Here is a 288,358-nt window from a genome sequence, read left to right as displayed (position 1 = left end):
ATTCTTGAAGGTTTTCTTGTTGAATTTTTATGACTCATCCCATTTTTACTCTGTTTAAGGATTTTATCATGATTTATAGTGAGGTTCTCTGTTTGACAACATTTTTCCCCCGGTACCATCTGCCTCTTTGTAGAGGACTGGTGACATACAGACAGATTCACACATAAACACATACACACACACCTTTGGTGAAGGTCAAATTTAAAATTGGTCATGTACTAACACTTAGGAAAATGCTTGGCAAAAAAGGTGAACTGTTTGTCAAAACTGGACCGTATGTTTAGCATTTGGATCATGTTGGTGAGTTTCATTTTTGTTTATTGTCACAGTATTTTCCTCCCGGTGGTAAGAGTGGCTTGAACTCACCTTCTATTGCCGAATTCTCCATTCGCTTCCCTTATGTCGCATACTGGTTTGTTTGGGGTAATTTAGGTTTTGAGCATTCTTCCCTTGTTAGAATCTATGACGCCTTTTCTAGATTGCAATTCTTGCTTCAGGGAGCCAAGAGCTCTGATGCTTCTAAATTTACATCTGGGTAACAGATTTGCCACAAAGTTGGAATAGTGGGGAACAAACTCAACCTTTCAGAAATTTTACGAAGAGCTACATTCCTCAAGGTCTCACCCAGTGAGCTCCATCATCGGGGACAGATGGTCGACTTTAGGATGATCAGGAAGTTTCAGAAACATGACATAATGTTTATCTCTCTCAGGATTTTTCTTTTGGGTTTGGCGTCTGAGCAACACTCTCTGTGCCCTTCTCATTCTTTCTTTTTTTGGCAGATTCTGATAAAAATAATGTTTATAAAGGCTTTTGCATTGTCTTTTATAAAGAAAATATATTTGCTTTTGATAATAAATAGTGGCTATATTTTACCATCTTTAGATCATAAAAACTCAGTTTTTTCTCTTATGAAAAATAATATGCTTTATTTAGAGCAAACAGATAAGGCATAAGCTCTCTGAAAAAGAGTATTGTGGGAAAAGTATCCAAAAGTAATCATTTTGACCCCAACTTGCAATCAAAATTGTCCTTTATACCTGTCCTACATCTGACATTTAGACAGAAGCTTGAGCTGCCGTCTCATGAGCTTGTTCCTAGGATGGCATTTGGTAGATGGATCTGATGACATGATGTGTGTTCAATAATTTTTAAAAAATCTGAAATGTAAGTCCATTTTAAACCATCTTCATAAGAGCAGGAAAATTCCCCCAAACCCAATTGTGTCAGTTCTTTTGAGGAAGTAGTGTTTATTTAGAGGCAATAATACATGTTAGAATTCTTTCAATTGCTTTCTATGCTGAATATTCTTCATTTAAAAGTAGTACATATATTTTTTCTCCTGTTTTGAAATGTAAATGGATTATGCCTACAAGTTGTTTGAAGCATCTGTGCTCACTACAATTTACACACACTGTGTCACTCCTCTCATACATTCTACAGATCATCTAATGGAGTTCAAAGTCCTCAAAGCTTTTGGCAGGTGACAAGTGCGGGGAAAGCAATGATTGGGCTAAGCCATCAGTGTGTAAACTCCCTAAGAGGACAGAATGACTCACCTTCTCTGTGACATGAGTCACTCCCATGCAGGACTGGAGTTGGTAGCTACTACATGGCCCGTGGCTGTTTGTTCTGGAGGCAGATGGAAAGCAGAGTTCTGCAGAGGCTGGAGAGCTGTGACTGAGGAGGCACGGAGCATTCCCTCAAGGCAGCCAGAGCTCGGTCACCTCTTCTCTGTGGGTTTTGTGTCTCGGACTACTCAGTTCCTTAAACTAAGGCACAGCCAATATTTCTCACCTAAGGAGCTAAGCCAGAGAGAAGGTTAGTTTACAAAACAAAAGAGAAAAAAATTAAGTAACAACTCTAGATGGAACATTGATAGAGGGGGAAAAAGGAAGCAAAATGAAAGGTAAAATCCCAAGGGATGTTAGCTTTCTCATTCAATGAGAGTTAATGCATCTTATTACTGTACTGTTTCTTATTAATTGTATACAAGACAGTAGAAAGTGATTTGTTTAATAGGAAAGTTTAGTAAAGTATTAATAATGCTGCATTTTTTCATTCATTAATCCATATTATTTGATTTCCTATACAGAATAACTTGTCTTAATGAAATGATATATTCACCTTTAATTTCTCAATTGTAAATAGAATCATCAAATGCTGAAAGCAAGGTCCTTGTCTCTAGCCCCTTAAACACAGTTATGTATTTGAAAGTGTTTGCAACTTCTATGAAAACTCAATACTTCTCAGGTCTCAGTTTCTCAAAACCTAGAGCTGATCAAGCCAGACACACCTCCCTACGCACCCCCCACGGACTTGAAATAGTCAGTGGATGGCTCAGTCTGGGTCATGCACACCCCAGATTTGCCTTGCTCTGGGCCCTCAGCTTTCCTGTGAGCATCTCCTCCCATCCTGACCTCCACTTCAGCTTCCTGTCCTCCATCTTGGAATCAACAACTTAAAGGGACACTCTTCAGCAAACTGTAACACGTTGACCTACCCTAAGGGGAAATCTAGGATATACCTAGTGGCCCAAGGAATAGGACTAATATACAGCTTTGGAAAACTTAACGTTCCTCTGTATCATAGAAAATTTTATGGTTTGCCTTGAGAAAAATCAGAACTGTTCCTCAGGAAAAATGAGAAGGTGCTCAATCTTGTCTTTGGTCCTTCTGGTTTTCCAGGAAGTCTAAGATGCAAAACTGCACACGACTCTTCAGCAGGTTGGGGGAGAGGAGGCAGGGATAGTAGACATACTGGCTTCTGGTTTACTGGTCCCAGTGCAATCTGACCAAGCAGATGAAATGAATAAAACTCAAATAAAATGAACTTGCCTTTCTTCAGCTTCCAGGTAATGTTTTATTGACAGCTAAGATTTGACTTTGTTCTAGAGAGGTCTTTGTAATTTTACTATGTGGCTATGTTCTGGGATTCATTCTTACAATAATTGATACTAAGTAACCCCCCCCCCCTCTATATTTTTGCTTTCTTTCTTTACTATATATTTATAAAATATAGTGGGAATGATTTTACCCCAACTTATTTTGGGGCAGCTAAGAAATGGTTATGGAGGAAGAGAGTTTAAGTGATTATTAATATGTAGTCAGATAGAATGGTTTCAAGGGAGAGTGTGCTCCAAGTGAGCCTTAAGCAGCACAGCTTTAGCACCAATCACTGGGAAAGGCCAGTGTCTACTAGAAAAGCATCTTTCAGTGAGGGAGGGGCCTGAACTAGGGCCCAACAGCTGTAGGGTCCTGACACAACCCTCTCTCCTGCTTAGAGGACTATCATCATGTTACACAAGAGATTATGCATTTAAAACCATGACACTCTTCTCTCTGCCTCTAAGTGATACTTATGACTGCCCTTGGTGCTGCCACCACATGATGGGCTGAGGATGAAGAGGAAATCAGGAAGGATCTCAAACAGGGACAACTGAGGAGGGCAAGCGATAAGGCTGGAGGGAAAGAAAATTAGAAGCAGAGGATTCTGAAGTAGAACTGCAGAGTTTACATAATGACCGTTGTACTCATCAGGGGCATTTCCATATGTTTGGACCTTCTAATCTCACAGGCACATGACAGAAGTCCACTTTCCCCATCAATTCGAAGCATGTCTGTGTAACTTGATTTGACAATGAAATATGAAGGAGGTGATATGTATTTCATGTCTAGGTGGAAGCTTCTGGAGACAATGTATGCTTTTCTACATTCTCTCTTTGCTCTAGCAACATTTGAGAAAACAACTGCTCCATCAGCCTGGATCCCTCAGTGACTACAATGAGGAGAGCCTGCTGCCAAACTATGATGGACATGTGGAATGATTGAGAAATAAACTTTGTTGCTGTAAGCATCTGAGATTTGGGGGATGTTTGTTATTATGGTGTAATCTGGGCTAGCCTGACTGACTCTGAAAGAGCAGATAGAAGTTGAGAACATCCAACCAAACACAACAATGCCAAACACAAACGTAGTAAGAAAGAAAGTGAAAGAATTAAAGATAAAGAAAAAGAGAGAAAAAAAGAGAGATCAACAAAGATATGGAGAAAAGAAGGGACCAAAAGGGAATAGAAGAGAGCAGAGGATGTTAAGAAAGAGAAACAGAAAAGTGACAAAGGAAAACAACCAAGGTAACTGGGTGGTTGCCAGTGCATCTGGAGTGATAAATTGCCATGTAAAGTAAGTGTATAGGCCTTGATATTAACTGTGTATTTTCATTTATTTCATTAGTTGTTAGCTAATATCCTCTTAGTTATGCCTTAACCTGTATATTTGAGGCCAGCATTATTTTCACATGTAAATAAACTAAAACTCACATGGTGTTTGAAACTGGATAGTCCAGCTTTATTATTAAACAATAGTTCATGAAAGAAAAGAGCCTGACCACTCACCTCGTTGTGAGTTCTTTAGAGCATGCCCTGAGATGCTGTAAGGCTTCTGCATGGTTATCCCAGAGGCTGCTCCCTGACACCAGGCAAGGTGGACGAGCAATTGATCGACCTTGGTTTCCACCAGAGCAGCTGCATTTGTATCTGATGTGTATACTAGGCTTCCACATAAGATTTTATTTGAAGAAAGTGTTCTCATTTTAAAAGAAAAACAGTTTTCTAACAATATATCCAGTCCATCATGGACAAGATATCACACACTTCTCTAGTACTCCATCCAAGCATCATGGATGAAATTAACTCTTCATTCAGAATAAAATGATGTTTGCAGCTTAAGAATACAACTTATTAATGGAAGATTGCTGTTGCCCAGTGATCTCACTTGATCAGGGGGCCTTAAGAATGGTCGGTGGAGGGGCTGGCCCCGTGGCCGAGTGGTTAAGTTCGCGCGCTCTGCTGCAGGCGGCCCAGTGTTTCGTTAGTTCGAATCCTGGGCGCGGACATGGCACTGCTCATCAGACCACGCTGAGGCAGCGTCCCACATGCCACAACTAGAAGAACCCACAACGAAGAATACACAACTATGTACCGGGGGCTTTGGGGAGAAAAAGGAAAAAATAAAATCTTTAAAAAAAAAAAAAAAAAAAGAATGGTCGGTGGGTAATGACCTATAGAGGGGGTCCCATGGAGGGAGGATGTTGGGGGAATGACTTGGACAGGAAATTGCCTGAATCTCTGACCTTACAAAAAGCCTTTCCCAGTTCAGAATCCCAAGCCACATTCTAGCATTTTCATTAGAATTCATGGAGAATCTCTCCTCCTATCCAAAGTCAAGAGCAGCTGCTAGGGATGCCCAGGACATATTTTGTTTCCAGAGAACCATAGCTAGTCACCCACCAATCACAGGGGTTATTGACTTCGGGGGATGAGGTGGGTGAGACCAAAATGAGGCTTACAGGCTACTTCTGGTTTGGATATCTCTTTTTTATTTTTTTCAAGGAAAGTCTCAATGGCCATCTCCCAGTTGAAAAGGCAACTCTTGGGTCTGAAGCAAGATGGGAGGTTCCTGCTATACTCTGGACTGCAGCAGACCCCTATTCATTTTGGATAATTTGGTAGGGATGAGGTAGAGGGAAGCAGCATCTGGAGGAGAGTGCTGGACATTAGATTATATTGGAAATGGAGCATAATGGCAGTCATCCAAACGGCAGCAGAGACAAGAAGAGCATCTGGAAATTTGAAAAGTTAAATGAGCTATTGTGGTTGGCTCTCCTGCTCCTTTGGTTGCTCGTGAAGTAGGCAAGTTGCACAAAACATCAGTAATGCCTAACTACTTCCAGTGCTGAATGCACTGTCCATTCACTTTACACTCTCTCAGATTTAGATACTTGCAAGAATGTTTTTCATCTGTGGATTGGTGAGATTTCTAAATTCAAAATGTATGAAGGTAATTTGAGCTGTGTTTATATAATGCATGTTCATGTTGGCAGTTGTCCCTAACTCTATTTCCATAATCATGCCTCCCTGCCCAGCTCTGTAACTTTGGCTGAGTGTAAAGCAATAGCCCACCAGTGGCTAGGAATGGTCCCACATGGACAATCTAGAATGATTTTTTTCCCACTAACTAAATAAAGAAATGCTTGTATGTACCTGATTCTTTGGCTTGCAAATGAAATAGTCCATTTCTCACGTTGGTTATGGTTTAGAAGATGTTTGGCACTGTGAAAATATAATGGTGCCAATGAAAACTAGAGCCTTCTCTGCCCTTAATAGCTAAAGAAGAAAGAAATAGCATTAAAATCAGCATCCATTTGGGTACACAAGGAAGGGCAGCAGAGATTTCATCATATGATGCCCAAGCCGTGTTTTTCATGAGAAAAAAAGAAGAAATTCATGGTTTGGAGATGAGAGGTGCCTGAGAGTAAGGAAGGAGTTGACCAAGCAGGCTCCAGAGTTAAGAGGCAGCAACCAAAGACACATACTGCCAGGAGCAAGTGGGGATGGGAACGAGGAACGCCAAGGACCCCGTGGCTCTTGGCAGCAGCAGGAGAGAACTAGAAAAGGGGAAGAAATGACCACAAGTCAGGAATGGGTTAAGGCTCCATTTAGCCTAAACTGCCAATATGTGAGCTTGACCTTGGAAAGAATAGGAGTTGGGGTGGTTTAGGATAAATGGTTGAGAAAGAAGGATATTAAACAACTAGTTACAGGGAAAAGATAACAATTCAGGCTCAGTCCCTGAAAACATATCCATTTATTGACAATGTTCATTTGAGACTTCTGTGAAGACACTTTTTCTAAAGTTGGAGCCTTGTTATATCATTAGAAAATGTTCTGAGTCAAGAGGTAACTCTATGTTTCTTAGCTGAGACAATTCTGTCTGTGGGACCTGGGAAGGAAAATCTCTATATTCATGTCCTATTCTTTCAATTCAGTAAAGCCCAAAGAAATATTAAAATAATCCATGGACACATCATTAGACATTTGTCAAAACCTATAGAATATATAAAACCAAGAGTGAACCCTAAGGTAAACTATGAACTTTAATGTAGGTTCATCAGTTGTAATAACAAGTGTCCCACTCTGGTGGGGAATGGTGGTAATGGGGGAGGCTGTGCATGTTTCAGGGCAGGGGGTATATGAGAAATCTCTGTACCTTTGGCTCAATTTTGCCATGAACCCAGAACAGCTCTAAAATAAAGTTTATTTTTTAGAAACAGAAAAAAAACAATCTATGATCATACAGACAAAGAGGCAGCATCATATAAAATATGGATCTATATTAATTTATTACTTACTATCTTCCATGGAAAATTTCAAGATTTTTATGCTAAGGTGTATGTCTTATACCACATATTTTCAGAGTTAGTGAATGTTTTGCACAGAATGTGATGTAATACAAAGTGATTTTCTGTAGGAAATAATTACTATTATTAAAAGTAAAAGTGGGCTAATTAGGTCCATTCTTAGTACGAATCCATATGCACTCATGTGTATGCTAGTACACACACACTTGTACACACACATACAAGAAGTTTCACCACTCAAAAAAACCTAAAAATGCCTGGAGAGGAGCAGAGACTCAAGCCCAACTTTGAACTTGGGAACTTTCCACACAATATGTTTGCTGTGTGTAGGGATTTGACGAAACATGCCTGTGCTCGAGCCAAGATACACTGTCGCTACGGCTGTTTATCTTGGAGATGTGGGGCTTTGCCATTGAGCCGTGTGGGTGTAAAACAGAGGGGAGAGAAAGTGATAGGGCAAGATTCAGCCCTGGCAGGCATTAAGAGAATGTAATATTATGCATCTGAAGGTACCTTCTCATTAGCGCTTAAACGAGGACATGTTCATGCTTCAGATGGATGTGTAATGCCGTGTCTTACGTTAAGTGAAATGTTCCTGGAGATAAATCCATCTGCTTTCGTATATGCTCTGGATGCCTAGTAAATATTTAATGTCAACCCTGCATCTTGCTCAGGTTCACTAACTCACTCTCTGCTTTCTCAGGGAGCAGCACTGGCACTTCCCCAGAGAGTAGACCCTGCTCCGTGATCCATACCTTCAAAAGTAACCACATTGAGATGACTCTGGGCTGACTGGGGGCAGACATGCTACCCACAGTAAAAACCCATGACAGCAAACATTTAGGGAGTTTATGAGGCAGGCTGTGGGCTACCTGCTTTTTCACCTACTCCTCTCAGCAGCTTCTCCAGGTAGTTATTATTACTTTATTTTACAATAAAAAGAAGATGAAGTTTAGAGAAGGTCAGTTGCCCAAAGACAAATGGCTAGAAACTGGTGGAGCAGAGGTTAGGATCCGTACATTACTAGATCCAAATGCATATGCTTCCATAAAGGACAGCCTACTCTTCTACCCCTATATGGCACCACTTTTTCCCGATGGAATCATTTATCAACTTCGTTCCCACACTTGAAAGATAAATCTTAAAGGGATGGATGCCTTTCCTTCTTGTCTCAGCAGCAGAGTTGTTCTCCCAGAAGTGAAGTCAGGAAGTGCATTGAAATGACTGGCCTGAGGTGCCCACCATATCACACACCAGCTCACCATGAATGGGGTCTCCGGTTGGTCTCTCTAAGAGTCTGGGCCAACAATTTAGAGTATACTTTCCAATTGTACTTTACCCTACAGTGACAGGAGTGTTTTTTGTCCCAGAAATTGTTGCCAATCTTATAACCAAAAGTGGAAAACTTTTCCAGTCCAGAATAATCAGACATCCTACACTCACCATCAGTAGGTCCACCAGCACAGAATGAGAGGAATCAGCAAGGCTTTTTCCTTGCCCAGCACACGTTTTTCTTAAGTGATCTGCCCAGAAATGCCATTTGTTTTTCAGAGTTATTCATGCTGAGATGCCTCCTTACTTCTTGGAGATGAAAAACTGAATTTAACAAGATGAATGTTGTGAACCTTGAGGCTGCATGGAACAGGAGCAAGATTAGTTATTTCTCAATTGCCAAATAAATTCTAACCAATTTATAGACCAACAGGTAATGGCTCATATCCACAGGATCTCTTCAGGTTGCCCTGGTACTTGGAAACTATTCCAAGAGAAAATATGTATGCGTTTTATGAAGGCCAACAAGAGGGAGTTTTCAGGAAGTCAGAGTTACCAAGTTTGTAGCAGTTGGCCAAGCCCTGAATACATCAGGCAATACTTAATAAATATGAGGTAACTCCATCCGCACTTAATGCGGTTCTGACCCTGCCCCCAGAGGTGATCCTGACCTGTATATTATTAACTGTAACCCAAGAAAGGCCACCTTGGCTATGGGGCTGCCCAGGGTCTTGAGAGGTACTTCTGGGTGGGCCCAGGGTAGAAGGAGTGTTTCTGGACCACTCAGACTCTTGGCCTGCCCCTAACACACCATAAACTCTTCAGTTTGATTTTCAGATAAAAAAGGCAGATTGAACTTGTATTTACTTTGCTCACCCCTCAGACCTCTAAAAGGATTCTAAAGGGTTAAAAAGAAAATAAAAACAGATATAAGCCCTCAACAAAGAGGAGACAACAGAAACCTAATTTTGCACGTTGGAAAACAGATGGATGAATGACCACTGACTTAGCAGATCCCAGGAAGCTGAAACCTAAGCCAGCAGCAGGTAAAGACAAGAGGCAACCTGACTGTGCTTCAGAGAACCGGGAGGGGCGGTGCCAGGTGCTCCTGGAAGTGAAGGTGAAAAGGGCTGAAAGCAAGAGAGTGGTTTGAAACTCGAAGAGGCAGTTAGAGTCCCTCTCTCTCTCCTGCTCTGTGCAACACTCGAACATGTGCCCTTCCCCCAGGCCTGGCAGGAGACTAAGAGTGTACTTTTGGAGGAGTAAACTAGAGGAGTTCTGGCATGGGGAAAGACAAGACACAGCCGGGGCAGGCTCCTTGTTCTCCATGGAGCACTGGTTACCTTAATAATCGGCTTGAGCTAGGGGAGGGGGAGACGATTTGTAGTCATTGCCGATTTCAGATGCATACACACTCCCACCTCAGCTAATTTCAGGCTAACAGAATGTCTCGGATCATGGAGTTGGGGAGAGACCCATATAATCAGCTATTGGTGAACTGGGGCAAGCAGGCTCCAGGACCACTGAGAAGGCTAAAAATAGAGAAATTAAGTGGAATTTTACACACCAAACTGTGAGATAACCTCCACCTTCTCTATTTGATGCCCATATTCCGACAGCCAGGATAATACCTTATAGGCAGTATACTGGAAGTTTTTTCCCTTGGAGAATCTGACTGGTTGATAAGAGATCAAGAGGACCTGGAAATTCTTATAGCCTTCAGTGCCCCTGTAAAATGACCAACCAGACTGTTCTATAATGAGTTTCCTCTGACAACAAGCCCTCCCCACAAAGAGCTTCCAATGGCACTTTACAGACCCGCTGACATGTAAGCAGATATCCAGAGACGACCAGTTATTTTAGGAAATATGCCAACCTGAAAGTCAGAGGTAAAAAAAAAAGAAAGAGAGAAAAAGGAATTTGGAATTAAAGACAATGTAGAGAGAAGAACACTTCAAAAAGATTGAGATGGATTACTACATTCATGAAACAAGAAAAGGAAGCTTTTATAGAAAACATTCAGAAAGCAGAAAGGAATCTTAAAAATTAAAAAAATATATGTGTGATAGGAAAATCTCAATAGATGAGTTGAAAGATAAAGTTTAGGAAACCTTCTAGAAAAGAGAAAAGACAAATAAATGAACAATGAGAGAAAAATATTTTTAAATAGATTATTAAGCCAAGAGGTCCAAAAATCTAATGACAGGAGTTTCATAAAGAAAGAAAGAGAAAATAGAGAGGAGAAAATTATCTAATAAATGTTACAAACACAATTTCCGGAATGGAAGTACATGAATTTCCACATTAAAGAGACTACCAAGTGAGAGCAAAATAGGTAGAAAAGGCCCAAGCCCGTATACACCACTATTAAATTTCAGAACACCAGAGACAAAGAAAAAATTTCATAAAGCTTTCAGAAAGTAAAAACAAATTATCAAGATGCAAAATAGCATTGAACTTCTCAACAGCATATTGGAAAGTAGAGATGAATGATCAACACATGCTTTCAAAATTCTGAGGGGGATATGATTTCCAATCTAATATTCTACACCCAGTTGCACTATCCACTAAATGAGAGGATAAAGTAGACATTGTCAGACATTCAAGGTCTCCACATTTTCCTCCCTTGAAACTTTTCTCAGGAAGCTACTGGAGGAGGAAATCCTTTAAAACAAGGAAGTATATCAACAAAAAAGACATTGGATCCAGGAAACAATCAGACACAAAGATTAACCGAGGGAATCCCCAAGGATGATGGTGAGGAGATCCCAGGAGGACATCTCAGCCTTAAATCTAGGGAACATAAGCTCCATATGAGAGCAGGGAGGCAGAGCGCTCTAGAGGGATGTCTCAAAAAGGAAGAATCAATAGCACAATGAAAGTGTGTGGCTATTAAAAGGAGATTTACATTTATGGTAAAAAGTTTGGAGATTAATTAGTAATAGGTACATAGAAAACTAAGCAACACCCTTCATAAAAAAAAAAACGGAAACAATTACTAGCTCGAGTCATAAAAATGAGTATAAGAAAGGAAATGTAATGATACCATACTACATGGCTCAGCTGCAAATAGTGTTCTCCAAACTCCTAGCAATGTAAAAGACCATATATTGATCCAAACCCACATTGTAATATAACTGTATAATTGCATGGGGAAGGGAATGGGAATGCGTGTGCGTGCGTGTGTGTGTGTGTTGGGAGGAGGACAATTTAAAAAACCTAAATTCTAGTCTTCTATAGAGAACTAAAAAATAATAATAATAACAGAAACAGCATGAGCAAAATATTTATATAAGTGCAAGTATAATCAATGGATATAGTCAAATAGCAATAGTTAAAAAAAGTAGTTGGGAGGCAGGTGGGAAGAGGCTACTGGGATTTTTTTTTAGTGAGCCTTATATAAAAAAATTCATTTTAATGTTACGATTACATATAATTTTGATTAAACAGTAAATATAAAACAAGAAAGAAAATGATATTTAGAGAAAACAGAAAATCATTAGTAAGGCCAGAACTATGTGTGAATACCTGAATATTTTCTGAATGATTAGAACAAACGGTAGTGTGTACTCCTGGCAGAAGCAAACTATAAACTATTACTCCCCCCAGATGTCTGGTGCTGTTTCACAAAGGGGTGGCAACAAAGTGGCCAACAACTTGACTATGTCCATCTTACCGTGAGATTTCCTAACATTTGGAAAACGTGCCAATGTGCTGGCTTCCAGACAAACTGTGCTTGGAAATTTATTTTATATGCTACCACTACTCTTTGACACACTTCTATGTAAAAAGAACTTAGCCAAACTCGAATGATCAATTTCTATGTGTGTCTCACTCACTTGATGTTGACTCTGAATTCAGTTTCACTTAATAAATATTTCTGTAGGACAAATATTCTGTGCCAGACTGTGCCGTGTGCTCAGGAATCAAAGGCATTCCTTCCTTCCTTCAATATTTGTGTCTAATATGTCTAGAAGCTGGGGAGACTCAATAAGTGAGACAGGCATAATTTCTTCCCCCTGGAACCCACAATCATAGAACTAAATATGAAAACAAATTAGACTGGAGATGAACTGACCTTCTAATTCTCATAAGAATTTTGGGAAAGGCTTTTAATTTTCACAAGAGAATGTTAACCCTATTTTTCACCCGTTTGAGTTTTTAACCATATGGATTCATATCAGCAGTGCAAGAGAGGGAGTGATTAAATCTGTCTGGAGGTAGCAGGCAAGGCAACAAGAAGCGAAGCGTGTCATGTTCTGCTTTTATCCCTAATGCTTGACAGAGTACTTGGCACATGATTGGTACTACATAAATGATTCTTGAATACTCATGGTGGAAGGATGGATGGATGGATGGATGGATGGATGGTTGGATGGTTGGATGGATGGCTGGATAGTTGAGCTGATTCATCAGAAATTCACCTTGGCTTATTAAGAAAGTGATTCTAAGAGCTGAAGAATTATACACTGGAGACTTGTAAATAGGTTGCGTTGATTTCAAAAAAGAAATCTTTGGACAGATCTGATGCTATGGCTTCTACACAGTTAGTACATAAGTATTCCAGCCCCTTCAGCTTCTATAAGTACGATTTTGAGATGAGCCTAGACTCCCAAGGTCCACACTTCTTTAAAAGGTCTCATTTTTAGAGATCTTTGTTTCCTTGGTTTAGATTTCAGGGAACCATGGGACTAATTACACACATGGACTTTAGGATTTTTTTTTCAGCTATTTTTATTTGAGTTAGAAACACATTTTCCATGCTTTCATTCCATGCTGTTCTTTTTACCAATGGCTAATGTATATATTTCTAGATCCAGGTTTAAAATAACTTTTCTGTCCAAAATCAAGTCTGTTCTATTCATTCTTATCCTTGTCTAAATCCAAAGTCATTGTATTTCCTGGGAAGGAAGTTATTTTCCTATGTTTAAAAGACAGTTTAGCTATTAAGGGACAGATCTCTGTACAGCATTAAATCTGGCGTGAAAGAGTCTTCTGGAATTAAACAGTTGTTTCTGAAGCCAATTGTGTGATTTAAGCTGAATTGTAAAGAAACTCCAAACTGCATTTCGCTCACCTTGCTGAGCCAACTGCTTCCATGCTCACTGCAAAAGGCAAGAAGAAGCCCCCTAATAAATCTCGGATTGCTTTCAATGAAAGAATTCATGGATCAAGGTAAGAATAAATGTCGGTCCACCAAAATAGGATGACTTCTGCATACGAGAAATGTAGAGCAGACATTTCTTTGTTTCTGTCTAACTGCACTTAGTTTGCCCTTGACACACTCTTTGAAAATGGTGTGGAAAATGAGGTAGCACTAACTTCTGTAGCTTGATTGTGAAGCACGTAATCACACACACCCGGACAGACAAAATTAGGCAGGTGAGCCCATAAATATGCTTAAAAGGTATACGGCCAACTATAAAGGCATCTTTTGAAAATTAAAAATATTGGATCCATCAATTCTCTTTTGGATCTGTGCACTTAATTCTCCTGGCTTTGAAGGTGAGTGACTCAAGGCAGCGTTTGGACCATTGTGTTTATGGAATGTAATTTATGAGGCAATAACAAACCATTTAAGCTGCTCCTCAGGCCCCATTTATTCTCTGAGCACGGATGTGCTTTCCCTCTTGCTCTTGGAGCACGCATCAGGTGGGTGTCGGTAAGCCGTGCAGCCCTGGCTGGCCAACGTCCATCTGCCTGCAGCACCCTGCTCTCTCCTTGGCCTGGGTGGCTGCCCCTTTGCTTCATTAGAGCTGAGCTAACCATATTTATTGTCACTGGCTTTTCATTCTCAAGGATAAACACCTTGGAATGAGAATCAGGAATCTTGGCTTTAAAAATTTGCTCTTATTAGCATGGGCGCAGCCAGAGATTGGCTTTACGGCCTGCTGAAGAGGGATTTGCTGTATTTCAGTTCACTCAACAACTGTATATTTCTATAAGACCTATTTTTTCTGACACCATAGTTTAGGCAAAAGTGAAAAGAGGCAATTTGCATTTAAGTTTTCCACAGAGATGAAGAATATCACACAAGCTTTTGTCTGAGATGGAAGATGGGATATTCTGTGGTTTGTTTGAAGACATTGATTGGTCCTTGCTACTCAAATTGCAGTCTATGGACAACAGCATCAGAATCATCTGGGAGATTTTAGAAATAAGGAATCTCAAGCCCTCCCTCTTCTTTTTAACAAAATCCCCAGGTGATTCATATGCACAGTAAACTTTGAGAGGCATTGGTTAAAATGTCATCTTTCACCGAAGCCAATGCAGATTAATTCCAATGGCATATGGCACTGAAAGGAAAACTTATCCAGTTGAACTTTATGCTCTTTGGTTTTTAAGAACCCAGTGTTTTCTTTTGCCCACCCACTTCTAGAGACTCTTGAGTATTAGTATTTGGCTCCGTTCTCATTGCTTGCTCGTTATCATCATCATCTCAACTCTTTTTGCAGCTAAGTTGTCCCTCACCACAGAGGGTGAGGGCGGTCTTTGGGTGGGTTCCATGTCAGTGTTGGCCTTTAAGATCTGAAATTCCCAGAGCACGTTGGATCTTTCAGCTGTTCTAGTGATTCTTACTACTTTCACTTTAGTAGCATCCTCGATTCCAATAGTTTTGGGCAAAACTTGTACAAATTATTATGAGTTTTCATTATAATTAGTATTATAATTGTGATAGTTCTATGAATGAACAAGTAAGTTTATACATCACCTTGACAGTGTCTAAAATATGCGTTTATAATAGAATAGCACACTGTAGATGACTGAATTCTATCATTCCACTGATAAAATAACATTCCTGATAGAACTGGGAACTTAGGAGCGGCTGAGAAATGGGTGCCTGCCATGTCTTCGGTTGCCCCAAGCTGTGAAAATTACTTAGAACTGGTAGACACACTTGCATGGTGTTTGGGATCCATTTTTGAATATAATAAAGAGTGATTTTTCTTTAAAGATAAAAGTTTTATATTTTAACATCGGAACACAGGGTTTGAGAAGCACATCCAGCTGAGATCTACATCAAACCAACTCTAAGAATGGAAACTACAGTGGGAGAACAGGAAATAGACTGTTTACTGGGCTCCAACCTTTGATAAGTGGAAACGTTCAGTACACAAGCAGTGGCTCATACACATGAATTCTTGCAAAGAGAATGCCCTATATTGGGAGATGAGTCTATTTTCTATTTAACACCTGTTACTTTTAATACATGCATTCTATATCCATAGGTTTCTGTGTCTTATGACTACAGTTCCTGCTGCTCGTGGCTTAGGGAAATTATGAAACTATGAAGGGCAGTTTCTAAAACACTGGAATAGCTGGGTATCTTGTGCTCCTCACTGTTCTTTCGCTGTCCTCAGGAGGAAGTCAGGACAGTTATTAAGGAAGGAAAAGTATTGTGCAGCTCAGCCCCTCCCCACTGGCTCAGGCTGGTGGGAGTGAATATACTTGCCTTTGCATATTGCTTGCAAGAGTGTAAAGAGTGCAAAGTTATATTTTTTAGTAATTTATTTTTAAGATATAACTTAAGACAGATTTATTCTTAATACCTAGCTGAGATCTGAGGGACCAGAGAAGATCTTAGATTGGGTGAGGGAGATAGGAAAGTCAGGGCATTTGGGGAAAGATGGCAAAACACAAGGTCTTGGTAAGCATGAGCTTCCTGAGTGGGGGATTTGGGCATTCACGGGAAGAGGAAGGGACACCAAGAAGATAATTTCCTTTGCCAACCTGAGCGTGTGCCCACCTTCAGCTGCAGACTGATCAGATTTGTAGACGACCATCACCAACAACCACTACAATGGAATCAAAACCACAAAAATGAATGGTCTCTGTACTTACAAGTTTGAGGGGAAACAAAGCAAAAAGCAGAGAGAGCATCACACAACAAGGGCAAGTACCAGTCTACACCTTTCATGACCTGGCCCCACTCTCCGTTTTTTGTCTTGGGGCTACAACATTTGTGGGCTGAGACAAAAGGACAAGTGGAGGTTCTGATACCAGGTATTTAAATTTGTAAATCATAAAAGGCAATCCAATAGTTAATGCAGCAATGTCTCCCCCAGGGGAGCCTTGTTGTGCGGGGTCCTGGGAGGGACACAGAACATATCTGCTGGGGTGGGACAGAGTAGAAGCTGGTCCAGGCCCAGGACTCCTCAGTGGCGGCAGACTCATCAAATCCAGAAAGGGGACTGACCTGCAAAACTCTGTGGGGTGTCAGGCCAAGCAGGTGCTCCTTCTCCACACCTCACATTTCCAACTCAGGATTCCAAATCAAGCAATTCTGAGCACCTCTCAGAACTTTACCACCTGAGCAGGTGGGAGAAGAGGGTTGCAGTTATAAGCAGAACCCAGATTGCCCAAATACCCAGTTGGGTGATTTGCGTGGCCAATTTTAGACAAAAGCATCCACTCTTCCTTTGGTTCCCATGAGCAGAGGCTGTGATTGCCCCCTTCCCCCACACATAACTTCACGCTCTCATCAACTACTCCTTATCATCTGGCCTGGGGGCCCAGTTTCTTTCCTGCATCCTCCTCAGGTAATTCCTATCTTCTCAACTGGTCAATGACTTGCAAAATGTTTCTTTTAGACTGAGGAGAAAAATGCTTTCTGTTGCAGTGTTTCAGATATGTAGGGACACTGAAATGTGGGGCCCAGTGCCACGCCATTCTTGCCCAGGTTCAAGGTGGCACTCTAGTCTCATCTGGTGCCATTGCCAACCACAAATTACTTTTTGCTAATGATGCTGCCTTTGCCTGGAATGCCTATCACCACTACCACACACTCACCCCCCACCACACACACACACACACACAAACGACGATTTCTTCCTTCTTGGCAATTCATATTCATCCATCAGAACCCAGATCAGTTTTTGCCCTCTCCATAAAGGAAGTAACTACTGAAATGCTAATCCCCAGCACCTCAGAATGTGCCTCTGTTTGGAAACAGGGTCATTGCAGATGTAGTTAGTTAAGATGAGGTCACTAATCCAATAAGACTGGTGTCCTTATAAGAAGAGAGAGACCCCAGCAGACACAGAGAGAGGAGAATCCTTGTGAAGACACAGACGCACAGAGGGAAGACAGCCGTGCGACTGTGGAGGGAGAGGCTGGAGTGTGTGTCTACAAACCAAGGAATGCCGAGGACTGCGGGCAACACCAGAAGCTGAGAAAGGTATGGAACAGATTCTCCCCTGGAGGCTTCAGAAGGAGCAAGAGCTTGCCAGCACCTACATCTTGGACTTCTAGCCTCCAGAACTGCGAGACAAAAAACTGCTATTGTTTTAAGCTACCTTGAAACACCTTAACCAAATTTCCCTGTTTCTAAATAATGTCAGTGTTTAGACATTATGTCAATCATTCTCCCTCTTCATTGCAGGGAACCCAGTTCTGATTTTAACCATGAAGTGATGCCATCAAGGACCAGGTCTCCTTGACCACATACAAAGATTTGGTGTGGGCCCCCTGAGGGCAGGATCCGGCAGTTCTCATTACTTCCCACACTTAGGAAAAGAAAACAAGCTCTATTTCCAAAACAAATTCTAAGGGGCTATGCAAAAACAGCCTGAGGGAAATAAGGAGAAATGAATGTTTTTATAATAATCCCTTAAAAGGGGAAATGTCACCTTAATTTAATTGGGGCTTTGCTATTACATTTCTTCTCTATCTGTGACACAATTAAACTCTATTATCTAAAGCACTGACCCAAAATGAGCTACTTTCCTCAAAAAAGAGAAAAAAACAGCAAAAAGAAATCTTCCTGACATCATTTTGCCAACATCTTTTGTGAGTCCTTTGGTTCTGAATTAATTATTCAGAGGAAAAGAGAGTAAAGCAGAATTTCAGCTGGAAGGTTTGGGGAATGAGTAGTTTGAAAAGCATATTCAACATTGTAATATAGATTTATTTCTACAAATTGTTAAAAAATGTTTTAATAATACAAACTATGGAAAGTAGAGTGACAAATTCTCACCAGTAGGGACACATAAAAGACAGACATCTGGGCACTGGCCCAGTGCTGTAGCGGTTAAGTTCTTGCATTCCACTTGGGCGGCCCAGGGTTCATGGGTTTGGATCCCGGGTGCAGACATACACACTGCTCATCAAGCCATGCTGTGGCAGGTGCCCCACATACAAAATGGAGGAAGATTGGCACAGATGTTAGGGCCGATCTTCCTCACCAAAAAAAAAAAGTAATTTCTCAAAAAAAAAAAAGTAAAAGACAGACATCTGAGTACCAGCAACTCACAAGCACTATAACACTCCCCGAGAGGGAGGCTGTTTATCAGAATCTTGAACACTGTGTTTACATTTATGCGTATTGAAAAGAGGCATGTGCTTTACAAAATATACCACCAAGTCTAGTATTCTTATTTTCTCTTCATGTAATTCGTATTGTAAGTGACATAGAGTCCACCTTTGGGTATCCAGAGCCTTGAAGTCTGTTTCCAAACCTGGAAGCTGTAACCTATTACTTTGGGTAGACTTCTTCCATCATTGAAATTGTGGTGCCCCCTGCGTGGCTACTGTTTATCGATGTTTTAAGACAAGTAACTAGAAACTCTTTCCAATCATAGGGGATAGTTGCTATGTAAACACCAAGTAACAGTTTGTTAGAAATCTTCAGGAGTGAAGAAGGCAGTGCACAAATTTCTTTGGAATATGAAAATGGTATTCCATGTTGGTTAAAGTCAACATTAGGGGCAGACATGGTGATTTTTTAACTTAGGAGGTGTATTGTTTAGGATGTTTCCTCCTAAATTAAATAAATTATCAGGCTGCACATGAATCATATGAATTCAAAAACTCCTTTTAGAGCTTATTAATATGTTAATGTTCTTTCTGTAGTGGACGCCTCTCATCTCCACCTTAGTTTCAGGTGTGGATGAGACAGATAGATAAGGCATGAGACATCCACATGCTGTCTCAATTCTTTCCTTTTCTGGATAATTGTGACAGCAGCACAGCAGATTGGGGGAACCCCAACAACCTGAAGGATGTACTACCATGAAGGTCTTGTTCTACCTCCATCCACTCATTGAGCTCTGCTACCAGTTACAGACTTGAGATAAGAGAAATGCCTTGGATGTTACCCAACACAGAGTAAGTGCCCAATAATATTTTTTTAATTAATGAGTAAGTAAATATTAAAATATCAGGCAGCTACCTACCCACATTAAGAATAGTAGTTAATAGAGTAAAATAGCAAAGAATCATCCAATTTGAAATCTCAGGAATTGCAGCCAAAAACCAGAACAACAAAATAAATCAAACAGAACATAGGTAGGAGAGTACCTTTTGTTTAAAGAGACAAGAAAATCAAATTCCTGTCAGAATAGCCTCTCAATTGTGACATTCACCTACGTGCTCCACAGTGTTGACGTTATCCTTGTCCAAACATGAGAAGATCAATTAATGACTTATTAAAATTAAAAAAAAGGTGGATCAGAGAAATGGGAACCAGAAAGTAGAATTTCTGATAGGAAAACCTAAAAAGTAAAAGGGAATAAAATATTAAAAACAAATGAACAAACGAAACCATAGGGAATTAATTCCTTTTATTTATGAAAGTCTGTATTTCATTGTTTTCAAAAAGTAAAATTAATCTCAAATTGGACTCATGTATTTTTTTGGACTCATTTACAGTTTTTTGGTGAGGAAGATTGGCCATGAGCTAACATTTGTTGCCAATCTTCCTCTTTTTGCTTGAGGTAGATTGTCCCTGAGCTAATATCTGTGCCAATCTTCCTCTATTTTGTGTGTGGGACACTGCCACAGCATGGCTTGATGAGCAATGTGTATGTCCACACCCAGGATCCAAACCAACAAACCCCAGGTTGCTGAAGCATAGTGCACAAACTTAACCACTAGGCCACCAGGCTGGCCCCTATATATTTTCATAAATCAGTTCATTTAACATACTTAGGTTACAGCTGAATTTCATATCTAATCATAAAGCTGGGTATTCAACTAAAGGGCGTCATTCTATGTGGATCATAGACATGACCTTAGAAGTAATGTTTTTCCTATCTTCCCAGAGTTCTTTGTGTCCCAAAGAGTAGAGATCATTTCAAAAATAGAAAATGAGAACTGAGGAATGAGTATATTCTACTATGTCTCAGAAAGTGTCTATATTATTTGTTCCTTAACCTATATATTTTTCAAATTTTAAGTTGACTAATTTCTTGCGCATTAGCATACATTATGGCAGAGGGAAAAAAAGGGAAGACCCAAAATTTTTGTTGGCGTATGCTTTAATGAAAAAAAAAGTGGTTCAGAAGTTTAAAAAGATCAGCTTGAAAACTCACCAAACACAATTAATTCACAAATTAACTTTTATTTCCCTTGTGGCTCCCCAGAACTGTCAACAAATGAAGAGCAATGAAGAAAGAACAGATACTACACAGATAGAAGAGACTAGGAATATTATATAAATATTGCAGCCCCCATCCTTACCTCCCTTTCCTACTTTATTTTTTCCCATTGAAACTGCCATCTTCTAATATTCTTTATAACTTTTAACTTTGTTTATTGTCCTGTACTCCTGCTAGAAAGTAATCTCCACAAAGGCATGGAGTTTTGTATGTTTTATTTTCTGATGCATCCTCAGTGCTTAAACAGTGCTTGGCACATAGTAGGCATGTCATAAGTATTTGTTGACTTGAATAGGCCTAATGAAGGACCTCAAATATCATGCAAACACATAAGAGCTTAGAGCCCCAATTTTCTATCAGTGTTTATTTAGAATAGAATGTGGTATAGCGTTCTCTCAAGGACTACTAAGTCGTGCTTTACAGAAACAATAAACTAAATAACATTTCTATGGCACTTAAGCAATTTACAAAGAGCCTTTTCACACATTGTCTCATCTGATCTCCCAGCAGCCTCTTGGGGAGTTTTTTTTCTATTCTCACCGTGTTACAAAGGAGGCTACTGAATCTCAGACAGGTTTAAGGATTTGTGCCAAAACAGCAAAGACAGAAAATGCTTGAGCTCAGACGTGAAGCTGTACCTTTTGGAGGCAAAGTTTATCTACTCTCCCCACAGCCACATGACTTGTCATTTCTGGATTCCTCTCAGGCTTGTTCAGACAGCACCTAAGCTGCCCTCTGGGCAACATCCTTGTAGACGGCCATTCCAATGACCAATGACTTATCGTAAATGTATTTAGGTCAGATGGTTGAATGCTCCATAACTTCAGGTAACTCTTACTTGACAACCACATTCTTATAGTTCTTACTGGACACTACTTTGTCAAATGAAATACAGTGGGTAATTATCTCAGGTGGTTTCATTTCCTTTCACTCATATCCCCCAACAGTTGACAAAAAACAAAATAATGCAACAGTGTGTCCGACACTCTGCTAGACAATGAGGGTACAGTGATGAACAATAAAGACTTTTAAAAAATGATGGTTTCCGTGATAAAAACTCTCAGTAAACTAGGAATAAAGAGGAACCTCCTCAACCTGAGAAACAATATCTACAAAAAACCTATAGCTATCATATTTAACAACAAGAAACTCAAAGCTTTCCTACTAAGGTGGGGTCAAGGTAAGGATATCACCTCTCACCACTCCTTTTCAACCTCTTACAGGAAGTTCTAGTTAAAACAATAAGGCAAGAAAAGGAAATAAAAAGTATACTGATTGGGAAGGAAGAAAGAAAATTTTCTCTGTTCACAGATGACATGATCATCTATGTAGATAATCTGAAAGAATTGAAAATAAAAATTCTTGGCACTAATAAGGGATTTTAGCAAGGTATCAGGATACATGGTTAATACACAAAAGTCAATCGCTTTTCTATATACCAGCAATGAATAGATGAAATTTAAACTTTTAAATGAAGTTAAAAACACAACACCATTTACATTAGAATCCCCAAAAATGAAATACTTAGGTATAAATCTAACAAAATATCTACAAGATCTATATGAAGAAAACTAAAAGACTGTGATAAATGAAATCAAAGAATTAAATAAATGAAAAGATAGCCCATGTTTATAGAGAGGAAGATTCAGTATTGTTAAGATGTCAGTTCTTCTCAACTTGATCTATAGAGTCAACACAATCCCATCAAAAACCTCAACAAGTTATTTTCTGAATATCGACAAACCAATTCTAAAGTTTATATGCAGAGGCAAAATACCCAGAGCAGCCAGCACAATATTGCAGGACAAGAACAAAGTTGGAGGACTGACACTGCACGGCTTACTGTAAAGCTACGGTAATCAAGACAGTATGGTATTGGTGACAGAATAGACAAATAGATTTATGGGTTAGAATAGACACCCCAGAAATAGATCCCCTTAAATACAGTCAACTGATCTTTGACAAAGAAGCAAGACAATACAATAGAGCAAAGACAGTCTTTTCAACCAGTGCAGCTGGAATCACTAGACATCCACAAGCAAAAAAAAAAATGAACCTAGATACAGACTTTACACTCTTCCAAAAATTAACTCAAAATGGATCACAGACCTAGATGTAAAATACAAAACTATAAAATTCCTGGATAATAACACATGAGAAATCCTAGATAAACTTGGGTATGGTGGTACCTTTTTAGATTTAACACCAAAAATACATTCCATGAAAGAAATAATTGATAAGTTAGGGTTCATTAAAATCCAAAACTTGTGCTCTGAGAAAGACAACATAAAGAGAATGAGAAGACAAGCCACAGACTGAGAGAAAATACTTAGAAAAGACACATCTGATAAAGGACTGTCACCCAAAATATACAAAGAACACTCAAAAGTCAAAAATAAGAAAACAAACAACACAATTAAAAAATAGCAAAAGGCCTTAACAGACACCTCACCACAGAAGATACGCAAGTGGAAAATAAGCACATAATAGATGTTCCTCATCACATGTCATCAGGGAAAGGTAAATTAAAATAACAATGAGATACCACTACACACCTATTAGAATGGCCAAAATCTGAAATACTGACAACACCAAATGCTGAGGAGCATATGGAGCAACAGGAACTCTCATACACTACTTTTGGGAATGCAAAATGGTGCAGCCACTTTGAAAGACAGTTTGGTACTTTCTTACAAAACTAAATGACTCCTATCGTATGATCTAGCAATCATACTTCTTGGTATTTACCCAAAGGAGTTGAAAACTTACATTCACACAAAAACCTGCACACAGATGTTTATGTTAGTTTTATTAATAATTTCTAAAACGTGGAAGCAGCCAAATATCCTTCAATAGGTAAATGGATAGATAAACTGTGGCACATCCAGACAATGGAATATCATTCAGCACTAAAGAGAAATGAACTATCAAGCCATGAGGAACCTTAAATTCATATTATTAAGTGAAAGAAGCCAATCTGCAAAGGCTGCATGTTGTATGATTCCAACTACATGACATTCTGGAAAAGGCAAAACTATGGAGACAGTAGAAAGATCAGTAGTTGCCAGGGGTTGATAGAAAGGGGGAGGGATAAATAGGTGGAGCACAGAGGATATTTTAGGGCAGTGAAACCATTCTGCGTGATACTATAATGGTGGATATATGTCATTATACATTTGTCCAAACCCATAGAATGCACAGCATCATGAGTGAACCCTAATGTAACTATAGACTGGGGGGGCAGGGGGGCAGATAGTGATGTGTCAGTGTTAGTTCGTGAGTTGTGACAAATGTACCACTCGAGTGGAGGATGTTGATAATGGAGGAGGCTATACATGTGTGTGGGCAGGGAGCAGATGGGAAATCTCTGTACCTTCCCCACAGTTTTTCTGTGAACCTAAAACTGTTCTAAAAAAATAAAGTCTTAATAAATACACACACACATCCGATAATGATGGTTTCATTTCTACCTATCACTGTTTGAGCCTTCACCAAATGTCTTTAACCAGAGATAAATTAAGTTGAAAATTTTGCAAAAACAAGAACCCTCTGCTCTCATAGTTTTCTGAGAAAACTCAAGCTGGCCAAAGCCAAACCATTTTACTGTATTTCGAAAGATTTTTGTGTCCCCAAATGGTATTATGAATACAAAATGACCATGTAATTGTCTTTTGCATTTTAAGTTCTCCATCTTTCCTGTGGTTCATGGTTCATAACGTGAAAAGCTCAAGTTAGAAAGTCTAATAACAGAACCAACAGTCTTCCTTTTGCTCTACTCCTGTAGCCTGCCCTCCCATTTATGACTGGGGCCACCCTTCCCAAACCTTGCCTGGTGAGTATGCTTAAAAGGAGCCCCCCTATTTCACCAAGCTGCTGATGGGGTGGTGTTCTGGGAGGTCATTTCCCTGCGATGCTGACACATTGTTTGAGAGGGCCGTTCAACAGGGAACTCACATGGCGCATTTAATTTTATGACTTTAATCCCATTGAGATGGCTTCAATTTAGCACATTTTGGAAAAGAAATCCAATTGCTAATAGAGAAGAGTCTGGTCATTCTTTAATTACATTGCCACCACATCTTAACAGTAACTGCCTAAATCATTAGCACTCCAAGCCTGAAATTTTAACAGTGGTTGTTCTGATCATTCTGATGCTACATTTCATGGGGTCATCCTGACTCCTCTCCTTTGGGATACTATTCTGTGACTAGGATGTTCATTTCCTTACTTGCCTGAGTTCTTCCTAAATTCGAAGTGCTAGGAGTTAGTTAGGTGTTATATATAGGTTTGTGATGACATTTAAAGCATTTGTGTGAGTAAATGATGCTAATAATGATCATTCCCATTTATTGAGTACCAACTACGAACCAGCCATTATGCTAGGAGATTTACATGTGCTCTCTCATTTAAAACTCCTGATAATAATTATGGGACATAATTGTCCCCAGAATGGGTAAGTAACTTGCGCAAGTTTGCGCAGCAGAGGTGCTGGAATCCAAATGTATGTTTGTCCAATCTCAAGCTTTACACAGACTGCCTCTCCATTCCAACCCTGGGGTTTTCTCCAGAGTTCAACCATGCTCACTTAACTATAATAGTAGTTAGTGCATAGCACTTAGCACTCACCATGAGCCAAACACTATTAGTGCTTTTATATCATCTCCATTTAATACTCATAAATAAGGTAAGTGCCATCATTATAACCGAGGAGACTGAAGCAGAGAGTGGTTAAAGATCTTGCTGAAAGTCACGCAGCTTATAAGTCATAGACTTGAAATTTGAAATCAGACAACATATTGCCAGAGGCCTTCCTAACCACTATGTTATATTGGTTTCTCACCTTAACAAATACCTTTGAAGATAGTTTTGCAAAGTCATTAGAACTGTAAAAATTTTCTTTGAAACTACCTAAATGTATTCATGTGCACACATAGTACACTACACACACACACACACACACACACACACACATGCAGACATTTGCATGCTTCACACCCCTTTCCTGAAGTCATCACCATATGAATCATTTGGGGTTTGAAACTTACCAAGCCAAAAATATCCCATCTGTCTACAGAGAATACATCAGAATTGTTCCCCTTTCCCCACCAGACAAATCTACACAGATTCCCGTGGATACCAAACCAAACAGGATAGAAAGGAGAATCAACCTGTGTGCAATTCATTTTTAGCCTGCCACTTCATTTTCATTGGTCCACTCTAGGATACGGGTGGAGAGCTTATTTTCGCAGCATCCAGGATCACAGACAGCGATCCAAGGCACAGAACACTCAGGGCACTGCCTGATACTTAGTCAACTGTGTGAACTCTAAATAGTCCTGCTCTTGTTCCAGTGTCCTCTTCCACCTAGCCCTGGGGCCATTCCTCGCCTCTGTTTTGTTCTCCATGTAAAGTGCTAGCAATATATTTAGGGCAGAGCTCTGATTTGGATGTCAAATAAAACTGATTGATTTTATGATTCTGTAAAGGTTACCTCAAAAGGTGAAACGATTTCTGCTGCAGAAGAGCACCCATAAATCCAAGCTATTTGTGACAAGTCTTGTCCCACTGTAGGAAGATGGATTCTTGGATCTGCATGCAATCCGAGAAGAAATAGCAAATTTTCCTTTGAACTTGGCTCTGAACCTCATGCTCTTTAGATATCAGGGAAGCTTACATATATGAAGACAGCATGATTAGATGAGAATTTGCTGTCAATTATTCCTAGAGTAGCTAAAAATGAAATCACCATCCTATTCTGTTGGCAAAATAAAACAACATATCTCATACCCGTTAGTTACCTCGTCGCCATCAGTTAAGAATCTTGGAACATGTTGCCTCCAAATGATTGAGAAGCCCACGGTGTGATGAGAGACCTGCCAACCCTGCCAGCTCTTCCAAAGCTCCACGTGGGCAAGGAGTTTTCTTGTTTGACGTCATAGGGTGAGTGCTCAAAAAAATTAAGTTGAATGAATACACAAACTTAATGAAATCTTTGATACATCCTGAATTTCTGGGTATCCTCAAAACTCTTTGGGATTCTTGGCCCAACAAATGAAGGATGGGAGCAATGGGAGATGGTGAATACGGTAGAAAAGTGCAGGAAGAAAGGGATGTATGTTACATGTGCGTTATGTGTGTGTTTGTACACTTGCCTATAAAAATAGTGTAACAATGGATGGATGGGCTGTGGTGCATACTAATCTAAAGCAAGAAAATCCACTAAGCCCGTTTATTTATCATTCCAATCGTCCTAAAATAACTACTGAAGGCAAGACAGTAGGGAAAACTGGAAGTTACTTAAAGACACGGAGTGAGGAAAGGGAATGAAACTACAGCTTCTGTGCCAAGCACTATGTTAGGCTCTTCGTGGGACCGTCCCGTCTAACGTGCAGAACTAACCACAGAGCAGAGAGTGGTTTGCTCTGCAGGAATGAGGTCAAATGTCTTAATGCACACATGATTGGAAGAGTAATGATTCCAGCATAGTCCTGGGTACAGTTGCTGCCCTTTATTCTTCTCAATCCCTGCTCTCACTCACCTGCCTCAGGCCCTTGTTGCCACTTGCCAGTCTGCCTTGCCCTCTTTTTAGTCCTTATGGCCTAAGTGATGTCTGTAATATCCAAACCAGACCATGTCACTCACTTTAATTCCTTCTAGTGGCACAAAAAGACCCTATGATCTAGCCCTTGCACTTTTCAGCCTCCTCTAAGACTCCCCAGCCTCCCACTTGTCTCCTCTGCCTTACAGTTCCCCACATGCAGCCACCACACACTGGCTATTCTATCACCTATTTCTGGAGTGTCTCCCCTTCCTGCCTTTGCCTGGCTAACTTGGAATCATCCAACACTTAGCTGAGGCCTCAGTTCCTTGAAGAATCTTGCCTGATTCCCAGGTTTATTAAGGGTCCTCCTCTATGTTTCCATGGCAATCTCTAAATTCTTGTGCCATACCATCCCGGTGGCATAGTGATTATGTTCTCGTGTTCCACTTCAGTGGCCTGGAGTTCACCAGTTGGGATTCCAGGCATGGACCTACACATCATTTATCAAGCCATGCTGTGGCAGGCGTCCCACATGTAAAATAAAGGAAGATGAACACAGATGTTAGCTCAGGGCTAATCTTCCTCAAATAAAATAAAATAAAAATTAAAAAAAATAAATTCCTGTGCCATAAAGATTTGCCGCATTATGTTAAATTTGTCTTTTTACACCATCTATCTGAGTAGTTTAAATTCTTTAAAGGCAGGGGCTACACGCCATGTGTTTTTGTACACACAGGGCTTTGCATGCAGTGCCTGTAATAAAATAAATTTTTAAATTTTGCTTTTCTCTGTTCTGTATAAAACAGACATAAAAGGGAGCTTTCTCTTACATGGAGCGGAAATATCATTAACATAAGCTGTTTCTGGAATGATATTGGTGGGAGGGCAGGGGAGTCTGAGAGAAGATAGGCTTATAAGAGGAAACAAATACAGGGCATTCAGGAGGGAATGGCCTCAAATCCCAACTCTACAGCCCCATATTTATCACTGTCTGTACCCAATTCTTTCTGCCTTTCTTCTGGTCACATAGAAGACTTGGCCCTTCTCTTGACTAAGGTTTATCGCTTCGTTTCTACATCCCATTTTCTCCTTCCTCCAGGAGGTCCTCATTCCATTGATTATCCCCCTTATCGCCTGTATTCTCAACTAATTGAGGTTTTCCATCAGAATTTAAATGTGCTCCAGTTTTGGAGCTTCTATTTAAAGAAGGTAGGTTGCCTATATTCTTTACCTCTACTCCACCTCCAAACCTGTAAGAATAAAAGAGCACAAATTGTGCAGACCCACTAGATCAAAGGAAAAGAGGAAAGAAATTTATAGTGGATGGGAAATGTCAATCAACTTTGGAAGATGGAAGAGGATGTATAAATGGCCATTGACTTGGCAAAGGAAAAATAACTGAAAGCTACATGTCTACATAGGGAAATGCTAACAAGAAGCAAATTGATTTATGCTACAAACCCCAGCATAGACTGAGAGATCAGAGGCATGAGGTACCTAAGAAGGCAGGTTTATAAAATATGGTTGAAAACAAGACTGGTTATATAAGGAGCAGGCTCCTAAATCTCATCTACACACTTTACAATAAATTAACCACCTTCTCTGAGCTCAGCATCGGAAGATGTATTTTCTGGAAAAATTGAAGAAGAAATCTTCAGACTCAGAAACACTGCAACTAGTGGAGAGAAATGGTGAGTCACTCCCCTAAAAACAAGAGGATTCAGTGAAAGTCCACAAACTGATGATAATATCCTCAGCCCCTTCTCCCACTCAGCTCACAAATTACTGGCACCAGACTTGGTTCCCTAGGAAGGCAACTACAGAATTCTTCTATGGGGAAAATGACTCTCTGTGGCAGCCATGGAAGCGTGCTTCAGATTTCCTTCAAGAGAGTCTCCTGTGGAGAGAACAGTTACACTAAGACCACCTGTCCCTGGATTACATCCAGCCAATGATTGAATATTTCAGGGGTATAAGCCTGACAGGGGACACTTCAATGGGCAACCTTTGCTCAGGGACTTCCGACAGCCCAGCCAAGACATTCCCCAAACTTCACTGCAGTCTTGGGCTTTCCTATCCACTCCTTCCTTTCCTCTCTGCTCTCACAGTTCCCAGACCTGCTTTGTAGTCTGACAGCGCTTCCTTCCTACTCCTGCTCCCTCTTCCTTCATCCTTCCTCAGTGTTTCTCCCAATGAATCTCTTACACATCTAATCCTGCCTTGACGTCTTTTCTCAGAGGATCTGAACTGACAAAGTGATATGAAGAGTGGTTCAAGGAAACAGATGCTAAGATAAGGTTTGGAGACTAGCTCATTCACCGTCTGGCTGGCAAGGAGGCCCCCATCCTGAATGGAATGTGGAGCATGAGTAGTCCCTGGCATGAGGTGGTGACCCAACTGCTGAAGATTTCACTGATAGTGATGTGGGAAAATGTCCCAGTAGAAGTGAATGCCCTTTGGTGGCGCAAAGATTCAGGATGATCAAGTATTTAGAAGCTAACAGGGGAACAATGCCCACAACCACAGCAGAGTTGGCTAATAATTACTAATTTGTATTGACACCCTGTAGAGGGATGATGAGAAGCCATGAATAGTAAAAACATAGTAAAAGGCTAAGTATGAGAGCCAGCGGGACTCTCTGGTAGCTTACAAAGGGCCCCTCTCCTGCTCCATTTGAAAAGTGGACATAGCTAAGCAGCAGACAACCTCCAGAGTTGCTTAAATGCCCACCAAGGTAGGTTTGTTACGCTAAGAGCAGGTCCCTGGTTATGAAAATCTGGAACCCTGAAACTTAGGATGGGGATGTCCAAACAAAGGTCCCCCAAAATTTTGGCTCTGTAGACACCCCTGAATCTCAGCACCTTCCTAATCCTCCCATCCCTAGTAAAAGCTCTTACTTCTGCCACGCTGAAGATGCTGCAGAGGCTTTTCCCCTGCAAGGAAGGTAACAAATGCTTCTCTCTTTTCCTGTCTGCCAGGTGGAAAACCAGCGTTCAATCCCAGCAGTACCTGGCTGGGGACACATTGGCTCTGACAAGGGAGGGAAGAGATCACTTACCAAAGAAGCTGTAAAAATTAGCTAACATGTACTGGGAGGTCCAGCGGAGTACCCCTGGGATTAGATTTTGAGGGTGATTGATCATGGGGGTCAGAATATAAAGCTGGATAAGCAGGAATACATTGATTTGGGAGCTCTTTCTTGGAACACAGGATTCAATACTCTGGCCAGGATCTCAGGGCTTGGGGCAAACTCACTGTTAGACAAACACACTTGGTCCACACTGAGTAAAGTGGAAATGCCTGGATTTCTCTGGCAGATCCAGAGAAAGGCATAAAAGACTGAGCAGTGTAGGCCAGCTGGAGTAGATATACTGCATAAGGCCTGAAGTATCTCTTGAGGATTATTCTCCTCTGGAGGGCTCAGAGGATGCAGCAGTCACTCAGGCCATCAGGAATGCACTTTCAAGAGGGTAAATGGCATCATTTACACAAAAATACAGCTTTTGCTGCATAAGGGTTTGCAAATACTTTAAGGGGGAAAGTCCCAAAGAACGCAAGGTTCACCTCAAAATGTTTCTCTTCCCTCAGAGATCTTTGTCCCTCAAGTCCTGTATATGCCTTAGTAGCCTTGTGATACCGCCCAGCAGATGTTTTATGTATGTTGTCGTATTTTTTTCGGTTATACTTCGCAGAGGACTAGTCTGCAATCAGCTGCTTTGCCACTACAGAAGTGAATATCCTCTAAACAGCTTTTAAGTACCTAAGTATGAATATAAATCAATAAATCATGAATGTGAAGCAAAAGTCACGCTTCCACAGACAATTGAGAAAATTCACTAACTTGAGAGGCAAAGCCAAAACAAACAATAAAAGAAAAACAAACTGTGAGAAATGGATATGAAACAAGGGACAAAAGAATAAAAACATATCAAGATCCTTATCAGAGAAATAAGAGAAGTTACTACAGCTGTGAAAGAACAATAGGACACCATCAAAATGAAACATCTGAAAAATAAATACAAGCTTTTGAAATTTAGAAATCATTATAGTACAAATCAATAACTCTGTAGAAGTTCTGGAAGATAAAGTTCAGGACAAAGTAGAACAAAAGGTAAAAAAGAAAAGGCAAATAGAAGAAAAGAAGAAAAGAAGGGAGACATTCATTAGGTCCAACGTTTCAGAAATAGAGACAGGGAAAAAGGAAAGAAGAAAATTATCAAAGAAATAATAGGGATATTTTTCCAAAATTAAAAGAAATATACTTTTAGAAAATACCTGAAAGATACAATGACTGAAAATATAAACAAGACACATTATCATTGAACTTCAGGATACTAAGGATAAAAAGATAACCACAGAAACTTCCAAAAAGATAAAATGTGTAACATATAAAGGATCCAGAATTAAAATCGCATCAGAATTCCCAGTTAGAATATTGAAAGACAGAAGAAAATGGAACAGTGTCTTCAAATTCTGGTGGAAAAAATAGAATTCTCCAAGACAAACTATCAATTAAGTAGGCAAATGGATTACTTCTATTTCCAGATATTTGAGATCTCAATAACTTACCTCCTATGTGTATGTTCCTAGAAAGCTCACTGGAGAAGTTGCACTACCAAAATAATGGAGTAAATCAAGAAAGAAAAAGACGTAGAACCGAGGAAACGGGGACTCTGATACATAAAGAGTCTGTGGGAATTAATCCACAAGATCCTGGCAAAAAACCCTTTGGTATGAGGAGAGAACAACCAGGTGGATTGAAGCAGAAAGATGGAGGATGACAGCAGGACAGGCTTCAACAGCAACAACAACAACCAAAATGGAACTGATTTATTTACGTGTTTGACTGCACTGAGTAATATACAGTTCTGCTGGAGATGGTGGGGGGAAATTAACGATCAGCACAAAGAAATTTAATGAAAAAACAAACTGTACAAGAAAGAAAAAGCAATAACAGTGTACTTTGTTGTTCAACACAAATAATAATTATGTAGTAAACACTGAATATTTATTTAAATAAAAAAATTGTTATATAACCATTTGGAGAAAGTAGAGGAGAAGAAATATGTGTGTGAGTACATAGGATTTCTCTAAGCATGCTTCTACCTCATCTTTCATAGTGGGGAGTCAATAGAAATGTCCCAAATGCACATTACTTAGAAATACAATGGCAAATATCAAAATAAACAGCTAAAACATTGAATGTGTTTCTAGAAGTAAGTCTTGAAGATGGAAGGTTGAGACAGGGGAATTATATTTATTTTTATTAGCTTTTGAGCCATTTGACTTTTTAAAACTTTGTAACATGTATTGCTTTGATTATATATATATATATATAAAGTTATATAGTTATGCATATTATATATAAAATTAAAGTTAAATATATACATAAAATTAAAGATAATCACTTCCACAATAAGAAAGAGCTATGAGTAATTTACAGACATTTAAGCATGTGCCGGCCTCTCCCATCTTAAAACAAAGAGCACCACAAACCTTCCGTGACACTTTGGCTTCTTCAACCTGCTGCTGCATTTCCATCTCTTCACAGATCAGCTTCTTTAGTGGCAACTGTCCTCACTGTCTCCACTTACTTATCCACCCGCCATTCTTACTGACCTCTTTGTTGTTCAATCTCATGAATTCTCTTTCCTTATTTGACAACATTAACGGCCTTCTCTTTTGGCTTATCTACCAGTTTCTCCTACTCTCTGTGCCCCTCTGGTCACTCCTCTTCTCCTCACTCCCTCCAAAGGTTCTGCTTTTTTTATTTGACATGCAACTGTGCTCAGAAAAGCTCTCTCAACCCATGTAACTCAATTCCCAGGTCATTTCCCAGGTTTCTCTCTGGACTCTCTTCGGGGGTTGACCCTTCAGCAGAGGATCTCCTCTCTGTTTCCTTGGACTTAAATTCCAGACTTGCTCCCTCCCCCACTTGCTCTCATCTAAGATGAGGTCACCAGGTTCCCTGAAACTCTGGCCCATTTGCTCATTCTTCTGCCCAGCCCCAGCTCCTGAAATCGTTGCCTGGGCCAGAGAATCCAGTTTCTGCCTGTCCAGGCAAACAGACTACATGTGTGACAGCCCTAGGAAAGAGGGAACATGGCATGTCAGAGGGACAGAAAAAGAAGTCAAGAGAAGGACTTCAGAAGACCAGAGAGGAGAGAGCAAGGAAAACAGAGACTAAAGATGAGGCTGGAGAAGTGTGCTGGGGCTACGTGATGCAAGGTCTTTTATTCAGCGTGAGGATTTTTCTTTTTATTTTCAGACCAGTAGAAAGCCATTGAATTGTTTGGAGCATGGAATAGCCGTGACCAGATCTCCACAAAAGATGAGTTTGGATGAAGTAAAGAGAATATATAAGACATGGATGAGAGAAAACCTGTCAAGAATGGTGCAGATGAACACTAACAGCAGTTGGATTAGGGGGGTGATGGTGGAGGTGGTGAGATGTAATTGAAACTGAGAGAGATTTAGGAGGTAACGTCAACAAGACTCAGTAATGACTTCTTCGGTGCTGATGAGAGAAAGCCATCAAAGATGACCCCCAGTTTCCTGGCTTGAACAGTTGAGTAGCTGATGGTGGTAATCAAAGATAAAGAGGATGCTGCCAGGTTTAGTAGAGAAGATCATAAGTTTTTGAGCTTGAGATGTGTTTGAGACAGCTAAGTGATGATTTTTAAGAAGTCAGCTGGACATACAGTTCTGGAGCACAAAAGAATCTGCATTGATAGATAAAATGGTGTAGTCAAAGGTGTACCAGTTTTCTATCACTGCTCTAACAAACTGTCACAATCTATTAGTGACTTAAAACAACACAGATCTGTTATCTTACAGTTCTGGAGGTCAGAAATTCAAAGCGGGCTTCACTTGGCTAAAATTAAGGTGTTGAGTCTTAGGGAGAATCAGCCACCTTGTCTTTCCAGCTTCTAGAGGTCACCTGCATTCTGCATTCCTTGGCTTGTGGCTCCTCACTCAATCTTGAAAGTCAGTAGTGTAGCATCTTCCAATCTCTGTCTCTTTCTGTCTCTCTCTCTCTCTGTCTCTGTTTCTATCTCTCCCCACTCCCCTCTTTTTCTCTCCCTGACTTCTGCTTCTATTGTCATTTCTTATTCTATGACACTCACCTTCTGACCTCTCACTTATAAGCACTCTTGTGGTTACATTGAACCCATCTGGATAATCCAGGATAATCTCACTATCTAAAGATTCTTAATTTAATCATATCTCTAAAATCCCTTCTGTCATGTAAGGCAACATAGTCACAGGTTCCTGGATTAGGATGTGGACATCTCTGGGGAACCATTATTCTGTTTAACACAGGTGTAAAGACACAACTCTGTAAATGTTTATTGAACAGGTGGTTTCAAAAATAAATGAGGTATTTTAAATGAGATGTTGTTTTCCTCTAATCTGATAGGATCAAACTCAGAAAGACAGTATAATGGATTAATGGAAAGTATAATGGATGAACCAAGGGAAATAATGGAATTTACAGTACTGCTGAAATCCAAGTTGTTTTTACCCAGAAAGTTTTAGATACCTTTATCCCTAAAGAAACTGTTCCTTTTGAACATGTACAGGAATGAGAAATTATCCCTGAAGCCCACATCTTGAGAATTTGTTCAGCTGTTTGTATGGAGGCTTTCTACCCAGGAGTCTGATGAGTTATAATATATGGCGTAGCAAGTTCTGTTAAGACACCATTCAGTAAGCGGACTGCTCTTCCTGGTCTTCTCACTCTGTGTACTAGTATCTTGACTTCCTTTGTCATGGCCTCAGTACACAGAGTATACAGCCACCATGAAAGTGACATCTCTCATGGGTACATCCAATCAGATATTCACAAAAGTTTTGTTTCCTACCCCTATAACTCTGAGACATGCTGATTGAGAGGTTTGGAACCCAAGGGAGTTATACTTCCATCAGGGGACACGGCATGGTTCCAAAGAGGTAGCAACTTCTTTGTAGCCTGGTTATTTCATCATGCCACTGGACAAACAAGCAAAAGAAGGGTTAGCATTTAGGCTGGTGTTTTTGACCCTGACTATCAGGGAACAATAAACTGCTGCCACACAAGGGTGGAAGGAAGACACATGGATGAAACCCAGGAAATCCCATGGATGCTGCCTTGTAATGCCATGTCCATTGGATGACTCATGCAACCTAAATAGAGAGATCCACCTAGGGCTCAGAAATAGATGCATGGCAAGGGACTCTAATAAAAGGGAAATTGAAGTAGAGGGTGGAAGAAGGAAGTCATGAATACTCAATTACCAACGAAAGACAGGTTACAGAAATAATAATTACAACTATTACTCATTTTTTCTCCTTTGCTATGCTATCCATATATTAAATGTTTTACCTGAGTTCCCTTCTTTTTCCTATCCCTGTCCCCACTATCTTATGTAGTGTTTATTAGCTGTGTCACTAATATGTCATTTAGCTCATAAGTGGAAGACTATTGATGAGAACAATGGAATACAGTGGAACAAGAGGAGGAGTGGATTCAGATAATCTAGCCTTGGAGATGGATGGGGTAACTGGCAAGACTTTGAGTTATCTTCCTTTTGAGAGAGGAGATTAGTGCACTTTTGATATGTCAAGAAAGGTAACTTATGTTAGTTTGGGGCATTTTTTGAACTATCAAGATGGGAATAAAGATGTAGTGAATTTTGGGCAACCAAGTGGACTATATTAGGCATATATCAAGTGTTTTTTTGTTTTTTTGTTTTTGGTTGCACAACACCGCCACCTTTCCAAGAATATATTGAATTCATCCTGGGGAATTATTCCCCTCCATTGTGTATTTCATCTTGGCAAGGAAACTGGGTTGATCTTGGGAGGGGGATGCATGCTGACCGCCGAAAGCAAAACAAAAAAAGGACAAATGTCCATTGCTAGTTCCACCAAGTAAAGATATGTCTATTGCCATATGCGGAGAAAAGTTAAACTCAAGATTTTTATAATGTCAGGAAAAAAGTATGATTTTTTCACCACTATAGTATGAAAGCATAAACAGTTTACTACAAAGTTACTATATAGTTAAATCAAGCATGAATGAAGGTGTATCAAAATCAAACGTTACAGAGTAGAGCTCTCTTATTAACTCTAATCTCTTTTCAACAAAGAGTTGAAGAAAGTTTAATCTAGGTGTAGCTACCGATGGCTCCCCAGTTTGCTTTTCTCCTCTGCTTTGTTGTTCAGTACCAGTGACCTCTCTGTGTGTCTCTGGTGTCCCAACTATTCCTTCCTTCTATTATAATATTTAATAGGAATTGTACCGAATTCTATCTGAGTAATTACTCAAAATTCAGCAGCTGTTTCTTAAACTCTAGTTACCTCTATCTTAATTACACAGAACCTAAGACTCTTTCCAGTGTACCCATAAAATTCCTTGCCTTCATTTGTTGCCCAAGACTAGGGTGTTTTCTGTTTGGGAGATGCAGTTCAGCAAATGCTTTCTCATAGCCCCACTGATGCTGATCTCTCCCTCTACTTTTCCCTTGAGCCCTCCCCAATCTGCCATCATACTCTGCCAAATACCCAACAGGGTCCTGTCTCTGCCCAGATAGCCATTTGTGTTTCTCCTAAATACATAGAGGCAAACACCTGGTCTTTGACAATTTCACGCCTACAGTCAGAAAGCCCCTTGGCCTGCTCTGACTGAAAGGTATAATGTGCATCCTCCAGTACACATCTTCACTTTTTTCCTTTAATTGTTCTCTTAATGGTAATTTCTTTCTTTTTTTTTTTAAGGACATGAAAGGAAAAAGATTGGGATCTTAATGGTAATTTCTGATCTTGCCCAAGTAAGTGGTGTTTACCCACTTCTGATGTCAGTAAGAGGGAGAATTTATTGTCCTACCTCCTCTGGCATTTCCAATTTTTTTCATTGTTGAATTGCTTTCATAAAAGCACTTCTAGATGAGACAGCTAATTGTTTGGCCTGCACAAGAATCAGACAATCGGATATGAAACCAAATCCCCAGTCTTTTCTTTACCATTCTGCTTTGGTCTAATCATCCTGACGAGAGGGTGAAACTAAGACTTTTTAAATGGACCTACAGATTTCAGAGATGGGAATAAAATCTTACAGCTTAAGTGATCATTAGCGGCCATCCGATCCAAGCCACACCCATTAAAAGTGAGGAAACTGAGGCTCGTCAAGCAGAAGTATCTTTCCCACAGTTAGTTAGGGAGAGAAAAGACTATTCTCACATTCGCAATACTACTCGGCACTGCTTCTCTTTCCTGAAAGATATAGAGAGTATCATCTTAGGGACATGTAAAGCATATATTCACCGTAGCCCAGCTCTTGTTACACAGCCCTGCCTGATGCTTTGGTAAGACTTATCAACTCTCTCTTCTCTTTAAACAACTTTACGTGACTTTATTGCTCCCTGGCTTCCATGATGTTTTACTATCTTTTCCTCCCTAACCAGTGATCTCCAGCTGCTATCCTTGTGGACTCCAACACAATCCCTCACTGTCTTGCCTGCCCTCCCACTTCACCCCGGAAGCTGCTCCTCCACTGCTAATCCCCAGTGACCATCTTACTCCCAAATCCCGTGACTCCTCCATTTCCATTGTTTTCCCTCCTTTCTCCATTTGGCTTTAATGACTTATTCCTCCAGCTCCTCCTGAGTCAGGCACTTATGAATTCTTTGGTATGTCACTTTTTGAAAATGGCTTTAAATTATTTTTTTTTATATTATAGAATGCTTGAAAATTAGAGAAAAGGACTGAAGTATGACTAAATATTCCCATGTTTCTAACCAAACAACAATTATTCATTTGTTATGGTATTTCCTTCTGGTCTATTTTTGTATTTCACATTCGCAATCTCAATTATTTTTTGTGTTCTTGTGTGTTTTTCATGCTTTCAATTGTTGCTTAGTGTTCAGTAGAGTGTTCATACTCTAATTTACAATGATATTTGATATCCATCTTAAAGAACAAAATTCATATCCATGATATCCTGAATTGCTCTAAGAAAATTCCCAAAATGAAAGCTAAGCACAAAGTGTGTGACCTGCAGTTGACATGCAATATTGTTCACTGAATAGATAATAATTTTATAGAAGAAAGACGTCTTGAATCTGGAGTGCCTCTGAATGGGAATCAGGTTTTTCCTCACTCCTTCTACATCTCAAAAGTAGGCTGAATAATCCGTCTCCCAAAGATGTCCGCGTCTAAATCCTTGGAACCTGTGAATAAATTACCTTAGGAAACAACAGGGACTTTGTAGATGTGACTAAGTGTAGGATCTTGAGATCAGGGGATTATCTTGGATTATCTACGTTAAGCTCAACGTCATCACAAGGGTCCTTATAAGAAGAAGCCAAGAGAGTGAATGAAGGTAATTTGGCCATGAAAGCAGAAGTGGGGTGATATACTTTGAAGATGAAGAGGCTGTGAGCCAAGAACGCAGGTAGCCTCTAGAAGCCGGAAAAGGCCTGGAAAGAGAGTCTCCCCTAGAACCTACAGAAGGAATATAGGTCTCCTTCCAAACTCTACCGCCCACCTGTCGTTTCACTGCTTCTCCTCTTTTTGCTACTTTTGCCCCATGCCTTTTTTCCTCTATACTCAACCCCTTTGGATTTGCGGTTCGTGAACCAGGTTCACTTACCTAGCCGCTCTCTTCTTGATAACCCAGCTTTTGTCTCTTTAAGGTCTGGCCTTAGGACCTGGGACCCTAGGTGGGAACAGCACTCTGAGTGCAGCACGTGTCCAAAAGGGGATATTAGGCAAGGTTTTCCAGATCCATAAGACATGAACGATTTATCACTACCCCAGGACTTTCCTGAATTCTAGCTCTATATGTCCAAAACTTATTGGGCATGTCTACTTGGATGTGCCCATAGATACTTAAACTCAACATGTCTAAAACTGAACTCACAATTTCCCCAAATCCTATCCCTTCTCTTGTATTCTCAATGCTGGTTATTAGCAACACCCAGTTATCTCCTCCCCAAACCTCAGAGTTATTTTAGATCCCTCCATCTTCCTACAGAATATACTCCAATCTTAGGCTCCAATATGGAGGACTGCTCAACTGTTTACTTTGGGATATTTGTAGTTTACCTATCCATCACGGACTGTGGTTATAGTAGACTATAGCTGTTATTTTAGTATAATTTAGCTGTCATTAACTATTAATAAAAATTACATATAATATTAATATATAAATAGTATTAAAATTGGTTTGTCAATTAATAAAACAGGCCAGAATGGTTATCCAACCATATGCAATGCATGAGTTCTTAGACATACAATGTTGTTCCCCTTACTAACTAAGGCCTTCACCAGTCTAATCAAAGGATCTTTCCTCTCCAACTGTGGGTACATTCAAATTCTTCTGGAGGTCACAGTGAATAATCCTTTTAAGATTAGTCTAGTATTACAGAAAGAAGTTATTCCTGTTTTCAGGTTACTCTGATGATAGCATTAAAAAGGATCACTTTAAATCATGATATAGGCATTGATATTTTGTTCATACACAGAAAAACAAGGGTAGCATTCCACTCTTGTCACCTCCAGTGCTCAAAAAGTGTTACTGGGTTAATATGATATCTTGAAATTGGATCCCAGGGGCTCCTCAAATGATCACTCAATTACTTTATTTGGTCAAGACCCATTGACTTCCACTGCTTGTTTTCACCCTCAAGTAGAGCAGGAAGAAATCTGTCTCCAAATTCTTTCCTGTCCTGTGCATTTTATCCCACTGGTGATGAGATTCTTAAAGAGCCTACCTCATTTTCACTAACAGATGAGGACTTAGAACTCAGAAAGTGCAGGTGATATGCAGATGCACAAACCATGTACTTTTTGGAATGTAGACTAGATAGTATGTAATTTTTAATTTTCCTAATGGGATCCAGAATTATTGTTTTTCTGCTTATAAAAAGTATATGATCTCATTACAAAGAAATGAAGATAAGTATAAACTAAGAGATATAAAATAAATAACATCTCAAATCCACCACTGAGAGTTAGTCACTGTTGACATTTGGTTCATATTCTTCCAGGATTTTGTCTAAGTAGCAAGTAACTCAGAGGCTTTTGTCTGTGCCAGAGGGGAAAAAATGAAACAGAGAAGCTAAAAGCTTCAAAAATAGGAGAAGCAATCTCCTATTTGTGCTGTGGCAGCAACCATAAGGAATCAGAGCCCAGAGCCACACGTAATATTCCCTAATGTAATTAGGAAGCCAAACCTATCAGTTTCCTTCTGCCATTGGGAACCCTCAAACTATGCAGTATGTGGCTAAAAAAAAAAATGAAAATGAAACTGATACAATATCTTTCCTTAAATGCACTGAGGACTGAGATATTAGCCCCTAACCCACAGAGAGCTGACGTAGCCCTTGATTTACTAGAAAAATCTGCTGGGGAACATTTTGTTTCTCATTGCCAGCACTGGCAGATTCATGCTTAGAGCAAGGCTGCTGCAGGTTGCAGAGGGAATATTTTCCCTAAATTCACTCACAGAGTAATTGTCCTTCAAATGAATTTACAAAAGGTGAGAGGATCCTTAGGAGGCACTAGGGCTGACAAATGGCTCTGCTGTAGCCATTGTCAAAAAGGCAGGGAAATTCCACCACCTCTCCAGATCCTGGCTTTCTCCTCTACATGGTTGGGCTAGAAATCTATGTTCAAGACCCTTTACAGGATGCTTTCCCAAATAACGCCCTGTAAGAGGACATAAGGGCACCCCAAGATGACTACAGTCATGCACTAATATCAGGAATTATCATCACTCCTGGGGCCTTAATCATACCCATCATCTCAGAGCAGTGAAAGCTACTGGGGGAACGTACACGCCTGCCACTCCTCCTGCACTTCTGTTTAGATCTCAGAACCCACATCTGCCACATACGGATTGAAATATACGATGCCTTCCCCTTAACCTGACCTACTGCTTCACAGAGCTTTCTGAATCAATTGGCTGAGTGAACCAATCTTCTGTATGCAGCCGATGCACGTATAATTTCCCCAGAACACCAATACACGTGAAAACCAAGCCAAAAGAAAAAAGAGAAGTAAAGATAATGCATATCATTGAAGCCTTATTTTTCATGAAACCCACTCTTATTTCCTTTGGGCCATGGGCTAGGTCTTCCTGGAGCATGCATTCTAATTTCTTTATCACAACAACCAATGGTCTCCATTATTCGATTCCTGTCGATCTCTTCTGGCTCATCTCTCACTGTCCCACCTCCATCCCACTTCCTCCAACCCAGGCTTCGCTAACTTCCTCACTCTCAGCCAACACTGCCTGAACTTCCTGAAAGAGCCATGCCTTCTCGGGCTCCCACGCCACTGCCCACATATGCTCATCTGTCCCTCTGGGACTCTTCTATCTCCATCTGCTAATGCCATCTTATCCTTTAAACACCTCATGCAGCCCTTGACCTAGGAAGCCATATCCTATCACTCCAAGGAGGGAAATGTGCTCTACACTCCTTGTACTTAGCCCCATAAAAACACCCTTCCACTGAATTTTAGGGGTCAGTTTCATTGCCTGGGTCCCTCACTGTTGGAGTAGGGAACTGTGCCTTCCATCTTTGTTCTGCAGGTGCTTGGTACATGGTGGAACTCAGTAAATGCCTATTGCAAAGAAGAAGGAGGGAGGAAGGAAGGAAGGAAGTTAGTTCAAAGTGGAAGCAGAGCATTTTGGTTTTGTTAAGATGAAACAATGTTTTAGTAGGAGAATAATCAAAATAGTTCCTTGCTTCTGTGGAGAAGGAAACACACACACATGTGTGTGTGCGCATATACATATGTATATATCTGCATATATGAATACATGTGTATAGGCACATATGTGTGCACAAAAACATACGCATGCTTATATGTATATATTGTGTCTATATGCATGCATGTGTATATACGTGCATGCATACATATTCTAATCTTCCTGGATCACCTATCAGCATATCTATACAACCCACTGTACACACAAATGAAATTAATATGATTACAATTTAAAGGGACAGATAAGGACTTTTAACCAATTTTCAGCAAATGGTTATTGATGCTTACTTTTGAAACCACATGCACAGCATGTGCAGCTGGTGATGCTGTGTGGGCCATCTGCTACCTAGTGCTTCTTCAATCATGCTTGATTACAAAGATGAGGGAGAAAAATACCAGATAGGCCAACCTGATATATATTTTATCACTTAGTCTGTGTTTGGGCAAAGGAGTTCAAACCATGCGTGTCAGCAGCATAGAAGATGGCGTGGGGCTCTGGCCACCTGCCGCAGTGGATCCTTGCTTAGAGTCCATGTGCTCTGTTAGCATGACAGAAAGCAAATCCAACTGGCCACAGTAGGTGACAGGAGCTAAAGCTCAGCCTTTCCTAAAACAGACCCCATGGCCTCGCTAATGCTGACAATATTCTGAGTAAATTTTCCAGTTCATCAGCAGTGATATGAAAATGCTACACGAAGACCAGCATAATTATATTACCTGTCCTTTGGATGGCACTTCACAGTTTGTTCCATGTTTCACATGTATCATTTTGTTTGCTCTCTGTAACAATGGAGGAAGGAAGTCAGAATGAATTTTTTTTTAAAAAAAAACAAATGAAGAAAATGAGAATAGAAAGATAATTTCTCCCAAATTATTCATGCTGTGGCTTGAAAAGTCATGTTCATTTTGGATCAGATATTTATTCCAAAATGAAAGTGAAATATAGTAGGAAAACCATGGGCTTAGAGGTAGTAGGTATTTAAGGTTGTCCACAGACATCTAGAGGACCTGGACAGGTCACTGGCTTTCTCTGGGTGTAATAGTCTCATCACTAAAAAAGAAACATCTGCCTCTTGCATGTCCAAGAAAATGGTGTGTATGAAAGAATGCTGTGAGTTATAAAGTGCCAATTTCTATAAAGGGTGACCACCCCCAGGGTGACTGGTTATCATCTGCTCTGATTGCTAGTCTTCAGAGGCCAATCTGGCAGAGTTTGAAGCCTGAGGCTGAATTTATGGTCTCGCTAGAATACATCAGCTCCTAATGCCCCTACGAAAGGGAGAATGGGTTACTTGTTTAAAAACCACGAACTGGTTTAATCTTTTATTGTAACTTATCATCAGTTGGCTAAAATAGCTCCTGTTGCTTTGATTACAGATAATAACACAAAGTTTTAATGAGAGATGAAGACTTTCATTGAAAATAAGTCAAATGAAGTTGAAAATTTTTTATTTCTTTGGAAATCAGTGCCCGTAATGATGCCATGCTATTGTGTATGAAACATAGATGACTAACTCTGATAAAGGAGTTGTTATCTGAACCCCATGTATGAGTATTTTTCAGTTTACATGAGGATTGTGTTCTAAAATTTCATTCACAAGTTGGTTGTTCGAAACTTATAACTTAAGTTACATAGAAAAACACATTATCCACGTTGGGCTAGCCCACCAAGGCCTATGTAATCACAGTGTGGGCAAAATGTAAGGGTAATAATGCTGCTGTGTTTTGGATTAAAAGAACTTTTGTGGACTAGCATGGGCAGCTATTCACCGTTCTTATGGGAAAGTGTACTCATGAGTGGTAACTCAAGTTGCTGTGAGTACAGGTTCCTTTTTCAGAAGAGTAGGGGAAACACCCCGTTTGCCAATGAGAAGAGGCTGGAAAGGAGGACTCCGTCTGCAGCCGTGCTGGACACTTGGCACAGGATGAGAAGGGATCTTTCGCGCTGCATCTGCCATGGCCTCTCAAAGAAAGAAAAGAAAATGTTCTGCCCACGCTTTGGGGCTCAGCACAGGACATTCCTATATATAGGACATTCATAATTTAGGTGTTTGTAGGTCATGGAGTGACTATGATGCATTTCCTGATTTTGACTCCCTGCTATAGACAGACAAGACAGTCAGTCTTTAACTATAAGTTCTAAAACACAGAAATAATCTGGACCCAGGATGGTCAGCCTTGTTACTGCTGCAGGTTAGTTGACCTTTTCAAGCTTAACATCCAAATCTTCAAATGGAAGAAAACAGTATGAGAAACTAACATCTTCAGAATTGAGGAAGACATCATATAAAAGGATACGTATTCAGGAAAAAAAGCCCCTTCATTGTTCATTTTTTCACAAAAATGTACCAACTATTTAATTTAGCTTTGGTCTGATCCCACCGCTATCTTTCCAGTGTAATTTTTGCTGCTAGGATGGATATGATCCTGGGCTGAACCTGAAATGTCACCAGAGAAGCTAAGATCAGACCTGGTCCACCAGGCAGGTGTCAAGTGCAAACAATCAGAGGCAGAAGTGAGACTAAGTAATTTGGAATTGAAGGCTGGGCTAATATCAGAGCTTTAAGAACATAATTAATACTCCAAGGATTAGGCCAGTTGGAAAGCAGAGGGAATTGAGCCCATCAGAGTAGACAAGGGTGCCCAAGAATTGTTGAATGTGAACAGGCTCTTGGATGCCCAGGTAAGCTGCGCTATTTACTCTCCATAGTTTGGCAATCAAGAAACCCAGGATCCTGAGAAGAGGCCAGGAAGAGCCTTTCTAGCTGGGTGGTTAAGTAGAGGACAGAAACTGCTCTGAGAGAAGGTTGCAGGCAGGGACCTGGTGTGTCGATTGTTAGGAAGAGTCAGAAGGGAAGGGAAGCCCAGCGGGTGTGAAGGTAACAGCAGCACCACTGTCAAGAGAACTGACACGTTCTCCTGAGTACTTTCTTCTCTAGACAAGCCAGCCCCGGGGAAAGATGCACTCAATCAGCTGGATTTGGTTCTGCCATGTTGGTGATCACACTCTGAGGGCCCTGGGGATGGTTGAGGGCAAGATGTGGTGACAGTGGAAAGGCAGGACACTGAAAGGTATGTTGATGGACATTGAGCTGGTGGGGACACATGCACTTGCTGGCTTCTACTGGGATTAAAGCTAAGAGTAGGAAGGATGTATAGAACAGAGCTTAAAAGACCGGTTCTGCAGCTGAACTTAGTTTGCATCTTGGTGTTATTGCTTCTTCGCTTGAGAAACCATGGGCAAAAAACTTGAATCTCAACTATTTTATTAGCAAAATGTAGATAATTATAGTTCCTACTTCTTGAGGTTCTTGTGGGGATTAAACATGAGATTCAAGGTAAAATGACTGGAAATTACTCGGTAGATGCTATCTACGATGGATGTTGCCATATTAAGAAGTTCTTTGTCTTCTTAGGCCTTTCTCTATCAATCAACCCTCCTTTTCAAGTACTCTCTGACCACTGACTCATTCCTCTTAGCACACAAACATGCTTCAATTTGCTCCACGTTTTAACGTTCCAACCTAACCTTGTTTAAAATGAAGCTACTTTACAGATTCATCTATACTCTGTCATTTCCTCACCAACCATTCGTTTTTGCCTCTAACCATCCCTCTTAAGCTGCTCTTGCCAGGGTCTCTGATGACGTAATTGCCAAATTTACGGGCACTTCTCAGAAGGTTGCATCTAGGGCTCTTTGTCACTTCTGGCCCTCAGCCACTCTCTCCTTCTTGGGCCTCATTCCCTGCTTGCTGGCCATTCTATGAGTCTCACCAGAGTCTCCATTTCATAAGCAAATTGCACCTTCTGAATGACTAGAAAGTATCCTCCAGCTAACTCTTCCATTGCTTTCTCCAGGGGCTCCTCAGTTCTCACCAGCATTTGTCCCTCTTGTAGTCATTTCCTCAGTGTGTTATGGCAGCCTTCTTAGCCTTGGAAGGTAAAATCTTCCAGTGTGTGGAAGTATCCCTACCCTTCCCCTTCTCCCACACACTCCACAAAGCTTAGTAAATCCATCAAATCACAAGTAAAATTTTATTTCTAAAGTGTAAATTTGTTATTTTTCCCATCCCACCCCACCCATGGCTGACCACATTTTGGTAAACAGCTTCAACATTGACATGTTTGTCCAGGCCATAGAGCTAGAAATCATCTGTAATTAAATGCTTTCTCCCATATTCCACAGCAATGTTGTAAGAAGATACAACAATGCTACCTCCAAAGTATATGGTGCCACCACTCAAAGTCCCAACCACCATGACTTCCTTCCTGGACAACTGCCATATGCTTTGTCTTCCTGCTTCCATTCTCACCTACCTGAAATCCATTCTCTACCTGGTAGCCAGGGTCATGTCATGTCACCTCACTGCTCACTGCCTTTAAATGACTTCCTAGAGAATCTTCAATGAACCTCAAAATCTTTTGCCCTGGACTTCCCAGCCTCCCATGATCTGACTCCTGATGAACCCTCCAATATCATCTTGGGTCACCCTCTTCTCTCTTGCTATGGTCCAGCCTCATTGGTCTTTTAATTTCTGGAGTAGGTCTAGTTCCTCGCCACCTCAGGGCTTAACATTATCTGGAACATCCTTCTAGAATATTCTTCTTCCTGAAATATTCTTCACCCTGCTCTGCATATGACTGAATCTTTCTCAGCTTTCAGGCCTTTCCTTCAAAGACAACTCCTTAGAAAGGACTTCTCTGAACACCCCACCTAAAATCCATTCCCCTAACCCACCATTCTCAACACCAGCACTTTATTTCCTTTGTAACATTAATAATTTGTACATATTTTATTCATTAAAATTGTTTTTCTTTCAATGTCCACCCCACCACATCTCCTTTGGAATCAAAGTTCCATCAGGATAGAGACCCTTTCCATTTAGTTTGCCCTTATATCCTCAATGCTTAACATAGTACCCCATACATAGTCTCCTTAAATACCTGTGAAACGACCAGATTAATTAAACTGATTAAAAACTTCAGTGGTCTCCAGAGATTACACAGCACAGATCAAAGCTCTTAGCACCTAAGGCTCTTGCCCACTCGCCCAGGCCCTTCTCCTAACACATTTCTCTATTATCTTTGTACTGCAGCCATAGCAAGCCCTAGACAACCTATAAGTGCAACACCCTCTCTCAGGATAGTACTTCTACCAGGAATATTTTGCCTGTGTCCTTGTCCTCCTAGAGAAGTTAGGCATTACCTCCTATGATTTCAATCATCCCCTAGCCTGCCCCAGAGATGCCAGCTAACACCCTCATACCCCCTCATACTCCCTCCACTATGCATGGCCCCCTATTTGGAATTAGTTTTCTCTTCCGAACCCTGTTCTCTTTTGCACTATGTGTGCCTCAAGGACATATTATTTGTGACTGTATCACTGGAATCTAGCACCTTATATAACACATAATTAGTGATCACAAAAATTTTTCGAATGAATAAATATCCCTCTCTGGAAGGTTCTGAGAATAGCTGTGTTAGACTACTCATTTACTAGCCTTACTGAAGTCAATATGTTGATAATTTTAGACTAGAAATTCAATGTGGCATATAGGGTGAATTAGCATGATGTAAGCCATGGTACTAAAATTATATATAATAGCATAATTATACCTGGCACCAGATAATTAGATGTGATAAGTGACTTTAAAAGGTTTTAGGTGCATTTTCACTAATGGTTGATTCTTGGTAATCGGGCACTTGTAATATTGCCGGTTGACATGTAACTTGGTGATGATCCGTTTTTATTGTGAGAGCTTTATCTTCTGCAGCATGTTGTTCTTCTCTCTAAAGCTACAGCAAATGTTACTTTATACGTTCATTACAGTGGACAACATCAGTCAAAGGTAAGTGAAGGAAAATCTCCAAGGACTTCCATAGTCCCAGCAAGACAAATGTATACAAGTGGCTACATTTGTTTCATCCTAGAGAACATTAGTTTTCAAATAATTTTGACCTAAATCTTTTCCTTGCCATGTCCTATATCAATTCCATAAAACAATAACAAAAGTTTGAAGCTCTGTTCCTTCAGCATCCTCTGTGGGAATGATAGAAAACCTCAAAGTCCGAGAAATGACTGTCTTGATGGGGAGGTGGATCCAGTTGATATAGGAAGCAAACAGCTTTGCATAGAGCCTACAATTCACCAACAATTTCTGCACAAAAAAAGTATTAGGATTGCACTGCGTTTGAAGGACCATAGAAGGTGTTCTGGAAATTATAAGACTACATATTTGCTACCCTTCAATTTTTTGTTGCCACTTAAAAATTACTTAGGACTCTTGTGTCATTCAGGGAAACAGAAGCCAATTTAAGTGATTCAGAAGGCTTTAAAGAAGGGACTACCCACAAAGGTGAAGGCACGGTAGGGGCAACCTATAAGAGATGTTGTGGCACCCAGAGATTAGCAACAGTAGGAAGCCATCATCACCTTTAGGTTGAAAGGGAGAGAAGGGGAAGTGTTACTGGAGCCACAGAGGAGGGGCCCATTACAGCAGCTGGAGCTATGGAAGGTCACAGCCACTTCCGGAAATGAGAGTCAAAACAAGCAAGGAAAATACCTTCTCCTGGTGTCCAGGTGATTCGGTCAACAGAGTATCAACTCCAGGACACAGAAAGGTGGGCATGACGGAGAGACAAAAGGAGAGTAACTATCTAAATTCACAATTCTAATTACCACGATGCCACAAACACACTTTCTTCTGAAACTTTCCCATTTCAAGATATTCTTTGCCACCATATGGTTCTGAAAATCCCTCTTTGAGAGCCAGCAGCCTAGAAACATGCAATTTAAATTGAATGTCCCTCTAATGTCCCTTTTGTGATCTTTGTTATTCAGATTGTTTGCATAGACCAAGGGTCACCAATTACTTTGCCCCTGGAGCTGGATTGTGGAATGCCAGGAAATTGCTTTCAGTGATACTGCAAATTAAAAAGCAGAGTCACAGAACCTCAAAAGACATTGATTATCCAGCCTGCTACTTGACTGGGGAGGTCAGATACCTCCCGTGTTAACTCTCAGATCTGTAAACTCAGAGAAAGCTTTCTCTTTAGCTTGAGTAGCAAATACACTGTATTTCTTCTGTAGCTAAATTGTCTTGATCTGGTGTTTCTACTTTTATCGAAAAATTACTGTTCTTTGCATGCACAATCATTCTGCCTTATATCCTACATTTTTACAAAATCAGAACAAACTCAAGAATGAATTCATAATCTCTGCAATAGATTCATATTCTTATAAGTGAAATTATCCATTACCCATCCTTGGTTAAAACGATGATTTCTTGTAGTCTTAGTTATTGAGTTTCTGTATTAATTCCATTAGTGTGGCAGCTTTGTGTTTATTCATTTTCCTGGAATAATATTGATAATCTCTCGAAAGTGTTCTGCTACAATTGGTTTTCTTTTTATTTGCTCTGGAGACAGTTTTCCATTTGTTCGTGCATTTTTTGATTAGTCATTTTTTTCCAGCCAGCTGTGCTCATTCGCTATGCTTTCTTTCTCATACTCAACTCTCTTGATAAAAATCACATGAGTAACATGTTTGTGTTCTTTGATCTACAAATACACTACTACTTTGTTTGAAGTATTTATAATTCCCCTAATTTTGATTTCAGTAATGTAATGTTTCTCTAGAGAATAATATTAATGGGTATTTGGATTATATCGGGATCCAATTAAATTAGTTATGGTTGTTAACTCCTTAAACATTTGCCTGATTCTTATCCGCAGTTTTTTTTCCCCACTGTGATCATATATTGAGCCCCTACTTCTATGCTAGATACAAATGTTAAGCAAGCACAAGTCAGGAAGATTTTAGTATAAATAAAACTCTCAAAATTGTGTCTCCTGCCCAGACCTCTCAACTCAGCCTCAGATTCACATTCAGCTGCCCTCTCTTGAGTGTCTATTAGGTATCTCAGACTCCGCATACCTCTAACCAAGCCCTTGATTTCCCTCCGCTAATCTGCTTCTTCCATAGTCTTCCCTTCCTCAGTAAATGGCACTCCACCCTTCATGGTAGTCAGGTCAAAATCCTTGGAGCCATCCTGGACTCCTCTTTTTCTATCACATTCCACAACAATCCTTCAGGAAGACTTACTGGATTTATCTTCAAAATATTTGCAAACACTGCACCCTAATCCAAGCCACTATTATCTTGCCTACTGCAATAATCAATAGCTAACTCACTGACCTCACTGCTCCCACCATTGCTCTCAGTGTCTATCCTTAATGCGTGAGCCAGGTCATGTCACTCCTCTGCTCAAAACCCTCTGGTGGCTTCCCATGACTCAGAGTAAAAGCAAAAGACCTTACAAATTGCTTGCAGAAAGTCAAGCATGACTTGCCCATGCTACCTCTCCAGCCTATCCACTTCCACTTTCTCCCTTGCTCAGATGTGCTGGTCACACTGATCTCCTTGCTGTTCCTAGAATGTGCCAAGCTTCCTCCCGCTTCAGGCCTTTGCACCTGCAGTTCTCTCTTCCTAGAATACTCATTCTCTAGAGCTCTAATAGTTGGCTCCCTTACTTCTTTCACATCTCTTATCAAGTATCACCTTGACAGAAAACCCTTCCCTTCCTATTGGGTTCCCTACTGAACCCTCTCCACTTGACAATTCCTATCAACATTATTCTCTCCATAGCAGCTATCACCACCTCACGTATTTTACATGTTCTCTTTAATTTGATGTCTCCTCACTGGAATGTAAGCTTCATGGGGACAAGGAATTTGCCTGTTCTGCTCCCTGCTGCATCATGAAGACCAGTGCCTGGCACCAAATGGGTACTTAAGAAATATGTGTTGAATGAAAGAATGAACTTGTGCACAAACGACCACTGATGAAAGTTGAGTGTTTAACTGCTATAGAAGACTTAGGAGACAGGTGCTATGCATGCGGAGATGTGAAGTTACTTCTAGCTAGGAAGACCAAGGAAGGTTCATGCCCAAGGAACCTCTGATCCACTTTTTGACTGAATGGAAGGCTAACAGCACAGTGGCTAAAAGCTTGAGCTTCTTGTCAGACATATCTGGATTCAACTCACGACCTTGCCACTTGCAAGTTTGGTGACCTTTGGCAAGTTCCTTCACCTTTCTGACCCTCCATTTTCATAACTGGACACGTGACTTACAATGCCTGTTTCCTAGAGTTAATGTGAAGAATGAAGGGGTTAATCTGTGTCATGTTTAGGTGGGACCTGGTACAAGAGGCACCCCTCCATGCATGGTCACTCTTGTTAGACAAACAAAAACTTGAAGGGGTGTCCTGGGTGTAGGGACCAGGTAAGCAGACATACGAGGCAGGGAAACGCAAGATGTGGCCTGTGAAAAGTAAGATGGTCTGATCTTTCTGATTATGGGAGGCATGCACAGGGAAGATGAGATAAAGATGAAGAGATGGTGGTGGCTAGAACATAGAGAACCTTGGATGGCAGCCACAAGTGTAAACTTTATCCAGAGGCAGCAGGGGGTCATTAAAGGTATTGCATAGGGGATATCGCAGCTGGTTTGAAATGACTAGAATAAACTGATTCCAGTCAGTGTGAAGGAAGGATTGAGATATCTGTGTGTAAGTTGCTACCATAGTATGGAATTTAGAATGAGGCAAACCTGGCTTCCAGCCCCATCTCTGCAACATTCTAGCAAATTACCTAACCTTTCTAAGACCTAGTCTCCTCATCTGCTTCCTAAAGGCAGTAATGGTGCCTACATCACAGAGTTGATATAAAGATTAAGTGAGTTAATACACACAAAAAGCTTAGACTGTTCTGATATATGGAAAACACCCTGTTAGCTATTTTCAGAGCCTGACTGGGCAGTGAGATTGAGAGAGAAAGAAGAGGGCAAATTCTAAAGACATTTTGCAGATAAATGCAAAAGGACTCAGATCTTGCAACTGCTTAGAGTTGAAGAGGATGCTGATGTTTTGCTCTTATGTAATGCATCAGCCAGGGTTCTTAATTGCAAGTAAGAGAATCTGCCCTAATTGGATTAAGCATTTAATCCTGCCTACGTAGCTCATAAAATCTTCAGAATGTCCAAAGACTCAGGCTTAGCGACTACTTAGCAGGAACAGTGCACAGAGCATACTGCAAAGACCCTACTGTTGCCGTGGAGAACAGACACCACAATTCACACCTCAGAACTGGGCAACAGAAGCCAGAACCTCTATCCTTGCTGTCCTGGAAAGCCGAAAGCTTCCAAGTGCCACCTTTGCCAGAAACTCAATTCCAAATGGTGCCTACTCTGTCCCATTACTTTCCTCTGAGTGGAAGTCATACCTGGCTACAACTGAGGGGTAGCATAAGTCAAAAACCTTCACCAGAACTGCAAGGAAGGCCAGAAAAGAAGTGCATTTAAAAGATGCTTGGAAGGCATAAGTCATGACAAATATCAATTTCTACTGTTAACAGAAATTAGTAAGTCAGGAGAAAGAACATGTTTGCTCAGGGGTGAGGAGATGTTGAGAAGTTGAGTTTGAGGTTGAGGTTCCAATGGAACATTCAATAGAATACATCTAGCAGACATTTGAATGTGGGTTTGGAGTTCAGAATGCCTTTATGGGGAACGTCACACAAAAGTGGAGATTGCTGAAACAATGCAAATACATGAAATTGTTTGCTAAGCTCTTAATGGGTGATTTTTGGACATTTCTCTTTGATTTTGTTTCTTTAATTTTGAGAATTTATTTACAGTTGGTAAAGCAAAAACACACAATGAAGCTCAAAACTCTATGATGTTGCATTTAAGTGACAAATTTATCTTCCTGTAAGCTCTGTAATGACCAAAAAATTATCCTATTCAAAAATTATTTAATGAATTATGCAACTTTTGAATTAGAATTATTTAATGTTTGCTTAAAGTATTTAATCTAGAATTATTAGTTAATTTTTAGAATTAATTTATTTTTATTAAATTAATTATTTAATGATTATTAAATAATCACAATTACTTGATTATTTAGAATTATTTAATTTTTGATCTTTTAGTCTTAATGAACAGACTATTGATTAATAAGTATCTTGGTGAATCAAGGAAGATCAGATACAATTTTATACTCAATATTTAAATCGTTTGCCGATTTGGGGGACTTTGTATGAATTTTAGAGGATATTTTTTCCTTTACTCACTGAATAAGTTTTAGTTTCTGAATAGTTTTCCTACTTCATAGGGTTATTGTACCAGTTAAGGTTTTATCAAGAGGCAGAATTGCTATGTATAATAAATCATAAGGGATTCATTATAGGAGTTAGACTTGTGTGTAAGTGTAGGAGCTGGTGGTGCAGTATCTGCCAGCTGTTGGCTGTGCACCCAACGTTAAGCTGGAAGTTCAGAGCCTTTGGACCAGCCAGACTGGCAAATGGAGAACAAAGCTGGATGTGGTTGAGAGCAAGGACAAACAGGAGCCTGCAATGGTTAACTGGAGCCCCACAAAGTCAACTGGACCCTGCGAGACACATTGGAGCCTGCATCTGTGTCTCACCACTTCCAATCCTGATGTCATGGAGGGAAAAAGCTGGTGTCTTTCAACATAGAGGTGCATATGCACCTGCTCCATGCCTCGGAAAAGTAGAAAAGCTGAAGGAGCAGATCTTTGGGAGCTGGAGGTGCAAGGAGTTGGCATGATGCACCACACCGATCAGGCCAGCTGGTACATCAGCCACGATGTCCACAATCTGCCACAGTACATGGAGCCTTGCACCGACCTTCAGAGTGTAGGAAATATGGCTGTTGTTTCACTTCCACATCTCACTTTGAAGGTCTCTTGTGGCCAGCACTAACCCAGAACCATACAAGGAAAGGAATCTGGGGAAACACTGTTCCAGCTTAGTTAAGTCGACACGCCACAGTTGTAAGAATTTCTACTCATAATATTTGCATTTTATAAGTTATCTCTCTGTATAGAATATTAATAGACAGTAGATAACAAAAATCCTTTTGGATTACATTTTTCATGATTTTGACTGTAAACAGTTTTAAATAAATTTTGGCCACATCTCTAAAATTTGCAATTTACTTTATCCCTCAAACATTACTTGTATTTGAATATCTTGTTTAATATTCTGGCACCTACAGACAGCACTAAAAGATGAATGAAGCAATTGTGGAGCATTTTAAACTAAGGAGACGTATTGAACTGCCGTTTGCTAGAAAGCACGTTGCTCTGCACTCCATTCCTGGAGACAAGTTCCAGATGCATCAGGGAGGTGGGCTAACGGTTCTTTATAGAACGAGGCTGCCTGACCTTCTGCCCAAGGTCCTGCAGTATGATGCTCTTACTTATTTCCTTTTGAACTCTACCTTTGTTTATAAAAGTTCATCGCTCATCATCCATCCTTGTCCTTTTTCCTTACTTTTGACCTCAGATTCTCCTCCCTCTCTGAGATTATTTCCTCTCTCTTGCTCCTTAAGCTAATAGACCACAAAGAGAAAAAAAAAATTCTTTGAAAGCCACTTCTTCCTTGAAGCCCTTGAGTGATGAGTTTTTAACGATCTATCACTTTCTTCTTCGTAAAACAAGGCTGAGGGTCAGAGTCATCTGCCCACAAGAAGAAAAGTGGAATTTCAAAGACTATCTTATCTTTGGAAACACATAAGCTCTCCTGTCTGATTCTCATCTGAGTTTGCAGTTATTCCTTTTCTTCCCATATCACATAACAAAGCAATCATACTTATAATATTATAATCCATATGCTTGACTATGTTTTGGGTTCCGTGAAAATAATAGTTTCTTTTCACATATTATAAAACACTACTTTTAGACACATGTCTTGCTGGATATATAGGTAGGCACATAGACTGATGGCTGGAAAAATGGATCAGTAGATGGGTGAATGAGTAGGTGGATAGAGAGACAAATATGTTGAGTGTCAGAGAAGAAAAGGCTATTTGAAATAATTTACCTTTTACTCCTTTTTAACACCATGATTCTACTTTGTCAAGTTTAGAAGGATTTGTCCACTAAGAAATCTTATTTATAGAATAAAATATTTTGGGGCTATATTCATATATACATATTCAAATTATAACCTTCAGAAAGTTCTAGAATTTGAGAATTTTAAATTATAGGTCACTAATAGTTCAAACCCCTCATTTTATATATAGGAAACTGGGACCTTAAGACTATAAGAGGTAAACTTCAGCATAGGAGCCAAAACTTGAACCTAGATTTTCTAAATCCTATTGCTTTTTACTGCACCACTTGAAGAAATACACGGCCTAAGCAACTGCATGTAAAATGGTTTCATCTGATCAAACACCATTTACGTGTCAATGCTGGAATACAAATGACCCAATTAGTGGGTGGGTAGTTTAGTTCTCCATCTGCACCAAGTCGTATCACACCTATAAGATTATGGCCTTGCAGTTAAACCACAGCTCGAGATTGGATATCTGACGTTCTTAATGAATTACTGTTAATATTTTTACATGTGTTAATGGCATTGTGGTTATATTTTTTTAAACTTCTCTTTTATCTATAAATATACTGAGATATAAACATCTCAGTAAGTATATAGATAAAGTGATCTGATGTTTTGAATTTCCTTCAAAATAAGTATTGGGGGAAGAATAGACAGAGCAAGACGAGCCTTATGTGCTAATTACCGAGACTGGGCGACGCCTACATAGGAGCTTATTCCACTAGTCCCTGTACCTCTGCTAGTGTTGGCATTTTTTCATAACAAAAAGTTATCTTTAAACACTGCCACTGCAGTACTAAGGTGATAAGCACAGGTTCTGGAGTCAAAATGAGGGAGGTTTCCTTTCCACATCTGCCACTCACTAGCTCTCTATCTGTAGAATGGGTATAAAGTAGCTTCCTCACAGGGTTGTAAAAATTAAATGAGATAATACGTGTAAAATCCCTAAAACAGACCCTAGCATATTTGCAATCACTCAAGTTTTAACTGATATGTTATTACTGTTATTGTCATTGTTTGAAAAGATGCCTTATCTCCATGGCTTTGTTTCCCTCCGCACCTACTGCAATAGTTACAAAATGAATGTTAAATAAATAAAAGACATGAATACCATTATCCTAGGTTTTAAGACAGAAAGAGTACTCACTAAAGTTTTCAGATGACTCAAAGCAAGGAAGTTGACAGGTTAGACTGTAGAATGCAGAAAATAAAAGAAAAGAAATGCTCTTTATTTTAAAGATGAACCTTTCAAAATCAAAACAATCTGGTAGGAATGAAAACTGGTATAGCCACTATGGAAAACAGTATGGAGATGCCTCAAAAAAACTAAAACTAGAAATACCATATGACCCAGCTATCCCACTGCTGGGTATCTACCCAAACAACTTGAAATCAACAATCCAAAGTAACATATGCACCCCTATGTTCATTGCAGCACTATTCACAATAGCCAAGACATGGAAACAATCCAAGTGTTCATCCACCAATGATTGGATAAGGAAGATGTAGTGTGTGTATATATATATATATATATACACAATGGAATACTACTCAGCCATTAAAAGAGACAAAATCATCCCATTTGTAACAACATGGATGGACCTGGAGGGTATTATGCTAAGTGAAATAAGCCAGACTGAGAAAGACAAATATCATATGATTTCATTCATATGCAAGATATTAACAAACACATGGACAAAGAAAACAGTTCAGTGGTTACCAGGGGAAGGGTGGTGGGGGGTGGGCACAGAGGGTGAAGGGGAGCACTTGTGTGGTGGCAGACAAGAAATAATGTACAACTGAAATTTCACAATGATGTAAACTATTATGAATCTCAATTTTAAAAAAACCAAAGCAATCTAATATGCTACATTCAGCTGATAAGTAGGCACCACGGGTAGCTTTGCCCTAGAATTGGACGACGTATTGTCAGCCAGCAGATTTTATTGATTGCCAAAGGAATTGTTCAACGTTGACTCCCTCTAGCTACTCTTCTCCCTTTGTGGTTCTCTTTCTTCCTCAGTTCTCCTTCTACCACTGATGTTCTTGTCCTTTCTTTGTAGAGAAGCGAAAAGTTTAGAGTGATGGGTAGACCAGAAGGATTTGTCTGCAAGGGCTATGCTGCAGATGGGAAAGCTATAGGGGAGGATGCTTTTAACTGGATTTAAGGAACCAGCACTTTATTCATAATAGAGACCACTTTCAGTAAAAAGGTCAAAACCTGTTGCTTTGTAGAAGACTTTTGGGGGTCATCAGTATTTTGCCAATGCCTATTTTAAACACTGCTAAGTGTATGGATGTAGAAACAAAAACCTGCTATTGTTAATTCAAATATACATTAATAATTGCAAAACCAATGAATAACCCTATGAATAAAGGCCAAAGTCTTTAGAATACTATACGAGTCCATGAACTGTCTGGAGCACAACCAGCCATCACCCCCACCTCCACGTGGTAAGTAGTCTAACCTCTTCTCCCACCACTTCCCTCGCCATTCCAATGTGCTCCAGGCAAGCATGCCCCTACGGTCTTTGTGCTTGTTTTTTCTCCGCCTCAAAAACTGACCTCGCAGGTATCTCTATGACTGGCTTTCTTAGTGCTTGATCAAATACAGCCTTCTTGGGGTGGCTTCCCCTGACAACTGGTTAAAACGGACTATAAACGATTGCCTGCCCTGGCACTCATTATCCCTTTTTTCTGCTTTACTATGCTATATAGCATTTATTATCATTCAACACACTCTATAATTTACTTATTCATTTAGTTAATTATGAATCTCCACCCAACCCATGAAGGCGTTTATTTGTATTTTTCTTCTTTAATAGATCTCCAATGCCTAGAACACAGCCTTGCACATAGTCAGTATTAATTAAATATCTCTTTAATTGAATGAATGATAATGAATGAATGAGCAAGAGAAATAAGTTCTGAAAGAAATGTAAAACTTGGCATTACAAGATGTTGCTCATTCGTTTCTAACTGGCAAAGGCCAGTGCCCTCTTCTAGCTACCTACAGTTTGTCTTCAGAGTCCCAGCTACCCACCTGAGGATTTGATTTACCCCAGACATTTGCAGCTGTGAGGGATGTCCCCTTTCTGGGAGAACTGCCATGTGACCTTCTCCTACAACCCCACCACATGAGATCATCTTCTCTGTTCAGGGAGCCCTGCTTTCACGTGAAAGACACACATGTGGGGTGGGGGCTGCAATTTGTTATAGGGCCCATAGCTTGTCCATAGAGAGTTTTAAGGTTTGGGCTTGGATTCAGTGCCTCGATTAGTTATTAAATGTCTTAGGAAAATGCTCATCTGAAATAATAAAACATAGGTTTTAAATATTTTACAAAATCTATTTAAAAGAAGACAATTTTTTTAATCTAAGCACATAGAAGCAAATCAAGCTGTTAACAAAGTATTACCATATGAGGGACTCCTAGCTTTGTTTCCTTGAACATATAAGATTCATTTATTGTGGAAGCATTCATTTACATAAACTGTTTAAATTTACTGTTTAACAAAGGAAAAAAGTATACTTTCTTAAGAATATTGAAAATTTTTAAAAATTATGTAGCAGTTGAATGACGTATCAAGTTATTTAGGAACCCTTTCCTTTCTGAGGGAGTAGGAGGGTTGTAGCTCATCCTACTTCAGCCTGACTCCCCAGAATTTCCAGATGCTGAGTCCCCAAGTCAATGCAGTTGTCTATAAAGTAATTCAACGGTTGCTGCAGAGTAGTGTTCTGCATACAAAGTAAATGACAGAAGCGCAGTGTTCTCCTTGAACTCTTGTCTTCACCAATGTTCTCTCTTAACAATAAGTTGGGATCTATGAGTCCTGCATTTTATAACACAGCATCTCTTTTAAAGACTCTAAATATGACATTTCTGTTGGATTACAACCTGTATCAATTTTCCTATTGTAAGAAGAAAATCCTCACTTAGAATAAGATCATCAGAAAGTGACAGCTGTTTTTTGTAGGATGTAGATTGAAGTAAACAGTTAAGACAGTGGAGCTTTTACTAAGATGATTTAATAAAGCTCATTAATGTTGTTGATTTACATAGCTGACCCGAATAGAATACGAAATTCATCTCTGTGCTGCAGTAATGTGTCATCAAAATATATTGAGGTATTAAATGCACTACCAATGTCAAATTTAATTCTAAATTTAATCAAACTTAAGAAAAAGACAACACAAAGGGAGAAATACTGGGAATAGTGGAAAATAGTTTACATTTATTTTCCTTTGTTTCTAACTCATGTAAAATGCTCAGTCTACCTCATCAGGAAAGTATTAATAGCATTTCCACTGTTACGAAAAAAAACAGAGTTGTTTTTGAGATTATAGATCAAAGCTATTAAATCAATCAATATAAAAACCAATGAGTAGTTATAGCAAGGCTTTAGCTCTCAGTAAACATCCCTTCTTCTCTATCAGCTATATCCTCAGTAATGAATCAGCAAGAGAGCATTTGACCCAGCAAAACTCACCCTTAATTCTGAGTTGTGATTCATACAATTCTGAGCCTCAGAGCACAAGCCAAGTGGATATTGTCTCTCTTCTCCTTCCATGCTCAATACTTTCACTCTTTAGTCGCCACGTTGTGACTGAGGATCTCATACAGTCTACTTGAGAAGTGTGTGATTTTTCACATTAAGATCTCTTAGCCCTCCTTCAGCTTTATGGGAAAGGAAGGAGAGGGAGATTATATTTTATTATTGATTCCAGTGGTTCCTGATAGTTGATAGCCTGGCCTTGGCTGTGAAAATTGGAAAATGTGAGAATTAAGCCATGAATAATAGTAATAATAGTAATTGGCAACATCTATTGAGTATCTATTTGAATATTGCTAGGAAGTATTCAAAGTATTTTCTGAACACCAACTCCTTTAATCTTCTTGATAATCCTATGAGGATTACTATTCCCACTGCAGAGACAAGGAATCCTAGGTACAAGGGACCCCAGGCAAAGTCACATGCTAATCAATGGGAGAGATGGGAGTTGAACTTGAGAACCAGGTGGAGCCTACACTCAACACTATACCATGACACCTTTCTCATAGGAGCAATATTAACAATGGTGTGATATTACGCCAAATGTAATGAAGTGAAAGCACAGGATCTGGAGTTGGCAATATGGGTTCAGGTTAAAGCTGTTCACCAAGCTGCTAGTGTGAACTAGGGCAAGTTATTTAACTCATCTAAGCCTCAGTTTTCCCATATCTCAGATGGGTTTAATAAATCAGGGCCAAGTAACAGGCTTACCTTCCTCCAGTTCCCTTTGTCACCCATCTGTGGCTCCTTTCCCTCTACTCACCTCTGTCTCCATAGTGCCCTGGATCCCTCCTTCTCTTTCCTGCATGCTGCCTGTTGTGAAGTTTAACTCATTATACAGTGAAAACCTATGAAGTGCTCAGGAAAACCTGTAAATGGTCAAAGTTGTTCTTTGTACACTTTTTTGGGTGCTAAAAACTAGCTAACGAATGGGGGTGAAATCAGGAAAGAGTCTTAAATCATGTAGAGAAGCATTGTTTGTAGAACTTGCTTTTCTGTATATTTGCATTTCCCAAAGTGCAATATTGATATTATTAGGAGTTACCAAAGGTAAATACATGAGTTTAAGAATAAGAAAAATTAAACAGGTTTATTTCTTGCAGGACTTCTCAGAGTCTTTAATAAGCTAGTGCACTGTGTGAATCTCCAATTGAACAATGTAGTATGCAGTGTTTCCCCAACAAATATAAAAGAGAATCCTTTTGTATTGTCCCAGATCATCTTGCAGGACTTGTATTTAGCAGGAAAAAAGTGGGGGAAAGTTTTGGACTCTGGTAGCACCAATCAATAAACATAGGACTCAGTCCTTGGAATTGTTTCTGTGACTTAGGGAGTTGGGCAATGAGACCGGCCTCACACCTCTGATTCTTTGATCAAGCTGGAACTCGAGCCTTTTGAGGAAGCTGCAGCCTGGCCTAGATTGTCCAACAGAACTAGATTGTTCCTAGAACTCTAGAAGTAAAAGCTGATTCAGGGATTTATCTTGTCAATCTCCTGGGATATCGAAACCCTAGTTACTAGTCTTTGGCTATTAGGGGCAGTGTAGAGAAGTCTCATTTATAGATGTATATGGGTCAGGGACTTGAAAAATATTTGAGAAAATAATGACAAGATTTACAGAAGACTAGAAAAGTCAGAGGACAAACACAAAGACTATCTACAAGTAGTAAATCTGTGACCAGCCCCTATTAATATCTACCCACCATAATCTTAATCTGAAGATATTGATTGGACAGACATGTATAGTTGACCAGGTTGTGCATTACACAACTCCAGGGGTGCACATATTTCAAGAACGGTGACTGTAGAATGTTGACTATGACCTGAATAATGCCCTGGAGATGTGCCACGCATAACCTCCCTGGTCACACACAGTGGCCCTGGACATTAAGCTCAGTGACTACGTAAACTGACTGGAAATATGTTCTTACAAAGTATTATTTTGGTCTATCAAGCTTTAGCTGGTTCGTTCATTGGGTAGGGTTCTTTATGAGCTAACATCTGTTGCCAATCTTCTTTTTTTATTTTTTCTTTTCTTTGTCCCCCAAGCCCCTCAGTACATAGTTGTACATTCTAGTTGTAGGTCTTTCTGGTTGTGCCATGTGGGACGCCGCCTCAGCATGGCCTGATGAGCGGTGCCATGTCCACACCCAGGATCCAAACCAGCGAAACTCTGGGCCGCCGAAGCAGAGCGCATGAACTTAACCACTTGGTCACGGTGGCCAGCCCCTAGGCAGAGTTCTTAAAAGTAGGGACAAAAAAATCAAATAGGCCACCAAGCTACTAAAAGCACCTAAGAAATGAATTCAAAATGCATAAAGATATGATTTGGGTAATGTAATTATGAATTTTTAAATTAGCCTCTGTATATCCTTTAGGACATTGCAGGAAGTTCTCCATATTTCCATGTTTCCAAGACAATCTCTCCTCTTATTGTTTTCCTCTGTGTGAACAAGAGAACCCACCAAAATGTCACTGCCAACTCCTCACCCAGACATGTCAAAAGAGTATGCACCTTTGCTCAAGTTTCAGGATTAGACCGTGTCTGAGGACCTGTGTGGGGAGGGGCCTACATTTTACACAGAATCTGGGTCCATCATCCACCTCAGCCACAAGGTTCTTTAAGAGACCCAGGACAAAGTCCTCAACCTTCTGTGCCTCAGTTTCTCTATTTGTAAAGTGAAGGTCAAGAAAGTGACCTCCCAGATTGACTATAAATTGATAAATTACTATAAAGTGCTTTTGAAAAGAGAGTGTGCAATGAATGCTTAATAATAATCTTGCCAATATTGGAGACATAAAGATAAATTAGGCAGCTCTTTTGTCTCCTCTGAGAACAATGATAGAATCTGTATTTGGGTGTCAGTTAGTCTAATTAGGGCAATAAGTACTTATTAGTTGATTCAGCATGAAAAATGTGTTCTAATTGCTCATTTGATAAAATTTACATTTTTCTACAAGTTTGGGAATCTCTTGTTTTGCTATTTTCAGTAATAAAAAGTCCTGTAAAAGGGAGATATTGATTTCTAACCAAAAGGCAATTTTCTCATTATATTTAAAGGTGAAATCTTGAGAATAGAGAACTTTTCAAAAGTGTGTCCAAATTATTAGCTCAGCAATATTATATAACTCAAAGTATATATAAAGCAAAGTTATAAATGCTTAATTATGTTAAAAATAACTTTAAGATTAAAATAGATTAAAAATATCATCTGTGCTTCTTAGTCAGGGATCCAGCAAATTGAGAACTTTTAAAATTACTTTTGGAACATGCCGCTTAATGTGTGATGAAAGCTCATGAAGGAAGTCTTTGTCTTCGCTGCACAGCTCGCGGTTTTGAAAGCTGAGAGCCTGGTTTCGCCAAAGTGTCATATGTGTGTGGATAGTTTTCTATTCATTGATAGCGAATTTTTCCTGTCAATACATGCAAATGTTTATTACTATAAATAAGCGTAACTTAAATGATTCCACACAACTGTGAATTTTTAAATGTTATTTATTTTGAGACCAAAGCCAATCTTTAAGCTTCTAAGCGGAGGAGACTCAGCCTAATTTCTGGTGCAGGAAGGATTGCTGGCTACTGTGATTCAGCAACTTGGGTGTACAGAATTTTCATGTATGGAGAGGACCGTGGGGAGTGGAGGGGGCCGGATGCAGTGGCTGGGGGGGATGCTCTCACGCATCCCACCATGATCTGACATCATGTGACAATCGTCACCGAAATTTTGAGGAACCACAAACTTCTAGAGGATTAAAATCTTTTCTGTCCTTAATAAAAGCCAAGCATTGTGTTTCTATCTGTTTTCTTCAAATAAGGAACTAGAATCTAGATGAATAGTAAGATTTCTTCCAGCCCTAGGATCCAGGATTGTAATCTCACCATAATCGCCTCAGGACCAGACTGCTTTGCAAAATAAAATAATTACACTTGTAAGTGATGAGGCTTGTTGGGGAGGCTGGCGATCTGACAGGTTGGGGGCTCAGAGAGGGAGCTTGTGGGCCTCTGCTCAAGAGATACGAGGGTGCAGGCAATGCTGTGGCAAAAATTGGAGTGAGTCAAAAAGGAACACTTCTCAGTTTGGTTTGCTGTAGAAGAGAGACCTGCTAACAGAGTTCAAGATTATAATGACTCAGTGAATATTTAAATATGGTTATTTCTTCCTTTTTCATTAAGACTTTTAAATGCCGAGATCTATAAAGCTTTAAGATTTTACCAGTTTGAGATCTTAGAGAAAGAACACATGAGACCAAGTGATGCAAGGTGGTGACATCAGCATCAGATTGCTGTTGCTAAGGTGAACCTGTTTTTCTCTCTAATCCAGATGGAAGGCTAAATAATTGCCCATTTCTGGTAAAGAATATATCCATGACATGATCCCTTTTCTGTAGCAGATAAAGCCAGATGCTTTCTCTTTGCACAATTATTTTTTTTAAATAATGATAAAATTTTTATTATAAAACATAACACATATCCTTGGAAGAAAATTCAGAACATTTTATTTAAGTTTGAATTTTTAATTTATCAAGAGTATCTATTGAGATCTAAATGAATATCAGAATGACATAGTTTGATGAATCAACTTGAAGAGAGGTAGCAGTATTTTGAATTTAGTGAAAAGGGAGATAGGGAAACACCTAGAAGTGAAAAGAAAGATCTGTCACCTTATGACTGTTGACAGAGGGAAGGTGGCAAGGGGAGTCCTGGGTTTGAAGACAGAAAGACAGAAGCCACCATTTTACGGCTGTCAACTGATCCAAACTGAATATGGATTATGCCATTAGTACAAAGAGAATAGGGCATAGCTGAGAAATACTATTAAGAAACAAGGGAAGGAACTTAGAGACAAACTGGAGGCCACAGCAGTTGAACACAGAAGTCCCTCCTACCTGAGTGCCCTCCAGAGTTCTCCCTGGAGTTTGCACATTCTGCTTGGAACATGCTTCTCCAGAGATCCTATGACACACTTCCTCACCTCCTCACATCTCTGCTCAAAGGGCACTTTCTCAAGGAGCCTTGTCTTGCCCATGCAATTTAAGCTGCAAGCGCCCAGCTCCACCTCAGATTGTCTGATCCCCCTGACTGTCCTACTTTTCCTTTTTCAATTCCTTTTTTGCCCTTTACACTTAACACCTTCTAATTTGCTGTATGATTTTTCTGCTATATTTAGAACCAGCGTGGTGTTGTGGTAAAGAAAATGGACTCTGAAGCCAGCATGCCTGGGGCAAATGGGCTCCACCACTGGCCTAGTTGTGTGGCCCTGGAAAGGTTACTTAACCCTCCAGGTAACTTTTCTCATCTGTAAGATTGGGATAATAATAGCATGTATTTGATAGTGTTGTACTCAACACATAGTAGTTGCTATGTAAATCTTTAATAAATAAATTGTCTCTTCTGCACCCCCCTAACCCCCAAGACCATGAGAACTCTCAAGCAGCACTTGTCATGAGTGGCATTTGGTGGAGAAAAGAGATGAGTAACATTTTCCAGAAGTTGGTATTTTCATTGGAACAGAGAATTTAGACAGAATTAAGGTTTGGAAGGGTAGTTAGGCCCATAGGTCACTACACAGCCACCAGGAGCCCTCTGCTGGCCAGAAAAACCTGGGCAAATGGTCTCCAAGATTTGACTGAGCAGAAGGGCTGTGAAGATCTGGTCCAGTGAAGATATCCTGGAACCACAGGGACGTCCAGATAACTGTAGTTCAAGAAATGAATAGAAAGTAGCATTGAGACATGGCAGATGCCTCACAAGTTGTTAGCAAAGTTGAGGATCTTGGTAAACTCAGAAGAGATGGCATCAGATAAAAGATGTTAAGTTGAACGAGGTAAGCAGATATGGACATGACCCAAAGAACAGGAAAGAAAACAAACCTTATCTGGGCTTGTGTTTCCCAAAATGCATCCGCAAGAACACCAAATTAGTTAGATGGTTTTAGAATAAGAGGATCTGCAGTAAAATAAATTCACAAACAGGACAAACCATATACCCCTTTTCGGAGATTCACAAAGCACGTTCCCAGAATAAAAGCTCTGAGAAGTCCTTTGGTGAAAGTGTATGTTTAGTTGGTTATTCCAACATTTCCTGAACTTACTTGGCTGTGGCTTCTTTTCTTAGGGAACATTTTGTGACCAGTGTGCACAGATCTCACTTTTGAGATCATTGTGTAATTCTTCAAGCTCCTCAGGGTCAGGTCTGTGTCTCACTCATCTTTATATCTTCCACGTCTGAATTAGGACCAATATATAGCAAGTATCTGATAAATCCTAATCAGATGAGTGAAAAAGTAGATCTAGTTAGGGTAGCAACTCTGAGAGAAACAAAAAGAGATGGAGATAAGAATAAAAGCATTAAAAAGAGTTTCATCAAAGAATGTTATGTTGTAGTAAATCAAAACCATTTGATTTTTTCCCATATTTCAATCTTTTTATTGAAATATAATTGATATATAGCATTGTATTCATTTGAGGTATACAACATAATGATTTGATATTTCTATATATTGTGAAATGATCACCACAATAAATTTAGTTAACGCCCATCATCACATATAGTTACAAATGTTTTTTCTTGTGATGGGAACTTTTAAGATCTGCTGTCTTAGCAACTTTCAAATACACAATACAGCATTGTTGACTCTAGTCACCATGCTGTACATTACATCCCCAAGATTTATCTCTCTCATAACTAGAAGTTTATACCTTTTGATCCATTTTACCCATCCCCCACCCCGCTACCTCCACCTCTGACATAAAACCAGTTGCATTTATTTTTTTTTAATACAAGCTTGTAATCAAAGCCGCACTTAGACGCATGCCACACTTTATCTGTTTCCCATATCCAGTCCATATTTTCACTCAGAGATGACAATGTCTTCTCTAATCAATGAGCTTACATATTCCCCCCATCACAGAAGCTCACCCACGATCTCACCAGGATCTTCTTTTTTCTCAAACTCACCCACTTACGAATCTGTTGAAAAAGAGTTATTCCCATTTCATTAAAGGCCCTTTCTAGGGATCTGGGCTGCTCATTGAACATCCCAGAAACATAAAATCCCAACTCTGCAATAGCACACACTGTTGGGTGGCGCCAAAGTTGCACTCTCAGTTGGTGATTTTGACTCTTCCCTGGTTTTCACACTCATGGCTCTAATGACCTTGGAAGTCCCTTAGGAAGATCTACTCTAGCTTTGATGCTTGGCCTTGAGTCTTAGACACAATTTCCTGTTCATCCTACACCATATTGCAGTCTTTCCACACTTTATTCATCTATTTAATAAATATTTATCATCAGTCCCATATGTCAGGTACTATAATAGGCACTAAGAGTGTACCATGAACAAAACAGAAAAAGCCCCTGTCCTTGGGGTGCTTACATTCTAGTGGAGGAAATGGACAACAAAGAGTAAACATTAAGTAGATTATATATTATGACAAAAGGTGGTAGGTGCTATGGAAAAGTAGAGCAAGGTGAGTAGATCTCCTTCTATCCAATTTCTACTGGACTCCTATCCAGCTTGACCCTTCAGTCAGAAGATGGGCAGAAGGTAATGGACGGAAGAATCTTTCAAGTAACCCAATGGGAGGAAGAGCATGCCAGCCGCCTCTAGCATTTTAGGTTGGGAGGATTCTCTTCTCTGTCAGAAGTACTACTTTAATATAAGGAAGTGGAGACAGGGTCTAAAAATACTCCTTCTTTTTATTTTATAGTCATTTTATAGTGAACATAACAGTAAATATGAGGAACTCATGGCAATCCCCTAACTAGCAATAGGAGAAGAGTGGGGATAAGCTGCAAAAGATTTATGTGGTCTAAGAGTAACGATTGAAAAAAGTCTCATTGTTCTTTTCTCTTTGCACATATTTTCAGAATTCACCATTTTGAAAGGCAATGGTTATTGGTAAGTTCCCCTCCCCATAAACAGCGGGCAGCATTCAGCATCCTCTTTGTCTCATCATGTTCTTCTCTTTTTGGCCCACAAGCTTCTGAAATTCTGGAGGATCATAGTCTCCATCCACATCTCAAGGATTGGTTTCAAACAACCTCAGTTTCAGGGCTGGACACGTCTAGTCACCTCTGACCAGACCTTCCTTCTGCAACTTCAGATGCCCTTGGGCCCCAGGACACGAGGCTTGATGCAACTATCACACCAGAGAAAACAATAGGACAGTTGATGTTAGCCAACCTGTTGGAACTCTTGCTTTAAAGTCATGGTTCCTGAACTGTGCTTTGAAACTGCAGTGTACTCATAGGTTTCCATAGGATATTTTACATTTCCAAGGGAAGCATAGCAATATTCAACATTTTTTAGACACTGTGAAGACTACTAATTCAATGTAATTCAGTGTCAATATGAGAATCACACTATATTCCTTTCAATGATATCATGTATCTTTGCAAAGTTGGATTTCCAGCAGTTGCTAAGATGAAAAGCGAGTACCACACAAAAATCAATGTGGAACCGTAAATGAGAATTGAGAGGAGTGGTTCCAATCTGAGTTCAAGCTTTGAGAATGGTATGCAGTACCCAATAGGCACTCACAATCCATTAATAACTACGGTCATGTGTCACTTAATGACGGGATATGTTCTAAGAAATGTGTTGTTAGGCAATTTTGTCTTTGTAAGAACATCATAGAGTGTATTTACACAAACCTAGATGGTATAGCCTACTACACACCTAGGCTTTATGGTACTAATCTTATGGGACCACGATCATAGATGTGGTCCATCATTGACCAAAACATCATTTTGTGGTGCATGACTATAATTGGAGTTATTTAAGAACGAAATAAAAATATTGTTTTTTCTTTTTTTGTTTTTTTTTTTGTGTTGTTTTTTTTGGCACCTAGGCTAACAATTGTTGCCAATCTTTTTGTTTTTTAAGGATTGGCACCTGGGCTAACAACTGTTGCCAATCTTTTTTTTTTTTTTTTTTTCTGCTTTATTTTCCCAAACTCCTCCGGTACATAGTTGTATATCTTAGTTGCAGGTCCTTCTAGTTGTGGGATGTGGGACGCCGCCTCAACATGGCCTGACGAGCGGTGCCATGTCCGCGCCCAGGATCCGAACCCTGGGCCGCCGCAGCGGAGAGCGCGAACTTAACTACTTGGCCATGGAGCCGGCCCCTGTTTTTTCTTTTAAGCTCTTTGTATTAACTTTTCAAACAGCTATGAAGTTGTTAAAATAGAAACACTAAGTTGTTGGGACCTAATTACTTTATAAATGGAACAATTATGTATTTTTAGGAATTATTTTTGGTGTAGGAGCACAGTGAAAAAAATTCTGAACATATACAGCACCACCAACCAAGAAAGTTTGGAAATCTCTACTTTAGTCCACTATCACTTTTTTGACATAAGAGTAATCACTCTTCAGTGAAATCTAGCTAGAATTCTAGAACATAAGGATGATGATGATGATGATGATGATGATGATGATAGCAGTAGCAGGAATAGTCATAGCCAACATACATCAAGCATCTATTATGTGCCAAGTTCTATGTGAAGGGTTTCTCAGACATTTTATTTACATGCTTTATGCAATTTATTTCATTCTATTCTCTTTAACCCAGAAACGTTAGTCCTAATTTTTCCCAGAGTCTTCTGTCCCTAGACCTACGGGGAAAATTTAGGAACCAGTTGAACTTTCTTGTGATAAATTCAGTTGAAAACACTATAACTTTTTCTGACAGTTATAAAACCAATTTTCTATCTCCTGCTGCATTTTCAACAACCCGCACATTAAAAAAAAAAAAAAAAAGAACTACCAGTCTCTTCCAAAGTATGCAAATTTTCTCCAGAATTCTACACAAAAATCCATCAACAAAAATCAATTCAGCACTGCTCCATTCTAGGCAACGTGAAGGATACAGAAAGATTTTAATACATGGTCTCTGTCCTCAAGAGACTTCTAATAGGGGTTATACATAAAACAGCTAGAGGAAAATAAAAAACAATGTATACCAAAGGTCTAAGTGGGGGAAGTAGAGGCTGGAAATATTACATTGAGAGAAAAATGAGCCCTAAAACTGAGTTGTTACAGATCAGGCCCACCTGCAAGTTATCTTTCTGTCTCATTTCTCGCTTGCTGTAAACAACCTCTCCTCCTCTCTAGCCATCTCTCCTGGAAAGTCAACACTTCCATCTGTTCTAGGACACCTATTCTTTTCCACTTGAAGATAGACTTTGTTTCTATGGAAATCACCTCCATTTTAAACATCACCAAAGATTAATTTTCCTCTTGCCTCTAAGCTGGCTGACTTTGGTATATCCAACAAAGGAGATGATCTCATAACTGTGTTGGGCCTTTTGGCTTTCATATTATTTCTCCTTTCCCTTCTCTAGTCTAACTTTTTAAAAAATATACATGTAGTACAGCCTACATACATTGTCTCTGTGGCTTCACTATCAAGGTTTTTGCTTGAACCCTGCATTTGTGTTTGCCACTTTATTACTAGTGCTATTTTCAAGTTTATCCACTTAACCATTAACTATTTAGTAAGCATCTGCTATTATATCACCGCATGTTCTATGTGCTGGAGATAAACTGATGAGCAAGAAAGACATGGTCACTTCTCTCATAAAGACTAGTGAGGCACATAAACAAGCAAGACATATTTATACTAGACTATGATAATTGCTATGATAAATAAAATGTCAAGGTGGCAGGGAAGTCATGGTGGTCAGAGAAGGCCTCTTGGAAGACGTGATGTGCACACTGAATATTGCCAGAAGGAAGGATGTTAGATAAGTATGAAAGGAATAAAAGATGTTTGATGCAGAAGGAATCCAGGCTCTAAATTAGAAAGGGCATAACACATTCTAGAGATTAAAATTGGTTTAGTAATACTGGATGTGAAGTAGGAGGGAAGTGAGTTCAAGAGGAATGGTGAGAGAATATACTTGAGAATTAGGCAAGGGATTTATCCTGAAGATAATGGGGAGTCATTGAGTGACTTTATGCAGGTAATGGCATTGTAAGATTTGTGTTTTTAAAAGATGAGTTTGACTGCAGTGTGGTAAATACAGTGAGAGGTGAGGGGAAAGATTGGAGGCAGAGAGATGAAGAATAGACAAAAGCTCTTGGGAGCTTGAATTAGGGACACACAGTGAAGATGGAGAGAAGTAGATGAATTTGAAAAATAGGAATTTATAGGACTTGGGAGTATTTGGATGTTACAGGTGAGAGAAGAAGGCGTCAAAGGTAGTATTTCCATTCACTGAAATGGAATCATAAGAGAAATGTATTTCAATAGAATAGAAATGATTTTAGTTTGGGACAAGGTGAAAATGAGTTATCTCTGGTACATTCAAGTGAAAAATTGGGTCTAAAGGAAGAAAAAGGCTGGAGTTATAGATCCTGAATTTATCAACTTGTAAAAGATAACTGACAACTTCTACTGGATGAATCCGAAGGTGGTGTCTTTCATTTTAATTCCTCTGGCCACCTCCTTTACTTTGACATAGTTGTTCATCTTTTTGACACTTGTTCTATGTTTGGTTTCTCAACCATTCTCCTTCTTTTTTAGCATATCACGACTTGAGTAAACATTGTTTCTTTCCAGAATTTAGAGACTTTCAATATTGAATTAGAGAAAGAAAGAGAAAAGTAAAGAGAAGAAGAAGAGGAAAGGATGGAAGAGGAGGAGGAGAAAAAGGAAAGAGAAAAGTTCAGCTTGGATCTGCAGTACATTGTATCGATCAGTTCATTAATTCAACACACATTTATTATTGAGCATCTCCTCTCCTATGCCAGGCACATACTAGATTAGATGCTGGAGAGGCAATGGTGACGTCTGACACTGACAGACTGGTTGAGAAGATAGATCTTAAGTAATTAACCAAATAAATGTATCACTAAACCCTGTAAAAAGTGCTATAAAGTGAACAACATCTATAAAATCTTGCTACTCAAAGAGTAGTCCATGGACCAGTCACATCAGCGTCACCTGGGAGCTTGTTAGCAAAGCAGAATCTCAGTATTCACCCAAGAACTACTGAGATAGAATGCGCATTTTAACAAGATCTCGGGGGATTTCCCCATGCACATTAAATTTGAGAAGTACTGCTCTAGAGGGCACAGGGTTGTGAGAGAAAACAACAGGTGGACCTGAATCCATCTTGGGGATCAGGGAAGAGTTCCCTGAAGAAATGGCCTCTGATTAGGCTAGAGAGGTAGGCAGAAGCTGGATAACACAGCGTCTTGTAGGCCATGTTGAGAACTTTCATTTTTTTCCTAAAAGCAACCCAAAGATGTTTAAAGGTTAGAGTAGTCAGCTCAAGCTGCCATAACAAAATATCATATAGACTGAGTGGTTTAAACAACAGAAACTTATTTTCTTGTAGTTCTGGACCCTGGAAGTCTGAAATTAGCACGCCAGCATGGTTGGGTTCTGGTAAAGTCTCTCTTCCTGGCTTGTAGATGACTGCCTTCTTTCTGTGTCCTCACTTGGCTGAGAGAGAGAAAAAATATCTCTGTCCCTGATGTCTTTTCTTATAAGGACACTAATCCCATCATGAGGGTCCCAGCCTCACGACCTAATTACCTTCCAAAGGCTTCATCTCCAAATACCACCACACTGGCGCTTATGGCTTCCACATATGAATTTGGGGGTACATAATTCAGTATATAGTAAAAGTTTAAGCAGAGGAGTGTGGAATAATCAGAATTCCTTTTTTGAATTCTCATTTTGGCAGACATGTAGGAGAGGGATCCAAGGGGTCAAGAATATATGCAGGAGACCAGCTAAGAGTCTATTTCAATGAGTCTATTTCCATGTCATGATGAAAGACACATGGTGAAAGACACTGCACAAAACTGCATTGGTAGAGATGGAGCAAAGTGAAATATTTATAAATATTTGGGTGCCAAACTTGACAGGCTTTGATAATGGGTTTCATATGGTGGTTGGGTGTTGGAGGAGGGTCAAGAACAACTGCCAGTTTTTGGCTTGTTCAATTGGATGGATATCATGTCAATTCTTGAGACAGGAATCATGAAATCAGCAAGTTTGTGCATGGCATCTTGCTAAATGCAATGAACAATGTGGAACTAACAATAAGAATAGCCATCATTTAGTGAGCATTTATCATGTGCCAGCCGCTGTATAGATGTTTCATGTACATTGTCTTAATTAATACATTGCCCAAACCTAGCCCTCTGAGACAGGAAGATCAACTCATCAATAAAGGTTTAAAGGTCTGGTAAAATGAACAGTACAGAATGCTTTCAAAGGAGAGCATGAGAGAAAACAACGTGAACAAGGAAGACATAACAGAAGAAAGAGAAGACAAGCTGAGGTCTAAAGGTTGGGTAAGATTTTGTCAAATGAAGCTCTTGGGCATCAGGTCTGGGGAGGGAACATAGGAGCCAGGTCCAGGAGAAATAAACATGACACAAAGTTCATTTAGGAAAACAGTGGAGAAAATGGTCAGTAGAAAGAGAGGAGCCAGATCATGAAGGACTTTGAAAGTCTGTAATTTGGATTTTATAGAGAGAAGAATTTGAATACGAAAGGAACATGACTTCACATGACTTAGGAAAACCAGTCTGGCAGCAGGGGAGCTTGAACATGGAGAAGCTTGAGTCCAGAAGCCAACTTATTAGCATTTGTATTATCTACATAATATGTCAGAGTTCTGAACTACCTAGAAGGAAAAACCAACAAGACTTAGTTCCAATGGATGAAAATGGGTGAATGAGTCAAGGATGACTAAAATTTTGAGAATGAAGTTAAAGGAATTGTAGTTTCAAGACCAAAATTAACGGGAGATCAGGAAGAGTAGCTTCATAAACCTGTGATCGTCCATTTACATGCGGTATAACATTAAGTATATTAATATTTAAAAATAATTTTCTACCTCTTGGACCACAGAGATCATTTAAATTTCCAAAAAAATTACAGTAGATGAAAACCTACAAGTTATGATATATGACGGATTTACACTGGGATGAAAAAAAGCATTGTAAGTATAAAATTGGAGGGGACTAAAGCATGTTATTCTATTGAAGAAATAGCCTACAAATCATATTAAACACTGTGTTTTTAAAATGCAATTGGCAAAAATCAAAAGAAACCATTGCATTCCACCCCAACTCTTACTTCATTACAGATTCATCGCACAGTTGTTTATAAACAATAGTGTGTTGAGTTCAACCTTTCAAATGAATGGGACTCTGTCCCTGCTTTGGTCCAGTCACATAATCATGACACTTAATTTTTTTTATTCAAAATGTTGTGTGTAGTGGAAGGAAAATGTATGCTTTTTGTGTTTCCCAAATGCCACGTTTTTTTTCAAAGCACGTAGGAGTACTGTTGACTGGGAAAAAAATGAATAACCCTCACTAACCTTTCCATTCCTTTTCCTGCTTTATCTCAGGAAACTTCAGCACCTCGTAGATCACACTGTGTGGAGTGGAACCTGATGGCGCGCCCTTGGATCATGTGCCAGGTGCGTGTGTATTCAGCAGTAAACATCATCCTGTAATCATTGCTTCATTAATGACAAGATGGACCAAAGCACAGTATTTATCAAACGGCACCTAACGTACTTTAGGATTAGGCTAAGGCACACCTAACCTTCTCATGGGTGCCTGCCAAGAAAGCAAAATGGTAATGTAGAGATATCAATTTTATTGTTCAGAATTCCCTAATTAAAATCCCCAGTGGGTCTGAAAACATTGATGAAAGATATATGGGCTACAGTAATTAGCCCCAGCAATAACAGATGTTATAGAGGAAAACTGTGTGCTAGAGGTACAAGCATGTTTTGATTTTGAATGTGTACTTGGCTAATACATTCTCCCTCACTAATGGAAATCACACATAAAGGTTCTGTAAGGTATTAATTTCCATGGCAGACATTGAATTGTTTTTCCTTTAATATATATGTATATATATATATATGCTTTGTCAAATGGGATAATGACTTCACTTTCATATGCAACCTGGATTTCTTTTGAATATACAGAGCGTTGTATTTTCAAAAGTATTTGTAGGGCAGCCACAAGCTTTGGGCTGCCTGTCTTAAAGGGTGTTTTCTCAAGCTACCCCTCTCTGCTCTGCCAATTACGTGCTACTTTGTCTTGGTGCTCTGATTGCTTTCTTCTGAGAGGGAAATTCCTCTTTCATCAGTATGGATGCACTGTTTTCACACACTGCAAGTGCTGTGTTGCTGTGTCAGTCATCCTATTAGGGCCAGTTTCAGACGAATAGGGTTGACGAGCTGGCTGGGGATTGGCTGCCCGTGGCTGGGAGGGATTTGTCGGAAGGAAGGGCTGCAGCTTACAGCAACAGAGTTTAGACTGTCTTTGCTTCATCATCTGAAGGCAAAATTTTCCAGATACGGCAGACGGCTCTCAGAGTACAATAAACAGGGAATGAGAACTATTTACATGGAAATTTCTTCCTCATGATGCAGCGGAGAAGCCTCGGCCGCTTGATTCTGCCAGATGTTCCTGGGGTTACTGTAAAAGGGAAGGAAAGGCAGAGCTAAACAAGGTAGGAGAATCATTCCCCCCCCCCCCCTTTTTTTGAATGTTTAAAGAGTTTGCTGCAGTGTGCTGCATTCCATGTGTGTTGCTTAGGAAAGCCAGGGAAACTGGATTCCACTAATTCAAATGTAATACTTGCAGGGGACCCTGGAGTTTTACGTAACGTTTTGATTTGAGAAAAAGAAATGGCAAAGCTTGAATCTATGCCGCCTGTTCGGGGTGAGGCATAAAATGAGTTTTTATTCAAAGAATAGATCCATTTATTATTCAACAGAAACCATTTGAATTCTTGGGAGCATTCTTATTTTCTTGTTATAGAAATTTTTCATACTGTGATAGATAGCTCCTGAATAAATAAAGTTTACATTGATCCTATTATTTGAAAACAGACTTGTAATTAAGAAAAGAAAACTTCATGGTAAATAATCATCCATCGAACGTTTAGCCAAAAAATATGGTCTATTTATTAGAAATTAGGGAGCTACCTAGGGCTACAATGCCACGGCTTTAATTGAGTTTCAAAAGCACATTTTTAACAAGCCAGCAAGAGGCAGCTTCCTGACAAGTTTTCGATACTGTACTTGAATGTTTGCATTTCTTTTTCTGGCATGTCTGAGCCTTTGTTTCAGCTTAAAAGTGGAACCATTATATTCAAAAGTAAAGCTGGGTTAATAACGCTTACTGCAATTATCTGATCTTTATGCATTTTTAATGAGAACACACAGCCAGCAGAATAATTTAATGAGGGCAGACTAGCTTTTAAAGCTGTGTTTTCACTATGCTGAACCATATCAACTTTCTTGCCGAGAAGCACCAGTGAGAAACGATGGAGAAGATTTATTTTTAACACTCTTGGCCCGAGAGAAGGAAAGGATATATTTGTTAAAGAATTCTTTCTGCCCTTTTCCGTTTTAAATTTCTGCCAGGCACGAGGAAACTGTGCTTTTTTGTTAGGCCTCGGAAGCATGTGTTTACAATAAATGTGTAACATTTTTAGAATAGTTAGCAAGCACTGAAGCGAAGAAAAAAATCTGACTTGCCTAACCACCACCGTGAATGTTCTTCAGGAAACATTACTGTCCTTTTAAGAGACAAAGGTTAAGTGGAAACATATTTGTTAATTGGGTAATATGTGCATTTTGGGGACAATAAAAGTTTTTTTAAAAAGAAGACATTCTTATAATCTTTAAATAAAATGAAGTTTCTTTGGCCATCCTGCCTGTTTTGTGAGGAGCAGTAGAGTACTCATTTAAATAAGGGCAATGCCACGTAGATTCTTCTAGACCCACTGTTTTTACTTTCAAGGAGAAGTGCAGGACACTAGCCCAGAACTTCTGACGTCATCTCCCAACTATTTCTGCTCTGTGTTCTTTTATTCAGGCTCACGGAGAGGAATATTTCTTTATGTCCTGGCCAGGAACATTCTAACTCTCACTTGGCAGGTCTTGAGCTATGTCTTCATATTTTAGCCGGTCCTTTCTAAACCTTAAACCAATCTCCAGCATAAATAGGGCATCTTCTCCTACCTGCCTCACATCGGGCGGGTCAGAGCAGGTTTTCTGCAGGGTTCTGGCTTTGCTGGCAAGAAAGCAGCGGGGAGCGGAGCACGGCTTTGCTTCTGGCCCAACTTCCCCTTGGTGCTGCCCGGCACTGCCACCTGGGTGGACAGTCCCTATGGCCCCATTCCCAGTTTCCCCAGAGCCACTATTTAAGATCCAGGTTATGCCACCAAGTTCACGGCTGGTTGGGATGTTGGGAACAGCTGCTTTATATAAAGAGCACCATGTCCTCGTACAGACTGGCAGAAGGAAGGGAAGTCCACTACTGTAGGCTGTTAACCCTGTGTCACAGGTGGCAGCCTTGGTCGTGGAGGCTTGGGGACAGCTAGATTTTAATAAGGAGCCTTTTAAGAAAGAATTTCCATTAGAACAGATTGGAGTGCTTGGGAGTTCCCCGTTCAAGTTTACATCCTCTTTCAGAGTGTTGTGTAGCCTTCAGCAAGTGCCCACCTCAATTTTCCTATGTCCTAATAGGATTGAATAATACTCGCTACACTTTCCCTCACAATTCTAGCATTTAGAGAGGCCTTGACCTTGTATCCAAAAAAAGAAAAAAGTTGTTTGTCTCTTGGCACAATGAGCTATTTAAAGTACAAAGGGATAAAACCTCCTTATTAATGAAACTCTTGGCAAATGTCTTAGGGTATTAAGAAATATAGTCATTTATACAAAACCCTTTACTTCACACTCATGTAAATTTTCTAGGGACATTTATTCTTAGAACAACAAATAAAATTTCCAAGGAAATCAAAGCTTTGCTGTTTACATTTTCTCCATTTATCTGGTGTAATATACCAGAAGCTGTGCACCAGACTTTCTCAGACATAGGCCTTGTAGTGCCCACAGCAGTTAATGCCATTTTTGCTTTGACTTTTGCATTGAATTTGTGAAAGTAGAGTGAATAAAAGAGAAAGTAAGAAGAAAGGAGAAAAATATGCTTACAAAATATACTGGTTATATAGCTTTACTGGTTAGCAGCCTGCCTTCTCTCTGCTAGTTGTTTTAATTTGCTGTTGCTATGGTGAAAACAAATCAATATCACATGGCTCCCAGCCAGTCCCGAGCTCAGGGAGTGCCACAGAAATTCAAGATCAGGTACTCAAGATTCCAGGAAAGAATTGGGAGAAGAGAAATTAGATATTGAGCTTAAGAGAATTCCTTACGGTAGACCGACTAGGCTCAATCTTGTATGCATTTTTTCTTCCTTTCTTCCTGCGTTTTCCTCCCGATAACAAGAGAAGATGGGAAGGAAGGTATATTGATTTGTTTACACTTTTCAAAATGATAAAACATATTATCAACATAGAACTAGGTTGTAACATTGCAAGGAGTAAAGGATTCTGATTAATGAAAAGGTGGTATAACTGCAGGGCATGTTGGTTGTTGAAAACGTAGTTTGGGGGCCTTTAATATCTCCAGGTACAGCTGCACATGAGAGTTGGCAGGGTCAGAAATAGTGACTACTGTCACACCAGGCAGAGAAACCTGGCAACTCTAGGGAGCAGGTAGGCAGTGGAGGCAAGGGGCATTATGGAAATGTAGGGAGGTATGAACCATCAACACCAGCAGGTCGCAAAGTCAAGGGAAAGCTGTAGGTCCAAAGTCAGGCCAGATGAGCATGGAACCCTGGGGCAGAGCAGAAGAGGGCAGAGGACACTTAGTTCTTTTCATAAAATCTTCCTGAGGCCCAGCCTGAACCCCCAGCAAGGAAAGAGAGGGAGTGGCTGCAAAAAGAAGAGAAGCGTCATGCGCCCAGACATCCTTTCTGGAATGGTCAACTGAACTGGCTGGGCTTAGATGCGTACTGCCGTGTGGACAAGGAATTAGATATTTCATGCTTTGGTTTCTCTCAGACGAACCAGGCAGGAAGACTTCGCTGGGCTTTGTAAATTAGCTACAATAGTGTTTTGCTCTCCTGCTTTTTACTCAGCTCAGTTGGTTTTTGGTTTTTGTTTTTTTAATGTGCACAAACTGTTAGTTGCAGCTGTGATAATATTCATAGTAAGGAGTCTAAGGTGGCGTCATGGCTGGGTCTGCATCAGGACTGTGCCTCCAACTGCTCAGCATTGTTTGGCTGAGGCTAGTCCCGCCTCTGTTGCTGAGAGTGAAAACAGGTGTGAAAGGTAAGGCCCAGGGGTTCGTTCCTCTGTGAACCTGGGCCACAGGGCTGATGGACAAGTTTTCAGCTGTCCTGCTCCCCTCAATATGGCAGAAACACTTGGTAATAAAAGTGGACCCACCGATTTACCTTAGTGCTCTGACAAAGAATGCATTGTCTAGGAGATCCTAGGTCGGTATATTCCATCAATCAGTCAACAAGTGTTTATTAAACACCTCCTGGGTCCTCCAGCTTTCGCTGTTTGGTTAGAACAAGTCAATTACCTAATACCTGACTTTGTGTGTGTGCAAAATAAAAGACAGAAAGAAATGATGCAAAATTGTAAATTTCCAGGACTTTAATAATAACTTTATTGGCTAACGTTATTTAATGTTGTTAACTATCAGACATTAATTGTAGGTTTGAGGCAGTTTTGGTGTATGTGGGGAGAATAAAATTCTGCTTTAAATATTTATATGTACTTTCTTCACCTTTATTTCTCAGCATAAATACTGTTTAAATAACATATAAAGATGTAAGATGAGTGACAGACATATGCGAATCCTGCAAAAAAATCCAAAAATAAGGCTGCCGAGAGCAATCACCCAGTGGCTGCCCAGAGCAAGCCGAGATTCAGCCCCTAAGTGACTGGGGAACATGGGCGCACCATCGAAAAAGCCTTAAACAACTGTCAACAAAAAGAAATCCTAGACCCTCTCCCACACCTCTGGGCCTCGGGGTGCCTGGGAAGATCCTGATGCAATTATCTCATTGTCCCCTTCCACCAAGGAAACTTGATTCCTGACTCTGGGGGATTGAAATTTCCCCCGTTTTATTTTAAAAGCATAGTTACTTTAAAAATTCAATTTCCATTTTTAAATACAAAGTTTTGTTTTGTTTTTTCCCTAACGTCAAAATTAGTGTGTATTCTCAGGGCATAGGCAAGCCACAAGGTAAGGGACCAGAATGGGAAGACCTGGGAGAGGAGACTGACCTGAAAGAATTGTTTTTAGCTACGGGTCTTGGCAGGCAGATGGGCAGGTTCTGAGGTTTAGGAGCATCTAGGCGAGCTGGTTGCCGGGGAAGAGCTTTGGGAATGGTAAGCCACCCTGGAGGACAGAGGGAGGAGTCAGGAGACTGGAAAACACAGTAGGTCCCTGGTCCTAAGCAGTTTGCAATACACAATCGCTGAGGAACAAGATACTTACAAACAAGATAAGAATAGGTCAGCACACAAATGTCTTCAGAAGGATAATTAACATATGTATAGTTCCTTACGCTTTACAAAGGGTTTTCACAGACGTTGTCTCAATTAACACTTCAAATAGAGGGTTAAAAACTGGGAGCCTAAAAGTAGAGCACTCGGGCAGGGTGTGCTAAGTAATGCTCCTGGAGATGAGTTATAAGCTGGATTTTTAAAACTTTTATTCGTTTATTTTTTCAATGGTTAATTGACTTGAATTTTGCAGAACAGGAAAAACTTACAAGGGTCCCCGGTACATGCATGCATGTCGCTATCTCCTGCCCCCAAACGTTTTCTTGGACAAGAGCATTTTATAACTAGTACAGTAGGCAGCCTAGATGTGGAAGCAAAGCAAGAAGTGAGGTTGATTGGCTTCACTTTCTCAGCTCTGACCGCCCAGAAGGCATTAGGGAACGAAACCTATACTGGCTTCATGCTCCAACTCAGCCACACAGTAGCAAGATGAGTTTGGCTGTGGATGGCAGGGTGGTGCTTCTAGAACATTAAATTCATTAATGGGTGTAAATAGCCTATAGGCAGGGGGAAAAACCAAAGACAACAATGAAACTAAAATTCAAAGGATTCCATTTGCCCATGAGAGCATCTCACTGAGTTCTCTTATGCCTGCTGAAGGCAGGGGGGGTGTGTGTGTGGGGGGGGGGGGGGGCGGAATTAATATTTTAGTGGCCTGTGTTATAAACTAGGTGCTTTACACATACAGCTCATGTAATTTGAAGCTTAGAAGAACCCTATGAAGTTAATGTTATCCTAACGAAGTTAATGTTGGCAGATAAAAGAAGTTCTAAAAGGTTCCACAACACACCCAGGATCCCACAGCTAATACTTGGCAGAGCCAGAATTTGAACTCAGACCCATCAGACCCTGAGTCCTATAGGCAGACAGCACTATGTTTTCAGCTGAGCAAATAAAATTGAGAAAATAAAAATAATTCATTTGCAGAAAGAAACAAAAGCTGAAGATAGAAATAGGAGGTCAATTATTTTAGAAATGTCACTTGTACATTACATAATTTACATTATAACACATAAATACTAGGTCTAATAATAATAGTACTGTCTTACATTATATATCATTTCTGTTTTTATGCTTATCTCTTTTAATGTTCACAAAAATTCCTTTTTGTCCCTATTTTATAAATTTATTTGTAAATTTATAAATTAAATAAGAAGTGAATTTGAGTGAGGTTAAGAAATGTGTTAAAAATCTCACTAGCCAAAACGTGGAAAAGCTAGTCCCCAAAACTATGGGAATCCATGCATATGATATTTAATGAAACAAACCAGTCTTTAAATGAAATTACACTGCAGTCTGACTTGGAGCCCAACCCAAGCAATTTTTGGAAGACAGTAATGTTTTTAATTAAGATATTGAATTATTTTAAAAATCTATAAATTTCTGGCATCCTAGATGCAAGCTTCAATTAATCAACTAAAAAGTATTGGTGAAGCATATATTATATCAATGATTTACTACTTGTAATTTTAAATATTCTCAGAGTTCAGGAAGGTAGAATTCAGTTTGGGCTGGAGTAGTAGATAAGGCTTCAAGGAGGAGGAGATACTTCCTCTAGCTCTGAATGGATATATTTTGTCCAGATCTCTGTTTCTAAAATGGGATGTCTACATACCAAGCCTAGGGCAAGATCATCCTCTAGGTAAGGAAAAGAAATAATTGAACTTACATCTTATATATTATTTAGCTCATCCTTTTAAAATGTCAATTTTCATATATGTTTGATAATGTATGTAACATATTAGTACTGTTATATAAGTATAACATTTATAAATAAGTAACTAGCCTTATAATGGTTGTTCCTGCTCAAAAGTATTTTTCTGATGGGGTGTATGATCAAAACTTTTGCAGAGGACAGTTGTCAAAATTAGAGAAAGGAAGGTCATCTCAAGAAGGAGGAACAGCATGATGTGATGTAGGGGCCAGTGCGGAACTTGACTGGAGAATAGGGATTAAGTGTTGAGGAGCACTGGGAAATAAGGCTAGATGCCAGAGGGAAGTCAGAAGTGGAAGACCTGAAGAGCCATGTGAAGGAGTTTAATTTTGTTACCTACATCATGTCTAATGCTTTATAAGGATTTAATTGAGACTTGTAAGAGAGGGTTAGAGGTTAGAAAACTTTTAACAGGTGAAAAACTTGCAATATTTCAGGCATGATATAGGAAGCAGTTGGATTAGAATGGCAGTATGATGATGGAGGAGAAAAGACAAATCCAAAAGTCATCTTGAAGGAAAAGTAATAGAAGCTAGTGAGAGCTTAGAAGAGCCAAAATGACATTGGAGTTTCTAGCAGGAGAAATATCAATGAAACCCCAACAGAAAATGGGAATAGACGGAAAAAGGGAACAATCAGTGGGTGTGGGGTCAGGTGAGGGAGGGAGAGGATGAGTTTTGACTTCTGGTAATGGTGTTTTTAGCTAATGATGGGCCATCCAAGTGGGATATCCCATAGACATTTGACATTGTGAGTAAAGAGAACAGCTTAGACACTAGACTGCAAATACAAACTGAGATACACCTTCATTGAAGCCATAGTTGAAGCCGTGGATGCCCACAACCTCTAGGAAGAAGTGGGCATAAATGGAGACAGTAAGATGACCAAGGATGAGCCCTGTGGAAGACTACCGGGTCCGAGAAGAGAATAAGAGCTAGCAAATAGTCAGGAAAACAAATACCCACAAAGAAGCAAAATTATCAACCTAAAAATGAATAACCAAGACTGTGAAGCACCATGCTGTGATGACAGTGCAGCCTCCCACACTGCATTAGCCTACTGAACATAGTCGACCCTCTCTGACATGAGTGCTCAGGCCATGGCCCTCTTGGAGGCAAATACTGGTTCACTGTCATGGTTAAAGCCACAGAATGTTTATTGGATTGATAAGAGGATCTTCACAGCTGTATCTTTCATATATACAGTTGACTTTTTAAAAAGTAGATCTTAGCTCATAATCAAAAGAAAACATTCAAAACCAACAATTATCGGGACTTCTGTATCTCAAAATATACATTTTGGGGGATCATTGGTTAGGCCAGTAATTCCAGAGCGATTGGAGGTATCACTGGACACTGGTCATCCCATTCTCAAAGACCCAGGGGTTCACTTATTCCTGAATCTAGCAAGTCTCAACTGAACTCAGCCATAAGAACTATTCTGAAGAAAATGAGAAAGTAGTCAAACCATGCAAATAGTTGTTGCCCTCATACCAGATACCTACAGTGACTAAACCAGAATGGCACTTCTCAAACTTCCATGTGTGTATCACTTAGGGATCTTACTAAAAATGTAGATTCTGATTCAGGACATCTGGAGTGGGGTCCAAGATTCTGCATCCCTAGCAAGCTCCCAGATGATTAAGATGCTGCTTATCTGCAAGACTCTAGAACACAATGACAGCTTTGCTAGCATAAATGTCATAGTGGCAGGTGACTAAGTCTGGGATGCTTTTAAAGGCATGCTCTGTAAGGCTGGGGCCAGGACCTACCTCCTCGACACAGTAAGCCTTTCCAGGCAGCTCAGGCTCAGAGTGGGGCTGAAGCTGAACTGACTTATCTCATGAGCCTTGCACCAAAGCTGCTGTGATCAAGGTCATGAAGGCAGGGACTTCAGCAGTTTCGAGCAGCTCTGTGGCTACAGATGGCTGGTCTGTGGATATCTCCTCATTCCCTTGGAGGTTGCCTTCTCTGTGGACACAGACTCTCACCAATTCCCCAAGAGATTTGCTCATCGCCTCCAGGGAAGGCCAGTGTGTTTGTTTATGTGTCTGCTCCAGAGATATTTTTTTCCTACAAAATGTATGCGTTTTAATTCAGCCTTAGATTCCTTTTTTTCCCTAAATGATGGTCAGAAATGGAGCCTGCAAGTCTGATTTGCCTACTTCAGTCCTCACACCCTCAGTGGATTAGTTCAGAGAACTCTGACAAATTCATTGTTGCCCTTAAGATGTAGATAAGGCCATTGTCTCCTCATTCTCTCCAGAATATGAGGAGTATAGAGGAAGTGTTATATGCAATTAAAATTTCATTTCTTTCAAAATGCTAGTTTTACAATCTTGCAATATAAATGAAGCCATGATCAGAGATGATGGCTGTCTAATGCGGTAGCTTAAGTGAAATGTCCAGGCCTGACCATAGACAGACTTATATCTTGTTGTAAGTCTTACATCTTGTTTTGTGTCCATCTGTCTCCCTTCCCCTCAAGTGCTCCATTTTTCTGTATGTCCCACATGTGACCCCTCTTTCCTAGAATCTAACTAAACTGATTTAGAGGAAGTCTTCCCTGCCCAGATGCCCATTTGGTCCACAAACGGATGGCCGGTATTTTTATGCATTTTTAATTTACCAATAACCTCTTAGGAATGAAAGGGAACAAGTGTTTATTGAGTTTGTTGAGTGCCTACTATATGCCAAGCCTTCTGCTGAGAGCTTTATTTACATCAACTCAGTCAAATCTTTTTATGAAGAAAATGAAGCTCGGGAGGCTGAGTTACTTGCCAAGGTCACACATGGACATGTGACAGAGCAAGGGGTGAAGCCCCAGTTGGAGGTCTCCAAACAGCCAGATCTTTTCCAACGGTGCTTACTTGGGAGTTGCAACAAAAAGGGGTTTGCTTTAGAAAAACTTCTCTCACGAATGTGCAAATGCACAGACCATTAGCAGAATTCACTAAACAGTTAAATAGAACCCAAACAAGCAATTACTGGCACACTGTGCAGGAATGAGTTCAGTTTTAGCCAGGAGTTCCTCCTCACAAAGGGACTTGGTAAATCACCAGGGACGGCTGGAGCATCATCTCCATTATTTGCTGCGGTTAGCTGGCCTTTTCCTTACTGTTGAATCTACTGTGTGTGTTGGAAGAAGCTTAAAGACCCTGGTATCTAAGGTATCTTACAGATACCTTAAATAGATAACACGTGTAAAAACTCTTTATCAGCATCGAGGCCTGTACAAGAGTGAGATGTTTTGTATGGTTGTGGCTTTGCTACTGTCTATGAGAATTCTTAGAAATCCCTTTTCTTCTCCACTGAGGTCCCTCTGCACACGCTGTGCTGTTTTCTTTTACCCATGTTGCCCCATTCTCCATGGAGGGCATGTGATCATTCCCTCTAGCTGCATCTGCTGATGATCCTCTCACTGCAGGCTCTCTTTCCCTCTTGCTTTGCCGGCTCCCGAGCTAACCCACGGTCTCTTTTCCCGGGTCTGTTCTCTCTGCCAAGGCTGTACCTGGCATCCCTGATAAATGGCACACATAGATGCCCGGTGTTTCTGGGGTTCTAGTCACACCTGATTCTTAGCTGGTAGAAAAGACTATTTATTTGCCCCCTTAGGAAGCCCATTATTTGAACCCTAAAGTATCAGCTTTCTGGCAGCCACCACAAAGACCATCCCCTCAGGAAACAAAACAAACCCTATCTCTAGAGTTTCCCTGTTTCTTTTCTTTAAAGTTCCTTGTTGCAACTAGGCTGCAATTAAGAGGCAGGATCAAAGGCGCTAGCTGCCTCTGGGGCTGCTGGGACCCACACGGAGGAGCTTTGGTCTTTTTAACTCTTTACTTCCCATGACCTGCTACTCCAGTGCGTCTAAGTTCCTCCAGGTGGTCGGGCATCAGAACACTGGCGAGCGGTGGGACAGCAGGGCTGGCAGAGGAACTTTGCACACTACACAGGACTCTGATAGCCCCTCCTCTCGGAGATCCACCCAACTAACGAAAACTATAGGAAGAAAATCAAAAGGGAATCCCAAGTTGGAAGGAATTGGAGGAATTACCTAGCACAACTCGTGTGTGCCCTCTGCAGTCCTGACAGGCAGTTTCTAATTGCCTGGACAATCACCACCCCATAACATATACAAACCATAACTCTTCATTATAAAAATTCTTCGTTGTGCTGAAATGAAGTGTGACCCCCATGGCCTTCACTGCTTAGTCCTCATCCAGGCCTTTGGAGTGACCCTAAGCAAGTCAAATGCCTCTTCAGCAGGCAAGCTCCTTCACATATTTAAAGATAGCAGTCAAGCTTCCTCTGATAGGAACAGTTGGCCCCTCCTTTTTCAGGATATAATACTTTTATTTATGCAACCGAAGACACTGAGTTTTTCTGGCAGCTTTGTCACACGTTGTTGACCCATATCATTATTAGACTTGAACTTTGAACCAGTTGTGATAGAGAAAGGGGTGGGGCTCTCCATTTCCCCTTAACTTTGTTCAGGCCTGAGCACAGCTGGGAAAAGTGGATGGATAGAGGCAAGGTGAGGGTGACAAAGCATTTTGTGCATTTGGGGAAAATGTCTATCTCCAGTCTCAGCAATAGGCTCTAGGCACCTCCAGAAATACCTAGCAAACACAGGGCATTGACAGGCAAAACTACCCATAGGATGACAGATAAACAGATAGATTTATATTTATATATATTTATAAATATACAAACATTTATATTTATGTATATAAATATATATACAGTTGTAGGTAGATAGATACATATTTAGATTAATATAGACAGTTATAGCTATAGATTAATATTTACATATACAGAGATAGGTAGATAGAGATTTAGATTAATATACACTCAGATAGCTGTAGATATAGATTAGTAAACATATAGAGATAGACAGATAGATAGACAGACAGACAGACAGATAATGTTCACACAGTTTGAATACCACACTAAGGTAGTTTTCAGAGGTAAAGCACACGTTGTTTTTGGCTTTCTTTTGTTCTGTCGTTTTTGCATTTTGGCACAACAAAATGGTGATCCTTTTAGCAGTGGCTTGAGCCCTGCCCAGTCTCTCTGTGGCTCTCAGCACAGTCTTCAGCAGCTTAGAGACACACTCTGCCATCAGTAGATACCAAGGTCACCGAAGGAACTAATTAATCCCAGCTCCAGTCGGCAGCAGGATGCACTAACCTGCCCTCCTTCCTGGGCGAGGGAGAAACCAGGAAGGATTTTCTCCCTCGTTTCTGCCCGGCCTGCTCAGGGGCACCCTAAGCAAACACAGGAAGGGCAGGAGGGCTGGGCTACCATTCCCCGACTCGCCAGCCGGTTTCCATCTAGAGCAAGCCCAGAGGAGGCGTGTTCTGAGGCTTTCAGACTCTGGCTGAAGCAAGCCACCCAGTTTTTCTTAGGAAAATTGCCAGGCTGATATTTAACCTAAAGATCCCCAGGCCCTTAGTCTATCACAAACTCTTTCTTTTTTCTTTACCACTAGTCTTACTAACATCCTATAAACCCAGCCAACACTCTTTGCCATGCTGAAAATTTGTCTTTTTAATTAAAACTACAAATATTCTAGCTGACCAGTAGGGAGCATGAATTTTTTTTCCCCCTGAGGATAAAATTTATGTCGTGTAACCCAGACTACACTAAATAATTGATCAGAAAAAGTCATTGAGAGGAGCGATTATTCTTGCAAACACTGACAGCCAACAACCCAAGATATGAAGTTGGAGAATGTTGCTGTTTAAAATGTTGTGGATACTGGAGTTAATATTAGTCTCCTTAGTTAGATACGTGTTGGGTCTTGAGTTAATTGTTCTGCAGCTGAGGATTTATATCTGATGTTCTGATCTCGTCCTTCCAGCTGGATAATTAGTGCAGAAAGTCATGGAAAAGCCCCGACATGGCCTGTGTGCCGTCAGGTCCACAGTACAGAGTCCCTCCTCAGTGCTGGTAGCCCTTGGGCCCCCGAAGCTGCTAAAGCAAGGGGGACATAGGCATGGCAGTGAGTTTCCCATTACAATTTGGCAGAACCCAGCAAATCCTGGAGTGAGGTTTGTGACACTCTCTATCTTGCTCACTGGTTAAAAACGGGGGGGGAGGGGAATCAAAACCACATGTTCAATACAATGTCAGGCTCCTAGTGAACATTTTGCTCTTAAATAATAAGCGCCAACCTCTGCACATATTTGAAGGCTGTGGGAAGAGGAGCCGAGCTGCTCAGGCCGAGGCGGAGGCAGGTAGAGAAGGGCCATGCAGCTTGCTTCCTTTCTCAAAATGGCATGTCGCTGGAAGCCTTCCAGCTTCTAATGGGGGAAGCAGAACGAGACTGCATTTACTGACTTATTTCCCTCCTTCACATCTTCTTTCTTCCCCTCACATTTTCAGGATTGAAAATTAGAAACACTTTTCTCCTACATACAAAATTACTCCCTCACACACATTTCTTTTTTTTTCTTTCTTTTTTTTTTTTTCTGCTTTGAAATGGCAATTGCTGCCAGAAAAGACTTCTCGAAGAACACATGCTGTCCTGGCCAGAATAGTCAAAGGGTTAATTGAAAACGTAGCCAGCTAGTGCGATGTAGCAGCTAGTTAGGGAGAGGGGTCCCCCTTTGGGGGAAGCAGATATGACTGAAAGGGAGCCTGAGGGGGGCTTCCAGGGTCCTGCCACTAGGGTATGTCTCTGTCTGTGCATGGGCCACATAGATGTGTTCACTTCGTGGAAATCCAGTGAGCCAGACACTTAGGATATGTGGTCTTTTCTGTCTTTAATAAAGTTTTAAAAATGTCGCTGGCTAGCTAGAACTGTCTATTCTAAGATAAAGTGAAAGCCAGTTGGAAGTTACTTCTACTTCTTACTCTCATCCATCTGATGCCTCCCCTCCTTATCTGTTTCTCTCCTAACCTTCCGGCTCCAGAGGTGGGGCTCCATTCCCACTAACGAGGAGAACCACGAAGGGTCAGAACTTCTCCTACCCCTGGGCCAAGGGGAAGTTAACACTTCAAATTCAAACTTGAAAAAAAAGGAAATCATTAATGTTAAATAATAGTAATAACGATAATGATAGCAAAGCCACTTTGTCGTGATGTACAAAATCTCCTTTTCCCTCTGTTTTTATTTTTCACAGACACATGAAAGTTTTCTCCAAAGTTTTGCTTTGTTTTGTTTTGTTTCCTATTTGGTAGTCAAGACTAACGGAGGAAGGAACAACCAGGGGATGGCAGGTGACAGTCCACCTTGCCCTTTCTTGCTGTGTAATCTTAGATTCATGGTAGTCCGTTTAGGTCAAGGGAATTCAGGTCTCAAAAAACAAATAAGGGTGACAAAGGATGTGGCAAGAATCCAAAGCTCGCAGGTCATCAACCCGGATTTGAAGTCCGGGCTCTGCTACTTAGGATGAATGAAAGTTACCAAATCACTCGGAGCTTTGATCTCTTGGTTGACACAAATCAAGATGATCATGCCCACATCTCAGGATTTTTGTGAAGATTTGGTGAAACAACGCACCAGAAGTGCCCGCCCACAGTGTCGAGAGGAAGGGGCTGATCACACTGTGAATTTAATCTTTACCTGCTTTGCCAGGGCGAAGGTGTTCTGCTCAGGGAAGTTTTCTTGGTGACATAAAAATTTGCAGGAAAAAAAAAACAAAAATACTGTGTGAAAGGTTAAAGAAGAGCAGAAAGTTGTTTCTTAAATTTTCCTCATTTCCTTTCCCCTCACAGAATTTATACTCTAGTATGACTGATAAAATGTGTAAATAAATCACCACGGCGAAGGGAATCCATGCTATAAGGGAGATATAAGGTGCCCTGTCAGTAATCACTGCTGTCCATGTGAGGCAGGGAAGGCTTCCTGGAGGAGAGAGCCTCTGACGTGGCCTGTGAAAGAAGGGTAAGACGGCAAGGTGTGCACTTGGGAAGCACCCATCCAGGTTCCTCTGGAGCCTGGGGCAGAGTCTAGGGACTACTTGCGGGGACTCAACTGTGGAGGACCCTGAATGCCAAGCTATGGATTTTGAACTTTATTCTGAGGGCAGCAGAGAGCCACCACATGTGTGTGAGCAGGTGAGTGATGGGATCAGGCACTGCCTTAGGAGATAATTCTGGGAGCACAGGTCAGAGCCAAGAACTACAGGTCCCCAGGAAGTCCTGAGGGCCTGGGCTGGAATGAGAATCCAGCAGGAGGCGATGTGCCCATGAGGAGCTACTTCCTAAGGGCATGGGCAGGACTTACTGAGGCTAAGGGAAGTCCAAGATCACCTGGAGACTGTGAACTTAGGTACCAGAAACATTCGTGATGCCCACAACAGAGCACGAAGGAGGACGGGGAGGTAAGGAGACTGGTTTTGGTTATTAGAAGTTTAGAGTGAAGCTGGTCAAGTTTTCTGTAGAGTGCAGAGCTAAATGTGTATTTGGGATTCATCCATAAAGGAATGGTATTTGAAATCATAAAAGGAGTTGAGATAGCTAAGGAAGCAAGTGTGATCCAGAAAATGGTTGATGGCACAGCCTTGGGCAAGGCCTACATTTGAGGGGAGTTCCCAGGCGCGCTTCCACTGGCATACAAATTCAAGGTGAAGAGCATTTCAGAGAAGGCCAGTGTTCCCTGAGACAAGTGTGTGGGCCTCAGGACCCCTATCAATGCCTTTGGTTCTGTAAGAAGGGACCATGCTTTTCAATGTGTCCTAGAAATAATGCTGATTGGTGATATAAAATGGATCTGTATCAGGGTTTCCTAAAACTAGGTGATAACAGGAAATAAGGCCAGATCCTGAAGTTCAGTAAAGATGAGGACTGAGCCTGGTACCAAGACATGCAGAAGTCGAGACCTTTGGGAGGCACTTTTGGAGAGTGGTGATGAGGAGCCGAATGGCAAAGGGACGGGGAGAGTAGAAAGTGAAAGTGTTCACGGAGGGACTGTGGCCTATTTAGAGCAATCAGTGGAGAGATGGCGGTCAGCCGGGAGGAAGCAGGCTTAGGATAAGACTGTAGGTTTGAGGGAAGGTGGGCTGGGCACCTGGTGCAGCTTTAAGCCCAAGGAGGCTGCATGGGATGGATGGGCAGAGACCACCAGGGAGAAATGGTTTTTGAAAATTTGTAGGAACAGGTCTAATTCTGCTGTAACAAGCAAGGTGAACAACACTGGGTAAATTTGAAGGAAAGGTGCAAGTCGTAAAATACCATTGCTGCTTCTTTCTCAAGTGCTATACCAATGTGATGTGCCGTGCTTTTGTTATTTTATCATTTTCCTTAGCTTTTCCCTTCATCTGATTGGCTTCAGCAAAAGATAATTCATTAGCCTAGTACTTCTCCTAAGTAACAAAATCTGTCAATATGGATGTCACATTTTCAAGTCCCCTCATTGTAGCCATCCCCGTGCACCTTAACATGGTCTGGTAGGTAGTGGGTGCTCAGTAAATGCTTGTGGAATGCAATGAAATGACTGAAGCCTTTGGTTATTGAGACAAGCATTTCTATAGATGATTATTAGCCGTAACACCTGCAGAAATCCATAGTCTCTCATCCAGCCAAATACACCCCGAAGTTTCTATTACACATGAAGAGTGAATGTGTCATCCCCCCACCCCCCCACCAGAGACTACATATGTCTGTGAAGTTGTACCTCAGTACTGAAAAGAGGCCAGCTAAACCTTAACCCCTTCAGCCAGGGCTCTGTTTTGCATTTAAACTTCGGAGAAGTTTGGCTGATGAAGGCAATGGGCAGAGAGAGACTAAGGGTGAAGCCCATAAACTGGGGAGTTACCCAGAGTGTCCTAACTTTTAAAATAAGTTTTAGTTGCTTAATTGCTGTAGGACAGATAGGTCTGGCTGCGTTTGGCTGCACAAAATGTTCAGCACACATCTCACAAAATGGATCGACCTATTTATTTGCCTTTGAGGGCCACTTGCAAACTAAGTAAACGACAAGTATGCCCACAGTCGAGGCCAGAAGGAGCTCCTGTAGCCATTGGGACAGGGTCATATTTCTGCACTACATTTCTGACCCACCCAACTCCAAGCCCAGGAGAAGAAAGAAGTTGTGTTTTCTTTCCAAACCCATTTCAAAAGCCTTTCCCAGTTACTCCAAATGCTGATTTCATTGGCTGCACAAACTCTTGGGAAGCTTGTTAAAAAAAAAACAGATGACAGATGCCACAGCCCCTGAGATTCTGACTTCAGACATCTGCGGCAGGGCCCAGGAACCTGCATTTATTGCAAAAACACAGAGTGATTTGAACACAAATGATTAACAGACCTCCTGGCAGAGGGGTTAGGAGACAAATCAAATTCTGCATTCAGATTCTGGCAGCGCCAGAGACTAGATGCACAATTTCGGGCAAAATTTAAAACGCATTTGAATCTCGGTTTTCTCGTCTTTAAAATGAGGCTAATAATGCTCCCTTCTCTGGGAGATGATTAGGATTAAACGAGATCATCTATGTAAAGAACTTTCTATCCTGCACAGAATAAACACTTCATACACAATATTTGGATACATTTCTCTGGGTGAACATGAAGCTATTGGGAATAATCCCCAAGTAATGCTACTGACCCTCTAAACATTCCAGAAAGAGGAGGGACTTCAACATGAGTATTTCTACAGTTAACATGTTACTGTTTTTACAGCACAATGCAAGAAGGCTTTATATCCTACAAAGTAATTTAATGCCAGTCTTTTGGGAATATTTCTCTGTAGGAATGGTGAGACCCTGGAGCATGTTGTCCCGGATTGAAGGAATGCAGTTGCCTTTTTTTTTAAAGATTGGCACCTGAGCTAACAACTGTTGCCAATCTTCTTTTTTCTTTCTTTCTTCTTTTTCTCCCCAAATCCCCCCAGTACATCGTTGAATATTTTAGTTGTGGGTCCTTCTAGTTGTGGCATGTAGGATGCCGCCCCAGCATGGCCTGATGAGCAGTGCCATGCCCGTGCCCAGGATCCGAACCAGTGAACCCTGGGCCACCGAAGTGGAGCGCGCGAACTTAACTACTCGGACACGGGGCCAGCCCCATGCAATTGCTTTTGAAAACAGGAGGACTGGGCCACATTTGGAAAGTTTCATACAGTGCATGTGTGAAAGTGGAGCATTTGACCCCGCTCCATCACAGTCCATGTCTTGAGCCATTTTGGCACAGATAAAATTGATCCTGGGCCGGCCCAGTGGCGCAACAGTTAAGTTCGCATGTTCTGATTCTCACCGGCCTGGGGTTCACCAGTTCAGATCCTGGGTGTGGACATGGCACCGCTTGGCAAAAGCCATGCTGTGCTAGGCGTCCCACCTATAAAGTAGAGGAAGATGGGCATGGATGTTAGCTCAGGGCCAGTCTTCCTCAGCAAAAAGAGAAGGATTGGCAGCAGTTAGCTCAGGGCTAATCTTCTTCAAGAAAAAGAAAAAAGATTGATTCTGCCCCCACTAGGGCTGTTTTTAGGTCATTCAAGCAGTCGGTAACTGGCCCACATTGGGACCAAACTCCTGATCTTAAACTTTTGGAAATGAATGGATGAATGAATGAATGAATTTCCTCTGGGGCCAAGAAACACTCCTGACATCTGCCAGTCTATTCTGGCCCTCTGGTCCCTGAGGAAAGGTTGGCCCTTTGTTGCTTAGAGAATAAATAAGCAAGGATTGCTCCAAGGTGTTTCCTGCAATGGCACGCTCCGTCCTTCCTGGAGGTAGGGACACAGTTGCCTGGGTTGGAAGACTCAGTATCACATGTCCTCTTTTTCCCACCAAGCACCCATAACAGCAGAGAGATTTACACAAAGTTAGGTGCTTGCTGGAGCTCCAGATCATAGGATTTGGGTCACACGCGAACAAGAGGAAAGAAGTGTGGTACGGAGTCCATTTGATCATTACTCAGGGAGAAATAAGCACAGAAAACCAAAAAAGAAATTCAAAAATAGAGGAGGGAGTGCAAAGAGGAATTTATGATACTCTGGGATAGAAAAATCCTCTCTTTCAGCTCTCTTTTGAGAAAGATTACCAAATGTTCCCAAATCAAAGTATACCTTCAAATCTTCAAATCTATCAGCATTTTCTTCTCTTTTCTTTTTTTTTTTCTGCTGAGAAAGATTAGCCCTGAGCTAACATCTGTTGCCAATCTTCCTCTTTTTTTTTTCCTTTTGCTTGAGGAAGATTAGCCCTGAGCTAACACCTATGCCAGTCTTCCTCCACTTTATATGTGGGTTGCAACCACAGCATGGCTGACAAGTGGTATTGGTCCACACCTGGGATCCAAACCTGCAAACCCAGGCTGCCAAAGCAGAGCATGCCAAACTCAATCATTATGCTGTGGGGACGGCCCCTATCTTGAATCATCGTCAAAATGCTCATTTGCTCCATTCAGAGAGTATTGATTAAAATCCAACTGTGTGTCTAGTTCGCTGATGCTATGTAAAGCAAGCAAAACAAAGATGATTGGTGACCAGTAATCCCACTGAGGTGTTAAAACACACAAATGCATACACACACAAGCACACACACACACACATATACACAGCTGCATCCTGCAAAAACCGATGGAGAACCCTGAGACTAACTCTGTTTGGATTGGGGGCCCCACATTTGATGCTTAATCTAAGACAGAAGGGAGGGAGGAGCCATGGGAGTTAGGCCAGTTGGGCCTGACTCCAGTTGGAGTGGATCTTGAGTTGAGAAGGATGCGTGGATGTAAATAACTGCAAGGAGAGCGGAAGACATCCCATATCAAAGGAAACTGTTCAAACAAAAGCCAATAGGAGGAAATGAGCTCTTATTGTGTGCACACATGAGGTTCCCCAGAAAGGAAATTGCCTGATTCAGGACACTTCCGATGCCTCCTGAAGCTAGACAAGAAAGGGCTGGGCCTGTGTTACCACAACCTAGAGAAGGTGTCTCCTCAACCCAGGCTTGGCTGCAGTGAAAGGGCAGGATTTTAGCAAAACCTTCCAAATTTCTAGACTTCCAGAAACTCTGATCATAAAATGTGTCCTTGGGAACCCAAAAGGCCACTCCTTAAGCTCTTCCTTATGCTTTTGGGTGTTTGGATCTAGGAAAAAGTGAGGAGCAGGTACTTGGCTCAGATATTTTCATCTCTTTATGGGTAAAGCTCATTCATTCTTCGGGGCCAGCTGAGGCACAGCTGGTGCCCAACAGGTCCACCTGTCTACAGGGCCCTTGCCAGCTCCCTGGGGTGGGTCAGGCCAACTGGGATGGGGCCTTTTGATTGGCTCAGAGCGATTTTACATCCAGGTCCCTTAGCTAGATAATAGTAGCATCAATAGTGTTGCTACCTGCCGTCTTCTATCCAAAATATAATCTTGACCATGAGCTTTCAGTTTTGCAGGGTACAGCCTGCAAATTGTCCTGGGCCCCATGGGGAACACAGAAACATGCCTGTCATTCCCAGTCCGCAAGAACTTTAGGGTCTACAAGAGGATAATTCATTCCAGTAAACATAAAAAGAAATAGGAATTTCCCTGGCCCTTGGAGCCCCCGGGGTGGGGGTGGGGGTGGAACGCCTGAGAGTTGTTAAAAAAAACATGGAATGAGCAGGACTTTTTTTTTCTCCTTTGCGTTGCTTGATTGACAGTTTGAGTACAGTTAAGCTTGGATCTGTGGGGATGCTACTATAAGTGGCATGTATTATGGAGTCATTTTCCACTGACGTCATCCTCTGAAAGTGGTGCTGGTAGAAGGGAAAATGGAAGAAGGCTAAGCAGGGCTCTACCCTCAGTGCACGGGCCAGTCCCCCTCCCCTGGGCTGAGCGGATGTGTTCCTCTTGAGGAGTCGCCATCTTGTTCTCTGCCTCTGCCTCGACCGCCAGAGTTTTGGCACGAGCTCAGATTGTTACCACCCCAGTCATCCTCTCTTCCATCCTCCCCCAGGTAACTGTCTGCAGCAGTGGCCAGTGGCAGGCATGGACAGTGGATGTAGGAGAGAAAGCTGATCACAAGACAATGTTCCTTGAACACCAGTTCCACTGCAGCTTAGGTAGACGAATTTTCAATTTATTTTGGAGGATAAAAAATTAAGGTCCTTAAATTTTCTTATTGACTGCTCTTGGATTGTTTATTTACTTACTTAGTCAACAGACCCTAGGTAAGTAGCCAGATGCTGTTCTGGGTGCTGAGCTAGAAAGATGCATTAGCCTGGCACCCAAGCTCAGTTGGCTCATGTTTTAGGCAGACACAACAGCAACAAGGTCAACTTCAAGGACATGAGGACTAAACTAGAGGAGGGCACAGTAGTCAGGGAGGGTGAGCGTGGCTCTCTGGGGCAGTGAGCATGGGGGACAGGGTTGGGAATGATTTTCCAAGAAGGGACATTTGGACTGGGCCTTGGAGGATGCACCAAATGACAGCAAGCAAAGAAAGGGGAGAAGGGTGTCACAATCTCCTTCTAATTAGCATGCTCCTTCTAATTAGTGGCTTCTGAGGCTTATCAAGCCTCATCTTAAACTAAAACTAATAGGCAGTTAGTTTCTTTTTGTTTTTTTGTGGGTTTTTTTTTTTTGCTTCTTTCTTCCCTACCCTTCGAGGGAAAAACCCATGAATTAAGAGTTAATTTGCCAGCAAATAGCATAATGTGGATGCACAGAAATGAGACTTTCTTATTCAGTGTGGATAAGGCTGGATATTTAGCGAGATTTTTATCCCCCCCAGCATAGATCTTGTTTTGTTATCATTCATCAGAGGCAGCAGGAAAAAAGGGTGGAGTAAAACTTCTCTCCAGATTCCTGCTTGTTTCTCCCTGCGCCTCTGTCTCCCTCAGCATCAAAAAGGAAAGAAAGGAATAGCACCCTCCTCCTCAGCCAGTCTGGACAATATTTTGCCCTCTCCACTAGCTAAAAATGGTGAAATTAAAAAAAAAATTCATCTCACATGACATTGGATAATGGTGGTCTCACAATTCCTTATAGTTTAAAGGCTAAATTACAGGATTAGGTCATAGAAGTGCTTGCAAAATTCCAATGTAATTCTTTAGTTATGAGTACTTTATTTCAAATATTGCCACCCCCCCCAAAAAAACCCCCCACTCAGGAAGATATTTGCGATGAATTTAAGTTTGCTTGCAAGATATTTGCAATGAATTTAAGTTTGCTTGCATTTCAAACATTGTGACTTTTTCAGCTGTCCTAAATAAACACAGGCTGTAATTTGGAGAGCAACAAATTGAGGGATGTGGAGAGAAAAGGAGGCCAGTGCCCAATAATACTGCTTAATAGATCATGATCAGGAAAGCTAAGGGAAACATGTCATCTGCTAAGAAAAATACGGAAACTAATAGAGACAAGTCAGCTTACATTCAGGATGATCCCCTAAACCATTGAAGTTCACTGAGAACCACGAAACTTTGGCTTTTTCCTGTATTAACAGTGCTTTTGTCCCTTTGTTTTACAATGTGGACCAGCTGATAATGTGCCTTGTTCCTCATTGACTTTGCAATCTCATTCTTTGCCACAAGTATAATGGCCTGTTTGTTTTGCCACTGATGCACACTGGCCGAAGAATCAGACATTTGTTTCACAGTGCTTGTTTTGAAGAAATCAGTTCTGGGTACATCTTTACACTGCCCACAAAAACAGAGGCTTATCTGGGTGAAGACACCCCAGGGGTAGGCTTACATGTATCTACTACTATAGAAAATAAAATTGAAATATAGTAAAACTTCATTTCAACCTAATTACTGAAGAGCCTGAATTATAGACTATTCATAAAGATGTACACTTTCATTAATTCTAACGACATACAGCAATTTGAACTGGCCAAGATTATTTTATCTCATAATGACTCTTAAGAAGTTCTTATTAATGATGAGATAAGAATGATTGATAAGTAGTATTACAGGTATTTATATCTAAGTGAACAGTAATGAAATGCCTGAGAAGTTTGGTCTCATAAATAGGATAAATATTCCCGTTAGAATTATGTGAAGACTATTAATTTATTCAGAAAGCATGCCCCCTCTGCCCCTTTTTTCCATAAGTAGCTCAAAGGCAACCTTTAGCTTAGTCTGGGGGTGGTTTCAACTCACAAGGGAACTCTGATCAGTTGGTGGTGGCTGCCTGCCTGGAAACTTGTTTTGAGAAATTTTCAAGTGCCAAGTCTAGATTCACAGGGAAAAAGTACTGGGATCAATTAGTCATGCCTGCCGTAGTTGGGAAGGTGGGACTAGGGGACCTGAGGGACATCATTTGCCACCCTTGTCATAGGCCCTTCCAAAGTGTTACAAATTTGGAATTCTCACCAGTCATCTCTGGAATAGACTGAAAAATAATAGTAACTTCTATGGTGCTGGTAACACAGTTTCTAGGTGTCTCCAAAATCCAGCAGTTGAAGACTCTTTCTACAGGTTGGTAGCCACTGAACTACATTAATTCACTTAAACCCTAAGTAAGAAAACTAAGTTGAATTTTCTAAATAAAGCTATGTAAAATGCATTTTTATTTTTACTAAGTTTGAGGAACAAAATTATTTTACATCTTTTCTTTCTCCTGAATGAGATATTTTGGAGATGGTGGTGGGGGGAGAGGAGCTGTTACATTGGAATGAGTCCTTTGAAATGGTATTTTGATGTTTTGTTTTAATTTAATGTGTAATCATTATTATTGCAATTTTTGAAAGAAAGTGAACAAGTGCTTATTTCCCTCCTTTAAAACAAATGTGAGGGGCCGGCCCCATGGCCTAGTGGTAAAGTCCATGCAGGCGGCCCAGGGTTCGGATCCTGGGTGTGGATATGGCACCGCTCATTAGGCCATGTTGAGGCAGCGTCCCGCATGCCACAACTAGAAGGACCCACAACTAAAATATACAACTATGTACTGGGGGGATTTCGGGATAAAAAAGCAGGGGAAAAAATAAAAAGATTGGCAACAGTTTGTTAGCTCAGGTGCCAATCTTTAAAAAAAAAAAAAAGAAATGTGAAATTCAGGGCCAGGTCCACATAGCAGCACAATTTTCTTTCATTTCTAAGTTAAATAACAGATAATGAATAGGACACAGGAAGGGTACTAACTTTTAGAGCACCCACTTTGTTCTAGGCACTTTGACAATTACCTTCGAAATGTTAAATTTTTTTTTTTTAAATTAAGGCTCCCAACTGCCCTGAGAGATATGTAATATTGTCCCATTTTATACATAAGAAAAGTGAGGTTCAGAAAGGGCAATCTTAGTTCGATATGGAGCTTAAATTGGAATCAGCCTCTAAAGTTGGCGAAATTTCTGTTTGGAATTTCGAATTTAAACATATACCACTCGTCCCAACCTTTAAACAGGACTTTTGCAGTGATGTTTTATGTATTGACTAATAACAATTCTAGAACTTTGGCATTTTGAGAGTACTCAATAAATGTTGGCTACTATTACTTCTCTCTCTTTCTCTCTCTCTCTCTCTATATACGTGGCGAATGCCCATGAACGTCAAGTGTTTATCGCAAACCACTTTGCCTTTTTATTTCAAAAAGAAAACGTGAATGCCTACTCTTTATGTTAGAAAATTATCTAAACTTAGAAAGGGGAAATTTTTGTAGGAGGATAAAGACTGTAAAGTATACAATAAAATCAGCAGTGTGTGTAAGAAACCAGAATATCATCCTGACATTTTATACATTATGTAAATTGCAGTTCTAATCCAGAGGAAGTCTGCTTTTAGTTAAGCACTGTGAATAAACTCCTGTTTCTAAAATTCTCTGTCTCTATCTTTTGGTGGGAGGGGGCAGTGGGGTTGGCGGTAGAGAGTCTTTTTTTTCCCCCTCTGAGAAGGCCTTTTATTAATTTCTTTTGCTGAATTTTTGACCCTGTAAAGAAAAAGAGAGCTATTGTACCCAAGCACACTACAGGACAGGCTCCCCCAGACAGGATTTTTCCTTCCTGCTGAAGGACACAGATATCAGCTTTATGAGCTGGTTACAGTCAGCTTTACCGCAAAGCCAGTAGATTTTCTTAATATACTTATTGCTGTTCTGTAAATAGCACAGGGGCAATCATGAATCTGGATCACTTATGGGGTCAAAATGAGACCGATACTGGTAATCTTGGGAAGATAGTGTTGGGTAGCCTCAATAATGACACTAGTAATTGGAATCCTTTCTTATTGTTTAGGCTGACAGTCTCCAAACCAATCCTTTGAGTACCTATTGTCTATCTCTGAAGTTTAATGAGATAATGCATGCTGGAAGACTTTATTCACTGTATAAAATTCTATGTAAATGCCAGCTGATAATATTAATGATAATAATTGCATTAAATTTTTTTTTTTTTTTAAATTTCAGACAGCCCCTAAAACAGTGCTCTGAGATATTCACCATGTCATTTCTTGATGGTTCTTTTTTTTTTTTTTTTAAAGATTGGCACCTGGGCTAACAACTGTTGCCAATCTTCCTTTTTTTTGTTTTTTCTTTTTAAGGATTGGCACCTGGCTAACAACTGTTGCCAATCTTTTTTTTTTTTTCTTTTTTTCTGCTTTATTTCCCAAACCACCCCCCACCCCCCGCCCCCCGCCCCCGGTTCATAGTTGTATATCTTAGTTGCAGGTCCTTCTAGTTGTGGCATGTGGGACGCCACCTCAACGTGGCCTGACGACCGGCGCCATGTCCGCGCCTAGGATCCAAACCCTGGGCCGCCGCAGTGGAGCACGCGAACTTAACCACTCGGCCACGGAGCCGGCCCCTAAAGTTTTTGATTAAGATATGAAGACAGCTCTAAGATTGCCCACCATGTTTGTTCAAAAAGACAATTCATTCAAATTGCAGTATAGCCACAACTAGAAGGACCCACAAGTGAAAATACTATGTGCTGGGGGGATTTGAGGAGAAAAAAAGCAGAAAAAAACCCAAAACTGCAGTATACTTTATTTGTTTCTTTATGTTCAAGAATATTTGGAGGAACAGGCACCTTAATCCTGCCTATTTGTTAATAAGATAAAAGCCCTCAGAGCATGGGCTTAGGTTTTCTTTTTCTTTAAAATGATATGCTACCCTGATTTTTTAAACTCTTTATTGTAGAGGGACCGGAGAAGAGAGAGATTCTAAGGTCTAGGACAGCTCTTAATTCTAGAAGAACATTACTATAGTTCTTCTCAGAGCTCTTAGGGAAGGTATCATTTCTCTTGTACGTTTCTCCTGCTTGTTGAAGTTGTTGATACAATCTGGGCCACTAATATGTGGATTCAAATGCAAAGTGTCATGGTTATTGAGGCTGTGGTGTTGCCTAGATGAAAGCTGTTTGGAACTCTAGATGTTTTCTTTAGTTCATTCATTAGTCAGATAGCTAAAAACAGCATAGTTTGTTAATTAACAATGTCATTTACTCTATATTTTCATCATATTTTGATTCAGCAGCATTATTTTTATTTTAAACTGTTCATAAGCAATTAATATTTGAATCTGCAGACCAGTTGCTCTACCTGTGATTTTTATCCCAAAACATAGGTGTACCCAAATCTGGAAAACACTTAGTCTTAATCAAAGCATCTATGGCAAATCCTTCATCACACTTTCTAAACAAAGCAATTTATCATCAGACAATCTCACACGTTTAATGTTTTTATGTTGCACTAGAAACGATGTTTCTTGGCAAATATTCTTTCCCATATTTATTCTCCTTGATTTAACATGTAATTATTTATTCCTTGTGTAACAATTTACTTTTCGTATTGTTTCATAGTCATGTTTGAGGCTCTTGTACATGGTTGAATAGCTTAGTTGACTAAAACATGAGACAGTGATTATGAGTCGCTGATACCACGGACTCATGCTTCACCCCAAACCTTAGCCAGCCTTCTAAAAACATGTGCTATGGGTCCCCAAGGGACTAAGTCATAGCATAATACCTTTAGCCATTTAAAATATGAAAAGAAGCTCTTTGTTCATTATTGCTGTTAAAAATAATACAATCCAGTTATTCTTTTTTTTTTCTTAGAATCCCCCCTTTTATTCTAAAATTCTATAAAATCAAAGGAGGTGAAGAGAAGGTGGAGCCATATCCTAAATGTAATGTTAAAACTCTCTCATGTGGTGCCTTAGTGGTTAATTTTATATTAGTTATGTTTTATTATTGCAAGTAATAATATGCAGTATAATTTAACATTTTTATGCCAAGTTCTATGAAAAGTGTTATGCAAATTCTACTATTATTGGAAAGCTACAATTTGCGAGCCATTGTCACTCTGTTCATTCTTTTATTTAATCTCTTTTCTTAAAAGTTGGCCACCTCCCCCCACCACAGCCCACTCACTGTGAGTTTGAATTGTTCAAATTAACATCAAGTTGTTTAAATATTAAACTATTTTACCTTGTGACTTATTTTTCAGTAACGTTACTATAATTTCTGCTGGGCAACTTGGACAACAGACTATGATATATAACATGTTTATTGTATCATCTAATGGGGCAAAATTAACAATAACGAAAATGTGTCCAAACTTAGCAAAATAATGTGATTTCCTTATCTTGCTACTTTCTTACATTTCAAGATGTTCAGTCTGGAAAGTGTATCCACATTTTATAAATCACTGTCCCTAGATCTTCATGACATTTGACCTATTGTTCAATTGTAAATGAAGAAATGACATATTTGCAAGCATAAAAGCCCAGGGGGCATTTTTAGAATTTTTGTCTCAGAATGTTTTTAATCTATTTTATTTTCTGATGATAAAATATTTGCTTCCTGAAGAAAAAATATAAAATGGCAAGCATTTGGACCTGACATGCTACATTGTTAGAAAACATGGTTTTTAAGAGCTGCTTAATGTCCAATAATATGAAGGTATCATAATTTATTTTAGCATTTTCTGTTGCTTAAAATTTACATTTGTACTAATTGTTTATTTTCATAAATTATGCTGTGCTTAACATCCTGATGCATAAATATTTAATCCCATGTCTGATTTTTTCCTTTAGGATGTATCCTTCAAAGTAAGATTCCTGGGAACTGCTATGTTTTTTTGATCCCTTGCATATTTGAGAATATTTTTCATTTTCATGTGGGAAATATAATATGATTGAGTACATTATTTGGAGTAATAAGTTTTTCCCTCAAAATTCTACAGACATTTTTCTATTGGCTTTTAATGTTTCATGCTGGAAAAGAAAAGTTGGAAGCCAATCAATTCATTTGTAGTTAAGTCTTTTGGGGGAGCAGAGGAGCTAAATACTTTTAGAAATCTTCCTTTGTCTTTGAGATGGCTAGGATGTTCTAGTTTCGTAGAGCTTTTCATTGGTTTTGCCTAAGACATGGAAGACTCTGTTCCTTTTTGAACTTCCCAAGATTTCCTTACCTATATCTTTTAATTATCACTTCTATTTCATTTGTTCTTTTCTTTTTTTCTTTCCTCTCTAGGAGCATTAATAGTTCTTACATTGGATCTTTGTTGTCTGATCTCCATATCTGTCAATAGCTCTCTGATCATTTTAATCTCATTTCCCCTTTTTCTACATTGTGTAAATATGTCTCAAGTGTATTCTGTACTTCATTGATTTAATTTTGTACCCTGACAGTGCTCTTTACTGCATAAAATTTAGATTTTAATTCTGCTATTGAAATGTTGGTTTCCTCACATTCCTTTCTTATGTAAACCAACTGCCATTTTTATTTCTGACTATCTCTCAGTTCCTTTTCTTTGTTTTTCTTTTTGTTTCTCCTTCTCCCCAAAGATGGCCAGTACAAAGTCGTATATTCCAGTTGTAGGTCCTCCTAGTTCTGCTATGTGGGAAGCCACCTCAGCATGGCTTGATGAGTGGTGCTAGGTCTGCTCCTAGGACCTGAACCTGCAAGACCCTGGGCTGCGGAAGTGGAGCACTTGAACTTAACCACACGGCCATGGGGCTGGCCCCTCTCAGTCCCTTTTCAATTCTCTTTTTATCATCTTTTTTTCCCCTATCTCATGAAGAAAGGATGAGCTTTCCTGGACTTTATTGGAAACACAAAGCAAGATGCTGTCTTAAAATTTCTTTTTTAATGATAAATCTTGAGCTCTCCATCTTGACCCTCTTTTTAATTTGCAGAATCTTTCCAATGGTTGCATACTGGATCTTTGTGGCATACCTAGTTTTTTGTTTGTTTTTTGTTCATTTGTTCATCATGAATGAAAAGAGGTCTGTCTAGGCTTAGTTCTTTTTATTCAAGACAGAGAGGAGAAAGCTTTTCATAGCTCCTCACTTGCCACTTGAGTATCAATAGAATCCTCTCCTCAAATATTAAGCAGGAGATTCCTTGGTGTAAATTTGATTGAGTTCAGGGGTGCAGCAGCTTCATTACAGGGTGGAGGGAGGTCTGACCATGGGGTACCCAGCAGGGATATGTCATCTCTGCTCAGTTTCTTGTCATAAGAATTACTTCTCTCAACCCACTTTTTCCTTTGCTTGACCTGGATGCCAAGTATATAAGCCAGACAAGCCTCCTTGCTGTTGCTATTTCTACTGCACAAGGGAGACAAACCATTGAACTGCTGGTTTTCAGTTTAATGTGGCTACTGGGTAAAATTTGGGGTTTTCAGTATAATTAGTAGTAGCACAGAGACTCCAAAATACGTGGCTAATATACTTTCCCTGTTTCTAACGCTACTTCAAGTTTTATTTTTCCATATTTTTATCAACCTTTATTTATTTCACTTGTGATTTTGTGGGGAATGTTAGATAGCTACTTGTGCTCAACTTGACATTGTTCCAGGAAGTCAGAAACTTTTAGTTAACACGTATTGAAGCCATTAAATGTTGACCACTTTGTTGTTCTTTGTTTGCATTGTTTTTTATTCTTAGAAAGACTTGCATGCCTGTTATTGAATAAAGTTTCACCTATATTTTCTTTTGCCCTTTTATAGTTTATCTCTTTAATCAAATCCATATGGAATTTATTTTTGTGAATAGTACAAGTTGAGTTTATAAATTAATTTCTTCTCTACTTTTTTACAGTTTTCCTAAACAATACTTATTGAATAAGGCATCCTTTCTCCATATGTAGTACTTATTATCTTAGCTCCTAAGTTAATCTTATACTGGGTATACTGGGATCTCTTTCAAGATAATTTTAGTCAATTCCATTGATTTATCTGTCCATTCCTTCAGCAGTAACAAACTGTTTTAATTGTTTTAGATAATAGTACATGTGTCCATCTACTAGGACCAATTCCATATATTCCAATTCTTTCTCAAAAATTTATATTCTGTCATTATCTATTTCTTTCTCCAGATAAATTTCAAAATCATTTTTAAGTTCTTTCCCATACTCATAGCAACCTCTTCCAACAACAAAAATCCTCTGGAGACTTTATTAGAATTATGTTGAATCTCTAAATTAATTTAGTAGGAACTAATATTTTTAAGTGATAAGAATGCTAATCTAGAAATATATCTCAATTTTATTCATATATTACTTTATAACTCCAGGTAAAGTTTGTTAATTTTTATGCCTAATACATTGGCAGTTAGCCTTATTCCCAATTGTTTTATGTTCTATGTAGTTATTATAAATGATATATTTTTCTATTATATATTCTACCTGATCATTGCTAGAGAACAAGAAAACTATTGGTTCCATTTAACTTTATTTAGTTATCTCATTTCTGGAAGCTTAATAGAACTCTCTTTTTCCTTGTGAGAATTAAATTCAATTCTCTTGAATTTTCTCGGTATATAATCACATCATCTGAAGATAATGATAACATTTTCCCCTCTTTTCCAAATAGTTATGCTATATATTCCTGTTACGTATTAGTGTATTGACCACACCATTTCTTAACTTTTTGAAAATTTTGAACAGCTGATCTTCTGAAAATTCTGAAAAATAAATGGTTAGTGACAGAAGTTTCTCTATATTTTATATCCTGCTATGAATGCATTTCCCAAGGAATCTTAAACTAATTATAGTAACCAATAGTGGATTTTTCATCTTGCTAACTGAAATCTGAGACACTTAAGCATCTCATAAATATTAGTTTTATGATATTAAAAACAAAATTTAGACTGCACATAAGTTTCCTGTTCCATAGAAAATATAACTTTGATATATAAATTTAAAATAAAGAGAACCAACTACTTTTCTTTTTTGCTCTGTGTCATCCACTCATCATCCGTCTATCCATCATCCATCCATTCATCCATTTATCTACTTAACATATATTTATTGAACTCTGTGCTTAAAGCAAAGAAATGAAGAAGTCTAATCCCAACCCTGTAGAATCTCAGCTTAGACTCATTAGGGATGAATAGTTCTGTTCACATAATTGCACCTAAAAATGTTCGTGGCTTGATTAAATGATACCAAGTGAAAACGTATACTTATTAAGTTCTTATAACATGGTAGTTATATGCTTATGAGTTAAAACTTGATTCTTTGAAATAGAAACACCTGTGACACGTGAGTGAAAACAAATATCACTGTGGATCCACTTCATTCATTTCCAGAGGTCTTCCCTCTCCACCTCTCCAGTTTCTTGTACCCTCAGCAAGGTCTCTCAGTTGAGGAAAGTTTCAAGCTAGACGGATAAACCCAGGGAAATTAACCGTGTTTCAAGTTTACTAGTTTTCACATCATTAAAAAAATCCATTAGTTAATTCTCCCTTTATAAAATAGTGATACAAGAAAATTTTTGTTTTACAGTGTCACCATACTTATTATAATACTTACTACAGACATTACCATATAGTCTTCTTGGAAAGTTTACATTATAGAAAACGTGCTAGATTTTTATTAGGAGTTTTCCAATACAAATTTTGACTGATAAATGTTGCTAAGAAGCATTGAGATATTTAGATTAAAATCTTATAATACTGAATCATTTTCAAATTTGTAAATATTATGATTTCTCTTTGAAAAAGACTATAATTCATATCTAGAAATCTATAAAAATATTAATTCCAACTTTTGAAGCATGATGGAGGATTTATTACATTATGATTGAAAAGGAAAGCATTTAGCAACATTCTAGGAACAACTCATGAAAATTTTGGTCCTTAAAGTTTAAATTAAAACAAAAACTAATACTTATAACTTACTCTGACACTCTCATGCCAACTTATCTCTATAATGACCCCTGAAAAATAGCTTTTTAGTCTAAATATTTGATTTGAAATTGCCTTTTGACTTCTTTTGACCTTAGACCTGGTTCCCCCTTTTATATTTGATGCTTTTAGCTGTAGGGATATAAGATGATCTACAATTCCAAATCTGCATTTTAATTACCATATTATCTTTGGCCATAGTGTAAACTCCTAGGAAAAATAGTTAGATTTGATGGATTTCTTAAAGCAAGATTGACTCTTGTCAAGAGTGCACAAATAAAAGTGAAACCCAATGGATGCTACTTTTCAGTGGCATGAACAGCCTGGGTGCTCTTGGTTGACCCTGATATTATGGTAAACAAATTGGTTTACCAGTTTGGTAAATCTATGGTAAACAAAGATTTCCCAGCCCCAAAGCTGACATTAAATTCAGAGTACAGGCCCTTGATCATTGTAGGCATGTGAATGGTCTGGAGAAGCACTATTTTGTCTGCACAGACTTGTACATTCAAGCCCCCTATCTTCTTTCTGACTTTTTATGAGGAGGATTAGTGATTCCAATAAAATCTTTAGCTTTAATGAACTTCATGTTTCTGCAGCAGGGTAGCAAACCAAACCCCACTGGACCACAGGTATCTCTCTAAAGATCCCTCTCACTGCTAAGCAAGAAACACACTTCCTCGCACCACCCAGGCAGAAGTGGCCCTGGAGACCCTGTCGCTCAGTGTTTCTCAAGGTTTTCCACTGAAGCATCCTTACAACAGAGAGAGAGTTGGTCTCCCAAGGCTCAGAAGCTCTGATAGAAGTTTCCTTATGTATCGAAAGTCTTCTAAATCTTGCTTTCTACTCCATTATATATGTCTGCTCTAGTAAAAAAGTTTAAATTACTTACCCCTTCAGTTATTTGACTTTCCCTTTTACCCAACAACTTTTAGTAAAACTGATGCTTCCCTAAGCTACACTATGTTTACCTTTGGCCCGGTAGCTACTCAAACCTGAGTTTAAAACCACTCATGGGCCCAACATCTTTTTATGTTAGGGTAAACTGAGGCCTGGAGAGAGATTGTGACTCACCCCAAATCTCCTGGCTAGTATGCAACTGTGCAAAAACTAACACGCAGCTCTTCTAACTTGCAGCCCTACCCATTTTCTGACAATTAGGCAATTAGGCTACTCCCAAAGGGCAGTGAAGTGTATTTCAGAGGGCCTTTACTTTTTATACTTTTCCACCTTGGAAAAAGAAATGATGATTGTTTTTTTCTTCTAAAACTTCCTGGGACCTAATGAGCTAAATGTGGTTTTGGTGGCAGATGAGGATAGCTGAGCCAGTTACCTATGAAGCATCCATAATCTACCCACGGACTTGTACATTCAAGCCCCCTATCTTCTTTCTGACTTTTGTAACCAAAGTGCTTCTCTTTCTGAAGGAAACCTTTGGGAAGCCTAAAGCACCAGCTTAAGACAGATAAGAGTGAACCCCTTAAAACTCCTGGTTTGGTCTCATGGATCTTTACTATCGGTTTTCTTTGAAAATATTTTAACTACCATTTGAGAAGGTGGATGAAATCCTAGGATGTCTGTTAACAAAGTTGATGGGGAGTTGGTTGTAGCAAGTAGCACAGCGAAGAACTCGTAGCCAGGCTTAAAAAATATCTGCTGCTGCTGAGTCATTCTTACTGGAAAAAGTGATGCAGACAGGATCATCTCTGCCGAGTGCTGCAGAGGTTATCAAAGTGGGCTTAACCAAGATCTCCACCATCACCGTTGCAATCTTCCTGCTACAGCTCAGCAAGGACCCCAGGGATGAAATGCGTTATACTAGTGTTCTGCTTTAAGTCTTTCAAATTCTTTCATAGACAGTCTATCACTAGAGTCTCAGCAACAACCCAGTATAGATGGAGCAATGGAAGTTTCAAGTTAAATGGCTTGCTCAAGAGCACATGGTTGTATGAGCTGCGTCTCTTGATTTAGCAGTGTGGATTTAAGTAAGCCATCCATTTCTCATTTAGATGAACACTTTCGTTAAATCCAAAGAAAGTCATTTTGATTATTGCCAAAAAGACAATTTCAGTAAGCAAAATATCATTTACATCTGCACATAGTTTTGTTGTAACCATAAAAATTATTTTGCATTTCACCCCTAGTTAAAAAGAGACTGCATTAGCAAAATAATGCTTTAAATGTCAAAGCATTCCTGCATGGTCAAGCTGCTTTTTCATACATGATGTTAATGACAAAAAAAAAAAATTTCCAATACCAGAATATGCAAAGATATAAGTGGGTAGCCATGTGATAATCTGAATACCAGAAAAGGTGTTATTCAGACTCTACATTTTCTTTTTCCTCTCATTTGATCTTGTCGGATCTGGTTTGATTCAAAGCTATGGGTTCTCTTAGAGGAGGAGGTCAGACCAGTTTGAGGAATAAGCAGCATCTGAAGAGCAATTGAAGTGTGCACGTGGGAACGCAGGTGATAAAATCATTTCAGAAATAATGAACAAGTAACTTGAGAGCTTGTTGTGAGGGTGGTATCACAGGTTATGCCAGGTTATTAATTTTCTGACTCAGCAGTATGCCTCTTAAAAAACACTTAAAGGAAAATGGATATGTTTTTGAAAGAAATGTAATTGGTAGAGGAGAATTAAGAAACTGAGTGAAGTCCATTGGTCAGTAGACCTGGGAAAGCAACCTATTTACAATTAAATAAGAATCGTGTGTTTGAAAAAATGTGGGAACTATGTAGTTAAGAGAGCAGTGTTTAGTACCTTAAAATAGATGTAAAGATTTCTTAGTTCATCTACCTAATTCCAAAGCACCCACCCTCTCCGTTGCTTGTTTGTTTCGGTCACACCAGATGCTTGTTGAAATGGCTCAGTGGACCTCATGTCAACGTGAGAGCTCAGCTCCACGGTAGGGTGTGGTCATCAGGTTTTACACAGGAATTAGGGAGACCATTGGCCCTTTCCTCAGTTTCCCCTTGCGTACAATGGGAAGCAGCCCGATCGCCACCTCCGAAGATGCTCGTGACCAGGGGCAGTTCAGCTCGTGACTGTTATTTTTCCTTCACTCCAGTTTCCCTGTTGCACTTCTGAAAGTGGCGGCCCGCTGTTGCCATGGTGACACAGCACAGGGTGACGTTGCTTGGAAATAATGACAACTGGTGGCAGCAGGGAAGCAGAGCCAGAGCGGTGATTAGCCTCTGAGGAGCGCCCCGTCTAGGCAGACAGGCAACAAAAGAAGCTGTTCCGGGGCGTGAAGGAAGGAATGGGAGTGAGCTGGATTTAACAAGTCGTGCGTGGATGCTACCCGCCTCCAGCAATTAGCAATCATGCTACCTAATAACGCCCAGTATCAGAGTGCGTTACAATTTTATAGAATATGCACTTTGTTGCCAGGTTTGTCTCTTTTTATTGCTCGGAGCTCCGGGTTTTAAGTGCAGTACATATTTGTTGTTGATTTCGATTCTAGCAGGTAGTGCAATTTCCTGAAAGATAAGAATTGTTGACTCCAATTCATTTCTGTAGCCTCCTTTGTACTTGGGGCTTGAGTCATTCCTTGTCAATGGTGATTTAAAAAGTGTGGCAGGAAATTGATTTTTTTTTTTTTTTAACTTTTAGGGTGACTGAAATGACAACAAAATAAAAATCCTGTTTAAATAGATTGACCTCCCCCTGATCCTGAATCCTGGGTTCTACTTTTCTGCTGAGGTCAAATGGTGCTCTGTAGGGAAATTGTTATTTTGTTAAATAATAATGAATTATCAACACCTCCATGTCTGACCCTGCTAGTATCTTTCCCACAGTGTTCAAACCAACGAATAGCTTCTGCGTCCTTCAGGGGGTCTTCTGAACCCTTGGAACATCCAATCCACATACCCCGTATCTGCTATTCTGCATGGTTAGTGGGGTGGGGTTGGATGTGAAAAGAGGTTGGAGAGCTGGAAGGTTCTTCCCAGCAGAACCTCTCTGAGATATATTCAACAGCTGGATTACAAATCTCAAGAAGGGCACCTAGCTGTGGCCACTGCCTCAGGGGACCAGGGCAGAGGAAGACCTGCCCTCTCTGGTCTACCTTCAGAGATAGAGTAACTTCCCAGGGTTTACTGTGTTGAGGATTCATATGGCTCCACAATTGGGTCTTTACTTGCTAGAGAATGTCAGGACCAGGGATGGGGCCTCTTGGAGCCCAGTTTTATCAAGGAGCACATTCACATCCGCTTTCAGCAAGCTTTTCTGCTGATAGCCCTCAGGAGCCAGTATTGCTCCCTTTCAGAAAGTATGAGACCTCCCTCTAGGTCTGAGACCACAGCAGCTCCTACCACCACACCAAGAAGACTGGGCTGGGGGGTATTGGTGAGTTTTTGGTGCACAATACCATTTTATGTACTGTTCTAGTAGGAAGGAAAATTTAAAGAAGAATTAAACCTCTAGGGTACCAAGTCCGTAGAATTGTGTCCATTTTACAGCCTGGGGCTCAAGTATGCAGCACATACCTCTTCAGTTCTTCACCTCTGCTCCTTCCTGGGTGCTGAGTGCAAAACCCTACCACCTCTCCACCTCACCTGCATTCCCTTTTGCACTGACCCCTCTGATCTGGACTCTAGAACAGGAGCACAATGGGCTCTCCAAAGGCCCCCCTCTTCCTGATACAGATGCTACTGTTAGATCCCACAGCTCAAGTGGCCTGCTAACAAATCTAGGCCAAACCCAGCCGAGCTGATAAGATTTCCAGAAGAGTTCCTAAAAATACATTTCTCCCTAAATCAGCCTTGCCAATCACTGTACAATCAGAGAACTTTAAGGACAGAAGTGGCCTTGGAAATTATTGCATCCCTTCTGTTTTAAAGCTAAGAAAGCGTCCCAGAGGGCTGAAATACGAGCAAGAACAACAATGGCTGAGAAATATTTCAAATAGTCATGAAGATGGAACAAAGCAAGCCATAAAGGCCGGCACAAACTATGAGCTGTGTAGTATATTCATTCATTTACTTGTCCATTCATCCACTCACTCATTCAGCAAATATTTATTGAGTTCTTACTATGTCGTAAAGTTTGGTGTTGCAGTGGATGTCAGGGATGCAGACAGACCCTGCCCTTACACACATTACATTCTGGTTGGGGGAGAAAATGAACAGATAAGTAAGTAAAAATGTGAGTGGCAAATAGCGATTAGGACTTTGGAGGGAAATAAAGCAGGGTGAGCCAAGAGGACGTAGGACTTAGGCCATATTACATCAGGAAAGGCCTCCCCATAGGCTGATATCTGAGCCGCGTGACTGTCTGCGAGAGACACACTCTCAGTAGATGGAACAGCAGGTCAAAGCCCCAGGCAGGCCAATGCTTGGCTGCTCCAGCACCAGCCGAAGGTGAAGGCAGCTAAAGGAGAGTGAGCAAGGAGAGAAGAGGAGAGGCGGTCAGGGAAGAAGTGGGGCTGATCATAGAGGTCAGTATGGGCCATTGTAAGGCTCTTGGCTTTCACATTCAGGAGGCAGGAAGTCATTGAAGGTGTCTAGGCAGTGAAGTGACATGATAGGATTACATTTTCAAAAGGTTTCTCAGAATAACGTGTTGAGATGGGACTGTAAGGGGGCAAGGGTGGGCAGGGGAGACTGGTTAATGGTTGGTGGTCGCATTAACCCAGATAATGGTGGTTTAGATGGAGGTGGCAGCAGTGTAAGCGGTAAGAAGGGGCTAGATTCTGGGTATATTAAGAAGGCAGAGCCAAGGGAATTTCCTAAGGGATCAGATGTGGTATAACAGAGACAGGGAGGGAGGGAGAAGGAAAGGAAGAAGTGAGAGAGAGAAGGGATAAAATTTGGGAGTTGTCACTCTCTAGTGGGCTTAAAGCCATAAAGCTGGAGGAAAGAATGGTGCACAGAAGCCTGGTAGATTTTGCAGCCAAACTGCCTGTGTTCTAGCCCTTTCTTCCGCCTTCACATTCATCATCCACAGAAATGGTAGCCTCCTCCTTCTCCAATAAACACTGGCTGCCAGGCATGAACTCTTTGATCTCTCTCATCTTTATAGCCTTTCACCTGAAAAACATTATCTCAAATGGTTCTCAATAAATTTTTATTCTAATCTAGTACCTGGTTCTTATCTCACCACTAAAGATGCTAACCCCAGGTTAGTACTGCCATCCCAGGAATCTCTCAGTCAGCTCTATACATAGGCTTCCTCCAGCCCCTGCCTTTTTCTTCTCATTGAGACATGTGCTCTTATTATGGCACCTTCTATTGCAGTTGCTCATTCTAAGCTAAGGGAAACTGCTGGCTTTTCACTCATTTGCAGAGCACACCTAATTATTACGTGCTAAGCCCATGATTGATCCAGTCTCTCTTGGTCACAAATACCAGCCATGCCCACTTGTGACATCACTCACACTGGCACACACATGCACCAAGATACTTTATGATATGTTCATATCTATCATATGATAGCATATGAAATATCATATGATAACAGATACAATTTCCCCCAAGGAGACCAGAACAGCCCTATCACCCACTTCCTCAACTTCAATCACCTCCTTGTGTACTCTTGTTATAACTCAGGCCTTTCTGTTACATTAAATTGCCCATCGCCAAGGCCTTGGCCTTTGAAATTGGCAGCCCCTTTTTCCATCCCTACTTTCAGTTTGCCAAGGATAGATGAAGAAAGTGATGAAACTATACTTATTAATTGCAGAACAAGTTCATGCTATCTCACCAAGGCTATGCTTCCTTGGCCACTTGATGTTCCCTGGCTTTATCCCTCGTTCTCTTCTGCTACTGCCTGCAGGGGCCATCGTAAGCTTCAGGAGCTCTCTGAAAGGCCCAGCCCCACCTCTGCCTGTCTCAGAAGGTAGAACATCTTCTACCAGCCTGAGACAGTACAGGCCACAAGACCAAAGCTGCCCCCATGTCATTCTCCTGCTGTCCAATTGAAAAATGTCTCCCCCACTTCTCACCTTCTTTCAGCCCATGTCTAAGAACTGAGCATCTTATTTCTCACCAAGGTGGAGCCTCCACTGGTGCTAGTGGGCTCGTCTGTCCCCCTCCTTTGGGTACCTCCTCTGGCCGATTGTAGTGCTCTGGCCGACACCTGGACCCTGCCTTCTTTTTCCCAAGCTCCTGTTGTGTTTCTCTCTTTCCATTCAGAAAAGAAAGTCAAGGAGGGAAGTGTGATGGGAAAAGCAGGTACTCTCCCGCTGTCCTGGGTCTTCTCATAGTGCATCCTTACAATTCTGGAAGCCTACTTCAGGTTCACAAAGGTGACTTCCCCAGGAGCGCACAGGTCATCAGTGCCCATCTGATGGCAAAGCAAAGAGAGTTCAAAACTTTGCTTGCTGCTACCTGGTGTTCTTGTGGCACCAAATACTCCAAAGGGCACCAGGTGCTGAGTGCTGCATTTCTCAGCTCTCCATCCCCTCCCCCTGCAGCAACTGCCACAGAAACTGCTGTTAGAGAGTCAGCAATGACTTCCTTGCTATGACATCTAGCCACCATTAATTGTCCACATGCCCTTGGTCTCCTTGTGGTAGTGCACTTTTTTAGCTACTCCTTCCATCTTGAAACTCTGAATCTCTTGATGTTGCAATACTCAGAGGATCTTTTGTCTCTCATTTTTCTTTTTCTGTGGTTTTGCTTGTTCCTCTCCTTTCTGTCGCCTCTAAATAACTGAATGAACTGTCTTTGACCCTCTTCAAGTCTTTCTCTTTTCCTTCCTATATATATATATATATATACAGATGTAGATATAGATATAAATACCTTTCTCTCTTTCTTTAGCCATTCTGTGGTTTTAGCTGTCATTTCTATGAACATTAATTCCAACTGTGTATCCGTGACCATGACCTCTGTCTCCCTATTTTCAACTGGTTTCCACTTCCTGACATCGTTCCTCTGGGGCAGGGCATCAGTGTCCTTCTACCCACACAGGATCCAAAATCTGAAGTCTCCTTTGACTAATCTCTTCCCTGCTCTCCTCATCCTCAATCCCCAAAGATGACCCATTTCTAAGGAATTTACCCCAGCATGATCTGGAATCGCCCTCCTCATTTTCCTTCCCACCACTGCAATATAAGTTTTGGCCTAGATTATTCTTTTTCTCCTGCACCACTGCTATAATCTTTAACCAATTTCACTACCTGTGAGCGCTTCTAATTCTAATGCTTCAAGAGAGCTTCCACCAGTTGGGGTCTTGTCTGGATCCCTCCAGTGCTCCCCAATATCGACCATCCTAATGATCCTGACATTTTGTACCAGAGCCTACTTCATCAGACTTATGCAGACTAAGACCTTACAGCACTATTTTCAATGGAGACAATACACCTTCTAAGGAACTTTGGAAATTTAAAGGAGCATGTTTCCCCATTGACCAAATGACTAGGGAGCATCTCTGGAATGTAAAGGGCAAGAGTAAAGGATTTTGACATCTTGCCATGGATATAACTCCCTCAGCCTGAAGAACCAGCCTGTATCTCATGACTTTAAGTGTCCTGCTGGACATTCACATAGATAAAATTCCTGTTCATAGTGATCTGGATCAAGATCTTAACTCTGTTTTACATATTTGCACAAAGTGGGTTTTTTTCCATTTATCTTTTGGATATCAATATAGCTTAATTTTTTAAAAATGTAACAACTGTGTAAACTGAGGCAAGATTGTTCTTTACCTTGTTAGGAACTTTAACAGGAATTGCTTGGTGTTTTGAAAAGCCACGTCATACCTATCTCAGTTTGCATTTATGTCCATGACACTCAAAATAATGCTACATACATACAGAGGTGAGCATCTGACCACTTCATTCTGTCTAAGCATTAAAATTTTAAAACACATATTATTTATTTTATAAAAAATTACTTCTTTTGATATCTTAGTTGTATTTCAGTTACAGCAATATATTGATTTTTTAAAAGTGTATGCATGTTGGCTGGATTATCTATTACAGTCATGCATTGCTTAATGATGGGGATATGTTCTGAGAAATGCATCATTACACAATTTTGTCACTGTGCAAATGTCAAAGAGGTACACAAACCTAGATGGTACAGCCTACCACATACCTACCACATACCTAGGCTATATGGTGCTAATCTTTTGGGAGTCATCATAAGGTGGTACATGATGTATTTTCATTTGGTCTTAATAAAACTTGTTACAGGGGCCAGCCTGGTGGTGCAGTGGTTAAGTTCGTGCACTCCACTTTGGCGCTCCGGGGTTTGCCGGTTCAGATCCTGAGCCCAGACCTATGCACCACTTATCAAGCCATGCTGTGGCAGGCATCCCACATATAAAGTAGAGGAAGAGGGGCATGGATGTTAGCTCAGGGCCAATCTTCCTCAGCAAAAAGAGGAGGATTGGCAGCAGATGTTAGCTCAGGTCTAATCTTCCTCAAAAGAAGTTGTTAAAAAATTTTGTCAAAAAAGGGGGTATTGGCATTTATAGGTAACAGGCAGATGAAATAGAAAATTAACTGGTGATAATGGAAAGAGAGAAAAGGAAAAAGGTCAGCTGAAAAGCAGTCCTGTCCACCAGAGGCTGTAGCCAGGGAAGGAAATGGAAGCTCTGACAAAGACTTCTCTGGGAATTCAGGGCCTGATTGCAGCCTGCAGCTCAATAATCATTCTTTCTGACTACAGCCACTGGGTCCTGGACATCCAGGAAACCGGTAAGTGCTGTCAGTCTTAAATGGTATCTAATACGATTGCTTTTATTATAGTAAGAGCGTCTCCTAACTGAATTATAAATGTTTAGATAGAAAACACAGAGACAGTGAAAAAAACATAATTTGAATACAAATATGTGTTGAATATATTATATCTGGCTGTAGTTTCAGGAGTATATTTAGAAATTTCTTCTCTTCTAATTGGAGATGAGATTTCTTTGTTCATTCCTGGGCACTGCAGTGAAAATGGACTAGAAATTTTCACAGGTTAAAATGACCCTGGATTTTATGAATTTTTCACTTGTACTTTAAGATACAAGATACAAGAGAAAAATTTTAGTTGAGACTTTCTCTTTTTATGACAAGCCAGTTGTCATGAACACTGGCTTATGTGACACACCATGTGACCTTGGGTGTCCTGGTGTTTCATTTCCCCTGTGGAAATGTGTTTGAAAGTTTGTTCAAAGGAACAAAGTACCGTGTTAGATGAAGACATCATTGTTAGCCATGGTTATTTCCCTGCTTAGAATGAATGTTTGTTTGGGCTTAGTCTCAGAAGAGCATCTATCAAATGTTTGTCTAACTAATATTCTAGGAAGGACGTCATAGCGTGTACCACCTTCATAGAAAGGACTTTTCTACTTTCTTTTGCTTACACTTCATTTACTTTACAGAAATTTATAACTTTAATGAGTAGAAGTTATTTCCACCTGTCACGTGTGTGTGTGTGTATACCTGCACATAGAGCTAAGGTGTGTAGATGCCCTATCTAATGTTCATAAGGTTAGATACCATATAGACAGTACTTATAATATACTCCTAAATATATTTTGGTTGCAGTACATCTATTTATGGCTTAGGTATTTTCAGTCCCCTTGATTCCAAACAAAGAAACTGAAACTCAGAAAGCTTAGGTGACATTACACAGCCATTCAGGACAGGGGAGAGACTAGAATCCAGGGTAGAAAAATTGGTTCATACCCCTAAACCATGCAGACGTTTCAAAGCACCATTTCATTTATATTTTCAATAAATTAAAAAGAAACCAATCTTAATGTATCTAGAAAGAAAAATCTTTTTAAAGACAATCACTTTTGCTGTGCCCTTCACTCTTTTTGTTCAACAAGTCAATTAGGTTCTTTATTTCTTTCAGGGTGGGACCTTTCTCAATACTGTATTTTTATTGGTCCGTTGGGCTTCCTATGAGAAGGCCCCAGTTGGGGACCTCTTCTCAGTGGCTGTGATTACAAGGCAGGATTACACCCACTCCTGGAGGTCAAGTGGCTCTCAGCCCAGTACTCCAGCCAGCAGCTCCTCTAGGTCCCTCTCCAGCCCAGGCGTCTGCATCTGATAGGCGCAGGATGTGGCCGAGTCATTGATCAAGGGAGAGAGCACATTGAGAGCTATTTTAAATTAAGCTCCCGAAATAGAGTTGGGGATGTTCAAACATCAAGCCACTCACAGGAGGGAAAAATCATTTTAAAAAAAATATATACCTTAAAAATTTAAAAATCAAAGATAGGAAACCCAAAGAGTCTCCAAACTAGAAATAGGAAACTCAAGGAGACATAGTTTCTTTATTGTAATTAGATTTATGCAAAGTAAAATTAAAAAGGCATCCCATAAATTACTTAATGGATAATGAATCCTTCACTGACTCAGAAATCGGTTTGTTTTGTAAGGATCCTTTAATCAGCTCCCTAGGAGGCTGACGTCTGGCAGACAGCTAAAATACCATAGATGACCCAAAGTAAACCGGAGGAGCTGTGCACTGCAGAACTATTTTCCTTAAGGCAGTCTTAAATTTTGATCAATCTCAGTCTCAAGATTGGACGTGACTGATGTTTTTCCCTTCAAAACTGCACAAACCAGCTACAAAGCGTTGTCAAGGCGAGGACACCTGGGGTCCACAGCCCGGGCTTGTCTGAGGGGCGTGGAATGAAGGGAGGTCACCTGGGCTGTAGGGTGGAAGGCCACGATTTCTAAACTCGCCCTGCTGCATCACTGAGTGGCTGTAAAAGAACGTGAGCGGCAAATTCTTTTAGGCAGTCAAAAGCCACAGCTTTCTGAAAATCTAACACCTAGAAGAGTTTTAAATATATTTTGAAAAATGAAGTGTCATGTAAGTGAAGAGCCTAAAAATAGCTTGGGATTATTTTGTAGAGTTGAAAGGCAAGTCCTTTGGCATTTCAGGAAATACTACAGAACCTCGTTTCTTTATCCTTGAACTTCAGCCTTGCCTTTCCTTTGAAGATGAGTCAAGCAGTGAACCTGGATATGTGTGACATCTGGCGCTGTCTGGAGAGGATGGGGGCCACAAAGCAGCCCCTCCATAAAGAGTTCTAGCAGTAAGGGACTAAGGATGGAGCTGCTGGCCACCGAGGACCACTGGCCCCTAAGACAGGAGAAAGAAGCCCATCCACCCCCGCCCAAGGCCTGCTTCATCCTGAGCAAACTCTCCGGGCTATGAGCTAGCCTATTTCTTTAATTTTCATAGAATGAAGTCTTATCTGGGACAAATCTCTCAGGTGTTTTCTTTTTTAGTCTAGTTTTGCTTTGTTTTATTTTTGATGATCGGAAACATAGCCACCAGGATAAGCCCCTGGCCAGCCCTCCTGCAGTTGTTTCTGTGAGAATTGGAAAAGCCGAGACCCTGTAGTCAACTCAGGGCAGACATCTTTGATCCCTCAGCAACCTGCTTGACGCCTGGCCTGCAGGAGGGTGACAAGAAATGCTTACTACAGTGGTTCTCAAACGTGAGCGTGCCTCAGAGTCACCCCCAGGAGGGCTCAATAAACACAGGTTGCTGAACCCCGCCCCGCAGGGCTTCTGATTCCAGACCTCTGGGCCGGGGCCCGAGAATCTATATTTCTAACAAGCCCTCAGGGGCTGATGCTGGCCCAGGTACTACACTTTGAAAATCGCTGGGAAGGATTCTGGGTTTTGAAGCTCAAAGAATTTATCCCTGGGGCAGCTCCTCACCCTCACCCCCAAACTACTTGGCAGCAATGGGGTGAGCCAGTGGCACCTGCTGGAATTTTCCTACAGGGTAATACTGAAATTCCCAATTTAGAGCCTTATTCCTGCAGCTTAGACTTTGCACCATATTAAAACGCAAATGCTCATTGGAGGAGGATGGGGAGTTCATTTGACAAACATTTGTCGAGCATATTCTGCATACCAGGCACTGAACTAAACTCTGGGGATTTGAAAATAATAGACAAAGTCTATTACATATACAGGGCAAACGCTGTAGAGCTTATAATGGAGGGAGGCAGTTGGAAAAATCAATATTTACAGTTCTTGAGAATTAAGAAATGATGATAGACACTGTTAAAAGATGGGCTATAGAGGAGTTATCAAAAGGGGAATGAAGGAGGTCAGGCGGGAGCACCATTTCAGGGTGGAGGGTCAGTGAGGGCTCGCCAGCCCAGCGACTCAGCTGAGCCTTCAAGGGCAAGATCATCTCCTCCTCTGTGGGGAGGCTTAGGAAGGCAGGAGCGGGAGAAAACCTGAGGTTACTGAATGCCTGAAGAGGACAAGGAAAGGGAATGCCAATAAGACATAAGACCAGAGAAGTAACTGGGGACAACTACTTCGAAATTCTGCCTGGGTTCTGCATTGGAAGGAGCTACCTGGGATGGGATAGATTGGGATGTCAGAAATAAAACTGAAGCACAAGTCAAAGAAGTGAGAAAATGGACAAACAGCAAAGCATTAGGAGACACTTAAACAGAAAGAACTGGAGAATAACATAGGGAAGAGACTCTGTTTCCCAGTACAGCTCAGAAACTTCTGGGAAAGATAAATGGTGACTCACATATAATAAGGCCAACGCCAGCACATATGGGATCTGTCTGAGTGTTACAAAAAGGTGCCCTTTGGGGCCGGCCTGGTGGCCAAATGGTTAAAGTTCTGCACACTCTGCTTCAGCGGTCTGGGGTTCGCAGGTTTGAATCCTGGCTGTGGACATACTCCACTCACCAGCCATGCTGTGGAGGCATCCCACATACAAAGTAGAGGAAGACTGGCACAGATGTTAGCTCAGGGAGAATCTTCCTCACCCAAAAAGAAAGAAAGAAAAAGGTGCCCTTTCCACACAGACACACTTAACAGGGGCCCCACTTGGCAGATGAACTAGAAAACACCGTCCTTTGCTCCTCACTCACGTGGGGCACTGGGGAACGGAATCAGCGGCTGCCTTTCCACCAAGCCCTCAAACCAAGCAGGCTCCCTGTCAATGCTCCCAGTGCATTCAGGCTACTCACGACACCTGGTGAGTGCTTGGGCCCTAAAAGTGTTTCGTTCACTTCTAGGTTAGGAGCAGCTGGAGGAAGAAAGCAGGCTTCGGATCTTTGTAGTAACACTGTGGGATTTGTGCTTAGGAAAACTTCCATGTGGTTTCCCTTCAGCTGCAAAATAAAGCAGCCTGAGAAATGAGGGATGCTTCAGATAAGAGGCCCCGCAAGCGCCCCGTGCAGTCAGCTTTTTTGATCCCTAAGGCAGTGACCTGCTTACAGAATCCATGGCTGGAGCAGATCCACCCCAGGCACAATCCTGGTCATTGCTGTAGACCTACTGCGGACAGTGAGGAAGCCTGAAAGGGGATTTGTTCAATAAATATTTATACAGCCAGTCCTCCTCACCTTGCGTTGGGACAGCACTTGACTGTTTACAAAGTATCTTTACGTGTCCTCTGTAAGCTGTCCTGCCTGGCAGCAACTAGGTAATGCAGGTGGGAACTATCAGCAACGTTTTACTGATGAAGAAACTGGATCTCAGAGAAATTGACTTACCCAAGGTCATATGAAGGAACCTTGGCAAAACGAGAACTAGAATCTGGCTCTTAGGGCAGGATACTTGCCAACATTTCAGAAAGTTCTGTATTGGCTGATATAAGAAAAGCAAGAGCCCCTAAGATAGCGCCCTCAATGAAAATATAACGGAAGCGACATACATAATTCTGAATTTTGAGGGGCTACAAAAGAAGCAAGTCAGTTTAATTTTAATAATAAACTCTAACCCAATTTGTTAGAAATATTACCAGTTCATCACATAGTAAATATGAAACAATATTAATGAGGTATTTTCATTTTTTTTATACTAATTCTTTAAAACTCAGTGTGTATTTCACACTTAGAGCACATCTCGGTTAGGATGCTGCACTTTCGTTGGAAATACTTGATCTGTATTTGGCTTCCATAAAGTTTGCAACTGAAAAGTAGATTCACGTACTCAAGTCGATCCAAGTGTACTTAGAAGTTTTCCAATAACTAAATTAAGGATCAGTTTTTAATTAAATTTACATTAATTAAGAATAAATAAAATTTTAAAATTTAGTTCCTCAGTGGCACAAGCGACATTTCAAGTGCTCAACAGCCACATGTGGCTAGTGGCTTCTACATTGGTGAGTGAAGCCGCAACACACAGCCCTTTCTCCCAGGAGTTTGCAGTCTCGCAGATCCAGTATGGAACTGGTCTATGTATTAGCATAGTTTAGTTTTGTCCCTCGATTGCCATGTTAAAAGTTGGTCTTCTCCGTCCTAACCCATCGTTGCCCATCTCCTTTGGTGGCCTCCCTTAACCTGATTCAAATCTGCTCTCTCTTCCCCAGTCCCACAGCTGCCCGCCTGTACACACTCCAGAAGATGGAGGTTGTGATGGTCCAAGAGAGGCGGCATCTTTGATAATAGTGACTCTATAACTTCTAGGACAGAAACAGAGAACAAACTGGCAGAAAGAGTGGATTCATGAGAGGTTAGGATAGCAATATATTTCGGTTCAATACGATGTACGTTCTTCTCCTTCTGGAGCCTCTTTGACTTACACAGGACTCCGGCTATCAGAAAAGTTTGGCTCCTCTGCTTTTAAAAGCAAGTTCATTTTGATAGAGTCTGACTATCTGAATTTCGGTTGGATTTTCATAGTAACTAGAAATGCCAATCTGTTTCTCCCAGGAAAAAAAACTTCTTATCTAAAAGTATAAGCAAAAACATACCCTATTCCCTGGATAGGGTTGAGAGCATTGTTCCTGTGCCGTTTTTAGGAATACTCGAGTAATTATTCATTTGCCATCTATGCATAAATGCATGTTTGCTTGATTCTTTGCCTACATGTGAAGCCTTGGCAAAGACTGTGCTGCCTTTGAGGATGAGCGTCTTCTGCATCTTTGCCGTCCTGTAACCCCACCAGACCCTGGTCCATAGGACTCAGGGACTCTCTAATATATTTTGAAAATATGAATTAGAAGGGTCCAACCTATCATTTGAAATCTCCTTGTTATTAGTGCCTCAGCTCTACTGAATACACCAGCAGAAATATTTCTTCATCCCTTGCTTCCCTCATCCTTTGTTCTCCAGGGGGGTTGGAGGTGGGGGTTGAGGTAATGCGGGTGCAGGTCCAGGCTGGTCCATGAAACCTGACCCAGAGTAAATTTGGTTATTAAACTCATCTTCTTAAACTCCCTAAGTTAAGCTAGTTGATGTTAGCTGCTGGGGACACAAAGCTGCCAAACAGACAAGCTGGAGCCTGCCAGTCCCCTCAGATATGTCACTATTGGAGTTAGGAGTGTGTCACAGCTTTCAAAGTTGCCGGTTTCCTTACACGCACATACAATTATAACTCATCCAAACACTGCTACTAACAAGTAAAAGAAGTATTGGGATGAAGTGGCGTTTCCCACTAGTCTCCAACATCCGTCTAAATAGACGTTCCATGGTCAGATGAACTCGGGACACATCATTGCTTCTCTTCTCCTATTAGAGACTCAGTCATGGCCGAAGAAAGCCCTATTTCAAGGAAGCCTTTCAGCTTGGTTTACCTGAAGTTAACTAAACATAATTGATTTGGGGGCCTACCTTTTCAGGGAACACTTGTGAACCACTCAAGAATTCCTGCTCTCTGAACTTATTTGGTACATGCCAATTTTAAATAATCTACTTCCAGTCTCCATTAACGTTCTTGGTTATACATTTTTTAGAAGGACATCAAGGCTAAGCAAGTATCTAAGGTAGCTTATTGCACATACGATTTATGAAAATTATTAACTTCCGGTATTTAGTCCTTTATTCATGCTTGACCCAGTAATGTAAAGTTTTTAATGTTTTAATAATTTCATAATTCTTGAAAATATTAAAAGAAACTAAATATGCTGATGTTAGAAATCAGAATTTACCAATTATATTTTTGTTGTAGATATGTGATTCAACTCCAGCATTCCACAGAACAGGGCATTTTTAGGTTGTGACTCCATCAAAAACCAAAGTGAACTAAACTAAAACTAACTTGTATTCATTCATTTAGTCAGTGAGTCAATCATCAATTAAATTGATCAATAAATATTTTTTTTAGGACTAACGGCCATGAACTAAGGCACTAGGGATGCGGTCATGAAAAATACAAATAATCCTTACCCTCCAAGTGCTTACAGCATCGAGGGGAATAGTAACATTAAGGAAGTAATGACAGTAGAGAGAAAGTATAAGACTTGAGAATAAACATCAGGGGGCTTCTCTCTCTCCATCTCTAAGTGAAATCCCTGTAAATGAGAAAGGATGTAAAGAATAAGGGGCCCACACTTCATCCAAAATGACAATATCCTTATTACATAGGAGAGATACGTCCCAAATAATTGTTTATAGCATTCCAACAATAAAATCAATGATCTAAATGTGAAATTAATTGGAAAGCACAGTTCTAATACACTGTTTTGGCGATTAAGCACATTAGATTGAATTGTTTCAGAATGCCTAATTATTGTGACTGCCACACTCATCTGCTTGAGTCATTCCTAACTTTTGGACCACTGCCTAGATCATTTCTGCAATCCGGTTTCAGTTTCGTATTCTCTCTCTCTCTTTTTTAAATGCATAACTTTCCTCACTGTACTCAAAGCTCAAAGCTCTAAACTGCACTTTGGCAAATTTTAGGTAAGAGCTAAGTAGTTTGTTAAAGTGTTGATTCCATTGAGTTTGGATGTAAGTTGATATTTTATTTGTGTTTTGCAGGTTCACCATTTAAAAGTGCCTGTGTGAAGTCACTTTTGCTGGAAACGGCAGCCCGGGAGTACTTGTTGTGTTCAAATCTTGTTTTTACGTCAAATATACCGTTACGCTGACCTTACGGAGTGGATGAAGATACCTCAATAGTCTGACTTTGCCAATTGCTTGATTTCAGAATTTTGAAAGGTGGAGGGAAAAAGAAATCTTGCTAAGATCTGAACGTTTACGTGGCTTATTTTCCAGCATCATCAATAGCTGTGAGCGTCAGAACTAAATATTCTCCCAAGGAGTGCCATGATATTGAAGTCACTTTATTAAAAACAGCTGTATCTGCAAAACGGCCAAGAGACTCGGACGTTTACAGCCAGAGATGACACTGAGCATGCTTTTATCGCGGCCCACAGTCTTCAAGTGGGGCATATTGATTGATGAGTGACTGCCCACCGATAAATTCTCTCCTTACTCTGTTTCCTGGATTGGACTTCATTAAGCAATTTATCACTTACCTTCAGACTTACATGTGGGATTTTTCACAATAGCTTTGGAATCATTGGAACTTGGATTGATTTCATCATTTAACAGAAACTAATAGAATCCAAATTATTTTATCATCATGGCTTTGAATGTTGCCCCAGTCAGAGATACAAAATGGCTGACATTAGAAGTCTGCAGACAGTTCCAAAGAGGAACGTGCTCACGCTCTGATGAGGAATGCAAATTTGCTCACCCCCCAAAAAGCTGTCAGGTTGAAAATGGAAGAGTAATTGCCTGCTTTGATTCCCTAAAGGTAAGATAATGCATCTTATATGTCATGTCAATGCCACATTGGGCGTTCAAGTGAAATATTTTTTATTATACTTTTACAGAAGTTTAACAATTGTTTTTAGATTCTGTTTTCTTGTTTGTGGTGACTATTGGGAGATTTTCACTCAAATTTTTTCATACCAGGCATATATAAATTTTTTACAGACCCATGTTTAAATTAAAAATACATGATGGTGTATTTTTGTTCTGGCGTGATATTCATGTACCCAAGAGTTTTAAATCAAAGTCTGGCTTGTGACAACTGAAGATAAATATTTTATTAACGTTTGATCTTCTGGAGGTTATATAAAGGTGAAGAAATTGAATGTGTCACTTTTATGTGCCAGTTACTCTGATTCACCTTTCGAAGAATTTTCTACTCTTATGGCTTTCTTTCTTGACCAAGGGTTTCCTAACGTACTTCTTAATAGGTTTTTCATTCTCTTTGACAATTTGTCATGGTTAACAGATATTACTGAGTACACAATACTCCTTGAGAACCTACTATGTGTAAGTTAACACAGAACACGAAGAAATGAATGTGATTCAAGATTGTATCCTTGATGAGCTCCCTGTCTGGTAGGGAAAACACAGCACATCAGCGAATAACTATAAAGCAAGACAGAAAGGGATGCGTGCTTTAAGAGAGGAATAGAAGACTACTGTGGGGATCCTTAGAAGGGAGAGCTGGCTTCCAATTGACTGTCTCAAGAAATGTTTTTGAAGGCTGTGGCACCTGAGTTGTATACTGAGCTGGGTAGAGTTTGGACTTGAAGAAATGGAGGAATTATAATGAAAGACCCAATTGAAGAAAATGGGGTGACAGCCCATAATTCTTTGAGGTTTATTTTGCCCTAAAATTATGGCTTCTATGAATCCCAGGTTATCTAGGACAGTCCTAACATCATCAGGATACTGTTTTCAATGGAGATAAGTAAGAATAATAGCTAAAAAAGAGCTTAACGTTTGTGTCTCTGCAAAACTTCCTATAAATAAGCTTACCAAACAGTAAAAACAAAAGTAAATGAAGTTGACCCATGCTCTTGCCATATGATTTGGGAAATCAGAGTGCTGCGAGTTTACAAAATAGTGACCTCAGTGTACTCTTGAGTATTAAAGGGACTGGGTATGTTTTCCGGGAAAATTTCATCATAAAGTAAAAAATTATGTCTTGCAAGTCTTACAAGACTTATAAGTCAAAACTGAAAGATAAGATTTCAAATCATATATTTAAGTATATCTTAATGGGAAAATTTTTCTATACACTAAAAGCAGAAGAATTCATCTATAGCCCAACAGAAGTCTTTCAAGAGCTAAAATTTGTAAAATTAAATATGCTATTTACCTCAATAACTACCTTTTATTCCTTTTCTATCATAGAAAGTTTATTAGATTAGACTTTAAGATTATGAATCATTTTGTTTACACAGAAATGAATAGATAGATAAATCACAATTCATATAAACCATAACAGTATAAGCACAATTTTTTTCCTTTTAGTCAAAAAAGTAAACTGAGTATGTATTTGCTTCTGTGATTATCACCAAGGGAAGCATTCACTATAAAAAGCAGTGTAGATTAAAAACTAGATCATAACAACTTCAAGATAGGAAAACAGGTCAGAGATGAGAAATTCATTTTCCAGGACATCCTCAATTCATTCATTTTATTAACCCAAGCCTTCTCTGGTTGCATGTTTACTATTAAGATAACACAGCAAGTTTCTTAGAACTTTCCATTCTTTCTAGTTAGAGAAATATGCCCGACCCATTGAGACTAAGTACTTCTTGAATGTCAACAGGACAACAACTCCCAGATCCTTAGAATTCATTACCTCACTGTGGATTCACCAGGACCACAACTGTTTGGGGATTCCAACCCATAGAAAAAGGATCAAGGACAGTTACGTTTAGCATAAAAATATGAACAAAGCCATGAGAATTTTGAGAACAGTCAAAATGAAAAGGAGCTTTAAAAATCATCCTTAGAAGTGTCCAGGAAAACCATTTTCAAAGGTTGAAGCGTGGTTATATATTGCCTCAAGTTACCACTTCCCTTTTAAAACTGTAAAGTTTAGGTTGTTTAATTTGAGTGTGATGTTACGTATTTTTAAAGTTATCAAACTGTAAAGAATGTGAAAAGAGCCCACAGGATAGGAGTAAGACAGACCTGAGTCTGAATACCTGATCAACCACTTCCCCGACTGAGGAGGGTCATTTATCACTTCTGAGCTTTGTTGTCTCATTAGTAAAATGAGGATATGCACCAGTAAAATTGGCTAAGTATGCGCAGTGCCCAGCACCACGCTGGCATATTCACCTTGCAAGGTGGCTGTAAGGATTATGAGTCCTTACAACAGGGACTGGTAAATAAAAGGCACTCAGAAATAGCAGTGAAAAAGAACAATTATGAGGATGATAATAATGAAGGTATTTAATTATATTTCATTTAATATATTGAAAAAGACAGTTTTGCCAGTGGAACAAGCCTACAATAGAGAGAGGGCAAGGGTTTGAAGTCAGACAGGCCAGAGCATGAACGAACCCCGGCTGGGACACGGGCTGGTTACATCATTTGAGACAAGTTATTTTACCTCCTTGGTTTCAGTTTCCTCTTACTGAAAATTGACATAATAATTTCTACTTCATAAGGTTACTACAAAGACTCACTGGCCTATGATATGCCAGATGCCCAGCACAGGGCCGGACATGGGAGGGACTAGTGATGTTAGTTTCTTTCCCTTCGTAATAAAGTATCACAGTATAGACATCCTTTTTGACGACTGGCTTTACAAGCGAGATGTGTGCAACTCTTAATGTGTCCAGCTCTTAATGCATCCCAACTCTTAAGAATCTACTCTGTGAGTGATAATACCTCAATGATGCAATAGTCATGAGATTAAAAGAAATCAAGTTTGAGGCCACCGACATCATTTTTATTGTGGTTCTTTATTATGAAATATTTCCTGCAAACACTGTGGGTATTTTTATTCATAAAAATAAGCAAGAGGACTCTGTGTTGGCCTATCAATACAAAGAAAAGTCAGTTGTGACCCTGAGATATTCCTTTTTTTGTTTTTATTGTGAGTGATTTGTATACATGAGTAAACTTCTATAAATACATACTAAACAAATTTGTGTGTGTTTTGGAAAGGAGATTGGCTGAGGTGTTTGGAAAGAGAGTCGGAGATATATAAATACTTATATGTTTCAGAAAATATAGCAGAGCTCTTACAGTGATGTTTGTATTTTATTTACAACTGTTACTTTGTCGCAATTTATGTGAAACTACCGGGCACGCAAGCATTTGTGATTTTTTTTAAAGTTACAGTATTATTATGAAAAATGTAATAGCTTTAATCTTTTCCAGAAGGCCAGAACATTCCAGGACACTGTGTTCCACTAGTTAGTCTAACTTGACAAAATGCAAATTGCTTCACGAGCAAGTAACTTCCCTGTAGCAAAGGCCTTGACCAAGTTAACCCATCCCAACCCTTTCATAATCCGTAAAACAATTTCCCTCACAGTTGAGATGTTTGAGATTTTTCAGATTCTTTTTCCTGTAACTGATAGGAACTAATCTGGACTATTTTGCGAACTGAGACATCTGGAAAGGAATAAATGAATTAGTTTTCATGCTTACTGAGACTAAAGGTTTCCATATTTACCACTGTCATCAAATATTTAATATTTTTGCTTAAATACTTAAATCTGAACTCAGCTTAAAAAAGCAAACAACTTTTAAAGTCATGTTCCTAATTTTGGCAAGAAAACCCCCAAAACTCCTAGAGTATTTGGGGAAATTGTTTAGACCTTACATAACCTTTCACAATAACAATTAGTTCAAACTGTGTGATTCTTTTAACACCTAAGTCAGATGACGTCTCTCTTCTATTTGAGGCCTTCCAGAGGCTTCCCACCTCACCCGGAGTGAAGGCCAGTCTCTAGGAAAGCTGTCTCGGCCCTGGGAGGGCTGCTTCCTACCCAACTCCCCTGACTTCAGTCCCACCACGGTCCCCACTCCGGTCTGCTCCGGCCCCCCACCTCTCTGCTGTCCCCTGTGTGTGCCAAGCAGGCCTCGCCTGAAGGGGTTTGCACTCGCCCTTTGCTCTGCCTGGAACAGTCTTGCCTCAGTTATACGAACAGTTTGTTGTTCCCTCATTCCCTTCAGGCTTCTGACCAAAAATACCAACAGTGAAGCCTTTCTGCCAACCTATTTCAAGTAGTGATTCCCCCACTGCGAGGATCCCACTTCCTTATTACCTTGCTTTACTCTTCTCCCTAGCACGTAGCACCATCTGATGAGCTATATACTTATCGGGTCTTTGCTCATTATCCATCTCCCTCCTCTACTCTGCTAGAATGCAAGCTCCATGTAGGTGAGATCATGGCTTTTTTGATCACTGTTATATCCCCAGAGCTTAGAACAGTGTCTCATGCACTGTAGATGTTCAATAGATATTTGTTGAATGGCAGAGCATGTTTGTCAGGAGAGCATTCAAGCTTCTCAGATAGGGCTGCCACATGTAGTTGTACAGGGGTGCACTAGGGGTGCATTTCTCATCATAGTCTATGTGATCAGCACCCCCCTGGAGTTGTGCAGTGCACAACCTGTGTAGTGATATGCTATGGCCATATTCTCAATATCCCAATAGATTTCAAAATCAGGGAGCTCTGTACAGGAAATGGAGACACAGGTGTGTCTCTGGAAGTATAATGCAATGTTGGAAAATTAACAAGTAAATTATTTTATTTTCTCTGAAGCTGTAGGTGATACAGAAACTACGTTTTATTACTCTCATATTCTTTCTAAATTTCAAAAATGTAAAAAAGTAGATCCTGCTCATTTACCCATGGGATGCTGGCTATTAAGTTGGCTGATGGCAAATAAAATTTTAGTCTTCATATTTATGGATGAAAATTTCAAAATTAAAAGTGGTAGATATGTGACCATTTTGGACAGTTCTTAAAAACATATCAAAGAAGGTATCAGAATATGTCATTAGCCTTGACCTTAAATTCATGTTCTTGAAATGCCACTGGGCTCTTAAGTAGAGGCTAATTCTTTGCAGAAATTGCTTGAGTGTTTTCTAAGATATATGCCTAATTCTGGATTCATTCAAAAATATAATCTCAGACAATTGTTTTGTTATCAAGGGAAATCACTGTAGTCATATGGAGCTTACTATCTGCCAGGCATTTTTCAGGCATTATCTACTCTTTCAACAACTTTAAATATTATTCAATCAACCATTACTGATATGGATACAGGCTCAGAAATGTAGGTTTCACGTTTATCCTATAAATGGTGGAGAAGGTGCCTGATGCTAGGTTAAGTGTGACTCTAAAGCTGGCACCATCCCTTCCCTCCTCCTAACTCCTCTTACAGAATAAATCACTGATGTAATTAATTCTAAAACTCCTAATAGCTTAATAATATTCAGGTTTAACAAATTTAGCATATTGAAGTTTAAAAAACATTCTAAAATAGAAGGCCCCAGGAATAAACCTATTTAGCTGTTAGAAAATTAAATATTTAAAAAGAAAGAAACTGAGAGAGAAGGCCAGGCACACGTTGTATTTATTTTTGTTTGTATCTGTATACAATTATACCATCACTTACTAGGTCTTAGTAACAAACATGGTTTTGGTCCAAGATGTTGGGGTGTGTGTGTGTGCCCATATGATTCTGAAACATAGGATTTCAGAAGGTATGATGTGACAAAGTGCATGACAGGTACATACTTTAAGGATTCTTGGACTCACCAATTATGCTTTCTGCATAAGAGACCCATTTCCCTATCATCAGATTTCTGCCCTCTTGGGTAAATCAACCACTTCCCCTTCGTGTCCTCCCTCGACACTATTCAGACCTCCATATAACACTTTACTCCCCTAAGTATGTGTTGCAGTACAAGCCTGTAAACTTCCCAAAGATAGGATTGTGTCTTGTCCATCTTTGTGCCCCAGCACCTAGCGTGGCATCTGCCACATAGCAGAAATGCAATAATAACCATTCAAAGAATGCATAAATTAACAGAGGAACCCTCACGACTTTTGAAAAGGGACTTACTGATGATCATCAGTGAACTTCAGATCCAAAACTTCTCTGCGTGACTGTTCACCCTTTTCTTTAAGATCTCGGTTTCATTTTGCAAGCCTGGTCAGCCTCTCCTTAGAATTCTCTCCTGCTCTTTTCCCCCATTGTGTGCTCCTAGTTCTTTTACCGTTCTAACCTTCCTTCCTGTTTTACCTCTAACGCCGCCTCTTCCCCCACTTGCTCCCTAATGTGGATACTCTCCAAGACTCCATGTTGGGCTTTCCTAGGTCAGGTTCAGTGATCAGTTCTGAAAGCATATCCTTACTCATGTATTCAATTCCCACCTTGTGTGCTGATCAATCCCAATTCTGGGTGTGTGTCCTTTCCTTGCCAACTCTGTGGCTCCGAATGCCTACTGAACACCCCATACGAGTGGCTCATTGTCACCTGCAGTTCAACAAATCTAAATCCAAATTCCACATCCTGTCCCCACCCTATACCAACATCCTACTCCATCCCTATGCCTTGTTCACCAGGCACAAAACCTTAGTTTGATCCTGACTACCATGCCAAGGAGTCTTTTTTTTTCCTTCTTCTTGTTCTGACGGTAGAGAAGTAGAACATCTTTAAGAATTAATCAAAACTATGGACTCTTTACCCAGAAAAGTGGCCATACTTACAAAGACTATTGCAAACAATCTCAAGATGTCAAGGGTTTCATGTTGGTCTCTAAAAACTATCTATGGACTGTAAATCAAGAAATCTTCATCTACAAAGTCTGACACATTACAGTGGGCACAAGAAGACCAGAGGGTCATTAAAGGTACTTTTGGTTATTTCCCAAATTTGTCTGGGGCCAAGATTAGCACCAAATTCTTCCTAATACAAGATATTCTATGCTAAGGAAGGGTATAGTTTTAGCTTCCAGGACAAGAGGAGGGCCTTCACTCTGTTTAAGAGTAGGTAGAATCAGTTTCAATGCCTTTAGTAAGCCAAGCAATGAGGATTCTCAAGCAATGTGGCATCTGCCTAAATGTCTTATTTAGGGATGGCACGTATGTGACATTTATCAGAGATGCCACTTTCCTGGGAACACAGCATCCGCCAGCAAGACACCTACGTTCTAACCCAGTTTAAAATTAAGTTGGACAACATAATCTCTGTATTAGTTTCTTAGGGCTGTCGTAACAAATTACCGCAGACTGGGTAGCTTAAAGCAATAGAAATGTATCATCTCCCAGTTCTGGAGCTGAAATCCTATCAAAGTGTAGGCAGGACCATGCTCCCTCTGAAACTTCTATGCAGGATCCTTCCTTGCCTCTTCCAGCTTCTGGTACTCATGTGCTCCTTAGGCTGTGGCTGCATAAGTCCAGCATCTGCCTCCAGCTTCACATGTCTGTCTTCCTGTGTGTCTTTCTTCACCTCGGCTTCCTTCTGTTTGACTCTGTGTCCAAATTTCCCTTCCTTACAAGGACCTCAGTTATATTAGCTTAGAGGCCCATCCTTCTCCATGTGACCTCATCTTAACTTATTACATCTGCCATGACCCTATTTCCAAATCAAGTCATAGTCTGAGGGACAAGTGCTTAAGACGTTAATTATCTTTTGGGGGGGGACACATTTCAAGCCATAACAATAATATCTAAACCTAGAAAACGTCAGAAATCGAACACTGTAGTCTAATTCAATGAGCCCAAATTGGGTTTCAGAATCCATCTCTACACACTGCCCTGAATACCCATTAGCCAGCACTGGAGTTGGCAAGAGAGAGGAAGCTGAAAACACTCCAACTTTGGTACCGAGTAGAAGAAGGAATGATGATAAACCGGCATTCTGTGATTACAATATTCTGTGGTTAAAACATGTAAGAATAGATAAAAACAATTCACAGAGAAAAATGGCAAAACTTATTTTCCCTAAATATTAATGGAGTGAAATATCAATTTTAACCTTAATTATATTCTTTAATAATGGCATTTGTTTATTATTTACTTTGCTGTGAGCAGTCATGCTAACTTTTGTTAGTCTGTGTAGCACTTCTTTTTTTTTTTTTTTTTTTTTTGAGGAAGATTAGCCCTGAGCTAACTGCTGCCAATCCTCCTCTTTTTACTCAGAAAGACTGGCCCTGAGCTAACATCCATGCCCATCTTCCTCTACTTTATATGTGGGACGCCTACCACAGCATGGCTTGACAAGCGGTGCCATGTCCGCACCGGGGATCTGAACCGGGTGAACCCCGGGCCACCAAAGCAGAACGTGTGAACTTAACCGCTGCGCCACCGGGCCGGCCCCTGTGCAGCACTTCACACGAAACCACTTCTCACCAAAGCTTAAGGAGAAAGAAACATTTATCATGATAAAGGATCTGTTTAATATTCTATTTTCTCTAAAAATGGAAATAGCATATTCTCAGTACCTTCCTTCTTTCATCAAACTTTTGTTTTTATTTTAGGATGTGTTTAATACAATGACAAACTAGGAAGCAAAGATTTAAAGTAAAAGCCCTGGCCTGAGAATCCATGTCCAAGCCCGGGCTTTCCTGTATGGAATCTTACATCATGTCACCTTTCTGGGCTCCAGGTGCCTCCTCAGTAAATATTCATTCGTTCGTTCATTCATTCATTCATTCCCTCTTTAACTAAACAAGAGATGCGAACTCAAAATCTGCAGGAATCAGCAAGTAACATGAATGAATGACTCAGCACTCACTGCTGGGGAGACAGAGGAATCACTGGAGACTACGGGAAATTAACTGAAGAGCACATAGCCCCTCTAAGATGGCAGCTGTCACCCAGCCACAAACAGCTGTTGCCTGCCTTGTGACAATCCTGGGGAATTTTTAAAAAGACCAGAGATATGAACTGTGATGTGAAGTTTCCCAATTTCTAAATCTTGGCAGCCCATCAAACAAGTTCAAACAAAACACATCCACAGGATGGATTCAGCCTCTAGACTGCCACATTTAACCTTTGAAATAAACAAATATTTATCATGCGACCGGTGCTGTTAAACACTGGGAATAGCACAGCACATACAGCTTCTTCTGTCAATAGCGATAATTGAGGGCAGAGTGAATTTATAAACTGCTCTTAATCATCCTTGAAAGACTTTATTCCCATTGCTTGGGTGATTGACTTTCTGGTTTTCCCCTTACCTCACTGACCACTCCTTTCTGAATCTTCCTTCTTCTCTTTTCCTCCAAATGCTGGCGTCTCTCCAGGCCTGGTCCTTGAACATCCCCTCTATGTCTGCTCACTCTCACGGTGGATGCCTTCCTCTTCTTATACCTCACCAAACATGTTCTTGCCTCAGAGCCTTTGTACCTTCTGGCCCATCTACCTGAGAACTGGACTCCCTAGATGACCTCACCCAACCCAGCAGCTATAAACATTTTCTATATGCTGCATATTTCTTAATTTCTATCTCTAGCTTGGATTTCTTCCCTGCACTCTAGACTCATGTATTCAAGTGCCTACCTGACGTCTCTACCTGGATGTTTAAGTGACATCTCAAATTTAGTACGTCCACTATTAAGTTCTTGATTCCTTCTTCAACCTACTGTTCCCATGGTACCATTCATGCAGTTGATCAAATAAAACATCTTGAAACCCAGCTTGAATCTTCTCTTATCATTATGACCATATCCAATCCATGAGTAAGTTCTAGTCTCTCTGTCTTCAAAAGATATCCTAAATGTGGGCACCTGTCAGTACTTCTATCATGACCACCCTGGCCCAAAACACCATCCACCTTCATGTCTCATTTGAGCATAATAGCCTACCGTAGCTCTCACTTTTGCCACTCCCTAGTCTAGCAGACAGAGTAACCCATAAGTCACGCTAGTTTCCTGCTCAAAACCTTCCAAGAGCTGTCCACTTCATTTATGAAATCCAAAGTCCTTAAGGTCCCATGTGATATGGCCACCTGCTGCAATTCTGGTCCCACAGGTGGACCACACTCCCCCTCACCACTGTGCTCCTGTCACATTGGCCTCTTTGCTCTCCAGGGTCTTTGTACTGGTGGTTCCCCCACCTGGAATACTCTTCTCCCAGGTAAACGCAAGTCTCAGTTCTTCACTTTACTCTGGACTTCACTTAAATGCCACACCTATCCACAAATCAACCTCAGAACTTATCCTTAAGGGCTGTTGTCTATCTACACGTCTCTTCCTTGTCTGTCTCTACCACTAACAGATAAGGCAGGGTCTCACTGCTTCATCCTTGTACCTGGCAGCTGCTGGGTGCTCAATCGTATTTGCAAGTGCATAAATATATCCTTAAATCCTACACTTTTAAATAGCAGTGCTTCAACAAAATTCAGATCACTCTTCTGCCTACCTATTGTTCATTTTTTTCCGTTAATCTATAGACAGAAAAAAATCCTCATAGTTAAAGGCTTTGTGCAAATAAGCTCTTTGATTTACAACCCAAAAGCTGTTTCTGGGTCATGTTCATGTTTTGGCTACCTCGATAGGCAGGTCTCATGGAGACTGCCCACCAGTGTCAGCTAAGAGCTATTAAAATCCATAGAGCGGCTTGTTGGGCCGCCATGGACAACTCAGTAGTTCCCAAAAGCCTAGCCATAGACTGATGCTGATATTAGACAACACTTTCACTAGTCTGCTATAAAATAAGAACACCAAAACACATTTGTTTTGTTTTTATTGTGGTAAAAGTATTTAACGTGAGATCTACCCTCTTAAATTTCTAAGTGTACAATACAGTATTGTTATCTATAGGCACAATGTTGTATGGCAGATCTCTAGAACTTACTCATCTTGCGTAACTGGAACTGTATGAAATACATTTTTTTATGAAGGCAAATTCTTTAAATTTAAAGGTTGCTTTTTTATTCTAAGATTGTTTCCTTCTTATTTTTTCTGATTATCATAACATTCCCTTCTTTTCTAAATGATTGTCTCAATAGATGAGTGTTGTTTTCCCTTTTTCCTTACAGTCCTTACTCAGCAAAAGAAAAAGTGGCCAGCTCTATGTCAGTTTTCCATTCTTCTTATGAAATATTACTGCTCCATAACATTCGAAAGTAAGGACCTATCTGTTCATACTATTTGGCCTGAAATCCCCACCATCAGACTCACTCCTTTGAGTCATACACACAGGAAATGTGTGTATCTAATGGTTTTGCCATTAGAAACTCACTGTTTAGTCCATATATTACCTGAGAAGACCCAAGAAGTTCCTCAAGCCTTTTTCTGTTAGCAAATGAGGACAGCTTGATCCATCAAATAAGCTGATTTTCATTTTGGGGTAGGGGGTAAGAGCCTGACCAGAGACTTTGAGACCTAGAAGGTGTTGGTTTCAGTGTACAGGAGCAAGTCCTCAAGAAGCTGAAGGCATTCAGTGCAGGGTCTACACCATAGCAGGGGACTCACTCTGGGGCTGGGGAGACCAAGGGTGTACTGAGAGAGCTTCACCAATGATGAATTTCACTTATTTTACAATTTCCCCATGAACTGACCTGCTAATACCAAATAGCATATTCTTTCCACTTGGTTTGGTTCAATTTCCTTTGGCTCAAAGATTATAGTCTAGTGTGTATTACTCTTTCTCAGCACCATTATGACCAAAAAGGATAAAACTGACAGTCAGAGGACAATTCCTGCCCCTGAGCACAAACCTTTGGGATTCAGTGAGTAAGTGGATGTTGACATATCTATTTGTGATCAACTTTACCTAGCCATCCTGCCTGACCAACCAGCATTTGGGGGATATGACTGATGAGACCATTTTCTTATGACTGAGGTCATATACTCATAATGAATATTAAGCCCTTTAGGAGATGAGATATTGCCAGGAGTAAAAAAGAAAGGAAACTGACTCAGAGGCTTTAACCTAGTTAAAGCAAAACAAAATGACTAGATTCAACTTCAGGCGTATTTATATTTCATTTAGATTACTATCATCTTATTGGAGAATTTCATTGTCTTAAAAAATTATCGCTTATAATTTTTGACTGAATAAGTGATATGGATACTAAGGTACATTAGTCATCAATCTTAATATAAAAACTTATTTGTTGAAAAGTGCAATACAGTACATATAGGCTTTAAAAATGCCCATCTGGTCCACATCTCAAATCTCATTTGGAAGAATATTTCAAGTGCCCCTAGCCCTTAGTAAAATCATTAATAAAGACACTAAAGATATTATTTCTACACCTGCCATGAAACTAAGCACTGACCCAGATGTGGAGGATCTAAAATTAATCAGCAGCAGCCTCATTTGAGAAATTTAATTCACATTGCTTCTCTTCCATTCCCGTCGGGCGCTTGGTTGTTAACTGGAACTGTGATATCTGGAAAATATTGGGATAGCAGGATTCTCAATGAAGAATTCTAGTAGATCCAAATGTTCTGAGTAGTGTATCAAGCTGAGGAGAAAGAAAATTCATTTCCCAGAGAACTTCAATATCTTTATTCATTTACTTATTCTACAAACAGTCATTGAGCCACCACTAAGCAGCATGCACTACGTCTGGTGCCTAAACAAGACACAAGAACCTTGTTGTTATGAAGCTCACAGTCAAGTGGAGGAAACAGCAAGAGCAAAGTAACCAAACTAACAAACAATCACGATTTATCAAGGCTGCTATTCATTCACCAAATACTGAGTGCCCAGAGTGACAGGCATTGGGCCAGGCTCTGGCAATATAGCATGTTATCAAAGCAGATAGGTTTCTTAACCTCATGGAGTTTTCACTCTCTCGGAAGTGACAGGAAATAAATGGGTAGAAACAGTCCCCCCTCAAAAGAATTAGTTATTTGCAAGCTGTGAGAAGTGCTGAAAACAAAAGAAATGAGGTACTTGACTAGAAAACAATGTGATTGGGGAAGAATTTAACCAAAAACTTGCCTGGAATGCTTTCTGCGAGAAGTTGCTTCCTGAGCAGAGACCTAAAGGACAAGATGAGAAGGAAGCAGCCTTGTCAAGAGAAAGAGCTTCCCCAGGCACATAGGAAAGAGAGTTCTAGAGCCTTGAGATAAAAGCACGTGCCCAATTTCTGGAAACAAGAGGTCACCGTGGCTTGAGCATGATCAGTCAGTCAGGAGGAGTGGGGCCTGAGACAATGAGTAAGAGAAAAACTTATGCAAGAGTTTGAATTTTACACTCAGTACTAAGATTTAAACAAGAGGATGACGTACTCCAATTTGCCTTATGAGAAGGTCCCTCTGCCTGGAGAAGGAGTTGCAGGAGGAGGCCTGGCAAGGAGATCAGTTTGGGAGTCTTTGCATCGTCCAAACTATTGCCAAGAGATAGAGAGGAGACTCTAGATTTATATTTTGGCAGTAGAATTATTAGGAAAGCTGCATCCTGATAGGCTGTTAAAAGGACCAATTAATATGCATCCTACCCCATTTGTTCGTTACCTTCATGGCACCTGGAACTGACTGTCTGAACGGAAACTTCCCCTTTTCATTTTGAGGGTGCATTTCTCCTGGAACTACTTGCCTTCCTGTTCATTTTATTCTCAATGTTCTCTAAAGCTATTCTCTCTGTGATTGCTCAGGAGCTGGGTGTAAACCAAGACCTCCAGGTAGAACTTGGTTCATTGTCTGGGCAGACATGCAGCTACATAAAACCAGACTGCTTATACAGAAAATCCACCTAAATGTGTCTGTATAATTGAAGCTCCTATTACTGTTGGTTTTCTCTTGGTTAAGTCTTGAGATTGGCTTGAATCACATGAACTTTTTTCTTAGACATTTTAAACAGAAAGTTCTATTGGATACTTTTTTTTCCAGGATTATTTTTTGTTTCCAATTTCAATTCTAAAGTAGAAAACCTAGATTATTCTCACATGGAGTTTAAAACCACTTCTTTAATTACATTGTAGAAAATTTTGCCAAGATACAAATTCCCCTCTCAGAGAGCCCTACGTCCCCAAAATCTCTAGAATCTCTAACTGAAGTAAAAGTAACTTGTTGATAGGTGATACAATTTCTTCTTTACTTGTTTACAGGTTTTCTTCACATTAAGTTCATCTTAATTTACATTTTTCTCAAAAAATTATTTCACCAAACTTTTCAATTTAATCACAAAAAATTTATTTTACTCTATTATAAGCCTTAATCTTCTCTCTGAATATTATTAAATAATTTTAATAAATTTATTAATAAATTTTATAATTTGTTTTCCTTCTATTTTTTTTCTTGGATTAAATTTGCCAGATTTGCCAGAGGTTTGTTTTATTTGAAAAACATGTCCTTGGTCTTAGCTATCAATTCTACAAAAAATAGATTTATTTTTTTCTCTGTTATGTTTCTTTTATTTTTTATTTCCATCTTTATTATTTTCCTTCTCTCCAGCTTTCCTTAAGTTCTTTTTTTTTCTGAATTCCTGTGTAAAATGTTTAATTCTCATAATTCTTTTAAAAAGCATTTAGGGTGGTGAATCCACTAATAAATCAGCTTTGGCTATATCTCATAAGTTTTTGTTGAATAACGTTATTTTCTATTTTGTTATTTGTTGTTATCTAGTTGGCTTAACTCAGTGTTTTGTGTGACTATTTCTAAAATATCCAAGTAATTTGGGGTTTTTCTTTAAATTTCCAATATTAATTTCCAGTCATATTTTATTATTAAGATAATGAAGTGCAATTTTTACTTTAGAAATTCAGTGAAATATTTTATGGTCCAGATTATGATCAGTGTTTGTAAATGGTACATGATGCTTGAGAAGATGCACTCTGTTTTTAGGTACAAAGTTATATCAATGCATAGATATTTATTCAAACTTTAAACAATTCATGTGCTTTATGTTCTTAATTATTTATTTTTGTCTCCTTGACTTACCAGAGAGTTATAGTGATGCATGAAATTTTAATACTACTCATGTGACTCCTCGTATTTCTAACAACTTTTGCTTTTCATAGAATGAAAATCAGTTATTCTGTGCTTAGTGTTTCATGAATCTCATGGTTTCTTTATGGTTCTACCTTGTATCAATGTGCAATTAACCTTTAGTCCAATTTAGTCTTTAATATAAGAGTACCAATCTTGCTTTTTTCCTTCATGCATTCCAAATATATCTTGTGCTCATTGATTTACTTTCAACTTTATTATATCTCTTTTTATCTCACGTAAGCATCATTTCTTTGAATTTTATTTTTAATTTGAATTAACTTTGAAATCTTATGTGTCTTTGACATTTAAAAGAAAAGTCTATGTAACTGTCAAAGGGACTCCTTCAACTTTATTTTGGAACTTTTATCAGAAGCCTACAGTACTCTCACTATAGACTTTGTCAGATGATAGAATTGCACCAAAAGAGGGAGAATTCACTTACCTCTGGTGTTCCACACGGGCTAGAAACACAGGAAATAACAGACCTATGGCCATATTTATATAATGTAAATTTGTGGATTACTGTCTGACATCCCCAAAGATCAGGTTTGATGGAGGAGGAGTGATCAAACATCCCCCGTGAACTTCATCACTTCATGTGGGAGGAGGCCACAAGCATAATGCAGAAGAAATTTCTTTCAAAAGAAAACGACTTCTTTAATCTCCCTAGTCTTAAACTTTTCCAACTAGACTCGGTATCTGTCTCCTTTTGTCTCTAACTTCTTCCTCTGCCCCCCAAACCCCTCACTAATCAGTCAATGACTTTGTTCAATATCATGCCATATTCCTTAGAAAGATATGGAAAGATAAGACTCAGTTCTTGCTCTGAGAGATTTTACAAAATTACTGAGGAGACAAAAAGCAACGCAAAATTAACAATTAAATACTAAACTATGTGGCATTAATTATTAGTGGAAGAGACTTTTTTAGAAAAGAGAGAGAAGCATTGACTGCAATAGGCAGCCAAGACATGCCATGGAAGAGAACTTTATAGGCTAGGTAGAATTCAGCTCAAAGGAATGACTGATCATGTTGTGTACCCTATAACCGTGGACCCCAAATGTTTTTCCCTTGGGGACTTCTGGAGGCACTTGTTCAGTAGGTCTGGACTACTGAAGGGTCCCAGGAATACGTATTTTAGAGGCTCTCCAGTGATTCATGTGCATGGCCAAATTTAGAAAATATTACTCAAATGATGTCATCACACACTCTGAAACTGTTTGTGCTTATGCTGCGTAAATACATTAAGCATCTCTGAAGGTCTTACTTAAAGGTTCCATTTGTCTTCCAAGGTTGCAATAAGGCACAAAAACTGAGGTATCTCACAGGTATCATTTTCCAAGTCAGGATAGAAAGATCAGGCACCTGTCCCACACACACCCTTTGACTTCTTATTTCTGTGCCAATTTTAATTGCAATGTCCAACAACACAACAGCCTGTAAGTCATTAACCATAACTGTAAACTATAAAACAACCACCACCAATCCCAATTATTGTGAGTTTAAAATATTATGGTGCCACTGGGAGGGGAGAGCAGCCAGGATGTGAAATAATCAGAATGAATGAGCGAATGAACTAGATGTGTTTACTCTGGAGAAGGATTCAGAGAAGATGGGATAGCCCTCTCCAAATATCCAGAGGCAGCATGTTGAAGAGGAAGTAAACTTACTGTATGTAAAGAATGGAGCCAACGTATGAGGTCTGCAGGAAGACAGGTATTTCTTCAGTAAGAGGAAGAAATATACAGACATGCCTGGAGAGATAAAAGTTCCCATCTCAGGAACTGCTCAAATAGTGCAGATCTGAGATTTGTATTGTGTCCTTTAAAAAGTTCTTTCTATGCCAGAGATACTAAGAGACAGTTCCATGCAGAACTAATTAGTAAAATGCCCCAATCCTAGTTTAGCAAGAGAAATTTTCCCTGGTGTCAGTGTTGGAATACTTGGTTGCCTAGCAACCAGTAAATATCTATGATGCAACGGAAAATCATTAGTTTGTGTCTGAGTTGATCGTATAGTTCCTAACACTACATTTGGTTCATTTCATTGATGGTAAGTGTTCCCATTATAGCTTGTTACATATCAAAATGGTGTTGAGGTGCAACTTACACAGTTCTAAGCTTTATCAAACACTAGCCAGCTGCCCAGCTTAGCCATAATGCACACAATAGAAATAGATGTTTGGTCCATGCAGGAGGCTATGGACAGGCTAAGACAGGATAAGATGGTGGGAACAGAATAATTTGAGAATCTATAAAACTCTTAAATGAAAGTTAAATCTAGTAGAGTCCTTAGAGGGATGGTATAAGTTTAATCATGAACTCTTCAACTTTGGAATTCTGTGGATTTTTAATAAGTGACTAATACCAGCATTTAAGGTATAGAACAAAGTTTAAATATATAACATACTTTAATCATAACTTTCCATTCACAGTCTCCTAGGAAACTGACAAAATATATCTGGATAGTTTAAAAGTTTGATCTCATTTATAAAGGGCTGCTTTACATTATAAGAACCAAAGAACTGTTATTTGTCAAACTTCCACATTGAACATCTGCCAAGATATCTTATTAGGTTTTCTTAGTAATAATGACCCGGTACATAAAATAAACCATGGAACCCTGTCAGATTCTATCCACACTAAATAACTGAGATACTCATTTCCCCTCTTTTGTTTGATCTCTCAAACCTAAATCATACTTTTAAAAATGATTGACTTTTGATTAATTTCTCTTTCTCCCCAAAAGATTTAGAGTTGCTTTAGGTAACTTTTTATTAGCCAAGCCAGGACATTTGTACAACAATATAATTAATAGCATTTTTAATGAAAATGATGGCATATTAATTGGTAATTTTTGGATGAGTGTTCTTCCTAATTACTTATTAACCTTTAAATCAGATATACACAAGGGAACAGAGCAAGATTCATGTCTTTGAGTATCTGAAAGCCTTTTCAAGGTGCTTTTTTATGAAAAGAATCCAGAGGAACTGTTTGTTCCTCCAAAGGAAACTCAAAATTCTATCAGGAGCTAAGTGTGGTATGATGCTTAATACGTTATGGAAGTTTTCAGTGTATCTATTCTTGGCACTTCAGTGAATCATCATTAATAGAAGTATGGTTTAATAAGATAGTAAAGATAATGCCATTGATTTTTCTTTATCGTTTAAATTTGTAGGTAGTTGCAAAAGGTGCTGAAAAGAGAAAAAATGCTATTATTAGTCGAGATGGTCTATTTGAACATTTCAATATATATACTAGAAAATGAAGAAGGGTAGACCCACAGAAGATTTCTAGATCTTTGGCCCCAAACATCAAGTCTTACTTCATGGAGCTAAAAAAGGTTTTATAGATAAGGCATAGTGTAAACTTGACTCACTGCCATTTAAACAGTAGGTCCATTTAAATGGTTGAACATAAACTAGATGAACAGACAAATAAGTGGATTTCAGAGGGCAAGAGTCCAATTTCGTTGTCTTTGATGGGAAAAAGCATCCCACTCTGGCAATCTTCTCTGTGGCCATGTCTTTCTCCAAGTTTCTGTTTGGCCTTTCTGTCTATCTAGCACTATTGACTGAGAGTTACTATTTGAAGGTCAAAGTTGTTTTTCACTCCTCCTGGAGATTCATTTTGTACCTGTGCCTTATCTTTAGGCCTTTTCCCTATTAACTTTTCTACTCTCTGTCTCTGCCTTAATTTCACTTATCAAACATATTTATTGAAGCCCGATATGTCCCAAGTTCTGTCTTTGACATAGAGGATACAGCAGTGAAGGCTGTCCTACCTTCAAGGTGCTGATAGGCTTATGGGAGAGAGTCAGAGATGAGTGTCAGGCAATTGCCATATAGTATGATGAGTACCAGAAAGGGTATCTCTAGCCCATAGCAAGGTAAGGTCTAGGCTATGTGCTCTGGAGGCACACTGGGGGATAGCCAACTCAGACTAGGGGTTGGGGAAGATCAAGGAAACATCTAAACTTCTCATCGGACTTGACTAGGAGGCTGGAGGTGGTGGTGGTGAACAAGAGGGCAGAAGGCACCATCTCTGAATCTTGTAACTCCATGAGGCCACTTGTTTTCTCAGTCACTCCATCTCTGTCCTTTTGCCTGGTTTCATGTGTCTCCATCTTCCAGGTCTCCCTATTTGATCATTATCTACTTAAAGAGTAGGCACTGTGAGGACCATCCATCAAACCATTATGCAACAACAAAGAATAAGACACTGATTAAAGGCCCTGCCACATGTTGAAGAAAGCTGCAGGTTGAGAAAGGAATCTGAATATTCATTCTCCTAAAACACTTTTCCTCCCAATTCCAAGAGATTTGTATGCAGTTGCAGATGAAGTTACAACGTGGCTCTGCTCACCATTCCAAAGAAGAGAGAACTGCCAAAAACAAGATGCAAAGACAAAACACTAAACTATAGAGAAAGCAGCAATAAATATATACACACATTCAAAAATAAATAAATGGATGGATAAATAAACAAAATGTTTTCTAAAAGGAGAAGAAATGACTAATTAAAGAAAAGAATAACAATCACAGCTGCCATTTACTGAGGATACTACACATTGTCAACTGGACCAGTTATTTTCCATATATTATGTGTAATTCTTAAGACAATCCTGGAAGGCAGATTCTTAAAACAAGTCCTGGAACAATCTTTGGCACAAAGTATAAGTTCAGGAACTATTTCTTGAGTAAATCAATAAATCAATATTTCTTTTGCTTGGTAACTGTCTTCCCACCCTACCCCCAAGATATAAGTTCCTTGAGGACAAGAACCTTGTTTTCCCTTCTTCTATGTCCCAAGCACCTAGAATGGAGGCTGGCACATGGCAGGCCCTCAGCAGATTTGCCTCTTCTAAAAGACAAGGAAACTGAGCCTTAGCACAAGTCAATATTTTATGCAAAATCACACAAAAACTGGGACGATTTGGGATCCCAAGTCAATGCATGCTCTCCCTTCCATGCCACACTAGTCCAGCCTTTCCTCCTGCACGATCATTCTCTGATTATCTCGAGCCTACTCATATTCCAGAGAGACTTTTCTGTCTATAATTCACCAGTAAGGTTTTGTTTAAAGGATTTCGCCCAATAGCATGTACTGGTGAATATTTAGTACATACCTATGATAGTGGCAATTATCAGCTTTCCTAAAACATAATTGGAGGAGGAAGAGAAATGGGAAAGTTTTATTCCTCCTGTGTGTGCTGAAAAACCACTAGAGGAATACACAGGCAGAATGGGTTGCCTGTCCCCCGCAGCTGCGGTGGAACTTCAGCTATTGGGATACAGTTTAATCTCCTCATCAGAATTTATTTACATTATTAAAACATAATGACAAACTCACCCATGCATTCCTGCTCATCCTCATAATTTCCTAAGGTCATTATGGTAACCAACCATGGGTGGGCAGACTGTAATCTCACAGTATAAGAGCATAGTGAATTGCATACTTTGTAGTGAACCTAGCTGGTTTGGGAGAAAGGCAGAAGGAAAGTAATGAGATGTTAGGAATTACAGGATTAGGACTGACAATTGTTATGATTGTTGGAATAGTCCAAGTGACTCAGAGTTTCACAAAGTGTGATCATTGATGGTTTTGGTAGCTTATCATACTAGATTCCAGCTACTTTCATCTTTTTAGTTATTTTTCTAATTATTTCTGTAATAATATTTTCTCTCTATTTTTCCCATTAGCTGGGCAAAATTAAAGATTTCTAATATTGACAGTGTTATAGGGAATTATGCACTCTCATATGCTATGGAAATATAAATTGGCTTAGACTTTTTGGAGGACAATTTGGACATATAAATTATATTCTTAAATGCTCATAGCATTCAACTCAACAATTCCATTTATAGATATTTATACTAGAGAAGTACTTAATATATGTGAACAAAAAGGCTGTACAAGGGTGTTTGTGTCAGTAGTATTATTCATAGTGAAAAGTAAAAATCATCACAAAATTAATCAATAAGGTAATCCAGGGAGGGAATTGTTCAAATAAGCTATGGATCATTGATACTATGAAATGCATACAACATTTCAAAAATAAGGTAGAATTAATCTATCTATCTGTCTATCTATCATCTATATCAAACACATAGACATCTGACTTGGAAAAATCTCTAAAACATATTATTTAGTAGGAAAACAGCTAGACGCAACATTTTATACAATATTATCTGTATGTATTCAAAATATATTCCAAGAGATATATTTCCATAGGTACATTATAATGTACCTATTATATATGTATTATATATTATATCACATTATATTATAATATGTTACAATACATTATATGTTACATGTTATATTTGCATATGATATATATTATATTTGTACATAGTATTATAATGTATATGTTCTATATATATATCTGTGTGTGTGTATATATATATATTATATGTTGCAAGTAGGTTGCAGTAGCTAAGCTATAACAAGAGACCCAACAATCATATGACTTTTAACCACATGACATAGACCAATGAACAAGAAACTTATTTCTCTCTCATACAGGATGTGCTGGGTGTTCCAGTCATTCAGGGCTGGAGTTCCTTCCATATCACAGCTGTGTGATTCTCTAACCCTTGCAGTCTTAGAAACTGCATGGTCAAGGCTAGGGCACGACTACATCCAAGTTCCAACCAGCCTTCAGAAAAAGGAGAAAATATGGAAGAAGCCCACTCACTATCTCAAGGGTCCCAATTTGGAGAGAGCACTCATCACTTCCACTCACAATCTATTGGTGAAAACTTGGCCAAACATCCACCCGTTATAGCAAGGGGGATTGGAAATGCAGCCCCTGGCTAGATGACCACATACCCAACCACAGATTATTACGGTGGAAGTAAAAGGGAATAAATATTGGTGGACAGCCTGCTGTCTCCTCCACAATGTGAAGAACACAAACACAAATAGAAAACAGAAGGGAACATGAAGTTTTGCTCTAAAGTGAGGATGGGGCATGATATCAAAGGAAATCTTTGCTTTATCAGTGTTCTTCAAATTGCTTAATGTGAGTAGGAGAGATTATGACTGCCTGGGAGCTGGTAATGAGGTCAGCTGCCTAATCTCCTGTCTAAATCTGAGTGGGTAATAGCTCCATGAAGCCCACTTGACCTCCCAGCTGACCTCTTAGAACTCTTACAGTATTGCCTTTCTCTTCTTCTTACTCTTCACCACTGATATCTTTACTAGACTCTTACTCCATGCTAACCACCATTGAAATTCTTCAAAAATTTGTATGCTCAGCACCTACTGGATTGTAATTTTAATAAAAATACAGGTTGCCACTGGCCTCTATCCATCCACTGGGATTTTCTCAATTATTCTGTAACTCACACAAATGTACTGAGCATTTATATCAATGCTAGATACAGTAGGAAGTTGGAGTGATGAGACAGAATTTTCATCGACACTAGGCTTCTCCTTGGGAAAGTTCTGTCTAACTGGCCAAACAAGACATCAACGTCTGAACAGATAAGTAACAGTGGCAAGTGATATGCCCAAGTCAGTGGTAAAGCCATTAAAATAAGAAGGACTTCAGAATAGTAAATGATGACTGAGAAAGGAGGTTTAAGTAAAGATTCCTCAATGAGATGAGACTGAAATTGGGCCCCCAGGCATTGTGATATTTGTCTAGACATAAAAACATTAACATGCAATTGGGGGAGACGGAGTGAACATTTATTGATTATCTGCTACATGCTGTGTGCTGTGCCAGATTTTTTGCATTCATTATTCCATTTATCTTTAGAACATTTCATTAAGGTAGAAACCCTAATTTTACAGATAAGGAAACTGAGGCAATGAGGGCTTAATGATTCAGGATCCAAAAGCTAGTAAGTGGAAGAGATGGGATTTGTGTCCAAATGTGTGTATTTTCTGGATAGATCTAGATCTAATTTCTAATCACCTCACTGTGTCTCAGAGCATTTCAGGCAGGAGGAAAAGCAGGGGCAATGGAATGGAGCTGAGCCTGGTCTGTTGAGGTACAAGGAGGAGAGGAGGTTGAGTGGCAGGATGCCATTACATATGCTTTGAGTTTGAGGTCACCCTGGTGTCTGAGTGCTCCAGTACAAGAGGATTGAGTTACTTATTGGAAGTGCTGCGTCATGCTTCACTTCGCATTGAGTTCTCCCCCAGCCCCGGGCGAAAGAAGTTCCAGGAGTCAATCCAGCTCCACTGGCCCAATTTAACAATTTAACCAGTTTTAAAAAGGGATTGAGTTAGTAGAAATCACCCCCAGCCTGTATTAATTCATCAATAGTAAATGGTGATGAGAGTCCTGCATTGTTCCAGGTTACTTGTGGTCTCCAGGAATGAGAGTAGGCAGGGTCTTCCTGTCCCAGACCTACGTGGGCTCGAGAGTAGTAAGCTCTGCCTGCTCTTCTCAGGTTTTGTCTGTTTGGCCCTTTTCTCGGTTCTTCATGGGGTGACTGTATTGGAGTGCTTTCTCAGAGTTGCGTCCTTTAAAACACCTCCCGATTTCTGCAGTAGTGCATCAGCACATCCTCGGCCTTGGAGATTGCTCAGCTGTTTCTCCCTGGTACTGCAGCCTTCTTCATTTGCTCCTTCCTCATGAAGCCCCTCTCATCTGGAAAGCCTAAGCAGAAGTTCTCTTCCTAGGCTTTTTCTCCTTCTTCCATTCTCTGACCCAAGCCGTGGACAATTTCCAAATGCTGTTTAAAGAGCTTTCCTCTAGACGTGCCTTATTATTCTGATCAGTCAAATGGGAGGAAAAGAATCCCAATCAACTAGAAAGATGTGGCAAGATTATCCTGTGTTATGGAGGACCTGAATGCCAAATGGAGTAGTTCATACTTTCTCCTAAAGCTATTTTGGTTGTGGGGTGTGGGGAAAGCCTGGAAGTTCGCTGAGCAGGAGAATGATAGGATAGGATAAAAGTGAAGTTCACGATGTGTAATCTGGTATGTAAAACTAATTTCAAGTGTAAAAGAGACTGTGTCTCACTACTATGATAGAGTATTAATATATGGCCAGCACTACGCCAAGCTCTTTAAAAGCATTATTTCACTTAATCCTCACAACCAACTCTATGAGGTTGTGCCCATTGTGTGGATGTAGCAACTGAAACTTAGAGAGTTTCATTTTTCCTATCACTGGTATGTGGCAGAGCTGAGTCTGATTGTGAGAATTTCAATCCAAATACAACAGGTACAAATAAGTCACTAGAGTGAAGACTCCTGGTGTGGAGTCCGGGAGGCTGGTGTGGAGTCCATATTTTATAAGGGTGCAGACTCTGTTGGCTCCAGGAATAGAATAGAAAGGAAGTGAAGGGCTAGAAAGGTTGGCAGGCTGAGAGTAAAAAGGAAAATGAAGACAAGAGGGACAAGACACTTAGAGAACACCCTTCGTGCCCAGCATATGTCAGTGGTTATGTCATCAATCTCCACAATACCTTCATGAGAAAGGTCCTATTTTGCCAATTTCTGGCTGAGGAGACAGGTCCAGGGATTTGAAGTAACTCTACAGCTACCAAGTGGCAGAGCAGGTATTCGAACCCGGCTGTGTGAGACTCCCAATCTGGTGTCTTTGGCACCTCATTGCACTGCTTCAAACACGGCTTCAAGCTTGAGCCTAAGGCATGGGGAGAAATTTCAATACCATTCCCAAGAATAGGGAAATTTCTGGGGAGAAAATCATGAGTGGGTAGGGGGATGATAAGTTTGTTGGGGGTGAGGTGCCAGGAGTCTATTTGGGTAACAGCTTCTTGAGTATCTGGAGACTGGAGCTGGCAATGCTGATTTGGGCAGCATAAGTCAAGAGGCCGATGCCAACCACTCAAGGGAAAACAAATAAAAGCAGAAGAGAAGGGTCCTGGGGGCTGGGTATGGGGGTTGCCGACAAAGAGGGGCCAGCAGAAACCATAGGCACCAGCAAAAGGGATGGAAAAGGGACAGCACCAGAGGGGAAAATAAGAGGGTGCTGTGATCAGAGACTCTCAACATGGAGGTCATCTAGAGAAGGTTCCGGATCCAGGCAATCTTAGCCAGTCAGCTGTCAATTCATTCTAACCTGCCCAGGCTACTAATGTGATATTTTGAATCATGTCAAATTTATTAAGAACATATTACGTTCCATTAAATGCTGTTACCACAAAGGACAATGAAGTACTTGCTCGCTCAGGCACCATGGCTTTGGGTGGCAAAATGCGTGTTTTCACAGCAGCTCCCGCTAACTGGTTATTGTTTTCCAATAAAGTATTTGCTGAACATTTGCCTTACATAAACAAATAGAAAAATAATAATAGTGTATACTCCCTCTAAACATTATAGGAAAGTGTAGGCTTCCATTTAATGAGGTTTGGAAACAACACAGCAATTTTGATGTCCTGTCAAGCTTGTTAAATTGCGATTCTACCAGGATTTTACACTGAGCCAGAACCAGCACATCCCAGGGTATAAATTAGGCATAATTGGATATGCACTGATTCTTTTGGGTCACTGGGATATAATTTAATGCTATAATTGAATAAATGATACTGTTGTGGCCTGAAAAGCCCTCTCCCAAAACTTATAGCCCACTCCCTGGAAGCAACGGGGGAAGTTGAGTCCACTGTATGATTTTTTATGTTTCACAAACCTACCCCCACATCTGAAGAATGGCTCCAATCCAGACATACTGGTTTATTTTTTCAATTAAGGTGGCAGGAATTTGCATTTTTAAAAAGTTCTCTGATTCGTTCTGTTGGAAAGTCATATTTAGAAAACACTGTTCTATATTATTCAGGGAGGAAAGCTTTGTCATCTACTGTGCTTTATCCTCCTAAACTTTGTAGGGAGTGACCTAGTGGTGCGAAGTATTAGCTGTTTATTTGATCATTGCCTGTACCAACTATGAGTTAAAAATTTATGTTAAAAAATGTATGTACCTTTGTAAATAGGTCAAAAATATAAAAACAGATTTATTTAAATTTTACATTTTAATTTAATGATATTTGCTCTTGTCCTTTGGCAAGTTATCCAAATTCTCTAGTATACCCTGACCTGGACCAGGAGTATAATGATCTGACCAGTGAAGGATTTTGCAGTATACCAAAGTATAAGATCTCTGAAGACCTGGTTTCGGATCGCAGACCTAACATTGATAAGGTAGATGAGCTTAAGCAAGTAATTTTCAAAATAGTGATAATAATGCCAATATCTAGTCTGCTTAGGTCATAGAATTTTCATAAAAATCAAGTGATAAGATGAAAGTGGCACGCTTTGCAAACAACTAAATGCTTACAAATACAATGCATCACTATATAAAATTAAAATAATGAGCTCTACGTTGTTACCTCCAGGACAACCCCTGAGGAGAAAAAAAGTGGGAGGGATTCCAGCTCTGCTTAATTTAGAGAAGCTCTATTTGGCTTTTCTGCCTTATATCTGATTTATATATTGGTTTTCCACATAAGGTCTCAGTGGAACTCTGCTGCTTAAAAAAAAAAAAACGCTGAAAATCACTCTTCCGTGTTCTATTGGGCTTTCTGCCCATATTCTTCCTTCTTTAATTGCCAGCCCACCCTTAAGCAAGTAACTGCTCATTATCACCTTCACAGAAATTTTAAAAAGGTAAAATTCCTGTTAGCTTCCTTCCTTGACTTCTTATCAGGAGTTCTGGTTAAATTCTTCCATTGAGTTTAAAACTAATGCTTAAAGTGTGTTTTTAGATGAATTACTATGATTCTCAAATTTTCTTTATACTCTCCCTATGCATAATTAAGAAATTATTATAATAAGAGAATTCTTTCTTAGCTAATTACAATCTACTACTTGGAAATAAGAGTGAAATCTTAGACTTACACATGTATCAGGCAAAATGAGCAAATCAGGAAACTGATTAGTCCCCAATGCTCTGTTAATATTAGTTCAATAAAAATTTAGGTTAACTAATTAAAAGACTAAATCATTACTTCAAAATCCCAAATCATATATTTGCAGCCTTTCTGTATTTTTTGTCAGATTCTTATGGTGGGTTTCTCATGAAAAGTTCAAGACATTTGACAGAAGTTACCCACACAATAATTAACATTTCTAAGAGGAACTGAACAAGAGGGGAGGAGAAGAAGGGATAGGAAAGAAATGGAACAAATGCATGCATTTACACACACACACACACACACACACACACACACTCTCACACTCACACACACACTCTCACACACTCACACACACTCACGCACACTCACACTCACACACTCACACACACTCACACAAACACTCACTCACACACACACACTCACACACACACTCTCACACACTCACGCACACTCACACACTCACACACACACTCTCACACACACTCACGCACACACTCACGCACACTCACACACACTCACACTCACGCACACTCACACACACTCACGCACACTCACACACACACTCACGCACACACACACTCACGCACACACACACTCACACTCACACTCTCATTCAGGGAAAACGAAACAGAATTCCAGCGGGGCTTTCTCCGCCCCAAGCATGGATGCATGCTGAGACTGTTAGCACCCTGGCTGAACACCTTCTACTGCTAGTGTGCACATTTCTCTTTTGTCTGCTTACACAGAGGAAGGTGGAAAAACAGAGAAATTTTCTATAACATTAAGCATCATTTTATCACCTCTTCCTCCAACACCTCTGACCAGAAGGAACTAATTTACTAGGATATTTCAGATGAAAGAATTGTCCAACCTTAATTCTCATCACTTGCCAACCCTTGTTCCCTGCATTGCAATCTGATTTTTGTTTCCAACACTCACCAGAACTACCCTTGAAGAGATCACCAATAACTATTTAATTTATTTGCCATATTTGATGATCTTAATTTTACTTGACCTCTCAGCGGTATTTGACAACTGTTGGGTACTCACTTTCTCACCCAATACCACTCCTTTCTTTCCCTTCCTTCAAGACCCATATTTATAGAGCATTTAATTATCATCTGAGACCAAACTGACGATGGCCTCTTGCTGCCACCACTTTAACTTAAATGTCACATATTACATTACATTGCAATGATTCATTGACACTATTGAGAGGCTAGCCCTGGGCCACCAGTGTGAATGCCCAGGACATAAATAGGAAACTCATCCCTTGGTGATCCTCATTTAACTTGCTCCCTCTGACCAAAGGACAAAACAGCAAATGCTTCTAGAAAAACCTGAAGGGATTCCCAGCACCAGAAAGGAAGGGAGAAAAATAGGTGTCCTACTTATTAGCTCATTTTCCATGTGAAAAAACATGCATGGGAAGTAGAGAGCCTTTGGACATTGGTCTCCTGGGGCTCAGTAGAGCCTGAGTTGGTTGCCAAGCAACAAGAACAAGGTTCAAGGACTATAAGTTCTTGTCTAGTTTGGATGAGTTCTCAACAGAATTTCTGGAATTTGAAGGGAGGCTCCGGCATACCTAGCCCTTTAGACTCTTGATTCTTATCAGCATAGCGTCTTATTCATTATTGTTCTGTACATGTTCCTATTATCTCCCTAGTTAAATGGAAAACTCTTAAGGGACAGAAAGGAAGCCTAAATCTTATGGGTTCACCTTCCATCCTCCAGTATATAGTATATCTTTTGTAAAACTATATTGATTGATTATTTGACCTACCATTCTAGCTAGTTGTCAAAGATTCTCCTTTTACTTTTCTTAGTGGACACAAATTTAGTGACACTTGTAGAGGCAAACTTTGCCTTTCAACTTTTAACTTTCATTGATTTTTCCATTGTGTGTGCCAAAACCTTAAATTGATTCCAGTTGCTTAAAAGAGATGTATATTTTTCTTCTACACATTTTAAGGAAAAAATCCTTGAATGTATTTTCCCTAGACTAAACCAGAACCAGATAGTTTTTCCAGAAATGTATGAATGAACAACAAAGTGCTTACTTTGGAAGCTGACATGCAATAATATTGAATTTCAGAGAAGTCAATCCCATATTTCATGTGACTCCAGGTAAAAATATATATATATATATATATATTTAGCCAGCAACAGGAAAGGGAAAATAAATCTAAAAGCTCTTTTGTGCAGATTTGTGATATAAAAACTGAAGAATTTAATGCAGAAGCAGTATGGCAAATTATATTAGTCAGGGAATATGAATTGCTTTTTAGACAAAAGATTATTCATGACATTTTTGCTGTTTAATGATAAAATAATTCTCTTTCTTGATCATAGATTCATAAAATCTTGGATCTGTAAAAGACTTTAGAGAATTAAATTATTTTCCACTCAATGCCAAGACAGTGACTCCTTTAGGGCATGGATCATATTTTCTGCTTTCTCTTCAAAATGTCCACAATGCTGAGTCAAGAGCAGTGCACTCAATACTCTTAAATAAGAGTCATTGATGTGGATACTGCTGATTCACAGCTGTAGGGGGTAAAAAAGAAAATCTCATCTTCACTTTCTGGAATTGTCTTTCCCCTTGATAACAACCCATTTTGAGCCATAGAGCTATTATAATAATAGGGATTACATCTTTGGGATTTTTCCCTGTGCCAATCATTAAAATGTGATGCAAACAGCTACGCTGGTGCTTTTGTTGCCTGACAAGCATTGGCCAGCTGCCATAAGGCTTGCAGGCCCCAGTTCATAGAGAACCTGTGCATTGACCTGCCCATTCAAAAACTGTTGTGAGGGCCTTCCCTTTATATCATCATGGTACAGTCACTTACAATAATTCCAGATCAATACTCCTCTTAGAGTTATCTAGGAAGTCCTACCAGCTGTCATGTTAGGGTAATTAACACATCTCTCTCAATTATGCATGCTGGTGGAAGAATTTCAAACATTTGGCTGGATAAAAAATCCATTCCCTCCGTTTAGAGAAAGGTCATTCCTTTGACCATCTGGATATTTACTTTTCTTTAGAAATGAACTTCATAGAATTTTCTGTTGGGAGGGGAAAATAATGATGACAAAGGGAACTTCCTAGTAAAAATAATTATCTCCCATTCAACACTGGCCATGCCCACATACTTGCAATCTTAAACTTTATCCAATGCTTATTTTATTTATTCCACTGTCTTTTAACATACATCACGCTTAGTCTGCTCACTGTTATTACAAGAGCTGTCTTAGATGACCCTGACATGTTACTATTGCTCCCTATAGCAAAATATCTCTTTTACCTGCTATGTGTTTGTAAAAGATAGCAGCAACCACTTTAGCAGAAGTTGGAAAAGAAAAAGACACTGGGAGGGATACAAGAATGACTAAATATCTACCCTTAAAGATGATATCGGCTAGCAGGAGGGAACACACAAGTGATTGTAATACAATGATCATAATACTTAACTGCCAGCAAGGTACTCAAAACAAAGCCCTGAGGGAGGAGGAGATATACCTGAATGGGACTAGGAAGATGCAGTGGAGGAAGGGGCACCTGAGATGGGCCTGTGGAGGTGGAGGAAGAGGGCAGAAAGAGCCACATGAGCATGCGCCTGGAGGCAGGAAAGTGTGGGATGTTTGGAATCTGAGAGTGATGCAGCTGGACTGCAGTGTAGAGCAATATGGGACATAACAATGATACACTGAAACAGGATTGTAGGAGAACTTGAACACCAAAATTAGGAATTTGGACTTAATTTGGTAAGTCAGGACAATGAAAGATTTTGAATAAGGAGAAGAAAACTTAGAAAAATGACCTTTGCAACTATTAAAGGTTGAATTATATCCCCCTAAAATTTATACGTTGAAGTCCAAACCCTGAGTATCTCAGAATGTGGCCTTATTTGGAGACAGAGTCCTTACAGAGGGGATAGAGCTAAAGCAAGGTCATTAGGGTGGGCCCTAACCCAACATGACTGGTGTTCTCATGAAGAGGGGAAATTCGGACACAGATATGCATGGAGGGAAGACAATGCAGAGAGACACAGGGAGAAGACAGCCATCTGCAAGCCAAGGAGAGGGCCCGAATAGATTCTCCCCTAGAGCCTTCAGCGTGTGGCCCTGCCAACACCTTCATTTCAGACTTAAAGCCTCCAGAAGTGTGAGACAGTAAGTGACTGCCGTTTAAGCCTCCTCGTCGGTGGTACTTTGTTAAGGCAGCCCTGGCAAACGAATACAGCAAAAGTGCGTGAGAGGGGCTAGAGTGGGCAGAATCGTGCTCTAGGAGTGAAACAAAGTGTGCCTCACAGAGCGTGGTGGCAACGTGAAATCAAAGAAGAGAGAGAGATGAAAGGTGTCACTGAGAGAGATGCTTCATTACCGAGCCCCTGGCAGAAATGCCAAGGTGTAAGGTATAGCAAATAATCGGCTCCTCACGCTTTGTTCCCGCTTCGGACTGGGCATGAAAAGGCTGGGTTCTAGTTAGTCCTGGCTCTAACCCCAAATAAAGAAGTCATGTTCTCTCTTCAGCCCAGTGTTTCTATCATAAAAGGAGGAGTTTGCACTGGATCGTCTCACAGATTCCAGATCCCAGAATTTTGATTTTACAATGCTAATTACATGGAGGAGTTTTATGTTAGATACAATTAATACACATTTGTACGTAAGTTTGTGTGCATATGTGAGTGAGTTTTATAACCCACCTGTTTCTAAAAGGAATTTGAGGGAACTTTCAAAATTCAGCCTCATTGTTTTTAAAAGGGACAACAAAGTAGAGTATCAATCCAAAGGAAATGAGAAACATATTACGGGTCACCTGAGATGAACTCATTATTGGATTTGAACTTTAGCTCTGAGTTTCCTGGCAGTTAAGGCAAAAAGAAAAACATGTGCTCATTGTCTGATAAAAATCAGTGTAATATAATTAGTTCTTGAGAAAAACATCTAGATACGCTGAGTGCTCGGATAAGATTACACTTAAAAATACGCTGCTTCAAGATACATTTAAGAGCCATGCAAAAATCCATACTCTTTAATCCAATAATTCCACTTAAACTGAGGAAATAAAGACGGGGGGGGGGGGGGCAGGGAGGAATCATGTGTGTGAAAATGCTTATTGTTGCAAAATTATTTATGAAAGTACAAAACTGGAAAGAGTCAAAATGAGAGAAACAGTTGACTTAACTGTGGAGCACCCTTTCAGCAGAGTACAATGCAAGCACAGAAACAGCACGTCCCAGCGCAGAGAGCAGCAAGCTGATAACAGGTTCCGTGAGAATAATCAGGAGATAAAATGATTTGTTCACCAAGATTATAACTATACAAAAATATGCAAAACATCTAAATGGAGTCCTCAAACATAGTAATAATTACGATAGGGTGGTGCCCTTAAGATTCCCCCTATATTTCCCAAATTTTTAAATAATGTTTACAATTAAATTTAAGAAGAACAAGCCAGCTTACATACTTAAGCTTTACTTTCTAGCTATGCTTTATGGGATTACATTTTTTAGTTAAAAGGAAGGGAAAAGATCTCAGAAATGCAAAAATAGCAAACCACAATTGTATTACTTGGAAAAGGTGTTAATCAATCTCTTGAAATAGCTTTTTTTTGTAGAATGTTTTTTTTTAACGTATGTGGATGATGCTGGTCATGCAGAAGCCCTCGTTTGCTTCCGAGGTAACTGAAGCTGGCTGAATTAAGCATGTGCTGAAATATGGCTAAGAGGCTAGTGATGGGTTAGCATCTAACCGTCCTCTGCCCATAGTGCCTCCCCAGGCCCCCACACTTTAAATCTCTCCTAGTGGACTTCCAGGCACCAATATTCCTCCTTTTGCATCATCTGTTCATTTAATTGTTCAGATAATTCTTCTTTGTCCCAGTTTTGATCTTGCTATTTCTTCCAAGTAAGGAAAAGAGCTTCTACCCCTGGTATTAATTTGAATGAAACCAACTAACTATGACCAAGAAGTAGCTCTTAGTGTTGAGTTGAAACATTGAAAAGTTTTTAATATTCAACTCTCCATGGCACCTGAGAACTATCTAGAAATGAGCCAGCCTAGGCAATAACTTGAAAAAATTGGTTCATAGAAGAAAAGTACAGGTGCATGAGTCACAAACTTGTCCAGCCTTTGACAAAGCACTTCCAAACATGGGAAAAACAATCAATGTAATAAGCCACTTTAACAGAATGAAGGGGGAAAAACACATCATTTCAATTGATGCAGAAAAAGTCTTTGACATGTAACGTCCTCTCCTGATAAAAAGAAGTAAGTTTCTCTTTTACTTGCAGCACTTCTACCACTTCACCTCTTTTCTAGGTTCTTTGCCTAATTTCACATTTTTTTTCGTGATAGCTACTGTTTTCTTTCTACTATTTTCTTTGGCCTGAGCAAAGTGATTAACAAAGTACTTCACTCCGAAGTTTTAATGATTTCAGGGTTACTTTCTTTGTAAAAGCCCTGGACCATAAAAAGTAAGAAATATCTCCAAGACATGAGTCTGTAAAGGTGGGTCTCAGAGACCCAGGAGACCTCAAAATGCTTCCTCTTTACATTGGTCTCATTGACTCCTAGTTTGCTCTAACAACAGCTGTTGAGTTTCAATTGAAATGGCAGTAGCCCACAACTTACATTCATTTATTATTTATCATTTACTACTTAGAGGTTTTTGAAGAATTAAAATTCCATTTTTAACATTAAAAAATTTTCTCTGAGCCCCTATACTACTAATTATGTTTTTACTATCTGTTGATTGAGAACGCACTTTACGAAACAAACTTTACAAAACTTTACAAACTTTTTTGTGAATTCAACAACAAAACTTCACAAGTTTTTATAAATTCTATGAACATTTTCATTTTTTATTTTTTCATTTTTTTCTTTTTTTATGAATCCTATGAAAATTTTATGAACAAACTTTACAAAAGTTTTTGTGAATTCAATTAACTATTGTGTGTTTGGATCTGTATTTTATTCCTGACAACAGCATTTTATAACCTTGGAGACTGCAATACATATATTTGCAAGACACAATAGACTAAACAGTGATTTAGTCTACAAGCAGTGTTTGGTGGCACACACATCCATGTTCCGCTGGCAAAAACTCCCCTCTACTGATATAGCAATGCTCCACAGAGTGCAACACTGAGAATTTTAGAGTGAAATAAATTCCAGAAAATTCTTAGAAGGAATTGCATGTGTATATGCCAAAGGGAAGTAAGTGCCCCAATATCTCAGGACCATGAAATGAAAATGGAGGCTCCTAGTGGTATACCCTAAGTTCTAAAGGTATGATGGCTCTTAGCATCCTAACATTTGCCAGGCTAAAGGTAGATCCAATGTGTTCACTTTAAATCCTGAAAATAGAAACTGAGCTGTCAATTTGATTATTCTGAAGCAAATTTTCAGTGGTTTTCTCCGCTGTCCTCCTTTTCCACACCTCCAGCTGCCCTCCAGCTCTCTCACCACACATTATTAGGCCCAGCCCCTTCACAGAGGGTAGAGCAGGAGAAATTCATGTTCTAATCAACCAATGTTCTCTTTGTGGGATACTCATCAAATTTAAAAAAAGAAAAATCTTATTGAACAGAAGGGTGAAACTGGGGGAAATGAGATTTGAGAATTACTTGATATTGTAAGGCGTAAATTGGGTTGGCAGGAGTTTGACCAGGACTTCTCCATGCTCTGTCACAAAGACCTTTTCCTCCTCTTGCTGCTCTTAGAGAAGCATCCACAGCATGTTGCTTAAACAGCCTTTGATGGATGGCTTTATTCCCACAGCACTGCTCCAAGAGGTGGTAGCAGAGACAGCCTGATCCATTTCTAGTTCTTTGGATTTTAAGGCTGAGGTGGAGGCTGAGAGGATAGCCACCTATCTCCTTTCAAGGAGGAGAGCAGGAAAGGTTTGGGGGCTGATGTGCTGGAGATACGGTGGGCCCCCCATCTGGGCCTCTTGTATTCAAGCCTTTCACGCTCTCCCAGCCTCTGGCCTGCATCCTGATCACAAGGGCAGTGCTAAATGGAGATCTGTATGAGATCAGCAATATTTAGTGATTGGGAGTCTGACATAATGCACTTTCTCATAATTTATTAAAGTTGCTAATACATTTAAAAAATACGTGAAGAACACGGAAACCTCTGGGTAACATCATCCAGTGCATTAACCCTCCGTTGATTCTACATCTCAATCAGAGTAGAATCCAAAGTCCTTCTGATGACCCATAAGGTTCTCTGCTCCTTGGCCACCTCACTCTCCTCACCCCTCCAGTCTTAGTTACTACTCCTACTCTGTTCCAGGCACACTGTCCTGGTTGCTATTCTAGAATACTCTAAACACACTCCTGCCTTAGGACCATTGCACTCCCCATCTCCTCTTACCAGAACCTACCAGCCTGTTCCCCTGCCTCTTTCAGGTCTCAGCTGGCGTCTTCTCATTGAGACCCTCTTCAATCACCCTAAGAAAAATGCAAAGTTCCCCACCCACACACTTCCTATCCCCTTAGATTAATTTTTCTCCCCAGCACTTATCACCATCATACTCACTATATGAGTATACTTGTTGGCATTTTCAATTTAGGGACTACATTGAGTCTATTTTAAAACCCCTTGCAATAGTACTTTTTGTCCTTATAGGAGAAAAAAAGGCTACTGCACACACTTTTATCAGGTTCTGGTATGTATTTGTACCATTTAAGGCTCCTTAAATGGGAAGAAATTGCCTCTAAAGCAGTAAAAATCATCTTCAATTTATATTTATTCACCCCTGAGATCTCATCCCACAAGGTTTACAGGGGTCTTGTCTTGCCAAGTCTGTGTCCTCCAAAGATTCATTTGTTGAAACAAACATTGACAGTGTACATGCCCTCTACCAGGCACTGTGCTCTATATTATTGGCTATTCTGAGGCAAATCAGAGAACTTCTGTTCAGCAGCAACTTGCAGTAAAGCCCTGAGATTAAGTCCCAACAGCCCTAATGATAAGAGCATGCATAAGGTGCTATGCACAGCCTGAGAGGTGCAGATTGCTGGAGAAGTTCAGGGAAGGCAAAAATGCTTTCTCGAGGGTTATTCGGGAGGGGATGGAGAAAGATTCATGTGAAGGAAGGTCAGTTAAACTGGGCCTTGAAAGGGAAGTGTAATTTGAGCAACGTGAAACAGGGAAGAAGAGAGAGGAACAGAAATGCCCTAAACACAGCCATAAAGGAGGCAGGAAGGCATGAGGCCTTGGGTTTCCCAACTACAGCTGGACCTGGATCTAGGCGGCATGAATAGAGAACAGCAGGAGTGAGACAGGAAAGGAAGCTGGCTGTCTGATGACATGGGAGGCCCTGCTCATAGAGATGGGCATCTGGACATGATTCAGGAAGGAATGGGTGTTCTATGAGGTTCTGAGAGGGAGAGTGATGCACCCAGGGCCATAACTGAGGAGGTTTGTTCATGGCTGTCAACACCTTTCACATGCCCAGGTCTTCCAAACGTACATCTCCAGATCACAACTCTCTCTTGAACTTGAGATTCCTACATCTAATTGCCTGCTTGACACCTCCACTTTGATACGTGATAGGCACCTCAAACTCAATGTGTCCAAAACACAGCTCCTGCTGTTTCCCCAAAACCTGCTTGAACCATGCCTTCTGCATCTCAGTTGAGGTCAATTCCACACTTTCAGTGGCTCAGGCCCAAAATGCTACGTCCTCCCTTACTGATCTCTTTCCCATTCCATATCCAGTGTGTCAGGAATACCTTCAGAATAGCACCAGAACCCACCACTTCTCATCACCTCCACTGCTACCAGCCAGTTCATCCAGGGGAAGAACTGCCATACCATAACTAGTCTCACTGTGCCTACTCTGGCCCCTACTGTCCATTCTCAACAAAGCAGCCAGGGTGACCCTTCTAAAATGTCAGTCAGATCATGTCACTTTCTGTTCTCAAAATCCACATTTCCTTCAAAGTAAACAAAGTCCTTACAATGGCCTACAAGGTTCTCCATGGTCAAGCCTCTGTTACTTCTCTGACCTCCGTTATGACTCTGCCCTGGCCCAGGATGCCCAAGTACACTGGCCTCCTGGTATACCTCCATGTGCACCAACCTCCTGGTGTACCTCCATGTGCACTGACCTTAGGCATGCCAGGCATGCTGCCTCCTTGGGGCATTTGCACTGGTTGTTCTCTCCATCTGGAATATGCCTCTTCCAGATACAGGCCATGCCTAACTCTCCACCTCTTTCAAATCTTTGCTCCAAAATTACCTTCTCAGTAAGGCTGAACTGCTTTACAGAATTTAAAAGGGCAACCCAACCCCCTACAGCCCTCTCCATCCTACATATCTCATTGTTTTTGCCCCACAGAACTTGGCACATTCTACTCTATAACATATGTATTTATATTACTTATTGCTCATTGCCTGTCTGCCCTAACTAGAAGCTAAGTTCCTTCTAGACAGGGGTATCTGTGAGTTTTGTTACTGAGATAGCCCATGTTCCTAGAACATTTCCCTCCCTGGCACATAATAGGTAGATATGCAACAAATATTTGTTGAGTGAATGAAGGCCTGAGCACTGATGGAGGGGAGATGGATGATGGGTCTATTGTCAGCAGCAGGCCACATCCAGTGGCTTGCACCGGCCTGATGGTAGCAGTGGGAATGAAAAGCAAGGGATGATGCAGGAGACAAGTGGATACATAATCAGGGCCAGATAACTCTACGTGGGAGACATGGGGCTTTTGTGATAGATGAAGCACCAGTCACAGGTTCAATCCCATGTGTTCCTGCCAGATTCACTGGGCTCCAGGGCCAGGGACCATACACCTCACCCTGGCCAACTGTCCTTACTGATCACAGAGACAACAGATGAAATTGAGTAGATAAAACCAAAGAAAATTCTGGTCCTATAAAAACAGCTCAAAACTGCATGCCCTCCCAATGGATCCCACATAGTGTCAGACTCTGAGGTACCTGGGACAGGCAGATGTTTCAAGCTGGGGTCATCTAAAGGAAGTAGAGAGTTCCCCACCCTCCACACTATTCTTCTTGGGGAAACTGCCATCATCTGGGGCTTAGGGCTTTAAAATAAGCAATGCATAGGTAGATGACTAACATGCACATACATAGTTCTTAAACTGTGGTTTGGTATGTGCATGATCCATTTATCTCCCCGAAACCCAGGTGCCTCACCTGCAGATCCCGAAAGCTTGTGATCTCCCATAACAGGGTAGTCCCTAGGGTATTAGTGGCACCTCCTTCTGCCCTAATACCTGGAGATGTGCTGAGAGTGGCCTACTTTGGTTGTTCCCTTCAATTATTAGCTTGATGTATTAAAATTCAGCCATATTTATAAAATGTACTCAATCACTTTAATTGGATTTGTAAGAATGTATGATTTATGAAACATTACATGGATCCTTTTGGCTAATGTTAGACTTAAATATTACTTATTACTATGGCTTTTTCCCTTTCTTCTATTCATGTGTATATTTGCTGCAGATCTATGTATCTAGAGTTTCTCAAAGATTGGAACAATTTGTTTTTCATCTTCGTATCCACTTGGGCCTAGCATAGTAACAGGCATATGGTAGAAATCAGTAATTTATATTCTCAGAGTGTGGTAGTTTTGGCTGAGCCAGGCTGAGTAGATTCGAATCTTGGATCTTCCCCTTACCAGCTGTGTGACCTTGGGCAAGTTACTTAACCTCTCTAAGCTTCCATATTTGCAAAATGAGGATAAAAAGACCTACCCCAGAGGCTTATAATGAACACAAACAAGATTATTCCTGTAAAGCACTTAGCCCTATGCTGGGCGTATCTCAAGCATTCAATAAACATCATTTTTATAATTGTATGAATGTTTGAAAGGAACAAAGTGATTAATAGCAGTGGCTCAAGGGTCACATTGCCTGGGTTGAAATCCTGGCTCTACCTCTTGCTACTTACATGATCTAGGACAAGACTGTTAATCTCCCCAAGTCTCAGTTCTCCCATCTATCAAATGGAGATACTCATAGTGTCTCCGTTTCTCATGGGTTTGTCTGAGACAGTGCATGTGAAACACTTAGCACATTGCCTAGTATATATATAATAAGTAGTCAATAATAATAATAGTATTGGTATTTATTTGCACTCAATAAATGTTACCAAGTATATTACCATGTATATAATTCCCTTTTCAAAAACCATTGGACTCTCTAATAATGGATTGACTCAGTTTACAAATAAGTTTGACTAGCAGTTTCTGAACTATCAGGAGCTTAAGTATCCAACCAATAGCAACAAATGAGGAACATCTGGGGTTTGCTAAGGGAAAATACTTCTTCCACAAATAACTTATGGGGAGGTCCTAAGAGGGTAGGAGTAATGCCATATCTCAATGTTTCGCTGGATCCAACTGGAAGGAACCCCAGAGTCTGGAGTGAGTTAGTTCTGCCCCTTGGAGTGAAGAGATGCTGACTACAAGCCCAAGAATGCTGTCTCAAAGTGTCCACCCTCCTAGGTACATCTTGAAGAAATGTTGAGCGGCAGGAAGTCTGAGAAAAATTAACAGGGTGTCTACTGAGGGTAGGTGACATATCCGGGAAGATGACCCTTGGTGGGGCTGTGGGAGGCAGCAGCTGCCCCCAGTGGGCCACAGGGCCCATCCTGTGGGCAGGGTTTTCCAGATGCAGAGGCCAAGCAGAGCTCCAGCCTGGTAAAGAGCCTGGAGGGAGGTGGGTTCTCAGACCTGGAACTTGCAGGTGAAGAGAGAAGCTCTGTGGTATCCTTGAATGTAAGAACTGGGACACCCAGTGGGTGAACAAGGTCAAGAGAAAGGCAGAAAGTTGGGGCTTGGGACAGGGCAGTCATTTAGCCATCAAACAGGCGTATTGAGTCGGTATCAGCCGGGAGCAAAGACCCAACCTCAGTTCAGGATTTGTCCTGGGAACCTGGGAAGGAATGGATGGGTGAGGTGAGGTGGTGGGGGGTGGGGGTGGGAATACAGGAGACCTGGGCTGAACACAGCGGGCCTCTTCTCTGTACCTCTTCTCTGTCCCTTGGTGGGTCCAAAGACCTGTGAAGGTGGCCTCTGTTCATGAGTGAGACCATGGAAATGCATATTGAACTATGTAAAAGCAACTTCAAATGCCGGCCAAATTTACACATTTCCTTTGACTTCCCTCCTGCTTGACTGAATCATCCCCCCTCCCCCAGCCCCATGCAATTTTAATATCAAGGACAATTTTTATCAAGTCTTTCTCTGTAATCAGGATATAAAAATTATCCCAACATTTCTCTTTGAAAATGGAGCTTCAGAGACTCAGTAGGCCTTTATGCATTACTAATGAGTTCCTTAGTGAAACATTTTGTCTTTTACTAAAATAAATCTCTCTTATTAAATCTTCCATATGAAAAATCTGATAGCATTTAAGCTGACTGGTTTAATTTGCAGAAAATCATTGTACTCGTTAAGAATTTGGAAGTTGTTGTTGTTTATTTTTTATCATATTAGGGCATCTTGTTATCTGAGTTCGTGAAAAAAATTAGAATACACATTCACAGAATCAAACCTTTGTGTTAGAAGATAGCATAGTGTTTTTCTGGGGTAGCCTCCATTCTCATGAAAAAATACATCATCTAGCATTTCTCATAGGTAAACTCTATTAGTTTCCCAGGGCTGTTGTAACAAGTACTGCAAACTGGGGGGCTCAGAACAAGAGAAATTTATTCTCTCACAGTTTTGGAGGCTAGAAGTCTGAACAAGGTGTGGGCAGAGCCATGCTCCCTCTGAGGGCCTAGGGAAGGGCCTGTCCCAGGACACTCTCCTAGCTTCTGGGAGCCTCAGAGGCTCCTTAGCTTACAAACGGCCATCTCCTCCCCTGTCTCTTCACATCATCTTACCTATGTCTGTCCCTGTGTCTGAATTTCTCCTGTTTATAAGGACACTAGTCATACTGGATTACAGCCCATCCTGATGACCTCATCTTAACCCAATTACTTCTGTAAAAACCCTATCTCCAAATAAGGTCACATTCTAAGGAACTGGAGCTGAAGACATCAGCATACCTTTCCGGGAAGACGCAATTCAAGCCAAAACACCGACCATCTAGTGTCACCTCCCTAACGTTCATTATCACACAAGGCTGCCCATTCAAATCTTTCATATGTGGAACCAAAAACCTGTTACCCCATAGCTTCTCCCACTGACTGCAAGGGGCAGTGGAGAGGGCATATTTTTAGTAATGGGGATGACCAGAATGTACCCCTGGTTGACTTTAACAACATGGCCTTTGAAAGTATCTTCAAATCTCTCTGGGCTTCATTTTCCTTACCTTTAAACTGGGGTAACATATTACAAGAATGTTGTGGAGCTGTAACAAGATACTGTGTGTGAAGAATGCTTTTTAAGGTGTGATATGAATGTTCCACTGAATTTCAAGCTTCTTAAAAAACGGTTCTGCAGAGGAGTGACAGCACAGGCTCCGCAGCCAGTCTGCCTGAGTTGGATGCCCAGCTCTGCCACTTACTACCTATATGACCTTGGCAGGTTAGTTCCCCTCTCTGCCCCTCCCTTTCATCCCATGAAGTGAGACTATTAACAGTCCCTCCATTAAGATCTTGTATTGAAGATTAGAGTATGATCTACAAAAAGCACTTAGAACTGCCTGGTCCATGACACATGCACTGTTATATAAGTCTTAGCTATTTTTATCAAGGGTAGGACCACGTCTTAGTACCCTGTGTGCAATTCCATCCTGGTTTCTGGCATAGAGGAGATGCTCCAAAAAAGTTGGTTGACTGAATAATGGAATGGACGCATGAGGCTTCTCCCTTCAGGAGACAGATAAGCCCCACACTCTTCTGTGTGACGCTGCTTAGCTTCTCCTCCCCCAAGCAGTGCACGCCCTACAGCTTCCCAGGCTGTTTCTTCTGCACAAAGTGCAGCCAGCCTCTTCCTGCTGCACTTCAGTTTGCAGGTCAGTCCCAAGCCACCAAGTAATCCCAACCAGCCTGGGAGGAGTGTTCTTTTCTTGTGTAGTAAAAATGAATGCTCTTAAAGAGATACCTATCTCTCCATCTTCTTCCAGTGCTTCTTCACCCAATCGTCCTTGTTTTCCTGGTCTTTTTCCCAATCTCCCCATTCTCCCCACCCCTTTCCCATGCCCTTATCCATACCTCACCCACCACTTCTCCCACCTCCTCCTGGAAGCCTTCCCAGCTCTCACACCAGCAACCAGGGCACTCTGGCTTTGTCACCAGTACATTTATAATCAAGTGTGACATGCAAAATATTTTAATATAAACACCTCCCAGGTAGGCAGCAATCAATCAGAAGGCACCAGAGCTGGTCTTGGAGGCCCCCTGCTGTGCCAGATTTAACTCTTTGATTCCGGGAGGAGAAGGTAGGTGGTGGGAGTTAGGAGGAAGGGCTAGAGTGACCAGAGAAGTGGGGAAAACACCTGACACTCCACAGGCTTGGGACAACAGCTATTTTCTAACTGGGACAGAAGCATTTCCAGTATTTTGATAAATGGCCCAGCTGCACAGGAGCATACCCGCTAAATGTCAGCCTTTAAGGCTGATTGTCTATGTCTGAATTCTGGGAAGCCCTCTGTGGGGGCAGCTGATTCACCACATGGTTTTCAAATCAGACTAAAATAGAGTATACAACAACAGAAGACGTATAATAAGGTTTTGTGTCTTTGGATAGGTTTCACTTATTTAGAAAATGACCGGCTTCTGGAACTGCTAACAACTGATGATAATAAAAATAGCAGCCAATATTACCAGGCGTTTACTTTGTCCAGGTTCTGTGTGATGGGCTATACGAGGCTTCAGGAATGGAACCCCCACAGAGTGATCGTGAACTAGCCTGGCTTGTTTTAATTCACCAAATTGCCAACTCTTGCTCCCCAGCCACCTCCCGCCACATGTACCCAACTTGATAATCTGGTAAAGATGTTGGCTCAAATGTGAAATGTACCTTCCTCTGGAGTCATCCTTGGTCCCTAAGCTAGGTGGAGCTTCCTGCAATGAGTTCACAGAGCGCCTTGAATTCCCCTATCATGGCACTGATCACTCTGTGTTTTAATTGTCCATCTAATATCACAGGCTTGGCACATAGCAGGGGATTAACAAGATTTGCTGAAGGAAAGAAAGGAGGACAAACATTTGATAACACGCATTGAGTGCCGACTATGTGAGGGTCCCTGCACTGTGGGCTTTGAGGAGAAGTATAAGACAGACTAGAAAGACCTGCCCTCCCCCACAGGAAAAGACCTAATGCTGTGACATTAATATTTCATAAAGTTTCTGTTTCGCCCATGGCTGTGCATCGCCACATTGTGAATGTGACGCTAGGAAAGCTAGACTCTATGAAGTCAAATAGCCACTAGAGTATTTTGTTATGTTGATATATCATCACAATCCACACTAACCAATGTACCTCCGTGACTCAGAAGACATTTATCTTCTAGTTAAATAAATAATTTCCAAATGAAGCATCTGATGCCTGGAAATTAGTTCCCTTAAATCTCTGGAGAGCCGAGGGGCTATTTTTGGTCTCACTGATTTCTCCTAACTGGTACATTTTCACTTAACATATAAAGTTAACAGTATGGATAATCCTTACCAGTGAAGACAGGGCTTGGCCCTTAATCCAACTGACAAACAGCTCTTCCCAATCATAAGACACAGGTAGTAGAGAAACTAAAACTGCCCAGGCAACCAAATCCATTTAAAAAAAAGATCTAAACATGCTTTGAAATGGCAAACTACAAACAATTGACCCTCTTTGCCTCTCCTCCTCATTTACTAATTTTTATGTTCTGCCTATTTAAAATGGTCGCAAACTTAGGTCTTAATGGCATATGCCAACAGTGCTTGCAGGAATAGGGCGGCCGCATCGGCATAATAATGAATGAGTCACAAATCTATTCACAAAGCCCTAGTGATGGCCCCAAGGCTTTCCAGCCTCTGGGTGATAATAGGCTGCCCTAAATGCAAATCTAGAGATGGGAAGACTCAGAAGCTTTGCACCTCCCTCTCTGGATGATAAAAGCTCCAGCACTGGGGGAGAGCTCCGGGCTTCACCCCCACAGCCCAGGTGCCACAGTGGGAGGATGCATTATGCCTGTTCATATGGTTTTCTGAGAAAAAATGCAAACTCAACTACAGTTCCCGTTATGACTTAGGCCATCCATCTCTACCGCCTAATTCATACTTTTCCTTATCTTGCCCTAAACTCAGTTGTGTAATGACTGGAGGTGTTGGTAACTGCCTATCAGAACTTGTGATTTTCCCTAGTTTCCCCATCTGGCTACTTTTCCAATCTTCCTTATGTCTTCCTAGGCGTTTCCTCCATGCCGTGGAAGCAACAGCAAAAAAGGAACACACCCCAGAAAAGAGAAGATTGAAAATATTCCCCTTTTATCTGTCTTGAATCAGTAAAACATTTCATGCTATTTACCAAAAGAGTATTGCACATATAGACTACCAAAGATGAACTGTAACATAAATTGAACTAAATTACTAATAAACAGAAAGTGCTTATTATAAATTCATACATAATATTGACGATATGAGCAATTGTTCATTTTGATGGAAGTTCTGGTTATCATTTGCTGATAACGATTCCCCAAATCCGCAGTTTCCTTTAATTCCGATGCTCTTATTTGGTTGTATTTTATTTGCTGTAGTGTGTAGTTGGAACTAATATACAAGGAGCTCATGTAGTTCAATCAGTTTATTTAAATTCAAAAGAAGCCTAAAAGCCTAATCTGTCACTGGCCTGAGAGTAGGGCTATGTCAGTCCCATAGTTAATGTGATCAATTAAGCCCCGATGTAAACAAACATTTTCTTCTCCATATCCTTCCGGAAATGTGCTGGAGGAAGAAGAGAAAGTTCAGGCCAAACGTTACACTCAGCGTTAGCCACCTGACTTAGACCCATAAAAATAGTGAACCAATATAAATCTGCTCACCAACTCAAATCAAGGCCTTTATTTTTTTCCCACTTTCAAAAACCTTGAGAGATTTTGAAGCTGTAGGGAAACGGAGGCCGCGAGTGCGTCTGATCCACCCAAGGACTTTAATCACTCAGAAAACGTCTGCTAGACACCTTACATGTCACAAGGACCAAAACGGTGGTCTATAGGATTGAATTTTTTACTTTCAAGCTGTGTACACCGTAGGCACTTAATATATCCTCCTAGACTTAATTGATTTTGCCTTAATTTGCCACTTCTGTTGATGTGCCTCCTGCCTCATCTGTCACGCAGACTTCTCACAATTCTCAGAACACATCGGGACTGTTGCCAACGTATGTCCCTGGTGTCACCTTTCATTGTAACTGTTGGTTTATAAGGCTTTCCCCTTTTACTAGATTAGGAACTTTCAAGGGGAAAATATATGTGGAATAGACAATGTATAGCAAATTATGATTTTTTCAGAGCAAATTTTGCTGTCTCTCAAGCTCTCAGAACCATCAGAAGGAACTGAGATACGGGAATATGATCGCCCCCATTTGACAGATGAGAAGATTGAGGCACAGACTATTATAAATTCTTTGTAAAAGTTCATATAACCATTTTGGGATGAATCCACAACTGGGATTCCAGGATTTTCCCACTATTATGCATAGCTGCTTTAATCTCTAGATTAGTCATTCCATGTTATTCAGCCCTGGCAAGTTTCAGCAGGAAAGATATCAAAGGAAAAAAAGATCTGAGGCTCTTCTGAAGGGATAAATGGCCAGTGTTGGCATTGATTGTGAGAACAAGAATAATAAAGGGTTAAAGATCTTGGTAGACAGGCCAGAGAGAAGCGCAGTAATGGAGAAATTGAACTAGTATTAGGAGGATTGTTTTTAATACCATGTGTTTTTATCTACTATGCAGAAAAGGTTTTAATAGTATTAGTAGTAATGAAGATGATGATGATGATGATAAAACTTACAGAGGGCTTACTATGCGCCAGGAGCTGTTCAGACACTTTCTACGTGTTAATTCTTGATCTTTACCAAAAGTCGATATGAGACAGGAACTATTGTGATTCCCATTTCACAGATGTAGCAACTGGAGACCACAAGCTCCCTCGGCAAGAATGGCAGAGCTGCATTTTAAGCCAAGAGTCCAGTTCCAGAGACTGTTCCTTCACCACTAGTTTAAACTGCTTCTGCAGGAGAGGTTCCGAGACAGAATGGGTTTCAGGAACATGACTCCAGGACAAGAGCTTCTGTCCTGACATCAGGATTTCACTAAGTTGGTTTCATACATGTGGAACAAGGGAATCTGAGAGGTCCTTCCACAGCTTTTCCATGGTCAGCTTGGGGGTTCAAAGCAGGCTCCCGCACTCCAAGCACTCCAAGTATCCCTGCTGGCCGCTTTCAGAGCATGCACTATCTGCCCTCGCTCATTAGAGTCAGCATTTTCCATTCCACAGCCTGGCTGGCTCGCTTGAAAACACCATCCTGTGCTGAAAGCAGTGAGTGGCCAAGACCCAAGTGGAAGAGGGGGATTTCAGTAGATCAGCCTGCGACCCTGGCCCTCAACCAGAATTGTCTCCCAAAACAGCCATTTTAGAGTCTGCTGATCAATGATGTGGCTCACGCCGAGACACAATTCAAATTATCCCCAAGTAATACATACAGCAGGGGCCTATTAACTGTTTGAATTGTAGATCATATAAAATCCATTGCTTTTCCTATGGAAAAACTAATGGAATACAGTCGTCTCTTAGCTATTCCTATGGGCAAAAACTCCTATTGTTAATCCCTTTAACAATTTCCTAATTAATCTGTTTTCTTTTTTGCTTCCATATTTTAATTGACTTTTTCAATTAGGAGCATATTAGGAAAAGATTCTAAAAATTACTTGTTTTAAAATAAGCAATTAGAAAATCTCATTTTCCAATTATGCTTTTTCTTTCTTACACCGACCTGATTCTGAAATCTTTTCTTAGCCAAAGCTGTATTTATTCTATCTCACACCGTGTAATGTAATGGCCACGTAATTCTCATAGCTCCTATCTGTTGTTCTGCCAAGTACATATTACAGTTACTTAGCATCTTTCCTCATCCTGTTGAGAATCAACATGAGTATTCTCTATTAGAATATTCCATGGTCGCTTACTTTAATAAACTTAATTCAGCTTGAAATTCTTACTTGCTTCTAACCATCCTCCCTAATTTAAGTTTTCCTGGGATAAAGATTATTTTCAGGGGTAGAATAAACTGCACAAATCCTAAGTAAATTCCACCAGAATTCTGTTATTGTTTTTAAATAAGTGGTCTCCAAACAACGCAAACTATAATAAAATTAGAGATATAAAATCTACTAATCAGGGTACAATTTTACATATAACTTAAATCTTAAACCTGATCTTGCTGTTCTCCTGCTTAAAAATGTTCAATGACAATGAAGTTCACACCCCTTAACTTCTTTGTTATCTGGCTCCAGTCTGCTACTTCCTGTTTCATGTCTTAGTATCACACCGCTCCAACCCACACCCCTTCTGTACTCCAGCCTTGAGGAACTTCATGAAAGTCCCTAGATGGTACATTCTCCTAGCACATTCTTTTCCTCTTTTTGTCCTTTTGTATTCTCCCCCTCAACACACACACACACATAAACACACACAAACACACACTTCAGCCACCATGCACTTCCTTGCCAAGTTCCTTCTCATCCTTCAGGTCTCCATTTAAATGTCACTTCTTCAGAGTCCTTTCCTGACCCACCCGTCTCAATTCTGACCCTCTCCCACCAACCCCTCTCAGCATTCTCCCCCAGAACATGTATCACAATTTATAATTTTACATCAATCTGTGCCATCACTATTTGGCCAATATCCGTCTTCACCACTAGACTGCAGACTTCAGGAAGGGAGGCAGCATATCTTGTGCTCGCTCACCTTTGTTTACCTAGCACTTAGCACAATGCCTGGCACATGGTAGGATCTCAATAAACATTTGTTGAGTGAATGAATGAACGAGACCCTAGCCTGAAAGTATATCAAGAACAATGGCGAGTTTGATCTTACCACTGGTTTCCATACCTGGTGTGTCCCACCTGGGGTGGGCAAAGCCCCTGAGGGTCTATGGAACTCAGGAGCGGCAATTTCCTGGTGTGGGCCTATTGCTTGGCCTTTGTCTGGGCTCCTATTTTCCAGTTCCATAAGACTCTTCACAAGGACCCTGGAAGGGCACCCCCACATCTCTATCCCACAGAAGCTGCATCAGTCCCCTTCTCTAGGGGCTGGACCCTACCTCTCTTATCTCTCCAGAAACAGTGTTTAACCAAAAACTAAAAGGGAGGAAGAATTAAAATAAAACAAAGGACAATCCTAGCAGCTGTAGGAAGACTTTTCCAAGATATTTTTATCTTTATTTCTCGGACTAAAATCAGGAGACATTATTTTTGGAACTTCTGTTTTGTTTCATAATGATATACAAAGACGCTTTACATTTCTGCACCCTGCCCTCTCTCAGTCAGTTATGACAATTTGCTTTGATAATCAATGGTTTTTGTGCAATGATGTGTATCCTGACACATCTTACGCCTTAACAAAAACTTTCTTACAAATTGTTTACTGTGTCAAATAGCTTGTTATATTTTGACAGTAGCTTTTCCTTGTGGGTTTCAGAGTCCTATAGGATCCCTTACTAAAGTTCTGCTGCCTAGAGTTCCCCAGTGCTTGAATTAGTATGCCTCAGACATCCGTGGTGCAACACACTGCAAAGTGTTAATACCAGATTGAACTATGGCTCAGGGCTGTGTCTTTAAAAATGGATACTTGCAGACATACCCTGTAGAACTGAAAATAATTTTAAATATATCTGAATAAGTATAATTAAAGAACTTCCATCATATTTTGAAGTGAAAGTTTATTCTACAGAACAACAAAAGAGCCAACCAAAATACAACTAAATCTGTGATCTTGCACTTACTGTAAACAAAATATCATTTACAAATATGTTTCCTTTCCTTGGTAATAGTATAAACACTTACTCAGTGCTTACTCTATGCCAGGCATTTCTCTAAACCTTGCATACTCTCTTAATCCCACAACAGCCCTTAGATTAAAATACAATAATTATTTCCATTGTACAGATGAAAAGACTGATGCACAAGAAATTCAAGTAATTTGCTCAAAGTTACACAGGTAGGTAAGGGCAGAGCCCAACTATGTGCCCAGGCATCTGCCTCTAGAGCCGGTGAGCTTAACCACTCCTCTATTCCCCTAACAATGGATAGGCCCAGGCAAATGACCTTCCACTCCCAAATCCTTACATTTCTTTTGTTATATTTTAAATTGCATTACGCATCCTATTATTTTTTGAAAGATAATGCTAGATTTTTATCCTCCCCGGATTTTAACTATTGCTAATAAATAGCTTGGTACACTGATGTAATTGAGTCAAGTCAACCTGGATTTAGCATCCAGCTCTACCACTTATCAATTATATGGCCTTGGGAAAGTTCCTTAATCCTTCTGAGCCCATCTGCTATTTTGTAAAATAGGGATCATTACTGCTGTTGTAAGGAGAGAATGAGATAACCAGGTAAAAATTGTCTGGCATGTGATCAATAATATACCTTACTCCAAGTGTGTAAGTAAGGACACTAGGAAATTACATTAATTCTCATGAAAAAGAAGGTTCCATCAATAACTTACGAATTCGATGTTGTAAGTCATGATCTATTAGCTGAAAATAGTCTGTACAGTTCCCTAAGTCTCAGCTGTACCAAGAAATAACAGAATTTACAAGAAAACCCTATTTTTCCAGCCTAATCAAAATTCTTACGTGCAACTACAAAGCATGGTATTAGCACACTAGTGATCAAATTGACAATTATATGAGCGAGCACAAGTTAATAGCCAAACTGGTAGAAATGCAGATGTTTCACTAATTCCATCTCCAGTCTATGGAACTCTGCTTTCCCGAACCCCCCCCCCCCCCCCCCGCCATTAGGCCCATCTGTACGTTTGTGCACTTAGGCCCATAAGTGTACCTTGTATACATGAGCCATTCTGGGTGTCAGCTTCCAAATGAAGTGATTGTACTTAAAGATAGTTTGGATTGAGTTTGTCAGAGAGAAGCCTAGGGTGGCTTATTCTCTGTATAAGAAATATCATCCCGTTCAATTCTCCCCAACCCTGCTGATGAAGCTCTGTCTTGTATCCCATGACAACCTCCCATCATCAATGATAAGAATGTCCATGGGCACCTGACATAAAGGTAACCAATCCAGAGACTGGTCACATGCTTATGTTGTAGGAACTGGCCCAATCACTGGCCCAATCTGAATGCCTTCTTGGAGATTTGATTTTAGTAAACTAAGAGACTAAGGCAACTGTCAAGGGAGGGCAGAGAGAGAAGTGAAATAAGAGATGCCTAAAGCAAGTTGGTAGGGTTGGAGTGGTAAGGCTGGCAAGTCACAAAGCAATGAGCAAAGGAAAGTTAGGATAAAAACTTTATCCTAGAAAACTGCCCAGAGAAGCAGATGGAGAGCGATTCTTAGACTGCTTTGGTTTAGATTATTTTTCAGGTGCGGTTCCATTTTACCTGTATCTTTACAATAGGCTCTCCAGTGCTTGACCTGGAATGTCTATTTCACACATAGGAAGCTGAGTGAAACATCCACAATATGAACTTGAGACTAAAGAGACACTCTGACATTGCTTCATTTTTATGGAATTTTATTAGCAGAAATGTGACCAATTCCTTCTGAAGTCCCCAGCACCCACCTCTGTGTCCTCCCTGCAGAGGGTGACACTTCTCTAATGTTGCTAACAGTAGGGCCTCTGGACAGCATTGGTTCATGAGCACAGATCACCAGGACTAAGGCTGGACCAACAGCTGCCCTTCTCCGTGGCGGGGGTGGAAGATTCACACTCTAGAGAGGGAGCCTCTGCTGCCAAAAGTGCAGCTGAAATTAGCAGGAGGCAGAGTGAGAACTCCAGATGTTTAGAATTAGGATGACTATAAACAAATTTATTTCCACTGATCCACCAAGCTTGCTTTTTAAAATCATTTTTATATCTGGTAAACAAACTCATATTCTCTTTTCCTGGTTGCAAATAGATTAATTCTTTAGGGAATGATAATACTCATACTGGTTAACACAGTTTGCTGTTCTTTCTCCAGAAATAGCATAATTCATGCATCAATATGATTCTCTCAAGTGGTAGTTTTGAAAACTTGGGAATTCAGTATAAACACTACCATTTGCAATTACTCTTTGAGACTAGTTTTATGCACACCTGTCACCTAATTAACTTTTTTTCACTTTACCAACTTTAACATCCAAATATTACTTAAGCCATAAATGCTCTCCTCTATGTCATATCAAGACATTAAATTTGATAAAAATGTCATGGGAGTGGGGCAGGAACATGGGTAGCAGCTTTTATGTAGCAAACTAGTCAGTTGCAGGTGATTATCTGAGTTTATGTCCGGAAATTTCACCTATGCATCTATTACTAAGGAATGTCCACTCCTATACTACCAATGCCTCTTCTTTGATAGGTTGAATTAGGGATGTTTTCAGCCAATCCAAATACAAATTTCAAGAAGTTCTTACTACTATCCCCACTGCACAAATTTACCACATAATTATTCGTTTTTGTCATCACTTCAGGATGCACAAATCAAGGAACAGCAAGTTCAAAGCCTCCTTTTGATAAGTCACAATAAATATGCTCCTCTGATTGCCTTCCACACTGCCCACACTTTACTCTCAGCAGTCATGTTTCTTTAGAGTCTATTGTCAGAGTTAGAATCCATTAAAAACAACAGCAACCAAAAAATCTCAGGAAGCTTCTCTGCTCAACAGATTTGAGCAAGGTTGATAGTCACCTAATGCCTGATTCACTCCGTGTATGTTCCACCTCTGTTGTATATTCCACACACATGTGCGTATGTGTGCACGCGCACACACACACACACACAGATACATACCTGGGATCCTTGCCCTTGTGTATATGGAGTGATTATGAGGTGGTTGACAACAGAGTGCGAAAGCTACTTACAACAGTCCTAAAACCAAAATGTTCATTTTACAGGGCCGTTGTTCAAGAGAGAACTGCAAGTATCTTCACCCTCCAACACATTTAAAAACTCAACTAGAAATTAATGGGAGGAACAATTTGATCCAGCAAAAAACTGCAGCAGCGATGCTTGCCCAGCAGATGCAATTTATGTTTCCAGGAACCCCACTTCATCCAGTGGTGAGTACACCGCATCTAATGATGCGCTTGGTGATTAAAGTGTTGGTACAAGCAATGCCACATTGACCTAAAATGGCCTCCTTCTACTTTTTCTCTGGCTAAAATTAAAGCAAATAGCTTTAAGCTAAGTAGATGCTGAAAATAGGGTGTTAAAAATTATGTAAATGGAAAAATCTGTGTGGAAACAGTAGTCAAAGACAATTTCTAATCAATATCTGGGAAGTCTGTGTCACTCCAACTCTTTCTCACCAGTAAGCTCCATATTTGAACCATCTTAGAATGGAAATAGTGCTACATTTTCATTTAGAGTATGAATTGATGATCTATGTAAAGAAGAGGTTTTGATGCCTAAAACATTTTTAGCAATGTAGCAGATAGATTATTTAGTTCAATGGTATAATTTTAAGGATGAGGAAAATGTGAAATCAGAGAAGTTAAATGATTGAATTTCATGGAGCTAGGAAGTTGTGGAGCTGAGACTAGAACTCAGACATCTTGACCTCAGCGCTTTCTGCAGTCTGCTCCATCTGGAGCCTACAGCAGCCCCAAAAAAGGCTACCTTACCCACCTGCACCACCTGTCTCTCAGAGGCCTGCAAGGGGGTGGCAGCTGTGGCAAGGACCACAAGATTAAATGCCTAAGGGAGTTCAGTCTATGAATATGTATTGTGTAATATTTTCTCCCTGATTTCTCAGTGTTTGAAAGTACTTCCTTAAAGGTCTGGAAACCGTTTTAGGAATGAGGCCCTGGGGGAAAGGAGTGCATTTGGCTTTAGTGGATTTCATTTACATTTGTGAATTATGTTTTTTAAAAAAGCTAATTTTTTAAAAACAAAGCCAGTGAAGTGAGCAAAATTTGCTATTTTAAAAAGCTACAGACACAAAAGACTATTGTTTCAAAATCAGTCATTATTGTATGAAAATTCTATGTTATTGAAAGCTGCTAAATTAAAAGGGATAACTACCAGTGAGCCAAATCTTCTTATTGTGTGTCTGTGAGATGAGATGGGGTGGGTGGGGGTGACCCAGGAAGAGAGGATGGAATCTGGGCAGATTGTTGGCAATTCTGCCATCTCAAGGTTTCTGCTCAGGAATGGTGGCACACAGTAGCCAGGAACCAGCTCTGCCCAGAGTAAGAAAAAGTGCCAGGTGCAGGGGGCTCCAAGATAAATAAGATACAGTCTTTTGGGGGTAGACATACTCATGGAAAGGTCAAAGTGAGATTCAGGCACAGGGAATTATGATTTGGGATGAGGCGGGGAAAGGCTCCTCGGAGGAGGTCCCAAATAAGTGCATCCTAAAGGATGAGTAGGAGTTAGCCTAGATGTAAGGACAACACAGATAGCATTCTGAACACATTTAACACTGAACATAGGCATTTAAGTGGATCTATTTAAAACCACACACATGTATAATTTATGGTTCTCTTTATTGATGCATGCATATAAATTATTTTATTAAATTACCTAAATGCTAAAATAATTTAGTTATACATATTAAATAATGTCTATGGGAATAAATTTAGAACCACCAAGGTCAACATAGTAACATTGCATTATGTGTCTCACTCATTTTAATCATTCACTTCTTATTTATTTAGAATTCATAAGGATTGACCCTAGTATTCAATAATGGCAATGTTACTAAGAAAATTCCATTCCTGTTGTTAACTATTAGTTGAACTTTTTCTAAAGTTATATTTATCTATTGTTTCAAATATTAATTAGAAGTTAATAATCATGATTACCCTAGGAAAAAGGAATATTATATTTAAATATTTTAATGGAAGTTTTAAAATCACAAAACCTATTAGAATAAAAAATGTGATAAACTTAAAAATCATCGACTCTACAAACATAACTTTAGAGTCGCAGGAATGAATTAGTGACCTAACACAGTATAGTAGGCCAAAAAATGGCCTCAAAGGTACCTGGAACCAGTAAATGTCACCCTATAAGGAAACAGAATCTTTGCAGATGTGATTAAGTTAGGCATCGTGAGATGGGGAAATCCTCCAAGATTAAAGACAATCACGGGAGATGGGGAAATCCTCCAAGATTAAAAACAATCACGGGATCCTTATAAGAGAGAGGCAGAGGGAGAGTTGACATATACAGAAGAGGAGAAAGGCAATGTGACCAAAGAGACAAAGACTGGAGTGATGTGACCGCAGACCAAGGGATGCCAGCAACCACCAGAAGATGGAGGAGACAAGGAATGGATTCTTCCCTAGACCCTCTAGAGGGAGCATGGCCTTGCCAACACCTTGACTTTGGCCCAATGAAATTGATTTCAGATTTATGGCCTCCAGAACTATGAAAGGATAAATGTTGTTTTAAGCCACTAAGTTTGTGGGAATTTGTTAGACCAGCCACAAGAAACTAATACATGCAGAAACTGCTTATAACAAATAAATTGATAAACACAGAGTAGCAAGTATCACTCCATTCTTAGGTTTCCTTCTAAGCTAAACTTATCTAAGAGCTATCAATATTTTTTCCACTTCCTCTGTGTCCCATCCACTCTGAACCCATTCCACTGAAATCTTTCACCAATGACCTCCATGTTGCTAAACCAATGGTCACTTTTGCCTTCATTGTATTTGTTGGACCTCTTAGCAAAATTCAACACATGTAATCAATCTCTCCTTTGTGGAACACTCCTTTCTCTCTGATCACTCCTTCCTCCTCTGTCTTCTTTGCTCAGTATGTGCCTCTACTATATGTTGAGGCTGCTATATATTAAATTCCCAGCACTGGACATCTCTTTCCATTTACCCTCTCCTTCGTGGTCCCATCCATTCCTTTGACTGTAAATCATCTACAAGCCGAGGACTCCCAAATGTATGTTTCCAGTCCAGACCTCTCCTCTGAGCCCCAGGCTCATATTTCCAACTTCCTACTGGACTCACTTTTAAATTTCTCACAGGAACTTGACATATTCAAGACCAAATTCCTTATTTCACTACATTCCCATATCAGTAAATGCAACCAGTAGTTTCAAACCAAAACCAAGCAGACTCTCACACACATTCTCACAGCCAGTTCATCAGCAAGTCCTGTCATATCTGCCTTCGAGTCCATCAACTTCTCTACCTCCAAGCACTTTCATCTGAGCCATCATCTACCTTTCTTTCAAAATATTTCCTTTTTCTCCCCAAAGCCCCCTGGTACATAGTTGTATATTCTTCGTTGTGGGTTCTTCTAGTTGTGGTATGTGGGACGCTGCCTCCGCGTGGTCTGATGAGCAGTGCCATGTCCGCGCCCAGGATTCGAACCAACGAAACACTGGGCCGCCTGCAGCGGAGCGTGCGAACTTAACCACTCGGCCACGGGGCCAGCCACCTCTCAACTTCCATTCTTGCCTTATTCCGATGTATCCTGTATACAGCAACCGGAGGAATCTTTTTAACACATAAATGACATCATATCACTCCCTTACTTAAAACCCTTCAATACTGTCCCATCTCCCTGGAGCCTAAATATGTAACCTTGACTGTGAACTATAATGTCTTCTGTGATCTGGTCCCCACCTGGCTCACCAACTCATTGTGGGCCACTCTTCCTGTAGCCAATGAGACCAAACCAAACTGTCAGTTCTGTGAACACAAAAAGCTCTTGCCTCATGGCCTTTGCTCTTGAAGGAAGTATCCAACTACTCTTCACATGCTAACTTCATCTTATTCATGAGGACTCCAAATCTATCCCCTGTGGCCCGCTCCAAATCCCCATCACTATCAGCGAGGCCTCCTAATTCCTGCTTATCCATAAAAATGAATTGTAATCTTATTTGTATGTTTGTTCTTCCCAATTAGGATTTAAGTTCAACAAATGCACACACAGTGTTTTGGCACCATGTCTGTACCAATAAATATTTATTGAATGAATGAAAACCCAAACCATTCTTTCCTCTTATCACTCTTCTATCTCAAATCCTCTATATTTGAAAAGTTCCCTTCACCTTATTCTACCTAGCTGCTTTTCTCTCCCCAATTCCTGATAGGATATAACAGTAATTCTTTTCCTTTACTTTCCAGCACACGGTCCCCCCAATCCCCCAAACACACAGCCTTCATCTGTACACTCAAAAAGCAAGTGGGCAGCCTTTAGTAGGATAGAGATTTAAGAGCCTAAACGATCCAGTCCTTGGGGACAAGGTCTTGCATTGAGTATTCTGCTCTCCAGAGATGCTTCTGGGAGTAAAGCGAGGAGGCTTAAGGGATGCCATGTTTTAAGCCTTTCAGTTTGAGTGTCAAATACCTACCCTTTGAAGTCAAAGCTTTCTAAATGTATGAACTCTCACGTTCTCATTTTAAAAAGCCAATTGACTAGATTTTAGAGCCATAAAATACCTCAGGCCACTAAGTCATTACCCCCCAGCACTGGCCCTTCCTTGCCACTACAAAATATCAAAGAACACACATGCACATGTGTGTGCATGCATGTGTGTAATCTTTGAACCTGGATCTACTGATGTAATGTCCTGAGAAAGAAAAGTGGAAAGTGAGAAACTGAGGAGAGAAACACAGGAATGTGGAGTGAAGTACAGAGGGAAGAAATAGCAAGACCAACATTTTTCAGAAGGGATTTTCTTCCAGAAGACTTTCTGCGGCTCTTGTCCTCTGGCCTCTCTAGCTGCAGTTAATGCTGAGAGATGACAAGGATCAAATAGATCCTGTCTCAGACAGCCTGGCAACAGCCCTTCTACAGAAACCACACGGTCATTTCTCCCGAGCTCTAGCTGGTGTGCTTCCGGGAACAGAATCACTTGGAGGTGCTGCCCTTCTCTTTTCTCAGCTGCCAGCAAGAACCAAATTCAGACACCAGGATATGCTGTTGTCGGCCTAGACTCTACCTCCAGAGATTAATTTGAATCCAGGACCCGAGAACCACTTTTTGGGGGCGGCAGCACCCAACACGGCTATTCAGAGCAGCCCCACACCTCCTATCAGTAGAAGGCCCTGGCAGATCCAGGGACACAGCTCCCTGCCGTGGCTCTCTCTTTACTCTCCAAAGACTTAAAGGGCAGCTGGCGTTTTTTTCCTCTTCTCTGGAAAAAAATCTAGTGAGTGCCGAGGAGTGGAAATAGCCCCAGATTAGGAGCCAGGAGTCCTGGGTGTTTGCCTTGACGCTGCCTCAGTAGCATTGACCTTGAGTAATCCGTTTAGTCTCTACGTTAAATTGCTTTCACCTGTAAGACTGTGCAACTCTCGCTGCCACACTTGCTTCTCATGGATATTGAGACGATTAAGGAAGACAACATGTGTGAGAATGCTTTGAAGGCAGCCGAACCTTTCACAGATGTAAGGTATTACTGTCAATAATAATAATAATAATAATACAGTGCCCATCTCTGAAAATTACCATAACTGTATTTTTTTACTAATCAACTTCAATGAAAAACTATATTAAAAAAAGAGAAAATATCTAATTGAATCTGTCTTCATGAGGCCTATGAACTTTTAACTTTCAGTTTCACATGAAGGAAAATATATATTTTCCCAGCCCCTATTTCAAAAAAGAGAAAACATTTGCTACAATTTAATAAGATTTAATACCTCTATTATTACATTGCTATATTGACTTCATTCCTGTTATAGAATCAATGAATAAGTTGGGGGAAAAAAACTTTATTAATACTAATTTTTATACTACTAAAGATAGCTGCAATTTATTGAGTTCTGACCATGGGAAGTGGGAGAGAAACAACACCTTGTTCAGCCCAACTCTTTAAGCTAAGTCGTTTTACTTCCCTTCTGCGGATGAGAAAACAAAAGCTCAAAGAGGTTAATTTCCTGCCCAGAATAAAAATTAATAAGTGGCAGAGGTCTGGATTTGAATTCAGGCCTCTCTTAGTCTAAAATTTGTGTTTTGACTTTTAAATAATACGCTCTGTGAATTACTTACAGCTGTCATCAATGAAACAAACAGCAACATTCATTTTAGATCATTAAATTAGATGAACAAGTTACTTATATTTTAGAAAGCAAAATTTAGCTAATTGCAGTAGATCGGTTGATATCCAAAAAGGTGTTGGGAAATGAGTTTTGAGATTCTGACATCCTACTGAGAGTCACGGTACAAGCTGTGCTTATGTCACCATACTGACCCTGGCCTCAAAGGATCCACAGGAGGAGGGTTGGGATATGTGCTTCTATAGAAAGCCAAAGATTCAGGGCTCTTTTCTCTAAATGTTTACTTTCATAATTAGTCTCTGGGTTAAATTACACATTTAGTAGAAGGTTTTTTAATATTTATTTTCACTCCTTGCCTATGACAGTGGTTCCCAAACTGAGCCACACATCAGATCATGTAGTAATTTTTTTTAAAATGCAAATTTCAAGGCCCCTGCTTAGACCTATTGAGTCAGAATTTGTGATATCTCTATTTATGAAATTCCCCCCAGGCATTTCTGATATAGCTGGGTCTTTGAGTCACAGATCTGTTGTGATTTATGACCTTTCAGAATTGATTTTTTAAAATCCTAACATTATATAGTCCTTAAACCATTTAAATCACTTGGCTTTTTTCAGTAAGCTATAGTTACTGAAAATCACAACTTTCTATAATTAGGACTCAATGGGTTGAAAATGGAAAACATACACATATAAAATTTTGTAGAAAGTCAGGGAAGAAAAAAGTCTTAACTGCCATCTATTCCCCATGTTGAGACCTCACGTTGTAACTTTCTCCCAAGGTGAATTTTAAGTCTGAGCCGTAAAAGATCTAAGAGCCCCCAGCGGGAGTGCTGCAGCACAGCTCTCTAAGACCATTAGAATCACCTCTTTCAGCCCTCCGCCTCTCCAAGAACTCCCTGCACAAACTATCAATAATTCACTGTTCTCTAACATGATCATTTGTAAGAGATATTTTTCTTTTATTGCTGTCAACAAAAAATTGTTTAATAAACATAGATTATTTTTCCCATATGTTCAACAACTCATTCAGAGCCAAAAATAGACAACAAGAATGTTACTCACAATGTATAAATACAGAAGTAGCATGACATGGCCAACAGCATAGTTCGGTATAAGAAAATTGCATTAACATGTGTTTTCAAATATCTGCAAACCGGTCCTAAAAATAAATAGGTTAAAAAGCATCCAATAACTGCAAAAAACAAACAAAAATCATTCAGGTCCAATTCAGTGTAAAATTTATTCTAAGAAAAATCTTTTTCTAGCATCTTAAATTTTTAATATTGGTTCTTTAAAAGCAAAGCAAAGTTTGTTGTTCTCTTAAATGTACATTATTTCCTTTCTGAAAGGCATACTTTTAGGTGGAGCTTTTAAAAATAACCATCCCATCAACATATTTCTTCTTATCCCTAGATAAGGAGTCTAATGATAGAGAAGAAGTTTAATAAGGTACTGTGGGCCTCTGTCACCGCTATGTCGATTTTGTGACCTGGGAAATCAAACCAACTTCTAATGGCCAATTGAGAAATTGGCCAGTTGAAAAGTTCAAGCTCTTCCATCCAACCTTTCAGGAAGGGAACATTGGATCTAGACATAGCTGAGCCAGAGCAAGACACAGCAGGTCTACAGGAAAACTGCATATGAACTTTAGGAATATACATGCTAATGATAGAATGCGGGAGCATACTGGTAAATCTGAGCAAAATAAAAATCCCAAATAATCCCCACTTGTCAAGAATGTGTAAACTTGGTCAACTTGAAAATCAGGCTATAATCAAGGTTTTTCATTATTCCTCTCCCTTAGAGAGACATGTAGAAGAAATCAAAGATTATGAGTCAGTATTCCATAGATTTTACTACCTTATTGTTATAACGTTCAATACTTTGGAATGATGAGCAATTAGAGTGACAATTATTATTTTCTTTTCGTGAGAATACTTTCATGGGAATAAAACTTTAACCTATTTTCTGTAATTAGATTTCTATGATGTTCTTCCATGTTTCTGTATGGTTTTGGGAAGAGAGGGTCTATATGGATTTCATTTTTATTAAGCAAAACAAAGCAGAGAAGTTTAATGAACTTTCGCAGTTCAGCATTGATTTATGCAACTAACACAAAGAGTCTTGTATACGATGAATACATTTTGTTCAAATGACACTTGCTGGTGATTTTTTTAAAGTTTTATTCTAAAGAAATCTTTGTCCTGTGTTATCTTCCTTTAACAGCCCACTTTTCCTGTAGGTCCCGCAATAGGGACAAACACGGCGATTAGCTTTGCTCCTTACTTAGCACCTGTAACCCCTGGAGTTGGGTTAGTCCCAACGGAAATTCTACCCACCACACCTGTTATTGTTCCCGGAAGTCCACCAGTCACTGTCCCGGGCTCAACTGCAACTCAGAAACTTCTCAGGACTGACAAACTGGAGGTACTTCAATTATATTTGTGGTTTGAGATGCATTTGTGGTAGAAGTGTGCATACTTCTATGTAAGTGTATGCTTGTGAGATTTTTCAGTCTTGCAAAACAGCCACACACACACAGATTCATCTAAAAGCCATGCATTCATAATTCTATGGTTAGAATTTAAGGCAAACTTTAAAGGAAATTTGTGAGAAAAGAATGTTTAATACAAACAAAATCAGCTGCATGGAATGTATGTTCAGGGCAAATTATTTAACAACCAGTAGAACACTGAATCAATCACTATGCAGCCTACAGAGATGGTTCCCAAAGACCTCCAGCTGTGCCAGCCATTAACCTTTGCTAGATCCCAGCCAGGTCTAGGAATGGGCAAGACAGGAGCAAAAGCCAGGGCAATGGGGGACACTCAGGGACAGGGGTGGGAGTAAGTAGGACTATGACTATTGATCAATTGGTATGACCATATTTCAGTATTTTAAGAACTAGTATGGCTGTTCTAGCATGTTCCAGAATATCAGCCTTGGCTGTGTTCTTGGTAAACAGGGGGAACTTGAGGCTGGGCAAATTTAGTTATTGACTGAGATATTTTCTTTAACTTAAATTCGAGTGTTCTATAAAAGTCAAGAAAACAAGTTCATATATTCATAAAACATGTTCTTAAGTCATGAGTCAAGCCAACCCACCTGTACTTTACTGGGTGAAATTTCTCTTTAATCAAAGTTAGAGGATTCATCCATTTACCTTCACTATTATATCCTATACTATTTAACAGAGCATTTTATATGGATGTGTAAAGGTTCTGATAGAGTTTTTAAAGATCTCCTTTAATTCTGCTACCGATTAAAGTTCTTAGGTGATATATGTATCATTAGGATGTACAATGAGCTTTAATGTTGGATCATTCAAGAATGTTCTCTCAATGTACATTTGTTTAAATATTTATCCAATAAACCTTGAGGGTAATAAAATGTTGCTGCCTGGTATCAGTTTCAATCTGGAGTTTATGAAGTGGCAATAACCTCGCTAGTGTTTTGATCTAGATTGTCCCTGTGAATATTGAACAGACTTTTCATGGAACTGGAAAAGTGTTTGGGGCTCCACCTGCTGGACCCATGGAGCTTTAGTGTTCAGTACGTGACTGTGGTTTAGAAAACAAATTAAATCAGCCAAGTTGGGAACAAATTGTCCTTCCCAACAGGACTGGTAGACAAAGACACACATAAAAATGATTCATGATGACTTTAGCAGAGCAGCTTTCAGTTCACCTCAAACCAGGAATGAAGGCGGCTGCAAAAGAGACCCTTCGTAAATGCTTGATGGCTGGTCTGCACCTCTGATGCAGTCTCAGACTGGAGTCATTCCATCTACAGAGGAAGGCTCACTCAGAATCTGTGGGAACACCTTAGTAATTTTTATTTTGCACATTTTATGAACTAAAGAAAGGACGTTGGCTAATATACACAGTAGGAAGAAACAATTAACAATTTTGTGATTTTTCTGTTTACCCTTCAAACTCACTTGGCCACTGGTCAGTGAAACTGTATTTCCCAAGTGCGTTTGACTTTCACAAGGCTTGAATGTCATGTCAGTGGCCCTTCATGTAACAACACTGATGATCAAGATGTGGACCACCACTTAAACATATCGACTTTGGAACTGGAGCCTAAAAGGAAAATAACTTAAATTTAACTAGTTATTCTTCTCAGCTAATGATTTTATAAATATAAATATTATGTATATATGTTATTCATGTTATCAATATTCAATGCAGAATTAAGAATCCACCTTTTAAATTCTCAAGAAAACTTTCTTTATACAGTAAACTCCTGATCCACCATAATTCTCAGAGGATGGAATATTCTAGTTACTTTAGATTTCAGGATAACTAAGGATTAAGGAATAAAAAAGAAACAACACATCAACACCTCAAACTCTATTCTACTTGTCTCCGTTTCTTTCTTTCCCTTTATCTCTTCCCATGCTTCTCTACTTTTCATCTTTTTTTTTTGTTTTCTTTCTGTGCTGGCAAAAATAATATAGTGATCTTAAAGTTTTGGAGTCTGAGATATTGTAGTTTTTCTGATTTATGATTCTAAGCATAAGTTATCTTTGTAGAGCAGGGGAGACCTCGGGGAAAAGTGGAGTATTCAGATTCACCCCACCCCCACTTCCCATTCTCAGAGAGGACGAATAAGTTTGTCATTTCCCCTGATTCTTCTTTGGAGCTGTACAGCTGTGACCTGGTGGCTTGATTTAAAGTGAAATTATCCCCCCATGCAAAAAACCTATAGCGTCCCAGAGTTTTCACGGTAGGGGAAGATTTGGATATATATAGAAGTCCAAATTATGTATACAAGTAGTTATATATATAATCTCCAAGTTATAATATATACAAAATATAATTGTCTCCGGGTATGTATACATGTATATATGTATATATATGTGTGTGTGTGTGTGTGTGTATACCCGGAGACAATGGAGGCTTTGTTGATTTTTCTTTGTTATTTTCGCTAAACTGCAGATTTTGAGTTATTTTCTCAATATAGATTCTCACTCCAGGAAACAGGGTGAAGCAAAACTCAAATTAGCTTGTCAGCGATTCTGGTCACTTGAGTTCTGGATAATCAAATTTTTATTGTAAATAGCACAAAAGCCACCATTTAAAAGAAAGGAAAAGCATTATTATTATTTTTTTTTAACGTAAATGGCTGCGCTTGCAGAGGTAGAGTTTCCGGCGGCCATCAGGCTTTCTTCTGCATCGTCTGCTCTTCTCCCCTCTGTGTCCTAGGTATGCAGGGAGTTCCAACGAGGAAACTGTGCCCGGGGAGAGACCGACTGCCGCTTTGCACACCCCGCAGACAGCACCATGATCGACACAAATGACAACACCGTAACCGTTTGTATGGATTACATAAAGGGGCGTTGCATGAGGGAGAAATGCAAATATTTTCACCCTCCTGCACACTTGCAGGCCAAAATCAAAGCTGCGCAGCACCAAGCCAACCAAGCCGCGGTGGCCGCCCAGGCAGCCGCGGCCGCGGCCACAGTCATGGTAAGTGGGGCGCGCCCGCCGCGCACCTTGCGAGCTCGGGAGCCGCGCGCTCCGCGCCGCCGCGACTTAACACGTGTGCTCTCCAAACCAGTGGGGAAATAGGGAAGGCTGCTATTCCTGCTGCTCTGCTGCCTAAGTTCCGTTGTTTCCCCCTTTTTGTTTTGTTTTGTTTTCCCCTCCTTCCCTTCTTCAGCACAATAAGTAAATCCCTCTGGCGCAGGCGATGGGCGAGCGACCTGCCCGGTCCCGTTCTCCTCTGAGACTGGACTGGACCAGTGTGGGCTCTTCCTCAGAGTGGGGCTCAGGGGCCTAGGGATGAAGAGGAAGGGGGGCACCAGAGCTTAAGAGAGTGGAAAAGAAAGCGGGAGTACTGAGCTGAGCAATAGACAGCAGCGGCACTTCAGAGAGCCATCCTCTGGCCGCAGAGAAGCTAGCAACAGGTGACCAGTCGGTGGCTGGCTCTTGCCTATTCCTATTGTTTCCCCTCTTCTTTTACTTATCACAAGGGCCGTGCTTCGAACTTCCTCCCCGTAAATGAAATGCTATGCAGAACATCAAGCCAGGAAACAGATGAAAATGGAGCTGTACTGGCTGGTGCTAGAAACAAACAAGAAGGCCTGTCGCCCAGCCTGAGTCACTGTACTGTCCCTTGGAGACCAGCAGCAGCCTGGTCACCATCACCTGTGAACCTGTTACAGCTGCACACACTCAGGCCCCACCCCAGACCTTTGGGATCAGAATTCAAATCTTAAAATATGCTCAGGTGTTTTCTATACATATTAACATTTGAGAAGGACTTGCTTAGAGTACTGGCTCTCCAATTTGGCTGTATTTTGAATTACCTGAGGGGAATTGAAAGGTTCTAACATCAGTCCCTTCTCCCAAAGTTTCCTACTTAATTGGTCTGGGTGTGGCCTGGGCAGTGGCCTTTTTTTGAAGCTCCCAGGTGATTCCTTTCATGCCCTTTCCTCATGTTCTTCTCATTCTTATGTCGCTGGACATAGTGATTTTTCTGAATGTGTGAGTTTCTATGTACGTGGGGATGTTTGCATCCACGTAAGAGAGTGAGTACAATATAGAGAAATTCTCCCTTTTTTTGTTCTAGTAAAGGAGTAGTTTTCAAAACTGATTATAATTGGGAAGAATGCGGTGGAGGGGCGATGAGAGTAAATTGGTTACTTAATGCTAATGAAAAAGGAATTCTTGGGGCTGGCCTGGTGGTGTAGTGATTAGGTTCCTTGCTCCGCTTCGGTGGCCCAGGGTTCTCAGGTTCAGATCCCAGGAGGGGATCTGGCACTGCTTGTCAAGCCACACTGTGGCGGCATCCCACATAAAATAGAGGAAGATTGGCACAGATGTTAGCTCAAGGTCAATCTTCCTCACCAAAAAAAAAAAAAAATCTAAAAAAAATGAAAAAGGAATTCTTTTAGAGAGCAAATGTGGTCTTTTATGCATTTCTCCAGTATGAAATCCATCTTACCATCTACTTACTGAAGATCTTCTCCCATGAGAAGTAAAATTTTTTCATCATAATCATTTAGGTCAGCCTCAATTTATCCTAACTGGTACATTGACTGTTGGGAACAAAGAACACGTTTTTCTACTGAACTAGTATTATAAGTCATAACTAGGTATTGAGAATATCACCAAGGCTAGTCAGAACTCTGGTTGCAAGAGAAAACCCAACTGGAGTAGCTTAAATGAAAAATTTGGACTTGATTAAATCGTGCAATGTCTTCCAAAGAGAGTAGAGGTAAAATAGGGCTCAGGGGTGCCTGGATCCAGAAACTTGAGAAACAGCAGGTTTTTTTCATTTTCTGCTTCTCTTGGTACATATCAGCTCCATTCTTTAAAACCAGCTTCTCTGTACGATACTGACCATGGCTTTGGACACCTATCAGGACACATTCTTACATCTTTTGACAAGAGAGAAAACAGTATCTTCTACACCAACTCTAATTAGAAAAAAAACAGTTAAGGGTCATTTTGGTGGCTGTCCTTATGGTCAGAATAAGAGCATGCTATGATTGGCTCAGCCTGGGTCACAATAGCCATCTTGCCACTAGGGTATGAGATGAGGTTCTGGGAATATAAAAAATTAGTCCCTGTACCTCAAATACCTGTTAATACAACAAACCATCGGTACTAACAGTGACCTTAGGGCTGAGCCCTGACTTTATCTGAGCCCTGATTTTATCTGCCTGTTTCCTAGAAGTACCAGTTCTAACATCTGCAATCAGTATATATTTCAGTCATCGAAGGAAAAATGCACCTCATATATGTCAATGGTAGATGACCTGCGTTGATGAGGATAAGAGAAGAAATGGCCATTTACATAAACAGGTCATTCTTCAGCCTGATATCTTTAAATTGAGACTGTACTCTTCTTTGTGCCCTTCTGCGCATTTGCACATCATACTCATCAGGATGCTTAGAGGTTACTGCAGTGGATGTCGGTACATTTAGTTACCATAGTTTCCTGGATTGGTACACTGTGCCCAAATTTGGAGTTCTGATATTTCAGGGGATCTTGCAGCATCGTCAAAGACAACCCAAAGGAATGTAGTTTCAGAACAAAAGCCAGCTTCTTTCTGACAATGACATGAAAATGACTGAATCTGTAATGTCTTTTTAGTTGAAGTGAGAGGCTCATTTGAAACCAGGGCTTAGGTGCAGTTAGATGAAGTCAAAGTGTTCTTCCTCTAGTAGCAAGATTACTCAGTACACTGAAGCAAAACTATTATTTCTTTATTTAAAAAAACAAGTGGGGGGATGACTGCAGTCAGAAGATATTAGTATTCCATTCACCTGGCTTCCATATCTGAACACCAAGAATTTCTGCCATATACTTTTTATTATTGTTTGGAGATATCCCCTTGTTTTGATTAATTGGAACTTGCAAATGAATTTAAAGCTTTGATTCCAGAAAAAGAGACATTTATTTCCTTTAGAGCCTTACTGTTCTACAATACTTCTTAAAACACGAGCATCAACCTCACCAGAATTTTTAAAATGTGAAAATAAGCCAGAAAGAGGTTCTCTTTGGTAATTTTAACACAAAGGGTATCTGATCTTCAAGAAAGCAGTCTTTCTTCACACACACCAAAATGGGGAGACACAAGGAGATACCTATTTTGTAAAAAAAAAAAAACAGGACCAGCTGCCATCAGCTAGATAAGTTTTAATTGTTCCAGAAAACATGTGCAGGAACCTTGAATTCCACCCTCCCCGTCCACATCCTTTTCTTCCCGGTTCAAGAGGCAGCTCTAATTATGGTCATCAGGGTCTCCTGATTCCTCAGAATTTGGGTTTGCCTGTAACGCCTAAGGAAGCTCCTGAGACACAGCAGGCTTGGCGTTCTCTAAGGTTTTTTTCTAAGCCTGAAGATCTTTCAAGATAGGTAAACATGTGCCAGCACTCAAATAATGTCCTCTAAAACAGAACATCTGTGTACTACAAAGCCATATTATGATTATTCATCCGTACAGATTTTTTTAATACATTCTACACATGTGCCTCAAAGTGTGAGGTGTGCAAGTTATTAATATGTATACTCAATCCTCCAAGACCTTAGTGTTTCCCTGAAAAGACAATATATTTGCATCTAGTAAAGATAACCCACAATATGGAGTGGGAAAAGGGAGATGCTGCTGCTGTCCAGTTCAGTTTAGAGCTCTTTTCTTTACAGTCCTAGATTATTATAATTTCTGTGTAAATTGTTTCATCAAACTAAGATCAGAAAAAAGAGAACATTAACCTTCCAGGTGATTATCCTAGGGAGAAATATTTAATATTTCTTTTTCTGCCTGGAGACTTCATTAAATGATGCTTTGTTAAATCAAAATTTTGTCCATAAATACCAGGCTTTGGAGACATAATCACTCTTCTAGTTAGCATATCAGAAAAGATCAACCCAATAGTGGATTTGTTCCATAACTGCCAAGGACTGTAAAAGTGAAGGCAAGAATCAAGTCCAGAAGGTTGAGGCCACAATGATTTTGCGTTTATCCAGTTAATGTTCTCAGTCTGCTCCATGAGAGTAGGCTATGTCACCTTATATAGTTAGCACAGGTTAATTTAAGCTCAAAAAAATGCACTATTTAGCAATGTAAAACTATAGAGGAATGAAAGATTTTAAACAAAAGTGATGTCATGGAAGTTACATAATGGTGAGCTTACAGTTGAGGAAAGAATAGCCAGTACAAAGCAGCTTTATTATTGTGGAGCTTGTTAGTTTTTTAAAAATGTTCACAATGCTACTTTCAGAAGAATGACTTCATATTATTTGATGGCCTCTTTCAAGACTGCCTTCCAAAACATCTCCATTGGCCATTCTAAATCTCTTCTCTACCTATAGTCCTTTCAACTTTATTTGTAGTCTCTTTCCTCCCATAGCTCTTTATCTCCTATCATCTCTATACTTTTAATCCTGAATCATCAAATGACAATGAACAACCTTTATTTGACAAGGAAAATATCATTGTTTCCCACTTTGAGGGTTTAGTACTATCCCATTTTATTTCATATGCCAGAGATCTAACTCAAAACTTTAGAATATAACATTTTGTTTTTATTATACAAACCTTAGGGATTTACCTATTGTGCTAACATAGAAAAGGGGTATTTCATTTTTTATTTGCATTGGAGCTATTCCTTTGAATTTCTTTATTTTCACAGAATTCCATCATAGAATTTTTAGATTTTTTTACAACAGTTATCAAGGAACAGGAAAATTTTTTCATTGTGGTCTAAAAAAATCAATAATTGTTATTATTTCAGCTGTTTAAGTGAAACTATCTTCCCAAAAGTATGATTATAAGTTAAAGATACTATTTTACTTCTAAAATTCAAGCAGTTCTTTGCTATTTTTTAGCTGTTTGCTATTTTTAGCTGTTGTACTTGTTCTAGCCAAGAGTTCCACATCTCATTAACTGGGTTGGTCACTGATCATAGCTAAAAGTACAAATAGAATTATTAAATATTAATTATTTTGATACCTGAGAACGCTAAATACCTTTTTAAAGGGTATTTTCTTAGTGTAATCTGGTAAGTTGTTTGAGATAAATTGAATTATAATTTCCAATGTACTGGAAAACATAGAATGGATGATAAGTTAGTCATTAGAAACAGTACGATGGAATAAAAGTAGGAAATTTGAGAACCTTACTATTCAAATTCAAAACTTGTTAAATTTGGAAGCTTATTCCACATGGCCAGATCCATGCTAGCAGAGTGAAGAGAAGAATTGAGACAATTATCCACATGATTCAGACAAAAAATTAAGATCCAAACCCAGACAGTTTTGCCTAAATAATCTTGTGTTTGAATATTTTTTTGCCTGAATTTTTTGTCTCAGTTTGCCACTTCATTTTGTTAGGCTAGATCCTCCTTAAAAATTATTTTTATTAAAGTTAAAGATGTCTTCTTTTTGACTTGGATCTTATACTTACTGCATTCATTATTTTATATTTGAAAACTAACTTATCAGAAATTCTTTAATCCTATGGCCCTGAAAAGTTTTGCATTTTTTTCTGAAGCAATATAAAAAATGCTTATGGTGTGTATGCAAGCTGCTGTTTTGATTAACTTTCCTGAATTTCAAACGTCTATATTTTACTCTCCTATATGCTTTAACTAAGGTATAGTAGATGCATTTTTGCTTCAATACTAATTTAAGGTGTAATATTCATTTCTTTAGAGAACATTTTTGTTGTTGTGCATGCCTAGTGTTTTGTACGTTGTATATTGCATTCAGAATATTTTTTTCCTTCTCACCTATCCACAATGCAATGCCGTTCCCATGATGCACCTCTGCTTGCTGTTTACCTGTATGTTAATTCGCTTGAATCCCATTGGCCCACTGCCATCATGTGCTCGCTGCCTGTTATTAAAAGACTCAGTCGACTGCCAAAGCAATGAAGCGACCTCTCGAAGCATCTGTAGACCTGGTACTTTGACCTTTCACCTTTCGCTTTGCATGTAGCTTTTCAGAGAACCATCTGAGATTTGTATTACTTATAAAATATTGGTTGCAAACAATCATTATTATTAATTAATGAAAAAATTCAATAAGGTGTTTAGCCATCTCATTTTCATATGTAATATGTGAAATAAATTAATTCTAACAAATTTTAATACCTTTTCCAAAAGAGTGAAGCAAATTTAAATTACTTGGTTTGGAAAATGCTCATTATAATTCTTATTAACCTTTAAATTCAAGAAATTGCCATTTAGTTAAAGAGAAGAATAGGTATTAATAATAACACAAATGCTTCTTTCCCCCCTTAGAATAGTTTAATTCATTTTAAAAGCTGAAGCCATTTTTTTGTTGTTGCTTGATAGTTTTTCTTTTCCTTAGTTGAGATGCTACCGTTTTGGGTTACAGAAATCATGCTTTCGCTCTCAATAACAAATTCTCACCCATTCGACATTGCCGCTGTTTAAATTAAGGTGCATGGCAGAGGCATCTCCTTAGCTGTCATTTTTAAAAAGAATGTTGCAATTGATGATCTCTGTGGACACTGGAGGTGTGTTTACTTTGAGTTATACATATCTTATCCAATTCTTCCCTTCTAGGCCTTTCCTCCTGGTGCTCTTCATCCTTTACCAAAGAGACAAGCACTTGAAAAAAGCAACGGTGCCAGCACGGTCTTTAATCCCAGCGTCTTGCACTACCAGCAGGCTCTAACCAGTGCACAGTTGCAGCAGCACACAGCGTTTATTCCAACAGGTACGTGCCCTGACAGTTCCAAGTCCTGTGTCCGTGTGCCCTTCCGGTCATGTGCTTCCTTCTCATTCCTTTAAGCTGTTTGGTGGCATCTAGTTTGCTTTCAAAGGTACAGTAAATACAGCCTGAAACTCATCATTGTCCCAGCTATCTAGATATATTTACATTGCTTGGAATGATAGCTAAAGACTGTTAGGATTCTAAAGCCAAATATTTTATAGAGTTAAGTGACAGATTGAACCCGTGAGTAGCAAATAGCAGTTAGGTCTTTTGGTTTCTTATATTTACACATGCTGTGTAAAATTGTTTATGTAAATAAGACCTTTTATGTGTGACGATTGAAATTTGTCATTAACCCTGAATGACCTAAAAATAGCAATTCCAGTAAATACTAACCTTTTTTTCTATTCCTATTCAGAGCACTAAAAAAACGAGGCTATTCAAATTAAAGCAATCCTCTACTCATATTTTTACATCCATTCTCTCTCTTTCGCCATCCTTCTCAATTTCCACCAAGTTCACAAATATATAGAGCTCTTATCCTTGGTTTCTAAGCCAATGCCTGATAATATTAGGTGCTAAGGTGCATTAACTCTATCATTCCACTAAGAGATGAATTATAGTAATCATAGATCTTGAAGTTTAAAGGGTTCTTAGCAATCCCCTCATCTAGTTGATTGTTTTACAGATGAGAAAACTGAGGCCCCCTAAAAGTGAAGTGACTTCCCAAGGTGGCACAACCAACGAGAAAAAGACCTAGAACCTAGCTTCCGTGTGACCAGTCCAATTTGCATGACATGACACCACCTGGCCTCCTTATGTGGAGGCCACAGAGCTCTCCTTTAGAACTTGGCATAAACGTCAGATAAAAGGGAAGGAGCAAAAGTACAATGTATGTCCACCCTCCCGCATTGACCCACCTCCCTGACCACAGACCTACATACTTACACCATACACGAACACAAAGAGTCATCATCAACTGACTGTGGTTTTGACCTTTTTGTCTGTGTTAGAAGCAGGGATAATATTCTCAAAATAAATAAAATTTGCTAGAGTGTCCAAAAAATAGAGAAAGACTCAGGCCTTAGTGAGAAGATTGTCCTTTGAGTTCTTAGTTTCGAAATCAGAATTTTCATCCCCATGCTAGTGACTTGAAGGTAATTATAGATGAATAACAATTTTATCAAAAGGAGTTTGTTGATCCTAATCCACCCTGTTGGACTTTCGGGTTTATTATCCATTTCCTTAAATCTGGAGCATATCAGGAGTTAACATAGGAGGGAGCTGAATAAATATTTCTGTGGTATTCTTTGTATAAAATCTACACTTTGAAATGAGTTATTAACCTTTTAATAATATTTATTGTAGTAAAAATATAAGTTACATAAGTAAAATGGTTCTTAGTATTCAGTTTTCTTATTTTAGTTCTGGTCTTCTCTTAAATAGACTCATAGACCTGTAGAGTGAGTCTCTAAGTCAGTACTTATTGGGGCTTCACTCTTGCCCTATTCCAACCTTAATTAGTGACATTTCAGTGCAGTTATAGCACAGCAGTATTTGTACTTGTAATCCACTTGATATCACATGTTTGTAAAGTAATTACTGGAAGGTGAACTTTCCTCAAGGTCCTGTGTGATTTCTACAAGTGTCTTATTTTATAGACCTCATCAGACTAGATATTTTGAGAAAAAAATTAGGGAAGAATATACTGAGGGGAAAACATAAAAGGACAAGTCTGTTTCTGAAGACTGGATAATAATGCCACTCCCTGGGCATTTCCTGGGGATGCTCATGGAAGTCTGGGGCTAAGTCCTGCAAACAACGGAAGCCCTCTAACTCATGTTTAACACTTCAATCCAATATTGACTCATTTGTTAAATCACTGAAAGAATCCTCATTTTAAAGTATTTCACCTGGAAACTACTACGACTTCCAAAGCAAGAACGAATCACATCCCTTATGCAATGATCTAATTATTGTTGATGAAATGCTTTGTGCTGAGGACCGATAGGCTGTACTGGCTGCTGTGGTTGTGCACTTCCGCCCTCTGCTGGATTCTCTAAGAACTGTTCTAGTGTGTCCGGCCACCCTCAATTGAGCAGGCTGTGGGAGCAGAAAAGTGGGTTCTAGCCCACTTAATTCTGTGAATTAGAAGGGTTTCCATCTGTAACATGATATAAATATCATAGTGAACAAACGTGGATCTTGTGCTCCGGAACCGTATTTCAACTTCTAAGAAGTTTTTAGGTTTCTCTTAAATCTTGACAGAGAAAATAATTTTATTAAAAGGAAAATAGCATAATCTTCCCCCTACTTAAATCGATAAAAGAAATTTCAGTGTTTCTTTTGACTTTAGTTTATTTCAGGCTTTTTTTTCCCTCATAAACCACATTTTCAACCTAATTTTAAAGTGATAATGATAATAATCATTCATTGTTTTTTTAAACCTCTGCAAATTAAGTGATGATGTTCAAAAATATTTTTTGTAACTTGGTAGATGGTGGACCCATTATTTTTAAACTTAAAGATTCTAATTTTTCTATAAATACTCTAACGAGTAATATATGAAACAAAAAGCATTTTATGTTCTCCTGGAGGTTACCCTTTATTGAAAGATCATTCATAGTGAAGTTTTTGATATGCTACTAAAATTCTCCCATTGACACAATGTGAATTTGGATTTTAGGAATTCTGCCTCTAGGCTGTGGAGATATTAATATAAAATATTATGTAAAACATGAGATTCTTCTCCAAAACCATGCTAATGTAATTATCACCCTGCTTGATGCCCTGGCACATTTCAGTGGGTGGGATTTTTCTTGTTTGATAGGGATTATTTTAACCTGATAGTTATACTTTTTCTTTGCTATGTTAGGAAAGTGGCAAAACCACATACACTTACAAAAATAGCATCATAATAATTCTTGGCATTTCTCTGACAGGTTTATTCTGAGTTACTGTAAGTGTTCTTATAGACGTCTCATTCTTCAAGATAGTTCTGCCAGTGGCAGGCATAATTATTTGCATTTTGCAGATGGAAAAACTGAGGCTGTATCTATGCTGCAAAGTGGAATATATAATTAATGGAACTGTCCAGATAATTCTGACTTACAGATTCTGGAGTTGAAATATTTATGCAACTGAAGCAGAAAACATTTACGAAGGCTTTGTTGATTGAATTATGCCTTAGGGAAAGGCTTCAGCCAGTCAGAACAAAGACGACCCACTGAATCTCTCCTTGATTAATTTCATTATATTGAAATACAGGATAAATAGAACAGGGAAAATTGCTTGCACAAACACTGCCTAGTGATCAGAAACCATAATGTTACATAAGGTTTTCACATACCCTGGTGAAAGATCTGTCAGTGTTTAGTGGAAACGATATCTACATACCCACAGCAAAATTTATTTATCCCATTCAATTCAGCAAACAGTTCTCCAACACATAGTATGTTCTGGGCTTCAGGGCCAGTAATGGGAATACAAAGGAGTTCAGAACTAGGCAAAAACCAAATCTAATGCAAAGCATTAAGGGCTACCTTAGGGTATGAGCAAAGCGATCTGAGAGCGAAGGAGAAAGAGGCAATTTATTTGGCCATCGGCATGTGCAGTGGGTGGTGGTGACAAAGGATGTGGAGAAAGAAGGACTTTCCAAAGGAGGAGAAATTTGCTTAGGACTTTGAAAGGAAGATGTTACCAGCGGGGGAAAAGCATTCAGGCAGAGGGGACGGCATGGTTTGGGAAGAGTGTATTTGAGGAATAGCAAGTCGTCCTTTGTAGCTATATTGTAAAGTACTTAAGAGGCTGTAGCAGGGGGTGGGTAGGAGTGGGGTGGAAAGGCAGAGATGGGCCTTGAATAGAAGATCAGGACTAGAATCTGGCATTAACAGCCACATACGGCAAAAGCTATGCGTTTCCAATATTCATATCACTTTTAGGCCACACAGGGAGAGGCTCATCAAATTAATTTGGTTGAGCATTTCAGCCACATCCTGAGCTGAAGACAAAGTGATGTGTCCAATCCTAGCCCAGTGTGGCTGCAGGAACTGCTGTTGATGGTTTGCAACCCAATGACATTTCACATGCCTGACACAGGAAAGCCCTCCAAGAAAGCCCTTCCACACTGGAATGCAAGAGAATAACATGGAATTTTTAGAGGGATAACTTTGAATCCAGCCATAGTCAACTTTAAAATGAAATCATTCACAAACTGAGTACTTTCATAAATTTTTAGGAACCAATTGCTCCCAACACACTCTCACTAAAGGCTGAGAACAGTTTATTCAACCAACTGACCATCTGCTAAGTGCCCCATAGACCCAGACAGACACGAACCTTGCCCCTCACCCAGAGTTTACAGTATAGGAGGAGAGATGGATGTTCAATAAATATTCATATAAATAAATAATTAAAATTTTTATGAGTACTATGAATGAAAAAGTAAAGAGTTCAATAAGATTAAAAATAGAGAATTGATTTAAATGGCATATGGAGATAGGTAAAAGAATAATTGAACAGTTTTCTAAAGAAGTGACATGTAGCTTGAGACCTGGAAGATGAAAAGAGTAGGGTAAGATTATTCTAGGCAGAGGAGACAGCTTGTAGGAAGCCCCAAAAGTAGGACAAAAGTGTGATGTGTTCTGTTCAAAGAAATGAAAGGCTAATCTGGCTGGATCATGGGGCCAGGGGAGAGTGGTGTAGGATGAGCTGGGGAGATAGTCAGAGACTAGACCATAGGGGGCCTTTATCCTAAAAGCAATGAAAAGGCAATGAATCATTTCCAGCGGAGAAATGAACAGACCTGTATTTGGAAAGGTTTCCTCTGCAAGCACAGTGGAGAATGGACTAAAGGGAGGATGAGAATGCAAGCCAGAAGACCAGTTAGGAGGTTACTGCATAGCTGAGCCTAAAGGTAATGGTGACCGGGACATGAGAAGTGGCAGTAGAGATGGACCAACAGGCAAACACAAGGTGCATTTTAGAAGCAGAATTGCTTTGGCTTATTGGTGAGTTGGACCAGGAAATTTCACGAGGGAAAGTGGTGTCAGGCATAACTTTCAGTTTAGGCTGGAGCTACTACCTAGCTGGTGATGTCCATCCAGTGTTCCCTCAGGTGGAGAAACAGATTCTGTGGGAAAGATCAATGCTTGGACATGTTAATTTGAGGCAGCTGTGAGACATCCAAGTGGATGGGCCAGGTGAGCATTAGCACCTGGAGCTCAGAGGCGAGCTGGGCAGGATACATAAATTTGGAAGCCTTGAACTCATAGATAGTATTTAGATCCTGGATTGAATGATATCATGGATTGAATGATATACCAGGAGAAAGTATAGAGTAGATGAAAAGGAACCAGAACTGAGTCCTGAAAAATTCAAGCATATAGAGAGATATATAGAGAGAGAGTGTGTGTGCGTGTCTGTGTTATCAGAAAGTCCAAGGAAAAAGAGTGGTTTATTATAGAGGGAGTGGCCAAGTGCTAAATGTTCCTGAGACTCAGGAAGTTAAATGAAGATGGAAGCGTTCGTACTGATTGCAGAAATATGGAGTTATTTGGTGACATGAGCAGTTTGAGTGGAGATGTGAAAATGAAAGCCAAATTGGAGAGGATTGAAGAATAAATGGAGGCAAGGAAGTGAAAATTTATGTGTAGGTAACTTTCCAGAAGTTTGATCATAAAGAGTATTAGAAAGATAGAGCCAAAGAAAGGGTGTTGTGAATGTGATTTCGAGATGTTTGGGTCTTTGTTTTAAGTTGGCTATATTAGCACGTTTGCTGAAGAATCCAGTCGTAACCTGGTTAAATAGCCTCTTTTCCTGACTAGGTAATGTTAGCCTGATCAAAATGTAGATCAGGCAGAAAGTCTCCCTCGGGTGTGAAGAGTTCAGCAGAGAGAATAAAGACCTACGCATCTCAGATTCTTCATCTAGTGTCTCACAAGGCAGTTCTAAAACCCTCATTGGGTACACGTTCATTAGAAACTTATTCTCTGGCACCTATGTGACACCCAATCTTCAGTTATCTAAATCTTCATATTACCTTGATTTTCATTCTAAGGAACTGAACCAGAAGTAGACAATTCTTTTCAATACAGTTCTTTTTTTCAGTACTCCACAACATACATTACTATTCGTGGTCAGAGTTTTCCGATTCAAGTACATTAATAAGACCTCCCCAGGTAAGGCAACTCCTCCCAAGGAAGGGCTGAAATCCTCCCTTCCTCCCTCCTGCCTACCCTCATAGACACCAACCGGAGATTTACTTGGAGTTTCGCCACAGGTGCCCCTCAGGGTTCACCTAATAGCAGCCATGACAAAAATCCCTAGCCCTGGTCCTAACTCAGCCCCAATTCTGCATTATGTTGCCTCTGCAGTGTTTAGGCTTTATTTCTAGACACCACTCCTTTATCGTAATGAATCTCGTAGCAGAAACAGATCACATACACATCCAGGTCATTCCATCACAGGAAGCTCAATCTTCCTACGTTGTAGGGGTTTCAAGCAGTAATCTAAAATTCACCTGACCTGCAAGCCTCTGATTTGGAGAATACAGAATCTTAATTACTGTTTTTATTTTTCATATTGTTATTGACAGGAAACATTTTACAATCAGACAAGCAAACTTCTAATGCAATAAGCTCAGTGTAATCTAGTGAATACAAAACCTGACCTGGATTTAGGAATAGAATTCTATTTCTAGCCTTACCCTTGACTTACACTGCACATGACCTTGGAGTAGTTACTATGCCTCAGATTTTTCATCTGTAAAAAAACTCACTTCCTACCTTGGAGGATTAACTTGATAATGTCCGTAAAATACTGTGAGGTGTTAGAGGAAGGACACTGCAGCATTATCACATGCCATTCTTATTAGAATCATGTCGATGTATGTGACTAGAAACTGTGAAAAGTAGTCTAAGGAGTGAGCTTTGAATAATATTGGCTTAAAATGAGTCAGATATATGTGTCAGTGCTGAAAATGTGAATGACTCTAAAGGACTGTGTTAACTAACCCTACTTATTTCTGGTTGTGCTTCAATCTCACTTTGAATGTTAACTCTAAACCGCTAACCTGTTTCTTTTCCTCTATTCACTTTTTCCACCTACCATTGCATGACATGCAGGGTCAGTTTTGTGCATGACACCCGCTACCAGTATTGGTAGGTTTCAATCTTTTTTTATTTGTCTTTTATATTATGTACAATACCTTCACGTGCTTGAAATTTATTTCAGAGATGGTAGAAATGCTTAGGAACTGGTAGATCTGAAGGCTTATTTGGCTTTAGAGTTAACGTAGAGGTTTTTAAAATGTACTTGTATATTTAAGAAAATGACCATTTTAATGTGACTGGAACAACCACGGTGCTAGACAACCACTACAAAACATAAAACCACAAGTACGAGTCTACTTTTTAATGATCTGTATTTTGTTTCTATTTATAGTTTATATGGTTTAGAATAAAAAAAAACTTACTTTGTCAGAGAGGCAGGCTAATTTCATCAATGTTTTAAAGTTTCATGGTGGTGTGCCTTTATCTCCTCTTTGCTGTGTGTTAGAGTTATCAGAGTTTCCCAGAAGTATTTATTTTAAAAAATTATAAATGGATGTATTTTGAAAACAAATGTCAGAACTACCTTGCTTTATTATCCTTTTTAATTTTAAATGTTCATTATTTGTGATGATTATTTGTACCTTAGCATTCCCTTAGATGTTAAATTTTAATAGTACATAGTTATCCCCACACATTCCAGTGCCTTGGTACAAAAGTCTGTCTTTAGGACATATGGATTAGTGTCATTTGGAGTCAAGAAAAATTAACATTGGCAAAGTTTGTCTGGCTATTTCACAGTAACTGTGTTAGAATTTATATCAAGGCCATGATTTTTGCTCCACCATTTATTAACCAAAATAAACCACAACCACTAGCAATGCCAGTTCAAATAAGCAGGCCCAAATTGACCAAAAAATTCAATTTAACCACAATTAATTCCAAAGAATATCCTATCCCAAATTAGGTCTACATATTGAGCCTTTGATGTTTTAGAATGACAATTAAAAATGAATATCATATATTCTCACCTCATTAGACATTAAATTTTGCATTCTTAGAAGCAAGCGTTATTACGTACACCATAGACTCTGAATTGGGAATAATCTATTCTTAGAAGTAAAATGTTTATAAATACATCAACCAAAGTAATCTGCTTTGGCCTTTCTGGGAATCACTGATTATGTTTTAAAACTTCCTTTAATTGTACTTGTAATAAGCTATTTTCCCTTTTTTATTTCTCTCCCATGCTTCCTTGCTTTGCATTGTGATTGCATGCCATCTGCTGGTTTAACCCATGATGGCTTGCTGCTCTGATATTCACCATGCCAAAATACCACTTCTATTACCATAATGCTACACCCTCCTGTTCATTGCTCCCATGGTTCCCCTCCTGAAAGTACCCATGATGCACAGCGCTACGTCAGCCACTGTCTCTGCAGCAACAACTCCTGCAACAAGTGTCCCCTTCGCAGCAACAGCCACAGCCAATCAGGTTTGCTCCTTTTAAAGCTTTCTTTCACAAATCCCAAACTCTAAATGAGTGCTGATATTTAAAAAAAAAATTCTCGGTGAGAATTTTTTTTTCATGTTTATCCATCAAATTTTATTTTTTTAATTAGTTTATAGCAAGCATTTATGGACAGGTTGCACTTATTTAGAGTTAACATTTACTGCAAATAATGATGTAGCTATGTTTTGTGTTGCACTGTTTGTTTTCGTACCTAATATTGTGTAATTAACCTGACAGGCTTAAATTCCTTTTAGTACAGCATTACGTATCCAGTAGTTTGTGAATTGCCACAGAAAAATTGTAAAAGCACACTTGTGGGTGCTTCAAAACTGGCTATGTTTTGATTTAGTTCATTCAGACCCTATCATCTGTTGTGGAGGAAAAAGATTCTCCTCTTAGAAAAGTCTCCCTTTTTCCCTTAATGTCAAATTTGAGGTCTGAATGATTCTTGGTAACATTTCACTTGGGTCCTCTGTGCTCCCAAACTCACTTGGTTCCGGAACCTTACTACCTGTTCAAATACTGGCATAAGAGCCAAACCATACTGGAGGAAGAGTTCGAGGCCACCAAGTTCACAAAGGCTGGATATAACTGATTAGGGACGTTTAACTCTGTTGGTTTAATGCATGTGCCAATAAGACCATGGATGTACTATTTCTCAGTGAGAGCCAGTGGCTATTTCCCGCTCTGCAGTCACAGGCTGGCTGTAACCCTAACCCCAGCCAACCAACTAGCAAACATGTGCTCCTGGTCACAGGAGACAAGTATGAGCATAAACTCTCACCTCACCTAGAAAAACATTTGATTGTGCATGCCCTCCCTTCATAGAAGAGCAATTTTTGTTTTGTTTTTAACTTAGTTTTTTTTTTTTTTAATGAAATCAACTGTACTGATAAAAGATGAAAAGAGCTATAGGAGTAGGCCGGCAGGCAGGTCCAAGCTGATGGGAGAAATGGGGGGAAACTGTGTAAGGGCATAAGTGGCAGATTCCAGCCTGAATTGTGCAGGTGGGAAGGGCTGATTCACACGTCTTTCCATGTTCAGATCAGTAAGTGATTCTAGTGCCATAGGTTTCATCACTGAAAAGATAGACGTGAGTGCACTTGAATGAAGGAATAAAAGTAAAATCCCATGACAGTTTCTATTGTGCCCTCCAAATTGTGAAAAAGCAGGAAAGAATGAAGAGGGAGGGAGGGGACGCCAAGTGGGCACTCAGAGGCAGTTATAAACTATTGATAATTCTTCAGCTTTTCACTCACCTCAGAAATGCCAACTTATCCTCTAAGGAAAGCCAGCTCAGCTCCAAACAGCAAATGATAAGTTTCTTTGCTGGGAAGATTTTTTTAAATGATGGGAGGGAGAAGGGAGAGAGACGGTTTGCATCCTTCCCTTATTAGGCTCAAGGCATCTCTTTCACTTGTTCATTCTTAATAGGGAATTGGTATGTCTGTTTCTTTTATGCCTAAGTCCTGCCTCCTTGAACCATGTTTATGTGATTTTTGACACAATTTTTGTTACAAAGCCCTTTTATAAGAAAACAAGTTTGAAGTATAATATAGTAGTATTCATTACAATTGAATTTTAACTATATGTTATGTCAAGTTAAACTTCTAACACAGAAATCTTTCCTAAGAAAGGAAACCAAGATAAAGAAATATTTTAGAGTTTTAGGATAAATTCCTTTATTTGTGATAAATACTTGATCATACATAATGTATATTTTTCCAGCCTAGGGATTTTTTGGCTCCGTTTGGTAGAAAAAACTTTGAGAGATTGCATGCTTACATGTAGGTTTATTTATGAGTGTAGGGAGGTGGGGTAGAAAGCATGGAATATTCTGAAGCTAAAATATATCACTTTACAGCCGAGTGTGGTTGGTAAAGGAAGTAATGAGTTTAACTTCAATTAAATCCAAAGAAATACAATTAGAGGAGTACCTGACAGTAGCTTCAAGAATCCTAGATTCTGCGTTTTGCAGTTTGTCAGATGTAATAGTTGCGGTATTGCACGTCAGTGATGGAGAAGAGAAATACTTTAGTGGCTCTTGATGAAGGTCTGCTTGCGCAACAAAACCACAGAAAAAGAAATAATTGTAAACATAAATTTTCACATAATATTCTTCATGTATTTTCAACAAGTTTCAAAGAGCAAAGCAGCTACAAAAGAACTTGGAAATTCTTTTAGTGCCCAAGAATTCAGAATTCAGAGATTGTTGGTGACTTTGATGACAAGTTACCATCCTACTGAATTAAATTCAAAGCATATCCATGTGAATGATTTGCCATTTAAACATAATGAATCTCAGTTTCCTCATTTATGAAAGGAAGAGTAGAACTATATGGCCTCTGAAGTCCCTTCCAGCTCTAAGATTCAATGAACGTATGGTTCCATAGCTGTTATGCTAGGCCCAAAGTATGAGATTATATAGGTAAACACAAAGAGAATAGAAAGTCGTGCTAGTGAGTCCAGAGTTCAGTGAATGATAAGCATCCTCACTTCTTCTCCTTCATTATGCCATCTGTCTTTAACACAAAATGTGGTGAGGTTTTGACAATTTTTCAGTTCATTTGGTTAATTCAGACTGTCAGTTCAAATAGTTCAAATCTCATAGGTATTTGTAATTAGATACAAATCATTCATAGAAGAAAGACGATAGACCAAAACATCCCATGACAGCTCCTCTGGTCCAGTGTTCCTTTGCCTGTTACCCCATGGTAAGCCAAGATGAACAAGCAACAAATCTTTAAATGCTATCCTCAGAGCTTAATCAAGATGCCAGCAATGAAAGTTTTAACTGAAATTAGACATATAATTTGAAACTAAATAAATACAAAATCCATATACAGTTGGAAAATATATTTCGGTTATTTAGCTCTAGGAGTAGATATATAAATAAAAATACAATAAACAAGTTTACTAACAGCTATTTCCTGTTTCAGTTAAGGTCTCTGGGCCTTAAAATACAAATTATACCTAATAATATTATTATTTACAAACCACTTATTATGTACAATATGCTATCCTAAGTGGTTTCTCTTTCATATATTACTTATTTTATTACATATTTTATATTATATGAGAGAGGATGCAGATGTACAAATATACTCACTTAATCCTTACAACAGTCTTATGAGGTAAGTACAATTACCATTATCCGTATTTTGTAGATAGTAAAACTGAAACAGAGGCTAACTACCTTAGCCAAAGTCATACAGCTAATAAATGGTCTTGCTGGAATTACCCCAGGCAGTTGACTCCAGAGGCCTTGGTCTTAACCACCACGATGCACTGCCTCTCTTTATAATTATAATACACAGAAAGCACTTCTTCCACAAATGAAACTATCTTTTGAGTGAGACCCTACAGCAACAAACTCTGAAATGAAAGAGTCTTGCTAATGTGGCTCAAACAAAGGTGAATCCTAAGCTGGGGAGATGAACTGAATTTGAGCACAGCTTCGAGCTAGTTATGTAATAGCAGGTCATGTTTAGAAACCATATAGTTGATATACATTAATCATAATATATAATCATATATTAATATTCCATGTAATGTTATAGCCAGTGGGAAGACTGAAAATTATGAATAATTTCTATACAAGTAAGATAAGTAGATGAGAAGTAAAAAAGAATTAGTCATTGGTCCTAGTAAAGTAGGTTCATGGGCTTCTTGTATGTGAATCACTGCCCTAGACTTTACTCCTAGCCTCTGCCAATCATCTCACAAATAGCTTGGAAGAAGAAAACCCAGAAATGAAAATGAGAATACCATATAAATCAGTCAATTTCAGCCTACTAACAGATGGTCAGAGTGTATAAATCTATAGATGCCTATATTGAAACAAATTTAATCTCAAAGTATACATTAAAAGAGGTAGAGGTAGGGTCCGGCCTGGTGGTGCAGCAGTTCCGTTTGCACGTTCTGCTTCTCGGCAGCCCGGGGTTTGCCGGTTCAGATCCTGGGTGTGGACATGGCACCGCTTGGCAAAAGCCATGCTGTGGTAGGTGTCCCATGTATAAAATAGAGGAAGATGGGCACCGATGTTAGCTCAGGGCCAGTCTTCCTCAGCAAAAAGAGGAGGATTGGCAGTATTTAGCTCAGGGCTAATCTTCCTCAAAAAAAAAAAAAAAGAGGTAGAGGTAAACAGCTTAGTACATGGATTACCTAGTTTTTTTCATATTATAAAAATTTTTATTTAATAAAATGAGTGTAGATTGAAATTCCTATAACTTGATTATTATAGTATTCTATAAAGCTGTCATTGCTTTATTATTTTTTATTTCAAAACTACACTTTATTTCAAAAGGGGAGAAAAAAATTTCCAAATAAATATATTTTAAGTCTAGTTTCTTCATTTATATACAGAGATTATTCAACTTTCCTAATAACATCCTTGAAGGCCCAATTAAAATACAATTTATACCCTGAGTCTTTCCCTGAACCCCCGGAGCTAGAAGTACTCCTTCTATCCTCTGAATTCTACAAGAACTTAGTATCAGCATGAGATAGAAGGACTGATGGCACAAGTGTGCAGAGGTGGGAAGTGTTAAGTTTAGCGGAGAAGAAGCAACAATCAGATTGGTCAGAGCTTCAGTTTGCAAGAGTGGCTACCATGTAGGTTTGATTCTGATTGTGCAAGAGGTTAAATGCCAAGTTAAAGGATTCAGCCTTCATTTGGCCACGGAAGGGTTTTCAAGCAGGACAGTGACAAAACAGAACTCTAGGAAGAGTGAGCAGATGGATTCAAGGCAGGAGAGTCTGTGGAGACCATTGAGAGGTTTTAACAAGAGCCTAAACTGGGACAGTGGCAGCTGGCAAGTGGCCTGCTTTGTCTTGCCTTTGCCCATTACATAGGGAGAGTTACTTTAAGCCAAAGAGAAACATAAAAACTATTTAATACTATGGCAAAACCTGTCCAAATAAATGTCACATGGAAGAAAAAGAGATTTGAGCTGACATGAAAGGTGAACCACAGGAAGCTGCCTCTGTAGGACCTGAACTCAGTCCCTTCAAGGACAGCAGCTGGGTAGACTCACTGGGCAGATGCCTCCAGTGAGCTTACCCCTAACATGCTGCTTCCCACCTCCTACCTAAAAGAGACGTCAGAGCTCAAAGACCTCCCAGGGCTTTGCTCGAAAGAAAGAGTCCCTTCAGATTTGCAGTGAAAACACATGGTCTGTGTTTCCACAGGTGGAGCTCTGTGGACAGTGAAGACAATTATTCATGTAATTCATTCTGGATCATAAATCCATACCAGGAATAAAAATTCTTACACATTGGATATTAGGAATCTTTTTATAGAGCACCCCAAGCAGTGTCCAAAAAGCTGATGAAATCAAATTATATGTCTGCCAATATGTGAACCAACTCTAATCACATCTCCAACAAAGTCATGATTTATGTTTAAAAGTATGAGCTCAAGGTCTTGTCACATCTTCTGAACCCTCCTCCAAAGATTAAATCCATTCAACAGAAAGTTGGCCTTAGGAAGAGCTTATTGAAAATTAGTTAATAATATACCATACACACATAACTGTCTATTTATTGAAATATTTGATAAGTCAGAAAACCAATTTTCAAAATCAGACACGCCTGATTTGTTTACGATATGTGATAATCAATTTCAACAATATCTCATCAGAAAAATAAAATAATTACATGCAACCAGATTCATATATTATGGTTTATCTGGCCTGATACGAATTACTAGAGAGGGAAGAGAAAAGCTTAAAAGCATCAGGTTTTAATTATTTCTCATATATAAACCTCAAAGCTATTTGTATGTAGATTCTTGGATATGTAAGTTATCCTATATTAAACAAGAAATCTAGAAAGGTAAGGTCACGTTTTACTTATCTCTCATCTCAAAGAGTTTTATAAAGCATCTATTATTCAAAGCCATCTGGCAGGACTATATTTAGACAAATGTAGGAGGCATTAAACCTCCCCCAGTATTCACCACTTGACCCATTTGGAGCCTGTGTTTCTTCACGAGAAAAATCTTGGTTCTGTAAAGCCCCAGTGTGGGAGGAGCAGACTCCTGTCAGATACCTCTCTTGAATATACAGTAAAGTGGCCGGCCTCCGTGTGCGGATGATCAAACTGTGAAACACTCCTTTCTCGCAGCTTGCTGGTTCCTGGTAACAGATTACAGAAAGCAGCTGGGCCCCAAGTGTGTTGTGCTCCAAAAAGGCCAAGATAGCAACTGTCAGAATCCAGCCCTTGTCATAGCACTCAGCCTGAGACGTCTGTCTCAGCATCATACTTCTAAAGTTGTTTACCCACTTCCAACTTTTTGCTAATATTCTAACTATAGAGGGGGGTTCCATTTCAGTACTGGAGCTGGTTGCTTCAAATGAAGCAGAATTGCCATATCAAATATTTTGTGGAGAGAGGTAGGCGGGAGTGAGTGTGTGTGTGTGTGTGTGTGTGTGTGTGTGTGTGTGTATGGAGAGAGAGATTGATTGGAGCCTGCTGTCCCTCTCAAGTGAAAAAACAAGCCTATAAAAATTGTGGTGTTTGCTTCTGTTAATGCTATCAGTTAAAGCTGCCTGGCAATTTGAGTCTAAATTCCATGGTGCATCATGGCTAGGGCAATGGAATCCAGACTTGATAGTGTAGTCAAAATTTGTTAAATGGTGAAGGGGAGGAGAGGGAAGGGGAACTCTGTCTGTCTTAGGTGGACGTGGATCTACGAGAGCCATTTAGAGGCAGGCTATTTTTTGTCTACAAGAAATCAGAAAATAAAACAATAGACCTTTTCTTTTCCTGCCTCAGAAGCGTCTGCTTTGCAGGACTACCACGAGGTTTAATTAATAAATGTATTTGCAGATTCTCTAAGGAAAGGCTAAGTTATGTAAGTGTTGTAATCTAGTACATTTTCATTTTTCATGAATAATTTACACCTCATGGTGAGAAACTTGGATAGAATTCTTTTGTATATCGCACCTAAAGACATAATATCAGTTCCAATTTCGTGCAGCTAAAGGGAAAATGTCAAGGGTCCTTATGTGGAACTTTACTGCCTGATGGATTGTCCTGCTTCTTATACCTCAAATCCCATCTTTTGCATTTTGATGAAATTTGGGGAGAATCTTTTCAGATTGAAAAGTCATATTCCCAGTAGTATTTTGGCTTTTGTTGATGATAATAAAATCACGCTCAGTTCTTCTAATTTTAGGTTTTCTCTTTTGAGCAGAATGAATATACAGTTCATCCTATATGTGTGTTTATTTCTAGCTCTAAATTTTTAAGGAAAGAGAACTAGCTGCAATGCAGGAATTCGGACCCCTTGTCAAGGTTGAGAGATGAATGGGGTCTCATTCTTGATAAAAGTTGCTAGGAACAGAGTAAAATTTTGATTCATAGGCATTTATCTCCCCAAGTTCTGCCACTGCTGCCTGCCTTCTCTCATTTTTACCTGCGTGTTTGGGGAAGCTGCCAGCCTTTCTGTGTGGGTGGACGGAGAGGAGAGATCCTCACTGCTTCCTGATAGGAAGGAGGAACAGCCAACTAACCTGACTGTTCCTCCGCTTACTGGATATGACGCCACTACATGTCAAAGACAATTGGCATTTTTAGGTCTGGTCTCTTAGCCCGTTCTAGCATTCCCTCTGGGGCACATCACTGGAAGCAATGGCTTCCAAGGTCAGACCTGTCTGAGTCTGCCAATCATTCTAGGGGCCACCAGTGTGGAGAGGTGCTAAAGATACCTAGGAGTTTCCTGCCTAGTCAGAGAGACATGAAGCAATGAGACAATGTCACAATATGAAATAGTCAAATACTCAAACATTACTGCATGGGAAGTAAGCTCCATGGCAGGGTCTTATCCCTAAAGGAGCTGGGGAGGTAGGTCTTGAGGGGTGTGTAGGACTTAGATAATGAACAGACGAGCTTCTTCCTTAAGTGTGAAACTTAAGGGGTGGAGATGGGGGTGGGGTAAGAGGAAAAGGAAACTGACACTTAAAAAATGTACCAGCATTATGCTTTATGTGTGTTCTCACATTTTACCCTATCAATCGTTCCTATTCTCCCCCTTTTACATGTGAGGAGATCGAGACTCAGATTTGGCCACAGCTCTAATCAGTAGTAGAGCCCCCATTTGACCTCAAGGCTATCTGACCTTGAAGTCAATGCTTCCCCGTTATCCCACATTCTTCCCCAGTAGCCTGTATGGTTCAGACAGGAGCTTCAGAATCAGTCTTGGACTTTATTCCATGGTAGAGGCAGATGGAGCACCTATTACTATGTCAGATCTAAAAAGAGGAGACACTGGCTCACATGGGCTTAATGACTTGCTTTTAGGCTGCAGTGAGTAGGAGAGTGAAAGGGAGGATGCATTTGGGCAGTACTAGAAAATTCAGTTGAGTAGGCCAAGAGGGATTAGGTTACTGAGCACCTTGACAGGCAAGATGAGAGCAGGACAGTGAAATGCTAAATGAGAGACTTGGAAACATTAATGTGCTTGAAGAGAGTGGATGGATATGAGCTGGGATAGGCTGAGCACAGGTTAACTGGTGAGGAAGCTAATTCATTGATGAAGTGATGAAATTGGGATAGAGAGAAAATATGGAGGGAGGATGAATAATTAAGAGTCAGAAAAATTCAAGGAGGCATTTTGATTCTTTGCTTTCCCAGGGCTCTTCAGCTTCTGTAGTACCTGTGGATTTTGCCAACTTCCACATCAACCTTCTCTGTAAGACATCTCTCTCAACGACTTACATAAAAACAATGGTTCTAGTCAACACATCTTCACTTTTATTTGTACTATAAAAGAAAATTTGTTGACTGGTATTTTTTGACATTGGTTTAGGAAAACCTACAGTTATTCTAGCACTTAAAATCCATCACATCTCAGCATTAGGTATAATATTCCGGAGCTTTTGGCCTGTCTGTTTTACTTTCAGTGATCAAATTCTACTATTCTCATCACTCTTCTTGCTCTGGAGTTTTCAGAGATCTCAGAGGTTATGTCAATGAGCTTCCTGTAATCAAATACAGACACTCTTCACTATTCACCACAATGCATTTCTGGAAGCAGCATCATTAAGTTGATGGTTGTAAAATGTCACTCATTCTCCCATAGTCACGGTTACATCAGGCATTGCAGGTCTGACCCAAGACCCACATGTACTACATCAAGGAGATGAAAGGCAATAAGTCGTAAGAGCAAATTTACCACAATCATGCCATAGCTCTACAATAACCTAAAAAAGGAAAATGATGATGCAAGTTACATTCTAAATTGGAATAAGAGCCCAGATCAGCAAGGTGGCTTATTCAAGTCACATAAATAATAAGAGAACCAGGACCAGAACCCAATTATCTGTGTCCTGCCTAGAGAAGTGCTTTTTACCTTTCACCACACTGCCTTCCCAAGAAAGTGCTTTCAATGATCAGTGAAGGGGCCCCAGAGTACTACAGAGCACGCAGACAGCTCAAAGATAACTCAAGCAGCTCTCCTTTATTAAGTACTTACCAAGTGCCAGACATTGTTCTAAGCCTTTCATATGAGTTATCTTATTAAAACCCAAAATGGCTCTGTTAGGGACTATTCTTATCCCCAATACATAGATGAGGAAACTGCAGTTTCGACAAGCTGAGAAACTTGGCCAAGATCATTATTTAAGCAGCAAAACCAGATTTAGAACTTTCCCCAAGCTCCAAATCTTCCATTTTACAATGAGAAGGACTTAAAATGGTTAAGTGACTTACTCAAGGTTACATAAGGGATTAGAAACTCATCTCATAACACCATGCTCAGTCTTCTTTCCCACTGTCAAACCACGAGCCAGAATGAATATGCTAGCTATGTAATTTTTTGAACAATCTTCCTTAGAATTTAGAAAGGTTTTTGAGGAATCAAAAAGATACCCAAGGATGTTAAACTTAATTCCTTCTTTTTCTCCAAATATTTTTTCCAGTAATAATTTCATAACTCTTCCATTAGTCATTCTTTCAATATTTGTCATTGTTATACCGAAATATTTGAAAGAGCCAGAGAACCACCCTAGTTATGAAGATTCAGGAGAAAAGGAATTGCTTGAATCAATTCCTATTGTTCATCTTCTTTTCTTTGCTCTTCCCTGACCTCTGCAACATTAAGGATGGCCTTGAACAAGGAAAGAAGTTAAACAGGGAAATCTAAGGAGTGTGTAAAAGAATGAGAAGAAAATCCCATTCTATCCCTTTGCCTTGGAAAAGGTGTTTAAGACTTGCTTTTTTTTTTTTTAACATAAGCTTATAATATGTCTTCTCATTCTTTCTGCTTTGTATGTGGGACCTATGTGAGAAGAGCTGAAGGCTTGAAAATTGAAGTATGGATGTTTATTAGACGAGACTCGGTGTGCAGAAGTGTCCATAAATAGTGGTTTTCTCTAAGCACAGTGATCAAAGAATTATTAGTAAATGCTATACCTTGTCAAAATATTCACGTTTTGTGGCTTAGCCTCGGAAATTAGAATAGGTGAAATACTACCAAGTGGTAACAGTGGCGTTACGTGCTTACTACCACTAGGCACTCATTAAATACATTATCTAATCTCACAACAACTTATGAGTTAGGGACAATGTTTGATTCCCACTACAGAGATGAGGACTACTAAGAATAAAAGATGTTGAATCACTTACCTGTGGTAAAACACCTATATCGCCTAGAAGCTGGGTTAGAACTGGGTCTAACTGTAAAGAATGGGATGTCCTGCCCATTATCATGGGATGTTAACTTTCTACTACAGTGAACACTGATCATCATAGGCTGCTGGCTGTGATGCTTTTACAATAAAATGTTTTAGTTTGAAAAATGATTAATATGAATTGACAGCCAAGACTTTCATGAAAAAATAAAGTCAGCCTATATTTACTTAATTGTCACTGACAGTTCAGGATATTCATATACATAAAGGGGAAAAGTGTATTTGACATTTTAAAACATCTTAATATCATCAAAATCAAATTTATTACTAATATATATGGAGTGCCATAGAGCTTATATAATATTTAAATGCACAATATTATTATTTGAATGCCTGTTTAAATAGAAGCTGAAACCAAATTTTATTTAGGATTATGAATCTTAAATATACTAAGGAAAGGGAGCCAACATTTATCAAAAATCACTATTATATATCAGACACTTTATATACATTATTTCATTTAACACTCAACAGAACCCTATGAAGTGTCTTATCCATTTTCCAGAGGAGAGAAAATCTTAAAGAATAATTTGCTTCAGATTCAAGCACGTAGGAAGTGGCTAAACAGTTTAGAACTCATGTTCACCTGCCTCCAAATCCTGTGCTTTTGTCTTCCACCATATTTGAATTAGATTGGAGCTTGTGGTCAATGTAGGATTGGGATGAAATTCTTTATGTGGTTCCCTTAAAAACTTCTAACTACTGAGGTTAACTATTGGTTTAAAAAGTTTTAACTATTTAAAAAGTTCTAGTGGAAGCAAACCTTTTTAAAGTCCAAGTTCAGTATCAGAAATGGCCTGAAAATATTGCTGGTTGATGAGACCAACACAGAAATTCAAATTTCAATCCAGTAAACAAGAGCTGGAAAGCAGATGGACGAGCACGCCATTTTACCCTTCCAGGGTGATAAACTGATAAGGAACTTCTGGCTGAAAAGAGTCTACCAAGAGGAGTCCTCTCATCCAGGACTTTCATTTCTTTAACTTTTTAAACAACAATAATTTTAAAAGAGAGATACTGTTTTTCTCCACTGTCTCCACAGAACCTTACCTTCATATCAGTCTCAGGTTAACTGAACATCACTAGTTGAGAATGAATGTTTTGGGCAGCCTGGAGGAGGCAGCTGTGAAAGGAGCGACTACAAAATTAATTTAGTTGTAAGTAAAACCACAGAGCTAAATCAGAAAGGGAGCCAGGAAATTTAATGACAATTCAGGCACGCAAAAAGAAAGAGCCAGGGACCCCATTTTGAAGACAAAAATTGGAAGGATAAAAAGAAGGGTGGGAGAGAGGGAAAGAAGGAAGAGGTTAAGTATTGGCAAGAAAGGGGAATAGGGAGTTAGTGTTTGATGGGTACAGAGTTTCAGTTTGGAATGAGGAAAAGTTCTGGAAATGGACAGTGAGGACGGTTACACAATGATGTGACTGTACTTAATGCTACTGAGCTGCACACTTAAAAATGGTTAAAATGGCAAATCTTATGCTATGCCTATTTACCACAATTTTTTAAATTGGGCAAAGAATATGAATAGACATTTCTCCAAAGAAGAAGGGATTAAGGATTGGAAAGAAAGAGCCTAATTGTAACTAGGTTTTTGTTTGATTAAATCTCATAGTATAAAATTATTCTTTTCACATTAAAAATTCCTTATTGTTGCCATTTTTCCCTTTAAGAGTTCTGTTTTCAGAAAGCAGGGAATTGAGTGCAAATGCAAATTTTTCCTCAGTGAACCATTTCTGTTAGAAGCTGGGTCTACCCTGAGATGCCAGGCCTTAACAAAAGCCCACTATTTACTCGGTGGCAATGCATCTTCACACTTTTTCTCAACAAATGTTTCTTAAGAGCCCACTATGTGTCATGTAAAATTCAGAATTGTGGGAATACAGTATTGAACAAAATAGTCCCTGTTCTCATGGGCCTTACATAGTAAGGCAGACAGGCAATAAACCAACATGCAAATACTTACAGTCAAAGTAATTATCATATAATAAGGATCATCTTGAAAAGCAGAGATGCTGAAAGAATGGGCCTAACCACCGAGCTTTGAGGGAGCAGTTAGTAATAAAGAAATAAAAGGGAACATAGGAGCTTTCTTCCCTTATGTATTTTCTTCCTTGGGTTTCCATTTTGCCATCTATTATACCATGATGTTTTGGCACTTCCTGGGGCGTTACTGGGGAGGACAGATGGTAACCTGGTTTAAATACTCACCACACTGCAGAGGTGTCAATGTGGTACAAGCAGAGTGAGAAAGCAAGGCTCAGAAGGGTCACAAAGCTGGTTGGTGGCACAGACAAGCCTCCTGAAATTCCACTCCAGGACTTTTTAACTTTTCCTTTGCACCATGATTTTACACACAATTGAATGGTTTTATTAATCTCTCTCTCTCTCTCTTTCTCTCCCTGACACACATACACAAACACACAGGCAAAGAACTAAAAAGGAAAAAAACTAAACAAAACAAATTTTTCTGGAAATTTTGTTAGATAGCAGTATATCTCACCAACTCAAGAAATGTGCAAGATGATTCCAGTACCCAAAGACATACTTCATGTCCTGTGAATAACATTCATCTTACCGTTCCTTTTACTGAGTCTTAGCATTTGGTTACTTTTCTGCCTTTAGTGTCTTAAAAGCCAGTTCTCAGAAGACTGAATTATACATTCTGCTCCACTGTTAAAATGAATACTACAGCCAAAATGTGCCCAGGATTCTAAGTCCAACATAATGGTAGTGGATACAAAAGGAGGGCACTGAGCAGAATTGGGGGCTTTATGTTGAATCCAACAAGATCTTGTTTCTGTGGTTTTTCTTGGCCTGAGTCTTCAATTTATTACTGGGAGAAAAACTCTATATTGAAAAAAGCTTTTAAAATTTCTTTTTTAGCTGTTGCATAAACTGTTTTTTAAAGGTATGAAAAAAGTTTTCTTAGATTCTACCTTCATGTTCAGAGGTCACCTTCAATGAAATTGCCTCAGATGTGGGCAGCCTATTTAATCTCACATAGCCTCACTTGCTACACATCTCACTGTGAATATTCTAAATGTAATATTTTCAGAAAAAATATTTTATGATCCTTTCTATAATGTTTTGGAATATCTTCTTAAATAATGTGCCCCAAATATTATTATATTCTTGTTTCTTCATATAGTAGAGGAATTTAGCCTTCTTTACTATGTGGACAGTCTCTAATTTTAAAAATGTTTGATTGTTCAAAATTCCCTTTGTTACTTGGTTTAGAATTCAAATAATTTTCCTACAGAGACAGTGACGGACTTGATGGTTAGGTCTCCAGGCTGGTCTACAATAGTTTAACTCATAACATTGCTCAACGATAATACATGGAACAGGCCAAACACCATGTTCACAGGTGTTTCTGTATCTCTGAGATTCAAGAAAGATGCCAAAAGCATATGCCTAACTCAAACTCCCAGACAGCGGTGTGTTAGGAAAGTCTTTCACCGTCTCCACCTGCTGGAGGTAGAGGAACCACAATCCATGGTGAATTCCATGACTGGAATGTTCATTGGGAAAGGTTTGTGGAGTTAGGAACATGATATACAGTGTAGAGTCAAGAATATCAGGTGATAAATAGGAAGATAAAAGCTGGGAGCTGTTCCTGGTCAGACACATTCTGTGAGTCAGACGCATCTACAGCACCCTCTTTCTCATTTTCCTGGATGCTACAGTTTGATCTGCCTACTTCTTTTTTCCTGCTGTTGCGTGGCCCTTCCAATCTAGGGTTTTGTTTTGTTTTGACATTTTCTGGCACCTGCAGAACAAACATGGTCTCATAGTTCCTCTCTTCCTGAACAAGCACACAACACTTCTGAATATGTTTTTGTTTTAGACATTTCTGTAGCATCAGGGGAAAGCACGAGGAATAAAAAGTCTTGCTCCATATCCTTTTACCTCCTTCCTCATTTATATCCTATAGGAGAAAATGTCACCCTTGGATGACGTTATGGATGGTTAGATCATCTGAGGACTAGATTCCCACCTCACCATGAAAGCAAGACAAATGTTCCTTGGAACTCCCTCAGAGGAGTTGGAATTGGCTGGGGCTGGGCCTGGCTGGAGAGAGGATCATGATCAAAGCCTGACTGCAATGCTCACAAGAGTCTGGATTGGTCCACATGTGACATGGACTCATGCGAGGAGTGGAATCTTATTCAAATCAAGAATTTCCATATATGTATTTTACCCAGATAATATAAATTGTCAATGTGTACCCTGGTCAGTAATCTTCAGTGAGGCCAATGTTATTGCCTTCCATGCAAACATTCAATTATTAACATTTTTAAATGAGAATTTTTCACATATTAGAAAGTATATCTAAGAATATTTTTGTTCAAATATCACAGAGTGGAAAATATTAGACAGAAATGAGTCATCAACAAAACGATTTGTCACTGAAAATAGAGGAATGAGAGCTTTGAATGTGAACTTTATATTAATGACAGAGAGCAAAACAACAATCCTGACTAAACTGCTCTTTAAGGTCTGCTAAATATTGTGGGCATTCCAACCAACCTCAGGTTGCTTTTCTCAAGAGTGAAACTGTTTGTCATATTTGAGAATTTTCTCCCACAACCCCAGTTGATGCCTTTTCTGTTTAAGTAAAAATCCATTTTGAAAACAAGTCAAATGTGGCATGAGACACTGCCCTCCCTCAGAACAATAATCCCCCCAAATAATGAATATGGCTATTTTTCAAAGCGTCTTTTCCTATACCACTAATTATCTTTGAACTTTTTATACAATTAAAGTTTACAAATAGTCATAAAATAGGCCAAAGTTCTTGAAAGTGTTCATTTATTGCTCTGATAATGTATGTTCACCAAGAGACCAAAGACATTTGCTTTTGACTTTAGTAATCCATACTATGATTAAGCACAGAATTATTTTGCAGCCAAAAATGAACAAATGTCCCTCTGCCTTTGCCCAGTTTGCTTCAACTAAAATACTTCACAAATTTCACCTCTCAGGCAAAATCAGAGAATTTCAGACAGTTGTGGCTGCCATGGAGAAGATGTGTAGAGTATTAGGGAGAAGAGGGAGAGAATATTAAATAGTGGAGAGACTGAAGGCGGGAGGAACGCCAATGGAGAGCAGTGAAGAGGCACATGTGTGACAGAATAAGAAGAAAACTGTGAATAAAGAAAAATATATTGGGATGGTGAGCAAGAAGCAAGCCTCCTTAGCTTTGCCATATTTTTAGAAAATTCCATTCAGCTTTGTATTTTTAAATTAATAATAAGTTTTGTTTAAGGAGACAGTGAAACATCCTTTCTTTAATTACTTCTAAGGAAACAAGGCCTTGTAACCATGGCAAAATATTTCTAAGAAATCTATCAAGTCTAGAAGTTTTCTTCAGGTAGCATTTTTGTTTATCTGCCATGTTTCTATACTCTGTGAGTGATTCTGCCCCCAACCTGGAATGTTTTTCCTTTTATCTACACATAAAATATGTAGGTGAGAGAATGGGGAAGAATGTTTATTTTTCTTGGATGTTCCTGAATCCTTAATTATCCTGAAAGGATGCAGAGATATATGTTGTCCAGGGCTTCTTTTCCTGCCTCCATTGCTATGTCGCATTTGTGAGTGGTCTGTTGGTCTTCTGTTGATGCCAACATTGTGGCATTGTGTCCTCAGTAAATCCTTTTTCCTTCAGCCTTCTGTGCAACCAACAGTCAATAAGTGCCCCCTATGTGCCCAACCCTATCCTAGACACTACAGATGTAAAGATGAATGAGACATTACCTTGTGCTTAACAAAACTCAGTTTTGTTTTGGACCCAGCAGCCCTTCTTGGAAATTTCCACTTGAGCTACCATGCTAGGGGTACCAGCTCCATTGAGAGTCCCTCAGATTTCAGTAAGGCCACACAAATATTTAACAGGTATATTTTATCTCTCTCTTCAAACTCAACATTACAAAGACAGTATTGGATGGCTATTCACAGGAGGATTTAACTAAAACATCCATTATTCCTCTTTTCTAACTGTTTTGTGGTTTGAATCCCTAGGAACAGTTGATCTTTTCACTGAAAAGTTTTTTCTATTAATTAAGCCAAGAAAGAAGAGTTCTTACTGAATTTACTATTGAGCTAACATTTTAAAAGATAATGCATCTTACATCCTTGAATCTTTGCAATGAACACATTTATATAAGAAGTGAGAACATTTCTAGAAGTCATCTAGAAGCTCACAATTTCAAAAATTATTCCTATGTCAGTTTCTGGAGATCAACCACAAGGTAGAAACCTCAGAAAGTATTGATCCTTCGTATGTCTGAAGCACTGAGGAAAGCACGGGGATTTCTTTTCTTCTTTTGCACCCTCTTGCTTGAGAACTGGTTAGTTCAGGTGTTGAGTTTATGGTGCTGATGCACTCAAATTCAGTGTTTCAGCCCCTGCAGGCTATTTTACCTTCAACTGAGTGCATTTCTCACTCTGGTCAGCTTTTTCAAGTGCCCACCAAGGGTAAGGGCATATGGATGGCTCAGCCTAAATCTATCATCATCTTGGAAGAGACAAGGCAACATGCATATTTTCTATCTGTTGAATCAGTCAAGGGAGGTACAGTGTTTTCTTCCTAGGTAGGGGGTGCCTGTTGGTCAAGCCTGCTATTCCTTTGGGAGAAAGCCAAATGTCTGAAAGTTGCAGGATTAACCCCTCATTAGACCTGCTCTCCTGATCCCACCTGGCAGTAGTGACTGCTGCCTCCCTTAATGTTGCCTACAGCATTGGCTGCTGCCCAGCCCAGGAAGCTAGCAATCCAGGCTTAGTGGATATCTCCTTCCAGAAAGTAAGGCTCAAAGAGAACACAAACCAACAGCTCAAAGCTGCATTAAGCCCAAAGATATATTTGACCCACACAGAGTTGTTTTCTATAATGTGAATTAGTTGCTAAATTTCCAGATTCTTTTGGAAAACAGAAAAGCCAAGCAACTTAGAGCCCAGGTTTCTGCAGGTAGCAATTGGCTGGAGCTAAGTAGCTGCTGCTCCCTTCCCTCTAGACGTGGGCCCTTCCTCTGCCACACTCCCTTCCTGACCCACTCACTTACGTACATTTCCTGCCTGGCCCAGTAGGCTTAGTATTCTGGTAGTACCCTAACCCAATCCTCTTTTTAATAAACTTGACTGCCATTGCACTACAAGTCAATGGTAGGCACTTCACTGAGCGTGCAGAGATTATTAAATGGCTGCTCACAACACATTTAACAGGAAAATAATCCATCTGATGTTCTTTGGGGCCATTCATGTTTGTATTCAATAAATAAATATTAGACTAATCATGTACTGCGTTCATATGGGAGTGATTTAAGGATGCAGATTAGGCAGAATCATGAGAGTCTTAAATCCAGCCACCTGGAGGAGATGCTCATTGATAAGTAGACACTATTGCAGCCAACTGATATTCTTGTTACAGATAATCTTATTACAGCTAGAGGGTCTACTAAAGATTTATGAATGCACTCATGATTTGAGATCAAGTATGTCTTTGTTTTAAAAATAGAATTGCCGATTTTGTGGGCATCAGCTATTCTCATTTTTGTGTGTACTCCTTTTAGTGGAAAAAGGAATTGAAATAATGGCTTCAGTTCAAGATTTTGATTTACCGTACAAGATTAGCTAGAATCTTATTTTAATAATTTAACCCCCTTCATTGTCATGGTTCTCTGTTATATAAAAAAAATACTTATTTGAGAGAGTCATCTAACAGGGAGATAAACAGAACTACATCTTGTTCAATATAATTTGATTTCTTTCCTATTGTATAGCTTGCAAGGGTTCTTCAGAAGCTGAAAGAGTGGACCTGTAATTGGGTAGGGCTTCTGTTGCTGTAAGCAGGCATGTTTGCAGTATCTGTCTGGAGGAGTCTGGGGTAGGACATGGTTGGCCACCCAGGCAAGGATGTCCTGGAGAGGGGCCTAGCAGCCCCACAAGTCCCTCAGCAATTTCTACCCATCTGGCTTCTCCCATCCAATTCTCCAGGCTCCATTTGCTCTAGGCCCCACCCCATTTCCAAGCTCCCAGGGGGGTTCTTGTGAGCACCGACCTCTGCTGGCACACGCTCTTGGAAGCACTCTTTCCCTTGGTCCCATGGCAGACTGTTACTGTGCCCTGGAGGGGCCTCCCAAGCCACGAGCAGAGTGAGGTAACATCTCTGAGCTGATCCTGGTTTGCACAAGCACTTGGTATGGTGTGCAAGCTAGTTAAAGCTGTTCGTGCTGTCTTTTCAGTGTCTGCAAAATATGACTGGCAATACTGTCCTAGCTCTTAAGGCTCTGGTAGAAATTTCTCAGTCTCCTGGAAAATCAAGGGAGCATCTCTTAAAATTAAAACAAAGATAATAAGGATGCTTCAGAGAGGGGACTTTGAGGGGACCCACTGTAATAGTGATTTCTCTGACTAACGTGTACTCTGACAGACCCCAGGAGGGTTTTCAGTTGCTCCTTTCAAGAAAACATGAGCTGCAGTGCCTGGAGGTTGAGGAAGGAACTTTGGATATCAGCCTTAGCTTTGATCATCGCAGGGCAGGAAGGGCGCCACTGACAGCCAGTCTATCAAGGTCACTGTGGTGAACTGTGGTTCAATAACCATTTTTTTAAATGGACAAGCTCAGGATTAGGGCTTGTCAGTATGAGATTTGAAGCCCATGTTCCAGGGCCTGCTCTTTTAGGAATGCATGTTTTGTTACCTATATTGAAATATTCAGGCACCTTCTGAAGCTTTTGATCCTCCTGCCTATTAAAATTACAATGGAGATTGAGGAAGTTTTTATGCACAGAACATATTTTATATGTCCATAGAGAATTGGTATTGAAGAAAATCTCTAAGGAGAGTCAACAGGGAAACACACAAAACGTACCTACTACTCTTTAAATTATGTTTCTTTGGTGTGAATTAAAAATATAATCTGACTAAAGAAAAGCCCTATTAAAAACTAGACAGAAGATCCCTCTTTCCCTCAAAAGGGCTTCTCCACCCCCCACCCCACACCGCTCAACACACACTTGGCTCTCCTCTTCCCTGCACAGGTATCCTTCTGGCTGGGAACTGTCCTGCCTTCCCCATGGGCCCTAGAGCCTGTAACATCATATGTCTTCTAACATCAGAAGCAGCCATCAAATGGGCAATAGTTAAATAAGAGGCACTCAGTTGGTAACTGTTCCTCATCAGGATTCCTGTTCTGTCTGTATTTCCAGAGTGTATTTCACCCCAGGGTACACTTAATTCAGACTGTACCAGCAAGCTATATTTCTCAGAAAAAAATTTAATAAGCAAAAGATATTTTCAAGAAAAATGCTACCATCAGAAAATGAAACACTCAAAGCTTTCCTACCTCTAAGATCAAATCTCTTGAACTTCTTGAAGCTCACAGCTGCTAGGAACGTAATTCATTCTTTGACACCATATTGATAGTCCACAAGAGAGCAAAAGACATAGACTAGGGTATGGCCAGAGTTTTCTGGCCCAGATGCCAGGCAGCAGTGACAGCAAAGACTTTGGTGTACCAGAGGTCATTTTTATTTGTTTTTATCCATATAATGGGTCGTGAGTAGGCTTGGGTAGAAGGAAAAAGCAGTCTGGGTGAGTCCAGTTAATGCCTTTAGGTAACTTCAAGGCTGATTTACAGTTCAGTTAAACCTGGACAGTCATACATGTCTCGTTGTCAAATCCAAGTCCAAAGTATTGTTGTAACTAATTTCTGTAATACACATTTGCCCATTGCTAGACTTTCTGTAAAATACTTTTCTTTCCAGGTGGTTAGGAATTTCATTCTATATGGCATTTTAGTTTCAGTTAATAAGCAAAAACGTGAATATATTCTATAATATATATTATTATATATCAACTTAAGAAACTGCAAGATGTTTTTCCCATAAATAGTTTAGAGAGACTCTTGCTAAAGTAAAAGGAAAGAAAAAGAAAAACAGGACATGATTTGACATCCTCGGGCACATTCTTATTTGGAAATCTTACAGACAGTGTTGAAGCTAAGGGATGAAATAGAATAATTCCTATTTAATAATCTAAATAATCAAATATCTAAAACTAAAAATGAAGTTATAACCATCTGAATAATTTGAATATTAGCTATTCACAATAACTGTTCAAAGATACTATAATATTTACATATAAAATCATTATATCTCATTATTACTTTTATTTGTCTATCAGTACACAAGACAAAGAATGCTATTTTTCCCAAGTAATTTTAAATTCCTAGGAATTTTTAAAAAATAAGAATGATCTTACCAGAAGTTTTGAGTTTCCATTTAGTATAAATATTTAATATAAATGAGTTCTTCCTCTATTTTTATCAATTCCATCCACATCTGTATGTTCCAATAAAATAAAAGATACTCATATTTATTTCATGGGAGAAACTGAGTGTATGTACTAAAACTGTTTTATATAAACTGCAGGAGCACTCAAAGGGAACAATATCCATTTGTATGAATTCTGACATGGGATAAGAAATTATACTTGTAGAAATGAGGCTTTTATTGGGAATTGGATTCCAGTGTGCAGGAATATTAGCTGACCTTGACCATAAAGAATTTTTACTGGTTATTCCCTTAACAAAGACTCTTGGCTCTTTAATAAATAAACATTTTTGTTAACTAATTGCACAAAGTTTGGTCAAAGCATTGCACAAAGAATAAGTATTTTTGTTAGAATGTGTTAAAAGCTTGGCTTTTAAGTTTGACCTTTAGTGAGCTGGGTCACACAGGGAAACTCATTGTCCTTAGCAAAGTGTGGAGTTGGAAATGAACTTAGGGATCAGACTGCAGGGACAACGGTTTGCATTTGATAGTTTAGCTTTACGTGTGCTTCTGGATTTATTAAGAATGTTTTAACTGTTTTATTTGAATGTTATCCCTTTTTCTCTTTAATAGGGGATATTTAAACATTCCCTGAATTTGAAACTGGTTGTTCTTATATCTTGAGAACAAAATTACTTTTGATGGGAACACATCTTTGAATTATAAATGCAAGTTGATAAATAAATAATACTTAATTTACTGTGCATTTTAAAATATTTACATTTAAACCTTACAAACAACTTTTCACTTACAAACTAATTCTCTTATCAGACTTCCAGATCACCTTAGCAAATATTAATTGAACAATAATGTGAACATATAATAAAGAGATATGAAGCAAAAACTAAAACAGGAGATTAGAGTCTAAACAGAGTGCATGCCCACATATATGCTGTCACAATTTTACAGAAAATACTGTGCATATGAATCATTTTTACAGTGGCCATGTAGCAGAAGTACTTAAGTGTAAAATTTTTCAGCATGAAGGGTGGGGATTGTGCAAAATTATAATTGCACCAAAATTATGAGAAATTGAAGAAAATTCCTATTTTTAAATGTCTATTTTCAAAGAGTAAAACTTAAACTTGGTATTTTCCCCCACAGAAGGATATCTAAATCATGCTTGTCTTTTTCTTTAACAGATAATTCTGAAATAATCAGCAGAAACGGAATGGAATGCCAAGAATCTGCATTGAGAATAACTAAACATTGTTACTGTACATACTATCCTGTTTCCTCCTCAATAGAATTGCCACAAACTGCATGCTAAATAAAGATTTAGTTCTTCTGGACAGACCACAACTCTAAGAAGCTAGTGCTGCTATATCATATATGAGTATTAAATATGGTATGCTTAGTATATTCCAACCTAAGATAGTTAACTACCTGAGACCAGCTGTGATGTTTAAAGACATAAAGGATAAAGTTTACTTTTAAAGGGTTTCTAAACATAGTTTCTGTCCTAGGAATATTGTCTTATCTCCATAACTATAGCTGATGCAGAAAGTCCAACCAGTTTACTCATTTCGACTCAGAATATTTCCAAGTTAGCAATAAACAATTAGCGTTAGTTTAAAAACCTATTCCAAGGGCAGGTTCGATTCTAACTCCGATTACTGTTATTTCATTGACCCACTGGATCAAAGGGTATGTTTCACTTCTTGACGACATGAATGCTGCAGCAAAGAGGAGAAGTGAAGTAAAACCGATACCTGTCCTGCAGGTCTAAAATCTGAATGGAAATTCAAGCACAAGGACTGGGGACACATCAAAGTGTGGGATTTGGTTTGCCTGGAGATGCCACGTTGAATCATGTGATTCTAGAGTAACATTAACTAGATTGATAAAGAAACTTTGCACGGTATGAGCTTCATACCCCACCAAACAAAGTCTTGAAGGTATTATTTTACAAGTATATTTTTAAAGTTGTTTTATAAGAGAGACTTTGTAGAAGTGCCTAGATTTTGCCAGACTTCATCCAGCTTGACAAGAATGAGAGGCCCATGCCAACAGTCTAATCTAAGGGATTAGTCTTTCAAACTCACCATCCGGTTGCCTGTTACAGAATAACTCTTAAAAACTAAAAACCTAGTCAAACAAGGAAGCTGTAGGTGAGGAGATCTGTATAATATTCTAATTTAAGTAAGTTTGAGTTTAGTCACTGAAAATTTGACTGTGACTTTAATCTAAATTACTATGTAAACAAAAAGTAGATAGTTTCACTTTTTAAAAAATCCATTACTGTTTTGCATTTCAAAAGTTGGCTTAAAGGGTTGTAACTGACTACAGCATGGAAAAAATAGTTCTTTTAATTCTTTCACCTTAAAGCATATTTTATGTCTCAAAAGTATAAAAAACTTTAATACAAGTACATACATATTATATATACACATACATATATATACTATATATGGATGAAACATATTTTAATGTTGTTTACTTTTTTAAATACTTGGTTGATCTTCAAGGTAATAGCGATACAATTAAATTTTGTTCAGAAAGTTTGTTTTAAAGTTTATTTTAAGCACTATCGTACCAAATATTTCATATTTCACATTTTATATGTTGCACATAGCCTTTACAGTACCTACATAGTTTTTAAATTATTGTTTAAAAAACAAAACAGCTGTTATAAATGAATATTATGTATAATTGTTTAAAACATCCATTTTCTTTGTGAACATTTTAGTGATTGAAGTATTTTGACTTTTGAGATTGAATGTAAAATATTTTTAAATTTTGACATCACCGCCTGTTCCGAAAACTAGATGCACCAACCATATCATTTTTATTTGAGAAAAAAGAAATCTGCCATTTTAATTATTGTTGGTCAAAGTCTAATGACTATCTTATATCATAGATTTGATAACCCTGTCAAAAGAAAATCACATTCTAAGTGTAATCTTACATAGTGCTTGTATTGTTGCATTTGTTTTAATTTGTGGGAAAGTATTGTATCTAACTTGTATTTCTTTGGTAGTTTCATCTTTATGTATTATTGATATTTGTAATTTTCTCAACTATAACAATGTAGTTATGCTACAACTTGCCTACAACATTCAAACTTATTTTCTTTTTTCTTTGTTAATTCACTTAAATTCATTGAAAACATAGTATACATTACTAAAAGGTAAATTATGGGAATCACTGAAATATTTTTGTAGACTAATTGTTGTAACATTGTCTTTCTTTTTTTCTTTTGTTTCATGATTTTAATTTTAAGAATTATTAGCACACGACTATTTTCAGCCCTTTAATAACGGAGCATCAAAACATCACCTTATCCCCAAGCCAACATAGAAGACTGTATTTTTACTATGAGATCCATTTTCCAGAGTCGTGATTATAATATGCAAAGAGTCATAAATATGCCATTTACAATAAGGAGGAGGCAAGGCAAATGCATAGATGTACAAATATATGTACAACAGATTTTGCTTTTTATTTATTTATAATGTAATTTTATAGAATAATTCTGGGATTTGAGAGGATCTAAAACTATTTTTCTGTATAAATATTATTTGCCAAAAGTTTGTTTATATTCAGAAGTCTGACTATGATGAATAAATCTTAAATGCTTTGTTTAATTACAAAAACAAAATCACCAATATCCAAGACATGAAGATAGTAATTCAACAAATACTGTAGTTAAGAGACGAACTCGCCACTTGTATGGGAACTACATTTCACTCTTGGTTTTCAGGATATAACAGCACTTCACCGAAATATTCTTTCGGCCACATCACTGGTAACATTTCTACTAAATCTTTCTGTAACACTTAAAGAATTCCTTCATTCATTACCTTACAGTGTAAACAGGAGTCTAATTTGTATCAATTCTATGTTTTGGTTGTAATATTCAGTTCACTCACCAATGTACAACCAATGAAATAAAAGAAGCATTTAAAAGGATTTCTAGTCTTTCTCCTTTTTGTGTCGAGACAGATTAATAATTAGCCAGACAAAATGGGTTTTACATTCACATAGATAACATTTGGTAACTTCAAAAAAGACCAAGCTCTTGGTCTTCAAATGAGAGCCTGAAGGTTTTTGCTTTTGGTTTTGGCTTTTTAACAGTAAGAAAAACAATTTAAAAGAATCATTTTAGAAGTATTTTTAGTATTCTTTAAAATTAGAAATAAAGATAAATCCCACCACTCAGCCCTCTTCTTTGGCATTCTGCCTTAATGCGAAGAGATGTGAACATCAGTAACCGAATGGGGAACAAAATATCAGCTTCATGAACAGATGAAAAAGTGTCCATGAATCCATAAGACAGACTCCTAGTAAGAGCCTGACTGGACAACACGTCTTAGACCTGAGGCTGGAGAAAGAGGCAGGCTGGTTAGTTCTGTTCTTTGCAGACACCCGGGTCAGGTGGACGAAGGAGAGAACAAGAGCTAAGCATCATACCTGAGGGCAGGTGTTCAACAAAGAGAGTCCCCCTGAGAGCTGGTGTGTACCTTCTCAGACTTCTTCTTCCTCAGCCCTTTGGCGCCCACAGTATTTCTCAAGGAATGTGGTATTAGCTTTTGGCAGGAACATTCCTTGTCATGCAGGGGTTGGCAGAAATCACCTCCCCTATGGGCCAAGGCAGGAATGAGAGAGAGAAGAAGGTCTTCTCCACAGCAGGTTTAAGGCTCAGGCCTTCTGAATGGTTATGACATCCCTTAGGAGGGTAGAAAACACATTCAACAGACCAGCCATGTACAAATAAAGGCACTTGTATTTTTAGACTGTGCCATCAGGATTTCCAAGGGTAAAAATACTTTCACACCTTTGTGGATGTTTGAAAAACTGGCTGTAGGTTTGGACGAGAATTTTTTTTTACCAAAATGCAGAAGAAAAGCTGCTCTCCTATCAGTCACTCCTTATAAGAGAACATTCTCTGTTAATAGTTCAAGGTGCCAACTTTAGAGAACATGTTGTTATTTTAAGTGAAAAATCTAAGACAAACTGTACTTAAAATTTTTCACACCTGGTTTTATGAGGAGTAATTTTCATCAGTAGACTGACTTTTTATGGCACTACTTCAAAATCAAAAGTGAAATTTAAACCTGAGAGGATGAAACTAATTTATCTCTTCAGCGTAAAAAATATTTAAATATAAAAGATACATTATTCTATAATTATCTGCCAATAGGAAAGTGTTATTTTAATTCTGGGCAGCCTAAACTAAAAGCAATGTTTCAAACCAAGAAATACACATTTTTATTATTAACCAAAGTTCTTTTGCAACACTTTAAAGATTTTAGGGGCAGCCAGGCAAACCGAAATATAGTTCAGCATTCTGATATTTGTGACAAAAAAATACTGGCTTGCTGAAGAATTATTTCTTCTTCCCACCAAATATCCTAATGTCTCTAAAATATTAGGCTAGCATTGCTGTTGGACTGCTCTATCTCCACAGAAATGACTGAGTCACTATGAATAAGTATGATTCATACAAAATAAAACATAGCAGTGACTTCCCTCCACGCTCTTGGTGGGAGAGGTGGCTGGCAGGGATGGGGAAGGGGTGGAATTGATAATGTTCACCAGGGATCTCCTTATGTGCCAAGCTCTATGCTAAATAGTCACATAGGTTTCTAACAAGCCCACCCTGTGTTATTGAAGAGAACTACTAATAACTGATAAGTAAATTCTAACTGCCACAGAGATTCTTAATCAAGGTATATAGAGATTCTGCTGCGAGAAGTAGCTTGATTCTAGATCAACATTACCTGTCAATGTCAGCCCTTGGGGGACTAGATCCACAGCTCAGCTGAAAACCCCCACGCGGGGGATTTCAATTGCAGGAGCAATTGTGTCCTCACTTTCTCCTTCTGCTTCAGCTACTTTGGAAAATGACTGCCGACCTATTTAAGATGTCCCTTTAGCCTCCCAAAGTAAATTTCAAATGTGCTACTTAGCCTATACTTTAATGAAACCCTTTCAGACATCCCCTCTAAATTTGGTGAAAACCCATATAGCTGTTCTCATGAAACAGGGTATAAATCAGAAAGTAACTTTGTTTTGTTCTGATATACTTTACATAATCCTTAGCATTATCAAGGAGTTATTATACCTGTAATGTAGACGAGAAATTAAGACTCATGAGAACTGAGTAACTCTTTCAAGATCACCTCGAGCGGCAGGACTCTCAGCCCCGGCCTGTCCTAACTCTACGGTCATGCTGACAGGAGCTTTATTTGCGGCATCTTTCAGGTCAAAATTTCATAAAAGAATTCAGAGCAAAGCATTCATCCAGGTGTAAGGTGGAGCTCTAAGAAGACTCCTTTCCTAGGTTACATAAACAGGTTTTCTTCTCTATCACAAGAATATGATTTATGAAATATTTTGAAGCTATGTGCTGCAAAGTACTATTCTATATTTAGGACAGAGCCTAATACTTTATTAGAACCAGAGGCAACTGGAAGGAATGTTACACTGCACTCTCTCTCCAGTGTTATCCAGTTTTTCTTAATCAAGCTTCCATATGGTCCTCTTGAAATAAAAAATAATGAAAACCAATGAATTTTTCCCAATAAAGATAATGGTTTAGGAAAACCTGGCCCATAAGCCCTAAATATGTCTGAGCAAATTGATCTGATATATACAGAAGTAACAAACATACTACAGAATAAGTATATATTCAACACTGTTTCACACACATATTTATATGGAGAGCAATCTAAACACATTATCATCCATAAACACAAAGTTAAGGATTTTTCAGTTCTGCAGCAAGGGAAGATCAGTGTTTGCATTTCACAATCGTCTAGTGGTTAAGAGCTAAGTTTCCGGTCATCTTGCCCAAGTCTGACTCTCAACTCTGCTTTTTACAGCTCCTAAACTTCAGTTTTTTTCATCAGCAAGCTGTGTCTAACAATAGGGTCTACCTCACCAGGGCATTATGAGGATTAAATGGAAGAATAGATACTGACCACATACAACAGAGCCTGACACCAAGCAAGCTGTCAGTGAATATTATTTACTATTTTTAAAATAATACTAAAATAAGTTCTTGTGTTCCCCTATAAGTATTTATTTCCCTGTTCTATCCAAACTTCTCTTGGCAACTGAGAGACATCTCTTCTATTTCCTCGATAACAATTAATGCCAAAAGCTGACAGGCAAATTATAGGGAATTCATTATAACAAGTAATGGGCTGCATTATTTCTTAGGAAGGCTACAATTACTTCAATTCAACAAACGTTCACTGAGCCCTGACTAAGCACTGCTAGGCCATTCAAGGGACGTGAACATGAGCAAAGTTCAATCTCTACCCTCAAGAAGCTTTCCGTGTGGCCGAAGAAGAAAAATAAACATGTGAAAAATGGAAAAAGGATGAAGAGTACCGTATTATTTTCCTAGGGCTGTCATAAACAAAGCACCACAAAAAGAATGGCTTAAAATAACAGAAATTTATTCTCTCACAGTTCTTTGGCTAGAAGTCTGAAATCAAGGTCTCAGCAGGGCCACGCTCCCTCTGAGACTCCGGACAGAATCCTTCCTTGTCTCTCCCTAGCTTCCAGTAGGGGCGGTCAATCCTTGGCATTCCTTGGTTCACAGCTGTGCCACTCCAGTCTCTGCCTCTGTCTTCACATGGCCTTCTCCCTGTGTGTCTCTGTCTTCACAATATCTTCTCATAAAGGACACCAGTCATACGAAATTAGAGCCCAATCTAATGACCTCATCTTAACTTGATTACATCTGCAAAAAGCCTATTTCCAAATAAGGTCACATTCATAAGCACCAGGGGTTAGGACTTCAGCATATCTTTTTGAGGGGACACAATTCAACTCATAATAAGTAATAGCAGCTTATATACAGATTGGTTTCTACAGATATCAGAGTATTAATGAAAAGGTTTCTGTTGCTTTTTCAGTAAGGAGCTCTCACTTAAATGATATATGATGACCAGAGTCACAACCCATCGGGCTGCTTTTGTTTGTTTTGTGCTGTCTGATTAAAACAAGAACAATGGTATCTAACATTTCTGGTGCCCTTATACTGTGATAATCTCTTAGCATGAATCATCTCATTTAATCTCTACAATAACCCTCTATGGTCGATTCTAATTATTAGCATCCCCATTTATACATGAGAAAACTGAGGACTGGAAAGATTAGATAACCAAAGTCACAAAGCCTGTAGTAAAACAGGCATTCAGATCCAGGCAGTCTGATTCTAGACCCACAGTGCTTTTCTACCTCACTACCCCAAATGTGGTCCTTGAACCTGCCACAGGACCACCTGGGGACTTGTTGGAAATGCAGAATCCCAGGCCCCATCCCAGGCCTACTGAAGCAGAATCTGCACGCTAACCAGATCCTCAGGTGATTCGTATGTACAGTAAAGTCTGAGAAGTGGCACTGTGCTCTCAGGGCCAACCCTCTCAAAGGCTCTGTTAACTCCAGAAAGCAATGAAGGAAGACCAGTGCCAACACTTGACCATTTTTATGTCCTTCTTTAATAACTAAGTTCAAAAGAATTGTGATTGGATGCAAACTGTGGGCTTTCTAATTTTACTCCTGCCACTTCTTGATCCATTCTCCACATGGCAGCCAGTACCTTCATAAAATAGAAATCAGATCACAGCACCATCCCAATCAGAGATGGATCCAGGTTTTGTGGGGTTTGAAGGTCATAAAACTAGGGGGGAGGAGCCTTAAAGAAAAAGAATCCAAAAACTGAATATAAAATTAAATATGGAAGTAAATATACAGAAAAACAACATACCATTTTTATGAATTAACTATTTGACACACCTCTATGTTTTATTTAAAGTTTAGACTGTATCCCCTTTCATTACATCCTCATAATATAATACTTTTGTAATATAATTTCCTATGTAGAGAACATAAAGGTAATTCAATCTTATTTCCAGTATGCTTGGCTAGAATTTTTTTTTAGTATCATTTTTTTTTCATATTGATTATTTGACATGCAACTTCACACATACACACACACACACACATAGCTTACTGGACTCTTACAGATTTGTGCCCCACAAACACAGAATTTCAATAAGTTCTATTTTGCACAAATCCAATCTAAAAAGAAGAAAAACTATTGGGCATTTATAACTATTTGTGCTTTATTATCCTGACAGATAAGCATCAATAAAGACTAAATTCTCTACTTAGAATTTTAGGCATCTGATATCTAGAAGAGTTTTCCATGGTGTAGCTTCTATCACATATACTTCAAACCTTTTTTTCACTTCCACTACCTGCTTACTTCCAGGACCAGGTGCTGTAGGATACACTCACATTGCAATGCAAACTTCTGGCCCTGCACCTTCATGTCTAGAAACAAGGTGAGCTATACAGAGATGTCTAGCAACAACATAAGCATACACAGAAATGGCTATGAGCCATATAATTATATTTTATGAAACCCAAACTAAAAGTATCCCCACTGAAATTCCTTGGAGCCAGATCCCAAAAATGACCACAGCCACTCCAAAGCCACCCCACAAAAGGGAGTGTGATGGAAGGAGTGGAAAGAGACAGTGGTCTTCAACAACTGCAAATTTTATAAAAGCATGATCATATGAAAATACAGCTAGGTTTCCTCCCAGCTCCTTGAAAGGACTCATGCAAGTGAGAGATCCTGAAGCTAAAGCTTTATTAGTTTCATGGTAACTCTGCCTCTATCTTCTATTTAAAAAGCAAAACAAAACAAACTCCAATGTTCACTGATTTCCCCCTGCTCTTATGATAAAATCCAAACCCTCTACCTTGGCCAGCAACATCTCCAACCTCATCCAATATCACATTCTACAGTGTTAACTACTGTCCAACCCCTTGGACCTCTTTTCTGTTTCTCAAATACACAGAGTCCTTTCTGCCTCGCGAGTTCCTGTTCCTTCTGCCTGAATGGTTGTCTTCTCCCACTGGGCATGGCAAAATCGTTTTCTTCTGAAGATAGTATCACCTCACCCCAGATCTAGAGTGGCTGATTCTATCTCACCACTAGGTCTAGTACCTTCATAATAGCTATCATGCTGTATAATTATATTGCTCATCCATGTTTCAGTTGCAATATCTGTTCTTTCTTTGAATTTAAGCTCCAGGATGGCAGGCCCCATGTCTTGTTCACCTCCATACCCCCTTTGCTTAGAACAGTGTCTAAGAACATAGTAGGATTCAACAGGTATTTGTTGAATGAATGATTAGTGAAACCATGGTGCCAGAAGAGACAGACACAGATGAAAATCTGAAACTGTAAAATTCAAAGAGTTTCTCATAAACTTTGCCTACACTTAATCTACATTCTTGGCTAAGGAGCTAGACAAACGAGAGACTCACTCATTTGACAAATATTTTTGAGCTTTAATTTGTATATTACAATGCTAGAAAACATAAAAAACGGAGCATATATCCTTATTAGATTGTGAAAATCTGAAATCATCATAATCTAGAGAATTTAGCTAGAGAAAGAGAAAACATATGGATGAAAACAAATTACAAGACATATGTTGAAGTATTTCACGATAAATTCCAAACTATTGAACAGCCAGTGAGGGCTATCGGAAATTAGTGAGTGCTGGAGATATTACAGAAAGCTCCCTGGAGAGGTTTCTTGAGATGGACCTTGAGGAGGAGTAAATATATTGGCAAAGCAAGCAGCATGAGAAGCAACAGGAATGAAAATGCAGTGGTCTGTGATTAGAACGGTTCGGGGTTCTACACTCGAAGGAATGAAAGGCACACACAAACAGAAGGGGTATTGGCTTTAACAAGACAGCCACAACTCAAAAAAGGATAACACAGTGGCTGCTGCAGCGTGCTGTCAGATCTTCCTTCAGAATGAAGCACTTTTTCCCCAGTGTCTAGGAGTGCTACAGTAGTCAGTCCTCAGCTGTCAGCCTTCTTCTGGAATTGCATTGACTAACAAGAGCTGCCTTGTCCAAAGTCTCATTCCCTTCCCCAGCATGGCCCTTGTCCAGTTGACTGACAGAGGAGTATAAGGGCTCACAGCCTTGCCCAAGTGAAGGCAACACTGAAGGGTCATCCCCAGCTCCACACGGGGTGGGCTGAGGTCTTTATTGAAACCGTGTCACAGCTCAACTTCTCCCTTTGCCCAATCATGCTTCCTTCCCTTCCACATGGGTTGGTCCCAGGAGTGCTCCCTAATAACCTTCTTACATGTTAATCTCCATCTCAGAATCTGCTTCCCAGGAAATCCAAACTGTGATAGAGAGGCAGATCCATCATTCATCAATTTCATTATTCAAGCACTTGATTTCCTTTTAAAATGATGCAAGAAATATATTTAAAGCCACAATTTGATTCTTTTTTGACAAAGAAAATTATTTGCCTGTAAAAGTGCCTTGCCTAAGAGAGTACTAAATTAATCATAGAAGAAAAAGGAGAATAATAAAAAGAAGTCAAAGCTGAAATATTTTTTTATTATGGATTAAAACAATGGCCAATTTTCACAGACTTCAAAGAGAAACACAGCTTTTATTTTAAAAAGGCATTAGTGGGGCCTGCCCAGTGGCATAGTGGTCAAGTTCCCATGCTCTGCTTTGGTGGCCCAGGGTTTGCAGGTTTGGATCCTGGGCACAGACCTATACACTGCTCATCAAGTCACGCTGTGGCGGTGTCCCACATACAAAATAGAGGAAGAATGACACAGATATTAGCTGATGGACAATCTTCCTCAAGCAAAAAGAGGAAGATTGGCAACAGATGTTAGCTCAGGGCTACTCTTCCTCACCCAAACAAAACAAAATAAAACAATAACAACAATAAAAAGGAACTAGTAAAAGCCATCTTTCACTCAATCCAAATTTTTACTCTTAGACTTTTATATTCCTGAGCCCCATGTCAATACTTCTTTGAAAACAAGCCAGAAAAATTATCAAATTGGTTTTGTTTTATTTATTTATTTATTTTTGCTGAGGAATATTCGCCCTGAGCTAACATCTGTTGCCAATCTCCCTCTTTTTGCTTGAAGAAGATCAAATTGGTTCTTAAGGAAGCCAAGTATCTTCATATAAGGTTAAAACAAAGCGTGTTAAGTTTCATTTGGTAAATACAATCTTGGAGCTAGACTCAGTTGTAGAACACATAGGGTGTAAAATTCCAGAATGTGCCTGCCTGCTGAATCCATCCGAGCCATTTCAAAGCAACTGAAGTCATTCCTCTATATCATTCACAGTGTTTGCAAGTTGATGTGGGTCACACTTGGGAATTAATGCAGTTGATATGCACTATTGATGAAAGCCTCCATTATGACAGCAAGGAGTAATTAAGAAACACATACACATAATCAATGTGGAGATTATCCCAACTCTTCCAAGAGTCATCAATATGTTATGAGTAAAAACCACATATTTGGTGGTTTTGCTCTGGTAAAAATCTTTAGAGAGATCAATTAAGATATTTAGTGCAGCAGTTGATAACTAGCTGAGGACACAGGGACAATAACTCATATATTCTACCCACAGGACTCATTGTAGGAGACAGGAAACCAGTCAATATGGGAGTCTTTTGCTGATCATTGTTCTGAGCTAATACTAACCACACTTCCTTCTGCTGCATTAAAAGGCAGTATAGCATAGTTGTTAAGAGCATGGCATTAGTAGCCAAGTTAGCTGTACTCAAATTCTGACTCTCCACTTTCTGTCTACCTGACAATAGGCAAGTGAGTGAATTTCTAGTCCTGTTTCCCTTTCTGTTGTAGATAACAGTAGCTACCACATAAGGTGGTTGTGAGAATTAAGTGAGTTAACATACACAAAACTCTCAGAACAGTCCCTAGAATATAAAAGCATTAGCTATCTTTGAAAAACAAATCAAACTTTAAAAAGTTTGCCATTGGAAAGGAGTCCTGGCACACACCTGGAGGTGGTGAAGGTGGTCTGTGGACCCTCCCCAGTGTGCGCTGGTGGGCCTGCTTCCCCAGGATCTCTCTCAGTCCACCCAGCTGTCAGAAGAGCAGACCCCACAGGACAGCCCAGCAGGACAGCCTCTCTCTCAGCACTGTTCCTGGCAAGGTTCACTGGGATAGTCCAGCTGTCTCACAGTGGAATCAGGTAAACCAGTGGCCAGTCATCAGACACTGGCTGAGCTCAGCAGACAACTCATCTCTTTAGATCTTATGTTAACGAAACTTCCAGATGTCCATTTCTAGGGGAACGGTAGAATAAATACAGTGAATAATCCCTGGAGTAAAATAACAAAGACAGCTGGATAAAATATTAGAAACATCTCTTTAAACGATCTGTGGTGCTATCAAGAAAGAAACACTCAGAAGTTGGAAAAAATGGGAATAATGCTTTAACATGAGTTAGTGCCAAATCTACCCATTGCCTGGTGGCACATGCCCAACTCCAGTAAATTGGAGTCTCCGCATGGCACTGGAGATCAAAAGCAAGACAGAACCTTTCCAGTCAGAGATCAGGCCTGAAGCTGGGAGCCCAAAGGCCTACACAGTCAGCAGGGCTGGATTATTGCTTACTTGCCCACCTCAGTGACCAAAAAGACCCAGTCATCAAGATAAAGAACATTGTTAATGTAATATTCCTAAAAATAAAAACTAATGGAAAAAAGTTCACGATGAACAAAATTGTGAGCAGAAATGGGCTGTTGCTGTTTTTTTGACTTGCCAACCTGTGTCACCATGCAGCTCGAACTGTCCTTTCTAATTGGCCCACATGTCCCCTGCCAGGTGGACTTATAAGGCTAGACAACTGGCCTGACAACAGATGGGGCTACATGGGCTTTATGTACAGTCACATTGTTTGGTTGTTGAACTTTCATTAACTTTTTTCACTCGGTCCACAATATGAGAGGATATTTTGAAAAGTTTGCGCATTTTGTGTATGAGAGGATATTTTGAAAAGTACACACATTTTGCTTTTGTTTCAGGCTCCAATATGGCTTTACAGGGGGTTGTTATCTGACTATGTTTGAATGATTGAAAATAAAATCAGTGGGCTAAAGGAGGCAGTAACAATAAGCCCTGTTCTAAGATACATAGATACATAGATATACATAGACAGATTGATCTGAAACAACATGGTCATAAAAACAATAACAAGTCACAAAATAAGATAGTAGAAGTCAATGAAAATATCATTAATCATAACAAATATGAACATACTGAACTCTCTAATATAATTGGCAGACTGGATTTTTTAAAAATCTAAGTATATGCTGTTTAAAATAAACATACCTAAAACACAAATACACAAAGTTGGAAAGTCAAAGCATGGAAGAGGAGAAACTAGGGAAAACTAACCAAAAGAAAGCTGGTATAACTAAATTAGCATCAAATAAAATAAATTTTAAAGCAAAGAGCAATACTAGAGATTTTAAAAGGCTGGTATCTAATGGTCAATTCATGAGGAAAATCAATTCTGTACTGGTATGCACATAGGAACATAAACGCAAAATATATAAGCAAAAACTGAACATAAACAAAAATTGCCAGAACTATGAGAGATCCTCATCATAGCAGGAAACTTAACACATTAGTAATTGACTGATCAAGCAAGATCAAGTACTTAAGGAAATATCTGAAATATTTAAAGAACACAATCAACATGCTTGACCTAATGAACATAAAACTCAAAAATTAGGAAATATGCATTATTTTCTTGCACATTGGAAACACTCACAAAAATGCACTCTGTGCCAGGCCATTAATGCAGGCCTCAACAATTAAATTGCAAATACTGTGTATCCAATCACATTTTTCTATTAAAATAATGCAAATGATAGAAATTAATGATAAAATAACTAGAAACTCCACTTGTTTATTAATTCAAAAATAGTCTTCTGAATGTAAGCATAATGGAAATTAGAAAATATTGAACTGAACAATAATGAAATATATATATAAACTTTAAATATACAGATAAAATGCTATTTAGAGGAAAATGTATAGCCTTAAATGATTACATTAGGAAAGAAAGGCTCCAAATTCATAAATCAACATCCAAACTAAGACGTTCTAAAGAAAAGCAGCATAAGTACCAAGAAAAAGACGAGTGTAATAAATGTAAGAGAAATTTTCCCTAAATTAGAAAATAAAGATACAATGTAAAGAATCAAGAAAGCCAAAATGTGGTTCCCAGAAAAGAATAATACAAAAGACAAAGCTTTGACAAGATTAATCAAGCAAACAAAGAGGGAAGGCATAAATAAAGAATATAATGAATGCAAAATGATATAACTAAAGATGCAGTACAGATTAAGAGAATAAGAATATTATGCACAATTTATGCAATACAGCCTCAGAAAAGTACAAATCACCAAAACTACTCCAATAAGAAATAGAAAACAAAAGTAGACTCTATAATCTATTAATCAATTAAACTAATTAAATCAGTGGTTAAAAATTAATCACACTCATACACAAACACACACCACCAGGCACAGCCAACTTTATGGATAATTTTTACCAAACATCTCAGAAACAGAGAATTCAATTTTACACAAATTCTTTCAGGTAGCAGAAAAATAGAAACATTCCCCAATTCACATTAATACCAAAGTAATAACAAAATCATGAAAGGACAGTAAAACAAAGCTAAAATTTTGGGGTATGTCACTCATGAAAATAGATATATCAGCACATTATCAGTTTAATGGGCAAAAAACATATGAACTTCACAAAGATGCAAATATATCATAAATAACATCCATTCATGATAAAATCTCTTGACAAATTAGTAATAAGAAGGGAATTTCAATATCCTGATAAAGGATATATACAAAATTACACCAGGCATAGCAATTAATAGTAAAATGTTAAAAGAACTCCCTTTAATATCAGGAGCAAGGCAGTTTGCAAACCATTGCTGCTTTTATTCAACATTGTATAGATGGTCTTAGCTAGTACTGTAACACAAGAAAGAGAAATAAAATCTGTAAAATTAGGAGAGAAAACAAGCAAAGCTCATTATTTACAAAGGATGTAATTTTTATGCAGAAAAGACTAAATAATCAATAGATAAATATTTAGATTAATAAACGTGCTTATTGAGTTGCTGGGATTAGAATTAGTTAATTCTAATTAATTTAATTAGATAATCTTGGGGCCAGCCCAGTGGTGTAGTTGTTAAGTTCACGCACTCTGCTTTGGTGGCCCCGGATCACAGGTTCAGATCCCGGGCATAGAGCTACACACTGCTCACCAAGCCATGCTGTGGTGGCATCCCACATACAAAATAGAGGAAGATTGGCACAGATGTTAGCTCAGCAACAATCTTCCTCAAGCAAAAAGAGGAAGATTGGCAACAGATATCAGCACAGGGCCAAGCTCCTCACAAACAATAACACATAATCTTCCTTGTTGTAATAGATACATCTTAGTGGCTTAACAAAATAAAAATTCATTTCTCATCATGTAAAGCTAATTTAATGGAAACAGGTGGGAGATGGAGCTCCACTCCATCCAGTCACTCGGGGACCCAGTTGGTAGAGATGCCACCCTACTCAACATGTGGCTTCCAAAGTCCTCCCAGCATTAATATCCAGCAACATACAGGAAAAGAGGGGATAGCTGTAGAGGAGGTTTGATGGTCAGACCTTAATGTGGCATATACCACAGATGCCCACATTCCATTTGTCAGAAGTCAATCACATGGCCACACCTAATTGGAAGGAAGGCTAAGAAAGATGTGTGTCCAGGAAGAAAGGGAAACACCTCTAGTGAAAAGCAGGGTTGTCCCTGCCACATAATAAAAATTGTATTACTGAACCCACCAACAGCTTAAAAATTAATTTAAACAAGATATCAGTGACAATAGCAACAAAAGTATAAAGTACCTACGGATTAATGTAACAAAAGATGTACAAAGCCTTTTTGAGAAAAATTTTCAACTTTTTGATAGACCTTAATAAACAGAGGGATATCCCATGTACACAAATGGGAAAAAAATAATGTCGTTAATATGTCATCTCTTCCCATATTAATCCATAACCCTAATGTAATCAAATCAAAACTATAGCAAAGTTGTTTATGTTACCTGACAAACTGATTCTAAAATGTTTATGGAAAAGCATAGGATTAAGGATGCAAAACAGCCCTAAAGGAAAATACGGTAAAGGACTTCCCTAAAACTCATCAAAACTAATTATAAAACTGTCATGTTAAAACAGTATGAAATTGATAGTGCTAGACAAGGTAGACCAATGGAACAAAATAGAAAGACCAGAAACAGTCCACCCTCAGAAGAAAGCTTGACTCATACCAGAGTGACAGAGGGACATGGAAAATCCATGAGAAATAAATGGTACTAGGACATTTGGTTATCTGATGGACAGTAAAACAGTCAGAGGTTGGAGGATCGCACAGGAAAAAGAAAACGGCCCCCCACAATGTCCCAGCTCAGTGGTTGGCCAGAGTGCACAGACAGTAAAGCACCAAGTGGCTGTGGCGAGAGACCCATGGATCACAGCAGGCTCAGAATACACAGCTCCTGACCCCCACCCAGTGGCGGCAGGTGGAAGCTGTGACCAGATACTATAATTATGTGGAGACACAAATCCACACTAGAAAAGAAAGGACCAGATCAGACAGAAAGGAAATGACTAGACCAGAAGGAAAATGACAAGCACCCAGAAATCAATCTTGAAGTCACAGAAATTTATAATCTAAATGACAGAGAATTCAAAATACTCTTAAAAAACTCAACAAGTTATAAGAAAATTCAGAAAGAAAGTTCAATGAAATCAGGAACTTCTTCACAAAAGAGATTGAAACTATAAACAAGAACCAATCAGAAATGTTGCAGATGAAAAACACAATACATGAGATAAAGAAAAATCTGGACTTCCTAAACTGAGAGTTGATATTATGGAGGACCAAATTAGCAATTTAGAAGACAGAAATATAGAAATGCTTCAGATGGAGGAGAAGAGAGAACTAAGACTAAAAAGAAATGAAGAAATTCTCAGAGAAATATCCAACTCATTTAGGAAATGCAACATAAGGATTATAGGTATTCCAGAGGGAGAAGAGAAGGAGGGTGGAGCAGAAAGCTTGTTCAGAGAAATATCTGAGAACTTCCCAAACCTGGGGAAGGAGCTGGAAATACAAGCGAAAGAAGCCAAGAGATCTCCTAACTGTATCAGTGTAAAAAGACCTTCTCCAAGGCATATAGTAGTAAAGCTGGCAAAAGCAAATGACAAAGAAAAAATATTAATGCCAGCAAGGGAGAAGAAAATAAATTACAAAGGAATCCCTATCAAGCTTTCAGTGGATTTCTCAGCAGAAAACTTAAAGGCAAGGAGAGAATGGAATGATATATCCAAAACTCTGAAAGACAAAAACTTTCAGCCAAGAATACCCTATCGAACAAAACTATCCTTCAAATATGATGGAGGAATAAAAACCTTCCTGGATAAAAAAAAGCTAAGGGAGAGATCTCATCAAGATGGCATCATAAGCAGACTGTGAACTCATCTCCTCCCATGAACACAACCAGGTTACAACTATTTTTGGAAAAATTACCCTGGATAGAAAACTGAAAACTGGATAAAAAGAACCCCACAACAAGGGACAGTCCTGACTAAGGCGGAAGAGGCAGAAATTCCTGCTGGAGAGAAAAACGTCACCTGCGGGAGCAGTGGAGTTTCTCAGCCTGCCAGGTGGGAGCCACCCTAAGGTACTCAGCCCTCTCTGGAGGAGCAACATCCAGAGCAGGGGCCAATACTGCTATAAGCATCCTTCAGACTCAGCACAACTGAGATGAGGGTCTTACTATCCAGTTTTGCTGGCTATTAAGTGCAGTGGGGAATACCCCTGGAAAAGCTATCAGACGCAAGCCAAAAAGGCCCGGGTCTTAAAGGGCTCATGCACAAACTCACCTGTCTCAGCAACCTAAAATCACCAGAGAGAAGGCTAACAGTCCTTTGGTGAAAAGAGACTCACCTGGTGTGCTCTGGGGGCATCTCAGTGAGAGGAGGGACCTCTCCAGAAACTGCGACATTGGTGGGGGCCATTGTTCTGACCTGGTCCAGGCGTGCTGACACAGACCCTGGCAGACACCATTGAGGTTCTGCCCCTGGCCTGTTAGCCCAGGGGTCTGCCACACCCATTAGAGCACACATTAAATCCAGTTCAGGCAGGGAAGGTAGCCCACCCTAGAGACTGGCCCCACCCAACAACAAGCCCTCAGGCTACTTTTCTGCCTCCATTGACTTGGTACCTTGATCCTCTACAGGTAGGTGAATGTGTCCACTTCTGTGGGGCAGGGCCTGTGTAAGGACCAGGTGAACTGTGGGGAGCATTGGTGGAGTGGTGGGGGCCTCTGCAATGGAGCATTGGGGTATGCTTTAGCAGGTTGGGAAGTGTGCATGGACCAGGACTGTGTTGATGGTGTGTGGTCCTGTGGGGGGTGAGGCTTATCAGCAGCAGAAGACCTGTGCTTCACAAATAGCCAGAAAAAGGATCAGCCCCACCTTCCAAAGCCTGAAACAATTAAATGCTCCCTGCCTAGGGCCAGCTCCACTCAGCTGCACTCCTAAGAGAACTGACAACAGCCTTGTAGGCCTAAGGCCTATAGCAACTCTAAGCCCCTGAGCCTAGCAACCAGTTACACTGGGTACCTACCCAATTAACAGGAAAATTTCAACAGGAGTGTGCTGTTAGACCTTGCAGCCAATGGTGCTGAGGCTCCCCAAACCAGATTTACAAACAGCTGGCCAGGGAAGGAAAGACTAGACTCCCTGGGTACCTGCATTAAGAGCAGCCCTGCCACAGCAGAAGTGCACAAGTAGCCCACAAAGGGGTCAACCCTGGACCTTTTGGACTGGTGACAAGAGGGAAGCACACTGAAGGGCCTCAAAAGGCATCTCCTACATAAGGCCACTCCTCCAAGATCAGGAAACATAGCCGACTCACCTAATACATAGAAATAAGCACAGAGAAAGAGGCATAATGAGGAGACAAAGGAATACATTCCAAGGAAGGGAACAGGACAAAACCCCAGAAAAGGGACTAAATGAAACAGAAATAAGTGACCTGCCCGACAAAGAGTTCAAATAAAATCTCATAAGAATGCTCACAAATATTAGGAGAAGACTGGATGAACACAGTGAGCTCATCAACAAACAACTGGAAAATATAAAAAAGAACCAATCAGAAATGAAGAATATTGGAAATGAAAAATTCACTAGAGGGACTCAATAGCAGAGTAGAGGATACAGAAGAATGGATCAGCGAGCTGGACAAAAGACTAGAGGAAATCACCCAAGCTAAACACAAAAACAGAAAAAAGAATTAGACAGAATGAGAACAGTGCAAGGGAACTCTGGGACAATATCAAGCACACTAACATTCGTATTATAGGTGTTCCAGAAGGAGAAGAGAGAGACAAAAGGGCTCTTTTTTTATTTATTTGAAGAAATAATAGATGAAAATTTATTTGAAGAAATAATAGATGAAAAGTTCCCTAATCTAAGGAAGGAAACAGACATTCAAGTACAGGAAGCACAGAGAGTTCCAAACAAGATAAGCCCAAAGAGGCCCACACCAAGACACAATATAATTAAAATGCCCAAAATTAAAGATAATGAGAGAATCCTAAAAGTGGCAAAAGAAAGGCAACAAGTGACATACAAAGGAAAGCCCATAAGGCTATCAGCAGACTTCTCAGCCAACACTCTACAGGCATGACATATTTAAAGTGCTAAAAGGAAAAAACCTACAGCCAAGAATACTCTAACCATTGAGGTTGTCATTCAGAATGGAAGGAGAGATAAAGAGCTTCCCAGAAAAGCAAAAATTAAAGAAGCTTATCACCAAGAAACCAGTTCTACAAGAAATGCTGAAGGCACTTATTTAAGTGGGAAAGCAATAACCACAAATAGGGATAAAAAAGTTATCAAAAAAAAAAAACAAACACCAGGCAATAAAATCACTGCTACAGATAAAAATATAGTAAAGGTAGCAGATCAATCACCTGTGAAGATAAGATGAATGTTAAAAGACAAAAGAACTAAAATTACTTATTTCAATGATAAGAGGGTAATGGATAGACACACATTAAATAAGAGATTATATATGATTTCAAAAACATACAATATGGGAAGAGGAGAGTGAAAAAGTAGAGATTTAAGAAAGAGGTTAAGCTAAAGAGTCTATCAACTTGATATAGACTGTTATATAAATAGAATATTATATAGGTTCCATATAGTAATCACAAATCAGAAACCTATAATAAGCAAATAAGTAAGACAGAAGAAATCAAACACATTACTAAAGAAAGCCATCAAGCCACAATGGATGAGAGCAAGAGAAAAAGAAAGGAACAGAGAAGAACTACTAAAACATCCAGTAAAAAAAGTAACAAAATGGTAATAAATACGTATTTAACAATAGCTACTTTAAATGTCAATGGACTAAATGTTCCAATCAAAAGCCACAGGGTGGCCAACTGGATAAAAAAACAAGACCCATATATATGCTGTATACAAGAGACACACTTCAGACCTAAAGACACTCATAAACTTAAAGTGAAAGGATGGAAAAAGATATTCCATGCAAATGGCAAAGAAAAGACAGTGGGGTTAGTAATACTTATATCAGACAAAATAGACTTTAAAATAAAAACTGTAACAAGAAACAAAGATGGGCACTACATAATGATAAAGGGGACAATCCAAAAAGAAGATATAACACTTGTAAATATCTATGCACCCAACATAGGAGCACCTGAATATATAAAGCAATTATTAGCAGACATAAAAGGAGAAATAGATAGTAACACAATAGTAGGGGACTTTAACACTCCACTTACACCAATGAATAGATCATCCAAACAGTAGATCAATAAGGGAACAGTGGCCTTAAATGACACATTTGACCAGATGGACTTAGTGGATATATACAGAACATTCCATCAAAAACTGAAGGATATACATTCTTTCCAAATGCACATGGAACATTCTCCAGGATTGATCACATAGTAGGCCAAAAAACAAGTCTCAATAAATTTAAGAAGATTGAAATAATACCATGCATCTTTTCTGACCACAAAGGTATGAAACTAGAGATCAACTACAGGAAGAAAACTAGAAAAGCCACAAAAATTTGGAGATTAAACAAAATGCTACTGAGCAATGATTGAGTCAATGAAGAAATCAAAGGAGAAATAAAAAAAATCCTGGAGACAAATGAAAAGGAAAATACAACATGCCAAAATCTATGGGATACAGCAAAAGTGGTTCTAAGAGGGAAGTTTATAGCAATTCAGGCCTACCTCCACAAAGAAGAAAAATCCCAAATAAACAATCTAACGGCACATCTAAGCGTACTGGAAAAAGAACAAACAAATGCCAAAATCAGCAGAAGGAAGACAATAATAAAAATCAGAGCAGAAATACACAAAATAGAGACTAAAAAAACAATAGAAAAAAATAATGAAACCAAGAGCTGGTTCTTTGAAAAGATAAATAAAGTTAACAAATCCTTAGCTAGACTCACCAAGAAAAAAAGAGAGAAGGCTCAAATAAATAAAATCAAAACTGAAAGAGGAGAAATTACAACGAACGCCTCAGAAATACAAAAGATAATAAGAGAATACTATGAAAAGCTATACGCCAACAAATTGGAAAATATAGGAGAATAGATAAATTCCTAGAAAGATACAACCTTCCAAAACTGGACCAAGAAGAAGTAGAGAATTTGAATAGACCAATCACCAGTAAGGAGATCAAAACAGCAATCAAAAACCTCCCAAAAAATAAAAGTGCAGGACCAGATGGCTTCCCTGGTGAATTCCAACAAACATTCAAAGAAGACTAATACCTATCCTTCTCAAATTCTTCCAAAAAACTGAAGAGGAGGGGAGGCTTCCTAACTCATTCTATGAAGCCAACATTATCCTGATACGAAAACCAGACAGGGACAACACAAAAAAAGAAAATTACAGGTCAATATCAGTGATGAACATCGATGCAAAGATCCTCAACAAAATACTAGCAAATAAAATACAACAATACATTAAAAAGATCATACATCATGATCAAGTGGGTTTCATTCCAGGGATTCAGGGATGGTTCAACCTCCACAAATCTATCAACATGATACACCATATTAACAAAATGAAGAATAAAAATCACATGACCATCTCAATAGATGCAGAGAAAGCATTTGACAAGATATAGCATCCATTTATGACAAAAACTCTAAATAAAATGGGGATAGAAGGAAAATACCTCAACATAATAAAGGCCATATATGGCAAACCCACAGCAAATATCATTCTCAATGGAGGAAAACTAAAAGCTATCCCTCTAAGAACAGGAACCAGACAAGGATGCCCACAGTCATCACTCTTACTTAACATAGTATTGGAAGTCCTAGCCAGAGCAATCAGGCAAGAAAAAGACATAAAAGGGATCCACATTGAAAAAGAAGAAATGAAACTGTCACTCTTTGTAGACAACATGATTTTATATAAGAAAACCCTAAATAATCCACTAAAAAACTTTTAGAAGTAATAAATGAATACAGTCAAGTCTCAGGATACAAAATCAACATACAAAAATTGGCTGCATTTCTATACACTAACAACAAAGTAGCAGAAAGGGAAATTAAGAATACAATCCAATTTACAATTGCAACAGAAAGAATAAAATACCTAGGAATAAAGTTAACCAAAGAGGTGAAAGATCTGTACACTGAAAACTATAAACATTGTTGAAAGAAATAAAAGAAAACACAAAGAAATGGAAAGATATTCCATGCTCTTGGATTGGAAGAATTAACATCGTTAAAATGTCCATACTTCCTAAAGCAATTGACAGATTCAATGCAATCCCTATCAAAGTTCCAACAACACTTTTCACAGAAATAGGACAAAGAATCCTAAAATTTATATGGAACAACAAAAGACCCCGAATAGCCAAAGGATTCCTGAGAAAAAAGAACAAAGCTGGAGGTATCACACTCCCTGATTTCAAAATATACTACAAAGCCATAGTAACCAAAACAGCATGGTACTGGCACAAAAACAGACACACAGATCAATGGAACAGAATTGAGAGCCCAGAAATAAACCCACACACTTATGGACAGCTAATATTTGACAAGGGAGCCAAGAGCAACGATGGAGAAAGGAGAGTCTCTTCAATAAATGGTGTCAGGAAAACTGGACAGCCACATGCAAAAGAATGAAAGTAGACCATTCCCTTACACCAGGTACAAAAGTCAACTCAAAATGGATTAAAGACTTGGATGTAAGACCTGAAACTATGAAACTTCTAGAAGAAAACATAGGCAGCACGCTCTTTGACATCGGTCCGAGCAGCATATTTTCAAGTACCATGTCTGACCAGGCAAGGGAAGCAAAAGAAAAAAATGAACAAATGGGACTACATCAAACTAAAAAGCTTCTGCACAGCAAAGGAAACCATCAACAAAATGAAAAGACAACCTAACAATTGGGAGAAGATATTTGCAAACCATATATCAGATAAGGGGTTAATATCCAAAATATACAAAAAACTCATACAACTCAACAGTAAAAAAAACAACCCAATTAAAAAATGTGCAAAAGATCTGAACAGAGATTTCTCCAAAGAAGATATACAGATGGCCCACAGGCATATGAAAAGATGCTCAACATATTAGCTACCAGGGAAATGCAAATCAAAAATACAATGAGGGATCACCTCACTCCAGTCAGAATGGCTATAATTAACAAGACAGGAAACAATAAGTGTTGGAGAGGATGTGGAGAGAAGGGAACCCTTGTACACTGTTGGTGGGAGTGCAAACTGGTGTAGCCACTATGGAAAGCAGTATGGAGTATCCTCAGAAAATTAAGAATAGATCTACCACATGATCCAGCTATCCCGCTGCTGGATATTTATCCAAAGAACTTGAAAACACAAACGCATAATGATACATTCACCCCTATGTTCACTGCAGCATTATTCACAATAGCCAAGATTTGGAAGCAACCTAGGTGCCCATCAAGGGACGAATGGATAAAGAAGATGTGGTATTTATACACAATGGAATACTACTCAGCCATAAGAAATGATGAAATCTGGCCATTTGTGACAATATGGATAGACCTTGAGGGTATTATATGAAGTGAAATAAGTCAGAGGGAGAAAGTCAAATACCATATGATCTCACTCCTAAGTAGAAGATAAAAACAATGACAAACAAACACATAGCAACAGAGATTGGATTGGTGGTTACTATAGTGGAAGTGGGGAGGAGAGAGGGCAAAAGGGGTGATTAGGCTCAGATGTGAGGTGATGCACTATAATTAATTTTTGGGTGGTGAACATGATGTAATCTACACAGAATTCATAATATATTACGATGTACATCTGAAAGCTATATAATGTTATATCCAATGTTACTGCAATAAAATAAATAAATAAAAAGCTAAGGGAGTTTATTGCCACAAGATTCTCCCTACAAGATATCCTCAAGAAGGCCCTCATACCTGAAAAAAAAAAAAAAAAAAAAAAAAAGCATGAAAAGGGATACAAAGCCCTGAGAAAGGAGATAAATAGGTAGGCAAAATCAGAAAATTGCAGCTCTCTATCAGAACAGGTTAGTAACCACTTAATTATAACATTAAAGATAAAGGAAAGGAAAACACCAAAATAAATATTATCTCATCATTTTAACCATAATCTCACAACACAAGATGGAATAAGATATGACAATAACTTAGAAGGGGAAGATGAAAGAGATGGAATTGCATTAGTCTAAGGAAATAAGAGGCTATCAGAAAATGGACTATCTCATCTATGAGATTTTTTATATAAACCTAACAGTGACCACTAAACAAATAATTAGAACACAGAGACACAAATAATAAATAAGGAGAATATTAAGAAAACCATCATAGAAAACTACGTAACCAAATTGGCAGTCTGAAATACATGGGACAAGAAACAAACGAAATGCAGAAGAACTAGGAAATGAGCCATAAGATGGCAGCATTAAGCCCTCATATATCAATAATCACTCTAAATGTAAATGGACTGAATTCTCCAATCAAAAGACACAGAGTGGGGGGATGGATCCAAAAACAGACCCAACAATATGCTGCCACAGGGAAACACATCTCAGTACCAAAGACAAACACAGACTCAGAGTAAAGGGATTGAAGATGATATTCCAAGCTAACGGTAAACAAAAGAAAGCAGGTGTTCCCATACTTATATCAGACAATGTAGATTTCAAGATAAAACAGGTAAAGAGAGACAAAGAGGGGCAGTATATAATGATAAAAGGGACACCCCACAAAGAAGACATACACTTATAAATATTTATGCACCAACACAAGAGCACCAAAATACATAAAGCAACTATTAACAAACCTAAAAGGAGATATGAACAACAACACAATAATAGTAGGGGATCTCAACACCCCACTTACATCAATGGATAGATCATCCAGACAAAAGTCAACAAGGAAATATTGGAATTAAATGAAAAACTAGACCAGATGGACTTTATACATATATATAGAACACTCCATGCCCAAACAGCATATTACACATTCTTCTCAAGTACACATGGGACATTCTCAAGGATAGACCATATATTGGGAAACAAGGCAAGCCTCAATAAATGTAAGAAGACTGAAATCATATCAAGCATCTTTTCTGACTATAATGCTATGAAACTAGAAATCAACTATAAGAAAAAAGCTGGGAAAGGAAGAAAGATGTGGAGACTAAACAACATGCTACTGATTAACCAATGGATCACTGAAGAAATTAAAGGATATATCAAAAAATATCGTGAGACAAATGAAAATGAAAACACACCATATCAATTCATATGGGATGTAGCAAAAGTGGTCCTAAGAGGGAAATTCATAGCAATCCAGGCCCAAACAAGTAAAAGCTCAAATAAGCAATCTTAAACCACACCTAATAGAATTAGAAAAAGCAGAACAAAGCCCAAACTCAGCAGAAGGAGGGAAATAATAAAAATGAGAGGAGAAATAAATGAAATTGAAACAAAAAAGACAGTAGAAAGGATTAATGAAAGAAAGAGCTGGTTCTTTGAGAAAATAAACAAACTGACAAACCCTTAGACTCACAAGAAAAAAAAGAGAGAAGGCTCAAATAAATAAAATTAGAAAAGAAAGGAGAAATTACGATACCACAAAAACACAAAAGATTATAAAAGAATACTATGAAAGACTACATGCCAACAACTTGGACAATCTCGAAGAAATGGATAAACTCTTAGACTCTTAAAACCTCCCAAAACCAAATCAAGAAAAAATAGAGAATCTGAATATGCCAATCATGAGTAAAGAGACTGAAACAGTAATCAAAAACCTCTCAAAAATAGAAGTCCAGGACCAAATGGCTTCTCTGGAGAATTCTACCAGACATTCAAAGAAGATTTATTATCTATCCTTCTGAAACTATTCAAAAAAATTGAGGAAGACAGAACACTTCCTAACACATTCTACAAGGCCAACATCACCCTGATACCAAAGGCAGACAAGGACAACACAGAGAAGGAAAATTACAGGCTTACATTGCTGATGAACATAGATGCAAAAACCCTCGACAAAATATTGGCAAACTAAATACAGCAATACATTAAAAAGATCATACACCCTGATCAAGTGGGACTTATACCAGGGACAGAAAGATGATTCAACATCTACAAATCAGTCAATCTGATATGCCACATTAACAAAATGAGGAATAAAAATCACATCTCAATAGATGCAGAGACAGCATTTGATAAGATCCAACATCCATTTATGACAAAAACTCTCAATATAATGGGTATAGAAGGAAAGTACCTCAATATAATAAAGCCCATATATGACAAACCCATAGCCAACATCATACTCAATGGGGAAAAACTGAAAGCCATCCCTCTGAGAATAGGAACAAGACAAGGGTGCCCACTCTCACCACTCTTATTCAACATAGTACTGGAGGTTTTGGCCAGAGCAATTAGGCAAGAAAAAGAAATAAAAGTAATCCAAATAGACAATGAAGAAGTGAAACTCTTGCTATTTGCAGATGACATGATTTTATATACAGAAAGCCCTAAAGAATCCATTGGAAAACTTTTAGAAATAATCCAAAACTATACCAAAGTTGCAGGTTACAAAATCAACTTACAAAAATCAGTTGCATTTCTATACTCTAACAACAAACTAACATAAAGAGAACTCAAGAATACAATCCCATTTACAATTGCAACAAAAAGAATAACATATCTAGGAAGAAATTTTTATTATTTATTATTTTTATTTTTGGCACCTGAGCTAACATCTGTTGCCAATCTTTTTTCTTCTTCTTCTCCTCAAAGCCCCCCAGTACATAGTTGTATATTCTAGTTGTAGGTCCTTCTTGTTGTGCTACGTGGGACGCCACCTCAGCATGGCCTGATGAGTGGTGCCATGTCCATGCCCAGGATCTGAACTGGCAAAACCCTGGGTCACCAAAGCAGAGCACACAAACTTAAGTACTTGGCCACCGCACCAGCCCCACTAGGAATAAATTTAACTAAGAAGGTGAAAGACGTATACAATGAAAACTATAAGACATTATGGAAAGAAATCAATGATGACATAAAGAAATGGAAAGATACTCCATGCACATGGATTGGAAGAATAAACATAGTTAAAATGTCCATACTACCTAAAGCAATCTACAGATTCAGTGCAATCCCAATCAGAATCCCAATGACATTCATCACAGAAATAGAACAAAGAATCCTAAAATTCATACGAGGCAACAAGAGACCCAAAATTGCTACGGCAATCCTGAGAAAAAAGAACAAAGATGGAGGCATCACAATCTCTGACTTCAAAATATACCTACAAAGCTACAGTAATCAAAATAGCATGGTACTGGTACAAAAACAGGGACACAGATCAATGGAACAGAATTGAAAGCCCAGAAATAAAATCACACGTCTATGGATAGCTAATCTTCAATAAAGGAGCTGAGAGCATACAATGCAGAAAGGAAAGTCTCTTCAATAAATTGTGTTGGGAAAACTGCACAGCCATATGCAAAAGAATGAAAGTAGACCATTATCTTGCATCATACACAAAAATTAACTTAAAATGGATTAAAGACCTGAATGTAAGACTCGAAACCATAAAACTGCTGGAAGAAAATACAGGCAGTACCCTATTTGACATTTGTCTTAGCAGCATCTTTTCAAATACCACGTCCACTCAGGCAAGGGAAACAAAAGAAAAAATTAAGAAATGGCACTACATCAGACTAAAAAGCTTCTACAAAGCCAAGGAAACCATGAACAAAATGAAAAGACAACCCACCAAGTGGGAGAAAATATTTGCAAATCATTTATCCACAAGGGGTTGATCTCCAAAATATATAAAGAATGTGTACAACTCAACAATAAAAAAACAAACAATCTGATCAAAAAATGGGCAGAGGATATGAATAGACATTTTTCCAAAGAAGATATCCAGATGGCCAACAGAAATATTAATGTTCAACATCACTAATTATTAGGGAAATGCAAACCAAAACTACAATGAGATATCACCTTATGCAAGTCAGAATGACTGTAATTACCAAGGCAAAAAACAACAAATGTTGGAGAGGATGTGGAGAAAAGTGAACCCTCATACACTGCTGGCAGGAATGCAAACTGATGCAGCCACTATGGGAAACAGTATGGAGAGTTCTCAAAAAATTAAAAATAGAAATACCATACAATCCAGCTATCCCACTACTGGCTATTTATCCAAAGAACTTGAAATCAATGATCCAAGATATATATGCACCCCTATGTTCGTTGCAGCATTACTCACAATAGCCAAGATGTGGAAGCAACCCAAGTGCCCTTCTATGGATGAATGGATAAAGAAGATGTGGTATATATACACAACGGAATACTACTGAGCCATAAAAATGACAAAATCATCCCATTTGCAACAACATGGATGGACCTTGAGGGTATGATGTTAAGTAAAATCAGCCAGAGAGAGAAAGACTAATACTGTTTTATTTCACTCATATGTGGAAGACAAGAAACACATGGATAAAGAGAACAGATTAGTGGTTACCAGAGGGAAAGGGGGTTGGGGGTGGGCAAAAGGGGTAATGGGATACATATGCATGGTGATGGACAAAAACTAGATTACTTGGGGTGAGCACAATGAAGTGTATTCAGAAATTGATAAATAATAATGTACACCTGAAATTACACAATGTTATAAACCATTACGATCTCAATAAAATAACTGGAAAGTAAAATTTTTTAATTGGATACCTACATCCCACCACACATGAAAATCATCAATTCAAATTAAAGGCTTAAATGTGAAGGGCAAAACTATAAATTTTTGAGAAGATAATACATAAGAACATCTTTAGCATCTTGGGCGTATGGTAAGATATAGTAAATGTTAAGGGAAAAAAAGCTCAAAATCACAAAGGGAAAAGATTGATAAACATAACTCCTTCAAAATTAAGAACTTCCATTTATCAAGAGGATGTAAAAGATGCAAAGACACAAACTAAGAGAAGATATTTGATATATATAAGAGAAAAAAGGTTGATATAAGGAATTTGTAAAGGACTCCTACAAATCAGTATGAAAAAAGACAAACAACCCAATATAAATATGGGCAAAAAACACCATCAGATGTTTCATAAGAAAGGAAATATAAATGGCCTAAAAACGTGAAAATTTTTCCACTGCATCAATACTCAAGGAAATGAAATTTGAAACCACAATGAGATACCATTTCACACCTGTAAGATGAGCAAAAACTTTAAATGTAGAAGAGGTACTCTAATACAGCATTGCTGCGAGCTTAAATTGGTCTTATCATTTTAGAAAACTATTTGCCTTACCTAACAGAATATGTGCATGCGTAAAGGGCTGGGGGTAAAGATCTAAGCCCCAACTTATCAGTGATAGCAGCAGCCAAGAGTGATGATAGAACCCTGAGAGAATTTGCCTATATCAGTAACTCACACCAATGCCCTGGTTTAATGTCTTCAAATATGGCAAGAGGAGTAGCATGGCTGTTAAGTGAGTGGCTTTGAAATCATATTGCTAGATTTAGACTTGACTCTTGCCACTTATTAATCATGGGCCTTTGCAAGACCCTTAACCCCTCTGTGCCTCAGTTTTACCATCTCTAAGTGGGGACAGTAAGACTGAACATTTAATGAATGCTATTATGATTACTAATTCTTTTTAAATTTCACTGGAGATGAGGATGAAAGTGTAAGGGGGTGGTCCAGATTGGGACAGCAACCTGCTGAGAACATTTAGAGTTTACTTATCTTCTGGGTTTACTGTCTCTCCAGACTATTCCATAGATGCTGTCTCAGGGGAAGGCTACGTTTGGTATATCTTTATGTTTCTTAGCTAGAATATGGCATGTTCCTAACAATTTCATGCAAGTCAGAAAAAAACCACAAGTTCCACGTCCAGCTTCCAAGCATAAATGAACTCGCTGCTATTTTAAAAGCTTATTACTCGTAAAATGCTTTCAGATTCACATTTCCTGTGAAATAAAATTCTGTCTTTGAAATAAAGGTCTCTGGCAGAGCTATTCAGCAGCACCTTCGTTCCAAGCAGTTTTCCTTTAGTACAGAACACACTGTACCCTACTCAGAAAATGACTGATTTAGTTTTAAAATGGAGACAATTAAAGCATATAATTTTAAACACACATTTAAAAATATCTACCCCATATCACTAAAGAGATATGGATGCTATTGGTGAGCTCTTTCATTTTTGAAAGTTATGGTGAATAAATGAAATAAAACATGTAAAGATACCTAGTTTAGTGTGTGGAATTGAAAACAATAAACAAAGAACTTTGGCCACAAACAATCTACATTTGAACCACACATTTTAAGAGACCTTTATACCATCCAAATTCAGCTTCTTTGGAAGAATGTTATTTATAAATATTTTCAGTGATTCAATATTTTCAATTTTGATCATTTTTCTATATGTACGCTATTGGCTTATCTCAAAAAGCTATATTAGAGAATAAGAAAGAATATAAAGAAAAAATTATTTAGAGCTTTTTGCTTCCTAGTGATTTAATTCAACATAATTCCAAATTGTATATACCATGATTCAGACCCTGTACTTGGTACCATCCAAATAATAAAAATTTCTTCACAAAGTTCAATATATTGAGTTCGAGCTCATAATTCTGCAGTTTCACATGTCACTTTACCTACAAAATTGAACAAACTTCTGAATTCCTCCAAATCACCTGGTGTCAAGGAACAATATATTCTCTTTTCTTCTTCCCTTCTCAGTAAAAAAGGTGAAAAGAACGTTCTTCACTTGCCATCTCTATTCCCTCATCTCTGATTTACTCTTTTCATTTTAGAAAAGCATTTTGCAATACGTAAGGCATAAAAAAGTATACAAAATAAAACAACAAATGTCCATGTACTTGCCTCCCAGCCTAATAAATAACATATTTACAGCACAGGTGAAACCCCTGTTAACACTTCTAGATCATATAACTCTCCCTCTTGAATTTGAACTATACCATTCCCACGCATCTCCATAATTGTATCATTTACATATCCTTAATCTACATGTAATATTGTTTTGAATTTTTTAACCTTATATAAATGGTGCCATAGAATATATATTCTTCTGCAACTTGCTTTGCTCATTCAGCATTGTGTGTGAGGATTGTCCAAGCACATGTACATAGTTTATGTTCATTCATTTTCACTGCTTTATAGCATACACTGTATAAATACACTATAATTTATGTCCTGATTTAGTGAACACTGTAAATATTCATTCACCACTGTGAATAAACATTAGTGGTCTCCATTTTTTTAATGCCAAATCCTCTACAACTTTTGATATTGTCAGTTTAGTTTCTTTGCCAGTCTGCTTTCCCATTGTGATTTAATTTGCATTTCTCCAATTACTAGTACAGTTAAGCCTCTTTCTTTTAATTTTCTGACCATGTGAGTTTTCTGAAAATTGTTGTACATCTCAATCTTTTTGCGAGGAGGGAGGTTTTTCATTTTTAACATAGTCAAATTTATCAAAAGCCTTTTCTTTATGGTTTAATAAATTATTCCTTACCCTAAGGTCATAAAGATATCTTTCCATCTTATTGTAATAATTTATTATCTTATTTTAATTATTTTGCCTTTCACATTATTCCACTGAGAATTGATTTTTTTATATAGAGTGAAGCAGGGGTCCAAATTCATTTTATTTTTCTGTTGGGAATAATGGAATGCCCCAGCACCATTTATTGAGTAGTATTATCTTTTACCTACTGGTCTGCAATGCCCATTCAGATATAAATCAATTTTCCATATGTATGGGCTTCCTAGTCTTCCTTCCGGGTTCAGTTTCTTTTCAGGTGAAGTGAATCTCTTAGCACTTCCTGCTAGAAGAGTCAGTGGATAGTAATCTTCCTTAGAAATGTATGAAAACATTTGCTTTTTCTTGAATTACACTTTCCCCTCAGCATTTTGAAGATATTTCACTGTCTTCTGTATCTATGATCACAAAGATTATACATAAGTAAACAACTACCAATTTGATTTGTTCCTTTGTATATAATCCGTCTTACCTCTTGTAGCTTTGTATTTTTTCTTCTTTATCTTTGATGTTTGTAATTTTAATATAATAGTTCTAGATGCAGATTTATTTATCTTATTTGGGGTTCTGTGTGACTTTTCAAACTTAGGATTCTTTTTTTAACTCTAAAACATTTTTAATAATTCTTTTTAATATTGCTTCTCCACCATACTCCTTACTTCCTCCTTCTGGAACTTCTATTAGCTGTATATTGAAGCTTCTCATTTTATCCTCCATGTTTCTTCATTTATTTTTTCGTATTTCCCATCTCTTTATTTACCTGTTCTGCATTCTATGTGATTTCATCAGATATATTTGACAATTCACTAATTTTCTCTCCATCTGCATCTATTCTATTGTTTAGTCTATTGATCTTTATTTTAATGACAATATCTTTCATTGTTTAAAATGTCTGCATGCTTCTTTTGTCCTTTTTTTTTTTTCTGCTTCATCTCCCCAAACCCCCACTGTACACAGTTGTATATCTTAGTTGCTGGTCCTTCTAGTTGTGGGATGTGGGATGCTGCCTCAACGTGGCCTGATGAGTGGTGCCATGTCCGCGCCCAGGATCCGAACCCTGGGCCGCCACAGCAGAGTGCGTGAACTTAACCACTCGGCCACAGGGCCAGCCCCTCTATTCACTACTTTAGCTGAGTTCTATCTTGGCATTTAGAGAACTCCCTTAGAGTTCTGCTAGGTATTTGATAAAATTTATATTTTAGCCACCATTTCTGTGTGTCTGGATGGAGAGTGGGCATTTCTCAGTCAAGTTCATTCAACCATTCCTAAATGGGAACTCCCCTTCCTTGGCTTTACCAGACTCCAGATTCTCCCTCTGTCTTGTGTCCATGGCCTTTCCTTCTCATTTTTTGGTGCTCTCCTCTGCTTCCGTTCACACCATAAATTATGGTCTTAAAGCTTCTGACCCAGGCCCACTTATCTTCATATTCTACATGCTCACTCTTGGGAAATTCATTCACTTCCTTGACATAAATAGTAATAGTCCCACACTACATGATGACATTTCAGTTAACAATGGACCACATATTCAATGGTGGCCCCATGAGATTAGTAGCATATAGCCCAGGTATGTAGTTGGCTGTAGCATCTAGATTTGTGTAAGTACATTCTATGATGTTTGCACAATGACGAAATTGCCTAATGCATGTCTCAGAACGTATCTCTGCTGTTAAGTAATGTGTAACTGTATACTAGTGACTATCAAATCCAGGCCAAATATATCTCCTGAGCTCTAATTCCATGCATTTTCCTCCCACCGCTGGTATAGGCACCTGAAAACTTCACAGGCACTTCAATCTCAACATATCCAAACAAACTCATGATTGGTCTCACAAAAATCATTATTTACTCTCATATTTCCCATTCTACTGAGTGGCACTTTTATCTCTCTGCTCAGTCACTGAAGCCAGAAACTTAGGTGATATTGCAAATTTGTCCTTTCTCAGCTCCTACACCCAATCAACAATAACCTCAACATACTCACCCCATTTGGCAACTCTCATGTCCATCCTCCCTTCCTATCTCCACGACGACGGCCTGAATTCTGGCCCTGAGTTCCTCTCTGCTGGATGATATAATAGTGGCCCAGATGATCTTCTAATCTCCCTTCAATCTTGCCTGATTTTTGTAAATAGTCACAGACAAGAAACATATCATGAGCTTTTCATATTATTTCTATAATTATTGAACCATGAAATCACCAAAAGGAACTTCAAAATATCATGTGCTTATTTCTGGTCTACAACGACCTCTGGATAGCAACCCAAGATTCAGCCTTTCTAGACTTTACACTAAAATATATACGACACTCAGAAGAAAAAAAAAAAGGAATGAAAACAAAGACTGTCAGGCATCCTACTGCCAAGACTATGGGAAAAAATTCCACTAACAAAATCTCAAAGCTGAAATGAACATCAAAACCCATGGGCCACATTGAGTCACACTTTGAGTCTTGAAAAAGAACACATGCAGGCCTGGAAGGAGGCAGAGAGAGGCATTGTTCCTCCTCCATCACCTTCCTGTGGGCTTTAGGATCCAGCCTCATCACCAACCAGGACACTGGGCTGCCAGCCTCTTCTGCAGATAATGCATTTTGATGCAACCTGAGTCTCGTTCACCCCCCATCCAGCCAACAAAGCCCATGTACCCATCTGAAGTAGATGACACTAGAAACTGGATTAGACTCCCGCTTATCTCTCACTACCTGATCTGAATTCCAGCTATCTTACTAAACCATACCAAACCAAAACTTACTAAAACTCTTGCAAAGGTGATCTTTCCTGAATAGACACCATCTACAGAATAACGTCCTAACTGTTTTACATAGCATTCAAGACCTACTCTATAGATTCAACCTACATTTGTAATCTTATTTCTCATTATATCTCAATATATTGAGAACTCCAGCTCCACAGTATTAGTATATATTTTTAAAGCATTCACTGTGCTCTCTTACCTTCTTCTCTAGGTTCCCCTTGTTCCTTCTACCTAGAAGATCCTCTTGTCTCTGTTCAAGCTCACTAAAATTTTCCCCATTATTAAAGATCCATCTTCAAGGTCCAAGTCCTTCACAAAGTCTTACAAAATCCATAAATTGGAATTAATCTCTCCCTCCCCTGTGTTCCCATAATATTTTCTTTGTACTTCTATTTTAATACTTATCATTGTCTGTCATATTGCTAGCTACAACTTTGCTTCTCCCATTAGACCACGGATCTTTTTTTATTAGCTAACACATATCATAGTGCCTTCTGTATCAAAGATATGCAACAAACACGTATTGAATCAATTGAAGATGAGATGAAAAGGAACCACAGAAAGCTTCTTACTCAGATCTCAATTTTTTATACTCAGCTTTAGATTTTACTTTAAAACAATAGCTAAGTTTTGTCACTAAGCCAAACAGCAGGCTGAAATGGAACTATGTCTTGAATTTCCTTTGCAGTTTTGAAGAGGAAACCCATAGGTGACACCTTCCCTGACAAAGCAAAAAGGAACTAAAGGCCACAAAGGGAGGTTGAGGTCAGAGAACAAAAGGAAGTCCCATTTTCTAATCTCCACAAGATGGTCAAGTTGCTGATCTCTCCTGTTGCATCAGAGCAATAAAATACATCATGGAAGATCAGCAGATGTTATGACGATAGAAAAAGCAAAAGTGATATAATTATAAGGAACCAAGGTACTCAACGGGTCCACCTCAATTTTTTCCTCTTTCCTTCTTCCAACCGAATGATAGAAAATTGCTGTCAATTTTAAAGCCAGTTATGTATTTGTCACACAATAATGAATCAACCATCCAAACACCTTTCATAATTATTTCCAAATTAGCCAGACACTCTTTAAGTGAAATCTCTGTTGATTTACACAGTCACCCCTGAGCTAAAATACTGTGGAGAACTTGTCCCTTTGTATTGATCATAAGAATACAGATTCCATAATAGTTTTTAAAGGCACAAAAGTTGTGTTTTGCATTCTTTTTCTCACCAGATTTAAAAGCAAAATTGCTCTTGTTTTTGAGTCATTTAACAAATGTTAATCAACTTCTTGCTATGCTCCAAGCATTGTGCTAAGAGCTAGAGACAAAATGATGAGAAAAAGCAGGCACAGCCCCTGACCTCATGGAGCTTACTTTCCCATAGGGGAGACAGATAACAATAAAATAATTTCATGGATAAATGTAAATTTTACTGCTATGAAAGGAGGTCTTGTGAAAAATATATAAAACTCAATAACAAAGGAATCCAAGTTAGTCTGGAGAATGTGAAATCTTCCCTAGAAAAGGCTTATACACTGAGATTTGAAGATTGAGTCTGAGTTCAATAGGAACAGTGCAGGGAGGATAAAGAAAGAGAACGTTCTAGGCAAGGAGAAGTGGTGCACACAAAGGCCTTGCTGCCTCAGAAAAGATGTTTATGAACACTGAGGAAAAAACAGCTTCAAAGCCCAACATTGTGACTACTGCACACTGTCCTCTCTCTATCCACGATACTGTTTAGTGGCCCAGCTCCTGGGATTCTACAATGTTCTAGTTAAGAATAGTTAATTATTGAGCAGTTTGGAAAGCTTAAAATTACAGACTGCTTTAAGAAGTTGGGTGATGAATATAAGTCATGGTATGAGGTGGCCTGAGCTCAGCTGCATAGTCACAGGGTCCAAATCTTCCCTTCCTTTATGCTGTACTCTTCCTTTCAAACGAAAGGCAGCCATACAAAACTCAACTCAGAAAGGATTTCATTATTAGTTTTTCTGGGCAGTCTGTCACTGGACTTACTGACTAAGCTAATGTAGCATTCCAGTACCTTTTGCTTGATGATCCTGGGATAGAAACCAACATTATAGAAAAAAATTATCAGATGAGGGGAAGCTGGTGGGTTTTGCACATCTGAGAATTAGTTTCTAAAATTTCCAAACTTTGTTTCACTGATTCAGAATGACTTTTGAAACCATTATTTAATTCAACGTTTTTACCGACTGGCCAGCATGTTCTGATTTCTGCCTCGGCAGGGACAATACATTAATCTCCTCCCACAATCCCGACATGCAGGATTGGCACAGTATTTATTCTTCACCTCTCACTTAGACCAGTTTTCTTTTTACCTTCACTGCATCCAACATCTTGGACTAACCATATGTATGACTTTACCATAATGTAAAATGGGGTCAAACCTCTACTTCTTGAGCTGGACTTAATAAATAAAACTAATAGCAGAGATTGATTACCCATTTAGACAGCAAACTACAAAACCTAAGATGGATTGTATAATTTGTAGCTCTAAGACATGTATTAAATTTCCAGACATAAGATAAATAATTCATGTAAATAACCAAGAGAAAATACCCGACAATGAAGTTGTGTGGGTATCCTTTTACAGCAGGTGAAATAAATGACAAATTTCATTAACTCTTAGGATGTCCTAGAAATGCATTTTAACTAACAACTGCCTAATTGAAACTGGTGCATGGATCAAGGAAAGTCTATCTGCCCTTATCTACAGGCTTTCTTAATTAAATATCTAGATCCCTCAGAAAGTGATGTCTATACCTACAGTTTTCTTACACTCATCTACCTACCTCCTTGTGATGTAGGAAATTAAAGTCCCTCAGATAACTAGAGAAGAAAAAAATAAGCATAAAGGATACGAGTGCTAAATTCTTCTTCTTTGGTGCCAGGATAGTAGAACCCAGTGGATAAAATATGGAGTGAGTGTAGAATTTTGTTTATACTTCCTCATGCTTAAACTAGTAAGCTTGACATAATCACTTAACCTCTCAGGTTTCATAACTTGCAAGGTGGGGATAAAAAGTCCATCCCATAGGGTGATTTCATGGTTTCATTAGATTTGCAGAAGCACAGATAATCCTGATATCTTCTGTCGGGGATTGGAATTGTCCACCCCAAGATATGTCTCTTTGGCATGAGGATTATTTTGGGCTGGTTACTTTTAAAAACTGCAGACATGAGAGAAACTCTGAAAAGTAGAAGTTACCCTTTGTTAAGAGACATTTACATTTGTAAGGGAAATCTCCATCTGTAAAGGTGTCTCCCTCTCTGTACCAGGAAGAATGAGGGATGACCTTATCTCAAAAAACTCTTCTCAATGTGGAAGGCAAGTACTGAAATCTGTATAATAACCCTACTCTTGTTTATTCTACTTTTCTGGTAACCTCCCATAACTGACTCCCCCCACACCCAACATCCTCCTTTGTCTTTAGCTGAGGATGTTTGTTATTTAAGGTGAGAGCTTCCACCATTTTGGTGAGTTGCTCAGTTTTTCCAAGTCTCTCCCATGTATACGTATTATAAAGCTTTGTTTGATTTTCTCCCATCATTCTGTCTCATGTCAATTTAATTCATAGCCTGGCCAGAAGGAGCTAGAGTGGGTCGAGGAAATGTCTTCCTCCCCGATACTTCCAAGGGAGATACATCAATAAGGGATGATGTGATTGTTTTTCAGAACCTTTAATGAAGAATGTACCCATTGGCCCTACCACTGGGACATCTCAGCCTGGGATTAGAGAGTGGCTAGATTACTAAACCATCAAGAACAGGATATCTGACCAGGCAATGTGGATCTCTGGGACCCAGGGATGAAAAGATGAGCCCTTCCAGTCCTTAGTAGCTCACAGAGGACTTGAGTGCTGATGCTAAGTGCTCAGCACTGGACAAAGTGCTTTGGTCAGTGAAGTCCTCCCTTAGTGTCTACAAGGAAGCACAAGTTTTTCTGGAATATTCTGAACATAAAGAGAAGCCCTGCTTTCCAAGAGTTTACAAGGGTTGTTTATAATGGGAGCTATAAGCAACTAACTAGACTTTTATTTTTTGATCTTTAAAAGAATCTTTATTATTACTATCATTCCCACTTTACACATGATAAAACAAAAGCACAGAGAAGAGTTCAGTGATTTGTCCAGTGCAACAAAGATAGTAAGTCATACAAATGAGACTTAACCTCCAGCGTTTATCTCATTCTCTACCCTATTGTTTATGCAGAAGCAAAAAGACTGCACCTAGGGTCTTCTTTTTGTGTTAAACTTTGTTCTTATAGGATTAAAAGTTAACTAATCTTTACCGGGGATGATGGTCTAAATTCTAGGAACTCCTGGGTTCTTGTTTAAAAGAGCTAGAATACTGATAGTTCTGGGTATAAATTCTCCCCAGTAACCATTTTTACTTTGGATACAATTACCTGGGTTGCTAGGTCTCTAGAGGCATTATATGAGCTACAATATCAAGGAGTCCGACACTATACATGATATCAAACTGGTCTTTGAAAATGTTCTGAGAAAATTAGAAACGAGTGACGAGGTAACATTTTGCATACATTTAAAATAAAGGCTTTGTACTGTCTGAGTGAGGGGGAGGTTTAGAGGAGTTGATGGGTGTCTTTGAGAACCTTCCAGCAGGTTCTGCAGCCACGACAATCCCGGGAGCTACTCCCTAAGCCGAGGGACAGGGTCATCCTATTGTCAGCTCCAGCCTTTGCCCTACCCCATCAAATTTGGCACCAGCACCTTCAATATCAAGATGGCTTTTCTTAGGGCTTTTTTGCATTTTTCATTTTTTGCCTGCAACTGTTGGTGTTTCTGGGCTGCCAGCTTCTGCCGCACTCAGTCTGGGACATACGAGGCAAAAACAAAACCCAGGGAACTCACAACTGTGTCATTCCGGGCCTCAAGACCCCTTAAGTGTTGCCTTCTTCTCTCCACCTTTCAGTCTTCTTATGTTTTATCTATCATGTCCAGAGTTTTCAGCTGTACTTAGAGAGAGAAAGAGAAAAGTATGTCTATTCCATCTTTCCAGAAATGATAGTCCCCTTAACTTGCCTATGTGTGTGTGTGTTTGGTAAATACATATAACATAACATTTGCCATGTTAACCATTTTTATGTGTACAGTTCAGGGGCATTAATTACATTCACAATGTTGGGCACCCATCACCACTATCCATCTCCAAAATTTTTTCATACTCCAAGTTTTTTTTTATTTCATACTCAAATTTTTTTCATACTCCCAACAATCTCTATACCCATTAACAATAACTCCCCATACTCTCCTTCCCCTAAACCCTGGTAACTTCTAGTCTACTTTCCAAGTCTATGAATTTGCCTATTCTAGATATTTCATATAAGTGGAATTATACAATATTTATCCTTTTGTATCTAGCTTATTTCACTTAGCATGATGTTTTCAAGATTCATCCATTTTGTAGCATGTGTCAAAATTTCACTCCTTTTCAAGGCTGAGTAATATTCCATTGTATGAATATACTGCATTCTGTTTATCCATTCCTCTGTTGATGAACACTTGGGTTGTTTCCTAACTTGCCTTTTTTACAATGTAGTGCTGACAGCTAAAGGGAGAAGGGGCAGTGGAAGTGTGTGAAAATCTCACCTTGGTTTATCCTAGTCCCTTCTCTCAGTTCTCTAGACACAGCAGAACCGAGAGAGGTCTGACCTTAAGATGCAAGTCTCAGCACTATAAAACAATCCTCAGTCAGCTTTCTTCTAGCAGCCTGTGAACTTATGTTGTTGGCAAAGCGGTGCTCACTTACTTTAACAACCTTCCAATATGGATTTACTCACAATGTAATCTGACACTTTTTAAACGCCAAAAAGAAAAAAAAAAGGAAAAGAATATTGTTATTCTGTGCACATCCCTGCTGTTCCAGACCTCATCAGTCCCTGTCAGAGCACAGCCCTACTCAGACTGCCCAATGCTGTCACTGAGCCCCAGAGAGCCAGCCAACCAAACCTGCAGGGAAAACAGAGACAGGAAAACCCCGCATCAATGGGAGTGTTTGTGTTGAAGGAAACAGAATGCTTTTACACCAATTTACATTTTGTTGGAATACACAGCTAAGGTACCAAGTACTATAATTAAGGTGACCAAATAAAAAACATGCTTAAGGACTGTAGGACCTGAGAGATCGAGAACAGAGTGACTTGCTGGTAGGAACCCTGACACTACAAGGGCAAGCAGACATCTCTGTCCTGACTACACTCTACACGCTGGGAGGGTAGTGTAGATGTCAATGTAACTTCCTGGGGTGACCACCACACTTCTGCTCAAAAGTGAACATTCCACAAGTACTACCTTGAACGTTCCACAAATACTGTCTGACCTTTTGTGCTTATTATTAGTAAAACAAATAATCCCAGTTACTCCCCAAAGTTTAAAATTTGCAGCCTCTCTGCAATCAGAGTTTCAGGTTTGTGCCTCATATTCTAGATATGAAATATTTTAGGGTAGAAGACTGTTTTGTTTCCTTTTGTTTTCCCAAACAACCTGTCATATTGTGATGGACTCTGAGATTTAGATCCTGGCTCTAGTTTCCTCATGCCAATTCTGTTCATGACAAATATTAGACACAGCATTCTGGGACATTTGAAGATCAGAAAAAGTCGAATCCTCACTTATACCAAAATCTGGAGACTAAACTGACGGGACCTCGGTCCCATTCCAAACACTTACAAATGTTGGATAAAATACACCAAATATAATGACATCAAAGCCAAAACTGGAGGATGGAATAGAAAATTACTGGATACAGAAACAGAGGAGAAATTCAAACCTAGAGTGGAAAGTAGGAATTGAGGCTTCAGCAGTCCACAAGGCCATCAGACACTGATATAAGCACAGGTCCTGGGGAATGGAGTCAGGTTGGGGTTTTAACATCCACATGGCTCCCACAGTTTCCACCTCAGGCAGGCAGAGAGTTAGGACAAAGCCAAGGACCTTAAGGACCTGCCAAATCCATGGGTCAGGGACTAGACATTGGCCAAAAATCTACTAAATCTAGCTCCTTTTCCTCAAAAAGAATTGGATAGTAAACTTTAGATCCAGTTGAAAAAGGCCCGCGGAAAAGGTCTCTTGGTAGCAGAGAGTTCAGAATCTTTACTCAACAGTGATACTTTTGACCTTCTAAGTCACGTGGTTATTTTAAAATTAGTATTAATTGAGACAATGCGGGTAAAATCAAGTTTTTAATTCTGTTTCTGATGCACAGTACATGAAGCATCATCCTCACTATCATCCACATTGTCTGTCCTCATTAATATCATAGTTATAATGCTCTAAACGTGATCATTGATATTCCATACTAGATTTCTTATCAACAAATTGTAGAAGTGAGCTCCCCCAAAATAATATTTACAACGGAGCAAGTAGGGCTCAGGCAAAATTGGTTTATTACTAATCAAACTGTTGCTTCATCAATAAAACGATTAAGACAAACTTAACACTGTTTGCAGAGTTCATCGATCCAAGCCTTTAACTTCACTGTCAGGAGCCCTGTGTGGGAAAACATAGCTGCAACCCTACTGTAAATCTGGAGCTCTTAGGATTCTTAGGAATCGTAGCATTGTGGCCAGTCCAGGACAGATGGCTCAACAATGACCATGAATGAGATCCTGCTCAGTTGGAACAATGCAGTGCTAACAAGGTGTCCATGGGTTTGTTGTCTCAACCGCCACTCTTCACTTATGGACACTTCTGTAGTCTACATGCACACATAAATTTCTTATGGAAACATCTCTGCTCCCCATTTTAAATGAAGACCTTGACTTCTATTCTGTAATATTATCTTAACTATAATAATAGTAATAATAGTACAAATTATTGACTATGAACTATACTGGCACCATGTGACTTATATACATTACTCATTCATTGTCTGCAGATGAAGAAACAGACTCTGTGACCCTAAATAACCTTTACAAGGTCATATATTGAGAAGGTATTTGGACCAAGCAATGTTTGACTCTGATAATGTATATAATTATGGGTGTGCTTTTATCTAATATAATTCCTGCTTCTAACAGTAAAAGTCAATATTGGGAATAGAGAATTCCATTGGCAGTCCACATTTATGATATAAATATTCAATAATGACACTAACATTCTAATAGGAAAAAGGACTGCATTTATTGATCATACATATAAGTTTATCTGGTATATTGTGGATACTTTAACATATTACATATCATTTAATCCTCATCATATCACTAAAAAGTAGCTATTCTTATTCCCATTTTACAGTTGAAGGCATTCAGGCTCAAAATGTTTAAGCAACTTTTGCAAATTTGCAGAGGAAATAAGTGGCCTGATTCTAGTCCAGGTGCTTCACGCTACACCATGCTGTCAGTGTGACTTTACAAATGCATCATTAAGATTACTTCCATATTAAGTATATGTATACAAAACATATTTACAATATTCTTTCATGGACATACATAGTCTCTATTTTGTATTAAGGATTGGCCTGAATCAAAATAATCAAAACATCTCCAAAAAAAGTAAATTTCTTAGATGTATACGTCACTGATTATAGACTTAAGAGCTGAAAGGGACTTTAGGCTCATGGAATACAATCCACTTAATCTTAAAGGTGAGGAGACTAATGTCCCAGAAAAGCCCCAGTTTATACAGCTAGTGACTAGTGGAGGGATTGTGGGCAAGTCTCTAAAATGGCAGCTAAAATTTGATTCGTTCAAAAACCACACCAATTGTGAAGATAAAATAAATAAAACAAAATAGCACTGTGTCTAGCATGTAACAATGTTAGCCAGATGATGATGATGATGATGATTGCTACCAAATGACTATATTAAAATAAGGAGACTGAAACTAATGGCCTCCCATATTGGTCAATCTTCTTATACGCATACACATGTGGTCTTTGTCCATTGTACAACAATGACATTCTTCACTTTCTAAGTGATTTGTTTAGCCACAATCATCGTTTATTCACCTACTGTATAAGTTCTTGTCTAGTTTCAACTGAGCATACATTTAGAATGTCTTACAAGTTGGAAAAAAAAAAAAAAAACACCAAGGTTTGGATTCCTCAATATGTAAGTCACTCAGAAACTGTGAATACCAAGCCCAAGAGTAGGGTGACGATATCATCCAGTTTGCCTGTGGCAGCTCCAATTTATGTTTGGTGTACTAGCTTTATTATTAATAGTACCCCTTTTTATTCTCAGAAGTGTACAATTTTAGATGATGATTGTATGGTCTAAGAGTTTCGTTTCCAAATTTATTTAAAAGTTAAATATAAAGCTATTTTAGGGATGATGGCCAGTTTATAAATGTGACCCAGGCTACAGTCCAGAAGCCCTACCTGCCCCTTCACGGCAGGTAGGACAATAGGAATTCCCTGTTTGCATAGCGGAAACTACAACTGTTTTCTGGGTAAGCCAGGTGCTATCTTACAGAGGAAGTAGATGATTTCACACCATTTTTAGTTTCTCCAGAAGACAAGAACGTTACCTATGTAACAACAAATGGTAATTTGAAGCAAAACACCTCCTTCTGTGTGAATAGCTACAGGAAATTTTCAATTCCCCCTGTGCTATCCATCTTGGAGAACTGGCACTGGGCTCTATGCCTTTGCCTGTGAGATAAGCTGCATCCCAGGCCTCAAGTTGCATGATCCGGCTACTGCCTGGAGCTTTTGTGTTGCATTTTGTTATTAATGCAAATAATAGCACACATGAGAGACAATATTTCCATCATTACAGAAAGGATATGATATATCCTCCAGGAAATATAGCAGGACCCTCTAACTAACCATCATGCAACAACTCCACAAGTCATTGTCACAAGCTATATGCAATTAGGTTCTGAACAATGCTTGGGCCATGACACATAATTAATGCTGACAAATTGACAGCAGAATGCTTTTCATTTCCAATGTAAACATAACAGAGGCTTAGGGAATACATCCTAATGGAATAACCTTGTCTTCAGGAATCTTCTGGTTGCAAGGAATAGAAACCTACTGATATTAACTTAAAGTAAAGGAAAATTTAGTATAAGCTTGGAGTGGGGAGAGGCATCTCACATGCAATGGCAGAAAATGCGACTGGATCTCCTCATAAGCAAGAAAGCTCTCAGGACCTAAGTGAGCTGCCACCTCTGTAATCAAGTGGGCCATCACTGCTTTTCTCTACCTCTCTTTATGAATCTGCTTCATTCTTTGGCTTTTCTCTGTAGACTGGCATTCTCTGCTGATTTATTTGTATACAGAGCCCAAAACACTCCTCCCCAGTGTAGTTTTCCATCCCTTCCTAATTCAAGTGCCCAGCCGTCCGGATTCTAATTCTAAATTCCCAGGAGGAAGCAAATCTGACTGGCCCATGAGCTAGACATGATGTACCAATGAGCTAGGACCAGAGAACTCATATGCTACAAACATGGTTCCTCAAGAGCCTGACTTGAGCAAACATTCGCAAAGGAATCTATAAATGGATATAAAATGGTCACATGCATTTTTACTCTCTGTCTCTAGTACCAAGGAAGCCTATTTTCTATTTTTCACAAACGCATTTGGAAATAAGTTGGGCACATGGGCACATAGAAACATCATATTCTGAGTAGGTAGTAATGCCATTTTAGCACATTCAGCTGTGCCTCTGAAAATTTCTGTACAGAAGAAGATCAGATAGTATAATTCATGAGAGTCATGCCAAGGGCCCCCAACCAAGGCACTCACTGTGGACTCATAATGAGGAGGCTGGCATTCATTATTCTCTACCCTGTCTGCTGTCATCTGGCTGTTCTTGCATGAGCTCCCATGGGTTTCTGTGCCTCCACCATCTCTAAGCTTTCCTATCCTGTCTACACCAGACCTCAGGCTGTAAAGAGAGGGTCTTTAATAAGGGGATTAAAAACATAACAAATATTTCCTTAGGCAGCTTGTCCAAGTCCTGCCACTCAGATGTCCTTGATTTCTAAGCAACAAGAAAAGCTCCTGAAATTTTAAGGGGATCCAGACAAAACTAGATCAAAGGCTTGCTTAAGTTTTTACACATTATCCTAACATTTTTTTTTAACTTTGATGATTGATATCTTTTAAAACTCATTTGTGTTGGGGCTGGCCCTGTGGCCGAGTGGTTAAGTTCGCACGCTCCGCTGCAGGCGGCCCAGTGTTTCGTCGGTTCGAATCCTGGGCGCGGACATGGCACTGCTCATCAGACCACGCTGAGGCAGCGTCCCACATGCCACAACTAGAAGGACCCACAACGAAGAATATACAACTATGTACTGGGGGGCTTTGGGGAGAAAAAGGAAAAAATAAAAAAATCTTTAAAAAAAAAACTCATTTGTGTTGATGATTTGTTTTATAATTGTTTACTTTTTTACCTAATTGGAATTGTCTTACTATTTTTGATTGAAACAGAATTTGACGTGACTCCTTTTAAGAACGAATTTACACGCAGTGAGATAAAACTTGAGAGCTTTTCTGTATTCTTCACTATTTTGTCAGATCCAGAATTTGTTTGTGTTTTAGTACTAGGATTTGGTTATAAAATTAACAAATAATTACCTAAAGGTTGTGACCCAGTTGTGGTTCTTGTGAATTAAGCCTATGTTACTGCTCTTTAAGAACTATATTGTTTAAAAATTCCTACTGTTATGATTGTAGCTGGTTTAGAGTTTAAGTTCAAAGTTTAAAAAACCATTGAGTTTAAGTACTATGAAAGTGGAAATAACATCCTCTAATAAGAAGACAACACAATAATTCAATACCTGGAACTTGATCTTAATTTGAATACTATTTAATATTTCATATTTAATCCAATTCAATCAACATTTATTAAATACATACCATTGACTAGCCAAAGCATTATGGGGATTAGAAAGATGGGAAAAAATTATAGCTTCTTCGCCCTTCTCTCCCATGCCCCAAACATCCATAGTCCACATACTAGCTGAAAGGACTGATGGAGATAAAATAAATATAATGCAAGAGAAACTGCAGCTCATATCAGAAGAAGAGTATAGAGTGTTTGAGGAATATGGAGAGAAATAGATTAATTCCAGTTTGAAGGATACACAGGGAGGTGGAATTTAAACTACGTTCTGGATTTAGGGTAGGTAATCTAGTTATTCAATATCTTCAGTAGCAATTTTCAGAATCACCACTTAAAGTATGGTGTTTACTTCAGAAAATATAGAATTAATATTGTTACATTGATTTTCAACATGGGAGCATGTCAGAATCATCTAGAGGAATTTGTTATAAAGACATGCCCACCTGTCTGTCCCCCAGATTCTTAATTGGTGAGATTTTGGTGGGCTTTTGGGCACACCTCCTCCCTCCTCCACACACATGCACATACACACATGCACAGAAAGCAAGAGAAAGACTAAATGCCATAATGAAAGCTTTTACCTAGACATACTCCAAGGTGAAATATAGTTTCTACAAATACGTTTTTTAGACAGATAATGTTAAGGTAATGGAAAGATCTCCTTTGACTCTTGAAATTAGAAAATTCATCACTATAGTTAATTTTTATTTAAGGTTACCTTACATGTATTTATGAAATGTACTTCACTCCTTTCTGGAATCAAGTGGAGTAAAAAAACCAAAATAGGTAAATAATCGATATCTAGATGGATAGCAACTGACCTGAATGATTTAATGCTCTGCATTTCTACTATTGGAGAGCTGGGGTTTGAGGACTACCATATAAAGACGAGTTCCCACGCACAGGTGATTCACCAAGCCATGGTTAAATGTCCTGCTGAGCCTCAGGCCCTCCCCTACTCCATCAGTCACAGATCCACATAGAAAAATCCCCAGGCTTAAGACAGTCTACAGTCCTAATGTACAGACAGCACTGAGCCCTTTGAAACTGCAATTTCAGTATAACAATTTTAGTAATATATGCTATTGATTAGTCTCCTTTCTCAATTATTTTACCTGGGTTGCTTTCTTTTGAACACCATAATCATATCCTTATAACACCAGAAATTGACCATTTTACCTCCTTTTACTTCACCAGTGTGTAGTGCAGAACTGACACTCAATTTCAGTCTTAGAGCTGACTGCTGTTCATAGAAGCTAATTATGTTAACAAATTAATATTTCCTAGATAATTTACATATGTTGTAGAATCTTTTCATTGGAAACATTAGTTTGCATGGGAAACAGCCAAAATCTTTATTAAAATCCTACAAATACCAGAGACTAGTCCCCAACAGTGGAGTCAAGGCAACTTGCATTATGGGATAGTTTAACAATGTTCAACTACCTGGCACAACAAGGAAAATAAGAAGGCTTCGTATCCCTGAAATGTCTCCCTTGGCTTCTCTCATTCAAATATAGACTGGAATCAATTTTGTCATCAGGACTATCACACAGAGGTAGCACTTTGACTAGGTAAACAAGATTTCTCTTTTTCAACTAGTGCAGCCATTTGAATGTGGTTAACTATTTATTAAGTGCTAATATTTTGTGAAGCTGTGTGAGAAGCATTAATTAGGATAATAATAAAAGAGGATATACTGTTCTGTAAAAGCAGGAAGCTGAGTTTTGAGGAGATAACCCTGGAGAGTAGGATGAATAACTTTCCTTGACAAAATAACTGGCTGGCTGCTGAGAGGAACAATGGATGAGCCTTCCACTGTGACTGCTCTGTTTTCCCCAATGTGCCCCAAACCACTGTTGAACACAATAAGACAAGAAGCAGAAGAGAAATTGATGGAATCAGATGAGGGATGCAGCTCCAAAGTTTGAAAAAGTCTTATAAGCACTTGAAAATAAGAGAGTAGTTGAATCAATTTAAGAATCTAGTAATTGTGAAGGCTGGTATTGTTTATGTTATACCATAGGAAGAGATTAACCTTATCATTAAAAAAATATACAAAATACAATGGATCCCCATAGCCTTCTCATGCTCACTATGGGCACACACTCATGCCATGATTTATGCCCCGGCTTAACGTATTTTCTTCTATTTTATTTTCCTTGTTTTCTTTTCCTCCCAGGTAAGCCTAGCTGAATGCCTCAAAGTTGACAGGACCATGATGCAACTTAACTGCATATCTCCCACTCACACTGTAATTGGAAAAAAAGCTTTTACATCAAAAGACTAAAACCCTAAGTGTAAAATTTCAGGCAGCAGTCAGTTGATAGAAGGGGTGATTTTTCAAATCCTTCCTGGCTCTTCCAAAGTCCAAGCCCACAGATTGACACTGACCTTGCCTATTATAGACCTACTCTTTTTAAGCTGGAAGTTTCTTTCGGGATAAGGCCACCCATAGAGAAATATTTATATCTCTCTCTCACTGACGTTGAGAAAATCCCCATTCTTTTCCTTTGTTTTCATGTTTTCTGTGTGTTAGGAACAGGATTTTTAGAAGCAAAGTTATAGTCCATTCAATCGTTCATTTGCATACGATTTATGAGTTGCCAAAATGTTTTATGCAATGTGCTGAATGCTGCTAAGATCCAAATGAACAAAACACTGTCCCTGTCCTCAGTCAGTAGAGAACACAGTGCAATAGTGTGCTATTGATGTTAAGACAGAAGTCTGTTCAGGATTACATTGGGGTCACAGACAGTGAGTGGTAAATTCTATCTCCAGCACCCACACCTATATAGGAACTGATTAATCTCTGACAAAGAATATTTCCCCCACTGTGTAAAAAGATACAATATTGTAACCCCTGGTAGGAAACTAGCAGCTGCCCTTACTTCAAACGGGAAAAAGTTATTTTGGAAAATTATGCTCTAACTCAAAGTCATCACGTTAACCACAGAAGTGTGGTAAGAACTGTGAAACTCATTACCTAAACATAAACCAGAAAAAAAGACGTTAGAGAATAGACCAGACGTGGAAATGGATCCTAAATAATTCTGTACCTGCACTTTTGTAAGCCAGTTTTTCAAAGCAAAGGCTAATCTTTAACATTTTGGCTGGTTTACATATACAAATAATGAGGAAGAAGTCACCTTTTATTCTTTGCAAGGTGCCTTGCACATAGTAGGTGGTCTAGAATTTAGAATTTATTCCTTTAATGCTAATTTTAGGATGAAACAGCATGATGCGAGTTGTAAGAATTTGCTTTTTCTGCAACACAGGTATCTTCTTTATTCTCTTTCGACCTTTGGAATTTCTGATACTCTATTTTGATCTTTATAAATAGTTTGTGGTAAAGGTTATAATTTGTTTATCTAAATTCCTTTCAGTCATTCAAGAGATACGTATTCAGCATTTGTTCTGTACTAGGCATCGATCAAGGTACCAAGTATGACAATGAACACGAAAGACCAAGAGCTTACATTCTAGTGGGGTAAACAGACAATAAACAAATAATCAAACAATAATTTCAGGTAGTGATGAGTGTATAAAAAATAAAACAGTAATGTAACAGAGCATTCTTGGGGTGGGGGCTACTCTACATTGTGTAGTTACGGAAGGTCTACCCAAAGAGGTGACATTTGAAGAGAAACCTGAGAAATGGGAAGAAATCAGGCAAGTAAAAGTCTGGAGAATCTAAAGCAAAGTCATTTTGAAAATTTGACCCAAGTACATGGACCACAAACAGACCAGTGTGCTCAAGTCAAAAGTCTCAAAGTTTTCCTTGATTCCTCTTCTGTTCCATCACTCTTTCATCCAAACCTTCATTTAGACCTGTCAGCATTACCTACAAAACAATACCTCAAATCTCTCCATTGCTCCCCTGAACAATCCACCATCATCTATCACCTAGAACTGCTCTGGTCATTATGGTAGCCACTAGCCCCATGGTTATTGATCATTTGAAATGTCTGAATGCTCCAAGTGTAAAATACACACCAGATTTCAAAGGCTTCATATGAAAAAAAGTAAAACATCTCATTAATAATTTTTATTCTGATTATATACTTAAATGATAATATTTTCAATAGATGGGGTTAAGTAAAATACTTGTAAATATTCATTTTACCTGTTTACTTTGACTTATCTACTTCTTCATTTTCTTCCGGCATCAGACTGTTGTGCTCCACAGGAGAAAGAACCTGAAACAATTTTATTCACTGGTGTATCTCCAGCATTTAACAAAGTGCCTGTTTCATAGTTGTACTTGATAAACATCTGTTGCATGAATAAGTGAACAACTTGCCCCCATCACTGCCTTGTAAAACTGCTTCGTCCTGGCATTTGAAGTGTAGGTACTGAAGACATTAATTTTAAAGTTCATTTCTAGAGCCGTGTTTATGGTTCCTCTTTACAAGTGATGTTATGGAAAGTCTCCTGACACAGTTGCTTAGAAATCACTAATTATGACACTTTGGAATGGAAATTATGTTTCCTCATTTAGGTATGTATAGATTTGACAAAAACATCACGTTTTTATGCCTAGGAATAGCTCTATCACATGCCACACAAACCAATTAAACACAATTCTCACAATTTACAGACAAGCTAACTGAATGTCACAGAGGTTGAGTAACTTATCCTGTAAGTGGAGGAGCTAGTATGTGACACTAGGTCTGTATGATGTGAAACTCCAGGTTTGTTTTGTTTTTTTTTTTGGATTACTCTGAGTAGCACCCTGCCTGGTGGCATAGTGATTAAGCTTGCGCATTTCGTTTCTGCAGCCTGGGGTTCGTGGGTTCGGATCCGGGGTGTGGCCCTATACATTGCTGATCAAGCCATGCTGTTGTGGCATCCTGCATATAAAATAGAGGAAGATTGGCAACAGATGTTAGCTCAGGGCCAATCTACCTCACAAAAAAAGGAAAAAAAAGAAAAAAACATTAACAAATGCTTTACTCTGAGTAGCATTCCAAAGTACAAGACTGTGAAAGGAAATGAATGTGGATGTGCTAGAAGGCAAGATGCCATGACAGATGGGTCAAGAGTCAGAATCAGAAGCTTTGAGAAGAAAGATTTACTGGAAGGAATGGGATACACAGTACTTTGTTTTTAGAAAAATTAATAGAGATATTTGTATAAATTATATATTATCTCCTCCTTCCCGCCTCTCCTTACCTCCTCCCTCCACCTTCATTCACACAGGAACATACACTTTGAGAACGTCAAGTTTTGGGAGTGGCAAGTTTAATAATCACAGCGAGAGTGAAAAAGTGTCTCTCTCAAACCTCCCTTTCTTTTTAACCATTGTGTGGGTGTTTGCAAGGCAAGACCCTCCTTTATATTTCATGCTATAAATCTTCTTTAGAAGGACATGTTGGATTTCCACAATTTGCATGTAAGTTCTTTAAAGGCAAGGATATTCTTCAAATTCTTTTATTGTTCTGCTCCCAATGCAAACACATTAAAGTAACAGAATCCCTAGAATTTGAGACATTATATATATACCGTTTGTAACTGTGGCATACAGATTGATTAATAATCTTTGATCCATGACACACTCTTATCATTTATTTATGCATGGCCCACTTTTTTTATTTATGTAGTCATTTTTAATAATGAAAGAAGCACCTGAGAACTTATCACCCAAAATAAAAGCTCCAGGTGTTCTAAAATCTACCACGTGGTCCCCAACATCTCAACCTCCTGCCTCTCTCCACTCAATACATCCATCATTTTGTATGTGTTCATCATTTCCCCTTTCCTTGTTTTTAGAGTCTTAGTGCATTTCTATAAAGCATATTTTTAAAAACTCTAGTTCTTTAACTTTATTAAAAGGGTATCATGTTATGTACAATCTTTGGGGCTTACTTCATTTTTAGTAAATATTACAATGTCATTCATATTGTTGCATATTACTATGGCTCATTTCTTTTGACCATTATATAAAATTTTCTACTGTGAACACACTGTGATTTATCAATTCATTCTCCAATTGATTAGCATCTGGGTTGCTTCTAGGAATTTATTCTGTTTTTTCGTTTTTGTTATTGTGAATAAAGCTGCTGAAAATTCCTGTATATGTCTCTTGTTGAACACACACAAGAGTTTATTTTGGGTATATACCTCGGATTAGAATTACTGGGTCACAGGAAATATGCATATTTAAATATAAGAGAGAATGCAAATCTGATTTTCCAAACTGCACCAATTTAAATTCCATCTGCAACCCTGAAGAGACTCTGTGGACACATATCCTCTCCAATGTTTGATATTGTCAGACTTTTTAATTTTGCCAAGCTGATATAAAATGGTATCTAGTTGACCTTCTTTGATCACTAACAATATTGAACATTTATTCATATGTTAATTTGTGTTTCCTCTTCTGTTAAATGTCTATTCATGTTTTTTGCTCACTTTTCTATTGGATTGTTTGTATTTTTCTTGTTGATTTGGATAAGTTCATTCCATGCTCTGGATACTAGTCCTTCATTGGGTTTTGTGTGTGTGTTGTGAATATCTTCCTCTAGTTTGTACTTGTATGTTTACTTTCTTTATCTGTTAATGAACAATGACTCTTAACTTTGATATAACCACACATATCATTTTTTTAATCAAAGATTTTAGAGTCTTTTTAAAGAAATTCTTTCCCACCACAAAGTCTAAACTATATTTACCTATATTTCCAACTAACAGTTTTTAAGTTTTGTTTTGACATCCATCTGGAGTTGACTTTTGTATATGGTTTAAGGTAGGAATTCAATTTTATTTTTTCCCAGAATCATTTTTTTCTAGCTCCATTTATTGAACAGTCCTGTTTTCCCACTGATAAGAGATGATTCTGCTGTTAAATGCTGAGTTCCAGACATGCATGGGTTTGAATATATGTATCTAAAAGATAAGAGTTTCAGTATATATATCTAAAAGATAGGAGTTATTTCTAAAAGCCATAAACACAATACCAGTACAGCATCTAAAATAATTAACAATATATCATCAAATATCCAGTCAATATTCAATTGTCTCATAATAATTTTTTTACAGTTTGTTCGAATCAAGATTCAAATAAGCCCCATATATTGCAATTGATTGATATGTGTCTTAAGTTTCTTTTAATCTGTTGGTTCTGCCTCCATCTCCTTTTCTTTTTTCTTATAAATTATTTACCAAAATCAGATTATACATCCCATAGACTTTCTGTGGAAATATTTTTAACCACTACTTCAATTTCTTTAATAGGACATATTCGAGCTTTTTATTTCTTTTAGTCAGTTTTCAAGTCATATATTTCCAGAAATTTGTCCATTTTGTCTAAGTTTTCAAAATCTTTGGCATAGTTATTGATAGTATTCTTATTATCTTTCTAATCAATCTGTTGCTATATCCCCTTCTCCCCACAATAGGATTTGTGTTTTTGTTGCTCTTCTCTTGATTACTATTGCCAATGGTTTATTACTTTTAAAAGGATCATTTTTTGGCATTGTTGAGTTTTTCTATTGTATCTTTATTTTTCATTAACTCTCTCTTATTTTTTTATTTCTTTCCTTCTACTTCTTAAGTTATTTCTCATTTCTAAAGAAGTGCACTTTAATTACTTTTGTCTTCTTTTCCAAAATAAACATTTAACTTATAAATTTTCATCAAAGAGCTACTTTGCTGTATCTCACAGGTTTGATATATATTTTCATTACTCTTTGGTTCCAAGTGTTTTTAAATTTATTTTGTAACCCATGAATTTTTAAGCATTATAAGTTTTTAAACTTCCAAATATATGGGTTCTTCATCTGTCTTTTCATTATTTTTAAAGTTCTAATGTAATATGAACTCAGGGTCTGATTGATACCTATTCTTTGAAATGTGTTGAGATTTTTCATTATTATCTAGTATACGATCAATTTTTGCAAATGTTCTGTTTGTGCTGGGAATTCCATATATGTCCATTACTCCAATTTTGTTAATTGGCTATTCAAATCTTCAATATCCCTGTAGTTTTTGTCTGGCTCAGTTATCAACAATTGAGAGAGGAATACGCACTATGAGGGTGGTTTTATCCATTTTTCCTTATAGTTTTATTAATTTTTGCTTTATACAATTTGAGGCTATTTTACTAGTGCATACAGTAAAAATTCTTGGGTTTTGAATCTATGATCATTGTATAGTCATTCTTTCCATGCCTAAGAAGACTTTTGACTTAAAACGAATTTAATCTGATACTAATGCCACTAAATCAGCTTTCCTTGAGTTAAAATTTGACTGATAGAACTTCTAACATACTTTTTTATTCAATTTTCTATGTCCTTACCCTTTAGGTGCACTTTTTGTAAACTGTATATAAATGGATTATTTTTTTTTCTTTTAACTGGTGAGTTGAGTTTGTTTGTCTGGCTTTTTCTGAGGAAGATTCACCATGCCAATCTTCCTCTATTTTGTATGTTGGTTGCTGCCACAGCACAGCAAGGCCACTGAAGAGTGGTATAGGTCTGCACCCAGGAACTGAACCCAGGCTGCTGAAGTGGAGCACGCTGAACTTAACCACTAGGCCACAGGGTCTGCCCCAGAATTTAGTTTTTTATAATTATTGATACATTAAATTCTATTTTGATTATCTCATTTTTTCAATATTTTTAAATTCTATTAATTATAATATTATTCTTCCTTTTTTCTTTTTGTGAATACTTATGTATAGAATCTCCCTCTTAACAAGACAAGAATACCTTTGGCACATTCTCAAACCTCTTAGTGAACCCCCATCCTACTGATATCACTTTTAAATTTTAGGAATTATGGATGCATTTTCTTTATTTTTTGGTCTTAGATATTTTTAAAGACAATAACTGATTTTACTAAAATATTTGATCACTTTTTCTTCATACATCTTGTGCAACATCACTTAGATTTTTTCTACCTTTTCTTTAAGTACTCATCCATTATTTTCACTGTGGGTCTCTGTGTGGCACTATTGTGAGGCTCTTGAGGCCGGAGAATATTTGTATCTCATTCTCATACTTGAATTCCACTTGGCTGACCGTAAAACTTCAGTTTCTAAGTTCTTTTCCCTTCAATATTTTGAAAATCTTACTCTATTGTTCTTCTTGCTTCTAAAAAATGCTGCTACTGAAAAGTCTGATGCTTAATCTGATATTAATCTTTCATACTGTAAACTTTTAGAATTTCCTCTTTGTCTTGGATATCCCAAACTTCACTATAATCTGTGTAGGTATGGGTTTTCCATATCACTCTCCTTTGATACTCCATGGACCCATCAATCTGAGGTCTTTTATTCGTTCATCCATCCATTCATTTATGGGAAATTTAACACTATCGTTTCTCTAAGAAGTCATCATCTAGTTTTCCTTCTTTTTCTTTTGAAGTCTGTATGCCGCCACTTCTACTTCTGTTCTGCATATCCCTTGGCTTTTCCTTTTTCTGTTTCTTTGAACTTCTCTTCTTTCTTCTGTGAGATGACCTCAATCTGCTCTTCCAATTCACTCATGCGTTCCTTTACTGTGTCCCGTCTGCTATCTTATCCTCTCTCTCTTCTTCTTTACTTTACTACATATTTAGTTTTTAATATGTTTTGGTTCCTTTCTGTTTGTTTATTTATTTTCATATGTCTAAGATTATCCTTTATCTTTTTTAGTATATTTATTAGGCAAATTTTAAATTTTTGGTCCATGCTAATGTTATTGTTTCTGATGGAATCCATAATATTTTTTTCTTTTGAAATAGTTATGCTTCTCAAAATATCTTGTTATTTGCCATGTGCATTCATTTTTCTCTGGAAATGTGTATGAGGATAGGCCTAGGGTGACCCACTAGGACTGAGGAGTTTTCTAGGATGCAGGACTAAAATCAGGACAGTCCCAGGTAAACTAGAATGGTTGATCGCCTTACTAGACCCCATTTTGAGTCATGCCAAGTTGCTCAGGGGGTGAGAGTAAATGAGCTTTAGAGTGGAGAACCCTAAATCTGAAAAAATCAGAGAGAGAAGCAACATCAGTAGGAGCAGTCCTTCCATTGCAATTGACCAGCCCAGGGAAGTTAGAGCAGGAGGTATGGGTGGGCAAATGCTCCAAGTCGGTTAGGACCTAACGAGTTTCTTGGCTCCTCACAAGCACAGGGCTTCTGTGGAGCCCTGATTTTCCTCTTGAGTCCACTTAGTTCAGAGTTGTAAGTCACCACACGTTGGGGGGAGATGGGCAGGCAGCGATTTTCCCAAGGCAATAGTGAGCACGAGCAGATTTACAACAGCTCTTTTCCTGTTTTATTCTCCCACAGTGTGGCTGACTGCTTATTGCCCCAGGCCTAAACCACAACTACCCTTTTCTCCCAGTCCCCTTATAAGCCAAACAGTTCAAAAAAAGCAAAAAACAAAAAAACCTCTTATTACTGGGGTTTTCTCATAGTTTTCGCCAGTTGAGAATGTTTCATCCTCTATATTACTCCAGTGATCTTGGAGGAAGGAGCAGTAATAATGCTGGTTCAGCATCTTCATATCACATATTTGTATAGTGGCTGCTAATTATTTTTAAATTTTTTATTAAAAAAACAAAAAGCTTCTTGGATACGTGTAAAATGGCTTTGGAAATGGCAAAGCACCATAAATATTAGTTACATTATTATGGATAATATCAAGATGTGTTCATATGCCTCTGTAGCTTAATTTTTCAAAAATATTCCTATATTTGTACAGGAAATAGCATTAAAAAGATTACTACAACCATATTTGATCAGAAACCACATAATGTCTAACAAACTTCTGATTTTTATTACAAGTATTTATTATTTTTGCTATATTATTACATTTCGTACATCTATGAGGTTTTTAATTTCCAAAATGCATCACTAATCTATACTTATTATTCTTTACAGCTTTTTTATTGAAAAGATTTTTCTATGGCAACGTATAAAAAGGCATTCTAGGTAAAATACTTTAAATTACATTATTTACCAAAAAGACTACCTTTATATATTACTGGTCTATTGAAATGTTTCTTTTCAATCAAATTGCATTCATTTTTACATAATGCATGTCCATAACAACTACCATGAAAAAAACAACCATAAGCAAAAATTGTTTTCCTGTCTGTCTTCATTTTTTGTTCCTCCTTCTTCTTTCTACTTGTACTTGTGAAAGTTTAAATTCCTCCTTCTTGATGCCCTCAAGTCCATAATTACTTCTTAGGACAATTCTTTCATGATGCCCACATTATAAATTATTCATTATTTGAATGATGCTTTAATTTCAAATGTACCCTTGTATTCTTTCTACTTTTTCTACTGTATTATTTTCCCTATATTATTTTTATACCTTTTATAACCTTGCTTTGAGATTTCTGGCTTCTGACTTTTTCCCTGATAGTTATCCCCAGAATGGCATTGCTATAGGGAATTAAAGAACCAAGTGATTCCGTATTTCTCTTGCTTCACTTTTACTTCATTTCTGCTTTCTTCCTGTGTATTTGTGGTTCCTTACATCTAGAGCGCTTCCTTCTGCCCCATCGAATCTATTCTTCAGTCACTTCTTTCAAAACCAGGTTCCATGTTAATTTCCTTCAGCAGCTTTCCTTGACTAAACCCATTCTAGTTTACTCCTTGTTTCTCTTGAGCTTTAGGGCTTCATGTATAAACTATACATAATATTATCATATACTAGAAAAGTTTTTGTTTTTGTAATTTTATTCAGTTATTTAGTTATATATTTTGTAATATTTCATTATTTATGTCATATTTTATTATACACCCTTGTAACCTCTGATTTTTCCTTCTTATTAGCATTAATTATAACTATTACATAACGTAAATGTATAACCAGTTGCTTAATGTCTGTCTCATCTGTCTCTTCTGTTTATAATGTTTGTATCTCCTGCTAGATTGCAAGCTCTTTTGGCTAACTGTCTAGTGACATCATTGACATCATCAGAGCCTAGAATAGTATACATAGTAAGTGCTCAATAAATAGTATGATGTCTTTGAAATACCATTCAGGATATTAGTAGAATAAAAGTGCTCACAAATGCTTGCTGATTTTTTTAAAACACCATTTTGTCTGGAATCCCTCATACTTTCTCTAATAGTTGGGATGCATTTGACTGCAAGATGCAGAAAACCTAAGAGACTTTTAACACTTAAACCAAAGGACACTTGCTGTTTACTTAGCCCTTAAGTCCAAGGTGGGCATTTCCAGTACTGGTTTGACAGTTCAACGTTGTCATCCAGGACCTAGGTTTTTTCACCCTTCTCCTAGGCCATCCAAAACTGGTTAGTTTTCAACCTCAGCCACAAGGTGCCACAGCCCAAAGATGCTGGCCACATTCTCATATTTCACTGTGCCAAGCAGGAAACAAAGGGAGTGACATCAAAATGGGACTATCTACTCACTCTTGAGAGAATTCCAGAAATTCCCCAGCCCCAGAAGCCTTCTCCCCATTCCAGTGGTGAGAATTGAGTCATGTGCCTGCTTCTGGACTAAACGTGGGCAGAAGGGAAAGCACCGCCATTAATGATCAATCCTGATTCATCTCATTCTTTTCAGCAAAAAGCGAAGGAAACTGCTGGGCATTCGAGCAACGTTGTGTCTGCTCTTCTGCTACGTTAAATGAACCACACTAAGGCTCTTTTTTTCCTCAGAACCTTCACGTTCTTAAGATTCTTCAGGCTTTTTCTTTTTTCTCCTTATATTTTAATCATTAAGCCTTTTCCTTCAGAAATTTTTTCTGCTTAAAATTGCCTTTTGAAGCACTTACTTTCTCAACCAAAAGTTTTCTTTCACTGACTTGTTTACATACTCACTTAATGCCTGTATTCAATTCCTTTTCTTTTCAAAAGTGCTGAGACATATCACATTTTCTAAAGAGAAATAAGTTTATTTTGCCCCTTCCTTTCCATTCTACATACAAAGAAACATTCTGCTTCTCAACTGTATTAGGAGCCTCAGAGGCTAAGGAGATATCTTCTGCTCTCTTTATAAATGCCAGCAGCATTTTGTGGGTGGGAAATGTACTTGACTTGTCCTTCCCCTTTATGGTTAAACAGAGACATGTAAGCTTTAATAGGAAGCAATAGGAATCAGAGTTTTATAGCCAGGAAGCACTAGTCATATTACAAATGCCCTCTAACTTGTTTATATTAAATTCTTTGCATACTACCTTCTTGCTAGCATCAGAGTCCCAGAACACCATGTATTTCTCACTTCATTCCACCTTTTCGAACATCTTTCACAGAAGCAAGGAAAGGAGCTGGGTTTCCATGGCAACACAAGTGTGACAGTTGAGGGTATCTGGGCATAGGTGAGATAACTCTCAAATTCAGTGGGGAGAGGAGATATGAAGTTTTTCTTTCTTTCTTTTTCTCCCAGCAAGGCACTTCTGAAGCTAAAGAGACCCTGAAGTGTCAGTGTACAATGTTAAGTTTTCACTATTGTACAGATTTACAGCTCTTGGGGAAAATCCAATTTCATTTTATCTCATTTTTATTTTGTCTTTTCCACAAACAAATGAATGAAGACATGTTTTTATTTGTAAAGTCACTCTCAAAACAGATAGCTCATGCTGGCATAGGAATGAACATGATTAAGGGATCAGACGACAGACACCCGTCTCCCATGCATATCTGCAAAATTCTCTACATGTCCTGACATCCTTTCTTATAGTAGCTAATCCTTCAATCAGCATTTAACATACAGCCTCAAATCAGGTAAGTACCATCATCCAAGACAGAATAGGTGATAAAATATGCTCCTACTCATATTTCTTTTGCCTCTTAGTAGTTAAAAATATACCTTTATGCCATTGAGAATGAAAACTGTGGCCTGTCAATATAAGAAATATAAATGAGGTGCAACTACCACAAGGGCTGAAGTCTCTACATTTCTCCTTATCAAGAAAGTCAGCAGTGATGAAAGTTCAGGGAAAAGAACCTGTGATATGCCAAAAAGCTTGCCCACTCTCCGTTATGCTTGGTGGAGTGACTAGGGAGCCCACTCACTATTTTTTTTGTGACAACTTCTATCAGATGCACTCCAATCCAGAGCTTCTCAACTTCTGGGGACCTAGGATATGAAAACAGTTGCTTAAGGTTGCATTCTGGAACCAAAATGCCAAGGTAAATTTCTTAAAAAAAAGTCACTGGACCTTTACTCCTTGTAAAGTGAATGGTTTTTCAGCTCCACTGTAATGTAAGGTACTACGCACATTGTGATGATCTATACAGAGAGAAACTTTGATGCTTCTTGGCTCTATTTAACCCCCAAAAATCCTAGGAACTTGTTATCATCATGATACACAATTTAGATCTTAAAAGAGAGAGTCTGTTTTTCCTCTGCAAGAAGTCTAGCCGTTACTAAGCTAAAGTAACCATAAATAAGCATACGAGTTTTACACAAAATATCAGACTTCTAAAAAGCTAGGTGAACAGTGTTCACACACATTCTCTTGAAACATCCCTGCCAAAAAAGCTTAGATATGACGCTTCACTTCATATCCATGTGAGCTCTCTTAATTTTAATTCACTTATTCACGTTACTAGCTTAGGATGAGATATCAGATCCTCTTCGGTTTCAATTCTCTTAAAACATTCCTCTGATTCTTAGTTCTTTTGCAAGCTGCCTTCACTGCTGATTCTGACGGCTCGGATATGACTTCTTATATTTCAAATGATATATAACCAAGAAATAATTGAGTTATATTTTACTATACATTTTGACAGGAAACTTGTCCTCAATTATTTTAAGCAAAAACTTGGTATGTGTTATATTATAGCAAGATAATGCAAACGTAGTTATCCATTCTAATATAACGTAGTGACAGAGCAGTAGAACACTGCTAAATCTCAGTATATCTTTGTAGTAGTGTGATAACTGACAGAAAAGATGGTGAAAGAACACCTGTCTTTTTGAGGAACTCAGACCAAAATCCTCTCGACATGATGTCCTTGTGGGGAAAAGAAAGGGTGAAGAGTTATGCCATGATCAAACATTTAAAGCACGGACATTCGTTATTCCCAAGAAATGTGAGCTAGTAAAGGCTGGGCGCCGACTAGCTCAAGAGACACAGTTTAAGGAAGGTAAATCTAATACGAGTTACTGCAAAATATAATCCAGGAATATCTGGGGATATAATTTCTAAATGTGACGTCATGGGTGGGAGAGAGTGTGTAAATTCTAATGCTGAGAGAGACAACGGTAAGTTTTAAAACTGAGTAGTTAAAAAAAAATGTTTTAGGAAGCACGCACGGAGGAACCATGCAACTGCCGCAGTATGTCTCCTTAAGGACCGGAAAATTTCTCACCCTAAAAACAAAAGTCCCTGTTTTCTCGATTCATCCCACGCTTCAGCCCACATCCCTCAGCACCAATTCCACGCCCATCATTTAGGCAGAATGCCACGGAGACGACCTTAAAAGCGGAATTCATCACTCCCGCCTGCAATACATCTTGCTCCAGGCCAGAACGGGGCACAGCGACCAGCGCCTCAATCTCTGACCCCTCCCAAACCCCACCAGCCCCGGCCCTGTCTGCACACCACCGGCCCTGGGGGGGCAAAGGAATCACGAATTCTGGTTGGCTCAGCCCAAGCCTCCATCACTCATCAGCTCACCTACGATTGGTTGGCAGACGGTGCGCAGGAGCAAACGCCCAGCCGGACCAAGCAACGGGGGAGGTGGGTTGGCTGATTCCTGAGACTAGACATTATCCCCATTGGCTGATGCACGGGCGTCACGTGGTATGAAGCGGCCGTCTATTGGCCGAGAATGCTATCATGGGGTCCAGAGACGTGGTCTGGTTGGCTGGGATGAATCCCAGCTTCCTACTAGGTGCCCCAACTGGCTGTTGCTATGAGGTGTCCCT

At 39.1% G+C, this 288,358-nt stretch overlaps 1 protein-coding gene across 7 annotated transcripts; it reads left to right on the top strand.

Moving 5' to 3' along the window:
- Positions 1 to 74,902: 74,902 nt before the first annotated feature.
- MBNL2 (muscleblind like splicing regulator 2) lies at positions 74,903 to 228,762 on the top strand. Of its 7 annotated transcripts, none has more exons than XM_046664003.1 (9): positions 74,904 to 75,123; positions 124,393 to 125,173; positions 176,975 to 177,139; positions 185,282 to 185,482; positions 188,266 to 188,529; positions 194,424 to 194,477; positions 195,106 to 195,259; positions 203,706 to 203,800; positions 225,993 to 228,762. In XM_046664003.1, the coding sequence occupies exons 2-9, from the start codon at positions 125,000 to 125,002 to the stop codon at positions 226,005 to 226,007; spliced, it is 1,122 nt and encodes a 373-aa protein (XP_046519959.1). In that variant the 5' UTR covers positions 74,904 to 75,123; positions 124,393 to 124,999; the 3' UTR covers positions 226,008 to 228,762. The 7 variants fall into 7 exon arrangements, with proteins under 7 accessions (XP_046519956.1, XP_046519959.1, XP_046519957.1 ...); XM_046664001.1 differs by lacking the exon at positions 203,706 to 203,800 and adding an exon at positions 95,628 to 95,733 and having other exon boundaries at positions 74,905 to 75,123; XM_046664000.1 differs by lacking the exons at positions 203,706 to 203,800; positions 225,993 to 228,762 and adding an exon at positions 202,381 to 203,687 and having other exon boundaries at positions 74,903 to 75,123.
- Positions 228,763 to 288,358: the final 59,596 nt, after the last annotated feature.

Source organism: Equus quagga, chromosome 6, assembly GCF_021613505.1.
Source record: "Equus quagga isolate Etosha38 chromosome 6, UCLA_HA_Equagga_1.0, whole genome shotgun sequence".
NCBI lineage: Eukaryota > Metazoa > Chordata > Mammalia > Perissodactyla > Equidae > Equus > Equus quagga.
Note: the sequence above shows the minus strand (reverse complement) of the source record. Positions and strands in the feature narration are given on the sequence as shown.

Coding starts and splice junctions, on each gene's coding strand:
- MBNL2 (XM_046663999.1), top strand. CDS start 125,000: ATGGCTTTGAATGTTGCCCCAGTCAGAGATACAAAATGGCTGACATTA. Junction 125,174..176,974: donor CCTGCTTTGATTCCCTAAAG/GTAAGATAATGC, acceptor TTCATTTTACAG/GGCCGTTGTTCAAGAGAGAA. Junction 177,140..185,281: donor GAACCCCACTTCATCCAGTG/GTGAGTACACCG, acceptor TTCCTTTAACAG/CCCACTTTTCCTGTAGGTCC.